Below are 269,363 nucleotides of genomic sequence, written 5' to 3'. Positions count from 1 at the left end.
CAGAATAGCATAATCTGAGTTGTCCTTTTGTTAGGTCCTGATCTGGCTGGGCTACACTAGTTCATTTAGCAGACAAGATTTTCTTATAATTCCATGGCATTATTTTATATTATTTTATAGTATGAAGAATACAATTGAACAAAGCTGAATAAAATAGAAAGGATATTTTCTCCAAATAATTTGAGGGAGTGCGCACATGCGACTATTCTTTGAAGAGCGGTTAACAAAGAAATAAACTCAGCAAAAAAAGAAACGTCCCTTTTTCAGGACCCTGTCTTTCAAAGATAATTCATAAAAACCATAAACAATGAATGAACATACACCTGTGGAACGGTCGTTAAGACACTAACAGCTTACAGAAGGTAGGCAATTAAGGTCACAGTTATGAAAACTTAGGACACTAAAGAGGCCTTTCTACTGACTTTGAAAAACACCAAAAGAAAGATGCCCAGGGTCCCTGCTCATCTGCTTGAACGTGCCTTAGGCATGTTGCAAGGAGGCATGAGGACTGCAGATGTGGCCAGGGCAATAAATTGCAATGTCCGTACTGTGAGACGCCTAAGACAGTGCTACAGTGAGACAGGATGGACAGCTGATCGTCCTCGCAGAGGCAGACCACGTTTAACAACACCTGCGCAGGATTGATACATCCGAACATCACACCTGCTGGACCAGACAGGACCGGCAAAAAGTGCTCTTCACTGACGAGTCGCGGTTTTGTCTCACCAGGGGTGATAGTCGGATTCGCGTTTATCGTCAAAGGAATGAGCGTTACACCGAGGCCTGTACTCTGGAGCGGGATCAATTTGGAGGTGGAAGGTTCGTCATGGTCTGGGGCGGTGTGTCATAGCATCATCGGACTGAGCTTGTTGGCATTGCAGGCAATCTCAACGCTGTGCGTTACAGGGAAGACATCCTCCTCCCTCATGTGGTACCCTTCCTGGAGGCTCATCCTGACATGACCCTCCAGCATGACAATGCCACCAGCCATACTGCTCGTTCTGTGCGTGATTTCCTGCAAGACAGGAATGTCAGTGTTGTGCCATGGCCAGCGAAGAGCCCGGATCTCAATCCCATTGAGCACGTCTGGGACCTGTTGGATCAGAGGGTGAAGGCTAGGGCCATTCCCCCCAGAAATGTCCGGGAACTTGCAGGTGCCTTGGTGGAAGAGTGGGGTAACATCTCATAGCAAGAACTGGCAAATCTGGTGCAGTCCATGAGGAGGAGATGCACTGCAGTACTTAATGCAGCTGGTGGCCACAACAGATACTGACTGTTACTTTTGATTTTGACCCCCCCCCCCCCTTTGTTCAGGGACACATTATTCAATTTCTGTTCATCACGTCTGTGGAACTTGTTTAGTTTATGTCTCAGTTGTTGAATCTTATGTTCATACAAATATTTACACATGTTAAGTTCGCTGAAAATAAACGCAGTTGACAGTGAGAGGACATTTCTTTTTTTGCTGAGATTAGGTACTCCTATATGCTTAATTTAGAGTTATTAATTTAACTTTAGTTGTTATACAAATGTTGGGCTATATGTTTTGTTTTTAATACATTGTAAGGCGGCATAATGAGACTCTAATGATGATTTGACAAAAGTCACTTGAAAGGCATGAGCTCTGCTTTGTTTTTTGAGCGATCTGTACATACTTCATCAGTCTCTCATTCACAATTTGACAAGCACTTGATTATGCATCGGATTTCACAGCGGCATCCACTTCGTGTGGCTGTAATGCACCCTAAAAACTCCAAGCATTTTGTGACCAGTAGCTGCTCCAGAGTGCTGCATTGTGCACTTCTCCCTGAGTGCTGCGTGCTCTGAAGCACCTCTCACTCACACGCCTCTCCATCACATGATCGGGTCTTTCTCACAGGCTACAAATTAAGACCGACACATCGGTGAAACAACTGAGCTCCTCCTTATCCAATTCGAAGGTGCATATTGAAGATATTGGAAGAACTGTCCACGTTTACTTTTTGTCACCTGACGGAGAGCAAAAGCACTAGCCTATGTCAATCTACTATCCCCCATAGTACAAAAGTCAACCTATTCTGTGCGAGAAATAAATATTCGAAACATAGTCTGGGACAGTTGTGGGATGCGATAGATCCTAAATGAATACAACCACTAGCATCAAAAAGCTTTTTTATACAATGTGGCTGACGCAACAGATCCGAACATTTAGCTTACATTTTACATAAACTATTAGGATATTTCTTCACATTATATGTGCAGCAATGCACACACAGAAGTAGGCTATAAGCACAAATGTTCCATTAGCGGGAAAACATCAATATCAAAAGTGATGCAATTGTGCCTGTAATGCTTTTATTATAAAAGTGCATTTTTATGGTGAAAATTATCTTCCCCAAACTTGAAACTCAAGCGCTGCTTACGTATGCCAGTTAGGCTCTACACCCCTTATAAACCGGATTAATATGCTACATTTTAAGAAGCTATTTGGCCACTTTATTTGTGATACAAACCTTATCAAAACATATAGGCCTATGGGCTAGGCTACATGAGGTGTTCGACTATGATTACGGAAAAGTCGCAAAAAGCCATTGTCTCTTGCCTTATGCTGGGCATCATTCACAAGTGATAACATATAATTCACAAGTTATATGCTAATATTGTCACCCATCAGGCTATTGTTGATTTAATCTTCTCTTTATATATACTACATAATATATGTGTGAAATGTGGTTTGATTTATAATGGACCATTATCATTCATCTTGAAACAGGGGCAGGGGGACATTATACATGTCATCTATGTACTTCAATAGCGAAGGGAGGACTGCTTTTCCACATTGTTAATTTTTATGCCAGCCGGGTAGGTTATACTCCTGTTGTAAAGAGATGCAATGTGCTTAATATTAGGAAAGTTGAGAAATAAATATAGTTGGCCTAGCCTATAGAAAGCTTCTTCATAAAGGCCATCACTCTGTTTTCTTGCGGAATTGTATAGCCTATAGAAATATTGCGCAACGTGAGCTCATGGGCTCTCATGAAGTGTTTGATTCGATTTTTGATTACATTTGCATTAATGTCAGAGTGATTAGAGAGACAATAGAGTGCTGAGAACAAGCAGTTAACAAGTTTGGTAGGCTACTAATGACCATCAGCAGCATCAGAGCTGGGAGAAGCCTAATTACCATGACTAAATGGTCAAGTGGATTTTGACTGCCTTCATGACTTGTGACCTCCAGTGTGACGGTAATGCAGTCACCGCAACAGCCCTAGTCACCGTCCCTAATCCTGAGTCTGGAGAGCTTTAACAAAAAAATAAAAAAAAACATTGGTCACCAACCCTGGTTCTGGAGAACTGCAACAGTGGTCACCAACCCTGGTTCTGGAGAACTGCAACAGTGGTCACCAACCCTGGTCCTGGAGAAGTACAACAGTGGTCACCAACCCTGGTCCTGGAGAAGTACAACAGTGGTCACCAACCCTGGTTCTGGAGAACTACAACAGTGGTCACCAACCCTGGTCCTGGAGAACTGCAACAGTGGTCACCAACCCTGGTTCTGGAGAACTGCAACAGTGGTCACCAACCCTGGTTCTGGAGAACTGCAACAGTGGTCACCAACCCTGGTCCTGGAGAACTGCAACAGTGGTTACCAACCCTGGTCCTGGAGAAGTACAACAGTGGTCACCAACCCTGGTTCTGGAGAACTACAACAGTGGTCACCAACCCTGGTCCTGTTCAACTACAACAGTGGTCACCAACCCTGGTCCTGGAGAACTGCAACAGTGGTCACCAACCCTGGTCCTGGAGAAGTACAACAGTGGTCACCAACCCTGGTTCTGGAGAACTACAACAGTGGTCACCAACCCTGGTACTGGAGAACTGCAACAGTGGTCACCAACCCTGGTCCTGGAGAACTGCAACAGTGGTCTCCAACCCTGGTCCTGGAGAACTGCAACAGTGGTCACCAACCCTGGTCCTGGAGAACTGCAACAGTGGTCACCAACCCTGGTCCTGGAGAAGTACAACAGTGGTCACCAACCCTGGTTCTGGAGAACTACAACAGTGGTCACCAACCCTGGTCCTGTTCAACTACAACAGTGGTCACCAACCCTGGTCCTGGAGAACTGCAACAGTGGTCACCAACCCTGGTCCTGGAGAAGTACAACAGTGGTCACCAACCCTGGTTCTGGAGAACTGCAACAGTGGTCACCAACCCTGGTCCTGGAGAACTGCAACAGTGGTCTCCAACCCTGGTCCTGGAGAAGTACAACAGTGGTCACCAACCCTGGTCCTGGAGAAGTACAACAGTGGTCACCAACCCTAGTCCTGGAGAAGTACAACAGTGGTCACCAACACTGGTCCTGGAGAACTACATGGTATGCTGGATTTATGTTATTTAGGATTTTTTTTTACAGCTCAGCACAAAGACATCTGATTCAGCATATCAGGGAAATTAAGTATTTCAAACTATTTGAAACTCGTGCTCCCTGTTTGTGCTTGGCTGCAAATTAATGTTTGCACACCATATTGCTCTCCGAACCAGCAGTGGGACAAGGGTAAGATGGTCGGATGAATGTGGGATTCACAACGTTCATCTGACCCTACTCGTGATGGTGTCCCATCCTGGGCTTGAAGAGACCTTTCCCCCCTGTCCCTCCCCTGGTTCTCTGCTTGGTTGTTAGGGGCACGTCGTCACACTTCACATCCCACACCTGCTACACCCAAGGCGGGTAGGAACCACTACCCTACCCCCCTACCCCCAACCCTAGGATAGCCAGTAAATCAGTCAAAGTAGAAATTTAAGAGCCCCCAGTGCCACGTTAAAAGTGCCACTCTCAACACCAGCAAGGCCCAACATTTGTTTGATTGTTTTTGTAAAAACAACCCTGTTGCTTGTTCACTGGGTGCTAGCATGACTTCAACATTCCCCTCTCCCAGAACACACACACACACACACACACACACACACACACACACACACACACACACACACACACACACACACACACACACACACACACACACACACACACACACACACACACACACACACACACACACACACACACACACACACACACACACACACACACACACACACACACACACACACACGAGTTGGTGTCAATTTTATTTAAATTTCAGTCAATTCAGAAAGTGTGGTGGGGTAGTAGAGTTCTAAATCCCATATCCTCAGCATATCTTAGAAATGTGAGTGTGTGAAGTACAGTAATTTCACAGTCACTTAGTTCACATAGCTATGCTACTACCCTCCTAAAGCTAACTGCATAATGGGTCCATTACTACAGACTCTGATGATTCAGGTTCTCCTAAAGACACCCTCCTCACCCCAGTCAGCTAATATTCCCGTGCCCAGACTATGGACGAAAGGGAACTAGCTTGGTGTCACTATTCCATAACCTTAGCTTACTGTATCTCCAAATCGTGGAAATGAGTACCACAAACTAGACCATAAGTGAAGCGTGTACTATGTATTTCCCATATTGTTTGTTTCAATATCTATGTTTTTGATTGACTAATACATCTTACGCTACTCAAATACAAATAACATACAGTGACTTCGTATTCAAAGCCCTTGACTTTTTCCACATTTTGTACCATTACAGCCTTATTCTAAAATGTATTAAATAAGAACATTTCTGAGCAATCTACACACAATACCCAATAATGACAAAGCGAAAACAGGTTGAGATTATTTTACAAATGTATTAAAAATAAAAAACAGAAATACCTTATTTACATAAGTATTCAGACCCTTTGCTATGAGACTCAAAATTGATCTCCGGTGCATCCTGTTTCCATTGATTATCCTTGAGATGCTTTTACAACTTGATTAGAGTCCACCTGTGTTTCACGACTTCCACCGAAGTCGGTGCTTCTCCTTGTTCGGGCGGTGTTCGGCGGTCGACGTCACCGACCTTCTAGCCATCATTGATCCATTTTTAATTTTCCATTGGTTTTGTCTTGTCTTCCTTCACACCCGGTCCCAATCCCATCAATTACATGTTGTGTATTTAACCCTCTGTTTCCCCTCATGTCCTTGTCGGAGATTGTTTTGTTTGTACGTGATGTGCATTTTTGTGTTGGTGTGCGATGGGTTTCTGTACCCACTTGTTATTTTGTACATTTTGGTTGTTTTGGAGTTTTGTCAGCATTTATTAAACAACTCCGTTTATACCAAGTTCGTTCTCCTGCGCCTGACTTCCCTGCCACCTGGTAGATTCAATTGATTGGACATGATTTGGAAAGGGACACACCTGTCTATATAAGGTCAAACAGTTGACAGTGCATGTCAGAGCAAAAAACCAAGCCATGAGGTCGAAGAAATTGTCCGCAGAGCTTCGAGACAGGATTGTTTCAAGGCACAGATCTGGGGAAGGGTACCAAAATCTTTCTGCAGCATTGAAGATCCCCAAGAACGCAGTGACCTCCATCATTCTTAAATTGAAGAAGTTTGGAACCACTAAGACACTTCCTAGAGCTGGCCACCCAGCCAAACTGAGCAGTTGGGGGAGAAGGGCCTTGGTCAGGGAGGTGACCAAGAACCTGATGGTGACTCTGACCGAGCTCTAGAGTTCCTCTGTGGAGATGGGAGAACCTTCCAGAAGGACAACCATCTCTGCAGCACTCCACCAATCAGGCCTTTATGGTTGAGTGGCCAGACGGAAGCCACTCCTCAGTAAAAGGAACATGACAGCCCACTTGACTCTAAGACCATGAGAAACAAGATCATCTTGTCTGATGAAGCCAAGATTGAAGTCTTTGGAGTGAATGCCAAGTGTCACGTCTGGAGGAAACCTGGCACCATCCTTATGGTGAAGCATGGTGGTGGCAGCATCATGCTGTGGGGATGTTTTTCAGCAGCACGGACTGAGAGTCTAGTCAGGATCGAGGCAAAAATAAACTGAGCAAAGTACGGTGAGATCCTTGATGAAATCCTTCTCCAGAGTGCTCAGGACCTCAGACTGGGGTGAAGGTTCACCTTCCAACAGGACAACGAACCCAAGCACACAGCCAAGATGCAGGAATGGCTTCGGGACATGCCTCTGAATGTCCTTGAGTGGCCCGGCCAGAGCCCAGACTTGAACCCGATCAAACATCTCTGGAGAGACCTGAAAATAGCTGTGCAGCGATGCTCACCATCCAACCTGACAGAGCTTGAGAGGATCTGCAGAGAAGAATGGGAGAAACTCCCCAAATACAGGTGTGCCAAGCTTGTAGCGTCATACCCAAGAAGACTCAAGGCTGTGATCGCTGCCAAAGATGCTTCAACAAAGTACTAAGTAAAGGGTCTGAATACTTATGCAAATGTGATATTTCTGTTATTTATTTTTAATAGATTTGCAAAATGTCTAAAAACCTGTTTTGCTTTGTATAGGGTATTGTGTTTAGATTGAGGGAAAGTAACTATTTAATACATTTTGGAATAAGGCTGTAATGTGAAAAAAGTCAAGGGGTCTGAATACTTTCTGAAGGCGCTGTATATTCCAATCTGTTATTTGGACTTATTTATTATTATTTTTTAACCTTTATTTAACAAGGCAAGCCAGTTAAGAACAAATTCTTATTTACAATGACGGCCTACCCCAGCCAAACCTTAAACCGGACGACGCTGGGCCAATTGTGCGCCGCTCTATGGGACTCCCAGTCACGGCCGGTTGTGATACAGCCTGGAATCGAATCAAGGTGTGTAGTGACGTCTCTAGCACTGAGACGCAGTGCCTTAGACCTCTGTCACTAGCAAACCCAGTCATGGTCGGTACTGGTATCTAACAAATCCACTCAAAAGGTCTTGGAGGGCCAAAACATCTCTGGTTTTGGATTTTGGAACGTTTCTTCAAAAGAACCATCCCATTTATGGCTATCCAGAGACCTCAAAATAGTTCCCCTATGGCATCACTCTCAATAACCTTATTTGATTCCAACTTTGGGAGTTTACTGTGAATGTATAGGCTGTCCACACACCCCCCCCATACACAGCTGGCCCGTACACAAAGACCAGGCTTCACACTGCAGTGTCGCAGTAAAGTCCCCCTTCACACAAACATAAGCACACACGCAAACACATAGGCACACACACACTTTTCATGCCACTTGACAGGACCCGTCCCATAATCCCTTGCCTCAATCAACAGACTGTAACATTCCTGCCTCTCGCCCAGGGCTGCCAACAGATGACATCACCATCACTGAGGGGTTTACAAGGTTTAGGGTTGGGGGGTACAGGGGGCTTGGTAGGGCGACCCCAGTTCAAAAGAGTGCTTCTCCGATGGGTGGACATCAAAACAGCATTGTATCCAACTGATAGGTTTTATAGGCCATTGAACATAAACAGAATGATTCAACTTTGTGAATGACTTGGGCGTCATGCTTGTAAATTAATGTGTGTGTGTGTGTGTGTGTGTGTGTGTGTGTGTGTGTGTGTGTGTGTGTGTGTGTGTGTGTGTGTGTGTGTGTGTGTGTGTGTGTGTGTGTGTGTGTGTGTGTATCAAATAAAATTGAATTTGACACATGTGCCGAATACAACAGATTTTCTACCTTACCGTGAAATGCAAGCCCTTAACCAACAAGCCCTTAACCAACAATGCAGAGTTTTTAAAAAGAAAGTAAGAAAAATTTGCTTTCCTTGGTAATACGTTTGGGACAATCAGATGTGTTGTGACAAGGTAGAGTTTGGTAAAATACCAAGTCCATATTATGGCAAGAACAGCTCAAATAACCAAAGAGAAATGACAGTCCATCATTACCTTATTAAGATATTAAGGTCAGTCAATTCGGAAAATTCCAAGGACTTTAAAAGTTTCTTCTAGTGAAGTCGCAAACACCATCAAGCACTATGATGAAGCTGGCTCTCATGAGGACCGCCACAGGAACGGAAGACCCAGAGTTACCTCTGCTGCAGAGGATAAATACATTAGAGTTACCAGCCCAAGTAAATGCTTTACAGAGTTCAAGTAACAGACACATCTCAACATCAGAGGAGACTGCGTGAATTAGGCCTTCATGGTCGAATTGCTGCAAAGAAACCACTACTAAAGAACACCAATAATAAGAAGAGACTTGATTGGACCAAGAAACACGAGCAATGGATATTAGACTGGTGGAAATCTGTCCTTTGGTCTGATGAGTCCACATTTGAGATTTTTGGTTCCAACCGCCTTTGTGAGACGCAGAGTAGGTTAACGGATGATTGCTGCATGTGTGGTTCCCACCGTGAAGCATGGAGGAGGAGAAGGAGGATGGATGGTGTGGGGATGCTTTGCTGGTGACACTGTCAGTGAATTATTTAGAATTCAAGGCTCACTTAACCAGGATGGCTACCTCAGCATTCTGCAGCGATACGCCGTCCCATCTGGTTTGCGCTAAGTGGGACTATCATTTGTTTTTCAACAGGACAATGACCCAACAAACCTCCAGGCTGTGTAAGGGCTATTTGACCAAGAAGGAGAGTGATGCATCAGATGACCTGGCCTCCACAATCCCCCAAACTCAACCCAATTGAGATGGTTTGGGATGAGTTGGACTGCAGAGTGAAGGAAAAGCAGCCAACAAGTGCTCAGCATATGTGGGAACTCCTTCAAGACTGTTGGAAAAGCATTCCAGGTTAAACTGGTTGAGAAAATGCCAAAAGTGTGAAAAAAAAGGGTGGCTACTTTGAAGAATCTAAGCTATAAAATATATTTTGATTTGTTTTACACTTTTTTTGGTTACAACATGACTCCATATGTGTTTTTTCATAGTTTTAATGTCTTCACTGTTATTCTACAATGTAGAAAATAGTAAAAATAAAGTAAAACCCTTGAATGAGTAGGTGTGTCCAAACTTTTGACTGGTACTGTTCATGTAGGTAGGGCTAAAGTGACTATGCATAGATAATAATCAGAGAGTAGTAGCAGCGTATGTGAAGAGTGTGAAGGAATGTGAATGTATGTGTGTGTTTGTGTGTGGCGTCAATATGCATGTGTGTGTGTGTGATTTGTGTGTGAGTGTTGGAGTGCCAGTGTAGTAGTATGTGTGATTGTGTGGTTAGAGTCCAGTGAGTGTACATTGAGCCTATGCAAGAGAGATTATTATTAATAATAAATAATAATAAAATATGGGGGTCAATAAAAATATTCCAGGTAGTTTTTTGATTAACTCTTCAGCAGTCTTATGGCTTGGGGATAGAAGAAGTTATGGAGCCTTTTGGTCCCAGACATGGCGCTCCGGTACCAGTTTCCATGCTGTAGTAGAGAGAACAGTCTATGACTAGGTTGGCTGGAGTCTTTGAACATTTTTAGGGCCTTCCTCTGACACCACCTGGTATAGAGGTCGATTATGGTAGGAAACTCGGCCCAGTGATGTACTAGGCCGTTCGCACTACCCTCTGTAGCATCTTGCCGTCAGATACCGAGCAGTTGCCATACGAAGCGGTGATGCAACCAGTCAGGATGCTCTTGATGGTGCAGCTGTAGAACTTCTTGAGGATATGACGTCCCATGCCAAATATTTTCAGCCTCCTTAGGGGAATAGGCATTGTCATGCCCTCTTCACTACTGTCTTGGTGTGTTTGGACCATGATAGCACCTTTGTGATGTGGACACCAAGGAACTTGAAGCTCTCGACCCGCTCCACTACAGCCCCATCAACGTTAATGGTGACATGCTCGGCCCTCCTTTTACTGTAGTCCACGTTCAGTGCATTTGTCTTGCTCACGTTAAGGGAGTGGTTGTTGTCCTGGTACCACACTGCCAGGTCTCTGACCTCCTTCCTATAGGCTGTCTCATTGTCGTCTGTGATCAGGCCTACCACTGTTGTGTTGTCGGCAAACTTAATGATAGTGTTGGAGTCGTGCATGGCCACACAGTTGTGAGTGAACAGGGAGTACAGAATGCGACTGAGCATGCACTCCTGAGATGCCCCCGTGTTGAGGGTCAGTGTGGCGGATGTGTTGTTGCCTACCCTCACAACCTAGGGGTGGCCCGTCAGGAAGTACAGAATCCAGTTGCAGTGGGAAGTGTTCAGTCCCAGGGTCCTTAGCTTACTGATGAGGTCAGAGAGCACTATGGTGTTGAACGCTGAGCTGTAGTCGATGGACAGCATTCTCACATAGGTTTTCCTTTTGTCCAGGTGGGAAAGGACAGTGTGGAGTGCAATAGATATTGCGTAATCTGTGGATATGTTGGGGCGGTATGTGAATTGGAGTGGGTCTAGGGTTTCTGGAATGATGGTGTTGATGTGAGTCATGACCAGCCTTTCAAAGAATTTCATGACTACAGATGTAAGCGCAACAGGAAGTCGTCTGGAACAGCTGGTGCTCTCATGCATGGTTCAGTGTTGATTGCCTCGAAGCGAGCATAGAATATATTTATCTCGTCTGTTATGCTCGCGTCACTGGGCAGATCTCGGCTGGGTTTCCCTTTGTAATCGATTTTAATTTGCCAACTCTGCCACAACCAACAAGCATCAGAGCCGGTGTAGTAGGATTCTATCTTAGTCCTGTATTGAAGCTTTGTCTGTTTGATGGTTGATCGGAGGGCATAGCAGAATTTCTTATTAGTGTCCCACTCCTTGAAAGTGTCAGCTCTAGCCTGTAGTTCAGTGCAGATGTTGCCTGGAATCCATGGCTTCTGGTTGGGGCACTAATCAGAAGCCAGTGTATGGTCACTTTGGGGACAACGTTGTTAATACACTTATGAATGAAGCTGGTGACTGATGTGGTATAATCCTCAATGCCATGGGATGAATCCCAAAACATATTCCAATGTGTGCTAAGGAAACAGTCCTGTAGCTTAGCATCTGCTTCATTGGACCACTTCCGTATTGAGAGCGTCACTGATACTTCCTGTTAGATTTTTTGCTTGTAAGCAGGAATCAGGAGGATACAGTTATCGACAGATTTGCCAAATGGAGGGAGAGGAAGAGCTTTGTACACGTGTGTGGAGTAAAGGTGATGTAGACTTTTTTGTAATATGTTTGTAGAAATTAGGTAAAACGGATTTCAGTTTTCCTGCATTAACGTCCCCAGCCATTAGGAGCGCCGCCTCTGGATGAGAATTTTCTTGTTTGCTTATGGCCTTATACAGCTCATTGTGTGTGTGTGTATTTGTGTGTGTGAGCGTGCGTGCGTTCACATTTGAGACCCCTATGGCCATTTCCAGTTGAGACAAGCTTACCACAGAAGGTAAACTAATTGTATATGACCCCAAAACACACCCCATTGCATCATTATGTGGTACCATCTTCACTCTGACAATGTACACTGAGTGTACAAAACATTAGGAACACTCTTTCCATGACATAGACTCTTTCCATTACCTAGGCTGACCTGCAATGTTCCCTCTAAGCTGCGCGCGTGGGACTGCCGCACAGAAGAAATATCCGCCTATGCAGAGAAGGACGAGATTGAACTTCACTCAACTTTCTAGAGTTTTCCACCTTAGTTAACACTATCAACGTTTCCCTTTACTGTGGGAACTGTGATCGAATCAACACAATATTAGTCACTTTGAATGCAACACACCGAAACAAAATGAACTATGCAAGACTTAGTATGCAAAACTAACTATGCAAGAGATTTTGTTGTAGGCAGAACGAATTGGAGTAGGATTCTATTGCATTGACAAGCAGGACTCAGCCTGTACTCTACACAGACCGGCGCGGCATAACCAATCAGCGGTGCAGTAGGCCTATATGCAAATAGATCATTGCCATATATGGATCTGTGCCATTCACTTCGAACTGGACTGTGTTTACAGCATGAGCGGTTGTGAGTAGATATGCTTGTTTTGAGATCAAAGAGAGTGCTGCATGTGTGCACATTTGTTCATATCCTTTGCTAGTTATTGAGTTATTAGCCCAGTTATAGATCATTTGTAATCAGCAATGATGGAGTGATTGCTTCCTACAAGAGCACAAAACATAACATTTCAAAATTTAAAAAAAGTGAGTCTGGTAAAGAGCTTTTATTTTTTCTCTCAGAGTGTTGTATTTTCAGACAGGCTTGAATAAGCTAAGTTGCCAATAGGCAGAGGGTAGCATAATGTGTCTGATTCTCTGTAATAATGGTTTGGGAATAATAATGCATTTTATTTTGTAAAGTGGTTTCTTGCATCAAACAACACAACAACATTTTCAGTCACCTCCTTGTCTGAAGGACAATGGATAAAAAGGTTAATGTCAAGCCCTGCATGTTTTTTCAAAAGTCTCATGGAATGTAGGCCTACATTGAACACCACACATTGGCTGCTACTGTAGACTGAATGATAGAACAGCTATTTCCATGTTAAAATGTTGTGGGATGCATTTTCTCCATTGTTTTTGATGGTAGGCCAATCTGGTAGACCTACATTATGACCAAATAGCCACAGTAGCCTTCTAGACCACTGTCTAAAACTGTAACTTAAAGCGGGTACAGCCTTAGTGTTCACAGTAAACACGCTGGAAGTTGCACAGAATTTTCACAACGTTCAAGTTTGTGTCCAGCACACCTGAAATTTGCTCAGTGCCCAAAAAATGTTTAGGGAACATTGCTGACCAGGTGAATCCAGGTGAAATCAATGATCCCTTATTGATGTCACTTGTTAAATCCACGACAAATCAATGTAGAAGGGGAGCAGATAGGATAAAGAAGGATTTTTAAGCCATGAGACAATTGACACATGGATTGTGTGTGTGCCATTCAGAGGGTGTATGGGTAAGACTTACGTGCCTTTGAACGGGGTATGGTAGTAAGTGCCAGGTACACCAGTTTGAGTGTGTCAAGAACTGCAACCCTGCTGGGTTTTTCACGCTCAACAGTTTCCCGTGTGTATCAAGAATGGTCCACCACCCAAAAGACATCTAGTCAACTTGACACAACTGTGGGAAGCATCGGAGTCAACATCGGCCAGCATCCCTGTGGAATGATTGACACCTTGTAGAGTCCATGCCCCGACAAATTGAGGTTGTTCTGAAGGCAAAAAGGGGTGCAACTCCATATTAAGACGGTGTTCCTAATGTTTTCTACATTCAGTGTATGTATGTCTGTGAGTGACCCAAAAGTACCCTCTCCCCCATTTCGCCATTTTGTGATGAAAACCTTTCCCCAGCTCACCAGCCTTCTGACATCCAGAGCATCATATACATGATGTGAGGTAAAAAGTAAAGATAGAGAGAGGAGCCGGGATGTTTGGGACTGGGATAGATATGGCTGCGAAGCAGGCTTGCTCTCAGAGTGTAAACACTAGGACCCTCACTGGCTGCATTAAACACCAGGCTGCCCAGGGCCAACAGCCCAGCCCTGTTCAACACCTAGTGTTACTGGGCCTCTGTCCAACAAGGGGACCAATCAGAAGCCAGGGAACAGGAGTAGAATTGGGATTGGGACAAGAGTAGTACAGGGTAAAGAGAGAGAGAGGTGATGCGTTAGTGGTTGAGACCAGGGTTAAGGTTGCATCAGAATGTGGACATGCTAGGGTTAGTGTTCTGGTTAGGAGGGAGAAAGTTATCAGGTAGGACGGAGACATCTATTAGTTAGCAGGGAGACATCTATCAGGTAGAACGGAGACATCTATCAGGTAGGACGGAGACATCTATCAGGTAGGACAGAGACATCTATCAGGTAGGACAGAGACATCAATCAGGTAGGACAGAGACATCTATCAGGTAGGACGGAGACATCTATCAGGTAGGACAGAGACATCTATCAGGTAGGACAGAGACATCAATCAGGTAGGACAGAGACATCTATCAGGTAGGACAGAGACATCTATCAGGTAGGAGGGAGACATCTGTCAGGTAGGACGGAAACATCTATCAGGTAGGAGGGAGACATCTATCAGTTAGGAGGGAGACGTCTATCAGGTAGGACAGAGACATCTATCAGTTAGGAGGGAAACATCTATCAGGTAGGTGATCTTCCTGTCTGGGTTGGCGACCCCCCTTGGGTTGTGCCGTGGTGGAGATCTTTGTGGGCTATACTCGGCCTTGTCTCAGGATGGTAAGTTGGTGGTTGAAGATATCCCTCTAGTGGTGTGGGGGCTGTGCCTTGGCAAAGTGGGTGGGGTTAAATCCTTCCTGTTTTGCCCTGTCCGGGGGTATCATCGGATGGGGCCACGGTGTCTCCTGACCCCTCCTGTCTCAGCCTCCAGTATTTATGCTGCATTAGTTTAGTTTATGTGTCGGGGGGCTAGGGTCAGTTTGTTATATCTGGAGTACTTCTCCTGTCTTATCCGGTGTCCTGTGTGAATTTAAGTATGCTCTCTCTAATTCTCTCTTTCTCTCTTTCTTTCTCTCTCTCGGAGGACCTGAGCCCTAGGACCATGCCTCAGGACAACCTGACATGATGACTCCTTGCTGTCCCCAGTCCACCTGGCCGTGCTGCTGCTCCAGTTTCAACTGTTCTGACTGCGGCTATGGAACCCTGACCTGTTCACCGGACGTGCTACCTGTCCCAGACCTGCTGTTTTCAACTCTCTAGAGACAGCAGGAGCGGTAGAGATACTCTTAATGATCGGCTATGAAAAGCCAACTGACATTTACTCCTGAGGTGCTGCACCCTTGACAACTACTGTGATTATTATTATTTGACCATGCTGGTCATTTATGAACATTTGAATATCTTGGCCATGTTCTGTTATAATCTCCACCTGGCACAGCCAGAAGAGGTGTGGCCACCCCTCATAGCCTGGTTCCTCTCTAGGTTTCTTCCTAGGTTTGGCCTTTCTAGGGAGTTTTTCCTAGCCACCGTGCTTCTACACCTGCATTGCTTGCTGTTTGGGGTTTTAGGCTGGGTTTCTGTACAGCACTTTGAGATATCAGCTGATGTACGAAGGGCTATATAAATACATTTGATTTGATTTGAGACATCTGTCAGGTAGGACGGAAACATCTATCAGGGAAGAGGGAGACATCTGTCAGTTAGGAGGTAGACGTCTGTCAGTTAGGAGGTAGAGAGCAATCAGTTATTAGGGAAACAACTGTCTGTTAGGAGGGAGACATCTGTCTGGTCGGAGGGAGACATCTGTCTGGTCGGAGGGAGACATCTATCAGTTAGGAGGTATTGTCTCACTTTTTATTGATCTCTCTAAGGCTTTTGATACAGTTGATCATGCTATACTAAGGCAGAGATTGTTGAGTGTAGGTCTTTTGGAGCATGCAGCTGCATGGTTTGCTAACTATCTGTCTGATAGAACTCAGTGCACTCAATTTGATGGGCTTATGTCTGTTAAATTGTCTGTCCTTACTGGTGTGCCCCAAGGCTCTGTACTTGGTCCTCTCTTATTCACTATTTATATAAATGATGTAGACAAAAATGTCCAAAATGCACAACTTCATTTTTATGCTGATGATACTGTTATTTACTGTTGTGCCTCGTCTCTTACAAAAGCTTTCCAGAACTTGCAAACTGCTTTTTATACTGTTCAACATACCTTGTGTCAATTGAAGCTTATCCTCAATACTGACAAAACTAAACTAATGGTGTTTTCTATTGCAAGAAATAGACCTCTGAACCTTTCACCTATTACTACTTGTCAGGGCAAGGAGATTGAGTTTGTAATCTCATATAAATATCTTGGAATTCTAATTGATGACGGCCTCTCTTTTAAATTGCATATTCAACAACTTACAAAAAAATTGAAGCTGAAATTTGAATTTTATTTTAGGAATAAGGCCTGTTTTTCTTTTGAAGCCAGAAGGAGGCTAGTATCAGCTACATGTATGCCTTTACTAGACTATGGGGATATTTTATATATGAATGCTTCCGCTCAGTGTTTGAGATCAATTGACACTCTTTACCATGGCACTTTGAGATTTATTTTAAACTGCAAAACCCTTACGCACCACTGCACTTTGTATACCAGGGTTGGCTGGCCTTCTCTAGCCACTCGTAGGCTCAGTCACTGGTATACTTTTATTTACAAAGCCATTATGGGTTTACTACCTTTCTATCAGTTAGGAGGGAGAAATCTGTCTGTTAGGAGGGAGACATCTATCAGGTAGGAGGGAGACATCTGTCTGTTAGGAGGGAGACATCTATCAGTTAGGAGGGAGACAACTATCAGTTAGGAGGGAGACATCTATCAGTTAGGAGGGAGACATCTATCAGTTAGGAGGGAGACAACTATCAGTTAGGAGGGAGACAACTATCAGTTAGGAGGGAGACATCTATCAGTTAGGAGTGAGTCATCTATCAGGTAGGAGGGAGACATCTATCAGTTAGGAGGGAGACATCTATCAGTTAGGAGGGAGACATCTATCAGTTAGGAGGGAGACATCTATCAGTCAGGAGGGAGACATCTATCAGGTAGGAGGGAGACATCTATCAGTTAGGAGGGAGACATCTATCAGTTAGGAGGGAGACATCTATCAGTTAGGAGGGAGACTTCTATCAGGTAGGAGGGAGACATCTATCAGTTAGGAGGGAGACATCTATCAGTTAGGAGGGAGACATCTATCAGTTAGGAGGGAGACAACTATCAGTTAGGAGGGAGACAACTATCAGTTAGGAGGGAGACATCTATCAGTTAGGAGTGAGTCATCTATCAGGTAGGAGGGAGACATATATCAGTTAGGAGGGAGACATCTATCAGTTAGGAGGGGGACATCTATCAGTTAGGAGGAGACATCTATCAGTTAGGAGGGAGACATCTATCAGTTAGGAGGGAGACATCTATCAGTTAGGAGGGAGACATCTATCAGTTAGGAGGGAGACATCTATCAGTTAGGAGGGAGACATCTATCAGTTAGGAGGGAGACATCTATCAGTTAGGAGGGAGACATCTGTCAGTTAGGAGGGAGACATCTATCAGTTAGGAGGGAGACATCTGTCAGTTAGGAGGGAGACATCTATCAGTTAAGAGGTAGAGAACTATCAGTTAAGAGGTAGAGAGCTATCAGTTAGGAGGAAGACATTTATCAGTTAGGAAGGAGAAAGCTATCAGTTAGGAGGCAGAGAGCTATCATTTAGGAGGAAGACATTTATCAGTTAGGAGGTAGAGAGCTATCAGGTAGGACGGAGACATCTATCAGGTAGGAGGTAGAGAGCTATCAGTTAGGAGGGAGAGAGCTATCCGTTAGGAGGGAGATAGCTATCAGTTAGGAGGGAGAAAGCTATCAGTTAGGAGGTAGAAGGAAATCAGTCATTTTCACATGACTGGGAATACAAATGTGCAACTTGGTCACAGATAAACTGTACAATGCATTTGGAAAGTATTCAGAACTTTTCCCACATTTTGTTACGTTACAGCCTTATTCTAAAATGCATTAAATCCAGTTTCTTCCTCATCAATCTACACACAATACCCCATAATGACAAAACAAAACAGGTTTTCAGAAATATTAGCACATTTATTACAAAATAAAAACAGAAGTACCTTGTTTACATAAGTATTCAGACCCTTGCTAAGAGACTTGAAATTGAGCTCAGGTGCATCCTGTTTACATTGATCATACTTGAGAGGTTTCTACAACTTGATTGGAGTCCACTTGTGGTAAGTTAAATTGATTGGACGTGATTTGGGGAGGCACACACCTGTCTCTGTAAGGTCCCACAGTTGACAGTGCATGTCAGAGCAAAATCCAAGCCATGAGGTCGAAGGAATTGTCCGTAGAGCTCCGAGAACGAATTGTAACGAGGTATGTCAGAGCAAAAAACTAAGCCATGAGGTTGAAGTAATTTCCTGTAGAGCTTCGAGACCGGATTGTGTCGAGCACAGATATTGCAAAGGGTACCAAAACATTTCTGCAACATTAAAGGTCCCCAAGAACACAGTGGCCTCCATTCTTAAATGAAATAAGTTTGTAAATAACCAAGACTCTTCCTAGAGCTGGCTGCCCAGCCAAACTGAGCAATCGGGGGGGAAGGGCCTTGGTCAGGGAGGTGACCAAGAACCCGTTGGTCACTCTGACAGAGCTCTAGAGTTCCTCTGTGGAGATGGGAGAACCTTCCATAAAGACAACCATCTCTGCAGCACTCCACCAATCAGGCCTTTATGGTTAGTGGCAAGACAGAAGCCATCCCTCAGTGAAAGGCACATGACAGCCCGCTTGGAGTTTGCCAAAATGAACCTAAAGCACTGTCAGACCATGAGAAACAAGGCTGTCTGGTCTGATGAAAACAAGATTGAACTCTTTGGCCTGAATGCCAAGCATCATGTCAGGAGGAAACCTTGCACCATCCCTACTGTGAAGCGTGGTGGCAGCATCATGTCAGGAGGAAACCTGGCACCATCCCTACGGTGAAGCATGGTGGCAGCGTCATGCTGTTTTTCAGCTGCAGGGACTGGGAGACTAGTCAGGATTGAGGGAAAGATGAATGGATCAAATTACAGATCCTTGATGAAAACCTGCTCCAGAGCGCTCAGGGCCTCAGATTGGGGTGAAGGTTTACCTTCCAACAGGACAACGACCGTAAGCACACAGCCAAGACAACGCAGGAGTGGCTTTGAGACAAGTCTCCAAATGTCCTTGAGTTTCCCAGCCAGATCCCAGATTTGAACTCGATCGAACATCTCTGGAAAGACCTGAAAAAAAACTGTGCAGCAACGCTCCCCATCCAACCTGACATAGCTTGAGAGGATCTGCAGAGAAGAATGAGAGAAACTCCCCAAATACAGGGGTGCCAATCTTGTAGCGTCACACCCAAGAAGACTCAAGGCTGTAATCGCTGCCAAAGTACTGAGTAAAGGGTCTGAATACTTATGTAAATGTGATATGTCTGTCTTTTAATGGGGTATTATATGTAGATTGATGAGGGAAAAAAACAAAATAATCCATTTTAGAATAAGGCTTTGACGTAACAAAATGTGGAAAATGTCAAGGGGTCTGCTTTCCGAATGCACAGTATATTCAAAAGTATGTGGACACACCTTCAAATTAGTGGATTCAGCTTCATTAAATGGGTTTCCATGGTATAAGATACTTTTACAAAAGTACAAGATCACCATGCGCAATGCCAAGCGTCGGCTGGAGTGGTGTAAAGCTCGCCGACATTGGAGTGGAAACGTGTTGGCAGTCCGACGGACGAATCTGGGTTCGGCGGATGCCAGGAGAACGCTACCTGCCCCAATGCATAGTGTTAACTGTAAAGTTTGGGGGAGTAGAAATATTGGTCTTGGGCTGTTTTTCATGGTTCGGGCTATGCCAATTAGTCCAGTGAAGTGAAATCTTACCACAACAGCATACAATGACATTCTAGACGATTCTGTGCTTCCAACTTAGTGGCAACAGTTTAGGGAAGGCCCTTTCCTGTTTCAGCATGACAATGCCCCGTGCACAAAACCAGAAATAGTTTGTCGAGATCGATGTGGAAGAACTTGACTGGCCGGCACAGAGCCCTGACCTCAACCCCATCGAACACCTTTGGGATGAATTGGAACAAGGACTGCGATCCAGGCCAAATCGCCCAACATCAGTGCCCGACCTCACTAATGCTCTTGTAGCTGAATGGAAGCAAGTCCCTGCAGCAATGTTCATTCCACATCAAGTGGAAAGCCTTACCAGAAGAGTGGAGGCTGTTATAGCAGCAAAGCGGGGACCAACTCCATATTAATGCCATGATTATCAAATAAAATGCTATTTCTCACATGCGCCGAATACAACAGGTGTAGACCTTACAGTGAAATGCTTACTTACAAGCCCTTAAACAACAGTGTAGTTTTAATTTTAAAAAGTATAAAATAGAAATATAACAAATAAAGGAGTAACAATAAATGAACAGTAGCGAGGCGATATACAGGGAGGGGGTTCCAGTACGAGTCAATGTGTGGTGGCACCGGTTAGTCAAGGTAATATGTACATATAAGTAGAGGAAAAGTGACTATGCATGGATAACAAACAGAGAGTAGCAGCAACGTAAAAATGGGGGGTGGGGTGGGGACAATGCAAATAGCCCAGGTAGCCATTTGATTAACTGTTCAAGAGTCTTATGTCTTGGGGTAGAAGCTGTTAAGAAGCCTTTTTGACCTAGACTTGGCGCTCCGGTACCACTTGCCGTGTGGTAGCAGAGACAACAGCCTATGACTAGGGTGGCTGGAGTCCTTGGCAATTTTTTGACACCGCTTAGTATAGAGGTCCTGGATGGCAGGAAGCTTGGCCCCAAAGATGTACTGGGCTGTACGCACTACTCTCTGTAGTGCCTTGCGGTCAGAGGCCGAGCAGTTGCCATACCAGGCGGTGATGCAACCAGTCATGATGCTCTCACTGGTGCAGCTGTATAACTTTTTGAGGATCTGAGGACTCATGCCAAATCTTTTCAGTCTCCTGAGGGGGGAAAGGCGTTGTTATGCCCTCTTCACGACTTTTGGAATGAGATTTTGGAGTGAGATGTTCGACAAGCAGGTGTCCACATACTTTTTGTCATGTAGTGTACCTTTAAAAAAAAAAGTAGGGCCGTTGATCAGAAAACCAGTCAGTATCTTGTGTTACCACTATTTACCTCATGCAGCATGACACATCTCCTTCGCATAGAGTTGATCAGGCTGTTGATTGTGGCCTGTGGAATGTTGTCCCACTCCTCTTCAATGGCTGTGTGAAGTTGCTGGATATTCGCAGGAACTGGAACACGCTGTCATACACGTCAATCCAGAGCATCCCAAACATGCTCAATGGGTGACTTGTCTGGTTAGTATGCAGGCCAAGGAAGAACTGGGACATTTTCAGCATCCAGGAATTGTGAACAGATCCTTGCGACATGGGGCGTGCATTATCATGCTGAAACATAAGTTGATGGGGGAGGATAAATGGCATGACAATGGGCCTCAGGATCTCATCACGGTATCTCTGCGCATTCAAATGTCCATTTATAAAATGCAATTGTGTTTGTTGTCAATAGCTTATGTCTGCCCATACAATAACCTCACCGCCACCATTGGGCACTCTGTTCACAACATTGACGTCAGCAAACCGTTTGCCGACACGAAGCCACACACGCTCTCTGCCATCTGCCCGGTACAGTTGAAACTGGGATTCAACCGTGAAGAGCACACTTTTCCTGCGTGCCAGTGGCCATTAAAGGTGAGCATTTGCCCACTGAATTTGGTTAAGACGCTGAACTGGAGTCAGGTCAGGACCCTGGTGAGGACGACGAGCACGCAGATGAGACAGCTTCTGTGCAAACCCACATTTTCATCAGCTGTCAGATGATCCCACAGGTGAAGAAGCCGGATGTGGAGGTCCTGGGCTGGCGTGTTTACACGTGGTCTGCGGTTGTGAGGCCGGTTGGACGTACTGCCAAATTCTCTAAAATGACATTGAGAGCGGCTTATGGTAGAGAAATTACCATTACATTCTCTAGCAACAGCTCTGGTGGACATTCCTGCCAATGCCAATTGCATGCTCCCTCAAAATGTGAGACATCTGTGGCATTGTGTTGTGTGAAAAAACTGCACATTTTAGAGTGGCCTTTTATTGTCCCCAGCACAAGGTGCAACTGTGTAATTATCATGCTGTTTAATCAGCTTCTTGATATACCACACCTATCAGATTGATGGATTGTCTGGGCAAAGGAGAAATGCTCACTAACAGGGATGTAAACAAATTGGTGCACACAATTTGAGAATTTTTTTTTTGTGTATGTTTGTTTTATTTCAGCTCATGAAACATGGGACCAACCTTTACATGTTGCATTTATATTTTTGTTTAGTATATAAATTCCTAGTCAGTATTGGCCCAGTAAAGAGATCCCAGCAGTGGGAGCTGTGGGGCATACATGAAGATCAAAAAAATATATAGTATTATGCACACAGAAACATTATGTACCGAAATATTAGCAAATGTATTGAAAATGAAATACATAAATATCTAATTTACATAAGTATTCACACCCCTTTGCTATGACACTCCTAATTGAGCTAGGATACATCCAATTTCCTTTGATCATCCTTGAGATGTCACTACAACTTGATTGGAGTCCACCTGGGGCCAATCCAATTGTTTGGACATGAAACACATCTGTCTGTATAAAGTCCCAGAATTGACAGTGAATGTCAGAGCAGAAACTATACCAAGAAGTCCAAGGAAGTGTCTGTAGATCTCCGAGATAGAATTGTGACGAGTCATATATCTGGGAAAAGGTATAAAACAACTTCTAGAGTGTTGAAAATTTCCAAGAGCACAGTGGTCTCCATCATTGGGAAATGATGGAACTACCCAGACTCTGCCTAGAGCTGGCCGTCCGACCAAACTGAGCAACCAGGCAAGGCGGTGACCCAAGAACCCAATGATCACAGATCATTCTGACAGAACTACAGAGTTCCTTGGCTGAGATGGGAGAATCTGCCAGAAGGACAACAGTCTTTACAACACTTCACCAATCTGGCCTTGATGGGAGAAAAATATAACATGACAGCAAGCCTGGAGTTTGCAAAAAGGCACTTGAAAGAATCTGTGGTCTGATGAGACAAAAATAGAACTCTTTGGCCTGAATGTCTGGAGAAAAACAGGCCCAGCTCATCACCCGTCTAACACCATCTCTACTGTGAAGCATGGTGGTGGCAGCATCGTGCTATGGGGATGCTTTTCAGCGGCAGGGACTGGTAGACTGGTAAGGATAGAGAGAACAATGAATGCATGGATCTAAATACAGGCAAATCTTTGATGAAAACCTGCTTCAGAGTGCAAACAACTTTAGACTTGGGGGCGAAGATTTACGCTCCAACAGGGCAATGACCCCAAAGCACACAGCCAAAGCAATGCTGGAATGGTTTCAGAACAAGACTGTGAAAGTCCTTGAGTGGCCCAGCCAAAGCCCAGAACTGAATCCCATTGAAAATCTTTGGAAAGACTTGCTGTTCACCGCTGCTCCCCATCTAACTTAACAACGCTTTAAAAAGTCTGCAAGGAAGAATGGAAGTCCCCAAATCCAGATGTGCAAAGTTGATACAGATATACCCAATATGGCTCAAAGCTGTAATCGTCGCCAACAGCACTTTTACTAAGTATTGACTCATGGGTGTGAATACTTAAGTCAATGGGATATTTCTGTATTTAATATCAATACATTTGCAAACATTTCTAAAATAATGGAGTATTGTGTGTAATCCATTTTGAATTCAGGCTGTAACAACAAAATGTGGAATATGTCAAAAGGTATGAATACTTTCTGAATGGCCTGTAGCTGAGACAGCCAGACAGACAGATACACACACAATCTACTACCTATAATAGTAGAGTAACGGTTGTATTTTTATTAAACTGAGTCTTTTAGATGAGGGTTGTGGTGATGAGTCTGAGAGAGAACACTGTGAACAAGTAACACAGGATATGACCAGACCATGACCATAGGATTTGACCTAACATGCATCACTGCAGCTAGTACCTGGGTGGTCAGGGGCTAACTGAGATGCCAGGCTGGGCTCCAGATGGAGTCCCATCTCAATGTATAGGGAGTGTTTGGTTTACATTTAATCATAGTAACTCGTTGGGTGTCATGCTAAGCACACACACACATGTTTGTTTTTACTATCGTTTTTGGAACCAAAGAATTGATTCCCATTCAAAATCATATTTTCCCTAACTCCTAACGCTAATTCTAACCTTAACCCTAATTGTAACGCTAAACCTAACCCCTAAGCCTTTTCCTTGTCTGAATGTTCCTTGTTTTACTATGCTTGTGAGGACTTCTGGTCCCCACAAGGATAGTAAAATCAAACACACATGCACACAAACAGACACACAAACAGAGAAACACAAACTCAGAGTAACTAGGCGAAAGGGGAAGGTAGTGGGCCATAAACATGGCTTCTATTAGCTGAAGGGGATTGTGGGTAGTGGACTCTGCAGTGAGGTGCAGCAATGTAAGGAATGTGCACAGTGCTCAGTGTTGACCTGAGACGCACAGAGAGCATGCTGGGATTCCTCCCGCTATGGAAGATGGGGATTTTTAATGATTGTTCTTTTTCTCCTTTCATTGGAAAGGCAGCGGCTCAATCCTATTTTCAGGAAGATGAGTGGCAACATTTACGGGGACGTTTTAAAGAAGATCAAGTGCAGATATGTTACTGAAAACTAGCATTTTGCCAGGGATATAATACATGTTTTACGTCTATCTGCCATCTCGACCCCTCTCAACCCACAAAAAACAAATGTGTGTGGTAGCCAACAACAAGTAATGGATGATGGAAACACAATATTTACACAAGCCTAACTGGATTATCAGACGACTTTGGACACATGACTATGAACACTAACCAAGTCCCATCAACAAAACGTAAAAAATATATAATAATTAAGTAGCCTGTCCTGTTCATATTATTGCTGGCTTTTAGATTTTGCATCCACTCCAATAAAACATTGAAGGGGCAGGATAGGATCTAAGAGGTGTGCCACATGGTGGTCAATGAACATAACGATACATTAATTAGCTTCATTCACATCACTATTAATTTACAACCAGAAGTCATGCGTTTCATTTCCCTGCCCGCCAACCCCTCAGTAAATGTTATATATCAACCACACACAGGTACTACATAATAGGGTTGGGTTAAATGCTGAAGACACATTTTGGTTGAATTCATGGACGTTTGCTACACCACCCAAATAACTTTTATGTACAGTAGAACTATATGTTCTATGATAGTTCTAGGCAACTGCATCTCTCTCTCTCTCTCTCTCCACTCCTAAATAAAATAATGTACTTTTTACTCCATACATTTTCCCTGACACCAAAAGTACTCATACATTTTGAATGCTTAAACAGGACAGGAAAATGGTCAAATTCAAACACTTTGTGCAAGCATTTCGCGTATGTGACCAATACAAGTTTTTTTTTTTTTTGTCAAGAGAACATCCCTGGTCATATTGTCTCTGATCTGGCAGACTCACTAAATACAGATGCTTCGTTTGTAAATGATGTCTGAGAGTTGGAGTGTGCCAAAAAACCACAAAAAGTGTGCCGTCTGGTTTGCTTAATATAAGAAATTGAAAATTATTCATACTTTTATTTCTGATACTTAAGTATATTCAAAGCCAAATACTTTTAGACTTATACTCAAGAAGTATTTTACTGGGTGACTTTCACTTGAGTCATTTTCTATTAAGTTATCTTTACTTTCACTCAAGTATGACAATTGGGTATTTTTTCCACCACTGCACGTGACCATAAGCAACCATGACTAACTCATGCCCGCTACATTTTAACCGGTGGTAAATTCACCTGTGTTTACCGCGGGAGAAACCAACATCTTGACCGCTAGACCAAGAGGAAAAACACTGATTTTGAAGTTGCAGGCGGGGCTACCTCATCACGTGACCATGAGCAACCATGACCGACTCATGTCCACGACATAAGGGAAGACGATTGTATGTGTGTGTAGCATGTGTGTTTGCAAATTTCCCTGCGTCTCTCTGTGTACATTTTTCTGTGTCTGTATATACAGGTATGTGCATAAGTGTCTGACTCTGTTTGTCCCTCCCTCCCTCCCTCCCTCCCTCCCTCCCTCCCTCCCTCCCTCTGTCTTTGATCCAAAGCCATGTTCCTTCCTCCAGTAGCCTGCACTGTAGCAGTGGTTCTGGGCTGCAGCCTTGAGTATGACTGTCGTTTGTTTTGGATGGGGGAGCTCAGGTTCGGTAGCAGCAAATCAACCAATTTAGGAAAACACCCGACGGGGCCAGCCTCACATGAGTGGAGTCATCATAGGCAAACAGTCTGGTCTGCATCTGAGTGAAACTGGGACACTTTGTGTATCCGCTGCCATGCCTGTCTGTGACATATAGGACGGCTACCCCGGTTGTGCTCCAACCATAACACCAAGCACACCGAGTGTTCTTTCTACTCCACACAGTAGCACTGTAAGAGGAACCATAGTCATTGCTTCAAGAATGGCCCAGCTAGTCATGGTAAACGTCTGTAGAACCGTAGTTGCTATGGAGCATGTCTGTAAACCTCAGGTCTCAGAGAGGTGTCTGTGGCTTGTCACATCCATGACTCCTCTAGAACTGGGTGGGACTCATAGTCATGATCAAGGGTCCGTTTGCTTTCCGGTTAAAAGTGCTGCACCTGCACTTGTTTGTATGTATGAGGGGTGGGGGTAGCTGAAGGAACTGTTTTGTTTCTTGTTTTGCTTCTTGGATGAATTAGTTGGTTATACCTCTGGGGAAGTGGAAAGTTCACTGCACCTTTGAGAACAGGCCTATGCATGGCAGACTAGCGGAAGGAGTAGGTTCCCTATACTGAGGCAGACAAAGGACTTCAATCCATACTCAATCCAAACTGGTCACTTTATGAGAGGGATAAGTATTGTGGATGTTGTTTTCTGGTTAAACTGATTAAAAAATATATATATCGAAAGGTAGCTGCTTTTATTGGTGATACATTAGCTATTCTTATCTACTGTTTTTCCCTCAAAAATCCTGATAACACATTAAACCGCCCATCTATATACATTCTGCACCGAGCACATTGATTTTACAGTCTACATTTTCATACTCCTGTCTCCATGTAGCTTTGTTAGAAAGGAAACAAAACATTTTCTCCCGCTGAATTCCCTGAAATGTAACTCTGGCCAACAGGTGTGGCAACTTTAATACATAAGTGTTAAGACTGGGGGGAAGAGTTTGCTTGTAGCAACTATTTCACAGATTTCTGGCTCTAAATATTGGCTGCATGACTTTCTGAGCTCTGTATCCACATGAGTTGGTCTACAGCGTTTTAAAATATAATTAGTAGAAGTGGTCGGAAGTAGGGGAGAAAAGGTTGTTTGATAGATTTGCTGAGGTAAATTCCTACTGTTGTAACTTTGGACCAGGAAGGACAATTTTGAAGATAAATGCTTGTGTGTGTGTGTGTGTGTGTGTGTGTGTGTGTGTGTGTGTGTGTGTGTGTGTGTGTGTGCTGACAGTGCTAAATATAGTCTTTGTGATACAGAACGGTGAAATTCCTCCAATGTTCACTGCTTACATCTCTTAACAGTGTGAGAACACTGTGATCTTTGTGTGAAGGTGTACCGTGTGTGCTTTACAGTATGTGTCTAATGTGTATGTGAGCACACAGCATGCGTTAGACAGTTTTACACCCTTCTTGTACTTCGTGGGAGACCTAGTAATAAAACCACACAAGCACGCACACACACACACACACACACACACACACACACACACACACACACACACACACACACACACACACACACACACACACACACACACACACACACACACACACACACACACACACACACACACACACACACACACACACACACACACACACACACACACACACTCCCTGGGCCCCCATGAAGGCAAAATCCTGACATTGCATTAATTTAGCATGATTTAAAATATCTAATGTCTGTCTATGGGTTTAATCCATGTCTATCACTATAGCTATAATGACACTTAGTTCGACAGCATATTTGTGGGTTTGCTAGTTTATTCAGAGAGTGAATGCTTGATTGAGTTGTACTGGTGGGCAGGTTTGATACCTGGTCAGTTACATTGGTGCCGTGACTCCGATCACAAAGTTGGTGTGTATTAGCTGCTTGCGTTGCTGCAGAGATGAGGAAAAACAGGTCAAAGGTCACTTGCCTGATAAGTAGACTTTCCTGAAACTTTAAAACCTGGATTTTTAGATGCCTAGACATTAGCTCAGTTGATTAACAAAGTAGAATTCTGTTAAATCCATCGTATTCTGCACATTTTCTGTCTGTGGTAGGCATTCACCTTAAGCCTCGTTTATACCTAGTGCTAACATGTGCCCTTTGTCCTGATCTTGTCCGTTTACACTTATAAGAACTAATCAAAGTCAGTTCACAATCAGTTTATAATCGTCTACACCTGTCTCAAAATGTAGGCACAATCAGAATGTGGATGTAATCCGGACACAGGTTGCATGCTAGTATCAGGAATAAAAAGGGCTTTAAACAACCCATAAAAAAAAAGACAGAATATGTTAAATGTTCCCACGTTCTATTCCCTGGCCTTCTATTGCAAGATCCAAAATCTCAATTTCACTTTAAATGCTGCTGTTTACGGTAGATACAGTAGATATGAAACATTTGATGAAGTATTTAGGTAATGTATGCATTTGGTCTTTGGGGTTTACATGGGGACTCACGCAGGGTGGAAATGAAAATACACAGCACCTGGAGCAGGAACGTGAGAGGGGATCCCAGAGAGGATCCTGGACAGACATTTACACCCCCACCCCTAGGAATTCAGAGGGTACACAGTTACACCACCACCCCCAGGGGTTCAGAGGGTACATAGTTATACACTCACCCCCAGGGGTTCAGAGGGTACACAATTAGATACCCAGACTAAGGTCCACAGGGTACACAGTTACACAACTACAAAGCTACATACAAGATGGCACCGAAGAACATGTCTGACGTTTTACATTCTCCCAACCAATTGTCCTATTTTGTTAGTTTTTTTTTGCATAACCTGTCTAGGAGCGGAACCCCTCGCCAACAGCCAATGAAATTGCAGGGCGCCAAATTCAATCAACAGAAATCTCATAATTCAATTTTCTCAAACATACAAGTATTAGGCACCATTTTAAAGATACAATTCTCCTTAATCCAACCACAGTGTCCGATTTCAAAAAAGCTTTTTGGCGAAAGCAGAACATATCATTATGTTAGGTCAGCAACTAGTCACAGAAAGCATACAGCGATTTTCCAAGCAAAGAGAGGAGTCACAAAAAGCTGAAATATTGATAAAATGAATCACTAACCTTTGATATTCTTCATCAGATGACACTCCCAGGACAACATGTTACACAATACATGTTTGTTTTGTTCGATCAAGTTCATATTTATATCCAAAAACCTCAGTTTACATTTGGCTTTGCCTCCAAAACATCTCGTGAATTTGCACAGAGCCACATCAAATCACAGAAATACTCATAATAAACATTAATAAAAGATACAAGTGTTATTCACAGATTTAAAGATATACTTCTCCTTAATGCAACCGCTGTGTCAGATTTCAAAAAAACTTTACGGAAAAAGCAAACCATGCAATAATCTGAGTACGGCGCTCAGACGACATACACAACCCAAGAAGATATCCGCCATGTTGGAGTCAACAGAAGTCAGAAATAGCATTATAAATATTATAAATATATAAGGATGGTGTTCTTGGGGTTGTACTAATCCTTCTTCTTCCTCCAAACACGGCGAGTGGAGTTTAGACCAAAAAGCTCTATTTTTGTCTCATCAGACCACATGACCTTCTCCAATTCCTCCTCTGGATCATCCAGATGGTCATTGGCAAACTTCAGACGGGCCTGGACATGCGCTGGCTTGAGCAGGGGGACCTTGCGTGCGCTGCAGGATTTTAATCCATGACGGCGTAGTGTGTTACTAATGGTTTTCTTTGAGACTGTGGTCCCAGCTCTCTTCAGGTCATTAACCAGGTCCTGCCGTGTAGTTCTGGGCTGATCCCTCACCTTCCTCATGATCATTGATGCCCCACGAGGTGAGATCTTGCATGGAGCCCCAGACCGAGGGTGATTGACCGTCATCTTGAACTTCTTCCATTTTCTAATAATTGCGCCAACAGTTGTTGCCTTCTCACCAAGCTGCTTACCTATTGTCCTGTAGCCCATCCCAGCCTTGTGCAGGTCTACAATTTTATCCCTGATGTCCTTACACAGCTCTCTGGTCTTGGCCATTGTGGAGAGGTGGTAGTCTGTTTGATTGAGTGGGTGGACAGGTGTCTTTTATACAGGTAACGAGTTCAAACAGGTGCAGTTAATACAGGTAATGAGTGGAGAACAGGAGGGCTTCTTAAAGAAAAACTAACAGGTCTGTGAGAGCCGGAATTCTTACTGGTTGGTAGGTGATCAAATACTTATGTCATGCAATAAAATGCGAATTAATTACTTAAAAATCATACAATGTGATTTTCTGGATTTTTGTTTTAAATTCCGTCTCTCACAGTTGAAGTGTACCTATGATAAAAATGACAGACCTCTACATGCTTTGTAAGTAGGAAAACCTGCAAAATCGGCAGTGTATCAAATACTTGTTCTCCCCACTGTATATAGATACTTTTGTATCTGTTTCCTCCAACATCTTCACAAGGTCCTTTGCTGTTGTTCTGGGATTTATTTGCACTTTTCGCACCAAAGTACGTTCATCTCTACGAGACAGAACGTGTTTCCTTCCTGAGCAGTATGACGGCTGCGTGGTCCCATGGTGTTTATACATGCGTACTATTGTTTGTACAGATGAACGTGGTACCGTCAGGTGTTTGGAAATTGCTCCCAAGGATGAACCAGACCTGTGGAGGTCTACAGTTATTTTTCTGAGGTCTTGGCTGATTTCTTTTGAGTTTCCCATGATGTCAAGCAAAGAGGCACTGAGTTTGAAGGTAGGCCTTGAAATACATCCACAGGTACACCTCCAATTGACTCAAATTATGTCAATTAGCCTATCAGAAGCTTCTAAAGCCATGACATCACTTTCCGGAATTTTCCAAGCTGTTTAAAGGCACAGTCAACTTAGTATATGTAAACTTCTGACCCACTGGAATTGTGATACAGTGAATTATAAGTGAAATAATCTGTCTGTAAACAATTGTTGGAAAAATTCCTTGTGTCATGCACAAAGTAGATGTCTTAACCGACTGGCCAAAACTATAGTTTGTTAACAAGAAATTTGTGGAGTGGTTGAAAAACGAGTTTTAATGACTCCAACCTAAGTGTATGTAAACTTCTGACTTCAACTGTACCAAGAGAGTTCTCATCTATATTATTCGTAGCCGTCTATTTACCACCACAGAACGAAACAGGCACTAATACCGCTCTCAACAAACTCTATAAGGCCATAAGCAAAGAAGAAAATGCTCACCCAGAAGCGACGCTCCTAGTGGCTGGGGTCTTAATGCAGGCAAACTTAAGTTTTACCAGCATGTCACATGTGCAACCAGAAAAGAAAAAATCAGAGACCACCTTTACTCCACACACAGAGATGCATACAAAGCTCTCCCTCACCCTCCATTAGGCAAATCAGACCATTATTCTATCCTCCTGATTCCTGCTTACAAGCAAAAACTAAAGCAGGAAGTACCAGTGACTCGCTCAATACGTAGGTGGTCAGATGACGCGGATGCTACACTACAGGACTGTTTTGCTAGCACAGACTGGAATATGTTCCGGGATTCATCCAATGTCATTTTTTATTTTATTTTTTTATTCCACCTTTATTTAACCAGGTAGGCCAGTTGAGAACAAGTTCTAATTTACAACTGCGACCTGGCCAAGATAAAGCAAAGCAGTGCGACACAAACAGCAACACAGAGTTAAACTTTGAATAAACAAATGTACAGTCAATAACACAATAGAAAAAGTCTATATACAGTGTGTGCAAATGAGGTAAGATAAGGGAGGTAAGGCAATACATAGGCCAATAGTGGCAAAGTAATTACAATTTAGCAATTAAACACTGGAGTGATAGATGCGCAGAAGATGAATGTGCAAGTAGAGATAATGGGGTGCAAAGGAGCAAAAAAATAAATAACAGTATGGGGATGAGGTAGTTGGGTAGGCTATTTGCAGATGAGCAATGTACAGGTGCAATGATATGTAAGCTGCTCTGACAACTGTTGCTTAAAGTTAGTGAAGGAGATATGAGTCTCCAGCTTCAGTGATTTTTGCAATTCGTTCCAGTCTTTGGCAGCAGAGAACTGGAAGGCAGCCAAACGAGGAATTGGCATTGGAGATGACCAGTGAAATATACCTGCTGGAGCGCGTGCTACGGGTGGGTGCTGCTATGGTGACCAGTGAGCTGAGATAAGGCGGGGCTTTAGCTAGCAAAGACTTATAGATGACCTGGAGCCAGTGGGTTTGGCGACAAATATGAAGCGAGGGCCAGCCAACGAGAGCATACAGGTCGCAGTGGTGGGTAGTATATGGGGCTTTGGTGACAAAACGGATGGCACTGTGATAGACTGCATCCAATTTGTGGAGTAGAGTGTTGGAGGCTATTTTGTAAATGACATCGCTGAGGTCAAGGATCGGTAGGATAATCAGTTTAACGAGGGTATGTTTGGCAGCATGAGTGAAGGATGCTTTGTTGCGAAATAGGAAGCCGATTCTAGATTTAATTTTGGATTGGAGATGCTTTATGTGAGTCTGGAAGGAGAGTTTACAGTCTAACCAGACACCTAGGTATTTGTAGTTGTCCACATATTCTAAGTCAGAACCGTCCAGAGTAGTGATGCTAGATGGGCGGGCAGGTGCGGGCAGCGATCGGTTAAAAAGCATGCTTTTAGTTTTACTTGCATTTAAGAGCAGTTGGAGGCCACGGAAGGAGAGTTGTATGGCATTGAAGCTCGTCTGGAGGTTAGTTATACATACATATAGATAACACAGTGTCCAAAAAAGGGCCAGAAGTATACAGAATGGTGTCGTCTGCGTAGAGGCGGATCAGAGAATAACCAGCAGCAATAGCGACATCATTGATGTACTGTATACAGAGAAAATAGTCGGCCCGAGAATTGAACCCTGTGGCACCCCCATAGAAATTGCCAGAGGTCCGGACAACAGGCCCTCCAATTTGACACACTGAACTCTGTCTGAGAAGTAGTTGGTGAACCAGGCGAGGCAGTCATTTGAGAAACCAAGGCTATTGAGTCTGCCGATAAGAATACGATGATTGACAGAGTTGAAAGCCTTGGCCAGGTCAATGAATATGGCTGCACAGTATTGTCTTTTATAGATGGTGGTTATGATATTGTTTAGGACCTTGAGCGTGGCTGAGGTGCACCCATGACCAGCTCGGAAACCAGATTGCATAGCGGAGAAGGTACAGTGGGATTCGAAATGGTCGGTGATTTGTTTGTTAACTTGGCTTTCGAAGACCTTAGAAAGGCAGGGTAGGATGGATATAAGTCTGTAACAGTTTGGGTCTAGAGTGTCTCCCCCTTTGAAGAGGGGGATGACCGCGGCAGCTTTCCAATCTTTGGGGATCTCAGACGTTACGAAAGAGAGGTTGAACAAGCTAGTAACAGGGGTTGCAACAATTGCAGCAGATAATTTTAGAAAGAGAAGGTCCAGATTGTCTAGCCCAGCTGATTTGTAGGGGTCCAGGAGTACACCACCTCAGTCATCGGCTTCATCAGTAAGTGCATCGACGACATCATCCCCACAGTGACTGTACGTACATATCCCAACCAGAAGCCATGGATTACAGGCAACATCCTCATCGAGCTAAAGGCTACAGCTACCGCTTTCAAGGAGCAGAAGACTAATCCGGAACCCTTTAAGAAATCCTGCTATGCCCTCAGACGAACCATCGAACAAGCAAAGTGTCAATAAAGGATTAAGATTGAATCCTACTACACCGGCTCTGACGCTCGTTGGATGTGGCAAGGCTTGAAAACTATTACAGACTACAAAGGGAAACCCAGACGTGAGCTGCAAGCCTACCAGAAGAGCTAAATGCCTTTTATGCTCGCTTCGAGGCAAACAACACTGAAGTATGGACGAGAGCACCAGCTGTTCTGAATGACTGTGTGATAACGCTCTCGGCTCTTTAAACAGGCCAACATTCACAAAGCCGCTGGGCCAGACGAATTACCAGGACGTGTACTCAAGGCATGTGCGGACCAACTATCAAGTATTTTCACTGACATTTTCAACCTCTCCCTGACAGAGTCTGTAATACCTAAATGTTTCAAGCAGACCACCATAGTCCCTGTGCCCAAGGAATCAAAGGTAACCTGCCTAAATGATTACAGACCCGTGGCACTCACATCTGTAGCCCATGAAGTGCTTTGAAAGGCTGGTCATGGCTCACATCAACAGCATCCTCCTGGACACCCTAGACCCACTCCAATTCGCATACCGCTCCAACAGATCACGCAATCTCAATCGCACTCCACACTGCCCTTTCTCACCTGGACAAAAGGAACACCTATGTGATAATTCTGTTCATTGACTACAGCTCAGCATTCAACACCATAGTGCCCACAAAGCTCATCACTAAGCTAACGACTCTGGGACTAAACACCTCCCTCTGCAACTGGATCCTGGACTTCCTGACAGGCTGCCCCAGGTGGTAAGAGTAAGCAACAACACGTCTGCCATGCTGATCCTCAACACTGGGGCCCCTCAGGGGTGTGTACTTAGTCCCCTCCTGTATTCCCTGGTCACCCACGACTGCGTGGCCAAACACGACTCCAACACCATCATTAAGTTTGCTGATGACACAACAGTGGTAGGCCTGGTCAACTACAACAATGAGACGGCCTATAGGGAGAAGGTCAGAGAACTGGCAGTGTGGTGCCAGGACAACAACCTCTCCCTCAATGTGAGCAAGACAAAGTAGCTGATCGTGGACTACAGGAAAAGGAGGATCAAACGCCCCCATTAACATCGACGGGACTGTAGTGGATCAGGTCGAGAGTTTCAAGTTCCTTTGTGTCCACATCACCAACGAACTATCATGGTCCAAACATACCAAGCAAGTCGTGAGGAGGGCACGAAAAAGCCTTTCCCCCTCAGGAATCTGAAAAGATTTGTCATGGGTCCCCAGATCCTCGAAAGTTTATACAGCTGCACCATTGAGAGTATCCTGACCAGTTGCATCACCGCCTGTTATGGCAACTGCTTGGCATCTGACCGTAAGGCGCTACAGAGGGTAGTGTGAACGGCCCAGTACATCACTGGGGCCAAGCTTCCTGCCATCCAGGACCTATATAATAGGCTGTGTCAATGGAAAGCCCATAAAATTGTCAGAGACTCCAGTCACCAAAGTTATAGCTTGTTTTCTCTGCTACCGCACGGCAAGCGGTACCGGAGTCTAGGACCAAAATGCTCCTCAACAGCTTCTACCCCCAAGCCATAAGACTGCTGAACAATTAATAAAATCGCCACTGGACAATTTACATTGACCCCCCTCCCTTTTGTACACTGCTGCTACTCGCTGTCTATGCATAGTCACTTCACCCCCACCTACATGTACAAATGACCTCAACTAACCTGTACCCTCGCACACTGACTCTGTACCGGTGCCCCCTGTATATAGCCTCGTTATTGTTATTCTTATTGTTTTACTTTTTATTATTACTTTATATTTTAGTCTACCTGGTAAATATTTTTTTAACTCTTCTTGAACTGCACTATTGGTTAAGGGCTTGTAAGTAAGCATTTCACGATAAAGTCCACACTTGTTGTATTTGGCACGTGACAAATACATTTTGATTTGATTTGAGTTGACATCATAACCACACAAATACATCACAACTACAAAACGTCATCACAACTGATACAGATAGAGACACAGCTCTAGGGTTTAGAGGGTAATCCTAACAAAATAAAAGAATAAAAACCTTAGTGCAACAACAGTTTTAGTAAGTAATACTGAAGTCGTGCACAATTATCAGTTTCTATTTAGGTTTATGTCGCCCATTCATAGTCAGTTAGAGACACAGTAGGACCCAAAAACATAGTCAGTGCTCTAACTCCCGCTTGTGCTGGTCTGGAGCAATGAAGTGGTGACGCAGGGTACCGTACTAAACCACAAACTCCTGCGGCGCCAGCTCGCAACTTTTAAAGGAGGAACCACTGTACACACATGACTGACCAGCTGGCACATAAACACTTCACAAGGTGACTGACAGAGTGACATATATGACATCAACAAAAAAAATGGCAGGTGGGCACACATACAGTGGATATGTGAAAGGGACATGTGGCAGCGCTGACACTGAGCAAACAGAACAGAGTAACATTCCTCCCCCAGCTGGCCCGGGGCAAATATGCCACCCAGGGGAGGGGTCAGAGGTCACACAGGAAGTATACCGGACCAGAGCCCCCCTGTCGACTGACGTTTATAAGACAAACGCTTCATACTGTAAAGAGAGAGCGAGAGAGAGAGAGAGAGAGAGAGAGTTGAGGGGATCCATCTTTGATAGATATATCACTGCGCTTCCTACTGTTACAAACCAGTGGCATGTCAAAGTGTGTCTCATGGGCTCAGTATTTACTACACACCTACTACTGCTTTACTTCACACAACATGTCTGGAGTACACACACACACTTTTAGATCACAGACAAAATGTCTGGGTCATGTTGTATCTCCACTGTTAAATCACACAATGGCTGGAGCTTACCATTACTGACAGGGAGTCACAATGTGTGTGTATAAGTCACAATGTGTGTGTATAAGTCACAATGTGTGTGTATAAGTCACAATGTGTGTGTAAAAACCTGTGTGATCAAACACACTGTCTGGAGAAAGAGAAAATACCATCTACACACCCGAGAATAAATATAACCAAAGATGAGAAAGAGTCAGAAAACACTAACTTCAGGCAGTAGCATCTGTCCATCCATACTGTCACCTATGATGTAATTCTGTCTGATATTGTACAAGTTATCAACAACAAACTTCACCATAATAGGAGCTTCCATCAAATAAAGAACGTGCATGATACCAAAGGAACGAACCATGACGTGTGTGTGTGTGTGTGTGTGTGTGTGTGTGTGTGTGTGTGTGTGTGTGTGTGTGTGTGTGTGTGTGTGTGTGTGTGTGTGTGTGTGTGTGTGTGTGTGTGTGTGTGTGTGTGTGTGTGTGTGTGTGTGTGTGTGTGTGTGTGTGTGTGTGTGTGTGTGTTTGAGAACATGGTCCAATCGTTTGTCACCTTTTCTTGCCACCTCTCCACTATTTAGTTGGTGTCTCACTAAACTATTTAGAAAACCTTGTAGATAACAAGAACACTCCTCTCTCCAAAATAAACCTGTCTGCTAGGTGACAAGGATACACACCTCTCTCCAAAATAAACCTGTCTGCTAGGTAACAAGGATACACACCTCTCTCCAAAATAAACCTGTCTGCTAGGTAACAAGGATACACACCTCTCTCCAAAATAAACCTGTCTGCTAGGTAACAAGGATACACACCTCTCTCCAAAATAAACCTGTCTGCTAGGTAACAAGGATACACACCTCTCTCCAAAATAAACCTGTCTGCTCGGTAACAAGGATACACACCTCTCTCCAAAATAAACCTGTCTGCTAGGTAACAAGGATTACACACCTCTCTCCAAAATAAACCACTGTATAATATTCATATATATTAGCTAACTATTAGCTAACTTACACAAACATATGGATTTCTTATACATGTGTCACAATGTCACAATGGAGCCTGTTTGTGTATGTGTGTTAGCACCCATATGTGTGTGTACGTGTGTGTGTGCATTTCATAAGGTGCAAATGTTACAGTGTGCTATATGAGTACACATGGAGCTCAGGGGCTGTGTTTTATACAGAACTGGTGAGAAAATAAAGCTTCAGCCTGAGCAGGTCTGTCCTCAACCATTAGAGTACTAGTGAAGAAACATAGTGAGCATATTTCATCAGCTTTTCTGACAATGTGACCAGACTATGAGTCATAACTAGGACAGAACGTGACTATGAGTCATAACTAGGACAGAACGTGACTATGAGTCATAACTAGGACAGAACGTGACTATGAGTCATAACTAGGACAGAACGTGACTATGAGTCATAACTATGTCAGAATGTGACCATTAGTTATAACTTAGGCAGAATGTGACTATGAGTCATAACTAGGACAGAACGTGACTATGAGTTATAACTAGAACAGAATGTGACTATGAGTCATAACTAGGACAGAACGTGACTATGAGTTATAACTAGAACAGAATGTGACTATGAGTTATAACTAGGACAGAATGTGACTATGAGTCATAACTAGGACAGAACGTGACTATGAGTTATAACTAGAACAGAATGTGACTATGAGTTATAACTAGGACAGAATGTGACTATGAGTCATAACTAGGACAGAATGTGACTATGAGTTATAACCAGGGCAGAATGAGACTGAGTTATAACTATGTCAGAACGTGACTATGAGTTATAACTAGAACAGAATGTGACTATGAGTTATAACTAGGACAGAATGTGACTATGAGTCATAACTAGGACAGAACGTGACTATGAGTTATAACTAGAACAGAATGTGACTATGAGTTATAACTAGGACAGAATGTGACTATGAGTTATAACTAGAACAGAATGTGACTATGAGTTATAACCAGGGCAGAATGAGACTGAGTTATAACTATGTCAGAACGTGACTATGAGTTATAACTAGAACAGAATGTGACTATGAGTTATAACTAGGACAGAATGTGACTATGAGTCATAACTAGGACAGAACGTGACTATGAGTTATAACTAGAACAGAATGTGACTATGAGTTATAACTAGAACAGAATGTGACTATGAGTTATAACTAGGACAGAATGTGACTATGAGTCATAACTAGGACAGAACGTGACTATGAGTTATAACTAGAACAGAATGTGACTATGAGTTATAACTAGGACAGAACGTGACTATGAGTTATAACTAGAACAGAATGTGACTATGAGTTATAACTAGGACAGAATGTGACTATGAGTCATAACTAGGACAGAACGTGACTATGAGTTATAACTAGAACAGAATGTGACTATGAGTTATAACTAGGACAGAATGTGACTATGAGTCATAACTAGGACAGAATGTGACTATGAGTCATAACTAGGACAGAATGTGACTATGAGTTATAACCAGGGCAGAATGAGACTGAGTTATAACTATGTCAGAACGTGACTATTAGTTATAACTAGGTCAGAATGTGACCATTAGTTATAACTTAGGCAGAATGTGACTATGAGTCATAACTAGGACAGAATGTGACTATGAGTTATAACTAGAACAGAATGTGACTATGAGTTATAACTAGGACAGAATGTGACTGAGTCATAACTAGGACAGAATGTGACTATGAGTCATAACTAGGACAGAACGTGACCATGAGTTATAACCAGGGCAGAATGAGACTGAGTTATAACTATGTCAGAACGTGACTATTAGTTATAACTAGTACAGAACGTGACTATGAGTTATAACTATGTCAGAATGTGACCATTAGTTATAACTATGTCAGAATGTTATAATGAGTTATAACTATGTCAGAATGTGACTATGAGTTATAACTATGTCAGAATGTGACTATGAGTTATAACTATGTCAGAATGTGACTATGAGTTATAACTATGTCCGAATGTCACTATGAGTTATAACTATGTCAGAATGTGACTATGAGTTATAACTAGTGCAGAACGTGACTATGAGTTATAACTATGTCAGAATGTGACTATGAGTTATAACTATGTCCGAATGTCACTATGAGTTATAACTAGGACAGAACGTGACTATGAGTTATAACTAGGACAGAACGTGACTATGAGTCATAACTAGGACTGAACGTGACTATGAGTCATAACTAGGACAGAACGTGACTATGAGTCATAACTAGGACAGAACTTGACTATGAGTCATAACTAGGACAGAACGTGACTATGAGTCATAACTATGTCAGAATGTGACCATTAGTTATAACTTAGGCAGAATGTGACTATGAGTCATAACTAGGACAGAACGTGACTATGAGTTATAACTAGAACAGAACGTGACTATGAGTCATAACTATGTCAGAATGTGAACATTAGTTATAACTTAGGCAGAACGTGACTATGAGTCATAACTAGGACAGAATGTGACTATGAGTCATAACTAGAACAGAACGTGACTATGAGTCATAACTAGAACAGAACGTGACTATGAGTCATAACTAGGACAGAACATGACTATGAGTCATAACTAGGACAGAACGTGACCATTAGTTATAACTAGGGCAGAATGTGACTATGAGTCATAACTAGGACAGAACGTGACTATGAGTTATAACTAGAACAGAACGTGACTATGAGTTAAAACTAGGGCAGAATGTTTTTTTCTGGTCAGGGCCCTATGTTCAGGAAAATTCTAACATTTGGGAAAAATGTATTCAACCCCTTGTGTCAAGACATGTTAGAATCACCTTTGGCAGCGATAACAGCTGTGATTCTTTCTGGGTAAATCTTTAAGAGCTTTACACACCTGGATTGTGCAACATTTTCTCTATATTGTTTTCAAAATTTTCAAGCTCTTTCAAATTGGTTGCTGGTCATTGCTATTTTATTTACCATTTTCAGGTCTTGCCATAGTTTTTCAAGTAGATTTAAATCAAAACTGTAACTTGGCCACTCAGGAACATTCACTGTCTTCTTTCTAAGCAACTCAAGTGTAGATTTGGCCTTGTGTTTTAGGTTATTGTCCTGCTGAAAGGTGAATTAATCTCCCAGTGTCTGGTGGAAAGCAGACTGAACCAGGTTTTCCTCTAGGATTTTGCCTGTGCAGGGGTCCATTCCGATTCTTTATTATCCTGAAAAACTCCCCAGTCCTTAACGATTACAAGCATACGGAAAACATGATGCAGCCACGACTATGCTTGAAAATATGTAGAGTGGTACTCAGTAATGTGTTTTATTAGATTTGTCCCAAACATAACAGTTTGTATTCAGAACAAAAAGTTAGTTGCTTTGCCACATTTTTTGCAGTATTACTTTAGTGCCTTGTTGCAAATGATACATGTTTTAGAATATTTGTATTCTGTACAGGCTTCCTTCTTTTGACTCTGTCAATTAGGTTACTATTGTGGAGTAACTACAATGTTTTTGCTGTATCCTCATTTTTCTATCACAGCCAATAAACTCTGTAACAGTTTTAAAGCCCCCATTCTCATCGACGGGGCTGTAGTGGAGCAGGTTGAGAGCTTCAAGCTCCTTGGTGTCCACATCACCAACAAACTAGAATGGTCCAAACACACCAAGACAGTTGTGGAGAGGGCACGACAAAACCTATTCCCTCTCAAGAGACTGAAAAGATTTGTCTTGGGTCCTCAGATCCTCAAAAGGTTTTACAGCTGCACCATCAAGAGCATCCTGACTGGTTGCATCACTGTCTGGTACGGCAACTGCTCGGCCTCCGACCGCAAGGCACTACAGAGGGTAGTGCGTACGGCCCATTACATCACTGGGGCTAAGCTGCCTGCCATCCAGGACCTCTACACCAGGCGGTGTCAGAGGAAGACCCTAAAAATGGACAAAGACCCCAGCCACCCTAGTCATAGACTGTTCTCTCTGCTACCGCATGGCAAGCGGTACCGGAGCGCCAAGTATAGGACCAAAAGGCTTCTCAAGACTCCTGAACAGCTAATCAAATGGCTACCCGGACAATTTGCATTGTGTCCCCCCCCTGCCAACCCCTCTTTTACGCTGCTGCTACTCTGTTTATCATCTATGCATAGTCACTTTAACTATACATGCATGTACATATTACCTCAATTAGCCCAACTAACCGGTGCCCTGGCACATTGGTTACCCGGACTATTTGCATTGTGTCCCGCCACCCCCCACCCGCCAACCCCCTCTTTTACGCTGCTGCTACTCTGTGTTAATCATCTATGCATAGTCACTTTAACTATACCTACATGTACATATTACCTCAATTATCCCGACTAACCGGTGCAAACACACACAGTTCTGGGTTGCTCATCTACAGCAGGAAGCTGTCTCCTGCCTGACTGAGAAAGCAGTCGATATTCTGATCCAGTTTGACACCACATACCTATGTCAGTCAGGGTTCAACTCTGGATTACTTAAAAAACAAGTAGAGAAACAGTCTCAATGCTGAGCTTGACCTTAGTGTTGCGCTGTCAGAAACTGATCCCAGAATAGACCTGCTTGTTGAAAACTTCCACCAGCCACACACCTCTTAGGACTGTGTGTGTGTTTTCTGGTCTACATCCGTGTGATTGTTTTTTAAAATATTTGTTTTATTTAAATTGAACCTTTATTTAACTAGGCAAGTCAGTTAAGAACAAATCATTATTTACAATGACGCCCTTCCCCGGCCAAACATTGTTTGATAATTGATAATTGTGCGCCGCCCAATGGGACTCCCAATCACGGCCGGATGTGATACAGCCTGGATCAATCAGTTAATTCCAGTTCAGAATAAAAAATTATGACTTGTATTTTAACAGCAACAGTTCCAACCTAGACTTTCTTTCGCCAGTAATTTCTACAGTAAGATGTACAGTAGGCCTGATCATTTTTCACCTTCATCTGCACTGTTACTTAGGGATGCACTATCAAAAAGCCTGCGTGTCTGTTGTGTTATGCAACTGTGTGATGTGATCAATCAATTTGTTCCAGTTCAGAATGAAAATTATTTATTGTATTTTAGCAGCAACAGTTCCAACCTAGACAGATATGTCAGAGTTTTTAATGGGGGAAATAAACATGCCTAGCGATTTATGGCTATTTCATTTCATTGTTATTTGTTTTTGTCTATATTGCATTTGTTTTAGGCATAAGGGCAATGAAATGTACCGATATCTACGTATAGTTGCATATGTTCCTATGCTTGGGTCCCAGGAAAACACAGAATTTCTCATTTGGATCGCAGGCTGAAAAAGTTGAATAAGAACCCCTGAGCTAGACCATGCTGGTCAGACCAGCTTAACCAGCATAGACCAGCTTGAAATGTATACTGGTCTATGCTGGTTTTTCCAGCAGGGTAGTACCAAGGGGGAGAAAAATGTGTTCCCTGGTATATTTCTGCTTAATGTAGGCTTCTATACTATTATTGAAAGTGTGTATATTTATGGTAATTGAGATTGTATTACCTAAATATGTTGATGTGCATTCAATTCCTTTCTTTATGACCAGTAATTGCACTGGGAGCATATTTTCTGCCTTTTCAGTACAACACCGCAACAATCTCGTTAACAATTGGAAATCTCAATTAAGGGAGAATATGGGTGGGATTGAGTTCAACTAGAGATGGACTATCTTCTAATGATGTTTCATATCCGCACTCACATACAAGAGGTAAATCACACCGCTGTCCAACGCTTCACCTCATCTTGGACCGTCACCCCCATCCCCCTCAATCTACCACCCTCACTTTCATACCAGCCCCTCAGTGTGTCTGTTTAGGCTACAAAAAGCACGGTAGTTTAACGGAACACATATTAAGACAGACACACATGGTTAAGCGGACAGACGGTACTGTAGACCGCAGGACATGGGTCCCGCAGGTCTGAATATGGTTCTCACACAGATTAAACAAATACTCCTCCAGTTCCTTCCATGACCATGAACATACTGTGCCGAATAACCACGTCTGTCTAATGTTAGTATTTCTGTCTCAAAATGTACAGTACATCTCCACAATGTGTGAATGTATGACTTGTGTCTGTCTATGCGCTGGTGTGTTTTGTGCAGTCTTTCCTGCACTGTGTGTTTTGCGCTTGTGTCTGTGCGACTGTATGTATAGATGTGAAGGTGTGTGTATAAATGTGTGTGTGTGTGTGTGTGTGTGTGTGTGTGTGTGTGTGTGTGTGTGTGTGTGTGTGTGTGTGTGTGTGTGTGTGAATGGGCCCTTTGTCCTGTTTAGCTGTGTGTGTTCCCCTGTGCAGATGGGAGGCCAGCGGAGACATAATCACCTCTGATTTTGAGGATCTTCTGCTTGTTATTCAGGCTGGTTCCGGGCCACACGGAGTTTCCGGGCCACACGGAGGCTCCAAGGAAACAGACAAACATCTGTGCAGTGTGTGTGTGTGTGTGTGTGTGTGTGTGTGTGCGCCCTCCATGTGCAGCGTTTTTTGTGTTTTGTGTGTCTTTCATATGCATATATGTTTGAGGGTCTGCGAGCCCCAATCTTTCCAGCGGACGAGCGGAAGAGGTGGTTAATGGACGGAGAGCATTAGACCACCGGCCATGGCAAACCATTAGAAGCTGTATGGCTTCACTAAGTCAGGCTCAGCAAGGAGCAGATGTTTATTTATGGAACGAAAATGGAACATACATGTATCTAGCTAGACCACCACCCTAAAACCCTCTCACCGCACCTCTAACCCCATAATGATTCATTGTGACGGTGGTCTGGAGAGCTTACAACCACACACATGTATGCACTCACACACAACCACACACACACATACACACATACACACACACCTACACACACATACGTCACAGCTTAACAGGTGTGACTCATTGCTCCTGTTAATTCATCAAGCATTTTCATTGGAAAATGTACAAATGAATAGAACACTTGGCATGTATTTAACCTCTGTTCTAGGCAGCTGCCTAGGGGTGGTGATGCAGTCCAGAGGTATGGTGGTTGCATGGTTCATGAATGTGTTCCCAGGCCAGAGAGTTAGGCCACGCTGAAAAGGTGAACTTGTGAAACCATTAATCAATTTATTAAATGTTTGAAAACAGTTTGTTGTCTGCCTCTACTTCACTCTAAATAACCTGTCACTTTTTCACCCTGTTACACACACACACACACACACACACACACACACACAGACTTCTATGCACCTACTGTATGATAAATGTGACACTATTCACTTGTAAACCTACCAAAGCCCCTCTTGTTCCTTCCTTCAAGGAATTCTTAAGCACTTTTTTTTTCTTCCACTAAAAACCTTTAGACTTGGATCATTAGACTTACCTCACCTGGGGGTTAGTCGCACCTCTATCCTAATGGGGTGTAGTGATACATACAGTACTAATGTCAGGCCAGAGACCTACGTGCTGAAGCTCATGGCTCAGCGAGAGAGAGAGAGAGAGAGAGAGAGAGAGAGAGAGAGAGAGAGAGAGAGAGAGAGAGAGAGAGAGAAGAAAGGTTAGAGGAATTGCTGAATGTGTAGAGGTAAAAAAGGTTTGTTATTCAAGAGTCAATCTTCTGGACCAGACATCTGTAGCTTTATAAATCTTCCCTAACAGTATGTACCATATGTCCATCTGCACTGTGCTGCTACCTGAGTCTGCCGGCCATGACAACACACACTTAGCAGCACACACGCACAGGCCAAGAAGCTTCGAATATTTAATTCGAGAACATATGGACCTATTGGCTATTCCAGCTTCTTTGTCATAATTTTACATGTTAGAGGGTTTCTTACCCTCTTGTTTTCTCTTTAAAATCACCTGTGTCTTCCCAACCCTCTCTCCATTTCCTAGCTACATCTCCAGCCCAAGCAGGCGTCAGCAGTGCACAATTTCCTATGCCAGTCTCATAACCATGCCCCATGCCCTTCCACAACCCCTACCCATGACATCATCTTCTATGAGTAAATAGCAAGCATTTTTTAAACGATCTGTTTGAGATACAAGTTTAAGGTGGGGGTTTTGAAGTCTTTTTTCTCAAATTTATGCTTTGGCCACAAATACGAGTATGGATCAGTCAACAACATTATTTGGATGAGTTAACAGAATATTAACTTTTAAAAGTGAGATTTTCACTGGACATTTACTTTAAATAGCAGAAATATATATGTCCCTCTGGTCTCTAGCCTTGTCTTTCTCTCTTTCTCTCTCTCAACACTGATGTAGTGATTGACCCTGTAAAGAGCTCTATACTGACACCAGGTGGATGTATCCAGTACAATATGCTGAACTCCCTTTAATTCCCAGCCTGGACTCAGGGGTTGTCACGATCGTCGTAATTACACTCGCACCAAAGTGAGTGTAATCGCACAAAAAACAATAAAGAATAAACGACACGTGAAGCTATGGAGTGCTCAAAGGCAACTACACATAAACAAGATCCCACAAAAACCAGTGGGGAAATGGCTTCCTAAATATGATCCCCAATCAGAGACAACGCTAAACAGCTGCCTCTGATTGGGACCCATACCAGGCCAACATAGAAATAAAACAACCTAGAATACCCACCCTAGTCACACCCCGACCTAACCAACATAGAGAATAAAACGTCTCTCTATGGTCAGAGCGTGACAGGGGTAGACAATACATAGTAAATGTAAATCCGGGACACTCCAATTAGGAAAGGAAAGGAAAAGGGGGATATCTAGTCAGTTTACAGCTGTATGCCTTCAACTGAAATGAGTATGATATGTTACGTTTCATATGGTATGTATTACTTTGTGGATGTTCATCAATCATTTTGTATGAAATGTTACAAATGACAATTGGTATATGTTACAAATTGCAAATCGTCCAATATGTTACGAATTGTAATTCGTACAATATCTTACCAATGCAAAACATATATGTTGCAAATTCCAATTTGTTGTGGCTAATGTTAGCTAGGTGGCTAGGTGGCTAACGTTAGCTAAGCTAGGGGTTAAGGTTAGGGTTAAGGCTAGGAGTTAGGTTAAAAGGTTAGAGGAAGGGTTAGCTAACATGCTAAGTAGTTGCAAAGTTGCTAAAAAATAGTAAGTAGTTGCAAAGTTGCTAATTAGCTAAAAGCTAAAGTTATCCTTGATGAGATTCGAATGCACAGCCTTTGGGTTGCTAGATGTAAGCATTATACACCCACCCATCCACCCCGACCAACCACCCTACTTTTGTTGTTGTACTAAGTATCCTTCCGCCTTATGTAACCATACTAAATGTGACATACTTACTTACTTACTTACTTACTTTATTGTCCCCATGGGGAAATTTTGTTGCAGTGTCATGTACACATTTAAAGTGGCGTTAAATACAAAACAAGATTGACAATACAACTTTCAATAACAGTCACGCACCAATAAATAAAATAACATTTAAAATTTAAAAAAGAAGAAAAGACTAGCCTGCTGGCCTTACGGGGTCAATGGGAACATTTGCCCGAGCTATTTAAGAGGGATATCACACCTGGCACAAATGATTGTCTCGTTTTATTTTTCCTGCTGAGGGGTGCCCTATACCTGCGCCCAGAGGGGAGTAATTCAAAGTCCAGGTACAGGGGGTGACTTGGGTCCAAAATGATTTTGTGAGCCTTACGGAGGGCCCTGACCTTAAAAATATCATCCAGGCCTGTCTGTTTGACTCCAAGTACCTTGCTTGCTGTGGTAATAATCCTTCTCAGCATGTTTCTCTGACTGACAGTGGCATTGCCAAACCAACAAACAATACAAAAAGTTAAAATACTCTCAATAAAGGATTTGTAAAACAGAGTCAATATAGTACAGTCTATATTAAAAGAACCCAACTTTTTTAGAAAGTACAGTCTCTGTTGGCTCTTTTTGTAGATCTGGTCTGTACATTTACTCCACTGAAGCTTACTGTCCAAAAAGACACCCAGATATTTATATTCCTCTACAATTTCTATGTTCTGACCTCTGATAGATGTTGCAGAGGTAGGGGTTGTACGCTTCCTGAAGTCTATGCACATCTCTTTGGTCTTGTTGGTATTGAGGACCAAGTGTGATTCCTCACACCACTCTACAAAGTCATCTAGGACCGGGCCATGATGTTCCTCGTCATCATGCAACAGGCTGATCAAGGCAGTGTCATGATGACGAGGAACATCATGGCCCGGTCCTAGATGACTTTGTAGAGTGGTGCCTTGGGTCTTTTGAGCATAAATGGTGGATTGAAGTTGAATTTTCCAAGTCGTCAGAGCCTGTAGCTCAGTAGCTGTGACCCTCCAACTCCCTGATCCTTGACCTGGTCAGTGCCAGGACCATCCAGAATGTCCACTCTCTCTCATACAGGTCAGTGTGGAAGAATGTTCTTTGGAAGACACCAGCATTCCACCATGTCTAGCCTACTGACGATTGTGGAACATTCTGCTCAGAACATTCTAATGTCAGAGAATACTAAAGTTTCTGAGGCATTCATCTGATTGGTAAGAGATGTTTAGGTACTTTATTCCCTGATTCTCATATCTGCTCATATCTGCTGTGGTTTAATGAAACTATTCCATTTACAAAAGTAGCCCATGGCCTACAATAGGAGCTCTAATACTTGTATTTATTCTTGCACTCATCTGCTAGTCTACAGTCCTTGAAGGCCACAGTCTTGCTGGGTTTCCTCTCTCCCTGACACTGATTAACTAAATATCATTGATATGGCTCTAAACAAATTGACCAGTGTCTAATGTATGTGTGCAGTTGGATAGGTATTTTTTGTATTAGCTAACCACATCATATGTTATAGAAATGTGTCAGTCGACGACACAGTCGTACACAGTCGACGACACAGTGGATGATGTGGCTAACAACCATGTTTGTTGCGTCGGCCTCGCCTTAGCTGTGGACCGCGGCCAAACACTCATCCATCTTCACAGTGATGTCATCAAACGGGGACACTGCCAATCAAGCCTGACACTGAAGCTCTTAACTTAAAGAAAAGCTCAAAGCATGTGCTGACATCAGATTCCATTCCATCTCATGCCTTACCCTTAGAATCGTGACCAAGGGGGAGTAGCGGACTGAGGTGTAAACTCTGGGTTTTTTATGGTTGCCTTTTGAAGTGTGAGGCAGAGGGACGGTTCAGTGATCTCCCTGTTGGATCCTGTCTAGACAGACAGACAGACAGAGAGAGAGAATGAATGACTCAAGTATTTGTTTGCACACATGGCTCTCCCAGTTTCCAGTTTATTCATCTGAGAAGCATAATAACACACACCGATGTCTGTCAACCTCAGACAAACTCTCAGATCCCTGTAACCACGGAGCCACACTCAGCCTGCCGGCTGTATCGATCACAAGTGACTTACATGCTTTGGTAACCAAGATGAGTATACTGCCATGGAGATTTGTAGGCCAGTGGTGAGGTGTGACCAGGGTAAGACAAATGGACCACTACAACAACAACACCACACATCTCACCAAAACTACACTCTCTCTCACACACACACATACAGATGAATGTATACACATGCACGCACACACACTCGCGCTTACGTGTCTTTTTGGCGAGCTAAACTTTGTGGAAGGTACTTAGCAGCACACAGACCCCCTCACGCAATCAACTTCGTTGAGAGACATTGAGTTTCCTTGTAGGCCTATTTGGCAGGGAAAATGTGAAGCCAGCTGTATGACCTATTGCCTGTTTGTGTTTAGGAGTCTTTTATTAAAGAACGTGAAATAGTCTTGTGTCTGTTTTCTGCTTTTCATTAAATCATGCATAGGTGTTCTTTATATGACCTAATGGATCTGGTAAAAATGACATTTCAGTTAACACAGACTCTTTGTCATATCACTATAGAAATGGAAACATTGTGATTTTAAAGACACAAAGTAACAATAGCCTATGATTAAAGGGTTAGGCTACACTGGGCTCTCACCTTCATCATATTTATCATGATTCACATCATTCCAATCCAATCAAGTCCTAACTATCAGCTTTGGTATTCACCTTAGTGAGCAGGCTTTCCGAGTGAGAGGAGTCACATGGGTAGGCCTCTCAACGGAAAACTACATTTTCAGATGTTTTCATGAAATTTCGGAACAAAAGAAATCCAATGTTTATATAAAATGACTGCCTTTTCCGCTACATTTTAACAGTCTAATAAGTAAATTAATATAGGACAACGTCACAAAATCCATTTGGTCTATGTCGTTTTATTTAATCTCATTATGATACAGAAAATGTAGGCTATTTCAAAAGAACAGAATACCATATTTTTAGTTGACTGTATAGGCTATTATACTCAGTGGAGATCATTCAGGGCAGAGCCACCCCTGTTTTGAGCCCCACCTGTTTGGCAAAAAATATATGTAAATATATATTTTTTTTTACTGTTTTGCATGTAATTTTGGCATTAATACATGTGACATATCAGTTTGCAAATAATGTAAAACAAGTCATAATAATAATTGAGTTAATAAAGCCGCAAACAAACATGGTCTCTTTTTTGCTTTCTTGAGTAAGGCAGCTCCATAATGCAGGTGTTTCAGCCTCGCTCAGTGCTTTCTGTGGTGGTGGGGCAGTCAGTGGAAAATACGGCGCATAGGGGTTGGTAATGTTCTCTACTTCTCTAGTGATTGTTTCAGTGTTCTGTCACTCATGGATACACTAAGTCACCGCAAAATCTATGGGTAGAGCTCGAAAATTCAAGCCCCTTGAGGCTGCCATAGACTTACATTGGAAGTGCCCATCCAAGAAGGCTCAAGATCATTGGCCATAGATAAAAAAGGCTCAATGCTCAATCTAGCCCGGCCAGTGCGGGGAGGTGGAATAACCCGCACCGGGCTAAGCACACGTACAGGAGACACCGTGCGCTTTACTGCATAACACGGTGTCTGCCCGTACTTTTGCTCTCCGCGGTAAGCTCGGGGAGTTGGCGCAGGTCTCCTACCTGACTTCGCCACACTCCCTTGTAGCCTCCCCCCAATACATTTTTTGGGCTGACTCACAGGCTTCCAGCCTCGCTTCCGTGCTGCCTCCTCATACCACCGCCTCTCGGCTTTAGCTGCCTCCAGCTCTTCACGAGGGCGGCGATATTCTCCAGGTTGTGTCCAGGGTCCCTTACCTTCCAGAATTTCCTCCCATGTCCAGAAGTCCTGTGTATGCTGTCGCTGCTGCCCGTTACCACGCTGCTTGGTCCTTTGTGGGTGATTCTGTAACGTCCGTTCTCCTCCTCGTCTGAGGAGGAGCATGGATCGGACCAAAACGCAGCTTGGGTAGAATACATGATGATTTATTTGAAGAAAGACGAAGACGGAAAAACTCTTAACAAACTACAAAACAATAAACGACGTAAACAGACCTGAACATGAGAACTTACAGACAACGAAGAACGCAAGAACAGGAACAAACTAACAAACGAAACAGTCCCGTGTGGCACAAACACTGACACAGGAACAATCACCCACAAACAAACGGTGTGAACAGCCTACCTTAATATGGTTCTCAATCAGAGGAAACGTAAAACACCTGCCCCTGATTGAGAACCATATCAGGCTAATTAACAATGAACCTAAACATAGAAACACATAACATAGAATGCCCACCCAGCTCACGTCCTGACCATACTAAACAAAGACAAAATAAAGGAAATAAGGTCAGGAACGTGACACCTTTTCGTAACGTATGACACATAAATAAATAAAAAACTCTTCAACTCACGTGCTATCAGCGGTTCACTTTACTGTCAAAAGGGAAATTATTTTCTGAATCAGCTGATTGTTGAAACAGAGTTCAAAATGGGTTGGGGAGAAGGTCGGAGGTCTGCGTCACAAATAAAGGTTTTGGATGCTGATTCGCTGCTTCTCTCCCACAACTCTGCCACATAGTTACTGTTGTTATGACAAACAAGCTTGTGCAAGTTATTTATATATATATATTTTTTATAAACAACAAATCAATACAGAAAGTACATAAGGGAACACAAGTATATATAGAGTATATATAATGGACAATCGAGCTAGGGGGTACAATATCACATTACAATTATATAAGGACCTTAAGGGACATACATACACTTACAATTCTAACAGCTTTTTTGTTAGTAGAGTATTTAATAGTCTTAAAATACAGTTCAATTTCTTTTTGTAGGGTAAGAAAATGTGTTTTTTTTTGTTAGTAAATTTACATTTGTGTATAGGAAATTTGGCCAAAAGAATAATGAAATTAATTACATAAAAATGTTTCAGCTTATTTTTATCGTATGTAAAGAATCCAAGCAGTACATCTCTCCACAATAGTGTAAAATCTTCATAAATGTGTTCAATTATAAATCTACTGATGTCTTGCCACAGTTTTCTTACATGTATACAATGACAAAAAAGATGCAGCACTGTTTCTGGGTGGTGATTACAAAAGGAGCAATTTGAGTTGATGTTTTCCTTAAACTTCTTCATATAGTGGTTGGCAGGATAATATTTATGAATCATTTTAAAGGAAACCTCCTTAATTTTGTTAACAAGTAGGTATGTGTGTGGCAACATCCAAACTTTTTTCCAACAGATATTATCAATAAATCCATTCCAATAAGGCATGACATAAGGTATAGATACAACATCCTGCTGAAACAAGGTTCGTATCGCTCTGTTGTTGAATGGGCCAAAAGAGAAACAAATCTTTCCTACTGTTGAGTCAACAGGGTCAATAGAAGGTAGGCTCTGAAGGTCAGGTCTTGACACGTTCCTGAATAATAGAGCAACACCTGAGGGAATGGCGTCTAAAACAACTGCAAAATCTTTAGGTGTTACAGGGACCTTGTAAAGAGATAAGAATTCTTTATAACTGAGTAAAAGACCCTCTGCATTTACCAGTTGGCTCACCAATAGGATATTATTTCGGAACCAATATTCTAAAAACAAAGAAGTATTTTTATACAATATATCCCGATTATTCCATATATAATATCTGTGTGTGTAACGCTCATCTTCCTCCTCTTCTGAGGAGGAGTAGTAGGAAGGATCGGAGGACCTATGCGCAGCGTGGTACGTTTCCATATTTTAATAAAGCAAACTGAACACTGAACAAAACAACAAAGAGAAACGAACGAAACCGAAACAGTCCTGTATGGTTAGACACAGGAACAACGGAACAGGAACAATCACCCACAACCCACAATGACAAAACAGGCTAGCTAAATATGGCTCCCAATCAGAGACAACGACTGACACCTGCCTCTGATTGAGAACCATAATCAGGCCAAACACATAGAAATAGACAAACTAGACATACAACATAGAATGCCCACTCACATCACACCCTGACCAAACAAAACATAGAAACATACAAAGCAAACTATGGTCAGGGCGTGACAGTGTGGAGAAAAATTGTGTTTATAAATTAAGGACCATGACAAGAAAACCTGCCGATGAAAAGCAGAAAGTTTCACTGGAATTTTGTCAATATTATAATTGCACAACAACATGAAGTTAAGGCCACCAAAAGTAGAGAAGACATGATGAGGAATAAAATTCCAGATAGAAGTGGGTCTTCTTAGGAATTGTTTTATCCAATTGATCTTAAAAGTATTATTTAAAGTAGTAAAGTCCAGAAGATTCAGTCCACCATTCTCATAAGTGTTCATTACAACAGTTTTCCTCATGTAATGGGTACGGTTTCTCCTAAGAAAGTTGAAAAGCATCTGGTCTATCTCCTTGCTTATTTTACTGTCAAGATATAAAGATAGAGCGCCATATGTTAGTCTAGAGATACCCTCAGCCTTGGTTATTAGGACTCTACCTTTTAAAGATAAGTCCCTCTGTAGCCATTGATTTAGCTTCTTCTGGGTATTTTTAATAAGAGGGTTAAAATTTAGTAAGCCTCTAGACTTCTGATCCTTTGTAATGGTTATGCCTAAATATGTAAGTTCTTCTTTTACTGGAATACCATAATATGAAGGTGTCACACAATCTTTGATAGCTATGAGTTCACATTTATTAATGTTAAGGTATAGACCAGATGCTTTGGAAAAGGATTGTATCACATTGATCGATATGGGAATTTGGTTAGCGTCTTTCAGAAAAAGTGTAGTGTCATCAGCCAGCTGGCTTATAATAATTTATTTACCAGCTATGGAAATACCTTGTACGGGACTATTTTTTTAAGAATTTGCAAGAAGTTGGGTGATTAATAAAAACAGATACGGGGAGATAGGACAACCTTGCCTAATTCCTCTCTTTAACTCAAATCTAGGTGAGGTGCCATATTTCAATTTGATAGAGCTGTTACCATTTGCATAGAGAGTCTTAATAGCCTTACAGAAAAAATCCCCAAAGCCAAGTCTCTCAAGGGAGTGGAAGAGAAACTGATGCTCTACTGTGTCAAATGCTTTATAAAAATCTAAAAATAATATGAAGCTATCCTCAGTTATTAGGTCTGAGTAGTCAAGTATGTCTAATACTAGTCTGACATTGTTAGAAATATGTCTGTTCCTCATGAAGCCAGACTGTGTTTCATCAATGATTGCATCCAGGACTTCTTTAATTCTTTTTGCAAGTAGTAAGGCTAATATCTTATAGTCATTATTAAGAAGACAAATTGGACGCCAGTTATCGATGAGCAGCACTTCTTTTTTAGGCTTAGGTATCAGTGTTATTAACCCCTGACTCATTGTAGGAGGGAGAACATTGTTTTTAATACTCTCTAAAAAGACTTCAAATAGGAAGGGAGCTATTTGTTCTAAAAAATAATTTGTAAAATTCTGATGTAATTCCATCAACACCTGGTGATTTATTGTTCTTTAGATGTTTGATAGACTCTATAATCTCTTCAACTTTGATGGGTTCATCACACTGTTTAGATTATATATCACTGATAGAGTGAACATTAGTTAAAAAACATATCTATGGATTCCTGACAGTACGTAGAGCTATACAATTTTCTGTAAAAATTGCTACAGTATTTAGCGATTCGTTTTTGGTCATCTGTAATAACACCATCAATGTTTAATTTATGGATAGTGTTATTTTTAGAGTGAAATTTCTCAAGTCTAAAGAAATAGGATGAATTCTGTTCTCCCTCCTCAATCCATTTTTTCCTAGATCTAATAAAGGCTCCTTCTGCTTTTAATCTATATATACACTGCTCAAAAAAATAAAAGGAACACTAAAATAACACATCCTAGATCTGAATGAATGAACTATTCTTATTAAATACTTTTTTCTTTACATAGTTGAATGTGCTGACAACAAAATCACACAAAAATTATCAATGGAAATCAAATTTATCAACCCATGGAGGTCTGGATTTGGAGTCACACTCAAAATTAAAGTGGAAAACCACACTACAGGCTGATCCAACTTTGATGTAATGTCCTTAAAACAAGTCAAAATGAGGCTCAGTAGTGTGTGTGGCCTCCACGTGCCTGTATGACCTCCCTACAATGCCTGGGCATGCTCCTGATGAGGTGGCGGATGGTCTCCTGAGGGATCTCCTCCGAGACCTGGACTAAAGCATCCGCCAACTCCTGGACAGTCTGTGGTGCAATGTGGCGTTGGTGGATGGAGCGAGACATGATGTCCCAGATGTGCTCAATTGGATTCAGGTCTGGGGAACGGGCGGGCCAGTCCATAGCATCAATGCCTTCCTCTTGCAGGAACTGCTGACACACTCCAGCCACATGAGGTCTAGCATTGTCTTGCATTAGGAGGAACCCAGGGCCAACCACACCAGCATATGGTCTCACAAGGGGTCTGAGGATCTCATCTCGGTACCTAATGGCAGTCAGGCTACCTCTGGCGAGCCCATGGAGGGCTGTGCGGCCCCCCAAAGAAATGCCACCCCAGACCATGACTGACCCACCGCCAAACCGGTCATGCTGGAGGATGTTGCAGGCATCAGAACGTTCTCCACGGCGTCTCCAGACTGTCACATGTGCTCAGTGTGAACCTGCTTTCATCTGTGAAGAGCACAGGGCGCCAGTGGCGAATTTGCCAATATTGGTGTTCTCTGGCAAATGCCAAACGTTCTGCACGGTGTTGGGCTGTAAGCACAACCCCCATCTGTGGACGTCGGGCCCTCATACCACCCTCATGGAGTCTGTTTCTGACAGTTTGAGCAGACACATGCACATTTGTGGCCTGCTGGAGGTCATTTTGCAGGGCTCTGGCAGTGCTCCTCCTGCTCCTTCTTGCACAAAGGCGGAGGTAGCGGTCCTGCTGCTGGGTTGTTGCCCTCCTACGGCCTCCTCCACATCTCCTGATGTACTGGCCTGTCTCCTGGTAGCACCTCCATGCTCTGGACACTACGCTGACAGACACAGCAAACCTTCTTGCCACAGCTCGCATTGACGTGCCATCCTGGATGAGCTGCACTACCTGAGCCACTTGTGTGGGTTGTAGACTCCGTCTCATGCTACCACTAGAGTGAAAGCACCGCCAGCATTCAAAAGTGACCAAAACATCAGCCAGGAAGCATAGGAACTGAGAAGTGGTCTGTGGTCACCACCTGCAGAACCACTCCTTTATTGGGGGTGTCTTGCTAATTGCCTATAATTTCCACCTGTTGTCTATTCCATTTGCACAACAGCATGTGAAATGTATTGTCAATCAGTGTTGCTTCCTAAGTGGACAGTTTGATTTCACAGAAGTGTGATTGACTTGGAGTTACATTGTGTTGTTTAAGTGTTCCCTTTATTTTTTTGAGCAGTGTATTATCCAGTTTATTTTGTAACTCAATTAGTTCCATCTTCTCCTCCCCCGAGAGGCCGGCTGGGGACCTCTGAGAAAGGGAAGTTATCTTAATGATCACCTTTTCCTCCTCAGCTCTTCTGGTCTTAGCAAGATTACTACCATATTTTCTAAGGTATTTGGACACCTCAAATTTAAAGAGCTCCCAGTTCTTGCAATAAGATTTTTCTTCACAAGCCCTTTCCCAAAAGTGTGAGAGCAGATCTTTAACCTCAAATTTAACTATATCATTATTTAATAATGAGCTATTTAGCTTCCAGTAAGATGCTCTGCCAAGGTTAGTATCAGGGGTAAATATTTTGATATCAATGTAAATGCCCCTATGGTCTGTGAGGGGAGTAGTACAGATATTTGTAGTAACACTTGTGCAAAGGCTTGTGCAAGTAATAGCCCTTATGCACATTCCATGATCGAACGTTCTAAACACACTTCTTACCGGTGTGGCAATCCCGGAGGCGCATACTATAGAACGGAAGTCAGTCTAGTTGTTATCGGCGATATAATGTTACTACCACTATGGCACAGTTTGTACTAGGTGTCTTCAACACTTGCCTCAAATTAATATTAATGATGTACATCGAATTGTTAAATCAGCCTCCGAGACTCCAGCTAGCAAGAATGAGAAGGGGTTCAAGATGTATATAGGAAGCTACATAGACAACTATGAAGGTGAGTATCAAGTCAGTGACCGATATAACGTTAGCTAGCTACAATCAAATTAGCTAGCTAATTTAACTGGTAACTGTAGCTACCTAGTTACTTCGTAAAATGATGTAACGTTGACAGAATCTTAGCTTGGTTAAGTTATGCTTGCTAGCTATATTTGCTAGCTAAAAATAATTGTTATTCATGTCTTCTACACAGTATCTAACAAAGATACATTGACAGGGGAGATCGCCGTGAGGGCTGCCTGTCACAGGTCCATGAGGAAGAGTGAAAAGCCACACAGCATGAGAGTAGGGAAGGTTATAGATAGCTACTAGGGACCTTGTTAAACATCTCCTGTGGGACACTGTCATCATGGTCAAAATGTGTTGGAGACAGAGTCCATGTTTAATCTTATCAATAGATAGATAGATAGATAATGATGGGTCCCAATCACAATTTAGAATTGTCCGCTTATTTTAACAGGATATTTGGTAAAGATATGTTGATGCAGTGTTTGGTACCCCAACCCCGGCCAACAGCTCTGCACCCCTCGCAGCAACTGCTCTACCACCTGACATGGACCTTCTCCGCATCTCAGAAATGCATGCCAACTTTTCTCCACTTTGTGACAACAATGGTAATGTCAGCTGACGTGCCCCTGGTTGAGTCTGCCTTTGGGCCAGTGCAAGCTGGCAGTGTGCTCTCCTATCAACTTCCACAGCCAAAGACCCGTGAAATTGTGAAGATTGCCGATGCCCCTTCTCCACCATTAGATGGCTACAGGCTTCAGTCTTCCCAGTGTGCTTACGTCCTTAGCCATCAGCAGCAGTTCCACATCAAGGCATTAGAGACAACCTACGAGATGTCACACAAAGTTCAGGTTGGTACAAGGGAGCAGAGCAGCAGCCCGGAATGGCATCAGCTCAGGAAAATGAGAATAACATCCTCTCGTTTCCGAGAGGTTTGCCATGTCCGGGGAGAGACCTCAGCTGACCGTCTAGCTGAGCGGATGTTCAAGGGATCTGGTATGCAGACCATGGTGATGAAGAGGGAGCTAGCCATGGAGCCAGTGGCTGTACAGGTGTACTGCACACTGAAGAATGTGAACTTCTTTCCGTGTGTCTTCGTAGTGCACCCAGATGCCCCATGGTTAGGATCCTTTCCAGATGGCATCACATTTGATCCCAGTGTGAGACCACACTTTGGACTCTTAGAGGTCAAGTGCCCAAATGTACCAAGTTATGTTGACTGCCCTTACCTGAAGATACAGAATGGAGAGCCGAAGTTGAAGAGATCTCATGCTTACTTCTGATAGGTGCAAGGTCAAATCTCACAGGTTGTAGCTGGTGTGACTTTGTCATCTGTGCACAGAAGGACATCCTAGTTGAAAGGATATATAAAGATCTACAGGTTTCAAAAACTATGAGACAAGGTTGACCACTTTTATTTTTACCACTACTTGCAGAAGTGTCTATCTCACACCTGAATGGATCCCCTGCATGGGTGCCAAGTTTAGTGGTTTCATGAAAAATAAGTATTGATGTTCTTGTGAAGAAAACTACAGTAGAAAAAATGTATTTCGGTAAATGTTCAACAGTTCAGTTAATCAATTACACATCCTACATTGTATTCAATCTTGCATTCTGGCTATTCTGTGTTTACTTAATTTCTTGCCCCCACCCCTAAACTCATTGCCTAATTAAAGCCAATACAAGCTCCACACAAACTGATATTCACTACAACACAAACTACAACACAAATTATTATTTTGCTGATAGCAAATAAACACATGTTCATTTACACTGGCTTGGCCCATACTCTGACCAAAGGTCCGTTTTGATAGTTGACCAACAGGCACGCCACTGCAAATAATTGGTTGATGCTGCCTGAGATGGTCAGGGGGATGACTGCGTCAAACAGCTTGTGCTCCTTTACTCTGCGGATCATTGTTTCAACATACACTCTCAGCCTGGCAATGGATTGGGTCTCCCTAACCTCATGCGCTGGCATCTGTGTGCATCTTGACAGAAAGGCTGGCCGGTAGACCTTGCACGGAACAATGTCATCTACGAGAAAGCCCTTATCCACTATAATGGCCATGTCAGGGGTGAGTAAGGAAATAATTCCAGACTGCTTGAAGATCTCCTTGTCACTCACAGATCCAGCATACAACGATGACACAAACGTGACAGCTCCATGTGGTGACATTCCCAACATGCCCTTAAAGGTACAGTGTGACTTGTAGGAAGAAAACACCTCACTCTGCAGTAGTAGTGAAGATGGTGTCTGGCAGCGGAGTTCAGTGCAGTCGATCACTACCTGGGTGTCTGGATAGTACTTAAACTCAGGTGGCAGGTGGGCTTTGATGGTTTCCTTGGGGTCCATATCTGTGCTGATCCAAGCAGACAGTAGAGGAAGTTGGCCCAAGAGATGATAATCCGGCTCACTGTTGATTGGTGTATGCTGAACCAATGGGCCAAATCCTTCTGCTTTAGACCCAGCAACAAATGAGTCATAAACAAGAAGAACTCGTCGATTGATGGCAGTGTCTGAACGCAAAGAAAACAGTTTTAGTACAATATAGTCCTTACATTTGGTCCATAACAAAAAGTAAATAATGTTTAACAATTACAGTTAGATCAAATAATATTCTCTTAAGTATTTTATGAAGTTAGTCCTTTACCGGTTTTCTTTGAGTAACACTTGTTTCAAATGGATTGGTGCTTGTGACTCTGCTGCCTGCTCAATCAAGTGCCAGAAGGCCAGGTGGGTGTAGCATATCAGGTGGGTGTAGCTTGCAAATCTAAAGACGGACCCAGAGTATTTGAATACCAAAAAAGCTAATTACTATTATTGCCTCTTCTCTAAGCATCAAGTAGCACTAGACATGACCTAGCTGCTATTGTAGCCTGTTTTTCTTGTTACTGCAATTCGTACTGTAATTCACAGCACCTATCATCACAGTAGTGAATTTGTTTTAAATGTTCCGTTATTTAACCTGGGAAGTGGACTAAGAACCAAATCTTATTTGCAGCAACGAGCTGGGAGCATTTTTGTAGGTTAACTGAAAACTAATGTAAAGACAATATACATTCAATGTGCCTACTTATGCTAAGATATGCTAGCCTAGTTTTAAATAACAATGAACACGTTCTTAATAAAGGTAAGATAGACTTTGGGATAATAATAATTAATAGTAAATAATAAACAATAGTAATGCTGAATAATAATAAATCATTACTGTACCTTGTGTAAAAACGTATATCCTCGTCAAAACCAGCAAATCGCTGTGGACCAAAGCCGTGTTGGGTGGTCAGTTTCTTCAGCTTGGCTCGAAGCTCCTCAATTTCTCTTACGTGCTCATGGTTTGCCATTAGGGCCATGTCCAGGGCTGCGGGTTCAGGGACTGCACAGTAATCATGTGTCTGGACCGGATCAGAGACTGCACAGTCCTTAGGCAGCGCACCTTGTTCTTCATCCTCCTCCAGTCGGAGCAGGAGGTTTCGGTCTTCTTTCCCAAACACCAGGTCTCTTTTGAATGTGCCAGTTCCACGCGAAGACAGTAGGAACAACACCTCTTTTTAGGTATTGTCGCCCCCCCCAATTTTTCCCTCAACAAAGTCACTCTCGACGAAATGTGTACTACACACCTTTGTGTGTTTGGTGACAGTAAAGTTGTCACGACGTACTGCCACCAACCACCTTTTTCTGAGCACTACATCAACCAGGAAACTATGGAAGCTCACAATACCATTACATTTGGAAGGAACTGAACACAGAGGCACTGAACAATGTTCATTAGCACCTCCTTCGCGGGGCTGTAAATTAAACTTAGTCATTGCAAACTATTTCAGTCAGAAATGCATCGACAACAGTTAGTTAGTAAGCTAATGATAAAAACAATAGTGGAAATCGCACCGGAAGTCATCAACCCGGTAGGAAGTAAATTAGAATGTTGGAGGCGGTATAATGCATAGAGCCTGTTCTCGGGAAAAGGAGAGACAGATCGGGCAAGCAGGGTGATAAAACAAAAGCTAACAATATGATGGCTAATATCTAGCTAGCTATCTAGATAGCTATTGCTATGGTGAGAGGCAACAGTTTGTTCTGCTAACTGGCTAGCAACCCATTTTACTGTATCATTTAGCATGATCAACAAGTGATGTGTCTTGGTCAAATTTTAAGAGGAGTTGAGTATATAGCTAGTTCACTAAAGTCTGCTTGCTTACAACTGGTCATCATCTCTTCCAGACAGTTTGCGCCAATCAGAGTATCTCCACCCAGTGATCTCCACAGATGGATGAAACCCACCTGCTTGCTGTGCCCCTCCAGTGCTGTTACACTGTGTACGCCATATTTGCTTGACTCAATACTTTTAAAGATGCACCTTACTTCACAAGGTTGAAAATCCTACATTTAATGAGTATTGAGGTTTTCCTTCCCACCATCAACAGGAAAAAGTTGTGTAAGGTATAAAGTAAATAACATTGATATCATTAGTTCATTGGCTTGTCATGCTCATGCCATACCAATTACTCTGAACATGTAACCATCACAGGTGATATTGTAACCCAGGGACCTGTGATAGAGACATTGTCTAAAGCTTACACAATCATTCTTGTCCTAAAAACAATCACTGGTGTTCAAGAAACGGGTTATAATTTACATAAGGAACGTGCAACTAGGTTTCTTTCAGTATGGTTTCCAGCATAAGATTGCTAGAACTTTACTGAAGAGCAAGTGTATTACTGTATTGTAATTATTTTTTACAAAATACATTATTCACCTATGACTAGTGGATGCAAACAAATTAGCACTGGTAATCATGACTGGAGAGTTTTAGCAGTATAGCAACAACTTCCGTAGAGTTATATTTAATTGGTTCAGGGTAACACTGCCACCATGGCGCATCGGTGAGAATGTAATGGAATCAAAAGGAAAGGGTTGCAGTATTGGATATTTATTACACAGATAAAACAGGAGCACACTGGCACGAGGTGTTTGAATGGAGGGGTTGGACTGAAGGCTTAGCAGTTGGAATTTTAAGTGTAGGATGGTTGTGGTAGGTAGGAAGGTGTGTGGTTTCTGGAAGGGAGATAAAAGCATATATTTGGATACACATAATATAAAAAGTAAATGAATGATAAAGTAGTGGCAAATATAGTGACTGAGCATAACTGTAAAATAGTGGATCTAAAGTGGCCAAGGTGGGAATGAAAACTATTCTAACTTGTAGGGGGGGAAAGCCCTCTCTGGACTACCAACTGAGGACAATGTTCAATGGAAAGAGCATTGCATTGTATTTGCAGAGAGTCTGAACTATTTATAGTCTAGGTTTGATAGTCTGGACTTTAGTACAGAGTATCTCATCCTTAGATGCTGTCTGAACTCATCAATAGGAAAAATTATTTGGTAATGGAGGAAGTATTGTTGCATTAAAAGGGGCAATAAGTAGTTGCTACATCCATTTTTTGACTTATACATTTAAAAAAATGTACCTACTGTATATTTGAACAGGGAAGACACACTGAGACATAGGTGTGTTTTACAAATGTGCCCTGTATATACAGTACATTCGGAAAGTATTCAGACCCCTTGACTTTTACATATTTTGTTACATTACAGCCTTATTCTAAAATGGATTAAATAATTGTTTTCCTCCTCAATCTTCACACAATACCCCATAATGACAAAACTGAATTTTATGTATTCAGACCCTTTGTTATGAGACTCGAAATTTAGCTCAGGTGCATCCTGTTTCCATTGATCATCCTTGAGATGTTTCCTACTAGGTCTAGTGTTCCCTTTTAATGTGCATAGGGAAGGAAAGGGGGGTAGCAACTAGCTAGCAATGTTAGCAGACTGGTTCTTGGCCAGACAAGTCGATGGAACTCGGTGGACTCCAATTCCCTCCAGTCAGCAGGCTGCTTGTCTCAGTGCTCCTATTGAATATTAATGTAATTTTCTGTTCCTACAGTGGTGGCAGAGAGTGAGTGCCTGGCAGGCTAGTGGGTAAGTGAGTACTATTAAGATCACGAGTGCTTGTGTGGTATAGACTCTGTGTGCTGAATCAGACATGGATCCTCACATGGCCTTTTTCCCCAGCAGCCATCATCATGAGACGTCGTGCCCTTCCCACATAAAATAATATTTGTAACAATTTTTTGGGGAATTTTTTAAACAAATTTCAACATAACTGTTTTTGCTTTGTCATTATGGGGTATTGTGGGTAGATTGATGAGGGGGAAAAAACAATTTAATACATTTTAGAATAAGGCTGTAACGTAACAAAATTTCCACTGCTCCTTTTTTTCTTGTCCATCATCTTCTCTTTCACCAGATCTTTCAGAAGGCCCGTGTAGTTCCCCACTCCATGTTTATGCATTATATGCTCCACTTTCTTCCTTATTTCCTTTTCCACCATCTTCTCCAATCGCTCCCGTTCTCCAAACATTTCTCCCTGTGCAACCCTTCCAACGCCATCTTGACAACAGCTCAAGGTTTCACATGACCCTTTGTCTTGTAATAAAATTGTAAAGGAGAGTTCCCACCAAATATTTTTTGGGGTAATAAAACAACTTAGCTATTTACAAAATGATGTGTACTTACCTCCATACACACTTTATCTTCTCTTTCAGCCTTTTGATCCAATATGGTCCTTAGCTATGTAACGTTCCCGGAACTTTTTTCCTTTCAATAACCAAACGGCAACCACAGGGGAACATTTCAGAAAAGGTTGAATTCACCAAGAAATAACGTTATTTTATGAGGTTATTTGAACATTCTCAGAAAAATGTGTTTCTACCTTGACAAAAGAGCAACGCTCCTTAGAGGTTCCCCTTTGATTCTTCAACAAATTACTTCCACACAACGTTGCCAAAACGTTCTGTGAAAGTTATTTTCTAAGAACCTTTAAGGAACTTTACAGGAACATTCTGTGCTAGCTAGGCTACTTGTATCAGCTGGTATAGATGAACTTCATGCCGATGAGCTTCTAGGTGTGCTCAGTAACGTTGCTTGCCCTCCAGTGGCCACCACCAATCTCCAGCCTGGTACTGGAAATCCTAGGTGGACGGGCAGACAGAAAGACACACTGGCAGACTTGGAAACAGAATCAAATGAAAATGTTGTAGCTAATTATATTGACAGGCTTTTCAGATAGTGGCTACCCAGAAGCCACTAAGTCTTTGTTCTAAATGTATAAGTAAAATAAATAGAACCTAATTAAACTCATTTTTACAGTAAAATGGTTTGCCTCTCACCATAGCCAGCTATCTAAGATAGCTAGTCATCTAGCTAGCTACATATTATCATATTATCATATTGCTAGCTTTCGTTTCAGCACCTTGCTTGCCCGATCTGTCTCCCCTTTTCCCGGGACTGCTCACACGCCCCTGTTAATCATAGCAACAGTAACTGTCGGGAAAGTTGTTGGAGAGAAGCAGCTGATCACAACAACACCCAGGTTGTCCACCAGAGAGCATCAGTTTCACAGCACAGAGCACATGCTGCTAGTAGAAGCTGCCCTTACGCCTTAGCCACAGATCTAGGATCAGATTACTGTAATCCTAACTTTACATTTAGGTGTTGGAATAATATATGACTCTGTATTAGTGTTTAAAGGCTACTTACTCCAGATGAACTGAGGCCAGACTGTTCTTCAGAAACAATATTACTGCTATTTAAATCATTAAAACATGTATTACTTTTAGACAATGCATTTGGTCAATGTGAGAAGTTAGCTGGTTGGAGAGGAGGATATCAGCTAAATACAATACCTAGAAAGGCCTGCACAGGAGGGCTTCTACTGATAACAACACTAGTAACACACGTTACTGGAAATCCACAAATGTATGCACTAAGGAGATAGAGAGGTGACATGATATTCAATAACGAGACAATTTTGGACTGCTCCTCTACACAGCAAAAATGTATGTCCCCGTAGAAAACATCTGTATGCATTCAGATTTCTCAACTGTAGGCCTAGACGCACATACAAAGACACACACAGACCCTCCGTGCGTCCACACAGTTCTGAATCCCTGAGCACATTAATCACTGGTGAAAACACTGTTTGTTACTAGGAGTTACTAATGAATACTCAGCTAGTTGCATCACACGCCAAAGCAAGTCAAGTTCTTACCTCTTTGCCAAGTCTGTGTGTGTGTGTGTGTCTGTGTGTCTGAGCCATTATAAACACATGATGTGTATGTGGAGTGTGTTTGTCAAGGTTATTATAGTTGTGTATTTTTAAATTAGTTTTTATTTATATTGCAAACCAATATGGTGGAAGGAAACTCTCTATCTGTAACGATTGTCCTGGAAAGAAGGTGACCAAAACGCAGCGTGGTAAGTGTTCATTATAATTTAATAAATAACCTGAACACTGAAACAACAAAAACAACAAAGAGAGAGAAAGAAACGAAACAGTTATGTCTGGTGCAACAACACAAAACAGAAAACAACTACCCACAACAAACAGGTGGAAAAAGGCTACCTAAGTATGGTTCTCAATCAGAGACAACGATAGACAGCTGCCTCTGATTGAGAACCACACCCGGCCAAACACACAGAAAAAGAAAACATAGAACACCAGACATAGAATGCCCACCCCAACTCACGCCTTGACCAAACCAAAATAGAGACATAAAAAGGATCTCTAAGGTCGTCCATGTTCACATTAATTCAAGGCTTTTTACAACTTTTCTCAATTGCTTAGACACAATTCCTGGAACAACTCACCGTATCTCATCAACGTCACACATTATGTTTGCTCTTGCCAGACAGTGTGGGAAAAATGCTTTAGAAAACCCTGGATAGACTCCACAGACACATCACCACAGGCGTCCACCATTGCCTCCAGGAGGTTTTGCTGTGCGTAGGGGTTGCTGTCACACACTCTCCACCGCCATGCTGAGAAAAAATCCTCAATCGGATTCAGAAATGGGGAATATGCTGGCAAAAAAAGAATGGTGAACCTGGGGTGGTCATTGAACTAGGTGCGAACCAGAGGAGACGATGGGAACTCACGTTATCCCAAATGACAGCATATTGGGCTTTCTCTGGTTGCCCTGGCTCCCCATCCTGTTGAAGAATGTTATTGCGAAGCTGATCTAGAAATTGAAGGAGTTGTGCCGTGTTGTATGGACTCACTTTGACATGGCGGTGGGGGACGCCACGATTGCTGATGGCTGCACATAGGGTGACTTTGCCTCCCCTCTGGCCAGGAACTTGTATGATGGCACGGTGACCAATGATGTTGCGCCCCCTTTTGTTAGGTTGAACCCTGCCTCGTCGATGAAGATGTACTCCTGTGGGTCAGCCATGGCATCCAGTTCAAAGATTCTCTACAGAAGTGAAAACTTTTTTTATTTTTTTTACTGTACTACAAATACAGTACTGTAGTGTACTACTGTACTGGAATGAAAGATTGTGTATTGCAGTTACTGTAGTTACTGTAACACATTACTATACAGTACTGTATTGATATGCTGGAGAGATGGACCATACTCTACATACTGTAAATTCTGTACAGTATAGCAATTACCTGCACATACTGGAATCGTTGCTCCTTAATAACTCTGTTTGAATTCCTTTCAAAAGGCACACAGTACAGCTGCTTTGTCCTTATGTGGTTCTTTTTAACGATCCGGTCAATGGTGGACATGCTGATGCTGTCAATTCCTTGGAAGACTACCTGGTCTTCAACTATTTGGGTTTGAATTTCCCTCAAACGGATGGCATTATTGGCAATCACCATATTCTCCAGGGCAGTCTCCTGCTCAGCTGTGATAAGTCTCCACCTACCTCCAATACCTCTCAGTTCTGCAAAAATTTAATTTGACCATTACTGACCTATGGTTAGCCATTACTGTGGTTAAAAACTACACTGAGATTCAGTCTATATGCACTACAACATTACATGGATCACAATAACAACAAGACAAATAGCCTGTTTTCCCTTCTGAAAGTATGGACAATGGATGCAACTGTGTAACGGTTCAGGTTGGGTTGCGCTAGCAGTCCAGGTTCTCTCATAGTCCTCCCATGTATGAGCACATGATGAACTAGGGTGGCACGGATTTCATCTGAGATTACTTGTCTTTGTTGTTGTTGTTGTTGTCCTCTTTCTCTCTGTTGTCTTGCAACTTCGGCATTGTTAGGATCCATTGTTACGAAGCACATGGGCATGACTCTAGGCTCCATTTATTGATCCTGCAATTCTGATTGGGGTGTTAACCATTTTGAGGCTTAGTGTTTGCACCTGGAGAAAGGTGTGCTCTTTGAGTTTAGGTTGTAATGACTTGAGTTAATTATATTGAGAGTATGTGTTTGGTGAAGGAATATATAGTGGAATGAATGATTTATTTGGCCACTTTTGTGTAAGGTTTTGCAGAAAGAGTTTTGAATATTGAAACGTGTGGAAACAGGTGAATAGTGTTTACGGTGAAAGGGAAACGTGTGTGTGTTTTTGGGAATGACTTAAAGGAATGGGTTTTTGTGCGACAGGAACAAGTTTTGTGTTTATGCAATTGATAAAAACTGTAACTTTAGTAGTGCATGTAAGAAGAATCAAGTTAGCTACCTAGACAATTGTTTGCATGTTATAGCTAGTGTTAGTGATGTACAAGCTAGGCCTATTTGAATCACAGCTATTTATTTACTGGTCACATTTATTCCCACCAAATTAATTTGCTTGAAAACTTCCCAAAAGCTTAGTTTTGGAGTCAAAGATAATAGTTCCACAATAGTTTTCGTTTTTTCAAATGGGTTTATTTGTTAATCATTTTATTTCAGTTTACTAATTCGTTTTTTCATGATTAGTTCTCATTTTAGTTTCAGTTTAAGTTTACTATATTAAACTAATGCATCACTGGGACTCAGGAACATCTGGGGACCAAAATGTAGGCGTTCATTAATAATAGATTATTACTGGCACACAATCTACTATCCACAACAGACAGTCAATAACCAAGCCACTTTGTGTTATATCTCTTCAATAAAAGATTAAGCTGTCTATCTTTACATAAAAGCTAAGCACTGACTAATGACTGAATGTGGCTGGGTCATGGGCCTGGGTATTGGGCAGGTATGGCAGTATGGGCTATTTAGGTTGTAGGCCTGTGGCAACTTGTCCTCCAATAAATGTTGATTACCTGGTTCATCCCTATCACCAGGGCCAGCTTCAGGCATAAGCAACATAAGTCGGGGTCTCAACTTACTATTGAGAGTTAGAATACTAGAATACTGAAGATGCAAGTTCGAATTTGGTTCTTTATCAGCAATTTTTCTCTTATGTCATCACTGACAGTCACTCAATTAGCCATGTCAGCTAACAATTTTAAGGTTGCTAGATAGATTGGTAAATTAATCTAAACTTAGTAGTAATCTTGGCATACTACCGACAGGGTACACAGGGCATGTGCCCAGAGGCCCTGACCTCCATGGAGTCCCCATTGATTTTGTTAGTCACACTCACTCAGATATCATTAACATTGCATAAGTTATGGCAAATGTCTAGAATAGAAGGAAATGTACTTTAAAACTGAAAATAATTATCTCCACCACATGGCAAAAGGGGTAGAGTTGAACTAAATGTGCTGTAAAACTGGATACATTTTTCTCTTTGCCCCATGGCAAAAGAAGTAGAATTGCATGAAATTTGTTATAAAATTGCAACATTTTCTCTCTGCCCCATGGCAAAATGTGTAGAACTGCAGAAAACATGCTTTAAAACTGCAAAGTTTTCTCTGCACAGTACATTTGTCAGTGTTTTACCACTACCTTAGATAACATATGGTCCCATTCTATAGTGTATAAAGTACTGTGATTGTAGTGTTATACATTTAGAGTGTTAATGTAACACTTCACAGTGTAAAACACTGCATTAGCCATCAAATTTAACACTGTGGGGTAACTAACACTCACAGCGTTATTTCAATTCAAAACTAGTGTTAATCTAGAGTTAACTCCTATTAATGTTATGCAAAAAAACTGTTACAGTAAGTGATTTTGGGTGTCGTTTTAACATTATATGGTGTAAAGCCTCATTTGCTTATTTCACATGGTACCTTTTCTTTTCGAGTGAATTGTAGAGTTACCACCCATGACTGTATTTGTTAGTGACAGAGACATGGTTGTTGAATGCTTTCCTTTTAAAGACCTGTGGCTTTCATCAAATGAGTACCTAGGTGAATGTTATCATTAAAAATGTTACTTTATGACAATACATTACATATATCATAAGACCTTACTTTCATGGCCTAGTTTTACCCTACCAGAATGGTGTTAGGAAAATCCTGGTTTACAAATGACAGGCCAGATCAGGTCTGCAAGTCACATTATGCTAGCTGGCAAAGTTGATGTGTAATTCCTTTTCAGACAGAGTTGGGATATCCAACAGTTGGAATTTGTGTTCATCTGCAACCTGCATTTGCAGGTTGCAGAATGACTACCAGGGTTAGGAAATCTGGAAAAGGAGAATACCTATACCATTTAAACCGGAACAACAATTTATGTGATGGGTGCAATAAATCTAACTAGCTGATTGGATAAGTTTAGAGACATTTATGATATTTATCTTTGTGTAGCTTAATATTAATCAATCAATTCATATGCAAAAACACAGATACAGTTGAAGTCAGAAGTTGACATACACCTTATCTAAATACATTTAAACTCAGATTTTCACAATTTCTGACATTCAAACCAAGTAAAAAATCCCTGTTTTTTTTGGTCAGTTAGGATCACCACTTTATTTTAAGAATGTGAAATGTCAGAATAATAGTAGAGAATGATTTATTTCATCACATTCCCAGTGGGTCAGAAGTTTACATACACTCAATTACTATTTGGTAGCATTGCCTTTAAGTTTTTTAACTTGGGTCAAAAGTATTGGGTAGCCTTCCACAAGCTTCCCATAATAAGTTGGGTGAAGTTTGGCCCATTCCTCCTGACAGAGCTGGTGTACCTGAGCCAGGTTTGTAGGCCTCCTTGCTCGCAAATGCTTTTTCAGTTCTGCCCACAAATGTTCTATGGGATTGAGGTCAGGGCTTTGTTGGCTACTCCAATACCTTGACTGTTGTCCTTAAGCCATTTTACCACAACTTTGGAAGTATGCTTGGGGTCATTGTCCATTTGGAAGACCCATTTGCAACCAAGCTTTAACTTCCTGACTGATGTCTTGAGATGTTGCTTCAATATATTCACATAATTTTCCTGCCTCATGATGCCATCTATTTTGTGAATTGCACCCGTCCCTCCTGCAGCAAAGCACCCCCACAACATGATGCTGCCACCCCCGTGCTTCACGGTTGGGATGGTGTTCTTCGGCTTGCAAGCCTCCCCCTTTTTCCTCCAAACATAATGATGGTCATTATGGCCAAACAGTTCTATTTTTGTTTCATCAGACCAGAGGACATTTCTCCAAAAAGTACGATCTTTGTCCCCATGTGCAGTTGCAAACCGTAGTCTGGCTTTTTTATGGCGGTTTTGGAGCAGTGGATTTTTCCTTGTTTACGGCTTTTCAGGTTATGTCGATATAGGACTCGTTTTACTGTGGATATAGATACTTTTGTACCTGTTTCCTCCAGCATCTTCACAAGGTCCTTTGCTGTTGTTCAGGGTTGGATTTGCACTTCTCGCACCAAAATACGTTCATCTCTAGGAGACAGAACACATCTCCTTCCTGAGCGGTATGACGACTGCATGGTCCCATGGTGTTTATACTTGCGTACTATTGTTTGTACAGATGAACGTGGTACCTTCAGGCGTTTGCCAAAACTATAGTTAGTTAACAAGAAATTTGTGGAGTGGTTGAAAAATGTGTTTTAATGACTACAACCTAAGTGTATGTAAACTTCCAACTTCAACTGTATGAAAAACAATACTAAAAAACTCCCTGCATAGCATGGGCTCTATAGTGGCGCAGCGGTCTGCATCGCAGTGCTAGAGGCATCACTACAGACCCTGGTTCGATTCCAGGCTGTATCACAACCGGCCGTGATTGGGAATCCCATAGGGCGGCGCACGTGTAAGGGTTTGGCCGGGGTAGGCCGTCATTGTAAATAAGAATTTGTCCTTACAGTTTTTCTCGATTGCTTACACACGAAAACTGGTTATTTTAGCACAAAAACCCATACCCTTACGTCATTACCAAAAACACACACAGATTTCCCATAACGGTCCACACGTTTCAATATTCAAAACTCTTTCTGCAAAACCTTACACAAAAGTGGCCAAATAAATCATTAATTCCACTATATATTCCTTCACCAAACACATGCTCTCAATATAATTAACTCATAATTAACTCAAGTCATTACAACCTAAACTCAAAGAGCACACCTTTCTCCAGGTGGAAACACTAAGCCTCAAAATGGTTAACACCCCAATCAGAATTGCAGGATCAATAAATGGAGCCTAGAGTCATGTCCGTGTGCTTCGTAACAATGGATCCTAACAATGCCGAAGTTGCAAGACAACAGAGAGAAAGAGGACAACAACAACAAAGACAAGTAATCTCAGATGAAATCCGTGCCACCCTAGTTCATCATGTGCTCATATATGGGAGGACTATGAGAGAACCTGGACTGCTAGCGCAACCCAACCTAAGCCGTTACACAGTTGCATCCATTGTCCATACTTTCAGAAGGGTAAACAGGTTATTTGTCTTGTTGTTACTGTGATCCATGTAATGTTGTAGTGCATATAGACTGAATCTCAGTGTAGTTTTTAACCACAGTAATGGCTGACCATAGGTCAGTAATGGTCAAATTACATTTATGCAGAACTGAGAGGTATTGGAGGTAGGTGGAGACTTATCACAGCTGAGCAGGAGACTGCCCTGGAAAATATGGTGATTGCCAATAATGCCATCCGTTTGAGGGAAATTCAAACCCAAATAGTTGAAGACCAGGTAGTCTTCCAAGGAATTGACAGCATCAGCATGTCCACCATTGACCGGATCGTTAAAAAGAACCACATAAGGACAAAGCAGCTGTACTGTGTGCCTTTTGAAAGGAATTCAGAGTTAAGGAGCAACGATTCCAATATGTGCAGGTAATTGCTATAGAATTTTTACAATCTGTAGAGTATGACCCATCTCTCCAGCATATCAATACGGTACTTTATAGTAATGTGTTACAGTAACTGCAGTACACAATCTTTCATTCCAGTACAGTAGTACACCACAGTACTGTATTTGTAGTACAGTAAAAAAAAATTTTTTTTTTTACTTCTGTAGAGAATCTTTGAACTGGATGCCATGGCTGACCCACAGGAGTACATCTTCATCGACGAGGCAGGGTTCAACCTAACAAAAGGGGGCGCAACATCATTGGTCACCGTGCCATCATACAAGTTCCTGGCCAGAGGGGAGGCAAAGTCACCCTATGTGCAGCCATCAGCAATCGTGGCGTCCTCCACCGCCATGTCAAAGTGAGTCCATACAATACGGCACAACTCCTTCAACTTCTAGATCAGCTTCGCAATAACATTCTTCAACAGGATAGGGAGCCAGGGCAACCAGAGCAAGCCCAATATGCTGTCATCTGGGATAATGTGAGTTCCCATCGTCTCCTCTGGTTCGCACCTAGTTCAATGACCACCCCAGGTTCACCATTCTTTTTTTGCCAGCATATTCCCCATTTCTGAATCCGATTGAGGAATTTTTCTCAGCATGGTGGTGGAGAGTGTATGACAGCAACCCCTACGCACAGCAAAACCTCCTGGAGGCAATGGTGGACGCCTGTGGTGATGTGTCTGTGGAGTCTATCCAGGGTTTTCTAAGGCATTTTCCCCACGCTGTCTGGCAAGTAGAAACATAATGTGTGACGTTGATGAGATATTATGGCCTGACCCAGACCTGAGACGAGATGACGAGAACACTGATGCTGAGTAACCTGTACATTTTCTGTATTTGGAAATAAAGCTTTTGGAAAATGGGTATTCTATTGTGCATGGACTCTTCCTTACATGTTTTGTCAGTGTGACATTTCAAAGGTCAGGTTTTTGACCAAAACAGCATATACAGTAGTATTCCCTTATCCACTAATGTAAGGCATTTATTACAGTACTGTTTTGAATTTCTCTCGCCAGGGTGTTCCTGAAAGGGTTATCTGGATTGTCAGTGCTGTGATTTTACCAAGTTCCAAGTTATTTATCTGAAATCTTATTCTAAAGATGTTGGTAGCAGTGTTTTGAATTAATCCCTTCAGTGTGTAGCAACCAGTCATGTAGTCTGTGTTTTTGACAGCTTGTGTGTGTTTGAGGGCAAAGTTTGAATTGGGACACAGAAGTTAGCTGTTTGTACCATTGGGTGTGAGTTTTTAAAATTGTGTGTGAAGATTTGAGAAAATGGTGAGTTGTTCCAGGAATTGTCTAAGCAATTGAGAACTGTAACTGACTTAGTTAAATAAATAGCATGCTGGAAAATATGATAACGATGGGTGTGGTTTTGATGTGACTCTCCACAGTGTAAATCATTTCTGGTTATTAACAACACTGGGGTTATTTTACATCACTAAGTGTTAATTTCACTCTAACAGAGTGAATCCTGAATCAACACAAAACATGTTACACTGAAAAATGAACACTGGCCATTTTGCTGTGTACATACATGGAAAAATGTGTAGAATTGCAGGAAATTAACTTAAAATGTTATCTCAGCTCTCAAGAGGGGGGCCACAAAATGTTATTTTCCTCGGGGTGGAGGGAAAACAAATCTTGCTTAGTGCCCCCAAAATGCTAGATCCGGCCCTGCCTATCATGTCCAACGGGGGAAACTCGTTACAGGCTGCTCACAGGAGCGCAGGGGAAAGTCACGGTTTAATGTTTTATTCCATCACACCACTTGGTGGACTAGGGGATTCCTACTGAATCCTATTGCAATGTGGGAGGAGGGGCGGAAGTGGAGGAAGTCGTTCCACAGCCGATTGGATAATGTTTCTTCAGATTCAGTTGTGGAAACGAAGCTGAACGCGACCGCGCAGTGATTTCAGAGAGTGGAGAGTGTCGGAGGTTTCAGAGCGCGGAAGGAAGCAAGGGTTAATTTGACGGAAGACGGAGGTTTTGGGAAGCGGCGTTTTAAACTGCTTGTATGGACTAAACTTGGAGTTCACCGGTGTGAAAGCGTGCATTATGCATTCAGACTGCAGGCTGCTATGGGCAGAGCGGTAATGGTGGGCAGGGGACCGACAGGGACCAGGCTTTTCTTCTTGTCGACTGTCATCATCCTCACCGCCAGAAGCAGTCGAGCGCAGCAAGGTTGGTGTCGGTCGGTGCCACTCAATGCAACCAAGTGTAATAAAAGTGTTACAAACTCGATACATATAGTCTGTTACTAGCTATACGTCGTTATGACGCAGTGGTCAAATGACGTTTGGCTACTCGGTTGCACTCGATAGTCAAACGGCAGAGGATTATTTTGTTGTCCTCAGCAAGGGGAGCAAAACAGAGACTATATCGCCAGATGGCCTACCTTACATGGCTCGTTCTCTCCCCTATCCCAAATATGTAGCCAGAATCACAGACTGGATAAGTTCCTCTTTTCTCCAAGTAGTTTGTTAGTCATTGAAAGGGGTTATTGAAGTGTAGCCCACAGCCTATATATAAAGGGTAGACAGTGCAAAATAAACACTAGTCATTTGTGGGCAGGATTTCAGGTAATGAAAGAGACAGCGATATCACAATTTGTTAGAATTTTGCCAAGGGGTTGAAGTGGTAGAGGGGGGTAAACAATCTCATATCAATTTATCGTGGCACTACAGGTAGTAACTAGTTAACAAATCTTAATCCCGCGAACTAGGTTAATGTGCACGTGGTTTAGAAACGTATTACACTTCTCCAATTGACACTTGCACGGTTGGAAACGGGTTTTGAGCGTTTGGAAACGTTGGTGATTGAGTACAGTGTTTGGTTAGTGTTGGTGTAAACGGACCCGAAAGCTGCTTCTCTCGAAGTCCAGCGGGATGGGGAGGTCACTGTGTTTTTGTCCAGTTCATCTGGCTAATGTCCAGCCAGTGTCAGTGATGTTACATAACACCAGCCAGGCCGCCATAATGTATGACTGTCCACTGTTAACATGGTCCCCAAAAAATCCATAGCCCATTCCCCTATAGCTCATTTACCCTAGCCTGTTCCCCTATAGCTCCTAGCATGTTCCCCTATAGCTCATTTACCCTAGCATGTTCCCCTATAGCTCCTAGCCTGTTTCCCTATAGCTTATTAATCCTAGCCTGTCCCCCTATAGCTCCTAACCCCTAACCTGTTCCCATATAGCTCCTAACCTGTTCCCATATAGCTCCTAACCTGTTCCCCTATAGCTCCTAACCCCTAACCTGTTCCCATATAGCTCCTAACCTGTTCCCCTATAGCTCCTAACCCCTAACCTGTTCCCCTATAGCTCCTAACCCCTAACCTGTTCCCCCATAGCTCCTAACCCCTGACCTGTTCCCCTATAGATCATTAACCCTAGCCTGTTCCCATTTAATGAGCTATAGGGGAACAGGCTAGGGTTAACGAGCTATAGGGGAACAGGCTAGGGTTAATGAGCTATAGGGAAACAGGCTAGGGTTAATGAGCTATAGGGAAACAGGGTTAATGAGCTATAGGGGAATGGGTTAGGGGTTATGAGCTATAGGGGTACAGGCTAGGATTAATGAGCTATAGGGGGAACAGGCTATGGGTGAGGAGATATAGGGGAACAGGCTAGGGGTTAATGAGCTATAGGGAAACAGGCTAGGGGTTAATGAGCTACAGGGGAACAGGCTAGGGTTAATGAGTTATAGGGGAACAGGCTAGGGTTAATGAGTTATAGGGGAACAGGCTAGGGTTAATGAGTTAACCATTTCCCCTATAGCTCATTAAACCATCGCCTGTTCCCCCTATTGCTCATTAACCCATCGCCTGTTCCCCTATAGCTCCTAACCCCTAACCTGTACCTCTTTAGCTCCTAACCCCTAGCCTGTTCCCTTATAGCTCATTAACCCATAGCCTGTACCCCTACTTCTCCTATCCCCTAACCTGTACCTCTTTAGCTCCTAACCCCTAGCCTGTTCCCTTATAGCTCATTAACCCTTACCTGTTCCCCTATATCTCCTCACCCATAGCCTGTTCCCGTATAGCTCATTAACCCTAGCCTGACCCCTATAGCTCCTAACCCATAACCTGTTCCCCTATAGCTCCTAACCTCTAACCTGTTCCCCTATAGCTCATTAACCCTAGCCTGACCCCTATAGCTCCTAGCCCATAACCTGTTCCCCTATAGCTCCTAACCTGTTCCCCTATAGCTCCTAACCCATAACCTGTTCCCCTATAGCTCCTAACCTCTAACCTGTTCCCCTATAGCTCATTAACCCTAGCCTGACCCCATATAGCTCCTAACCCATAACCTGTTCCCCTATAGCTCATAACCTGTTCCCCTATAGCTCCTAACCTGTTCCCCTATAGCTCCTAACCCCTATCCTATTCCCATATAGCTCCTAACCTGTTCCCCTATAGCTCCTAACCCCTATCCTGTTCCCATATAGCTCCTAACCTGTTCCCCTATAGCTCCTAACCCCTATCCTGTTCCCATATAGCTCCTAACCTGTTCCCATATAGCTCCTAACCCCTAACCTGTTCCCCTATAGCTCATTAACCCCTAACCTGTTCCCCCATAGCTCCTAACCCCTAGCCTGTTCCCCTATAGCTCATTAACCCCTAGCCTGTTCCCCTATAGCTCATTAACCCCTAGCCTGTTCCCCTATAGCTCATTAACCCTAGACTGTTCCCCTATAGCTCATTAACCCTAGACTGTTCCCCTATAGCTCATTAACCCTAGACTGTTCCCCTATAGCTCATTAACCCTAGACTGTTCCCCTATAGCTCATTAACCCTAGACTGTTCCCCTATAGCTCATTAATCCTAGCCCATTACAATATAGCTCATAACCCCTCAATGGTTGCAGACCTGTAAAGTGTAGCAAAATGTGACAGACTCCAGCTTGACTTTAAATGGATTAAAGGAAGTGTATGCCATATGGCAACACCTACCTGGTCAAGGGATTGGGATTTCGGATAAGTCCTCTGACTGGTACAATATAGGACCGGGTTAAAGGTAAAGCCAAAGGACAGGGTTCCGGTTGGCCAAAGTCAGCTGCAGTAGATTTGTCCGCAGAACTCTGTTGGTATCCCGATAACTAAACAGTGATGGTGAAATCCTTACCCCTCATCCTCTCCTGTCCACTGTTCAAAGTCTGAACATGTCTACGTCTAACCCACTGATATCTCCAGTTCGACAGTTACCCATAATGTGTGTGTACAGTATTTGTGTAACACAACCCTTATGTGCATATTGGCTACATTCACCCATTATGTGTGGATAGATACATGTACAGTTGAAGTCAGAAGTTTACATACACCTTAGCCAAATACATTTAAACTCAGTTTTTCACAATTCCTGACATTTAATCCTAGTAACAATTCCCAGTCTTATGTCCGTTAGGATCACCACTTTATTTTAAGAATGTGAAATGTCAGAATAATAGTAGAGAGAATTATTTATTTCAGCTTTTATTTCTTTCATCACATTCCCAGTGGGTCAGAAGTTTACATACACTCAATTAGTATTTTGGTAGCATTGCCTTTTAAATTGTTTAACTTGGGTCAAATGTTTCAGGTAGCCTTCCAAAAGCTTCCCACAATAAGTTGGGTGAATTTTGGCCCATTCCTTCTGACAGAGCTGGTGTAACTGAGTCAGGTTTGTAGGCCTCCTTGCTCGCACACGCTTTTTCAGTTCTGCCCACAATTTTTCTATGGGATTGAGGTCAGGGCTTTGTGTTGGCCACTCCAATACCTTGACTTTGTTGTCCTTATGCCATTTTGCCACAACTTTGGAAGTATGCTTGGGGTCATTGTCCATTTGGAAGACCCATTTGCGACCAAGCTTTAACTTCCTGACTGATGTCTTGAGATGTTGCTTCAATATACCCACGTAATTTTCCTGCCTCATGATGCCATATATTTTGTGAAGTGCACCAGTCCCTCCTGCGTCAAAGCACCCCCACAACATGATGCTGCCACCCCCGTGCTTCACAGTTGGGTTGGTGTTCTTTGGCTTGTATGCGTCCCCCTTTTTCCTCCAAACATAACGATGGTCATTATGGCCAAACAGTTCTATTTTTGTTTCATCAGACCAGAGGATATTTCTCCAAAAAGTGTGATCTTTGTCCCCATGTGCAGTTGCAAACCGTAGTCTGGCTTTTTTATGGCGGTTTTGGAGCAGTGGCTTCTTCCTTGCTGAGCGGCCTTTCGGGTTATGTCGATACAGGACTCGTTTTACTGTGTGGATATAGATACTTTTGTACCTGTTTCCTCCAGCATCTTCACAAGGTCCTTTGCTGTTGTTCTGGAATTGATTTGCACTTTTCACACCAAAATACATTCATCTCTACGAGACAGAACGCGTCTCCTTCCTGAGCGGTATGACGGCTGCGTGGTCCCATGGTGTTTATACTTGCGTACTATTGTTTGTACAGATGAACGTGGTTACCTTCAGGCTTTTGGGAATTGCTCCCAAGTACGAACCAGACTTGTGGAGGTCTACACATTTTTGTTCTGAGGTCTTGGCTGATTTCTTTTGATTTTCACATGATGTCAAGCAAAGAGGCTCTGAGTTTGAAGGTAGGCATTGAATTACATCCACAGGTACACCTCTAATTGACACAAATTATGTCAATTAGCCTATCAGAAGCTTCTAAAGCCATGACATCATTTTCTGGAATTTTCCAAGCTGTTTAAAGGCACAGTCAACTTAGTGTATGTAAACTTCTGACCAACTGGAATTGTGATACAGTGAATTATAAGTGAAATAATCTGTCTGTAAACAATTGTTGGAAAAATTGCTTGTGTCATGCACAAAGTAGATGTCCTAACCGACTTGCCAAAACTATAGTTTGTTAACAAGAAATGTGTGGATTTTTTGAAAAACGAGTTTTAATGACTCCAACCTAAGTGTATGTAAACTTCCGACTTCAATTATATGTCACAGGCGGCTGGTATAACCTTAATGTGGGAGGATGGCTCATACTAATGGCTGGAACAGAGTTAATGGAATGGTATCAAACACATACAACACTTAGTTGCTTGATACCGTTCCATTCATTCCATTTCAGCCATCGTTATGAGCCGTCTTCCCCTCACCAGCCTCCTGTGATGTATGTATACGTGTCCAGCCATCACTCATTGTGTGTATGTGTGTCCCTGCAGGCGATGGCTGTGGCCTCAGTGTTTTGGGCCCTTGCAGTGGGAGCCTGTCGTCTCTGGGTTACCCCGGTACGTACCCTAACCACACTGTGTGTGAGTGGGAGATCAGTGTGCCGCAGGGCCGGAGGCTCCACTTCCGCTTCGCTGACCTGGACATAGAGGAAAACAACTGTCAGGTCAACTACCTCAGGATCTACGATGGTATAGGACCTCATAGGACCCAGATAGGTGAGAGAGGGAAATGGGGAAGGAGGGAGGGAGATCATCAGGAAGGGGGAGGGGTATGAAATATACTGACACTGTCATATAGTGATTGCCATTGATTATGCACAGTATATGACAGACATATCAATAGAATAACACTGTCTGTACCACTGTATGAATATAGATAATAACCTCTAGTTCAGAGTACAAGATGAAGTTGTACTGCCAAGGTAGGATCATGGAACTAGTGAGTTCTATGCTATTGAACTGACCCTCTCCTCCTCTAGTGAAGTTCTGTGGTCTGGGCCTGAATGTTCCTGATCTCATCCTGTCCAGTGGGAACCAGGTCACCGTCCAGTTCATGAGTGGGACCCACCAAAGTGGGCGGGGCTTCTCCCTGGCCTACTCCACCACAGAACACACAGGTACCAGGGGTTAAAAGTTAGGGGGCAGGTTCTGAGCTGCTGCTGGTGTCTAAACTTTCAGATATGACAATGTCACTAAGGGCCCAATCATAAGCTGTGTTGACTCTTAGTTGAGATCACAATAGATTGTTTTACAGTAACATTGTGCCCCCATGACTAAGAGAGTTGCCTAGGTAACAGTGTGTGTGTATGTGTTTGCATGATTAGGGGTCTCATGTGAGTCATATTAAAGATGCTTCTCTTCTCCGTCTCTTTTCCCTTTACTCCTCTACTCTCTTCCTTTTCATCCTTCTACCTCTTCCTTACTGGAGAAATAACTATTTTACGTCTATTACAGTGACTGGCATCTGTAAGTGGTGTCTCCTGCTGCTCTCCTTCTGTCAGTGAGTGGGAGATATATGGAGTGAATTCAGTTACAGGGAGACGTGAGGGAAGTGATCTGCTGTAACATGGATTGTAATACAGCTGGCTGGCATTTACCTCTACATATAGCTGTGCGTGTGTTACTGCATTTTTGGTTTTACTATCCTTGTGAGGACCAGAAGTCCTTATAAGGATAGTAAAATAAGGAACATTCAGACATGTGGTGACATTTCGCCAGTCCCTACAAGGTACAGGGCTATTTTAGGCATAGGCGTTAGTGTTACAATTAGGGTTAGGAGTTGAGCTTAGGTTAAGGGTTAGGTTTAGGGAAAATAGGATGTTGAATGGAAATCAATTGTTTGGTCCTCACAAGGATAATAAATCAACATGTGTGTGTTTAAATTCTGTGTGAGCATCGTGTGTGTGTGTGAGCATTGTGTGTGTGTGTGAGCATCGTGTGTGTGTGTGAGCATTGCGTGTGTCTATGTGAGTGTGTGTGTGTGACTAACAGAGAGAAGGTAAAGATGTGGCATAGTGAGAGATGAGGAGGTGAATAGAGAAGGAAGTTCCTGGATAGTTTCGGTAGAGGGCAGATGGAAGGACAGGGAGGCTACAGTGCCTTTGGAAAGTATTCAGACCCCTTGACCTTTGCCACATTTTGTTACGTTACAGCCTCGCTCTAAAATTGATTAAATAAAAAAATGTCCTCAACAATCTACACACACTACCCTATAATGACAAAGTGAAAATAGGTTGTTAGAAATGTTGGCAAATTTATACAAAATCAAAAACAGAAATACCTGTTGTGGAAATTCTTACAGCATGACACTCAAAGTCAATCTTAAATGAATCATTGTTTATTGTCAGTGTACTGGAGAGGTTCCAACCAACTTAGTGAACGTCTGTCTGTCAGGAGCTCTAACGAGACAGTCCTGTTTAGTTCTTCTATATACTGCAGACAAGTCATATTTGCATGATTTAGCTTATTCATAATTAATTAATCATTAACGTTTGCGTCATTCAAGTGACCGACCAATACTGGGTCATGCATGTGACAGACCAATACCTCACAGGGCTTCTCTCTAAACTGACACCTTGAAACTGAGATATCCCTTTCCCTAAACAAGGTTCTGGGCGTACTGCCAAATTGTAGACACTGATAGTGAGGATTCGTTCAATCAGTCATTTGCATGAACACACATTGGTTTATAGAAAAGCACAAACGGAGAACACAGAAATGTATGGATGAAAAAGCACCAACATTTTTCATCACATACCTTATTTACATAAGTATTCAGACCCTTTGCTATGAGACTCAAAATTGAGCTCAGATGCATCCTGTTTCCATTGGTTATCCTTGAGATGATTCTACAACTTGATTGGAGTCCACCTGTGGTCAATTTAATTGATTGGACATCATTTGGAAAGGCACACACCTGTCTACATAAGGTCCCACAGTTGACAGTGCATGTCAGAGCAAAAACCAAGCCGTGAGGTCGAAGGAATTGTCTGTAGAGCTCAGACAGGATTGTGTCGAGGCACAGATCTGGGGAAGGGTACCAGTGGCCTCTATCATTCTTAAATGGAAGAAGTTTGGAACCACCAAGACTCTTCCTAGAGCTGGCTGCCCAGCCAAACTTAGCAATCGGGGCAGAAGGGCCTTGATCAGGGAGGTGACCACTCTAACAGAGCTCTAGAGTTCCTCTGTGGAGATTGGATAACCTTCCAGAAGGACAACCATCTCGGCAGCACTCCACAAATTGGGCCTTTATGGTAGAGTGGCCAAACGGAAGCTACTCCTCAGTAAAAGGCACATGACAGCCCTCTTTGAGTTTGCCAAAAGGCACCTAAAGACTCTCAGACCATGAGAAACAAGATTCTCTGGTCTGATGAAACCAATATGGAACTCTTTGGCCTGAATGCCAAGCGTCACGTCTGGAGGAAACCTTGCACCATCCCTACGGTGAAGAATGCAGCATCATGGGGATGTTTTACAGTGTCAGGGACTTGGAGACTAGTCAGGATTGAGGCAAAGTACAGAGAGATCGTTGATGAAAACCCACTCCAGAGCGCTCAGGACCTCAGACTGGGGGCGAAGGGTTACCTTCCAACAGGACAACAACCCTAAGCACACAGCCAAGACAATGCAGGAGTGGCTTCGGGACAAGTCTCTGAATGTCCTTGAGTGGCCCAGCCAGAGCCCGGACTTGAACCCGATTTGAACATCTCTGGAGAGACCTGAAAATAGCTGTGCAGCGAACCTCCCCATCTAACCTGACAGAGCTTGAGAGGATCTGCAGAGAAGAATGGGAGAAACACCCCAAATACAGGTGTGCCAATCTTGTAGCATCATACCCAAGAAGACTCGAGGCTGTAATTGCTGTCAAAGGTGCTTCAACAAAGTACTGAGTAAAGGGTCTGAATACTGTAAATGTGTTTTTATTTGATTTTTTATTATTTATCTGCTTTGTCCTTATGGGGTATTGTGTGTAGATTGATGAGAAGAAGAAAAAACGATTTAATCAGTTTTAGAATAAGGCTGTAATGTAACAAACTGTGGAAAAAGTAAAGTGGTCTGAATACTTTCCGAATGCACTGTACGCTTGACATTTAAAGGGAATTTCCAATTGTGCTGACATTGGCATTGTTACCTTGAATGCAATCTCCTGCGAACGCGGTAACATTGCCTTTAAAAGTCGCCTTATCTACAAGCTCAATCGGATGGTATCACAGCCTTAATGATGGGTTGTGTTGTTAACTCACCTCTGAACAGACACGCACACATGCACATATACACACTAGACATAACTTGTGCACTGCTGTTGTAGTTCTAGAGCTTTGTACCATTCTGTGCAGAGCACTTTCTTATCTCTCTGTTTGTGTTGCACAGTTCTAACAGTGTGTGTGCATTACAGTGAGAGTGTCAGGAACAGTGTGTGATGTGTGTGTGTGTGTGTCCACATCACCAACAAACTATCATGGTCCAAACACACCAACAAAGTCGTGAAGAGGGCACGACAACGCCTTTTCCCCTTTAGGAGACTGAAAATATTTTTCATTGGTCCCCAGATCCTCAAAAAGTTATACAGCTGCACCATCGAGAGCGTCCTGACCGCTTACATCACCGCCTGGTATGGCAACTGCTCTGCATTCGACTGTAAGGCGCTACAGGGGGTAGTGCGTTAGACCTACATACTGGGACCTATATACTAGGTGGTGTCAGAGGAAGGCCCACAAAATTGGCAAAGACTCCTGTTTTCTCTGCTACCGCACAGCAAGTGGTGCCGAAGCACCAAATCTACGTCCAAAAGGCTCCTTAACAGCTTATACCGCCAAGCCATAAGACTACTGAACAATTAATCACATGGCCACCTGGACTATTTGCATTGACCCCGCTCAACTAACATGGATCCCCGCATATTGCCTGGTTACCGGTACCCCCCGGGGCTCATTATTGTTTTTTTATTTTGTTACTTTTTATAATTTTTTTATCTTTAGTTTATTTAGTAAATATTGTCTTAACCAACAATGCAGTTTAAATAAAAAAAAGTTAAAAGGGATTTTTAGTAAGCATTTCACCTGTTGTATTCAGCGCATGTGACAAATAACATTTGATTTTGATTTGATCCAGAACCCTTAGATTAATCCTACCTTGTCTCTGTGTGTCTGGGCTTTGTCACACATCACTCCAAAGAGCTGTACTTCTCTGCAGACTAGAAGAGCCTGTGTGTGTGTGTGTGTGTGTGTGTGTGTGTGTGTGTGTGTGTGTGTGTGTGTGTGTGTGTGTGTGTGTGTGTGTGTGTGTGTGTGTACTGAGAGCCATTAGGGCAGTGCAGGTCCAGCGTGTGTGATCACACTTCTGTTGTGTCAGGAGTCTGTCTACATCACCAGTCTCCCTGGAGTACTGTGGGGAGGGAAGAGACAGATGAGATCGAGAGAGAGTGGATTGACAGGAAAGGAAGATGGAGGAGACTAAAGAGGGAAGCAGGGTGATGGAGATCAGGGCGAGAGAGAGAGAAAGGTGGGAGAAGGGAGGAGTCCATTTTAATTGAAGAGACAAAGAAGAGAGGGAGGGGGAGGGGGGTTGGAGATTGATCCTGCCCAAGTTTTTAATTTTTATTCGCATACTCTGAAAGGATATCAAATTACTGAAGAGAGAGAAAGAGATGGGGTGAAAGACAGATTTGTTTGTTATTGCTCATTCACACGTTAGTGTTATATTGAGATAACATCACTGTGAGCTCCAGTATACAGGCAGTACTGAGCTAATGTAGACCTGGCCTACTCATCATCCTCTTGGTTTAGCAGAGCCACCTAGCAGGGCAGGCCAAGCCTATCTACATAGAATAGCCATCTAAGCGACCAACCGACTGACGGAAGTCATTTTCAACCGCTTTTACATGTAGAATCGGTTTGCAGTTTTCACTCGGTTTGCAAATTACGGGCGGCACTTTGTTCAGAGGTGCGTGGGCGAAATAAGGGAGTCTGACAACGTTACTGCCCGTGTAAATGTCCAATGTTTACTTCGCCATTATCATTTCATACATGGTACATCTTGTGTCACACTTAATGATGTCCCCATACACCCCAGTTGTAGTGTACTAGTTCCGGTGTAACACCCACCCATCTACATTTTAGTCCGGCAGATGCTTGACAAACCTACGGGTCTGTTCGTGCCTTGACAACTCCTGGGCCTGCGTGCTGGATCACCAGTATAGTATAGGAAAGGCAAGCAAAGCAAAAATATATATCATTGACTCTGTACCGGTACCCCCCTGTATATAGCCTCCACATTGACTCTGTACTGGTACCCCCCTGTATATAGCCTCCACATTGACTCTGTACCGGTACCCCCCTGTATATAGCCTCCACATTGACTCTGTACCGGTACCCCCCTGTATATAGCCTCCACATTGACTCTGTACCGGTACCCTCCTGTATATAGCCCCACTATTGATATTTTACTGCTGCTCTTTAATTATTTGTTATTTTTATCTCTTACTTTTTGAAATGTATTTTCTTAAAACTACATTGTTGGTTAAGGGCTTGTAAATAAGCATTTCACTGTAAGGTCTACTACACCTGTTGTATTCGACACATGACAAATAACATTTGATTTGATTTGAATCAAGAAAGGGACTCATCTGTTTTTAGAGGGGGAGGGGTGTGTGTTTGTGATGGGATGGTGGTTAGCAGTTTGAACAGCCACTCTGCTCTAAATCAAAGTATATTTGTCAAGTGCCTTGTAACAGTGAAATGCTTACTGAAGGGCCCTTCCCAACAATGCAGAGAGAAATTTTGAAAAATAATAGAAAAAGAATAACACAAGGAATAAATGCACAAAGAGTAAGGATAACGTGGCTACAGTATATACACGGGGTAGCAGTACTGAGTTGATGTGCAGGTGTATGAGGCAATGGAGATAGTGGCTTGCCAAAGTATTCACCCTCCTTGGAATTTTTCCTATTTTGTTGCCTTACAACCTAGAATTAAAATAGTTTTTTGGGGGGTTTGTATCATTTGATTTACACAACATGCCTACCACTTTGAAGATGCTAAGTATTTTTTCTTGTGAAACAAACAAGAAATAAGACAAAAAACAGAACTTGAGCGTGCATAACTATGCACCCCCCCAAAGTCAATACTTTGTAGAGCCACCTTTTGCAGCAATTAAAGCTGCAAGTCTCTTGGGGTATGTCTCTATAAGCTTGGCACATCTAACCACTGGGATTTTTGCCCATTCTTAAAGGCAAAACTGCTCCATCTCCTTCAAGTTGGATGGTTTCCGCTGGTGTACAGCAATCTTTAATTCATACCACAGATTCTCAATTGGATTGAGGTTTGGGCTTTGACTAGGCCATTCCAAGACATTTAAATGTTTCCCCTTAAACCACTCAAGTGTTGCTTTAGCAGTATGCTTAGGGGCATTGTCCTGATGGAAGGTGAACCTCTGTCCCAGTCTCAAATCTCTGGAAGACTGAAACAGGTTTCCCTCAAGAATTTCCCTGTATTTAGCGCCATCCATTATTCCTTCAATTCTGACCAGTTTCTCAGTCCCTGCCGATGGAAAAACATCCCCACAGCATGATGCTGCCACCACCGTGCTTCACTGTGGGGATGGTGATGGGAGATGTTGGGTTTTCGCCAGACATAGCGTTTTCCTTGATGGCCAAAATGCTCAATTTTAGTCTCATCTGACCAGAGTACCTTCTTCCATATGTTTGGGGAGTCTCCCACATTATTTTTGGCGAACACCAAACGTGTTTGCTTATTTTTTTCTTTAAGCAATGGCTTTTTTTCTGGCCACTCTTCCGTAAAGCCCAGCTCTGTGGAGTGTACGGCTTAAGGTGGTCCTATGACAGATACTCCAATCTCCGCTGTGGAGCTTTGCAGCTCCTTCAGGGTTATCTTTGGACTCTTTGTTGCCTCTGATTAATGCCCTCCTTGCCTGGTCCGTGAGTTTTGGTGGGCGGCCCTCTTTGCAGGTTTGTTGTGGTGCCATATTCTTACATTTTTTAAATATGGATTTAATGGTGCTCTGTGGGATGTTCAAAGTTTCTGATATTTTTTATAACCCAACCCTGATCTGTACTTCTCCACGACTTAGTCCCTTACCTATTTGGAGAGCTCTTTGGTCTTCATGGTGCCCCTTGCTTTGTGGTGTTGCAGACTCGGGGGCCTTCCAGAACAGGTGTATATATACTGAGATCATGTGACAGATCATGTGACACTTAGATTGCACACAGGTGGACTTTATTTAACTAATTATGTTACTTCTGAATGTAATTGGTTGCACCAGATCTTATTTAGGGGCTTCATAGCAAAGGGGGTGAATACATATGCATGCACCACTTCTGATTTACATTTTGTTTTTAAATTTCACTTCACCAATTTGGACTATTTTGTGTATGTCCATTACATGAAATCCAAATAAAATCATTTTAAATTACAGGTTGTAATGCAACAAAATAGGAAAAACGCCAAGGGGGATGAATACTTTTGCAAGGCACTGTAGATAATTACATATAGGTAGGGGTAAAGTGACTAGGCAACAGGATAGATAATAAGCAGTAGCAGCAGTGTATGTGATGAGTTAAAAGAGTTAGTGCAGATAGTCTGGGTATCTATTTGGTTAACTATTTAACTAACTATTTAGCAGTCTTATGGCTTGGAGGTAGAAGCTGTTCCGGGTCCTGTTGGTTCCAGACTTCTGCATCGGTACAGCTTGCTGTGCAGTAGCAGAGAGAACGTCTATAAAGGTCCTGAATGACAGGGAGCTCTGCCCCAGTGATCTACTGGGCCGTGTGCAATACCCTCTGTAGCAACTTGCGGTCGGATGCCAAGCAGTTGCCATACCAAGCAATAATGCAGCCAGTCAAGATGCTCTCAATGGTGCAGCTGTATAACTTTTTCAGGATTCAAAATAATTTTCAGCCAACTGAGGCGGAAGAGGCATTGTCGTGCCTTCTATGTTAGTTCCTTAGTGATGTGGACACTGAGGAACTTGAACCTCTCGACCCGCTCCACTACAGCCCCGTCGATGTGGATGAGGGCGTGCTCGGCCCGCCGTTTCCTGTAATCCACGATCAGCTCCTTTGTCTTGCTGACGTTGAGGGACCGGTTGGGACCTGGAACCACACTGCCAGGTCACTGACCTCCTCCTTAAAGGCTGTCTCATCGTTGTTGGTGATCAGGCCTACCGCAGTCGTGTCGTCAGCAAACTTACGATGGTGTTGGAGGAGTGCACGGCCACGCAGTCGTGGGTGAGAAGGGAGTACAGGAAGGGACTAAGCACGCACCCCGTAGGGTCCCCCGTGTTGAGGGTCAGTCTGGTGAATGTGTTGTTGCCTACCCTCACCCCCTGGGGACGGACCGTCAGGAAGTCCAGGATCCAGTTGCAAAGGGATGTGTTCAGTCCCAGGGTCCTGAGCTTAGTCATGACATTTGAGGGCACTATGGTGTTGAACACTGAGCTGTAGTCAATGAACAGCATTGTCACATAGGTGTTCCTCTTGTCCAGGTGGGATAGGGCAGTGTGGGGTGTAATAGAGATTGCGTCATCTGTGGATCTGTTGGGGCGGTAAACAAATTGGAGTGTGTCCAGTGTGTCTGGGATGATGGTGGTGATGTGTGCCATGACCAGCCTTTTAAAGCATTTCATGGCTGCAGATGTGAGTGCTACGAGGCAATAGTCATTTAGACAAGTTACCTTGGTGTTCTTGTGCACTGCTTGAAACATGTAGATATTACAGACTGGGTCAGGGAGAGGTTGAAAATGTAATTGAAAACAATTTCCACCTGGTCAGCGTATGCTCTGAGTACCTGTCCTCGTAATCTGTTTGGCCCCCTGGCCTTGTGAATGTTAACCTGTTTAAAGGTCCTACTCACATTGGCTACGGAGAGCAAGATCACACAGTCGTCCGGAACAGCTGGTGCTCTCATGCATGGTTCAGTGTTGCTTGCCTCGAAGCGAGCGTAGAAGGCATTGGGCATAGAAGGCATTTAGCTCGTCTGGTAGGCTCACATCACTGGGCAACTCGCGGCTAGGTTTCCCTTTGAATTCTTGATAGTTTGCAATGGCTGCCACATCCGCTGATCGTCAGAACCAATGCTGTCTTTGGTGACTGGTAGTTGCTTTGGTTACACATCAGGTTGAATCACTACTTGATCATGTGGTCATGACCTGACCAGACATGACCAATATCCCCCACGGTCCAGTGTGGTCAAACCAGACCTTAGCATGGTCAGGCGGGGGAGTTTTCCATTTGTCACCCTCAGTGAATGGATGGGTTTTCTAACCTTGTGGTCAACCCCTCAGTGTTTGTCTAGAATGTTTTCCCCTTAGTGTGTGTGTGTGTGTGTGTGTGTGTGTGTGTCCGTGCATACTTGTCTGTCCATATGTGTCTGTCCGTGTGTATCTGTTGCACTTGTGTGTTTGTGTACCTAGACAGGGTGTAGTACAGAGCGAGAGCTGAGTTAATGTGATCTGTGTGTATGTCTTTGTAGATCTGATCACCTGTCTAGACAAAGGAATCCACTTTACTGAGGCAGAGTTCACTAGATACTGTCCAGCAGGATGCCTGACATCTGTTGGGGAGATCTCTGGGACCATACCCCACGGCTACAGAGATGTGAGTATATGCACATTACACAGATAAGGGTGTGTGTGTTTGCACGCGTACATCCAGGTGAGTGTGTGTCTGTGGGCCTGCATGTGTGTGCAGGCGACAGTGTATGTCTGTGTGTGTGTGTGGTAGTCTGCGTGTCCCAGTCATTGTGGTGTGCACACGGTTCCCAGATGATTCACACTGCCACCCTTCCACCCCCACACACACACCAAGTCTGTATATCCTGCTGAACCCTCAGTACCCAACAGTACCGCCACCGCTACCCCACAGGAGCTGATGATTCACACTGCCCCCCCCTCACCAAGTCTGTCTCTCTGTCCTGCTGAACCCTCAGTACCCAACAGTACCTCCACCGCTACCCCACAGGAGCTGATGATTCACACTGCCCCCCCTCACCAAGTCTGTCTCTCTGTCCTGCTGAACCCTCAGTACCCAACAGTACCTCCACCGCTACCCCACAGGAGCTGATGATTCACACTGCCCCCCCTCACCAAGTCTGTCTCTCTGTCCTGCTGATCCCTCTGTACCCACCAGCACCTCTACCCCACAGGACCTAACTGGCCACAGAGCCATGACTCACTTCATAGTCATGTTCCCTTCTCTTTCTTGTTCTATATCTCTTTTACTATCTCTTTCTATCTGTTTTCTCTCTTTCTCTTTCTATCTCTCTTATTAAGGACTATGTAAACAGGGCCTCTCTCTCAGCGGTATGTAGGCACGTCCCAGGCTGATGACCTCACAATGCCCCGAAAGTGTCTGAGGTCATGGGGGCTGAGGTAGTCTCTGGCTGATGACCTCATACCTGGGTGGGTCAGAGGGCCCATGGGGTTGGGAAGGAAGGGAGGGAGGGCTAGATGGAGTGTGACGGTGTTATTGATGAGGGGAGGCCCAGGGGTGGCTCAGAGGCACGGTAGAGGGGAAGGGGGTGTGTGTGTCTCAAAAGCACAGGGGAGGTAAAGGGGTTGTAGGGAGGTGAGCTAATTGTTTGGCCGAAGGAACGGTCTGCTAATTCAGCCCAGCTGGAGAAGGGTGCTGAGAGGACTGGTGTGTGTGTTTGTTTGTGAATGGTGATGTGTGTGTTTGTGACTGGTGGTGCTTGTTAGCTTGTGTAGGCGGTGTTGTAGATTACATGGCAGAAAAGGATCCCTGGTTTTACATGTTCAGCCAAACAGAGATGTAAGGGGTTACAACCATTACACCTAGAGTCAGTTTGACATTAGTTGCCATGGAGTGTTGCTCATTGGACCAGACTAGAGGTCTTTACAGGTCCAACAGGCCCAAAACTCTGAGATCCGACCTGGGACCCGAGCGGGTCCGGGTCCTAAATTCGGACTTTTCTCTCAGATCTTGGTCAGGTCTGATATACAGTGCATTTGGAAAGTATTCAGACCTCTTGACTCTGTTAGGTTACAGCCTTATTCTAAAATGTTGTTTTATTCCTCATCAATCTACACACAATACCCCATAATGACGACGCAAAAACAGTTCTTTAGAAATTTTAGCAAATGTATAAAATTTCAGACCCTTTACTCAGTACTTTGTTGAAGCACCTTTGGCAGAGATGACAGAAATCCATGTCGATGTCGGGAACATGGCGCCGGCATATCTCTGTCTTTCTCTCGGTCTCTCTAGGGCTAGGCCTAAGCTTGTCTCCTTTAATATATATATTTTTATATGAATATTGTACAGTGGACACCTAGGCCTGTGCCTATATGCATTTAGCCCTCAAATCTGACAGCAGCGCCGTGAGGTAGACAATTACTGTTTTAGGAAAGTAAAAAAACGAATAAAACAATAGACAGACTATAAAGTGTTGAATATCCTACACATCGAAACACAACGAATAGTGATTTTGTAATGTGTTATTGGTCGTAACTGTGGATAATATTGCATGTTTATTGATGGCGCTGGCAGCACCCAGTTGGAGGTTTCTTTCTCTTTCTACTCCCGCGGATCTGAATGGGTCTCTCGGATCCAAACCTGCACGGGTCTGTGGACTGTGGAAAACAGATCCAAACAGACCCGTGCAGGTTTGGATCTGTTTTCCACAGTCTTTTTCGGAAAGGGTCTGACTGTCCTCGGGTCCATTCGGAACGGGTCTCCGTTTTTTAGAATATGTATTTATCCATATCAAACCAAATTGTATTTGTCACATGCGCCGATTACAACAGGCGTAGACCTTACAGTGAAATGCTTATTTACAAGCCCTTAACCAACAATGCAGGTGTAAGAAAATGCCAAAAAAAATAAAGAAATAAAAGTAACAAATAATTAAAGAGCAGCAGTAAAATAACAATAGCGAGGCTATATACAGGGGGAACCGGTACAGAGTCAATGTGCGGGGACACCGGTTAGTCGAGGTAATTGAGGTTATATGTACATGTAGGTAGAGTTACTAAAGTGACTATGCATAGATAATAACAGAGAGTAGTAGCAGCAGCATAGAAGGGGGGGGGGGTGGGGCAATGCAAATAGTCCGGGTAGCCATTTGATTAAATGTTCAGGAGTCTTATGGCTTGGGGGTAGAAGCTGTTTCGAAGCCTGTTGGACCTATACTTGGCGCTCCGGTACCACTTGCCGTGCGGGAACAAAGACCTGGGTGGCTGGAGCCTTTGACGATTTTTAGGGCCTTCCTCTGACACCGCCTGGTATAGAGGTCCTAGATGGCAGGAAGCTTGGCCCGGTGATGTATTGGGCGGTACGCACTACCCACTATAGTGCCTTGCGGTCAGAGGCTGAGCAGTTGCCATTCCAGGCAGTGATGCAACCCGTCAGGATGCTCTCGATGGTACAGCTGTAAAACCTTTTGAGGATCTGAGGACCCATACCAAATCTTTTCAGTCTCCTGAGGAGGAATAGGCTTTGTCGTGCACTCTTCACAACTGTCTTGGTGTGCTTGGACGCCAAGGAACTTGAAGCTCTCAACCTGCTCCACTACAGCCCTGTCGATGAGAATGGGGGCGTGCTCGGTCCTCCTTTTCCTGTAGCCCGCAATCAGCTCCTTTGTCTTGATCACATTGAGGGAGAGGTTGTTGTCTTTGCACCACACGGTAAGGTCTCTGACCTCCTCCCTATAGGCTGTCTCGTTGTTGTCGGTGATCAGGCCTACCACTGTTGTCATCGGCAAACTTAATGATGGTGTTGGATTCGTGCCTGGCTGTGCAGTCATGAGTGAACAGGGAGTACAGGAGGGGACTGAGCACACACCCCCGAGGGGGCACCCGTGTTGAGGATCAGCGTGGCAGATGTGTTGTTACCTACCCTTACCACCTGGGGGTGACCCGTCAGGAAGTCCAGGATCCAGTTGCAGAGGGAGGTGTTTAGTCCCAGGGTCCTTAGCTTAGTGATGAGCTTTGAGGGCACTATGGTATTGAACGCTGAGCTGTAGTCAATGAATAGCATTCTCACATAGGTGTTCCTTTTGTCCAGGTGTGAAAGGGCAGTGTGGAGTGCAATAGAGATTGCTTCATCTGTGGATCTTTTGGGGCGGTATGCAAATCGGAGTGGGTCTAGAGGTTCTGGGATAATGGTGTTGTGAGCCATGACCAGCCTTTCAAAGCACTTCATGGCTACAGACGTGATTGCTACTGGTCTGTAGTCATTTAAATCAAATCAATCAAATCAAATCAAATTTTATTAGTCACATACACATGGTTAGCAGATGTTAATGCGAGTGTAGCGAAATGCTTGTGCTTCTAGTTCCGACAATGCAGTAATAACCAACGAGTAATCTAACCTAACAATTCCACAACTACTACCTTATACACACACACAAGTGTAAAGGGATAAAGAATATGTACATAAAGATATATGAATGAGTGGTGGTACAGAACGGCATGGCAAGATGCAGTGGATGGTATAGAGTACGGTATATACATATGAGATGAGTACTGTAGGGTATGTAAACATAAAGTGGCATAGTTTAAAGTGGCTAGTGGTACATGTATTACATAAAGATGGCAAGATGCAGTAGATGATATAGAGTACAGTATATACATATGAGATGGGTAATGTAGGGTATGTAAACATTATATTAAGTGGCATTGTTTAAAGTGGCTAGTGGTACATTTTTACATAATTTCCATCAATTCCCATTTTTAAAGTGGCTGGAGTTGAGTCAGTATGTTGGCAGCGGCCGCTAAATGTTAGTGGTGGCTGTTTAACAGTCTGATGGCCTTGAGATAGAAGCTGTTTTTCAGTCTCTCGGTCCCTGCTTTGATGCACCTGTACTGACCTCGCCTTCTGGATGATAGCGGGGTGAACAGGCAGTGGCTTGGGTGGTTGTTGTCCTTGATGATCTTTATGGCCTTCCTGTGACATCGGGTGGTGTAGGTGTCCTGGAGGGCAGGTAGTTTGCCCCCGGTGGTGCGTTCTGCAGACCTCACTACCCTCTGGAGAGCCTTACGGTTGTGGGCGGAGCAGTTGCCGTACCAGGCGGTGATACAGCCCGACAGGATGCTCTCGATTGTGCATCTGTAGAAGTTTGTGAGTGCTTTTGGTGACAAGCCGAATTTCTTCAGCCTCCTGAGGTTGAAGAGGCGCTGCTGCGCCTTCTTCACAACGCTGTCTGTGTGGGTGGACCAATTCAGTTTGTCCGTGATGTGTACACCGAGGAACTTAAAACTTTCCACCTTCTCCACTACTGACCCGTCGATGTGGATAGGGGGGTGCTCCCTCTGCTGTTTCCTGAAGTCCACAATCATCTCCTTTGTTTTGTTGACGTTGAGTGTGAGGTTATTTTCCTGACACCACACTCCGAGGGCCCTCACCTCCTCCCTGTAGGCCGTCTCGTCGTTGTTGGTAATCAAGCCTACCACTGTAGTGTCATCCGCAAACTTGATGATTGAGTTGGAGGCGTGCATGGCCACGCAGTCGTGGGTGAACAGGGAGTACAGGAGAGGGCTCAGAACGCACCCTTGTGGGGCCCCAGTGTTGAGGATCAGCGGGGTGGAGATGTTGTTACCTACCCTCACCACCTGGGGGCGGCCCGTCAGGAAGTCCAGGACCCAGTTGCACAGGGCGGGGTCGAGACCCAGGGTCTCGAGCTTGATGACGAGTTTGGAGGGTACTATGGTGTTAAATGCTGAGCTGTAATCGATGAACAGCATTCTCACATGGGTATTCCTCTTGTCCAGATGGGTTAGGGCAGTGTGCAGTGTGGTTGCGATTGCGTCGTCTGTGGACCTATTGGGTCGGTAAGCAAATTGGAGTGGGTCTAGGGTGTCCGGTAGGGTGGAGGTGATATGGTCCTTGACTAGTCTCTCAAAGCACTTCATGATGACGGAAGTGAGTGCTACGGGGCGGTAGTCGTTTAGCTCAGTTACCTTAGCTTTCTTGGGAACAGGAACAATGGTGGCCCTCTTGAAGCATGTGGGAACAGCAGACTGGGATAAGGATTGATTGAATATGTCCGTAAACACACCAGCCAGCTGGTCTGCGCATGCTCTGAGGACGCGGCTGGGAATGCCGTCTGGGCCTGCAGCCTTGCGAGGGTTAACACGTTTAAATGTTTTACTCACCTCGGCTGCAGTGAAGGAGAGCCCGCAGGTTTTGGTAGGGGGCCGTGTCAGTGGCACTGTATTGTCCTCAAAGCGGGCAAAAAAGTTGTTTAGCCTGTCTGGGAGCAAGACATCCTGGTCCGCGACGGGGCTGGTTTTCTTTTTGTAATCCGTGATTGACTGTAGACCCTGCCACATACCTCTTGTGTCTGAGCTGTTGAATTGCGACTCGATTTTGTCTCTGTACTGGGACTTAGCCTGTTTGATTGCCTTGCGGAGAGAATAGCTACACTGTTTGTATTCGGTCATGCTTCCGGTCACCTTGCCCTGGTTAAAAGCAGTGGTTCGCGCTTTCAGTTTCACGCGAATGCTGCCGTCAATCCACGGTTTCTGGTTTGGGAATGTTTTAATCGTTGCTGTGGGTACGACATCGTCAATGCACTTCCTAATGAACTCGCTCACCGAATCAGCATATTCGTCAATATTGTTGTTGGACGCAATGCGGAACATATTCCAATCCGCGTGATCGAAGCAGTCTTGAAGCGTGGATTCAGATTGGTCGGACCAGCGTTGAACAGACCTGAGCGCGGGAGCTTGTTGTTTTAGTTTCTGTTTGTAGGCTGGAATCAACAAAATGGAGTCGTGGTCAGCTTTTCCGAAAGGGGGGCGGGGGAGGGCCTTATATGCGTCGCGGAAATTAGTATAACAATGATCTAGGGTTTTTCCAGCCCTGGTAGCACAATCGATATGCTGATAGAATTTAGGGAGTTTTGTTTTTAGATTAGCCTTGTTAAAATCCCCAGCTACGATGAATGCAGCCTCAGGGTGTGTGGTTTCCAGTTTACAAAGAGTCAGATAAAGTTAGTTCAGGGCCATCGATGTGTCTGCTTGGGGGGGAATATATACGGCTGTGATTATGATTGAAGAGAATTCCCTTGGTAGATAATGCGGTCGACATTTGATTGTGAGGAGTTCTAGATCAGGTGAACAGAATGACTTGAGTTCCTGTGTGTTGTTATGATGATCACACCACGTCTCGTTAATCATAAGGCATACCCCCCCGCCCCTCTTCTTACCAGAAAGATGTTTGTTTCTGTCGGCGCGATGCATGAAGAAACCAGCTGGCTGCACCGACTCCGTTAGCGTCTCTTGAGTTAGCCATGTTTCCGTGAAGCAGAGCACGTTGCAATCCCTGATGTCTCTCTGGAATGCTACCCGTGCTCGGATTTCATCAACCTTATTGTCAAGAGACTGGACATTGGCGAGTAGTATGCTAGGGAGTGGAGCGCGATGTGCCCGTCTCCGAAGCCTGACCACGAGACCGCCTCGTTTGCCCCTTTTACGGCGTCGCACAGGGTCGCCGGCTGAGATCAGATCCATTGTATTGGGTGGAAGGCAAAACACTGGATCCGTTTCGGGAAAGTCATATTCCTGGTAGGAACGATGATGAGTTGACGTTAATCGTATATTCAGTAGTTCCTCCCGACTGTATGTAATGAAACCTAAGATTACCTGGGGTACCGATGTAAGAAATAACACATAAAAAAACAAAATACTGCATATTTTCCAAGGAACGCGAAGCGAGGCGGCCATCTCTTTTCGGCGCCGGAAGTAAGTTTTTAGGCAGGTTACCTTGGTGTTCTTGGGCACAGGGACTATGGTGGTCTGCTTAAAACATGTAGGTATTACAGACTCGGTCAGGGAGAGGTTGAAAATGTCTTTGAAGACACTTGCCAGTTGGTCAGTGCATGCTCTAAGTACACGTCCTGGTAATCCGTCTGGCCCAGCGGCTTTGTGAATGTTGACCTGTTTAAAGGTCTTACGCACATCAGCTGCGGAGAGAGTGATCACACAGTCGTCCGGAACAGCTGATGCTCTTGTGCATGTTTCAGTGTTACTTGCATCGAAGCAAGTATAGCATATCAGTTATTTAGCTTGTCTGGTAGGCTTGTGTCACTGGGCAGCTCTCGGCTGTGCTTCCTTTGTAGTCTGTAATACCGGGTCGGGTGGGAAAGCCACGGATTCATTTTAGAACGAGTCCAACTTTTTGGACCCATGGAGACCTCTAGATCACACCTCAAGTCACAGGGGGGGGTCAGTGCACCTCACCCAGTCCCTCTATCTTTGCACCTCTCCTTTACTTGGTCACACTCTCTGTCAACTTTCTCAGTCGGAATTTGTCCCTCTCTAGTTCTACCCCTTTGGGTTGGTTTGTGATGTGTTGTAATTAGGGAAAGTGTGTGTGTGTGTGTGTGTCTGTGTGTATGCATTGTGTGAGTGTGTGTGTAAGTGGTCTGTGCTCCGAGTGGCTGGGTGGGGTGGTTTAGTGCAGTTTGTTTGTGTTAGTGGTTTGGTGGGGTGCTGCTTCGGATGTGGTCTATGTTACTGGGATGTTTTAAAGCTGAGAGGGCAAGTGTTCAGTACTTGTGGGTGCCTCAACTACGTGGTTAAAGTCAGTTGTGTGTGTGTGTGTGTCTTTATCATCTGACAGTGTGTGTATAAAACCATCCCACTTCCCACTTCACTCACCCAGCTAGCTGCCCACTGCTGGGAACTGGTCTCACTAAGTGTGTGTTCACTAGTGTGTGTGCGTGCATGTGTGTGTGTTTTGCTAATATATGCATGAATGGATCCATTTTATGATGTCAGTAAATTACTGAGTCAGTTACTGGAATGCGAAGGGTTTACTAAAGGGAAATAAGGAAAGAGTTTCAACAATCCAACTTTTTTCAGTGATTTTAATATAAGATTAATTGACGGAAGGAGGGAAGGAAGGAAGCATTTCTAAAGAGTTGAAACAGACCTTGGATCAGCGTTCTTTTCTTCATGCCACTCAGTGTTCCCCCTGCCTGGAAGTGACGTCGTCATGATGACTTATCTCCTGTTATCTGTGAGGCTGAGAGCTGTCCTCTGTGATCTATCTCACTGAAACTTTATACAACCCATTACTGTCCCTCACTGGGATATATGGCCTCTCAGCTGACAGTGGAATAATCACAACCACCGACACACTGCTCCCTTCCTCTCTGTCTATCCTTCTCTCTCCTTTCTCTCTACCTCTGCCACTCTCATGATCTTCTCTCTCTCTCTCTCTCTCTCTCTCTTCCTGTTCTAACCCCTTCTCTGCAACAGCAGGGATTCAATTGACGTAGCAGTCATTTTATGAAGATGGTCATACATCTAAATGTACATTTTCCAAACAGTCATGAATGGATCTCCTTCCCCCCTCAGTCGTCTCCAGTGTGTCTAGCAGCCATCCATGCAGGTGTGGTGTCTAACTCTGTGGGCGGTCAGATCAGTGTGGTCAACAGTAAGGGCATCCCTCACTACGATGGTTCGCTGGCAAACAACGTCTCCTCCACTGTGTAAGTACTCCTGTCTGTCTGGGAGAATACATCTGCATTCTCTTCCCTTTCCATCTCTCTCCATCATTATGTCTATCTCTCTCCAGTGGTACCTTGTCCAACAGCCTCTTCACTTTCAAGACGAGTGGTGAGTTCAATCAGCTACAATATACAAAAACAGACCATGATACCACAACCACCATAGCCACACATGCTTATGTATCCTTTTCAACTACACCTGCCACCACAATCACTTCTACAATATCCAAAACAGCCATGTGTCCTCCCAATTTAATACAGACTCACAGTTTCTCTCTCTCTCAGGTTGCTATGGGACACTAGGTCTAGAGTCGGGCGTTGTTAGGGACTCCCAGCTCTTTGCTTCCTCGGTGTGGGAATGGAGTGACGTGATTGGCGAACCCAGCGAGTGGGGCCCAACTGGGGCCCGCCTTAATGGGGCGGGGCTTCCCTGGGCGTCGGCTCACAGCGACCAGCAGCAGTGGTTACAGGTGGATCTGAAGAAGGAGAAGAGGATCACAGGCATCACCACTACAGGCTCCTCCCTCCTGGAGTACCAGTTCTACGTGTCAGCCTATCGGGTCCTCTACAGCAATGACGGACAGCACTGGAACATCTATCGGGAGGCAGATGCTACCCAGGACAAGGTGATGAAAATATCCCTCTCATCAATAACCTTAAAGGTCCTGAATAGTCATTTTGAAAAGTACTTTTTCCCTCATGGCTAACTACCAGGAAGTTTGAAAAGACAGGCTAAGTGGGCGGGGAGCTTATATTCATGAGCTGGCCTTGACTGACAGCTCTTTGCAACGCTATAGCAACTTGGATGCAGTGTTGCAGTAAAATCATCTCAAGCTAGTTTAGTGATACACAAAGCAACTCAAACAACATTGAAATTGCATCAATGATGTAATTTTTGTTCTCTTGTGATGAGGTTCAGCACTGACGGATGTGTTGACAACTGGGTGGGAGTTTTGAAGGACCCTTCCCCCCCTTTTGTTCCATGCTGACTGAAGACCTAGCTAGCCAGTAACTAGCTAGCACCAGACACAGATGAAGACCTAGCTAGCCAGTAACTAGCTAGCACCAGACACAGATGAAGAACTAGCTAGCCAGTAACTAGCTAGCACCAGACACAGATGAAGAACTAGCTAGCCAGTAACTAGCTAGCACCAGACACAGATGAAGAACTAGCTAGCCAGTAACTAGCTAGCACCAGACACAGATGAAGAACTAGCTAGCCAGTAACTAGCTAGCACCAGACACAGATGAAGAACTAGCTAGCCAGTAACTAGCTAGCACCAGACACAGATGAAGAACTAGCTAGCCAGTAACTAGCTAGCACCAGACACAGATGAAGAACTAGCTAGCCAGTAACTAGCTAGCACCAGACACAGATGAAGAACTAGCTAGCCAGTAACTAGCTAGCACCAGACACAGATGAAGACCTAGCTAGCCAGTAACTAGCTAGCACCAGACACAGATGAAGACCTAGCTAGCCAGTAACTAGCTAGCACCAGACACAGATGAAGAACTAGCTAGCCAGTAACTAGCTAGCACCAGACACAGATGAAGACCTAGCTAGCCAGTAACTAGCTAGCACCAGACACAGATGAAGAACTAGCTAGCCAGTAACTAGCTAGCACCAGACACAGATGAAGACCTGTAAGTCGCTCTGGATAAGAGCGTCTGCTAAATGACTTAAATGTAAATGTAAATGTAAATGTAAGACCTAGCTAGCCAGTAACTAGCTAGCACCAGACACAGATGAAGAACTAGCTAGCCAGTAACTAGCTAGCACCAGACACAGATGAAAGGGGAAACATTTAAGTATCTTAGCACCAGTAGAGTAGCTATCTAACTATATAAACCACGCCCTTCTGCAAACGCCTTCTTCAATGTTGGTTACAAGGCTGTACTTATTTAAATGAGGTTAGAGAATATCATGTTACCTTTGGTGTATTAAAATGAGAGTTTAAGGTGTCCCCTTAATCATTAATCCAAGTGTTTGACATGGGGGAGAGGACCAGTAACTTTGTGATCAAACTTTATCATTGTAGAAGCAAGTCATTTTTCATACTTTGGTCATCATACTTTGATCCTGTGTCCTTCAAATATCATCAAATTTCATGGAAAACATGATTTTGACTGTTCATGACCTTTAAGGAGAGAGAAAGCCTATTTAGACAAAATATGGGAGTGCAAGATGGAGTCGTTTGTTTCTATGGCATCAGTAATTGATTGTGGTTGTTTATGGCAGGAAACATGAGCTGACTGTGGTTGGTAAGTGCTGTGGTCAGTCAGACTCAGTCAGGACAGCAGCTCATTAAAGATGGATGGAGATTGATTGAGTGCTTGTGCTAGTCAGGCTCTGTAATCAGGGCTTTTTTCCCTTACTTATACTAGTGAAAATCTATTTTACAAGAGACTTGTCCCAAGAAGGCAGCAATCAAACATTTGTTATACACCATACATAAAATGTACAATACAGTAGACCTGTTGGCAGTAAGCACAGGCAAGATAACATGAGATATAATTAGTTAACATAGCTTCAGTGTAGTATTAGTAGTATATTATTAGGAACCCCATTAGCTATTGCTACAGATGTCTGTTTCTGTTTCCTGATAGATTTTTAAAGGGAACACCAATTATCTCCAGGAGGTGCGCAATAACTTCATCCCACCAATCGAGGCGCGTTATGTGAGGATAAGCCCCACCCAGTGGCACCAGCGAATTGCCCTCAAGTTTGAGCTGCTCGGATGCCAGTTCCATCAAGGTAACCAAACCAGCCAATCACATGCAGATGTTTTGACTTTGTAGCCAATCAGTGAATTTCAATTATTTTATCATTGTGTGAGGGTAGGCTACCCTCATAGCCTACCCTCATAGCCTACCCTCACTGTATCTGCCAGCTGTTGGCTAGAGCGCAGGTGCCAGTACCAGAGCAGGTACATTTAGTTATTCAACACAACAGTCTAACTCTCGGTAGAGTTGAAAATGCGATGAAAACACATTGAACTTTACATTTTTAATCGGTACATGTAAACTGAAGTGTGTGCACTACATCATCACTCACTGATTTTTATCTGCAACAAGTCAGTTTGGTGCGAAAATGCGCATATTTTCTTTGCGAATATTCGCATATAAATCTGTTGCCGATAGCGGAGAGGTGCATAAAGATGGCAGCCCCCATATACTTACCCCAAATACCTTGTTTGCTAAGTTCGCCGTATTGTACATTGCTCTTCGCTAATGTTTTTTTTAAATCGTCATAAGCACAGTATACATGATCTCAATTTTAGCTCTAAGACGCCAGCAATTTGAAAAAACCCAACATTTGATTGTGCTGATTAACAGTGCATTGAACCATGTCGCGCACTGTAGTTAAAAAACTGGATAGTGCTAAAACAATGACGTCATATCTGAATTCCGACATCTTTATGCACCTTCGTCATTGGATGGCAACCTAGCTATTGGAGTTGAGGGATCCTATTGAGGCCAATGTGGATGTTATCTGTACAAAGGGAAATAAGAGCCTGTTCTTCCTGAGGAAACTGTTTCAGGGTGGATAGGACGCTGATGACCATATTTTACAGATAATATATAAAATCCATTTGAACATTCCATATGATCTGCTGTTTTGGCAATATAAACTTAAAGTGTAAGAACAGGCTGGGTAACATTGTTGAACTAAGTAGCAGGATCATTGGTAGGAACTTATATTTGTTATGTATTCATTGTGTTTTACTACATGCTGAAAAATGAATAACAAAGATTAGTGTACTTTATTGGAGTCATGTGATCCTAACCGTTCTGTCTCTTCTTCCATTGGACAGCGAGGCCCCGGATATACCACCCCGCTCGGCCTCCCCCTCCCTCAGTGGCCACGGACACCCCCCCAATGTACAGCCGGACCACCCACACCCCTGCCATCAGAAACACCACCATGCCTCCATGCACCATCAACGGTGAGCGAGAGGAGAAAGGGAAAAGAGTCCATGTGTTGTTGATTGTTGTTGGTTCACACTGGTTGTGTTGTGGTCGTAGACGTGGCGTTGGCAACGGTGTTGGTGCCAGTGTTGGTCATGATTCTGACCACCCTCATCTTGACCATGGTCTGTGCCTGGCACTGGAAGAACAGGTGAGGATGAACTATAACTAGTAACAACTAAACAGATATCCACTCAGTAGCTCCCAACAACCTAGAACACTTACATGCTGACTAGGCCGGGCACGCGCCATTTCCCGCATGTTGATTTTGTCCATCCACTCTAGACCCGATCAGGACACGCAGGTTGATGTGTGAAAACAAACTTTGAACCAACTATATTAATTTGAGGTCAGGTCAAAACACATGCTGTTGCTAGCTAATTTGTCCTGTGATATAAACATTTGGGTTGTTATTTTTTCTGAAATGCAGTCTTTTTTTCTGGATCTTTGTAGAATTTTGACCCATTTTGATTCACACAATTGTGTGTTCTCTACTCCAACAATTAATCCACAGATAAAAGGGGAAGCCTAGTTAGTTTCTAGTAATCCCTCCTCCTTCAGTCTTCTTCTGTGGACTTTATATGGTTGTTGGCAACCAACTTTAAGGTGCGTTACCACCACCAACTGCCCTGGAGTGTGGACCTCAGTTCATCTTTCAATCACCCACGTGGGTATATGCTCCTAAAAACCAATGAAGAGATAGGAGATTTTCAGCGCGTTAACAGTGTACATTTATTTTGCAATGCTTGCTGTGTGGTCAGCATGTTACATTTCTTTCTGTTTTGTCTTTCTCCTCAGGAAGAATAGTTCAGAGGGAGCTTATGACCGGTCTCTCTGGGACCGTACAGGTAAACACAACACTCTCAGTATGTGTGTGTGTGTGTGTGTGTTTAGATGTTTATTGCGTGTGTGTCTCTGTCCAGACTGGTGGAAGAGTATGAAGCAGTTCCTGCCATCCAAGATGGCGGAGGGGGAGGAGTCAGTCCGCTACAGCAGCAGTGAGGTGGGCCGGCTCAGAGTGAGAGGGAATACCCCCAGACTACGGGCCGAACCCGCAGGTACACACACAGGCCGTGTCCCAAATCTGTCTTGCCTAATACTTACTAAAAAGACATAAGCTGTGTTCGAATACTCATACTAACCGCACTAACCATACTATTTGTAACTTAAATTGAGTTTATAGTATGCTTATTAGTCATAGTATGGATATAGTTAGTATGCCAACAGTTCCCGGATGTCATACTACCTACGAGGTATACAAGCAGTGGACACTATTGCCATGCTTTTAGGGCCCATAATGCAATTTTTCAGAAAATGGCCCTGGCTTCACAACGTTTTCAGATTTTAATAAAATATGCAGTCAAGAGCGGATACAAATTCATTGCTTTTACTAATTATGACAAATGTTAAGCAATCTAATAAAATTATGACTTTTCAAATAAGTTACAGGTTATGTTGGCTGACAATTTATTGGCTACGCTATCCTTACGAACCGCATATCACGACAGCAGTAGATACCTATGTTAGCTAGGTACCTAATGTTAGTTGGGTACTAATACATCAAACTTGCCAGTATATTAACTATATGCTATCCAACTAACTACCCAATGTTTATTGACTTTATTATTCACGTCATTCTTAGCAAAGTGGTATAGTCATTGTGCGTTCTCAATGGACATACATTCTCTCTGGCTATCTACTCCCATTTCAGAGACTCTTGTCTGATTGCAGAATAACTAATGAATTTACAAACGCTCAACACCAGTTGAATATGACCGGTGTCAGTAAACGTTGGCAAAAAAGCATTATTAAAATTGTTGCCAGCAGCACAGTTAGTCACCAACGCTCTGGATAACATGAAAACAGCCTAAGCAGCTCTGCCAGGGCAGGTAAAATGGTCAGAGTGAGGTATTCTCTCATTTGCCTGGAAGTAGCTAGCCAGTTAGCGTGTGTGCTTGACTGCCGTGTGATGATGCTCAGAACGCTCGGATCAACCCTACTCCTCGGTCAGAACGTCCACTGTACTCTCGGAACACTCCAAGAGAGAAACTTTGAATTTACGAACTGACAATCTGACAACGCTGTGAATTTACAAACGCTCAGAGTGCACTCTGGGACTCCAGATTGAATTTACGAACACACCCGAAGTCGTAAAATGTCGAGATGGTAATTTGTTATGCTAGCAATAGCATCAACTTCGGGTAGACAAGCGTACCTCTAGTATGCTCAACTGAAATGATACCGTTCGTTTACAGTATACTAAAGTTAACTAATGGTATGTAGTATATACTCATTAAGTATGTTGTAGACAGTATGTTAGTATGGGTATTCAAACACCGCTATACTGTGTAATAATTGTACTAAAAACTTAGAACGTTCTGTTTATTAAAAAACGAACGCAGTAAACAACATATCAACATACTAGGCTCCTGAGAATGTGTAATCTAACGCACAATTGTGTTGATTTGGGTACAGAACGTCCCCTTATCTTCTTATCAGCTGTTGTCAGACACACATGAGTCTGGAAAGACTATTCTCTTCCTCAAAAGTCCACACTGAATTCTCCTAGAAGAAAATCCAAAATTAGTATAACATCCTGGCATTTAAAGCATCCTTGAAATTTCACATACTATAAACCTTTCTATTTTTGAATACTTAAAATGCATACTATTTAGATCGCAGGTATGGTTATTCGGACACGGCCACACAGTTGTTTGTATGTTGAACACACCCTCTCCATCTCTTCCATTAGAGTACGCCCAGCCCCTGGTCAGCGGTGTCGTGACATCACTAGGTCAGAGGTCAACTTTCAAGCCAGAGGAAGGTTCTGACCCCGGCTACATGGACACTAACCTCTATGACGCTCCCATGGCAACAGACATCTACCATGCCTACGCTGAACCCCTGCCCGCCTCCGGTGCAGAGTATGCCACGCCCATTATGATTGACATTGCAAGCCACTTATCAGGGAGCTCCACACTGAACCAGCCAACCACAGTCTCCAGCTTCATGGGTCGTGGCCCTGCCTCCCTTCTCACGCGAACAGACAGCGGGCAATCGGGGAGGTCGATGTATGACACGCCCAAGAGTACAGGACAGGCCACACCCACTAAGGATTTAGCCTATCAGGTGCCTCAGAGCAGCAATCAGAAGCCAGTGGGGTAGGGCTGAAGTGAGTACTTTGATTGACAAGGCCATAAACCACACCCCCCCATTGACAGAGGGGGATGGAGAGAGAGAGGGTGAATTAAACTGTAAAGAACATTACATTCAAGTTAGATGTCTGTATGTGAGTGTGTCTATATGTGAGTGTCTACAGAGGAGTCTATATGTGAGTGTCTACCTGTACGTGCATGGCCGGAGAGTGCTAGCATAGTACCATACCAGTCCTATCACTGAAACCACAAAGATGAATGTCTACATGAGAGCGAGAGAACGGAAAGAGAAGAAACAAGGAGAGATGGAGAGCTCACTACTGTTTCAGCCAGGCTGTCAAGTCCCCAGCCAAGTCCCCTCTGTGTGTCTCTTAATTTGATGTTTTGTCAAACTGAGTATCTATTAGTTCCTTTCGTGTCAATCTAAAAGTGAAACAATAGGTTCTCTGAAGTGGTTGCCTTCTATAGAAAGTCAATGTTTCTACCACTGAAGTGTTCTCTGCATAAAGGCCAAAGGTCACCTGTCTAAAGAGGAGCTTCCTCAGTTTACTATGGTACGCTTTGATTGGAGGCTTGTACTATTTCAGCTTTCAGTTAGTTCACAAAATCAGACCTGTCAAAATGTTTGAGTTTAACCAATCACATTATACATAAAGCTAGAGTGAAATCCACACCAAAAACCTGTTTGAAGTTTCTGAAATTTATTTTTTATTTATTTTTCTTTTATAATTCCTGCTGAAAATGACTCACAAAAAAAATACACTATGGAAAGCGGTGATGAATCAGCTTCAAATAATTATGGTTACACTGTTGTCATGGACACCTTGCCTCACGTGACAGTCAAAAAGGACCTCTGCATAACGTTTAGGTGCCATTTGTATTTGCCCGATTGGATTCACACTGCCAGACTAGGACCAGTTACTTGAAGAGGAAGAATCTGCCCTCATGGTGATACTAGAGAGGAGCTGTCCAACAGAAGGGCTGTCTCTAAAATATGTCAGTGAGACTAAACATTGCCTTATGTTTTGTTATTATGCATAATTTATTTACGTCTGTAAATTCCCAGAGAATCCAGAGGTTGGAGGACTTCTGTGTGCTAGAGGAAGATGATCCACTCCAGCCAAACTCACACTGGAGTAGTCTAGGTTACCGCGTCAGGTGTGTGTATGGTACGGATCCTGACAGACGGTACGGCGAGAGAACATTATCACTAGTGGCCAATCAACATGCAGAAGTTAATATTTACAGAAACGCCTCATTCTAGTATGTGTGTCTGAATTGCTGTCTATGGTATCAATGTAATGGCTTTCATTAGTGTCTTTGTATGGTTGTCCTAAAGAGAGTATCTGTGTGCGGCTAGCTATGTCTGTACGACTGTCCCTATGAGTGTACTGCATCTGTGTTTGATTAGTCATGTTTGTAGTCAGTGGAGCACATTAGTCCGGTCAATCCGTGTCCTGAACACCAAATCTGAACCTGGACCAGTTGAACTTTAGGTTAAAGGTTAGGGATTCAGTAGGTAGGCTGGCCGTAGGTCAGTGTTTTCCCTGGTCACTGTGTTTCTGTCTTCACAGATTGTACAAGGTGAAATAAAGCCTTTTAAAGCTTTAAAAAAAACTTTTACAGTGAATAAAATAAAACGTCAATGATTTCTTCATATTTCACATCTTAAAGTGGTAGTTCTGATAGTACTCACGAGCGTGAGACTGAAGCTCATTGGTTGAACTCAAATTGCTAGAGAGCTGGAACATGTAGGGAAAATGGTGTAGCAGTTTCTAGAAAAACTGGCTAATTGAGGTAAAACAGTAATTCTGCTCATAGATTACACATTGACACACCCAGTGGGAGGCTTAAAAAAGACTTAGTCATCACAAGTTCTAGAGCATGTCTTTAATGCATATTCAAGCACTGAAAACAATTTCCTATGGTTTCCCACCTCGTTTCATTCTAACAGCACTACTGCCACCACATGGTCATGTAGGGAAATTAAACCAAGTACAAGCATTCATGATGAAAACACAAACCCCATCTCTCATCTAGAACTACATAAATTTAGACCATTGACCATTTTAATAATCACATTCACTGTATCTACAGTATTATGAATTCCATATGTCTCCTCTTCTTCGTCACCTTTTCCATCACTCCTCCATATTCCGTCCGTTCTTACCAAACTTCCACCAGACGGCGGTGAGGATGACAGCAAGGAGCAGGATGAGACAGCCTGTGACCAGGTAGGCTATGGGCAGGAAGTTGTTCTGACCCCCAAACCAGCTGACTGTGGACAGGACCACTTCCTTTCTGCCCTGGAAGTACTCCACTGGGAAGTCTGGAGAGGGGGCAGAGGTCAAGGATAAACATAGCCACATAAGGTGAACACAAACCTTTAATCTAAACAGAGGATTTAAATAGGCTTACTATTAATGGGCTAACAATTGTTTTCACACAAATAAAGGAAATAGCTGTTGGTGTTTTTGTGCTATGACTTTCCATTGTTCTTGTAACTGACCAAATAAACATCCAATATTCCAAGCCACAACCTACGGTTTTCACTACCATCCAAAGAGAGACTAGCTACATTAACCCCAATCTACCTACCTAAGGGTTGGAAATAGGAACATGCTGTTGGAATATACAGTAAAAAAAATAAGAGTTTTGATTTGATTGACTGATCTCCCTGGTAACAGTAATATGCATAACAAAGGATACTGTAGGAGATAAGGACGCTGTAGTTTCCAGCCGGCAGCCCCTCGGTGAAGGGTTCTATGGCTCGGTTCAGGACCCCGTAGAGCTTCTTGAAGTTGGGGAAGGCAGCCTCCCTCATCCACACGATCAGGTCTTCGTTGATGAAGCCGTTGTTGTTGCGGTCCCAGGGGTCCAGGTCATACACTGGCTTCTGCCAGTACAGAGGCTGGCCCGTGCCTGACAACACACAGACAACGGTTACATCTAGAGTCCAGACAATGTTTTAACAACAGCAATACAACGGTTATACGACATTGAGATTTGGAAAAGGTTTTGACAACAGTCATACAACATTTGGAAAGGCAAGAGAGCAGCGACAGAAATGTCTATTAAATTAAAATGTGGTATTAATAATAATCATGACCATGAACACAATGTGTGGGTGTGTTGTGACGCTGAACATGCTGTGAACACACTGTGTGGGTGTGTTGTGACGCTGAACATGCTGTGAACACACTGTGGGTGTGTTGTGACGCTGAACATGCTGTGAACACACTGTGTGGGTGTGTTGTGTTGCTGAACATGCTGTGAACACACTGTGTGGGTGTGTTGTGACGCTGAACATGCTGTGAACACACTGTGGGTGTGTTGTGTTGCTGAACATGCTGTGAACACACTGTGTGGGTGTGTTGTGTTGCTGAACATGCTGTGAACACACTGTGTGGGTGTGTTGTGACGCTGAACATGCTGTGAACACACTGTGGGTGTGTTGTGTTGCTGAACATGCTGTGAACACACTGTGTGGGTGTGTTGTGACGCTGAACATGCTGTGAACACACTGTGGGTGCGTTGTGTCGCTGAACATGCTGTGAACACACTGTGTGGGTGTGTTGTGAGACACACCTTCAAACACCTGTGCTAACGTTAGGGTCTTGTTCTCCACCTGTGGGTTGCGGAACTTGACGTTCTTGTCGGTGTACCAGGTGATGCCCTTCCTGAACAGAGGAACCACCCGACTGCTCGCTGCTGAGTGGTACACCAGAGTGAAGGAGTCTGGGATAAACACAAACAAAACTCATCAAGAAATCAAATCAGTCAATTAATCAAAACCAGGTATTTCATGTCAGGGAGAGATTTGATCATATCACTGGATATTAATGCAGTGACATTATTAGCAGAGACTGATGGCAAACTGATTTGCTGAGTAATGGTGTAATACCGTTGAACATGCTGTTGGCCACAGCCCCACAAGGGGCAATAGGGAGTCCGTTCTTATCCTTCATGAAGGGCTCGCAATAGGAGCTCGGGTTCTGTAGAGACAGACAGGAAGGATTTGATGTTGTAAAAGCTCAGAATTAACCAGGAAATTAAGAGGATGAAGACAGAGAATAATAGATTGATAGATTAACAGTAGCTACCTTGAGGTTTTTATTTCTCCCAATCATCTGTCCATCATCCCTGGAGTCCATGTATTGCCGGAGGTTCTGGTGGAAGTTGATCAGGCCGTAATAGAAGAACACATCTCCCTGGGACAGGAAACACATAATCACTGTCCGTCTTACTTGGATTCCAACATTTTTAACACTGACACATACAGTACATTAGCTTGTGGTCTTGTCGAAGTGTAGAGACCAAGACAAACACACATACTCACACACCTTGAACGTGTTCTCAATGGTAAACACCACAGTGCAGTTGCAGCTCTGGCTCGCATTGGAACGGTTTTTACGCATCTCAAAACACTTATCACATGACCCTGCGTGTGTGTAGTCAACCTGTAGAGGGAGGGAAGGAGATATAGCAGGAGGGAGAGAAATATATACAGTGCATTTGGAAAGTATTCAGACCCCTTGACTCTTTCCAAATTTTGTTACGTTACAGCCTTATTCTAAAATGGATTAAATAAAATATTTTCCTCATCAAATCTAAACACAATACCCCATAATGACAAAGCGATTATTTTGCAAATTTATTTAAATAAAAAACAGGTACTTTTTTTACATAAGTATTCAGACCTTTTGCTATGAGACTCGAAATTGAGCTCAGGTGCATCCTGTTTCCATTGATCATCCTTGAGATGTTTCTACAACTTGATTGGAGTTCACCTGTGGCCAATTCAACTGATTGGACATGATTTGGAAAGGCACACACCTGTCTATATAAGGTCCCACAGTTGACAGTGCATGTCAGAGCAAAAACCAAGCCATGAGGTCGAAGGAATTGTTCGCAGAGCTCCGAGACACTATTGTGTTGAGGCAAAGATCAAGGGAAGGGTACCAAAACATGTCTGCAGTATTGAAGGTCCCCAAGAACACAGCGGCTCTCCATTATTCTTAAATGGAAGAAGTTTAGAACCACTAAGACTCTTCCTAGAGCTGGCCTCCCAGCTAAACTGAGCAATCGGGGCAGAAGGGCCTTGGTCAGGGAGGTGACCAATAACCTGATTGTCACTGACCGAGCTCCAGAGTTCCTCTGTGGAGATGGGAGAACCTTCCAGAAGGACAACCATCTCTGCAGCACTCTCCCAATCAGGCCTTTATGGTAGAGTGGCCAGACGGAAGCCACTCATTAAAAGTTCGCCAAATGGCACGTAAAAGACTAATACCATGAGAAAAAATATTCTCTGGTCTGATGAAACCAAAATGTAACTCTTTTGCCTGAATGCCAAGTGTCACAACGGAAGGAAACAAGGCACCATCCCTACGGTGAAGCATGGTGCGACCCTGCCTCACGCAGGAAGCGGCGCAGGTCCTAATCCAGGCACTTGTCATCTCCCGTCTGGATTACTGCAACTCGCTGTTGGCTGGGCTCCCTGCCTGTGCCATTAAACCCCTACAACTCATCTAGAACGCCGCAGCCCGTCTGGTGTTCAACTTTCCCAAGTTCTCTCACGTCACCCCGCTCCTCCGCTCTCTCCACTGGCTTCCAGTTGAAGCTCGCATCCGCTACAAGACCATGGTGCTTGCCTACGGAGCTGTGAGGGGAACGGCACCACCGTACCTTCAGGCTCTGATCAGGCCCTACACCCAAACAAGGGCACTGCGTTCATCCACCTCTGGCCTGCTCGCCTCCCTACCTCTGAGGAAGTACAGTTCCCGCTCAGCCCAGTCAAAACTGTTCGCTGCTCTGGCACCCCAATGGTGGAACAAACTCCCTCACGACGCCAGGTCAGCGGAGTCAATCACCACCTTCCGGAGACACCTGAAACCCCACCTCTTTAAGGAATACCTAGGATAGGATAAAGTAATCCTTCTAACCCCCCCCCCCTTAAAAGAGTTAGATGCACTATTGTAAAGTGGTTGTTCCACTGGATATCATAAGGTGAATGCACCAATTTGTAAGTCGCTCTGGATAAGAGCGTCTGCTAAATGACTTAAATGTAAATGTAATGGTGGTGGCAGCATCATGCTGTGGGGATTTTATTCAGCGGCAGGGACTGGAAAAGTAGTCAGGCTCGAGGGTAAGATTAACGGAGCAGAGTACAGAGAGATCCTGATGAAAACCTGCTCCAGAGCGCTCAGGACCTCAGACTGGGGCGAAGGTTCACCTTCCAACAGGACAACGACCCTAAGCATACAGCCAAGACAACGCAGGAGTGGCTTCGGGACAAGTCTCTGAATGTCCTTGAATGGTCTAGCCAGAGACATGACTTGTACACAATCGAACGTCCCTGAAGAGACCTGAAAATAGCTGTGCAGCGATGCTCCCCATCCAACCTGACAGATTTTGAGAGGATCTGCAGAGAAGAATGGAATAAACTGTGCAAATACAGGTGTGCCAAGCGTCATACCAAAAAGGCTGTAATCGCTGCCAAAGGTGCTTCAACAAAGGGTCTGAATAGTTATGTAAATGTGTTTGTTTTTTTTATGGGGTAGTATGTAGATTTAGAGAGAAAAAAACAATTTAATCCTATTTTCGAATAAGGCTGAAACGTAACAAAATGTGTAAAAAGTCAAGGGGTCTGAATATTTTCTGAATGCTCTGTATAGCCAACACATTCAAATCTATATGAATCTTATGTTTGTTTCCCACAGCCATTTATTATACTCTAGCTTCACTTCTTCACAGAATACCCTGGAAGTCCTCTCTCTTATCATCTCTTTCTACCTCTCCCTCTATCTTGTGTTCATGGTTACATAAGCTATGCGCTCTGGAGGGTGTTACCTGCTCCATTTCAAGTTATTGTGTGTAACGGTAGAATAAAATAAAAAATTATCTGAAAGGATCGCTTACTCACCTTCAGTTCATGTGTATTCTGCACGGTGACAAGAAGCCACACTCCCAGCAGCACACACACAGTGGCCATACCGTAGAAGAAAGGCAGGACGGTTTGAGCTGTGAGCATGGGGGACCAGGCAGGCAGTCTCTGCTGTTTGAAAGCAGAGTTATCAGGCCTCCGGGCCAGGGGCCCAGCGTTGGCCTTCGCCTTGCCCATGAGAGCTCCGGCTGGGGAAGGGTGATGAGACCGGGAAAGTCAGACAACCAGAAAACAAGCAAGGAACAGGAGTCTTCCCTCTCTTCTCTTCCGGTCTTCTTTAATGAGGTCTTATCAACATTTCTCTCCCTCGCTCCCCTGCCTGCCAAGAGACTTTTCCCAGCAGGCTTAGGGCTAGGGTGGGGAAGACCTTTGAGACAGGCTGCTGGCTGTTACTCATTAACTAGAATCCTCTGCTCTACTTCCTCTTTTGTTCTTTTTCTACTGTTCTTCGCTCACTCCTTCCCTAGCGATTCAGTCCTACATACATACATACATACACACACACTGATGTATTACAGCCTATCATCCAAGTACTAAAATATCTCTGATTTATTTTCCGACAGTACCTTACAATCCGTTATTTCTTCCCCACTGAACTAGTTGCCGTTGTTCCAGCCTCCTTGTTGTAGAACACACTTACACACAGGATGTTATGACAAACCAGACTACCTACTGGGCGAAACAACTCATGACATCACAGACTCAGTGGGAGGGGCTTCCCGCTGGTGTGAACAAACAAGAGAGTCTGGTTCCATTCAAATGTCTTTATTCAAACCATCACACAGAGGGCTGTGTAACACAGAGGGCTGTGCTATTGTTGAACTACAACACCTTATAAACCATATCAGACATTTTACATGGTCACTTAAAATAGAACAAGAACACAGTGTCACAGAGAGAGAGGGTAAAAACAGGATAGGGTAGATGGTTGAAATGTCCAGCAGTCTTTGTCTGTTATGGAGACAGGATTGGTTTGAGGGGCCCTAATTAACTTTGTTGCGTGTGAGTGTTTGTGCTCGCGTGTGAACAAGAGCATGATGAGAAGAGGTCCAGTCTGACTTGGTTGGGTGTGTGTTTGTATGTCAGTATATAGCAGAGTATGGCACTAGGTGTGTGTTTGTATCTCAGTATATGGCATCAGATATCTGAGCAGCTCACCGATCGCTGCAGCTGTACACAGCCCATCTGTAAATCGCCCATCCAACTACCTACCACATCCCCATATTGTTTTTATTAACTTTTTTGCTCTTTTGCACACCTCTCACTCCAGTGTTAATTTGCTAAATTTTAATTACTCTGCTACTATGGCCTACTTATTGCCTTACCTCCTTACTCCATTTGCACACACTATATATAGATTCTTCTATTGTTATTGACTGTACGTTTGTTTATTCCATGTGTAACTCTGTGTTGTTGTTTTGTCGCACTGCTTTGGTTTATCTTGGCCAGGTCGCAGTTGTAAATGAGAACTTGTTCTCAACTGGCCTACCTGGTTAAATAAAGGTGAAATAAAAAAAATGGAAGATTATGGCACTAGGTGTGTGTTTGTATCAGAACAGTCCCACTTTGACTTTTCCTTCCCTACAACCTTTCAAGATCCCCATATCCAGCAGCTTCAGCAAGTCACCTTTGACCTGGAAGTGAAAAAGAGGGCTGTGTTATTAAGAAACTCCATATAGTCTGTCTGGCAGAAAGCCCATGTACTACTAGAGTAAATTTTCCATGCTGTGTAAAGCGTGACTGTTACTGGTCCAGCAGGGGGCGTTGTAGTCTCACCTCAGGAACATCCACCATCCTGCGAAGCTTCTGGTCTCTCCAGTTCCAGTCCAGAACCAGGAAACGCAGGGGAGGCAGGGTCAGACCCTCTGGAAAAGGTCAGAGGTCAGATAGGGGTCAAATGGGGGTTAAATCCCTGAAGGGGAGTGAATTAGTGCACACCTCAGGTTGAAGGTTAGAGGATCAGAATAAAGTCACAGTAAGTTAATCCACACTAAGGACAAGCTGTACCTTTCTCAATGAGGGCGCTCAGTCTCCCTGGCGTCCCCACCCCGATGTGTGTCACCCCCGTCTGTAGGAGCTTCACCTGCTCCTCTACCTGGGGACAGAAAGACAGAGAGGACGGTCACGCTTGGCTTCACTCACAGAATGGCTCATCTGTACACATTAATATTCATAGGAATCTATTGTACTGTAAGGTCTGTTACCTTGATGTGCTTTGCAAACAGCTTCAGCACTTTGGCCTCTCCCTTGAAGGTGGTTAACTGTCTGGTGAAGATGTAAAAACAAGGGAGCATTATATTGAGCTGAGAAGTGCCATAAAGTATACACAATAAAAGATGATAAATGGTAACAGAGGGAGATGTGCGTTGTCACTCACTTGATGAGCTCGATGACTCTTAGCGCGGCGCTACAGACGATGAGCAGAACCACAGAACTCTTCTCTGTGTGCTGCTTCTGGACCTTAGCCCATTTGGGACAAACTGAGCGAAAAGAGAAAGGGAAAAACATATAATTGTGATACAAGGGACGGATGTCAATAGTCTAAAGTGGCTTCCTCTCCTCATTTTCTCTACAACAGCAGTGCAGATGAAGGAGAGGCGATTAGGAGGGGAAGCCAACATCAGACTATTGAGTTAATACCCAAGGACACATCTAGGAACATGACAGAAGACTTAGAGCACATATGGGACACAGTCCTATTAGTGTAACATGGAGGTTAAAAAGGAGTAATGTATTGGTGAGAGGTATGTAATGTAAATGTTATGTATTTAGGTATGTATGGTGTGATGGTTTGAACTCACTTTCTTTCAGGTAGGAGGAGAGGCTGTGTGTGAGGTCATTACTCCTCACGAAGCAGGAATCTGGGAGTGACCAATCAGAGAAGTCACATTAGGAAATTCAGAGAAAGTGAGTAAGAGTGAGAGAGAAAGAATGCGAGAGACAGAGAGACTTGTCAGCATGCTTCAGTTCGGCTGGCACCTATCCGAACACAGCTAGGCAAACCGAACGAGTGTACTCCCATAAAAGGACAGCTTCAAAAACAAGAAAAAAACCCCGGCAAGAGTACAGTTTGTCCATTTTGAGACATCGTAGCCAGTATACACTTCCTCAATAGTCAGAATGAATCTACGATAATTCAAGAAATCTGTCACTCATTTTGACGTTTTGCCTAGGATATCTTAATCACACAATTTTACATCGAACTAAGCTGTTTAGTGCAGTATTTCTTAAAACATCTACAAGATCGCCACCCCCCACCCCGCAGGACGGTTGAGCAAACGTGTGCTAATGTGATTAGCATGACGTTGTAAGTAACAAGAACATTTCCCAGGACATAGAGATGTCTTATATCTATTACAGTGAAAAAATACCATGCTATTGTTTGAGGAGAGTGCACAACAACAAAAAACTTATCACGGCAACTGGTTTGATACATTCACCTCTGAAGGTAAATAATGTACTTACATTCAGTAATCTTGCTCTGATTTGTCATCCTGAGTGTCCCAGAGATAAAATGTAGCTTGTTTTAAAAAATATAAATAAAAAAATGATATTCAAATGTAGGAACTGGGTTCTACAGTTTGAACCCCTGCTGTGTGTCCCCCATCTACATGTGTGAAGGTTAGTGTCTTTTCTGCAGGGAAGCTAATTATCCATAGTTTGACATTCCTGGGAGTGTGTAAACTTCAATTTTTTATTACCATATTATTGTTGTATGTTCTCTATAGATATGTACTTGAAAATGTATCAATTGACCAATTCGGCACATTTGGGCAGACTTGATACAACATTTTGAACAGTAACGCAATGGTTCATTGGATCAGTCTAAAAATGTGCACATACACTGCTGCCATCTAGTGGCCAAAATCTAAATTGTGCCTAGACCCCTAAGATTACATATCGGCCTTTCTCTTACATTTCAAAGATGAAAAAAAAACTAGTTTTCCTTTATATTATCTTTTACCAGATATGTGTTATGTTCTCCTACATTAATTTCACATTTCCACAAACTTCAAAGTGTTTCCTTTCAAATGGGATCAATAATATGCATATCCTTGCTTCAGGTCCTGAGCTTCAAGCAGTTAGATTTGAGTATGTCATTTTAGGCGAAAATTGAAAAGAAAAGGATCCGATCCAGGTTAATGAAAAAATGTGCATGAAAATGAGTCGTCTCTCAGTGAATGACAACAAATCTCTACTGTTGACCAATCACCGAAGAAAGGGCGTAGACTTCGGCTTGCCTGAGAAAACATTGTGTGCCCGAACAGACGAAAAAAACAAAAAGTCCAAAATGAACAAAAACGTCACAAAATGTAATTATAATATACTGTATGAAAGACCTCTTCTGAAACGTTTCGGCTGGGAAGCATGTGGACGCCTTTAGACAGACTGATGGTCCTTAAAGCTCAGACACACCAGTAGGATTGTCCAATGCTTGCCTGCCTACCGTACTTAGCACCTCAGGTGTCGGCAGTCAATCTCTTTTGTGTTCACACAGCAAAGTCCTTTGAATTCGTCATCCACTCAGTCTTGTTAAAATACTCCAAACCAGAAAGTGGCAGTAGTGTTATTTTTCATATATATATATATATATATTTTTTTACAATTTTTTAGTCATTTAGCAAACTCTTTTCCAGAGCGACTAACAGGAGCAATTATGGTTGTGTCTCGTTCAAGTGCACAGACAGATTTTTAGGCTCAGGGATTTTAACCAACGACCTTTCTGTTACTGGCCCAACGATCTTAACCGCTAGTTTGGCAATGCATATCCATTGCTTATGGTCTAGATTCCAAGCTATCTGTGCTAATGTTGCCATTTTGTAGAAAGCCCTTGTTGATACTAGCCCTTGTTGATACTAACTTGATAATTACCTAGCAAGATGACGAAGAAACAATTGAATTCACTCTCCATAATCCCATACTGCCAGTGCCAGCTCATAGCCAAATGTTTAGCTAGCTAGCTAATGTTAGCTAAGAACACTGCACAAACTCGGCAGCTAACACAGGCAGCTGTTTCATGGAAACTATTGTGATTTAATTACAATGTCAATATTTGCTTGCTACAGTGGTTAGCTAGCTTGGAGGAAGTATTTAGTGTTGTGTGCATTGCGTCTGTGCACTTAGCTCGCTACCATTACATATTACTACGGTACATTGCATATGAAGTGTGACTGGCTCATCTGTGGATGTACAGAGAAAATGCCCTCTTTTTTTCCTTTTTTGTTGTTGGCTCCCCCACGTGAGGGTTTGTGCTCTCTGATTGGCTCAAAGTAAAGTTGTTGGCCACTGGCAAACATTGCTACAAGTAGAATTGGCAGGTCCGTCACTACCGGGTCAGGACAGAGCAGGTACCGCTTTTGTTCTAGCAAGAGAAGGAATGGCCCCCCACTGTGATAAGTACCTATCGGCAGTGAGTACCAGTGTGTTTCATTTATTTTTTAATTTCACCTTTATTTAACCAGGTAGGCCAGTTGAGAACAAGTTCTCATTTACAACTGTGACCTGGCCAAGATAAAGCAAAGCAGTGTGACACAAACAACAACACAGGTGTAACAGTTGGAAGGTCAAAGGTGACTCACCCTGTAGTTTGAGATCCTCCAGCTCGATGACGGAGCGTTTGTCTTTGAAGTGTTCTAGAACCAGGCTCTGCAGGTCACCTGAAGAGCCCGGTTTGGGTTCCGAGGTGGCGAGGACGTCTGTGATGGTCTTCTTCTTCTTCTGAATACACACAAAGCCACAATTCCCACTTTTAACTCCAATGCAATTGAATGTAGGCACATTTTAACGGCAGTTCCTCTTTGGTACAGCAGGTGTCTCTTCAATGCCCTCCATCCTCAATCTTACCTTTCTCTTTTTCTTGGGCTTTTTTTCTCCTTCATCCTCTTTCTTCTCCTGAGCCATAAAACACTCCGTCTGTGATTTCTGTGTAGACAAATAGAATTGAGAGAAGCAGTACATAATCCAAACAAAAACACATAGAAGTCAGAAGTGTGAAGTTTACAACAAACTATTACATACCAGTGCAGTCTTCTTCTTGACCGGGACTGGGGTTTCTGTTACACTCTTCCTCTTCTTTCCTTTCTTCTCCCGTGGGGATGCTTGCTCTGTGGGCTGTTTCTCCGGTTCTTCACTCTCCTCCTCTCCCACGGGGGAATCTGAAAGAGCACAAAGTGCAACTTCTAGTGTGACTAATCAACCTCACTGGACAGGCATAGTTACAAGGTGCATTGTCACCAAGAGGAGTATACTTTGTCACCTTGCAAGCCAATGTTGTAACATACAGCCATACCAAATGCCTAGCTAGCTCTCATCCTCGCCTCTAATGCTGTGAAGTCATGCCCAGGCCCCATGGGAAAAGAGGACAGAAGAGAATGCCCGCTCGTAAATACCTCTATACCTCCTCTAAATCTGGACATTTCACAACACTGACTGGCCCCACCGTATTCACTATTCAGAGCCCCCCTCTTCTTTCACATTTCGTTACAGGCTTATTCTAAAATCGATTATTTTAGATTTTTTCATCAATCTACACACAATGACAAAGCGAAGAGTTTTTTTGATGTTGAAATTTTTGCAAAGGGCCTTGGTCAGGGAGGTGACCAAGAACCCCATGGTCACTCTGACAGAGCTCCAGAGTTCCTCTGTAGAGAACCTTCCAGAAGGACAACCAATCAGGCCTTTATGGTAGAGTGGCCAGACGGTAGACTCTCCTCAGTAAAAGGCACATGACAGCCCACTTGGAATTTGCCAAAAGGCACCTAATGGACCATGAGAAACAAGATGCTCTTGGAACCAAGATTAAACTCTTTGGCCTGAATGCCAAGCGTCATGTGTGGAGGAAACCTGGCACCATCCCTACGGTGAAGTATGGTGGTGGCAGCATCATGCTGTGGGGATGTTTTTCAGCAGCAGGGACTGGAGACTAGTCAGGATCAAGGGAAAGATGAATGGACCAAAGTAGAGAGAGATTCTTAATGAAAACCTTCTCCAGAGCGCTCAGGAACCCAGACTGGGGTGAAGGTTCACCTTCCAACAGGACAACGACCCTAAGCACACAGCCAAGACAACACAGGAGTGGCTTCGGGACAAGTCTCTGAATGTCCTTGAGTGGCCCAGCCAGGGCCGGGACTTGAACCCGATCGAACATCTCTGGAGAGACCTGAAAATAGCTGTGCAGGGACACGCTCCCCATCCAACCTGACAGAGCTTGAGAGGATCTGCAGAGAAGAATGGGAGAAACTCCCCAAATACAGGTGTGCCAAGCTTGTAGCATCATACCCAAGAAGACTTAAGGTTGTAATCGCTGCAAAAGGTGCTTCAACAAAGTACTGAGTAAAGGATCTGAATACTTATGTAAATGTGATATTTCAGTTTTTATAAATTTGCTAACATTTTAAAAACCTGTTTTTGCTTTGTCATTATAGGGTATTGATCAACACGAGTAGAGGTGTTTTCTAGACAGAATGTGTAGGCTGAATAGTTTATCAGTTGATAATATGTTTATAAGACTCCAACGCCTGATTCCCTCTTCATGTGTATACCACCAATAGTTCATTCTAATTCCCATGGATTCATAAGCCTATAAGGTCCTCTCACTACAATACAGACTGTGTGTCTGCATCTGGGCCCTCTACAATACAGATGACTGTGTGTCTGCATCTGGGCCCTCTACAATACAGATGACTGTGTGTCTGAATCTGGGCCCTCTACAATACAGATGACTGTGTGTCTGAATCTGGGCCCTCTACAATACAGATGACTGTGTGTCTGAATCTGGGCCCTCTACAATACAGATGACTGTGTGTCTGAATCTGGGCCCTCTACAATACAGATGACTGTGTGTCTGCATCTGGGCCCTCTACAATACAGATGACTGTGTGTCTGCATCTGGGCCCTCTACAATACAGATGACTGTGTGTCTGCATCTGGGCCCTCTACAATACAGATGACTGTGTGTCTGCATCTGGGCCCTCTACAATACAGATGACTGTGTGTCTGCATCTGGGCCCTCTACAATACAGATGACTGTGTCTGCATCTGGGCCCTCTACAATACAGATGACTGTGTGTCTGCATCTGGGCCCTCTACAATACAAGTGAGTGTGTGTCTGCATCTGGGCCCTCTACAATACAAGTGACTGTGTGTCTGCATCTGGGCCCTCTACAATACAAGTGACTGTGTGTCTGCATCTGGGCCCTCTACAATACAAGTGACTGTGTGTCTGCATCTGGGCCCTCTACAATACAGATGACTGTGTGTCTGCATCTGGGCCCTCTACAATACAGATGACTGTGTGTCTGCATCTGGGCCCTCTACAATACAGATGACTGTGTGTCTGCATCTGGAACCTTATAGACAGAGGCCATGCCCGAATATCCATACTATACATACATAAACTGCATACTATTTACTCATTGTCACATACCATTTAGCACATAGCGTTTAGTAAAAAGTATGCAGTACGCCACGGCAGCAACGCAACAGGGGCTCCTGATTGGCTGAGGAAGTGGGGTGGGGCCGAGTGAGGGTGGATTTTTCCAAATTCAACCGACATGCATTAAATCAGCCTGATAATAGCTAATTTCCCATTAGATTAATTTCTCTACACTGAATAGATTAGGAATTGAGTTATAGACCTACTCAGGCTGGTTATAGGCAAACTATCACATTAGACCTATACCTTAGTAGCCCATATAGCCCCTCTATCCTATTTAAAAAGGACTGAAGACAGAAACAGAATTTGGTTCCATTTCAACATATTTATTAGTGAAACCAAAGTGCTGTAACATACAAATGTAATCAAATAGCCTAGTACACACATCAACACTTCAAATGTTCAAATCAAAACACTGTTGTACAGAAGCACGTGGACAGCCGGGTGCATCACAAATTCAGAACTGCTGGAAAGCAACATAGTAAACTAAAGCACTGATCATTGGGAACGAGATCAGAATGACTGCTAAGGCTTAATCCATTAATTAAATAGGTAGCCACGCCTACAAAACTAAAACAATCAAACGGCCTGATTAACATGACATCAACAACACAGCCACATCCTGAGTCCCCGGTGCCCACACATTCTGAAATCAAAAGATCGTTTAGTATTTAGTTTAAAAGCTGACGAAGACCACGAGAACAATAAACACTTTCCAGTGAGAAAACAGACACGCTTTGGGTAAACATTTTGTTGAAAGACTTTTGTTTTCAAAGACGTAGCATACGATGCAATACTCGTTATCATTTTAAGGAGAACACAATCTACTTTGCCTACATTTGAACAGCACTGCAGAAGCTTTGGGTACCTTCCCAATGAAGAAGACAAATTGTTTTGTTTGGCGGCTTGAATGGATTATGGAAAAGTGTGCATCGAAATCTACCAAATGAAGAGCTGAAATAACATCCTGGCTTTTAAACCATAATCGATTCTCAAAATGTCGCATACTATTAAACATTCTATTTTCGCCCACCGTGGCGAACTCTTCAACCTCAGGATGTGGCCTGTCCCAAAGGTCCCTCACAGTGTTCTACAGGAGCCCCATTGAGAGCATATTGTCTGGCTGCATCACAGCCTGGTACACGTACTCCACCAACGTGGATCGCAAGGCACTACAGAGGGTGGTATGCTTAGCCGAACCAATCATTGGGTGCAGACTGCCTGCCCTCCAGGACACCGACAACACCAGGTGTCGCAGGAAGGCCAAGATCATCAGAGACCTCAGCAACCCGAGCCACGGCCTGTTCTCCCCCGCTTCCATCAATAAGACGCGGGCAGTACAGGAGCATCATGACAACAACTGGAAGACTGGCCAAGAGCTTCTAACCCCAGAACATCAGGCTGCAGAATATCCACTAGTCAGCTACCTGCTCCCCTGTTCCCTTCTTTAGTGTAATTCACATTTAACTGCATATTTGAGTGCCAGCAGCATACCACCCTGCATACCACTGCTGGCTTGCTTCTGAAGCTAAGCAGGGTTGGTCCTGGTCAGGCCCTGGATGGGAGACCAGATGCTGCTGGAAGTGGTGTTGGAGGGCCAGTAGGAGGCACTCTTTCCTCTGGTCTAAACAAAGATCCCAATGCCCCAGGGCAGTGATTGGGGACACTGCTCTGTGTAGGGTGCCGTCTTTCGGATGGGACGTTAAACGGGTGTCCTGACTCTCTGAGGTCATTAAAGATCCCATGGCACTTATCGTAAGACCCCGGACACCGGGGTGTTAACCCCGGTGTCCTGGCTAAATTCCCAATCTGGCCCTCAACCATCACGGTCACCTAATAATCCCCAGTTTACAATTGGCTCATTCATCCCCCTCCTCTCCCCTGTAACTATTCCCCAGGTCGTTGCTGCAAATGAGAACGTGTTCTCAGTCAACTTACCTGGTAAAATAACAAATAAATATCTGGTCCTTTAATGGTGCATCTAGTGATGGTTCTGTACTGCTGCTGCTCATGACAAATAATAGATACAAATGATATACTTCTGCCAGGTAAGCCTACTTTGCAGTTAACATTTAATTAAATAAGGCTTGGGTGAAAAAAAACATTTCAACCCACAAGACAGTTATCACATCAACTGGCTACACACGTAGTGACAGACAGGTGCAATATTACTGGAAATGTATTAACAGACAGTGTGTTAGGATTGGCTTTTTAAGTCAATAGTGGCTAACCAGAGGTAGGATAATGTAAACGTCACGTTGATTACATAGTAGCTGGGAGCTTGCGGTATCTGATACTTGTGAAATTTGTTTATGACACTGTGCGATGGAACACATTAAAAATTGCATGTGCTTTCAGAATTATTTGGCGAGCTCCTCTTTGGTGAACTATGGTAGCTCACCATCGACCTGTTGGAGACCTCTGATTTAGAGTAATGCAGTGGTATATGTTTGGAGTAACACATGGGTGTCCACTGATCTTTTTAGTCCACTCACTTTGCAGGACGGTTGGTTCATGCTCTGAGTGTCCAGCATAGCTGACAGTGACGTGCATTAGCCAGACATGCAGCTCAAAATACTACAATGACAAACTGCACCGTCGACCAACTGCGGACCGACTGGAGAGTGTGTGTGTGAAGGTTAACCACTTTCTCCATATTGGTCACCCTGTTTTGTCCTCTCTGCCCCCATCTCGATCTGTCCCTCGTTCTCCCACCATCACTTTTCAGTCAGTCCATCTGTCCAGGGGAGAGAGGGTAGGGGGTTTGTGGGTTTAGGCACTGGGGGGGTCGTAGTTAGGGCTGTTGTAGTTAGGGCTGTTGTAGTTAGGGCTGTTGTAGTTAGGGCTGTTGTAGTTAGGGCTGTTGCGGTGACCGTATTACCGCCACAACGGTCAAGAGGTACAAAAGCAGTCAAATTCCACGTGACCGTGTAGTCATGGTAATTAGGCTTCTCCCAGCTCTGATGCTGCTGATGGTCATTAGTAGCCTACCAAACTTGTTAACTGCTTGTTCTCAGCACTCTATTGTCTCTCTAATCACTGACATCAATGCAAATGTAATCAAAAATCTAATCAAAACACTTCATGAGAGCCCATGAGCTCATGTTGCGCAACATTTCTATAGGCTATTCAATTGCGCGAGAAAAGAGCCATGACCTCCACTAAAAGGATCAGCTTTCTATAGGCTAGGCCTACTATATTTATTTCTCAACTTTCCTAATACTAAGCACATTAATTATATTTACAACAGGAATATAGTCTACCTGGCTGGCATGAAAATAAACCACGGGGAAAAGCGTCCTCCATACGCTAGTTAAGTTCATAGATTACATATTTTTCCCAGCTGCCCCAGTTTTGATACAGGTGCATGATAATGGTCCATTCTAAATCAAAACAAATTTCACACATATTATTTAGTATACAGTACCAGTCAAAAGTTTGGTCAAACCTACTCATTCAAGGGTTTTTCATTTTTTTTTTTTTTTTTTTTTACTATTATCTACATTGTAGAATAATAGTGAAGACATTAACACTATGAAATAACACATATGGAATCACGTAGTAACCAAAAAAGTTAAAACAATAAAATATATCATATATTTGAGATTCTTCAAAGTAGCCACCCTTTGCCTTGATGACAGCTTTGTACATTCTTGGCATTCTCTCAACCAGCTTCATGAGGAATGATTTACCAACAGTCTTGAAGGAGTTACACATATGCTGAGCACTTGTTGGCTGCTTTTCCTCCACTCTGTGGTCCAACTCATCCCAAACCATCTCAATTGGGTTGAGGTTGGGTGATTGTGGAGGCCAGCTCATCTGATGCAGCACTCCATCACTCTCCTTCTTGGTCAAATAGTCCTTATATAGCCTGGAGGTGTGTTGGGTCATTGTTCTGTTGAAAAACAAATGATAGCGGGACTAAGCGCAAACCAGATGGGATGGCGTATCGCTGCAGAATGCTGTGGTAGCCATGCTGGTTAAGTGTGCCTTGAATTCTTAACAAATTACAGTGTCACCGGCAAAGCACCCCCACACCTCCTCCATGTGGAAATCATCCGTTCACCTACTCTGCGTCTCACAAAGACACGGCGGTTGGAACCAAGAATCTCACATTTGGACTCATCAGACCAAAAGACAGATTTCCACCTCTCTAATGTCAATTGCTTGTGTTTCTTGGCCCAAGCAAGCCTCTTCTTATTATTGGTGTCCTTTAGTAGTGGTTTCTTTGCGACCATGAAGGCCTGATTCACGTAGTCTCCTCTGAACAGTTGATGTTGAGATGTGTCTGTTACTTGAAGTCTGTGAAGCATTTATTTGGGCTGCAATCTGAGGTGCAGTTAACTCTAATGAACTCATCTTCTGCAGCAGAGGTAACTCTGGGTCTTCCATTCCTGTGGGGGTCATGAGAGCCAGTTTCATCATAGCGCTTGATGGTTTTTGCAACTGCACTTGAAGAAACTTTCAAAGTACTTGACATTTTCCGGATTAACTGACCTTCATGTCTTAAAGTAATGATCACTGTGCTTTTAATGTGTAAAAATAGACAACATTTTAAGCTAAATATTCTGATCTGTTGCGTCAGATTTTTTTAATGCTAGTGGTTGTATTGATTTGTATTAAATTGACAGGCTAGTGGTTTTGCTGTTTGTTAGGCCTACTCATCTTGTTGGCTGATAAAGTAAATGTGGACAGTTTTTCCAATATCTTCAATATGCATCTCGGAATTGGATAAGGAAGCGCGCAGTTGCGTCCACAATGTGTTGGTCTTCACTTGTAGCCTGTGAGAAAGACCCGATCACGTGATGGAGCACAGAGTACTCAGGGAGAAAGACACCGCCCACTGGCCGCAAAAGGCATCGATTTTTTTAGGGTGCATTACGGCCACACAAAGGGGATGCCGCCGTGAAATTCTAGACATTATCAAGTGCTTGTCAAATTGTGAATGAGAGACTATTGGAGTGTGTACAGCCTGCGCAAAAAAAAACTAAGCAGAGATCATGCTTTTCAAGCAACTTTTTTCAAATCAGAGTTGCATCACGCAGCCTTACAATGTACTAAAAATCAAAACATATAGCCCAACGTTTGTAGAACAACTAAAGTTACATTAATAACTCTAAATTAAGCATATAGGAATAGCTATCTTTGTTAACTGCTCAACACAGAATAGTCGTATGTGCACACTCCCTCAAATCGTTTGGAGAAAATATCCTTTCTATTTTATTCAGCTTTGTTCAATGGTATTCTTCTTACCATAAAATAATGCCACGGAATTCTAAGCAAATCTTGTCTGCTAAATGAACTAGTGTAGCCCAGCCATTTGGCATAACCAGACCAGAACCTAACATAAGGACAACTCAGAGTATTCTGTTCTGTTCTTCTGAAATAGACTACATTTTCTTCATATCACGCTTCTTTAGACCTGTCAAAAAATAAATAATGGACTTACTGTGGAGGTGTAGGCTATATTACATGGATTTATTCGACTTTTTAAAATGTAGATGTTCCAAAGGTCTGCATCAGTGTGTGGAAGCCAGGAGATGCTAAACGTGTTTATGTTAATTAACGACCAATTACCGTGAGACCGACAGTTATTTACTTGACAATCACCGGCTGACTAAATTTCCTGACCGCCACAGCCCTAGTCATAGCAGGAAAGAGGGTGTGTGTGTGTGTGTGTGTGTGTGTGCGCGCATGTTACATTTAATTAGGGCCAACTCATTTCTGCATGGTAGGTCTGATCCTATCCACTCCTCCCTGGCCCCACCCCTTCCCTCTATCCTTCTTTACAGTCATCTGTCAGGGCAATCGCTCCCTCTCTCCATCCGTCCACCCTCCCCATCCCATCTTTAAGGACCAAACCACACACTCTCCATCTCACACAGACACACACATCCCCCTCTCTTTCCTTCCTATCTGGACATCTGAGGAAATGTGAGGACACAAGAGAGAAAAGAGAATAAAGGAGAAGACAAAACACGGACAAGAAGAGCGCATAAGGGGGATCATTTTATTGGATGACAGTGAAGGAGAAGGAGTACCAGACGGAGTAGCACAGCCAAGGCCTCACAGAATCACCTGTCTGGTCCATCAGCCCTGCAGGTACGTTGGCCTGTCTATTAACTGGTCTGGTGTTAACCCAGGTTGACAGATAGAAAGTCAGACCAGTTAAATGGTCTGTCTGAACACTGGCTTTGTAGACAGAGTTGCTCTCATAGAAATAGAACCTCCTCTGGGCCGGTCTGCGGTTGCCCTGGGCCGGTCTGCGGTTGACCTGGGCCGGTCTGCGGTTGCCCTGGGCCGGTCTGCGGTTGACCTGGGCCGGTCTGCGGTTGACCTGGGCCGGTCTGCGGTTGCCCTGGGCCGGTCTGCGGTTGCCCTGGGCCGGTTTGGATAGAGCTCGTTTTAGCTGCTGTTTATTTCTCAGTTCTAAAAATTGTGATTGTCTGCTTCTCAAGTTTGACTGCCTTCAAACTCCTAACACAGTCGATGTGTGAGGATCTGAGTGTGTGACTGACTGTGTGAAACTGAAATGATGCCCTTTCTTCTGTCTGGTGCTGGGAAACAAGGACTGACTCACCAAACACAAGTCCCTGGTTGACTTTGAACAACCCAGACTATTTGTGCGCCAAGGGAATGTAGGATAAACGATGAACCAAGAACTGTATGTCTAATGAGTGCAGAGAGACAAATCCAACTCTAATCTCTATAAGCCACAAAGACCCCCCTGACAACCGGTCAAGCAGTATCGGTGTGTGTGTGTGTGTGTGTGTGTGTGTGTGTGTGTGTGTGTGTGCTGAGCCAATTCAGCGAGTGTCTGACTGATTTTAGGATTATGCTGGAGGTCAGGTTTACCTTGACAAACCAAACACTATAACGTTGGGGGTCTAAAAACAGGAAAGGCATATGTGTGTGTGTGTGTGTGTGCGTGTGCGTGTGTGTGTGTTAGGGATGGGCATTTGAAATAATTTCACTAGTCAAATAACATATATATATATATATTCAGATATCTGGATAGTCGAGTTTGACACGGGAGGGAGAGAGTAGCCATACAGACTCACGTTAGTTAGACAAACCTGTAGATGCCATAAGTTATCTATCATTCCAGCTGGTAGTGCCTGTCTTGACAGCGTCAAATCAATGTTAAAAAAGCTAGTTAAGATAGCCAGCTAGCTAGTTTGCTATCTAGGCAAAAATGGTTACTGATTGTTCAATGCACTTCCCATCCTAGTCTACAACAAGTCCATTTAGATGAAACAGCCTACCTGATGGTTTCTCATTGTAGCCCACTCCTCATTTAACTTAATTCTGTCATTTTAATTCCATCTTGCATTGATTAAAGATCTCCTGTGTTGCTGGCTACACATGGGGCCACTGACTGTAGACAGCGCATGTCAAAACTACATTCAAAAATGTTGTTTTATTGAATTAAGAATTTCCAAATGTCATGTGTGTATCAATGTCACATAGATTTAATTTATTTAGACAATGCGTTTTCATTGTTAAAATAGGCCTATGATTTTTTTTGATTTTTTTATGAATACTCTTGCAAGTATTCAAATACTAATGTACGGTCTAATATTTTGACTTTGAATAACCGTGACCATCTCTAGGTGTGTGTGCATGTTTTAAATGTGTACCTGTGTGAATGTTTGTGTGTAGTATGGTCAGTAGGGGAACCGAGAGCCTTGGTACAAGGGATACATTTCTCCCCCATGGAACACCGGAGAGATCAAATTTCCCTCCAGAATACCTGGAGGTGACTCTAGGAAAAGAGCTCTATTAATACAACATTCTAACGCTAGAGCACACTATGCTAATGCTAGCACAAAAACCCCTCAGAGCAGCTGGACTGCTAAAGCTAAATCAGATTTAAAGCCACTAGCGAGGATGCTATCAATGATCAAATACATGCAGTACATACTATGGCTACACAACTACGGTAGCCTAGTATGTAAATATGCTAATAAAAATACATAACTCACAAAAAGACCAACATTGCCATAAAAAGCAAACATGTTTCTTCAGATTATTGCTTCAGAGGCCTTTTATCCCCCGCCAAGGGAGAAACAAGCTAGGGGAAACACTGCTAGGCTGTGTGTATGTATGCCTGTCTGTGTTCTCGTCAAAAAGTACCGACGGGCATTGGGCACATTCAATCCCTCATTTACACAGAGTGACGTGTGAACAGTAAAAATACCCCCAATGATGCATCCCACAGAGGTCGCTCCTAAAAGTCACTGGCATTTTGGGACCAACGACTGTCACACATCTGGGACCAACGACTGTCACACATCTGGGCCCATCGCGCCACACACACACACACACTTCTAGGCCAGTCCTACCAAACACACACAGGTCGTCCAGGCTGGAAAGGTGAAAGGTCAGAGGGGGGTGATAATTGGCATCCCTCTCTATCATGTCATGTTGCTTATTGGGACATCCCAAAATGACACAGGGGGCGTAGCGCCCTAAACACCCTCATTAGAGACACAGGATTAGAGAGCCTATTTTACACCCAGGACCACATTCTGACCCCAACAACACCAGAGACAGAGACAGAGACAGAGACAGAGACAGAGACAGAGACAGAGACAGAGACAGAGACAGAGACAGAGACAGAGACAGAGACAGAGACAGAGACAGAGAGAGAGAGAGAGAGAGAGAGACAGAGAGAGAGAGAGAGAGAGAGAGAGAGAGACACAGACAGAGAGAGGTGAATAGAGGAGAGAGAGGGAGGGAGGTGGTATGAGAAAGAGAATGGAGAGCAGAGAGAGTTGGTGGACGGGGAAAAATGAGACACACACTGCCCAAGTTCATTCCAGACAATATCCTACAGAGTTAAGGGGTAGGGAAAATTACCCACAGCATTTACATTTTAGTCATTTAGCAGACAGACTCATCCAGAGTAGAGGTCGACCGATTAATCGGAATGGCCGATTAATTAGGGCTGATTTCAAGTTTTCATAACAATCGGAAATCTGTATTTTTGGACACAATTTTACACCTTTATTTAATCTTTATTTAACTAGGCAAGTCAGTTAAGAACACATTCTTATTTTCAATGGCGGCCTAGGAGCGGTGGGTTAACTGCCTCGTTCAGGGGCAGAATGACAGATTTTTACCTTGTCAGCTCGGGGGATTCAATCTTGCAACCTTACAGTTAACTAGTCCAACGCTCTAACCACCTGATTACATTGCACTCCACGAGGAGCCTGCCTGTTACGCGAATGCAGAAGAAGCCAAGGTAAGTTGCTAGCTAGCATTAAAGTTATCTTATAAAAAAAACAATCAATCAATCATAATCACTAGTTAACTACACATGGTTGATGATATTACTAGTTCATCTAGCGCGTCCTGCGTTGCATATAATCGATGCGGTGCGTATCGTTGCTCCATTGTGTCCCTAACCATAAACATCAATGCCTTTCTAAAAATCAATACACAGAAGTATATATTTTAAACCTGCATATTTAGCTAAAAGAAATCCAGGTTAGCAGGCAATATTAACCAGGTGAAATTGTGTCACTTCTCTTGCGTTCATTGCACGCAGAGTCAGTGTATATGCAACAGTTTGGGCCGCCTAATTTGCCAGAACTTTACGTAATTATGACATAACATTGAAGGTTGTGCAATGTAACAGGAATATTTAGACTTATGGATGCCACCCGTTAGATAAAATACGGAACGGTTCCGTATTTCACTGAAAGAATAAACGTCTTGTTTTCGAGATTATAGTTTCCGGATTCGACCATATTAATGACCTAAGGCTCGTATTTCTGTGTGTTATTATGTTATAACTAAGTCTATGATTTGATAGAGCAGTCTGACTGAGCGGTTGTAGGCAGCAGCAGGCTCGTAAGCATTCAAACAGCACTTTCCTGCGTTTTGCCAAAAGCTCTTCGCTGTGCTTCAAGCCTATCAACTCCCGAGATTAGGCTGGTGTAACCGATGTGAAATGGCTAGCTAGTTAGCGGGGTGCGCGCTAATAGCGTTTCAAACGTCACTCGCTCTGAGACTTGGAGTAGTTATTCCCCTTGCTCTGCATGGGTAACACTGCTTCGAGGGTGGCTGTTGTCGATGTGTTCCTGGTTCGAGCCCAGGTAGGAGCGAGGAGAAGGACGGAAGCTATACTGTTACACTGGCAATACTAAAGTGCCTATAAGAACATCCAATAGTGAAAGGTTAATGAAATACAAATGGTATAGAGAGAAATAGTCCTTTAATTCCTATAATAACTACAACCTAAAACTTCTTACCTGGGAATATTGAAGACTCATGTTAAAAGAAACCACCAGCTTTCATATGTTCTCATGTTCTGAGCAAGGAACTTAAACGTTAGCTTTCTTAAATGGCACATATTCAAATCAAGTTCAAATCAAGTTTATTTTATATAGCCCTTCGTACATCAGATAATATCTCGAAGTGCTGTACAGAAACCCAGCCTAAAACCCCAAACAGCAAGCACATTGCAAACATATTGCACTTTTACTTTCTTCTCCAACACTTTGTTTTTGCATTATTTAAACCAAATTGAACATGTTTCATTATTTATTTGAGGCTAAATATATTTTATTGATGTATTATATTAAGTTAAAATAAGTGTTCATTCAGTATTGTTGTAATTGTCATTATTACAAATAAATAAATAAAAATGGGCCGATTAATCGGAATCGGCTTTTGTTTGTCCTCCAATAATCAGTATCGGCGTTGAAAAATCATAATCGGTCGACCTCTAATCCAGAGAGACGTACAGTAGTGAGTGCATCCATTTTATTTTTTCATACTGGTTCCCAGTGGGACCCCTGGCGTTGCAAGAGCCATGCAGCCACACGGGACCACATGAATGCCCTCATTTCCTAACCCCTGATCCTCCCTGGTCAGACCAGATGGTTATAGGCTGTTCTGGTCACAGATAAGGCTAACAGGTGAATGAGTTCACAGGAGGGAGAGACGGGGAGAAATGGAGATGCCTGGTTTAAATGGGAATCATTAATGTTAATTGGTTTTTGAGATGATCAATAGATTGAGGCAGAAATCAGCTGAAACCAGACAGGCACCATGTTGTTCACTGGGCACTGTTGTAAAGTCATGATCAAATCACAGACTGGTTTTGAGTACTGTATAAGAACCAGGTGGACTCTTGAAAATACACACACACACCAAAAACACGTGCAGACACACACCAAAAACACGTGCAGACACACACCAAAAACACGTGCAGACACACACCAAAAACACGTGCAGACACACACCAAAAACACGTGCAGACACACTCCGGGTGATTATCCCTGCGGGGCAGAAAGGCCTAAGTGCCCTGAGTAAAGCTCTTAATCACTAACAGAGCTAACTATTAGTCTGATTAAAGATACCACTCAGCCCTGCAGGATATCAACCGCTGTGTGCGTGTGCAATTTCAACACGATTAATCTCACTTGAGATGTTATATGCGTAACATTAACATCCATTGGTAGTGGACGAGGTGAGTAACCTCCTAATACAATATAAATCACCCTAAGCACCTGCAAAAGAGGTGTATAAAGCCTAACTCATCAACACAATTCCTTTTAAAGCATCTTTCTGTCTTCCACTCTCCTGGCTAGACAACAAGTACACAGCTGCCAGGTAAACTGGGTTTGGTTCTGAATTCTACAGTACCACTGAGCACTATGATATCCCAGGCCCATTTCTCATCATGTTCACTTTGACCTTTCAGGTCAGCAAAATAACATGTTTCCGTGTTTCATAAATTCTAGATAACTTTTTTTAATCAATGAAGTGGTTAAAAATCTATACTTCATCCCAGGTCAAGTAGAAATGGCCCATTTTGCAGTCCAGAGAATATATTGATGACGTTGAGGCCTGTTCTTTCTTCCTCCTTTAGACACTATTGAACATCCGTTATTGTTAAATCAATAGCGAATTTAGCAAACTACAGGCACAAATTAAACAACCCTTTTAACTGTCAGTGAAAGATGTCCGAGATTGAGGAAACGTGTTTGGGGAGATTCTCTGCTCATGAGGTCAAGAGACATTTTCCTCCCCTACTGAAAAAGGGTAAACCATTTGTTGACTCTTTTTAGGTAGTTTAAGAGTATAAATCTAATGTTAAATGGAGTGTTAGGAAGTGACAAGTTCAGGAAAGGGGAGAGGCACAGGTTGTAGACTGTGAAATGGATCAACCACTAGCCTACAGTCTATTTAGTACAATGGATGATAAGAGTTCCCTAGTCACAAGTGGCATCACAACAGAATAGGCTAAATGCTGCCCCCTATTGGATTGACCAACACATTAGCTCTCACATGAGACAGATGGTAATGAACTGGAGCAAGCTTTTTAATTCAGGCAAGTGTCAAAACACCCCAATGATTTAAACTGAATAAGAAATATACACGGGGTACAAGTACTGCATATCGACTGATGGTACTTAGTGTATATAGTCATTGTTACTCAGAGGCTGCTGCCTACATACAGGCTTGAAATCACTTGCCACTTCAATAATGCAACTTTAATGATGTTTACATAGCTTGCATTACTCATCTCATATGTATATACTGTATTTTATATACCATCTATTGCGTCTTGCCAATGCCGCTCTGTCATTGCTCATCCATATATTTATATATTCTTATTCCATTCCTTTACTTAGATTTGTGTGTATTAGGTAGTTGTGGAATTGTTAGATTACTTGTTAGATATTACTGCACTCTCGGAACTAGAAGCACAAGCATTTTGCTACACTCGCATTAACATCTGCTAACCATGTGTATGTGACCAATAAAATGTGATTTGATTTATTCATAACGTTATTATTTTTCTATCGTTTCTCATTTTTCTCTCTCTGCATTGTTGGGAAGGGCCCGTCAGTCAGCATTTTACTGTTAGTCTACTACACCTGTTGATTACAAATCATTTGGCAAACACATTTGATTTGCTTCTATTTTCTTAGTAAGACAGTAATACAACACATCCTTAAGTGCACAAACTGTGTAGCGTCATTTCCCAGCTGGTTCTCTTGCCCCCTCTCGTGATGTAACATCCAGGATAGTTAGCCTTGGGTTTATTCACAACGCAGGGGTACAGAATCATATAATCATTGACCTGTGATGTCAGAGCGGTTGCATGTGATATCCATGTGTCTATGAGGGCCAAAGCACATCTCTGAGCTCTCTCTTTCCCCCTGACAGATAGTGTGTGATGTTTAATGTTTAAGATCACTCCAGCCTCTCTCTATCATCTCTGTAGCACTCTGATGCAATGCCAGAAGAATCTACAACCTGATGGCTGTGGATGGACGGCAAGTGTGTGTGAATGTGCAAACCTGACTACCTTGCAAGCATACTGTATCCATCACAGACACACACACACACACACAAACACACACGTGGACTTTCACATGATTCCCCTATCCAGAGATTGTACTAAGCTCTCTTGACAGAAGGTCAGTCTTTATTTTGCAGCAGAGGACTCACACCCCATTTTATATCCTCAGTCCAAAATGTAAACGACATGTCATTACATCACAATGACCTTCAAATGGACTGTGCTTTTCCATGTTACAGTGTTATGGTTGACAGGCTTATATCCTGTATTTCTACAGTCTGAAAGAGTGGTTTTAGGTCTGTTTAAAGCCAAGAGACTACACCCAGCCAAGAAAATAACCACTCAAATTGTAAAAATATATTACCCACTGGGAGGGCAGTTCTGCCAAAATAAGAACAATAAATAAGGCCCATTAAGCTGATGGGAAGTTTCGTATGCATCAGTCATGAGTATGTGAGAGCGTAGCACTAGCCATGCATGTGTGAAAGAGGCCAGCAGTTGGAATGCTCCAAGACAAGAAACAGAGAGACAAACCCCACAAAGAAAGAACTGTTTCATAAACGGTAAAAAGCCTATAGAACGTCTAACCATTCCAGCAGTATGAGACTAGTAAAAGCTACAAGGCAAATCTGTTGTGCAAGGCGACTTCATCGCAATGGTTGCAATTTAGTTAATTCCCATGAATTGTGATTTTTCTCTCATACTGTTTCTAAAAGGTAGAAGGTGGTTCACAACATTCACCGTAGACAATTCCTGGACTGTAACCAATAGATCCCTTTTCCTTCATGCACAGTGATTTGAAAGAATTGGAGTGCTGCGGGGGATATGGTGGAGTAGACCTATCAGTGGCCATGAAGGGAGGGGGACGAGGATGGCCAACCGAAATATTGAACACTTTCTGACAGCAGTTCAAAAACAAACGCCTCAGAAGATGGAAAGGAAGGGGATGTTTAAAAAAGGTTTTCAATTCTCTGGTGGGCGTGTCATTAGATGCAAACATCTATCACAGGTGCAAACCCAATGTTTAATGTTAAATATTTGGAAAAACTTTATTGCTCATGACTTATTCCTCTGGTCCAATTCCATGAAGAGGATATTGTAAAACGTCATATCTTTGAAAACTGCCTCACCCCCGAGATTCCATAAAACCTTACTTCTCCGAGGGCCGCTGAATACTAACTTGTCAGCTAACATGAGTGAACATAGCTTTAGTAATTCATGCATTGAAGTCAAGGCAAAGACGCAACCCGAGACTCCCCTGCATCCTATTGATTAACCACATCAATAGGCATTAACAGCTCCTCAACACATGACTTCATAAAAGGTCAATAGGGTTCAGCTAATTCATGTGCTGTGTTTTTCCATCACAGCTGAGCTTTAAGGCTGATCTCAGTGGTAATGGTTGGCTGTCTGAAACGTAACTTGGACTCATGTCACTAATATAAGTGTTTTACGATCAGTAGAAAACCTGAAGTTATGATGTAATCTATATTGTGCTAGGTCTATGGCACAGAAACTTTGCCTAAATAATTGTACACCGACTTATTTGAAGTTGATTCAAACAATGTCATGTAAACAGGTCATGCAGGATGAAAGTTTCCTAATCTGCATGACTACAGCAAATGTTTACTAAAGCAAGAATGATGGAATTGTTGGGAGAGCCATTATTTTCCCTTTGTTGTGTTGGTTGTGGGTAAGCGAGCTCCTGGAACAAAGACTGTTGTTGGGTTCTAGAACTCCTGCAACAAAGACTGTTGTTGGGTTCTAGAACTCCTGCTCTTGGAACCAATAATGTTGTTGGGTTCTGCAACTGCAGTTGGAACCAAGACTGTTGGGTTCTAGAAATTCTGCTCCTGGACCAAAGGAGTTGTTGGCTTCCAGAAATCCTTCTCTTGGAACCAAATGTGTTGTTGGGTTCTAGAACTTCTGCTCCAAACAGGTGATCTACTGCACTACTGTTCCAATATGTCTGACACGTTTACTAGCTCTCTATAAAAGCAGAAAACTGAGACAGAGAGAAATAAAAAGAGAAGTGAAGGACTCTCCTGCTGAGAAAGAGGTAACTGAGCCATTTTCTAACAGATGAGAGGTTAGGGGAAGGTGATGACAGCCTTGTTCCATTGTTAGAGGAGCTGAACAGAAAGAAAAATGACAGGAGGGAACCAACTCATCCATCCTCCCTAGACAATGACCACAGTAGGGCATAATCTTGACCATGGCACCTACAAGTAGCCACCTACACCCCAAAACTCCTATCCCCCAACGTGTACGCCAGGGCATAATCCTGACCATCTACTCGGGGATCATTTAACTCTAAGGTATCATTTATCCGTCACAATAAGTCTTACAACCAGGCACGCTGTCACCTACACGTCAGCTTTTGTAAAACACCGATTTAAGGAACGTTGATGTGTGCCATCTTAACCCTGGCACGAGAGGAGCGGGAGGGAACCTCAACCTGAACCCAAGCCTCCCATAACAGGTGGGTATTACATCGGTGTATTGGGAGTGAATTGGTAGCGACAGGCTGGACAAGCCAGGCCTTCTCTCAGCCTTTTATTAATGGTTTATTAAACATGTACTAGACCTTTCCATGGTTAATTAGTTTAAATGGTTACATAACAGGGTTCAGAACATCAGTGAATAAATGTGCATTCATAGACTGAAGTCATGTTTATATTAATCAAGCTTTAAGATGGTATTTAAGAGGGCAGGAGAGTGGTGAAAGTGTGTGTGTTTCACCATGTACAATATTAGAGTTATTTAAGGGTTGGGTGCTGAACGGGTGTGTACACGTGACCATGTTTTTATTTCGAGGTGTTAGTGATTTTGGATCCCGGGGCAGCCTGTAGAAGGGGAAGACCGGGTCGACGCGGGCAGCTCTCCATGGTTAAGAAAATAAACCAAGGAGCCAATGGGCATGTGGCGCTGCCATTCTGTCTGCCAGGGGAAAGCCCTCAACTGGGTCCGTGACGAACACAGACACTGCACATGTACTGGGCTGAACTTACACTTAGGCGTTTGTTGTGTATGAGCAAATGAGTCTGCATTTGTCAAGAGATTAAGCGTATAGGCTAGGCTATAAGCCGGAGTGCATATCTGTGAGTGTGTCCAGATGAGTCCTGTGTGTGCGTGCAGAACTCAGCTGTGTCTCTCATCATTAGGCACAGGGAACACAGAAGTGCAGATGTAATGGAAAGCAGGATGGACAAGAGAACATGAACTGGTCCACGTGAAACACAGACCAGGCCAGCAGATAGAATATAATTTCTATTAACTTCTTATGGCTGCAGGGGCAGTATTGAGTAGCTTGGATGAAAGGTGCACGGAGGTGCCCAGACTAAACGGCCAACTCCTCAGTCATAGTTGCTAATATATGCATATTATTATTAGTATTGGATAGAAAACACTCTGAAGTTTCTAAAACTGTTTGAATTATGTATGTGAGTATAACAGAACTCATATGGCAGGCAAAAACATGAGAACAAATCCAAACAGGAAGTGGAAATTCTGAGGCTGGTGGATTTTCAACTAAGATCCCATTGAAATCACAGCGAGAAATGAATGGGTTTGCACTTCCTGCGGCTTCCACTAGATGTCAACAGTCTGTAGAACTTCTCCGGTTGGAACGTTATTCAAGATTTATGTTAACAAACTATAGTTTTGGCAAGTCGGTTAGGACATCTACTTTGCGCACCACACAAGTAATTTTTCAAACAATTGTTAACAGAAAGATTATTTCACATAATTCACTGTATCACAATTCTAGTGGGTCAGAAGTTTACATACACTAAGTTGACTGTCCCTTTAAACAGCTTGGAAAATTCCAGAAAATTATGTCATGGCTTTAGAAGCTTCTGATAGGCTAATTGACATCATTTGATTCAATTGGAGGGGCATCTGTTGATGAATTTCAAGGCCTACCTTCAAACTCAGTGCCTCTTTGCTTGACATCATGGGAAAATCAAAAGAAATCAGCCAAGACTTCAAAAAACAATTGTAGACATCCACAAGTCTGGTTCATCCTTGGGAGCAATTTCCAAACGCCTGAAGGTACCACGTTCATCTGTACAAACAATAGTACGCAAGTATAAACACCACGGGACCACGCAGCCATCTTTCCGCTCAGGAAGGAGATGCGTTCTGTCTCCTAGAGATGAACGTACTTTGGTGCAAAAAGTGCAAATCAATCCCAGAACAACAGCAAATGACCTTGTGAAGATGCTGGAGGAAACAGGTACAAAAGTATCTATATCCACAGTAAAACGAGTCCTATATCAACATAACCTAAACGGCCGCTCAGCAAGGAAGAAGCCACTGCTCAAAAACTGACATAAAATAGCCAGACTACGGTTTGCAACTGCACATGGGGACAAAGATTGTACTTTTTGGAGAAATGTCCTCTGGTCTGATGAAACAAAAATAGAACTGTTTGGCCATAATGACCATCGTTATGTTTGAAGGAAAAAGGGAGAAGCTTGCAAGCCGAAGAACACCATTCCAACCGTGAAGCACGGGGGTGGCAGCATCATGTTGCGGGGGTGCTTTGCTGCAGGAGGGACTGGTGCACTTCACAAAATAGAAGGCATCATGAGGCAGGAAAACTATGTGGATATATTCAAGCAACATCTCAAGACATCACTTAGGAAGTTAAAGCTTTGTCGCAAATGGGTCTTCCAAATGGACAATGACCCCAAGAATACTTCCAAAGTTGTGGCAAAATGGCTTATGAACAACAAAGTCAAGGTATTGGAGTGGCCATCCAAAAGCCCTGACCTCAACCCTATAGAAAATCTGTGGGCAGAACTGAAAAAGCGTGTGTGAGCAAGGAAGCCTACAAACCTGATTCAGTTACACCAGCTCTGTCAGGAGGAATGGGCCAACATTCACCCAACTTATTGTGGGAAGCTTGTGGAAGGCTACCCAAAACGTTTGACCCGAGTTAAAGAATTTAAAGGCAATGCTACCAAATACTAATTGAGTGTATGTAAACTTCTGACCCACTGGGAATGTGATAAAATAAATAAAAGCTGAAATAAATCTCTCCACTATTATTCCACATTCTTAAAATAAAGTGGTGATCCTAACTGACCTAAAACAGGGAATTTTTACTAGGATTAAATGTTAGGAATTGTGAAAAACTGAGTTAAAATGTATTTGGCTAAGGTGTATGTAAACTTCTGACTTCAACTGTAGCTAGGTGTAAAATAACCCTAATTTATAAGACAGTTCTTATTTTATCTTTCAATGACATTCGCAACTCAACAATCATCTATTTGGTAGCTATGAGACCTGTTGGCAAAGATGACGATAACTAACCCTTTTATCTGTGGTGTTCGCAAGCTGTGTTGGTCCCATGTTTCATAAGCTGAAATAAAAGATCCCAGAAATGTTCCACACAGAAATGTTCTACACAAAAGGCTCCCTTCTCTAACATTTTGTGCACAAATTTGTTAACAACCATGTTAGTGTGTCTTTGTCCTTTGCCAAGATAATCCATCACACTGACAGGTGTGGCATATCAAGAAGCTGATTAAACAGCATGATCATTACAGAGGTGCACCCTGTGCTGGGGACAACAAAAGGCCACTCTAAAATGTGCAGTTTTGTCACACAACACAATCCCACATATGTCTCAAGTTTTACGGGAGTGTGTAATTGGCATGCTGACTGCAGGAATGTCCGCCAGAGCTTTTGCCAGATAATTGAATGTGAATTTCTCTACCATAAGCCGCCTCCAATGTCATTTAAGAGAATTTGGCAGTACGTCCAACCGGCCTCACAACCACAGTATGGCGTTGTGGGGGCGAGAGGTGTGCTCGCCCCATGGTGGCGGTGGGGTTATGGTATGGGCAGTCATAAGCTACGGACAACAAACACAATTGCATTTTATCAACGGTAATTTGAATGAACAAAGATACCGTGACAAGATCCTGAGGCCCATTGTCGTGCAACTCATCCGGTGCCATCATCTCATGTTTTAGCATGATAATGCACGGCTCCATGTCGCAAGGATTTGTACACAATTCCTGGAAGCTGAAAATGTCCCAGTTCTTCCATGGCCTCCATACTCACAAGAGCATGTTTGGGATGCTCTGGATCGACGTGCACGACAGAGTGTTCCAATATCCAGCGACTTCACACAGCAATTGAAGAGGAGTGGGACAACATTCCACAGCTCACAATCAACAGCCTGATCAACTCTATGCGAAGGACATGTGTCACATTGCATGAGGAAAATGGTGGTGACACCAGATACTGACTGGTTCTCTGGTCTACGCCCTACCTTTTTTTAAAGGTATCTGTGACCAACAAATGCATATCTGTGTTCTCAGTCATGTGAAATCCATAGTTTGATTGATTTCCATACACACACACGTTCAAAAGTTTGGGGTCACTTAGAAATGTCCTTGTTTTTGAATGAAAAGCAATTTTTTTGTCAATTAAAATATCAAATTGATCAGAAATACGGTGTAGACATTAGTAATTTACAACATTAACATTCTAGCTGGAAACGGCAGATTTTTTATGGAATATCGACATAGGCGTACAGAGGGCCATCATCAGCAACCATCACTACCGTGTTCCAACGGCACATTGTGTTAGCTAATCCAAGTTTATCATTTTAAAATGGCTAATTGATCATTAGAAAACCCTTTCGCAATTATGTTAGCACAACTGAAAACTGTTCGTTCTGATTAAAGAAGCAATAAAACTGGCCTTCTTTAGACTAGTTGAGTATCTGGAGCATCAGCATTTGTGCGTTCGATTAAAGGCTCAAAATGGCCAGAAACAAAGAACTTTCTTCTAAAACTCGTCAGACTATTCTTGTTCTGAGAAATGAAGGCTATTCATTGCGAGAAACGGCCAAGAAACTGAAAATCTCGTACAACGCTGTGTACTACTCCCTTCACAGAACAGCGCAAACTGGCCCTAACCAGATGATGTCCTTCCATACAGACATGACATGCTGGAGTGACGCTCCTACTCAAATGTTGTTGATCAGTAGGGTAATGTAAGTCCCAAATGGAAAGCAAACAGACGGTCATCTGTAGCACCATAGTCTCCACTGATCAGCTAAAACAAGCTTAATAAAGCGATGCATGCATACACTACTATTGAAAATACATTCACCTGTATTGTGAGTAGGCCTATGCCATCTTGATTGACCCAGTGTATCAAGAGATTTCCCATTCAAATAAAACGATTACATTATGTTGTTAGATTGATTTTACCAAAGTAAAATGTTTGATTTTAAATTTGATGCATTAGTACATATATGGCTGTCTCTGGGAAATGTCATCAACATTTTCTCATTTAATGACATTGAATATCGGCCATTGGCATCCTTGACCCCCCCCCCCCAAAAATAAAAAAAATGTGGTATTGGCATCGGACCCAACAAAATCCTTATCGGTAGTTCTCTAATAGGTCCTATAGTTACCCCCGGGGCCCCACGTTTCACCCCACCCCCTCCAATGAACTGAATTTACCTTAAAAGTAAATTTTTTCAGCTTATTTGCTGATCAAAAGATGTATACAGTTTAATAGACAGACTAAGTTAGCAAAACAATACCATATAATCAATAGTTAACACTCCCGATATGGGTAAAGTATATCTACATAAAAATAACATTGTTTTATCAATGTATTACATGTTTTTTTTATCAATGGTTTTGACAGTTTTTTTTCTCTCTCATGCCAGTCTCCATCCAAAACCGTCAATGCCATGGTTTTCCAATTACCGTCACAGCCCTGTGTGTGTGTGTGTGTGTGTGTGTGTGTGTGTGTGTGCTGTGGACTGGCATTTGAGGCTGTGAGTCCTAGGTTGGAAGTACTTGCTGTTAGAATGGGACCTCATTAAAGGCTTACTTTATCATTCCTTCCATCCCAGTAAACGAGTGGAGCGAGGGAGGCCAGAGAAAATGAAGGCCAGATATCTCCATCTGTCTTAGTAGTCGATAAGGAGAGGATAACAACTTAGACAGACAGCTTTGACACACACACACACACACACACACTTGGATTTGTCACGACTTGTTTTTGCTGTACTTTTTTACATTGTAATTATTTGTGTACTTGTTTGACATTTTACTGCATTGTTATGAGCTAGTAACATTGGCATTATGCTGCACCTGCTATAACATCTGCTAAACTGTGTACGCACCAATAAACTTTGATTTGACAAATCACACACGCACAAAACCACCTTTAATAATCTGTCTACTTCGGCTTCCTCTTTCAAACGACCTTATTGGACTGTTTTGATGACAGCATCCAGCTGTAGCCTACATTCCTACTCCCCCATTCTTGTGTTGTTGGGACATCGGACTAATCTTTCACTGCTGTGTAACTCTGGAAACTCTTGTCGTGTTTATAGTGTATTTGTGTACGTGCGTTAGCGTGTGTTACCAGGCCTATCTTGTGTGCATGCGTGTGTGTTCTGTGTATGAGCTCACCTACTGGCTCAAGCTGTGTGTGACCCTTAAATTCTGAAAATAGAATGCTTTGGCTGGGTATTAGGATGATTCTCTCAGATGCTTTAATGTTTCTCCTTCTAAATGAGTTTGTGCAGAGATACTATTGGGCCTACTTTATTAAAAGGATATTCTGCGGTTGGACCAGCATTGTTTGCCGTTGCTGTAACCTGTTGGAGTCAGCGTTGAGAACACACACCCACGCAGAGACAGACCGTCAGTTCATATGGTCTGTAATTAAGCCCTTGGTCAAGCAGACAGCCAGCCCCCCCCAGTCAATTCTGTGCTAACAGAGAAACTATAGATGGCCTGAGAAACATAAGCAAGCATGCTGAAGCTATCTTTTAAGCCCTGGGCGGCCGGTTATGACTACGTACCTCAGTGTTTACATCAGCTGTAATAAAGTCATTAAAGCTGTAACTGATACACACAGGCACTAGTTCATTCAAACAAGAAATAGGCATACTTGAGTGCTCAGATTGAAATTATACCACTGTCCCCGTCACTGCAATAACCTCCCTTTACTCTCTCCCTCTTTTTCTCCCCCTCTCACACTTCCATGTCCCTAAATCTCTCACTACCTCTCTCACTTACTCTCTCTCCCTCCCAGGTGCGTTCCCATAGCAACATCTCTAACATGGCTGCCCGGAACGGCTATGGTTCACAGAACTCCGTGGCCCACCTAGACCCCCTCAAGGGCACTGTCCTGAGGGACAGCATGGGAGGAGAGAGGGGGACAGACCTGTCCAGGGATGACCTCGTGTTCCTCCTCAGTATAATGGAGGGAGAGCTGCAGGTGAGGACAGGACAGACCAGTCCTAGTGTATCTGGACCTAGGTTTATAGAAGTGGAGTTAGCCCATTAGCCTGATCCACAGTGATGACCGCTGCGCTCTGTAAGCTCAACAGATCAGGATGGTCGTACGAGGCTATAGCTCAGACTTGGCCATGTTCAAAACCACAATATGGTCAAATCCGTATAAGTGAAAATACGAGTCGTACATGGTTTCCACTAGATACAACAGCCACAAAGTCAAAATTGGCAATGGCGTACAAATATTTGCTTTTTGGTCTTAATTGAAGGTTAGGGTTAGGAATAAGGTTAGCAGTGTGGTTAAAGTTAGGTTTAAAATCACATTTTAATAAGAGAAATTGTAGAAATAGGCAAGGTTTATGATTTTGTGGCTGTCGTAACCGTCATACATCACGCATTGACGTCATCACTGGGACATTTGTTCTAAACTGAGTTGAGCCCAGCTGTATGTGAGCTGTAGAGACAGAATGATTCCCTCTCTAACAGAGGAGCCTATTGTGACTGTGACTAAAACCATGGGTAAAACACTCCTAGACATGCCTCACAGAGCATGACACACACACAGCCTACACCACAGCTGTATAGGACAGATTTATTTTCTCCTTCTGTTGGGAGTCCAATCTCTTCATCCCTTTCATTCTTCATCCCTCCATTTTTATTATATCTATCCATCTCACCAGGCAAGAGATGAGGTGATCACGGTCCTGAAAGCAGAGAAAATGGATCTGGCTCTGCTGGAGGCCCAGTATGGCTTTGTCTCCACAGGAGAGGTGCTTCGAGCCCTGCAGAGAGACTCACTCCAGGACCAGGCTTCTGAGGCCCAACAGCAGGATGTCTATGAGAAACCCATGGCTGAGGTAACAGGCTATAAACCCTATTTCTATTAAAGCCATCAGTCAAACTTAGGAGTGTGTATGCTTTGAGGCATGGGTTTGCAGTATAGATAGCAAATGATAAACCAACCAACATATTAACCCATTGCCAGTTTCAAACGACACAATGAGAACCACGGTGTTTTAAGTTTGGCCCAGTCTTCATGTCCGTCTCTCGCTCTGAGTTAGCTGGACCGGTTGGTGGAGACGGGGAACCAGAGCTACAGGTGGATGCTCGAGCAGCTGCTGCAGGTGGAGCGTTCCCACAGTTGCGCCCTCTGCAGGCTGGAGGAGCAGGACCAGCAGCACCGCGCCTTCATGCAGCGCAGCGACGACCTCACCTGTCTACTGGAGCAGGACCGTGAGAGGTCAGTGACACTGACCGACCGCTAGCTCGCTAGCACATTTTTAGCAATATTAAGTCAAAACACCTCAAAACAAGACATGGTATCAAGAGCAAGATCAAACGAGCCACTTAGGATTCCCCACATGGCATCTTCTTGTCATTTGTTGCTCGCTATCTGGCCATCCAGAATCACTACACACCTTCTGACCCTTTGAAGCACACGCATTGTTTTCCTGACGTTGTCGTCTGCTAACCAGTCTATCATTTCTCTACTTGATGTCTTCGAAGAGCTCATTCTAGGCATAGGACAGGCAAGAGGACAGGGGTCGTGTTAATGCAGAATTAGGCCTTTTTTACACACAAAAAAATATCTTGTTGCGTTTTGTAAACACAACTCTAAAACGCTTCTTATTGTAATTTCTGCTCGGCATCTGACTAAGTTTGTGCTTCAGTCGGACTTCTCTACTCACAACTTCATGAACGGGCATTCTACCAGCAGACAGCGCTCTGACAGCTGTACACTTTCTGGTAAAATGCAAGATTAACTTCAAGCTAAACATTAGGAAGAATGTAACCTGCTACATTTCCTATGATAAACATTATAAATATGATGACCATGCATAGTTTCTGGGAAAAATAGGTTGTTTTTTCGTTCAGCTTGTTCACTTGTGTGGCTGCTAGCCAAATAGTGTTGCACTTCTATTATCATCTGATGAAAATGAAGCTTTGTCTTCCTGATGTGTTGCACTAATATATTTTCTGTGAAGGAAAACTATAGTTGCATGCCCCTGATCACTCTATTGAATAAAAAAAACTTTCAATATAAAATATAGGTGAAACTGTCTAAATGCAGATTTGCGCTTTGAAAATGCAGATTTCTGAACTATAACTTGTCCCCTGAAGTATAAAGGGCATGGTTATCTCTCTGAGAACATTCTAAAAGAGTGAGATCACACACGCACTTCTAAGCCTCACAAACGTTAATTTAATCTGCTATGTTTATCTTTGATATTAGACACTCCTTCAATCAGACTGTCTTTTTACTGCATTACTTATCCTCTCGGCTTCTCTCCCTTTCTAAAAATAAACACAGGCTACTCCCTGGAGCTTGACAGAGAGAAGGATGGACATCGGGTCTGTGACTCTCAAAACATTACAGCAAGAGAAAATGTCTACACCTTGACAAGAGACTACACATGGTTGTTAGTGCTGGAGGGAAAAGTAAATACTGGAAGTAGGAGATGACACTGAGCAGGGAACGTATCAAATTTAATCTGCCCTTTATCTCGCTCGCTCTCTTTAAATCATCACTCAATCCCATCTCCTGCGTAATTCAGACACACACTATTAAGTCTCTCTCTCCCTCTCATAATATTCAGTGCCTCAGAGAGGAATGTCTCCCACTCATCTCCTCTTAAATCTCTCTTCCTCATTCTCTCAATTCATCCACTCGGGGGTTCAAAGACATCCACATAATATCGGTCCCCCCCTCTTTCCCCATCCTCTGGTAAATGAAAGAGATGAAGGATGATGTAATCTTAGCACGTTATAGCATGATCTAGTGTTGGGCGGGATCCAGATGTTCATACCGTTTCTGTACCATACCTAGGTATCCTGACCCCCCGGTAGTTTCTGTACCATACCTAGGTATCCTGATCCCCCGGTAGTTTCTGTACCATACCTAGGTATCCTGACCCCCCGGTAGTTTCTGTACCATACCTAGGTATCCTGACCCCCCGGTAGTTTCTGTACCATACCTAGGTATCCTGACCCCCCCCCCCGGTAGTTTCTGTACCATACCTAGGTATCCTGACCCCCCCCCCGGTAGTTTCTGTACCATACCTAGGTATCCTGACCCCCCCCCGGTAGTTTCTGTACCATACCTAGGTATCCTGACCCCCCCCCCGGTAGTTTCTGTACCATACCTAGGTATCCTGACCCCCCCCCCCGGTAGTTTCTGTACCATACCTAGGTATCCTGACCCCCCCCCCCGGTAGTTTCTGTACCATACCTAGGTATCCTGACCCCCCCCCGGTAGTTTCTGTACCATACCTAGGTATCCTGACCCCCCCCGGTAGTTTCTGTACCATACCTAGGTATCCTGACCCCCCCGGTAGTTTCTGTACCACACCGGGGTATCCTGACCCCCCCCGGTAGTTTCTGTACCATACCTAGGTATCCTGACCCCCCCGGTAGTTTCTGTACCATACCTAGGTATCCTGACCCCCCGGTAGTTTCTGTACCACACCGGGGTATCCTGACCCCCCCCCGGTAGTTTCTGTACCATACCTAGGTATCCTGACCCCCCCCCCCCCCCGGTAGTTTCTGTACCATACCTGGGTATCCTGACCCCCCCCCGGTAGTTCCTGTACCATACCTAGGTATCCTGACCCCCCCCCGGTAGTTTCTGTACCATACCTAGGTATCCTGACCCCCCCGGTAGTTTCTGTACCACACCGGGGTATCCTGACCCCCCCCGGTAGTTTCTGTACCATACCTAGGTATCCTGACCCCCCCGGTAGTTTCTGTACCATACCTAGGTATCCTGACCCCCCCGGTAGTTTCTGTACCACACCGGGGTATCCTGACCCCCCCCCGGTAGTTTCTGTACCATACCTAGGTATCCTGACCCCCCCCCCCCCCCCGGTAGTTTCTGTACCATACCTGGGTATCCTGACCCCCCCCCGGTAGTTTCTGTACCATACCGGGTATCCTGACCCCCCCCACCGGTAGTTTCTGTACCATACCTGGGTATCCTGACCCCCCTCCACCGGTAGTTTCTGTACCATACCTGGGTATCCTGACCCCCCTCCACCGGTAGTTTCTGTACCATACCTGGGTATCCTGACCCCCCCCCCGGTAGTTTCTGTACCATACCGGGTATCCTGATCCCTCCCTCCACCAGTAGTTTCTGTACCATACCTGGGTATCCTGACCACCCTCCACCAGTAGTTTCTGTACCATACCTGGGTATCCTGACCCCCCTCCCCACGCACCGGTAGGTTTCTGTACCATACCTGGGTATCCTGACCCCCCTCCACCGGTAGTTTCTGTACCATACCTGGGTATCCTGACCCCCCTCCACCGGTAGTTTCTGTACCATACCTGGGTATCCTGACCCCCCTCCCCCAGTAGTCTCTGTACCATACCGGGGTATCCTGACCCCCCCCTCCCCTCCCCCAGTAGTCTCTGTACCATACCGGGGTATCCTGACCCCCCCACCGGTAGTTTCTGTACCATACCTGGGTATCATGACCGCCACCCCCCTCCACCGGTAGTTACTGTACCATACCAGGGTATCCTGACCCCCCCACCAGTAGTTTCTGTACCATACCGGGGTATCCTGACCCCCCCTCCCACGCCCACCGGTCGATAGGCTGTTGGTTGACAGATTTCTTTAGTCGAGCAGTCGCGAATAGATTAAAAAATAATTGTGGCGCACAAGACACCCGTGGAGTGAGGAGAAAACAGCCTGTGACTTTTTTGTATAAGAAAAGTGAGGAGAGGGGAAACCAACTTAATTAGGTCTGTAATCAATAGCCTAGCTGTTAAATGTGCCTGGCTTTAGAAATCATCCATATATACACTAACAGTCAAAGGTTTGGACACACCTACTCATTCAAGGGTTTTTCTTTATTTTTACAATTTCTACATTGTAGAATAATAGTGAAGACATCAAAACTATGAAATAACACAGATGGAATCCTCTAGTAACCAAAAAAGTGTTAAACAAATCAAAACATTTTATATTTGAGATTCTTCAAAGTAGCCACCCTTTGCCTTGATGACAGCTTTGCATTCTTTCAACCAGCATCATGAGGTAGTCACCTGGAATACATTTATATTATCAGGTGTGCCTTGTTAAAAGTTGATTTGTGGAATTTCTTTCCTTCTTCATCGTCATAAGTAGGATTAGTATAGTAGACTTGTATGACCACAATCGAGCTGTAGGCCTAAGAGTGCATCCTGTTTAGCCGTCTTAATACCGTAACTTAGTTAGGCCTGTATTTCAAAATACAGGCTACTGTATCCATCATTAATTTGTTCATGTCATCACAGCATGAGTCACTCATGCTTTGAAATGCAATAAAGCATTTTAGTTTAAAAATGAAATGATCCTTGAACAATTAGCCTAAACAATAAATAAACTGCAACATGTCAGCAATTGCATTCACGAATAAAACTTTGTGGTTTGTTAGAACACCCACTTTAGTGTTGTTTACATTGTTCCAAACAGTCATAATTGCGTTTTATATTATGTAGTACTTCCTCCTAAAACCATCCTCCTTTTTCTGGATCAAAGGTCTTCCAACACAGACTTCCCCTTTCCCTCCTGAGCAACCAGTTTTTTTTCACGTCCTCCGTATCTATTATGCGGTCACATATTATGGTGTTGGAGTTTGTTTATAACCATTTTATTGATGTGATTATGATATGCTATCGGTCAGGCCCTATTGGTCACGGGCATGTGATGCATACATGTGTCACGTAAAGAGAGCAAGCGCTGAGGGAATGTTTTTCCTAAACAAATAAGGGATTTCGGTAAGTTAACTTTTCAGTCAGAGAAAAAAACACAAGAAAGTAGAAATGGCTGTAATCATGTTGCAGCTTCAGCACCACAGACTGTGTCACAAACACTGCTGCTGTGCTGTGGTCCCTGGTCGCTGCAGCAGGGAGGAGAGACAACATGTGCCAGTCACACAGGCACCCGCTGTCATTTTTTAATACAAATGTTTCCGCCGGGGTACCTTGAGTAAATTGTGTCTTCATTATTTCAAACAGTGTGCTTAAAGTATCAGACAAGCTCAGTGCATATAGTTGATTTTATTGAAACACTTAGGGTGTGTTTAAATATTGAAAAATACACATTTAAAAATGTCAACCAATCGATTGGTCGAAAGGACAGGGGTGGGGGGCATAGCACAGTAATATCTGAAGCCCACACAAGCGCCGATATTTCACCTTATTTTATAAATAAAAACTATTTAGGCAACAGGGATATTGATCCAGGAGGGGATTGAATGTCTCTATTCTGGGTACCAGTCTTTTTGGCTAACATTACATTCCTTGCCACTCCATTTCATTGCCAAAGCGACTGGTCTTTTGGCAATCTCAGGATTTATGGAGGAATTGCTCATTGGTTGTTGGAAAAAACATCAACATAAAGTCAAAAATAAACCTTTAGCTAGGATAGTATTTTGATGCTTAAAATCAAAGCAGAGGTTTTGTGGTTGGAATTGCAGTACGTATTTAGTTTGAGAATTAAGACGTGAGCTAGCTGGTTTCATCTGGACAAACAAAACAATTGCTTAGCAACCGGATACCAGCATGTTCTGTGGAGAGAAAAAAAAAGTGATATAGTTCCAATATTTGGAAAATCGTTGTGATTGGAGGATAGCTGTGAGGGTTATCGAATCAGGATCAACTGTTAGTTAAAGAGACTGGTACTCAGGCTGGAGTGTCTCTGTTGTAACCAAGCAGCTTGATCTTAACCTTGACATCTAGCCACTTAGCTAACAAGTTTGCTAACCAAATGCTGGAGCTTTAAACTGGATAGAATTTATTTGGCACATCTTAAATGTCTTATAGTTATACTTCAAATTGACAACATTTTAGGGACATGAAATCTTATCCAAATCTGTTCATATACACCCCCAGAAAGAATAGGACTACTTTTTTACATTTGAGAAGCAAGCACTTAGATATGGTCATTTTCACACTTTCGTGACTGTTTGGGAATGATGTAGAGTATGGCAAGTGAAAATTCTATATCAATATAGAGTGGGAAAGCGGCCGTGGGTTTGGACAGTTGGTATGCCCTGCAGTAAATGAAATGTCAGTCTTGTTCAGAACCAGACTCTACACAGACAGGTACGCCATAGCCAATCATAGCTTCAGTAGGACTATATGCAAATAAGCCATTTGGCACACGGGCCTGCCATCATTCACTCTGAACTGGACTGTGTGTTACAGGCAGTAGGACCGGTCATCATTCACTCTGAACTGGACTGTGTGTTACAGGCAGTAGGGCCTGCCATCATTCACTCTGAACTGGACTGTGTGTTTACCAGCAGTAGGGCCTGCCATCATTCACTCTGAACTGGACTGTGTGTTTACAGACAGTAGCAAAAGCGTGACTTTAGATCATTAGAACACATTTGCCAAAAGCCACAAAATACACTTGAATGGATTTCATTGGGTTGACAGGTCTTCAGTGTTAACCGTTTACACGTTGTTGACGACACACACAGATGTTCAGCGCACACACACGTACATTCTACAGGACTCACTCACACCCCAAACATCCCCAACTCTTTCATGATCTCAAACGCCCGTCCCCGAATTGATTATATTTAGTTTTCAGATGATCTTCTCATCAAACGCCTCTGAAGGTAAGGGAGTCTTATGGCATCATCACCTAACAACCGATGGGCACTCCACGTCCCCAAGGCAGAGGGAAAGATGAGTGAGTGAGAAAGGATTTCCCCCTCTTAAATCCGTGCTGTGTTAGACACCAAAGAAAATGTTTTGCTTGCTCGTCCCGAGAGACTGGACACTGTAAACTTGGCCGAGTATCATGGAAACAGCCAGCTGTTCATTCTGTCCAACATGGTTATGCATCCATCAGCCCAGCCAGTAATGTGTAAGGGATGTGGGGATCTCTCACTGCAAACTCACTCTGTCAGTACGGTCTAAACTGCTTGGTTCATTCAGATTTCTACTAGTATGGTCTAAGATATTGGTTAATGACTTGATACAGGCAAAAACATGTGCATCCATAGCCTGAACTGCTGGGCTCATTCAGTTGCCTTGCGTAGAGGACTCTGAGGACAGGCTCTGGACTGTACCAAGCTCAAAATACACAGCCCCAAACCACGCAATAGTTGTGTCACAAACACAGAGCAGTTCTAAATCCCAACTGAACACCCTGTGGAGAAGTCTGGCATCAAATGACTCGATGGAGAGTTGGATCTAATTAGAAAGAGAGCAGATTAAAGGCATTTAGGACTACAGGGAGCCCTTGACAGGCGCAACACTGATGGAGTAAAACCCCAGATACACACCCACACACACTGCTGACTAAGGACTACTACCACTGACAGGGACATAAGACACGTACATATAGATAATTGCAAACAGCCTCTGCATTGTCACAAACATCTATCGGTTTCATAAAAGTCACGTGTTGTTTAAAAACCATTCTGTCCAATCGCCTGAGTTCTAGTATTATGTTGAGTAGAGAGCAGAACATGCAGATACGGCAGTGTAGCAGTGTACGATAACTAGTGAACAGCAGTTCACTGTGCATATTTGTTCAGCCTTCTAAATGACCCTGGAAAGGGATCGAGTGCTGGCCAACTGGTGGACTCTTGAAAAGAATTCTCTAAATGTCTAGAAATTATACCTCTCAAACAGTGGAAAGAAGGCGAGAGATCTACAAAGAATTCGAAAACAAATCCAATTTTGATAAACTCCCATATCTACTGGGTGAAATACCACAGTGTGCCATCGCAGCAGCAAGATTTGTGACCTGTAGCCACAAGAAAAGGGCAACCAGTGAAGAACACACACCATTGTAAATACAACCTATATTTATGTTTATTTATTTTCCCTTTTGTACTTTATTTGCACATCATTACAACACTGTATATAGACATAATGACATTTCAAATGTCTTCATTCTTTTGGAACTTCTGTGAGTAATGTTGACTGTTAAACAATAGAAATTATTTCACTTTTGTTTATTATTTACTTCACTAGCTTTGGCAATGTTAACATATGCTTCCCATGCCAATAAAGCCCTTGAATTGAGAGAATGTGAGAGACCGAGAGAGACCGAGAGAGAGAGAGAGAGAGACCGAGAGAGACAGAAGGAGAGAGATAGGAAGAGACAGAGAAGAGGGAGAGAGAGAGGGAGAGAGAGAAAGAGACAAGAGACCGAGAGACAAAAGAGACCGAGAGAAAAGAGAGACCGAGAGAGAGACAAAGGAGAGACGGAGAAGAGGGAGAGAGACCGACAGAAAGAGACAGAGAGTGACCGACAGACAAGAGACAGAGAGAGAGACAAAGAAGAGGGAGAGACAGAGAAGAGGGAGAGAGAGACATAGAAAGAGAGCGAGACAGAAAGAGAGACCGACAGAAAGAGACAAGAGAGACTGACAGACAAGAGACAGAGAGAGACAAAGAGGGAGAGACAGAGAAGAGGGAGAGAGAGACATAGAAAGAGAGCGAGACAGAAAGAGAGACCGACAGAAAGAGACAAGAGAGACTGACAGACAAGAGACAGAGAGAGACAAAGAGGGAGAGACAGAGAAGAGGGAGAGAGAGAAAGAGAGCGAGACAGAAAGAGACAGACCGAGAAACAAAAGAGAGAGACAAAAGCGAGACCGAGAGACTGACAGAGAGAGAGACAGCGAGAACGCGCAAGAGAGACAGCGCTCTTCTCATAACAGGCCTATTACGAGGAAGCCATGTTTGAGGGCTTTCCTGGAAATGCCTTTGAGGGCTCCAATCATCCGTGTAATTGTGGACAGGCAATGACGCAGCCAGACCCTCCTTGAAGGGAAACAGGACCCCATTAAACCCTGTGCTTAGAGTTAGTGGTCCTCTGAATACTTTCAAAAAAACTTCCTTCCTTCCTTCTTCCTCCCTTCCTAGGATTTATGTGTCACGATCGGCAAGGCTTCAATTACATAGCTTTCACCTATCCAGTGATGTCAGGGCGTATAGGCTACTTATCGGATACTTCAAGGAAGGAACAACGTCTTCCTGAAGTATTTACAGGACTGTGGATTGAATGAGGAGCACTGTCTGATCCGCACCAAATTCCTTCCGTTTCCAAATAATTGATTATGCAGTACTCTTTAGGTAGGAACAAGAGTGTTTCCCTGACCATGGGGCCTGACCAGGTAAAATGCCTAGGCTAATGGTCCAGACAAAGTTTTACAGCAATGGGTTATAGAAATAAATGTAAAAAGCTCTGGCTCTAGCTAACACACTTAGGAAGCAACAGTAGTAACACAACATCCAGTAGTTCCTGCCGTCAGACTAAACTACGACCTGAAAGAATCATGGCTATTACAGCATTGTAGCATACTGGAATTGGAGCCACATGCTGCTAATCAGATTGGTCCAAGTTTAAGGGATGTCACATGAGCGACTTCCTCGTGTGTGTGTGTGTGTGTGTGTGTGTGGGGGGGGGGGGGGGTAATTGGCCAGAGTTTTAGTCCTATGTTGACTAATTCACAAACATACCAACAGTCCCTTCTATAAATAGTGACATTTCCAGAGAACTGGGGGCCTTCAGGCGGTTTTGGAAATGCTTGTGTGATGACGGCATGTCACAGGGGACATATTTCACCCTTAATTGGGACTGGAGGCCCCCCCCTGCAAAAACAAAAGGGAAAAACCTCCATTTCCTCTTCAGAGTAGATTGAGCAGTGTCTAGCCACAAGGCTGTGTTCCTCTAGAGCAGCAGTTCCCATGAGAAACAGAGGCCGCTCCAAATGCATCTTTCTGTGGGTGAATAAGGGGCATATTGTGTGCGCGTCAGTATATGTAAGTGTATGTGTTTGAGTACGTGTCTCAGTATACAACAGTGTACAAAATACCTGCTCTATCCATGACATGGACCGACCAGGTGAATCCAGGTGAAAGCTATGATCCTTTATTGTTAAATCCACTTCGAATCAGTGTACATGAAGAGAAGACAAAGACAAAAAAAAAAAGACTTAAGTGCGTTTGAAAGGGGTATGGTAATAGGTGCCAGGCGCACCAGTTGGATTGGGTCAAGAACTGCAACGCTGCTGGGTATTACATGCTCAACAGTTTCCCATGTGTATCAAGAATGGTCCACCACCCAAAGGACATCCTGCCAACTGTGAAAATGATTGGAGTCAACACGGGCCAGTATCCTTGTGGAATGCTTTTGACATAGAGTCCATGCCCTGACAAATTGAGACTGTTCTGAGGGCAAAAGGGGGGTGGGGTGCAACTCAATATTAGGAAGGTGTTCCTAATGTTTTGTACACTCAGTGTATGTAACCAGTATGTTTTTGAGAACATGTAACCAGTATGTGTTTTTGAGAAAACATACAGTACCAGTCAAAAGTTTGGACCTACTCATTCCAGGGTTCTTTATTTTTACTATTTTATACATTGTAGAATAATAGTGAAGACATAAAAACTATGAAATAACACATATGGAATCATGTAGTAACCAAAAAAAATAGTTAAATCAAAATATATTTTATGAAATTCTTCAAAGTAGGCACCCTTTGCCTTCATGACAGCTTTGCAGACTTGGCATTCTCTCAACCAGCTTCATAAGGTAGTCACCTGGAATGCATTTCAATTAACAGGTGTGCCTTCTGAAAAGTTAATTTGCATTTGTTAAAAGATAATTTTGCATTTGAGCCAATCAGTTGTGTTGTGACAAGGTAGGGATGGTATACAGAAGATAGCCCTATTCGGTAAAGTCCATATTATGGCAAGAACAGCTCAATTAAGCAAAGAGAAACGACAGTCCATCATTACTTTAAGACATGAAGGTCAGTCAATCCGGAACATTAAGAACTTTGAAAGTTTCTTCAAGTGCAGTTGCAAAAACCATCAAGTGCTATGATGAAACTGGCTCTCATGAGGACCGACACAGGAAAGGAAGACCCAGAGTTACCTCTGCTGCAGAGGATAAGTTCATTAGAGTTACCAGTCTCACAAATTGCAGCCCAAATAAATGCTTCAGAGTTCAAGTAACAACATCAACTGTTTAGAGGAGACTGCGTGAAAATCAGGCCTTCATGGTCAAATTACTGGAAAGAAACCACTACTAAAGGACACCAATAAGAAGAGACTTGCTTGGGCCAAAAAACACGAGCAACGGACATTAGAGAGGTGGAAATCTGTCCTTTGGTCTGGCTAGTCCAAATGTGAGATTTATGGTTCCAAACGCTGTGTCTTTGTGAGACACAGAGTAGGTGAACGGATGATCTCTGCATGTGTGGTTCCCACTGTGAAGCATGGAGGAGGAGGTGTGATGGTGCTTTGCCCGTGACACTGTCTATGATTTATTTAGAATTCAAGGCACACTTAACCAGCATGGCTACCACAGCATTCTGCAGCGATACGCCATCCCACCTGTTTTGTGCTTAGTGGGACTATAATTTGTTTTCAACAGGACAAAGACCCAACACCCCTCCAGGCTGCGTAAGGGCTATTTGACCAAGAAGGAGAGTGATGCAGTGCTGCATCAGATGACCTGGCCTCCAGAATCATCCGACCTCAACCCAGTTGAGATGGTTTGGGATGAGTTGGACTGCAGAGTGAAGGAAAAGCAGCCAACAAGTGCTCAGCATATGTGGGAACTTCTTCAAGACTGTTGGAAAAGCATTCCAGGTGAAGCTGGTTGAGAGAATTCCAAGAGTGTGCAAAGCTGTCATCAAGGCAAAGGGTGGCTACTTTGAAGAATCTCAAATATATTTTGATTTGTTTAACACTTTTTTGGTTACTACATGATTCTATGTGTTATTTCTTTGTTTTGATGTCTTCACTATTATTTCACAATGTCAAAAATTGTAAAAATAAAGAAAAACCCTTGAATGAGTAGGTGTCCAAACTTTTGACTGGTTCTGTGTGTGTATTTTTTGCACACGTGTGTGTTGTTCCTCAGCCAGGGTTCCTGAGGAGAAAGCATTTCTGTACACCTATAGAACACCTTATATGGATTAGAGCTGCCATAGGCCTCACAATGCATCTGTCCCATATATTAGAAAGAGAGGGTGATGGAGAGGAAAGAGACCATACCTCTATACACACACACATGTGGATGTGATTGCAGACCTACGATGATGTCATCCCTCAGTCAGGTTATCAGGCTCGGCGGCTAGCAAACGTGTAGCTCCAAAACACACACACACAGCACTGTCCTTACTGTACTCTACACTAATGTGAGCGTTGCCAAGTAACTTGTTAGAACTGAGATGGAGTGTGAGGTCCCTGTTCTATCATTCATTCTCTCTCGGAGTACACTCTCTTCCTCTGTCCTTCCCTTCAGCCTCTGGCATGGCTGCAACATGACCTCATCTGGAATGGGCTGATATCCAACACACACAAATATATATGTTTGAACACAGAGATAAAAAAGTAACAAACATGACAAACACACATCTTTCAAAATGCGTTCACACACTAGAGGCTGTCAGAGCCCCTTATAAGGTCTTGTTGATGATGTAATGTGCTGTAGGGCTGTGCTGTCTGGCTGGGAGTGTGTTGAGAACACGTCTCATAATGTTAGTTTTCTGCCTGGAATGCCCACATTGCGAGGAACGCCGGGAAGGAGAGGTGGGTGAGCGGAGGGAATAGGAATTGATCCGAGACTTTACAGATAAGGTAGGCACAAACCCAGATGAACTAAGGAAAATGCTCCCTTTAGTGTGTATGAGTGGGTGAAATGGTTTAGCCTACTTTTAGGTTCCGCAAATAACTCCTAAAATTGCAAGTAATTATTTAGCTATCCAGTGATGGATTTAAATCTGCTCTTATTAGCCTACACATAGCCTGGATGTACGACACAAAATAATGATCAAATGCTAAATTAGGCTTAAAGTATTTGTCAAACACTCAAATTAAATTGCACCCATACGTTTGGCTTATCAGACAAAACAAATACATCCATTCTATAGAAAAGGTAGCCTATAACAGTAATACAGCTGCTAAATCATGATCAAATATTCCTCTTCATTGAAATTACTAGAAATGATAGGCTACATTAGCCTACATATTCACACACAGACACACACAATGTTGAGTATGGTTACTATCACTAATCACATTTACCGGTAGAGCGATGAGCTAATCCCAAACTCTGTTCACATTTCCCACAACGTTCCCGGCATGGATTTTACAGCATTCCAGTGATAAATCAGTTGGGAATTTTCAGTGAGAAGATGTGCCAAGTTGAAACGTATTAAGTTAAATAGCACTAATAGAACACAGCATTCAGTTTTTCCATGAAGGAATCCTGTAAAAGTTCAAAATGAAGGGTAAACTTTGTGACCAGTTTGTCTAGCTACTGTAGAATAGGCTGGGTTTTGGGCCTGTCTGTGTGTGTGTGTGTGTGTGTGTGTGTGTGTGTGTGTGTGTGTGTGTGTGTGAAAATCCCCATTGAGTACCGACAGTTATCAAGCTCATTAGCATTTCTGTACTGTTGTAAAACTTATGACATGCCAAGAAATTGCTCATAAAAACAACCAAATATTTAGAGAAAATAAACTACTAAATTGCATTGCAAATGTATCAAACATAATACATCAATGCAAGACCTTACAGAAAACGTCAGAACCCCTCAATGATGTAACTCTGCACGCTAGCCCTATAGGCATCCGTATCCAGGCTATAAATGGGAACATTTTTACAACACAAAAAATGTATATGAAATTAATGTTTAAAAACAAATTCAACTTACATCAGCTTTGTGCATGCTAATGTTAGTGTGTGTGTTTGTGCATGTATGTGTAAAGTGCGTGTATTTGTGTGTAACATTTTTATGCCGGTGTGTATGCTGAAATCTGGAGGACTTTGTAAATGTAGCCAGTCTGTAATTGCCTGTGGAACAAGGGGGAATTCCTATCAGAGTAGGTACACGGGCAGGACAAGATGCAGTAGAGAGGGTACTAAGGGGTAGAGGAACCCCTTAATTAACCAACTGCTCTCTGACAAAGCACCATCTGTGATGCCAGTCAAAACATCCTCGCAAACACCAGCAGGACAGGGCCGTGGAGACCGGAGGAAAATGAGATGGATAACACGCAGTTGTCCATCTAGGAACAGAGTTTGTTCCTAGAGAGCACGGAGGGCCAGGGAACAGGGAGGAAATGATGTCTCCGTCAAGGACATGGTACATTTCCTGTCTGAATGTTAGCTCACCAGCTCAGCAGTGTACTGTAGTAGACAGAGGGGAAAGAGTGTGGGAGACCTTCCACATTGGAAAACATTGCATTCAGATGAGAGACAAATGCAGGCAGCCATCGCATGTCTTAATTGAATGTAAAGGCTCGTAAACCTTGAACAGAAGTCTAGTTGTAGACTTTTAAATATGTTAGCCTACATCACTAAGTTAAACCACACCGTTCAATATAAACTACATTTTGTTTGTCTCCCTTTTCTACAGGCTGAAGCTGCTGCTCATCCAGGAGAAAGACTACAGGGAAAGAAAGGAGGAAAAGAGCGAGAAAGAGGTCTCTGCTTTAAAGGAAGAGCTGACTAAACTCAAGTCTTTTGCATTGTTGGTCATTGACGAGCAGCAACGCCTTTCAGGTCAGCTTTCACAGCAGAGAAAACGTGTCCAGGAACTGACGGACATTGACGACCACACCCAACAGGAGCTAAACTCCACCCATTCCAGGGCAAAGGAGCAGGAGCTTAAAGTAATTCGCTTGGAAGCAGAGTTACGCGAACAAGCTTCCCACTTCCACCTCAACCAGGAAGCCATGATGGCCAAACTGGCCAATGAGGATGCACAGAACCGACAGCTGCGTCAGCGGTTGGCCGCCCTCAGCCGACAGCTGGATGAGCTGGAGGGGACCAGGAGCGCCCTCAAGAGGGCAGAGGAGGAGCTGCAGGAGCTGAGGGACAGGCTAAGCCATAGGGGAGAAGGGTGCCCAACAACCCCTGGCTTGCTCTCAGAAGTGGAACAGCTAAGGAGGAGAGTGGTGGAGATGGAAGGAAACGACGAGGAGCTGATCCGCATGGGAGACCAATGCCGGGACCTAGACCGCAAACTGGGGAGGGAGTCCAGTCAGAGCCGAAGCCTGAAGGCCGAGGTGGACAAGCTGAATGATCGGATCAGTGACCTGGACAGACTGGAGGAGGCTCTGGGAAAAAGCAGGCAGGAGTGCAGTGCTCTGAAGGGAAGCCTGGAGAAGGAGAGGGCCAGCACCAAGCAGCTGTCTGGAGAGCTGTATACCCTCAAGGTGCGGGTGAGGGAACTGGAAGTCATCGAGGGCCAGCTGGAAAGATCAGAGGGGGCGTTAAGACTGGACTTTGCCAAGTTGAGAACACTCACAGTGGTGCTGGTTGAAGAGAGGAAGAAGATGGCCGAGAGAGTCAGGCAAACAGAAGAGAAACTCCAGGAGAAGAAGGATGGGAAACTGCAGGCTGAGCGTGACAGCGTGTCGACAGCCACAGAGAAACTCATTGAGGAGAGCCGCAAGGCACTGAGGTCTAAAGCAAAGCTAGAGGAGAGGATTCAGAGAGTGGCGAAAGACCGGGACGAGCTGCGGGTGAGGCTGAGGGCAGAGGAGGATAGGAGCGGGGATCTGCAGAGCAAAGTTAGCACCATGAAAAAGAGGATTCAGGTCCTGGAGGTCAAAGGGGGGGAGTTCTGTCGAGAAGTCAAGATCCCCCTGCTGGACAACACTAACCACTGCTACCAACAAGAAGAGAATAAAGTCAAAGAACTCACCCAGGAGGTAGACAGACTGAGCAGGAGACTCATGCAGAATGGAGTGGTGGAGGGTGAGCTGATGAAGGCCGAGGAGGACTTTGATTCCCTGGAGATGAGGTGGTTCAAGGAGCAGGAGAGAGCCAGGGCCCTGGCAGTGGAGCTGGAGGAGTCCAGGAAGGAGGTCTCTAAGTACCAGCTGGCAGAGAAGAAGGAGAAAAACCAGGAGCACCTCCTCCTCAGGCGACTTCAGGAGGAGCAGGTCAAGTCTGTCCTCCTCAAAAGGGAGGTGGAGGCTCTCAAGGAGAAGGTCCAGTGGCTAATGGGGACGGAAGAGTCCATCTGTCAAGTGCAAATGGACAGCTCTACCCTGCAGAAGAGGCTGACCCAGCAAGAGGTCAGGAACAGGGAGCTGGCCAAAGAGATGGAGGGACTGACCCATGAGCTGGACAGGTACCGGCGAGTCAGCAAGAGCCTCCGGCCTGGCATCGCTGGTCGACGCTTCTCAGACCTCCACCTGTGCACCAAGGAGGTGCAGACGGAGCCCGCAGACACCCTGCCACCTGACTACAGGAGCCTGACTCCGCTGGAGCTCAGCGGTAAACTGTATGAGGAGAGCGATGGAGAAGACCCAAATCAAAACGAGGATCTTGACCTTAAGTGCAACTCGCCTCAGCTAACAAGCATTGAAAGCTTGAACCACCAAAACAGTAATGTGAGGCCATTCAGCAAACTTTCACCCAACGGCAAGGACAATCCCCATACCATTAACAGCAAATTGTTAAAGGGTAACTTTGTCCAGAAAGGAGATGTGACGCTTGCACACACCCCAGGGCAGCCCTTACACATCAAGGTAACGCCGGACCATGGACACAACACGGCCACACTGGAGATCAGCAGCCCCACCGCCGACAATGCCACATCCTATACCAGCACCGCAGTTATCCCCACCAGCGGAGTCCCACCAAAACAGAGAATCACCATCATCCCAAACGCTGCCATCTCCCCAGTGGCCAGAACAAAGAGCTCCCTGCCTCCAGAGGGGTTTGGCAGCCCTGAAAGAGCCCTCTCCCCTCTAACTATGACCCCCATCACTGTAAACTCCCCAGACTCCTCCAGGTCAGTGTCACCTGACTACACCGTCTCTCCCATCCAGATGGTAACAGTCAGTACTGGATCGCTTGAATCCAGTGAGGTCATAGGTCAAGCAATGTTTCGTGTGAGCCCGGAGAGGCGGAACGGTTGGCAGATCCAGAGGTCTAACAGCACTGGTCCCAGTGTCATCACCACAGAGGACAACAAGATCCACATCCATCTTGGGAGCCCCTACATCCAGTCTATTAATGGTATAACTCAGAGCCAGTCTGGGGGACCGTACCACACCCCCGGACAGGAACCAAGGACGCCAGTACTGACCAATGGCTGCCACATCAAAGGCGGCAGCAAGATCACCAGTAGCATCACCATAACCCCTGCCAACACCCCTGTCGCACGACCCTCATACATTACAGTAAGTTGCCCTTATGATTGAAACGCCCACCTCCATCCAGCCTCTAGTGACCTAGCTTCTCTTACCCAACCCCCGAGTCCCTTTCACCAGAAAAGCAACAGAGAATCAGCCCTAACCAGCCTGTCGGAACAGCCACATCATCATCATAATAAGTGTACTATTACATAACTGTGTGCATGTGAAAGCACTTATCTAATCCTGTTTGGACTCACACCTGCACTGAATGTAAATGGTCACCTTAATCTATTCAAGACTACTACTTACAAATATATCCTCCCACATTTCTGATATGTGCATTTAATAATTTAATAAACTATACCGTGTTACATTTAACCATTAAAAACAGTTTGGTTTCTTTTGTTGTTTCCCCTGTTGTCCATTTACTAAAGGCCATTTCCTAATTAATATTTTGACTATAAGTCTAAAATAGCATGTATTTTATATTTATATTACTTAGGCTAACCACATTTGTTAATTAGGCTATATAATTTTCTGACGAGTCTCATTCACTGTGAAATACTTAAACAATGACCATGTGCACCAATATCCCACTATTATTCGGGATACTTGACTTGACGCATATAAAACATCATATCCCGGGGCCTCCCGAGTGGCGCAGCAGTTACAGCACTGCATCGAAGTGCTAGAGGCATCACTACAGACCCGGATTCAATCCCGGGCTGTATCACAACCGGCCGTGATCGGGAGTCCCATAGAGTTCACCTCCCGAGCCCTTTGGGGAGTTGCATCGATGAGACAAGATTGAAATTGGGGAGAAAAAGGGTTATGAGAAACCCACGGGATAAATTTGAGGGTTTCACGCACCAGCTAAGCTTCTGGGAGAGTGCAATGGTTCCCTTTTGATTAGTTATTAAACCTGGATAAGATGCCTGGGATATGCGGATCTTAGACGGGATACTGTGGCATGTAAACATCTTATCCCATTTACTGCAGTCTGCGCAGGCTCAGTTTTGCATATCATGGATGATTGACAATCAGATCACTTCAAAAACTAGGCTACCTGCACAGTTCCATCCACCATTATAATTCCATAATCATTTATTTTGCTGATCCTCCATACTAGACTGTATAGCCTACTGGCTACTTTCACCCCTAATTTAGACAACTTTCTGCTAATAATTTCAGATATTTGGTAGGGTAATTTATAATTTCTGACATTTGGTAGGCTATTGTTTGTCAACTATAGTTAGATACATGCAGCTTCTCTTCTGTCATAACTTGTTGCCCTTTGAGACTAAATAAAGTGGTGCTCAGCAGAATAATGTCTTACATTGATAGAATGAATGCATTTGTAATGTAGTTAACACCGGTAAAGTTGTCTGTTTTGAATCTCATCACGGACAACTTTAGCATTTTAGTTAATTAGCAACTTTAACTACTTACTACTTTATAGCTACTTTGCAAATACTTAGCATGTTAGCTAACCCTTCCCCTTCAACGCCTAAACTTAACCCTAACCCCTAACCCAGCTAACATTAGCCAGCTAGCTAGAATTCGTATCATATCGTACATTGTGCACATTCGTAAAATATAATAAATTGTAATTTGTAACATATCATACGAAATGGAGTGTCCCCGGTTTACTTACAGAATAATACAAAATGCTCTGAGACCAGGTTGTTAATGCTGTTGAAATACTGTCTGCTTGCATTACCGTCAAAGACAACACATTACAGACACATTCACAATTTCTCAAGAGAAGCTGAAATAAATCATATTTCTCCACTCCTGTTCCCAAAACCAAATTAACATTTGTTCTATAATTTTACTGCAAGAAATGCAATATTCTGCAGGAGTTAATATTATGCTACATGTAAGAGGTTATAGGCCTCCATATTTCAGTTACTATTCCATTTAACTCATACGAACTTAAATGAGGAATATTCTGTTTATTCATGGCTACAGGGATACTCGTAGGTGGGATATCAAAAGGTGCATGTAAACAGCTTATCCTGAATGAGACCTGAAGCGTGATATGAGTTACTAATAAGAATACTGAGCGCATGTAAACGTGGTCATTGTAACTCCGAACTGGTTCAAAATAGCAGTTGGAAGTTGGATAATTTTTTTTAAATGCTCTCATTTTTAATACTCACTGAGACCTAAAAGGGCAACTCCACCACTTTTCAACCTCATTTTGCATTATCTCCAGCACAATACCAGTGTCAATAAACGTGATTACAGTACATTTAAGTTTTGTAGGAGGTGGTAGAAGCAAGAAAATCCCCTCCCTTGGGCTAGAAACAACTTTCAGGTTTTGAAAATCACCGTCTTTTACTTTTAATCCTACCCTGTGATGTCACAGAAGCATTTTTTGAGGACCACCTTATATTTTTTAACACAGATCATAGAAATGTGCTGTTTTCACATATGTAGACAATGGTTTGGTGCTGGAGATGATAAATGAGGTTGAAAAGTGTCAGAATTGATTTTTAACACAGAGGATGGTAAAAAATGTGTTAAAAATCAATTCTGACACTTTTCAACCTCATTCATCAAGAGGCTCACAAACCAATAGGGATTAATGGGACAGAAAAAACAGCAGTAAATTCCAACATATGTGTGCTTGGATCAGTGAGATTCACAGGCTGATGTCATCACCAATTCATCTCTACCACACCACAACCCCAGCATGAGCATATGCCTGTATTCTCTGTAGGCCTGTGTGTGTGTGTGTGTGTGAGTGTGTGTGTGTGTGTGTGTGTGTGTATAGTCTTATCCAATGATACACAGGAAAATTCAGCTCAGATAAAAAGAACTGTGTAGTAGACTAGACCAAAGGGGAGCAGCACTGTGTAGTAGACTAGAGCAAAGGGAGCAGCACTGTGTAGTAGACTAGAGCAAAGGGGAGCAGCACTGTGTAGTAGACTAGAGCAAAGGGAGCAGCACTGTGTAGTAGACTAGAGCAAAGGGGAGCAGCACTGTGTAGTAGACTAGAGCAAAGGGGAGCAGCACTGTGTAGTAGACTAGAGCAAAGGGGAGCAGCACTGTGTAGTAGACTAGAGCAAAGGGAGCAGCACTGTGTAGTAGACTAGAGCAAAGGGAGCAGCACTGTGTAGTAGACTAGAGCAAAGGGAGCAGCACTGTGTAGTAGACTAGAGCAAAGGGAGCAGCACTGTGTAGTAGACTAGAGCAAAGGGGAGCAGCACTGTGTAGTAGACTAGAGCAAAGGGGAGCAGCACTGTGTAGTAGACTAGAGCAAAGGGGAGCAGCACTGTGTAGTAGACTAGAGCAAAGGGGGGCAGCACTGTGTAGTAGACTAAAGCAAAGGGGGCAGCACTGTGAACTAGACTAGAGCAAAGGGAGGCAACACTGAAGTAGACTAGAGCGAAGGGAAGGGGTGCAGCACTGTGAAGTAGCCTAGAATGAAGGGAAGGGGGGAAGCACTGTGAAGTAGACTAGAGCAAAGGGAAGGGGGGCAGCACTGAAGTAGACTAGAGCGAAGGGAAGGGGGGCAGCACTGTGAAGTAGACTAGAGCGAAGGGAAGGGGGGCAGCACTGTGAAGTAGACTAGAGCGAAGGGAAGGGGGGCAGCACTGTGAAGTAGACTAGAGCGAAGGGAAGGGGGGCAGCACTGTGAAGTAGACTAGAGCGAAGGGAAGGGGGGCAGCACTGAAGTAGACTAGAGCGAAGGGAAGGGGGGAAGCACTGTGAAGTAGACTAGAGCGAAGGGAAGGGGGGCAGCACTGTGAAGTAGACTAGAGCAAAGGGAAGGGGGGCAGCACTGTGAAGTAGACTAGAGCAAAGGGAAGGGGGGCAGCACTGAAGTAGACTAGAGCGAAGGGGGGCAGCACTGTGAAGTAGACTAGAATGAAGGGAAGGGGGGCAGCACTGTGAAGTAGACTAGAATGAAGGGAAGGGGGGCAGCACTGTGAAGTAGACTAGAATGAAGGGAAGGGGGCAGCACTGTGAAGTAGACTAGAATGAAGGGAAGGGGGGCAGCACCGTGAAGTAGACTAGAGCGAAGGGAAGGGGGGCAGCACTGTGAAGTAGACTAGAGCGAAGGGAAGGGGGGCAGCACTGTGAAGTAGACTAGAGCGAAGGGAAGGGGGGCAGCACTGTGAAGTAGACTAGAGCGAAGGGAAGGGGGGCAGCACTGTGAAGTAGACTAGAGCGAAGGGAAGGGGGGCAGCACTGTGAAGTAGACTAGAGCGAAGGGAAGGGGGGCAGCACTGTGAAGTAGACTAGAGCGAAGGGAAGGGAGGCAGCACTGTGAAGTAGACTAGAATGAAGGGAAGGGGGGCAGCACTGTGAAGTAGACTAGAATGAAGGGAAGGGGGACAGCACTGTGAAGTAGACTAGAATGCAGGGAAGGGGGGCAGCACTGTGAAGTAGACTAGAGCGAAGGGAAGGGGGGCAGCACTGTGAAGTAGACTAGAGCGAAGGGAACTTTAACCTGGGGAACTTTAACTGAGTACTCAGTGAGGTTAGGCCTACTTTATATGGTAACATTTTTTCCCAAACGTGATCTATTTCGAGGATCAGTGTTCCAATGTGAAAATAAATAAACTGAGTCCGTAGCCTTATTTGGGCAAGCAATTCAACCAAACAAACAAACATATTGCCTAAGCCGAGATAGTCAAGGATAAGAAGCACACACAAAGTTGTGACGGAGACAGACACAGAGCATACGTACTCTACAGAGGGAAGTAAGGAATAGTACTTATAAGCTTCAAAGAAAAAGGGCTCCCGAGTTGCGCAGTGGTCTGAGGCACTGCATCTCAGTGCTAGAGGCGTCACTACAGACCCTGGTTCAAATCCAGGCTGCATCACAACCAGCCGTGATTGGAAGTCCCATTAGGGCGGCGCACAATTGGCCCAGCGTCGTCTGGGTTAGGATTTGGCCGGCCTAGGCCGTCATTGTAAATAAGAATTTGTTCTTAACTGACTTGCCTAGTTAAATAAAGGTAAAAAATCTAAACGAAAATAAAGAAAGAGACTCAGCTGAAGAACAGAGAACCAGACTTCTAATGCAGCATCCTGTATCTATGGTGACAAGCTGAATCCTACCATTATAACATCAGAGGAGAGAAGACTAGCTGGGAGCCATCAGGAGCAGACAGACAGAACCTGACATAGATGGAGCGTTTCCAGGACTGATGATATCACTTGGCGAGGCCGTGACCAGGTGATTGCCTGAGGCCATACATCAGAGGCCTCACGGCCACAAACTCAGTCAGTCAGAATATTGAAGACTCATGTTAAAAGGAACCACCAGCTTTCATATGTTCTCATGTTCTGAGCATGGAACTTAAACATTAGCTTTTTTACATGGCACATATTGCACTTTTACTTTCTTCTCCAACACTTTGTTTTTGCATTATTTAAACCAAATTCAACATGTTTCATTATTTATGAGGCTAAATAGATTTCATTGATGTATTTTATTGAGTTAATATTGTGTTCATTCAGTGTTCATTCAGTATTGTTGTAAGTGTCATTATTACAAAAAAATATATATTAATAAATCGACATCGGCTTTTTTTGGTCCTCCAGTAATCGCTATCGGCGGTGAAAAATCATAATAATTCTAACCAGAACCCACTGGATTCTCCAATTAATGAACTACAGGACAAAATACAAACCGTCCAACCCAAAAAGGCCTGTTGTGTTGATGGTATCCTCAATGAATTGACAAAAATACAGACCACAAATTCCAATTGGCTATACTTAAACTCTAACATCATCCTCAGCTCTGGCATCTTCCCCAATATTTGATCACCCCAATACACAAAAGTGGAGACAAATTTGACCCCAATAACTACAGTGGGATATGCATCAACGGCAACCTTGGGAAAATCCTCTGCATTATCATTAATAGCAGACTCGTACATTTCCTCAGCGAAAACAATGTAAAAATGCCAACCTCGACCCGATGTCTAGTTTAACCTTTACTTCATACCCATCCCATCCTCATCAAAAAAGCTGACTAGCATAGCCTAGCCTAACGGGACAGGGATATCATATAATATCATTTCATGAAATCACAAGTCCAATACAGCAAATGAAAGATAAACATCTTGTGAATCCAGCCATCATTTCCGATTTTTTAAATGTTTTACAGCGAAAACACAATATGTATTTATATTAGCTAACCACAATAGCCAAACACACAACGGCATATTTTCACCATGTTTCCACCGCATAGGTAGCCTTCACAAAACCCACAAATAGAGATACAATTAATCACTAACCTAGAACAACTTCATCAGATGACAGTCTTATAACATCATGTTATCCAATACATTTAAGTTTTGTTCGAAAATGTGCATATTTATAGCTACAAATCCTGTTTACATTGTAGCCACCATCACAAATAGCACCAAAGCAGCCAGAATAATTACAGAGAGCAACGTGAAATACATAAATACTCATCATAAAACATTTATGAAAAATACATGGTGTACAGCAAATGAAAGATAAACATCTTGTGAATCCAGACAATATTTCCGATTTTTTAAGTGTTTTACAGCGAAAACACAATATAGAATTATATTAGCTCATCACAATAGCCAAACACACAAAGCTATTTATCCACCGCCAGCATAGATTTCACAAAAACAGCAATATAGATAAAATGAATCACTAACCTTTGGACAACTTCATCAGATGACAGTCTTATAACATCATGTTATACAATACACTTATGTTTTGTTCGAAAATGTGCATATTTAGAGCTGCAAATCATGGTTATACATTGTGAATATGTAGCAACAATTCACCAAAATCTCCGGAGATATTTTGGACAGTCACCTAATCTAATCAAAGAACTCATCATAAACTTTACTAAAACATACATGTTGTACAGCAAATGAAAGATACACTGGTTCTTAATGCAACCGCTGTGTTAGATTTTTAAAAATAACTTTACTACAACATACAAAAAGCATTATTGTGAAACAGCGCTCACATATTCTACCCCCTGTTGGAGTGAACATATTCCACAGAAATACGAAATAACATCATAAATGTTTTCTTACTTTTGCTGAGCTTCAATCAGAATGTTGTGCAAGGAGTCCTTGGTCCAGAATAAATCGTTGTTTGGTTTTAGAATGTCCATTTCTTCTGTCGAATTAGCAACCTTGGCTAGCCATGTGGCGCGAACATGCCCATCTTCTCTTGGCGCAAAGAAGGGAAAATTCCAAAAGTCCCAATAAACGTTGAATAAACTGATAAAACTCGGTTGAAAAATCCTACTTTATGTTTTTCTCATATGTATCAAATAAAATCAGAGCCGGAGCAATTCGCCGTGTATACCGAACGCTCTTCAGAAGACAATGTCGAGGTCCCCCGCGCGCCGTCGACAACAAACAAAATACCGGACCTGCCACTCCAAAAGCTCTTATTCGGCCTCAGATCAAGCTAGACACCCCATTCAACCTTCCACTGCCTGTTGACATCTAGTGGAAGGTGTATGAAGTGCATACATATCGATAAATAAAAGCCAGTTGAATAGGCAGGCCCTGAAACAGAGCCTCGTTTTCAGATTTTTCACTTCCTATATGGAAGTTTGCTGCCAAATGAGTTCTGTTTTACTCACAGATATAATTCAAACAGTTTTAGAAACTTCTGAGTGTTTCCTATCCAATAGTAATAATAATATGCATATTGTATGATCTAGAACAGAGTACGAGGCCGTTTAATTTGGGCACGGTTTTTTCCAAAGTGAAAACAGCGCCCCCCTATTGACAAGAAGTTTTTAACGCCGATGTGCAAAACCGATGTCAAAGCTGATGTGCATACGTATATAACGTAACGACACCACGGAAAATACAGCGCTACACAGAACAAAAGCAGAAAAATACTAAGCGCACACTTCCAACAACTAAACAAGTTGAGCAGTCATTTGAAAGAGTAAGAAATGATCCGCGAGACAACTCAAAGGTGAAATCCATTAGCGCCAAAATAATATAATTCATTATGCTACTTGCTATGGGCGTCACGACAGATATTTGGACAAGCGATGTCAGCCCCATGAGCATGCGGAGTCTGGCAGCACAGTTGGTCGATGAGGATTTCATACTGAGGAAAACCGTATTGCATGCTCAAGAATGTGCTAGTTCTTATACCGCTGCCGCCATTTCAATGGCATTTGAGAACATGTTTGAAACATGAACACACTCCTAGCGCCATTCGAACAACTGACTCGAGAAATAAGCTCATCAACTACGTCTGCAGCAGACTTGATACCCTCTGTCATGGCATTGAAACACCTGCTCAACAAAACTGCTGACAAACCGTGGGGTTAAAACTTACAAAAGTACTCGAGGCTGTGAACAAGCAATTGTGGTATTCTCTCTGAGCCTCTTTACTGTGTCGCCACCATGCTTGATGCTATTTACAAAGACAGCAACTTCGATGCAGACAAGAAACAGGGTTTACGTGAAATGTTACATACACAGCTAGACAAAATGGAAATGGACACAGTGACAGTGCACACCGAGGCCACGGACAGACAGAGCTGAAACTTCACTGCTTGACATGTCTGATGAAAACCTGGTTGAGAATGAAAAGACTGAACAACGAAACAGCACAGCAAGTAAGTGAAAGAAATAGGTTTTGATTATGTTTTACTGGTAATGGGGACATACGTAAACGCCAACAAAATAACTTTTTGGTCAGTGTGGTATGGTGTGTAACTTTTATTGAACTAGGCAAGTCAGTAAAAAACAATTTCTTAGTTACAATGACGGCCTACCCCGGGCGAAGCTGGGCCAATTGTGTGCCGCCCTATGGGACTTCCAATCATGGCCGGATGTGATACAGCCTGGATTCAAACCAGGGACAGTAGTGACACCTTTTGCACTGAGATGCAGTGCCTTAGAACGCTGCGTTCATGTGTGTGTGTGTTAACTATTTAACTGTACTAGAATGCTTAAAAGGCCACTAAAATTTTTAATATTGGTTATCGGTATTGTTGTTGTTTTTAGGCAAGGAAAATATCCGATATCGGTATCGACTAAAAATGTCATATCGGTGCATCACTATCTTCGACTATGTACAAACTCAGTGAGCATAGCCTTGCTATTTAGAAAGGATGCTGTAGGCAGACCTGACTCTCAAGAGAAGACAGGCTATGTGCACACTGCCCACAAAATGAGGTGGAAACTGAGCTGCACTCCCTAACCTCCTACCAAATGTATGACCATATTAGAGACACATATTTCCCTCAGATTACACAGATCCACAAAGAATTCAAAAACAAACCAAATTTGAATGACTCCCATATCTGCTGGGTGAAATACCACAGTGTGACATCACAACAGCAAGATTTGTGACCTGTTTCCACAAGAAAAGGGCAACCAGTGAAGAACAAACACCATTGTAAATACAACCTATATTTATGTTTATTTATTTTCCCTTTTGTACTTTATTTGCGCATCGTTACAACACTGTATATAGACATAATGACATTTCAAATGTCTTCATTCTTTTGGAACTTCTGTGGGTGAAATGTTCACTTCACTCACAGAAGTTCCAAAAGAATGAAGACATGAGATGGATATAGACACGGGGAGATGGGGGGGTAAATGAGATGGATATAGACACGGGGAGATGGGGGGGGGGTAAATGAGATGGATGTGTAGAGGTAAAGGGATATAGACAGGGAGATGGGGGGGGGGGGGGTTAAATGAGATGGATATAGACACAGAGAGATGGAGGGGGGAGGTAAAGGAGATGGATATAGACACAGGGAGATGGAGGGGGGAGGTAAAGGAGATGGATATAGACACAGGGAGATGGAGGGGGGGGGTAAAGTAGATGGATACAGACACAGGGAGATGGAGGGGGGAGGTAAAAGAGATGGATATAGACACAGAGAGATGGAGGGGGGAGGTAAAAGAGATGGATATAGACACAGGGAGATGGGGAGGTAAAGGAGATGGATATAGACACAGGGAGGTAAAGGAGATGGATATAGACACAGGGAGATAAAGGAGATGGATATAGACACAGGGAGATAAAGGAGATGGATATAGACACAGGGAGATGGGGAGGTAAAGGAGATGGATATAGACACAGGGAGATGGGGAGGTAAAGGAGATGGATATAGACACAGGGAGATGGGGAGGTAAAGGAGATGAATATAGACACAGGGAGATGGGGAGGTAAAGGAGATGGATATAGACACAGGGAGATGGGGGGGTAAAGGAGATGGATATAGACACAGGGAGATGGAGGGGAGAGGTAAAGGAGATGGATACAGACACAGGGAGATGGAGGGGGGGGGTAAATGAGATGGATACAGACACAGGGAGATGGAGGGGGGGGTAAAGGAGATGGATATAGACACAGGGAGATGGAGGGGGGAGGTAAAGGAGATGGATATAGACACAGAGAGATGGAGGGGGGAGGTAAAGGAGATGGATATAGACACAGGGAGATGGAGGGGGGGGGGTAAAGGAGATGGATACAGACACAGGGAGATGGAGGGGGGAGGTAAAGGAGATGGATATAGACAGGGAGATGGAGGGGGGAGGTAAAGGAGATGGATATAGACACAGGGAGATGGAGGGGGGAGGTAAAGGAGATGGATATAGACACAGAGAGATGGAGGGGGGAGGTAAAGGAGATGGATATAGACACAGGGAGATGGAGGGGGGGTAAAGTAGATGGATATAGACACAGGGAGATGGAGGGGGGAGGTAAAGGAGATGGATATAGACACAGGGAGATGGAGGGGGGAGGTAAAGGAGATGGATATAGACAGGGAGATGGAGGGGGGGTAAAGGAGATGGATATAGACAGAGAGAGATGGAGGGGGGAGGTAAAGGAGATGGATAGACACAGGGAGATGGGGAGGTAAAGAAGCAGATATAAGAGCACCTTCCTCAGGTACTCAGTCATTTTGATGTGACTGAAGTGACAGTTATTGGGTGTCTTTGAAGCATCAGATCAAATACTGATTGAACTCTGCTTTGGCTGGTTTGGCAGTGTGTGATGATGCAAAGCCCTACAATGGCAGCACTAGTGGGTGATGTCAGAGCTATGGCAGCCAGAATGGTTCAGCTGCACCCCTACTGACAGACTGTCAAAATCAAGCAATGGAAAAAATGATTCGTTTTTTTCCCTATTTTCATTCAGTGCAGAAACCATCATGTATGTGTGTCAGGGTTTGGAGCACAAAAAAAAAGCAGATAATTAAAATTGACTCCGGCCAAGAAAAGAAATCCCATTGCAAAATAATGCTTTTTAGCCTATTCGTGGATGGAAATAGCAGTTGATGAAAATAAATTTGACTGGTCATGCTTATCGGTCTACATGTTAATTTGCATAATTTAGTGGAATAAAATTGATGCTTGTACAGTATATCCGTTATGTATCACACACATACAGCAGTGTCTGAAATCTGTCAGACAGAGCAAGAGCTGATGCTGCAGCATCTTGTGGTGCTTTCAAGACAACTGGGAACTGTGAAAAATACGAGGTCAAAACATAACGTCAGTGATCTTCAGGTCGGAAAGTCGGAGCTCTAGAAAGAGGCCCGAGTGGGAATTCCGAGTTGGATGACCGTTCAAAACTATTTTTTCCCTCAGTTTCCCCCCAGTAGCATTTTTTTTCTCCCAGTTGTCTTGAACGCACTGAAGTTGGAAGTCGAAGATTTCAGACTTCACAGTTGTTTTGAACGCAGCATCAAACAGCAACGGAAGCCAGGCTTCATCAGCGCGTCACACACCACTTTGCTATGAGCTGGAGGAAGTATGCATTTTGAAAACATACTTATTGTTCGAAGCCTGAACGTTTTAATATATGTTATGATGCATGTCTTGCCTTGCTTCAAAATAGCCTATGAATTTGGTATCTATCATCCCACAACTGTCCCAGAGTCTGTTTGGAACAGGCCATTTCTTCCTCCACAAGCTGACCAATAGAATAGGTACCCTAAACGTTTCTAATACAGAGGATTGACATAGTGATTTTGCTGTTAGTTACTGGTCTTGTTGACTGAGGAAATGTAAATGTGGACAGTTATTATATGTTTAAAGAGCACATCAGAATTGGGTAAGAAGGACCGCACATCGTTGCATCCTTGACTTGCATGTTCTGTTCATATGAATTACCATATTCTAAAATGTGATTTCTGTCATGCTGAGCACCGTGGTTGGACGCCGTAATCAGGTTACGCAACCAAAGCACATGGGTCCAGTAAATGTCTCAAATGCCTAGTAAATGAAAAATGTTGCCGGTCCTAACGGAAACCCTGTTGTGTGTGTGAGTACCTGATCAGGAAAGACTCCTGGCCCTAATAACAACTTATTGTGACCGCTGTTGACACATTTCCATTTCCACTCGCCAGGTTCCTGCAATTCTGAAGCCCGGCCGCACCAGGATCCCCAAACCAAAGGCTACAGTATGCCGAGAGGGACAAACAGCACTACTAACACTGGACAGAGCAAAGGACAGCCGCATGCCGCCGCCATGCAATCTGGGAAAACACTGAACGGTCAGACTGTGTCCAACATGAGAAACTAGCCAACCACATCCTGAGAACCACAATAGACACGGCTGGGGTGAATTCAGGGGAAATGTTCAGAACATTGCAGATGGAAAATATATAACTACATCTGAGACAATTCCCTATTTTACTAACTAGGGAAATAACACATTGCAGGTGCTATAATATTTGAAACCAACTGCTTGCATTAGTGCTGTGTAAATCAATAAAGAATGTATTATGCCATTGTGCGCAATCTGTTAATTTCCTGATGGTCTATTTAAAATTTCAAAATCTCCTTTATTAGGTGCTACTTTGTAATTTCAGAAAACGTCCATAATATATAACGTCCATATTCTACACTGTTTGCTCAATTTCAGTTTATATGAGAAAACAATCACTGAATAGTGTACAGAATCATTGTACCATCTAAATCGCTGTGACATCTTTTCAATAACAAAAAATATAGTTTTTACAGCTGTTTCAAGTTGTTGAACCAAAAGTAACTTTAGTTTTGGTCCACCAGCTTCAACCATCTGTAAAAAGCATATTTTTGGTTATCGAAAAGATTTGTCACAGCGATTTGATGGTACAATGATTCCCTACACTACGCAAAAAATACTCCTATGTGTAGTAGGGTGGGGAGATATTTGGGTACACCTCTTCTATGATATGCTACTCCAAATATCACCATATCCAATATAATAGTTTTGCGCCGTTAATGACAGTCATTCCAGACTGTCATTTTTGTGCTTATTTACAATATTATAGTTGCATTCTCATTAAAATAATATTTGTATGAAGAAATAAGGCTTAGTTAATTAATGTACAACATATTGAAACAGCGCAACTGATAAAACTGGAAGATTTTGATTGGTAAAGTTCAAATAGAGTATATTCTTGCACATCACAATATATCGTCAATGTCAAATATCACTATATTAAATGTAATTATACTGTATAACGACACAACCCTAAACATGTAGCATCTTTAAAGTTGTCTAGGTAGGAGCATGTTCATACTCGACAAGTACAGTTGATTTCGGAAGTTTACACACTTCGGTTGGAGTCATTAAAACTCGTTTTTCAACCACTCCACAAATTTCTTGTTAACAAACTATAGTTTTGGCAAGTCGGTTAGGACATCTACTTTGTGCATGACGCAAATAATTTTTCCAACAATTGTTTACAGACAGATTATTTCACTTATAACCAGAGGTGTGGACTCGAGTCACAAATATGATGACCTGCAACTCGACTTTGACTTTAACCCCAATGACTCGTGACTTGACTTGGACCTTATGACTCGACCAGCCACACTCCCCAAGCCCAAAAATTAAAAGTTATGCTATTAAAAGTGTGCAGCGCATCAACTCTTCATTTAACGGATTACAGTTTGAATCGGACAGCAGCCAATCAAATTGTGCCAGCTGAAAAAAAGTTGTGCGTGGCAGTGCAGAGGAACGTCGGCGGGTGAATTCAGATGGAGCCCTTGGAAAGATGATACCCAAAATTATTATTTTCGGATATAAAGACGACACTGTATCAACAAAAAATGGATTGCAACTTGCAAAACATGAGGGAAGAAAATTACTGATGGAGGCGCAACAATTTCCAACTTTGTTTGACAATTGAAGCTGCACAAAGAACGGTAAGTCGTGGCTGTGTACGCTCAAACCGGTGTGATTAGAACATCCAGTTTTGATTGACAACAGTCTGCATTTAAGCTAGCCACACTGTTTTTTCATAGAAATATTTTGCACAAACACAGTCCTTACGAAGTTATGTCCTGAATGTGACCAGTTTATTTTTTAGATGCGATGTTCAGACATTCACAGAAGTATCTACAGCATAACACAATCATCCAAACCGGAAAATGTAGGCTACATTAGTCCTAGCTCTAACTGAAGAAAGATTGACGTAACACAAGCAGTCATATTTGGATAACTCTCGGCTGTCAGAAAACGCAATATGAATTAGCAAATAGCAATTACTATTTAGAATTCATCATGGGTGAGCGCACAATTGATCAAAATAATTTAGTAAAACACTTTCTAGAAATTGAAAGTAATCCGATGGGTAGTTTGTGCGCTCCGCCATGTTTTTTTTTCTTCTTCGCATCAACCAAAGATAAGAGGTGACAAGATGAGTTTGGTCTGTTTGCAGTATGCATGTTGAAGGGGGTGTGTCGTCTATGATCATTCACTTCCCTTCCGGAGGTTTACCCTTCACCTCATTATAACATCTTTGGTCTGACAGACGTTCAAATGACAGCCAGAATGAATTGCATAATGTCAAACATGGAGCCACACATGGTAAATAGCATTATCTCAATATAAATCAGTACAACCTTTTTCACACATCATAGGTGTCCATTACAATCTATGCAATAATCGGAATGCATTATTTGTCACCAGTACTTGAAAACACATGTCTAAAACTGTAAATACAACATGCTCCATCCATACATACTGTATGCTACAGTAGGAACACCACAACATACAGAAAATAAGGCACTTTGACAGGACACATCACTGCACTCTATTCTCCTCTGTAAATTGGTCATCTCTGTATACCCGTCGCAAGACCCACTGGTTGATGCTTATTTATAAAAACCCTCTTAGGCCTCACTCCCCCCTATCTGATATACCTACTGCAGCCCTCATCCTCCACATACAACACCCGTTCTGCCAGTCACATTCTGCTAAAGGTCCCCAAAGCACACACATCCCTGGGTCGCTCCTCTTTCAGTTCGCTGCAGCTAGCGACTGGAACGAGCTGCAACAAACACTCAAACTGGACCGTTTTATCTCCATCTCTTCATTCAAAGACTCAATCATGGACACTCTTACTGACAGTTGTGGCTGCTTTGTGTGATGTATTGTTGTCTCTACCTTATTGCTGTTGTCTGTGCCCAATAATGTTTGTACCATGTTTTGCTTCTGCAATGTTGTGTTTCTACCATGTTGTGTTGATACCATGCTGTGTTGTCATACGTTGCTGCTATGTGGTTGTCTGTGGTCTCTCTTTATGTAGTGTTGTGGTGTCTCTCTTGTCGTGATGTTTGTTTTGTCTTGTCCTATATTCTTAATCCCAGCCCCCATCCCCGCAGGAGGCCTTTTGCCTTTTGGTAGGCTGTCATTGTAAATAAGAATGTGTTCTTAACTGACATGCCTAGTTAAATAAAAGGTTAAATAAAATAAATAAAAAATAGGAATGCACACATGTCCAAAGTTATTATTTGTAAGGAAAACAACAAGGAAGGCAATGTGAGCAACAGCCAGAAAATGTGCCAATTCCTGCAAGACTGCGCAAATGTCTGCGGAAACATTGGTGAAGTGCTTGGGCTCTGTGGAAGAGAGAAGTTTGTCCGGCTCAGTAAAGCTTCAAACATAAATCGTCCGAAACACTGAAATAGGCTACTTCTATGTGAATTAATAAGGAAGCGGAACACACCTCAATTCAAACTGTTGTTAAAAAATAAAACTTGTTAGAAAATAAGTTGAAATTGAAAAATGTAAACATAGCCTATAGATAATTAGCAGGCAGTGCGTGTTAACCTGTCCTGTTGGGTAACAATCACATTTTGGAACAGTGACTACATTCTGACATCCTGCGCATAAAACAACTCACGCTGGGGCGACCGTTAGAGATATTTTGAACTCACTTGTGAAAAGGTTAAGTTGCCAAGACCAACAACAAACAAAGACTATACAGCTACAATTAACTTCTTATGGGCAGGTGGGACGGTAGCGTCAACATCCGGTGAAATTGCAGAGCGCGAAATTCAAACTACAGTATTATAAATATTTAACTTTCATAAAATCACAAGTGTAACACATCAAAATAAAGCTTAATTTCTTGTTAATCCATCCGCGGTGTCAGATTTCAAAAAGGCTTTAAGGCGAAAGCAAAACATGCAATTATCTGAGGACATCGCCCCGCATACAAACACATGAAAAACATATTTCAACCAGGCAGGTGCGACACGAAAGTCAGAAATAGCGATATAAAAAATGCCTTACCTTTGATGATCGTCTTCTGTTGGCACTCCAAAAGGTCCCAGTTACATCACAAATGGTACTTTTGTTCGATAATGTCCTTCTTTATATCCATAAAAACTCAGTTTAGCTGGCGCGCTTCAGTCAACAATCCACCCAGTTTCCCTCCATCAAAATGCATACAAAATGAATCCCAAACGTTACTAATAAACTTCTCCAAGCAAGTGAAACAACGTTTATAATCAAACCGTAGGTACCCTAATACGCAAATAAACGATACAATTTAAGACGGAGAATCTTTATTTTCTTTACCGGAGAAAAATACCAAAGAACGCGCTCTCTTCCACGCGCTTGGAACACTACAGCCAAAATGGGAGCCACCTAGAAAAACTACAATTTCTGGCTCATTTTTCCAAAAACCAGCCTGAAACTCTAAAGACTGTTGACATCTAGTGGAAGCCCTAGGAACTGCAATCTGGGAGGATTTGGCCTTATAATTAAAGTGATAGCCATTGAAAATAGAGGTAGGCTGAATTTTTGGGGGGGTTTGGGGTTTGTCCTCGTGGGTTTCGCCTGCCATATCAGTTCTGTTATACTCACAGACATAATTTTAACAGTTTTAGAAACTTTAGAGTGTGTCCTATTCAAATCTACCAATTATATGCATATCCTAGCCTCTGGGCCTGAGTAACAGGCAGTTTACTTTGGGCACGCTTTTCATCTGGTCATAAAAATACTGCCCCCTACCCAAGAGAGGTTAATGAGTGGAGTTACAAACAGACTGTACCAAAGAAGTTATAATGTATTACCTGTAATTAAATGTTTTCCACACCCATGTCTACGTGTAGCCTACTTCGACACCGTGTCCCCACATTTCCCACTCTCCCATGCCGAATAGCCTGAAGCCACAGGGCTCTTATCACAGGCTCTATTTCACTACATGGGATTATTGCAAACCATAGGTTGGGATTTGACCTGGCTACATGTACATTGAACACCACAGCAGCTTTTCGGGATGTTTTGTTATTTCTGTATAACAAAAAATCTATGACAAAGTTGCCTCTTTTACAACGGGAGGTCAACGGGAAAGAATGTTGGTTTTCCCCAATTTGTGGGCGTAGTCAAGAGGAATTCCTTATTATTAGCAACTAAGACTCTAGTTCGAGTACCAGTCTCTTTAGCTAACATTCCATTCTTTACCTCTCTGTCATTGCCAAAGAGACTGGCCTTTCGTCAATCTCAACATTCAATATGTGCTGGATGCTCATTGGTTTTGGAAATAACGTGTGGAGCCTCAAAAGTAGAACTAGAATTTCTAACAAAGTCAAAAACAATAATTTTGCTGTTAGTGAGCTAGTTGATGTATTTTGACATTTTGTGGTTGGAACTGCAGTATGTATTTAGTTTGAGAATGTAGATGTGAGCTAGCAACTTTTGACAGACTGGTTTCATCTGGACAAACAATATGGTTGCTTAGCAACCAGATACCAACATGTTCTGTGGAGAAAAAAGTTCAAATATTTGAATAATTATTGTGATTGGAGGACAGCTGTGAGGGTGATATAATCAGGACCAAATCCTCTGTTCTCTTCAAGCTCATTAACATTCATGATAGAATATTCATATTTGAAGATGGCAGAAAGGCCAGTCTCTTTGGCACATGATATCAAATACAGAGAGTGGATTAGAGTTATCTCTGGTTCAGGCAAAGATTTTTATAACTAACCCAAGATAGACCACAGCCTGTCGTTTCCGATGAGAGAAAATTAATCATAGTCCGTAGAGCAAGCAAGGAGGTGGGCAGAGCCAAGCATGACATTGTTCTACAGTTCATATCTGTGCCAATGAAACAGATATTTCACCGGATTTTTAAATGTGAAGCATCCGCTTGGTGTTTCCACAAACCCACTGGCGTGCAGTGGGAGAAGATTGAACTAGATGGATTTTGGCAGACATTTCGCAAATGTTCTCATCGATGAAACATTTGATCTCAATACAGTTCTGTTTCCAAAACTAGAATCTGTTGTAAACAGAGTGTACTAAGGTTTGTAAACTTTAACCGTGGCGATTTAAAAAAATACACTTTTGCATTGTTTAGGAGTGCAAAGGCGAATTGAATTACACACACACACACACACACACACACACACACACACACACACACACACACACACACACACACACACACACACACACACACACACACACACACACACACACACACACACACACACACACACAAAAGAGTAGGCGTCCCATAAAGAAAATATGCAGATGATGCTAGAACGTGCCAATGGGATCTCGCTAACTCGTGCTTGGCTCTGCCCACTATGTCTCATTTGTTCCCATTGGAAACGACAGGCAGTGGTCTACCTTGGTTTAGTTATAAAAATCTTTGATATTGGCAAGTTCTACCATTATTTGCATATTTCTGTTAGGGAACGCCTTCTTTGAACTGCGCGTGTGTAATAACAATTCGCCCTTATACTCAAAGGCATTTATTTTTACGTTTGCAAAGGGTAGAGTCTACAAAACTTAGTCCACTCTGTTCGTAACAGATTTTAGTTTTGGAAAAATGAAAACTGTATCGAGATCTGTGGTACAGGTCTAAAAACGCGTCGAACATCAACTACCACAATACACCTCGGTGTGAGCTCCATCAGCTACACACGTGTAAAACAGAACATACACGCATGTTGCTTTGGCTAACTAATTCAACTCTATGGACGAACACAGCGCAGGCATAATATTAAAATACATTAAACCTGCTCGGAAGAGGACAGTTGAGCAATTGCTTTGAAGGCCTTCAGCTAAACATGGACAGAATAGCCAAGCATGGGAGTCTCGTTAGCTAGCTACTAGTTATCCATGTTAGCTGTCCTATGGATATTTAAAATACACCCAGTGCAATGACAAATATGAGACGGTATCTTGCTCAGCCAAAGGCACACATACTTCCAGCTGTTAGAAATATTATAACTTACCCGAATTGCCCTTTTGTTCCCACCAGTCATCACCTAAATCGTCCCCCATCTTCAAATCCAAAACTACCGCTGCGCTGTGGCTTCTGGTTGTTCACAATCGCATGACATTTGTTAACAGTTTAAACGGAAGTGTTACCGGGTCATGGACAAGCCATCAAGTCTACACTTACTACGTTAGGTTAAGTCTACACTGACAAAGCCCCTGCAAAAGAAACAGTCACCAAAGTGGCATCTGTTATTGTGTAAATGTTTCAAGAAGGGCTACAATAAAGAATTGCTAAACCGCTGAGAAACGTTATGTGACATTGCGGTATATAACGTAACTCAAATATTTGTATTTTAACATTAAAATCTACAGATTCAAGATAAATGTGCATAATTAACGCAGGGCATATGTCATGACAAGTTTATGTATAAATTAAAATGTTTTAAAATGTAACGTAAGCTATGTTATTGAGAGAGAATGTATTTCTGATTGATGTCTTTTATGGGGAATCTGCAACTTGAGTCCTATTCTATTCAGACTTTATTGGCAGCGTTTCAAATTCGAAGTAGACAACCCTATGCTCTTGGGGGAGTCCCCGATGCCATATTTGTCGTCGGTCCTAACGATTAGCCAAGCAAGGGAAGTTTGCAACGTAAGCCCCTCAGCCCTCGCTTTTAATGGAGTTTGCGAGTGTACAATTTTGTTCGCTTCGTGCCTGAAACGCCCCATATTTCAATTCGCGATGATTGTACATCCGCTAAGAAAAGTCCTCCGTCAATATGGAGTCAACATACAAGTGTAAGTAAAAACGAATGTAAATAAGTTAAATTGTGCTACTAATGCACAAACTAGTCTCATAAAAGTAATGATGTTTTTGTTTGGTTCGTTTTTGGAAATTGTAGAAAAAAGAAAAAAATCCTTGGCAGGCTAATGTCTGTTAGCTAATTAATTTGCTAGCTATCATAGAGTAGACGTATATTAATAATTATATAGTTAGTTATAGTAGACATGAAATCACAATTGACTGTAGCTCATATAAAGCACCCACAAGCTACCCGTGGCTGAAAACACAATCATCGCGGGATGAACGAGGGACGAATTTCCTGGCAAGGGCGGTCCATTTAAAAATCATTCCTTCCTCCCTCACCCCTTGCCCTGTAAGTGTATACTCATCAGACGTCATGATACGTCATCAGAAGTGTCCACTTAATTTGAGGGCTGAGGAGATAGGGTGTGTCTTTTTAAGAGTTTGAAACGCACTCTATCTAGGCTTGCCTAAACATCAGACTGTTACGATTTTCAGTCTAACCAAAGTTGACCTAAAAAGATGCAATAGTCTTTACAAGACAGAATTTGAATAACATGATATTTACACTACTTTACTGGTTGTTGGCTACATGCTATTGGTCCTTTTGGCGGTAGGAAGTGGAGAAGGGGTATCCACAGGAAAGTGTTGTTTACTCGACTTTTTGCTGCACTGTTACCTGATGCACAATATGTAAACAATAACCTAATGTAAACCGAACTAAGTCGACCGTAGCACATTTCCTTGCAATCACCTGAAAGTGTTTGTCATTTGGTTTGTGATTCGGTTAGGCTCGGCCATATCTTGCAAGTGTTTGTCACATGCGAATTGTATCAATATTGACAATAAAACGCAAATACAAACTGATATACAGGCCAGCATACTGAAGGTCAGGTTGATAACACTTCCCTATGTATAGTCTGTACCAGATTACCTCCGACAGGGACAAAATCGATGGACAACAGGTAAAGTAAATTGAAATTAAGTTTGTTCATCATTCTGACTTGTAATGGGACTATTTTGGAAAGCTGAGCCTACATGTTGGAGACAAGTGTATAACTATTTCACACTCTGATTCTAAAATAGGCCATATTACTAAGCCTATTCTATTCTGTATTTAATCCAGAATGTTTTGTACAATCAATGTATAATCTATGTCTGGTTGAATTTTTTTACTTTCTAAGTGGAGGTTTTGAGCAAAATGCCCAGTTGAAAATGTGGTTGTCCTAATCAGAACACATTGTCCCAGGGTGGCCTCCTATAGGCCTACTTCATAAGCTGAGTAGAGATAGTGGCTTTTGTTTCACATGCAGTGGAACTATATCTCAAACTCCAATTTAATTACGCGTCAAGAGGCAAAGGGGAGGCTTTGCATAATACAGCTCCACTTTCTGACCTTTGGGAGATGACAGAGGCAATTACAGAAGAGTACAATACCACTACACATGCATTAGTCATCATCATCAGAGGTAATGCCTCCTCAGGGCGTTGGGCTGCAGCGGCCTGTTCCCTGGGGTGTCTTTCTCTGCAGTTTACATTACACACTCTCTGTTCTGTCATCATCACAGAGACGGGCCTTCTCATTAGTTTTACACACAGAGAGAAAGAAAGAAAGGGGGGAAAGACAAGAAGAAAAAGGAGGATGTGATTGGAATGGTGCCCTCCTTTCTGCAGCTGTGGAGGGAGGGAGGGACAAGTCTTCCGGGAGTAATTGTGTGTTTCTGTCGGAATAACACATTTTCTGGCTGCGAGACGTTTGATTAAAGCTTCGCCACCACGTAGAGAGAACAGGCTGATTACTGAGGAAATTATACAGAGTCAGGATGGCTGTGCTGTGGTACCCCCAGAAAGCAGAGATAAAGAAAATAGGTAAGGGAAAGAAAGGAAGGACAAAGTGAACACATTGAGCTGAGTGCAGCCAACATTCAGATGAGACAATGGGCCGTAAATGGCAGCTCCACATGTAATTAACTGGTCTATCATCCCTAGAAAGAGACAGACGTCTGCCTCAGCTCTCCTCCTCTCTGGGAGTGTTGGCTGTGTGCTAGTGAGGTACAATGAATCTACAGCTTCTAGTTACTGTGTGTGTGTGTGAAAAGGAACAATCCCGCTCTCTGCCACTGGGAACAATAGGGAAATCTACTTTTCTTTCAAAGTTCATCAGCCATTCATATTGTTTGGCACAAAAGCTGATATGATTAGTTTTGAAGAAAACATCTGTTAACTCATATGAGAAGAGAGAGAAACAGACTCTTACCAAAACATGAGCAGATGACTCTCCTGATACAGAGAAAATCAATAAAAAACTGTGGGAATCAAAAAGATCACCAGACTTTCTCCTGAAAGCCTGTTTTTGTGAGGGAGATAGAGGATGAAAGTCTTTAAGACTAGGCGCTTTAGCAGCTGTGTCTGTGGACCTGTGTGTGATTGCAGACTGCGGTGCGTCTGTGTTAACGTGTTGATTTTGTTGGATGCAGCTGTTCCTCACTTTCTCTTTTTAATGATCACAAGGAGGTGTTGTTTTTGGAATATCGTCCTCTCTGATGCTGGCCATTTCTTCACTGAGCACTAAGAGAACAACAGAGGAGGAGGAGCGAGAGAGAGAGAGAGAAGTCTAATTAGCACTGAAATCGTTCAGTGCTAATTACTGTGTGCCCGCAAATGTCTCTCTCTCTCTCTTGTTTTTCTCTCCCAGAACTTATAACACTCCCTATTCTGATTTTCTCTCTGACCTTCCAACTCCATTTTTGTCCCTCACCCTCCCTCCCTTACTATTTTCTTCCTTTTACTGAGCCTCTACACACAAAGTGATAATCCCCTCCTCACAACTGGAATGAGAATCACAACAAAATCTATTTCATGTGTGTAGCACCATACACTAGGTTTTTAATGAGGTAGATTTGTGTTTACTGTTGTCTCTTGTTTGTTTGTTTGTTTCTCTGCTTGTTCTCCTGACTGTAGCATTGAGACACTCGTACTCAGTCAAGTGACACTCGTTCACACTCACTCTTTCTCTCACTCAATTCGAAGGCCTTTATTGGCATGGGAAATATATGTTTACATTACCAAAGCAAGTGAAATAGATATTAAACACTTTGTGAAATAAACAATACAAATTCTACAGTAAACATTACACTTACAAAGTTCCAAATGTCATATTATGTGTATATACTGTATATACGGTGTTGTAATGTTGTGCAAATAGTTAAAGTACAAAAGTGAAAATAAATAAACATAAATATGGGTTGTATTTACAATGGTGTTTGTTCTTCACTGGTTGTCCTTTTCTTGTGGCTACAGGTCACAAATCTTGCTGCTGTGATTGCATACTGGTATTTCACCCAATAGATATAGGAGTTGATCAAAATTGGATTTGTTTTCAAATTCTTTGTGGGTCTGTGTAATCTGAGGGAAATATGTGTCTCTAATATGGTCATACATTTGGCAGGAGGCTAGGAAGTGCTCTCAGTTTCCACCTCCTTTTGTGGGCAATGTGTGCATAGCCTGTCTTCTCTCGAGAGCCAGGTCTGCCTTTGGCGGCCTTTCTCAATAGCATAACTGTACTCACTGAGTCTGTACGTAGTCAAAGATTTACTAAATTTTGGTTCAGTCACAGTGGTCAGGTATTCTGCCACTGTGTACTGTATGTTTAGTGCCAAATGGCATTCTAGTTTGTTCTGTGACAAGTAATTATATTTTTGTTTTCTCATGATTTGGTTGGGTCTAATTGTGTTGCTGTCCTGGGGCTCTGTGGGGTCTGTTTGTGTTTGTGAACAGAGCCCCAGGACCAGCTTGCTTAGGGAACTCTTCTCCAGTGTTTTTTCTCTGTAGGTGATGGCTTTGTTATGGAAGGTTTGGGAATTGCTTCCTTTTAGGTGGTAATGGCTCTTTTCTGGATTTTGATAATTAGTGGGTATCGGCCTAATTCTGCACTGCATGCATTATTTGGTGTTTTCCGTTGTACACAGAGGATATTTTTGCAGAATTCTGCATGCAGAGTCTCAATTTGGCGTTTGTCACATTTTGTGAATTCCTGGTTGGTGAGCGGACCCCTGGCCTCACAACTAGGATTGCAAAGGGTTGGTAACTTTTCAGTAAATTCTTTGAATTTAAACCGGAAATTTCCCATGGGAAGTTAAGCCTGGGAATTTAGCTTAAATTCATCAAAAAAGTTAGTTTATAACGATGAACCCTTTTTTCTGGGATACACATAAGGCAATTCTAGGTCTTGTGGCATATTTTGGTTAAACTATCCCCAATTCAATGGAATTGCAACCCTCTGCATGCACAGTGCATTCTTCCATCACATGTGCAGTGCACTCTTCCATCACATGTACAGCTGACTCTCAAGATCTTGCACACTAATGAGATGCTATTGAGCCCACACTACTACACTGTCTGAGCAAAGGACTACATGCATTCTGGTACGTTTTGATTACAATACTGGGTGGGGTAATTATTTTATATGACATGCATGATTTTTTGTTAACTAGTAAATGGTAGCCTACAGCAAAGTATGTTTAAATCATTTCTAACCTCTACATTTCTGCTAGCTAGTTTTTGCTACCATGTGGGTTTTAGCTTACTTGAGCCTGCTAACTGAGGAGTGTTAATTCACCTGTTTCTATACATGTTTCATTTTAAAACATGTATCTTACAAAGGAGTTGTTTAATCGAACTGATTAACTATTTATTTATACATGGAATTGTATTTTATCTATTTTTTTCCTCATTTTTTCTAATCTTTACAGGTAAATGCCACAGGCACTATCTGCAACTTACTGAAGCTAATGCAGAAGGAAAAGCTGTGTACATTTGCAAATACTGTGCCAAATCATATGTGAATAATGCAACAAAGATGCAGAATCCTCTGGCCAAGTGCATAAAGTTCCCTCAGCGCTCTGACAAAAGTCCCTCTACTTCTATTCGAGGTGAAAATGATGAATCAGATACCTTATTGATAGCAACAGCTCATGGTCCTCCTGGAATCAGAAGTTTTTTTGACTCAATGGAGGAACGTAGTCAATGAAATGGTTATGAACGTCTTGCTCGAGCTGTGTATGCAACTGGTTCACCTCTGATGCTCACAGGCAATGTGTATTGGAAGAAATTTCTGAATGTTCTTCACACACACCCCTCCAACCAGACATGCTTTATCTACTCATTTGCTGGATGCAGAGTTCAACACAGTTCAAGTGAAGGTCAAGCCAATCATAGAGAAAGCAGACTGTATTGCATTAATCTCTGATGGGTGGTCGAATGTTCGTGGGCAAGGAATAATTAACTACATCATCTCCACCCCTCAACCAGTATTCTACAAGAGCACACACACAAGGGACAACAGACACACCGGTCTCTACATTGCAGATGAGCAGACGCCAGTCATCAATGACCTTGGACTACAGAAGGTATTTGCACTGGTGACAGACAATGCTGCGAACATGAAGGCTGCTTGGTCTAAAGTGGAGGAGTCCTACCCTCACATCACACCCTTTGGCTGTGCTGCTCATGTATTGAATCTGCTCCTCAAGGACATCATGGCACTGAAAACAATGGATACACTACAAGAAAACAAAAGAAATGGTTAAGTATGTGAAGGGTCATCAAGTTATAGCAGCAATCTACCTCACCAAGCAAAGTGAAAAGAATAAGAGCACCACATTGAAGCTGCCCAGCAACACCCGTTGGGGTGGTGTTGTCATAATGTTTGACAGTCTCCTAGAGGGGAAGGAGTCTCTCCAAGAAACAGCCATATCACAGTCTGCTGATATGGACAGCCCCATCAAGAGGATCCTCCTGGATTATGTATTTTGAGAGAGAGTGGTAAGCAGCCTGAAACTCCTGAAACCTATAGCAGTAGCCATTGCACAGATTGAGGGAGACAATGCCATCCTGTCTGATGTTCAGACTCTGCTTGCTCCAAGCAGAGGAAACTGCAGTTCTGAAATACATCAAAAAGCGTGAAGACATCTGCTTGAAGCCCATACATGCAGCATCGTACATGTTGGACCCCAAGTATGCTGGCAAGAGCAGAGATCAACAAGGCCTATGGTGTCATCACCACCGTGTCTCGCCACCTTGGCCTGGACGAGGGCGAAGTCTGGCGAAGTACACTTCCAAGCAAGGGCTTTGGGATGGAGATGCAATATGGCAGTCGTACCAACATATCAAATCAAATGTATTTATAAAGCCCTTCTTACATCAGCTGATATCTCAAAGTGCTGTACAGAAACCCAGCCGAAAACCCCAAACAGCAAGCAATGTAGGTGTAGAAGCACGGTGGCTAGGAAAAACTCCCTAGAAAGGCCAGAACCTAGGAAGAAACCTAGAGAGGAACCAGGCTATGAGGGGTGGCCAGTCCTCTTCTGACTGTGCCGGGTGGAGATTATAACAGAACATGGCCAAGGTGTTCAAATGTTCATAGATGACCAGCATGGTCAAATAATAATAATAATCACGGTGGGAATATCTCATCAGCCACCTGTTGGAAGGGACTTCGTTGATCTGAGGCTCTTTCCCCTGTTGCCTCCATCATCCTCCAAATCCCACCAACATCAGCCACCTCAGAGCACAACTGATCCTTGTTTCGGAACACACACATCGAAGCACACAACAGGCTGACCAATACAATGGTTATAATTTGGTGGCCATCCGGGCAAATTTGAGGCTTTTTGAGCCTTACAACGAGCCATCCTCATCCTCAATCCTCAAGATGAGGCCTCAGAGTCTGATGTTCAGAAGGTGGACTTTGAGGAGGTCCAGGGAGAAGACATGGAAGCCTGAGAGGAAGACGACCACATCTTTGACTATCATTTTACAGATGTATGTTGAAAACGTTTTTGGGAGATGCGATGGATCGTTAGGGATCATTCAATATTCCCTTTTGTTGTTCAGTGAAACCATCCCATGTGAAGAGTCAACTCATTTAATTAAAGCTCATTTCGTACATTTTTTTATTTCTTTTGGAAGTATTTAATCATTTGCAATTATGTCTACTTATGATAAGGTAAAATGTTTATGTTTCTGTCTCCATATGATATGGTAAATATATCCAATGCAAAATACATCTACATTTAAATGGTATTTATAATCATTTGCATATATTTCCGTTAATTCCCACGGAAAGTTTCCACCTCTGAATATTCCCCAAAATGTGCAAACCACTCACAACCATGAAGGGCAATGGGTTCTATAACTGATTCAAGTATTTTTAGCCAGATCCTAATTGTTATGTCGAATTTTATGTTCCTTTTGATGGCATAGAAGGCCCTTCTTACCTTGTCTCTCATATCGCTCACAGCTTTGTGGAAGTTACCTGTGGCACTGATGTTTAGGCAGAGGTATGTATAGTTTTTTGTGTGCTCTAGGGCAACGGTGTCTAGATAGAATTTGCATTCGTGGTTTTTCCGTGGTGTATTTCTGTATTGTTTTAGTGATTCACCATAGTGAAGGCGTAGGCTCAGGTTTTCTGGGTCTATGTTTTTGGTTGGACAGGTTTCTCAATTTCTTTCTTAGGTTTTTGCATTCTTCATCGAACCATTTGTCATGGTTCTACATTTTCTTTGGTTTTCTGTTTGAATTTTTTAGATTTGATAGGGAAGCTGAGAGGTCAAATATACTGTTTAGGTTTTCTACTGGCAAGTATACAAATGTATTTGTTTTTTGGTAGATTTCCACACTATTTTCCTTTCATCTTTAGCATTTCTTGTTATTCAGCTCCTTTGTCTTTGATGCCTCATGATTGGGCATAGCTCTGTTCAAGTTGAGTGTGATTTTGCTGTGGTCTGATAGGGGTGTCGGTGGACTGACTGTGAACACTCTGAGAGATTCTGGGGTGAGGTCAGTGATAAAGTAGTCTACAGTACTTCTGCCAAGAGATGAGCTATAGGTGTACCTACCATAGGAGTCCCCTCGAAGCCTACCATTGACTATATACATACCCAGCATCCGACAGAGTTGCAGGAGTTGTGACCCGTTTATGTTGTCGTAGTTGTGTTTAGGGGGGCATATGGGGGAGGGAATGCTATCACTTCCAGGTAGGTGCTTGTCCCCCTTTTTGCTGAGGGTGTCAGGTTCTTGTCCAGTTCTGGCATTTAGGTCGCCATAGACTAGTACGTGTCCCTGGGCCTGGAAATGGTTGATCTCCCCCTCTAGGATGGAGAAGCTGTCATCGTTAAAGTATGGGGATTCTGTTGGGGGGATATAGGTAGCACACATGAGGACATTTTTCTCCGTTGAGATAATTTCCTTATTAATTTCTAGCCAGATGTAGAATGTTCCTGTTTTGACTAATTTAATAGAGTGGGTTAGGTCTGCTCTATACCAAATTAACAGACCCCCTGAGTCTCTTCCCTGTTTCACACCTGGTAGTTTGGTGGATGGGACTACCAGCTCTCTGGAACCTAGAGGGCAAACAGTGGGTCCGTCTCCTTTATACCATGTTTCTTGTAGGATGACAATGTCTGTATTTTCAATTTCTTTGAAGTCTGGGTTCCTTCTCTTTAGGCCAAAGGCAGATGACCTCAGACCTTGTATATTCCAGGATGAGATAGTAAAAGCTTTGTGTTCCATAGTGTTTAGTGTTGTTTTTGTGTGGTTTAGGGCCAGACCATTACAGTAGGTGTGAGCAAAGCATGTTGAGCATCTGATACATACCTCTTAGCTCTCTCGTTTGAAATTTCATATGAAATAGTCCCATAAGAATGCTAATTTTAAATTCTAAGGTTCAAAACTGTTCACTGTTATGTGGTCAGCCCATTACTCTGGCTTACCACATTACGCCCTGGTCACTTCGGGCCTACTAGCCGTGGAGAGGTCAGGGGTCAGCAATGACATCTCTGATTGGACAGCTGTGTCTGAGGAAGAACAAACAAACTGGAAGTGACCTTGAGCTCCACTAAACTTTGTCACAAACAACTTCCTGTGTCTCCAAATTCCCTCTGCATTCATGAGCATCTGGTTGGGCTTAACCCGCAAGTAGCCGAGCTGCATTCCTGAGCATCTGGTTGGGCTTAACCCGCAAGTAGCCGAGCTGCATTCCTGAGCATCTGGTTGGGCTTAACCCGCAAGTAGCCGAGCTGCATTCCTGAGCATCTGGTTGGGCTTAACCCGCAAGGAGCCGAGCTGCATTCATGAGCATTTGGTTGGGCTTAACCCGCAAGTAGCCGAGCTGCATTCCTGAGCATCTGGTTGGGCTTAACCCGCAAGTAGCCGAGCTGCATTCCTGAGCATCTGGTTGGGCTTAACCCGCAAGGAGCCGAGCTGCATTCATGAGCATCTGGTTGGGCTTAACCCGCAAGTAGCCGAGCTGCATTCCTGAGCATCTGGTTGGGTTTAACCCGCAAGGAGCCGAGCTGCATTCCTGAGCATCTGGTTGGGCTTAACCCGCAAGTAGCCGAGCTGCATTCATGAGCATCTGGTTGAGTTTAACCCGCAAGGAGCCGAGCTGCATTCCTGAGCATCTGGTTGGGCTTAACCCGCAAGGAGCCGAGCTGCATTCCTGAGCATCTGGTTGGGTTTAACCCGCAAGGAGCCGAGCTGCATTTTAAAGACTTGGCAGGGATCTTTATTGTTGTTTCATTCATCGTGTGTTGTAGTTTATGTTTTTTTGTCTTGGGGCACTCTGCTGTTCGATCATTCTGCTATTCCAATGGATTGCACTACCTGACCCGTGTGTGTGTGTATTTGCATGCTTACATGTGTGCATGTGCGTTTTGCCTGTATGCATTTGTGTGCAGTTCCTGTCAGCCGCATCAAATGTTTAAGCACATGGGTCAGGTCAGCGCAGCAATCAGGGCTGGAACTCATTGGTCAACACTTCAGGTCTTACAGCCTTTTGACTGCAATATATTCACTGCAAACTGGGTTGATTTACTTTGAGGCTACATTCACTATGTGGTAAGGTATTAGATATTATAAAAGGAAATTAGTATAGAATAAATGTATTATAATAAAGGTTCCATCTTCCATGGGTATTCCAGCCATTCACATTATCATATAGTGTGAGTGTGTTTGCGTGAGTGTGTGTGCGTGTGTGTATGTTTTAGAGGTCGACCGATTATGATTTTTCAACGCCGATGCCGATTATTGGAGGACCAAAAAAAGCCAATCCTGATTAATCGTCCGATTTTATATATATATATATTTGTAATAATGACAATTACAACAATACTGAATGAACACTTTTATTTTAACTTGTAAAACATCAATAAAATCTATTTAGTCTCAAATAAATAATGGAACATGTTCAATTTGGTTTAAATAATGCAAAAACAAAGTGTTGGAGAAGAAAGTAAAAGTGCAATATGTGCCATGTAAGAAAGCTAACGTTTAGGTTCCTTGCTCAGAACATGAGAACATATGAAAGCTGGTGGTTCCTTTTAACATGAGACTTCAATATTCCCAGGTAAGAAGTTTTAGGTTGTAGTTATTATAGGAATTATAGGACTATTTCTCTCTATACCATTTGTATTTCATATACCTTTGACTATTGGATGTTCTTCCAGGCACTATAGTATTGCCAGCCTAATCTCGGGAGTTGATAGGCTTGAAGTCATAAACAGCGCAGTGCTTGAAGCACAGCGAAGAGCTGCTGGCAAATGCAGGAAAGTACTGTCTGAAAGAATGCTTACAAGCCTGCTGCTGCCTACCACCGCTCAGTCAGACTAATCTATCAAATATCAAATCATAGACTTAATTAGAATATAATAACACACAGAAATACAAGCCTTAGGTCATTAATATGGTCAAATCCGGAAACTATAATTTCGAAAACAAAACGTTTATTCTTTCAGTGAAATACGGAACCGTTACGTATTTTATCTAACGGATGGCATCCCTAAGTCTAAATATTGCTGTTACATTGCACAACCTTCAATGTTATGTCATAATTATGTACAATTCTGGCAAATTAATTACGGTCTTTGTTAGGAAGAAATGGTCTTCACACAGTTCGCAACGAGCCAGGCGGCCCAAACTGCTGCATATACCCTGACTCTCCTTGCACAGAACGCAAGAGAAGTGACACAATTTCCCTAGTTAAGAGAAATTCATGTTAGCAGGTAACGTTAGCTAAATATGCAGTTTTAAAAATACATACTTGTGTATTGATTTTAAGAAAGGCATTGTTGTTTATGGTTAGGTACACATTGGTGCAACGACAGTGCTTTTTTCGTGAATGAGCTTGTTAAATCATCACCCGTTTGGCAAAGTAGGCTGTGATTCAATGATAAATGAACAGGCACCGCATCGATTATATGCAACACAGGACAAGCTAGATAAACTAATAATATCATCAACCATGTGTAGTTAACTAGTGATTATGTTAAGATTGATTGTTTTTTATAAGATAAGTTTAATGCTAGCTATTAACTTACCTTGGCTCCTTGCTTCACTCGCGTAACAGGCAGTCAGCCTGACACGCAGTCTCCTCATGGAGTGCAATGTAATCGCCCATAATCGGTGTCCAAAAATGCAGATTACCGATTGTTATGTAAACTTGGAATGCACATTTGTGGCCTGCTGGAGGTCATTTTGCAGGGCAGTGCACCTCCTTGCACAAAGGCGGAGGTAGTGGTCCTGCTGCTGGGTTGTTGCCCTCCTACGGCCTCCTCCACGTCTCCTGATGTACTGGCCTGTCTCCTGGTAGCGCCTCCATGCTCTGGACACTACGCTGACAGACACAGCAAACCTTTTTGCCACAGCTCGCATTGATGTGCCATCCTGGATGAACTGCACTACCTGAGCCACTTGTGTGGGTTGTAGACTCCGTCTCATGCTACCACTAGAGTGAGAGCACCGCCAGCATTCAAAAGTGACCAAAACATCAGCCAGGAAGCATAGGAACTGAGAAGTTGTCTGTGGTCACCACCTGCAGAATCACTCCTTTTTTGGGGGTGTCTTGCTAATTGCCTATAATTTCCACCGTTTGTCTATTCCATTTGCACAACAGCATGTGAAATTTATTGTCAATCAGTGTTGCTTCCTAAGTGGACAGTTTGATTTCATAGAAGTGTGATTGACTTGGAGTTACATTGTGTTGTTTAAGTGTTCCCTTTATTTTTTTGAGCAGTGTATATTCCATAGTGTCCGTATGGTTTCTCAATTTTTTATCTATTTTTTTCCTCATCCTCTCTATATCCAATATTGCCATATCCTCAAAGCATGGTGTTTCTATTTCTTACCAAACCAAATATGAAAGGACACACAATAGCCGTGCTATTGGCATTTCAGCTTCTCACAGCTCGTGCAATAACATCCTTAGTGACATATGCAAATGAGGATGATAATACCATGGCAACACAGGACCCCCTGCCCCCAGTACAACACCAAGACAGAGAATAGCTTCATAATCTTCCTTATTAATCATAATTTCTGCAGCAATCCATCAAATATATTTTGGAAAACAATCCCCTGGCATCTATTCAGACTGGAGGTTATTGGGATTGGCACTGTGAGTGTTTGCTTGACGGAGGTCAATAAAGCTGCAAGTTCATAGTGTTATTACTATACGTTTCAGCCGCGCTGTGTGGCTGGCTTCTCTTTCCATGCAAATATTTGACATCCAAACTTTTTGGTGATGGAGGCACATGTTTCCTCATCAACAATTCCCAGTGTACCAAAGCTGAAAACATCTCGAGCTCCTGTAAACCAAACTGGAGTATCTGATGCTAAAATCCGACCCCACTATATGCCGAGGGAATTCATGTGTTATTATCACAACTGTGTACATACCACCACAAGCAAACACCAGGGCGGCACTCAGCGAAATGTTCAAGATCATTAGCCAGCATGAATTCGCTAACCCAAAAGCAATCTCTATTGTCGTGGGTGATTTCAACCAATCACGTTTAAAACACATTTTTTTCAGAATTTCACCAACATGTATCCTGCCCCACAAGAGGAAGCAATGTGCTAGTCCATGTATATACAAACATTCATGATACATCCCCCGCCCCCACTTCGGCCAATCAGATCATGTCTCTCTGTTCCTACTCCCCGCCTACAAGCAGCAACTTAAGAGGGAGCCATCAACACAGAGAATAGTGAGGCGCTGGACAGAGAACGCAGACTCAATGCTGCATGACTGTTTTGAGAATACTGATTGGAATATGTTCAAAGATTCATCCACCCAGGACTCATCCATCAACATTGTGGAATATACATCGTCAGTCATATGCTTCATTAGGAAATGTGTTGATGATGTTGTACCCACAATAACAAACTGAAAACCCTGGATGAACGGACATATCCGTACCTTGCTGACAGCCTATAGTGCAGCATTCAATGTCAGCAGAACGAAACCCGATGGCTTGGTGGTGTGTCATGCGTACAAGGCTAGCAAGTATGAGCTCTGCAAATTCATTAGGGACGAAAAAAGACATTACAGACTCAAACTTGAATTGATGTTCGGCAACTCAGACTCTTGATGCATGTGGCAAGGACAGACTATCATGGACTACAAAGGCAAATCCAGCTGTGTGGTGCCCTCCGAAGCCTCCCTGCCAGACGAGCTAAGCACATTCAATGCTCACTTTGAGGCACACAATACCGAGTCATCCTGGAAGACTCTCACTGCTCCGGACAACCAGCTGTTTTTGCTCTCCGAGACTGACGTGAGGAACTCTTAAAAGACTGAATAATCACAAAGTCGCAGGCCTAAATGGCACTCTGGCCGTGTCCACGGAATCTGTGCTGACCAGCTGGCGGGCGTATTCTCGGACCTTCAACCTGTCCCAAGTTGTAGTCCCCACCTGCTTCAAGGAGACCACCATTGTCCCAGTGCCCAAGAAAAACAAGGTGACATGCCCAAATGACTAACGAACAACATCCGCAATGTGGAGAACATGGATGGAATCACAGAATCCAGACATTAAAACAGAATTCAACAATATTAAAACATTTATTGAACTTAGTAGGGAATCAACTAAATGCGTTGAAAATGTATTCATTTGCCAAAGTTTATCATAAGACAAGAATAGAATGCATCAGTGATTCGTATTTCCTGTAACTTTCTGAAGAGGCAACGAGAATCCACTTGTCTCTGTATGTGCGGTGTGCACGTCTACCACTTTGTGTGGCCTTTGGCGATAATGCTAATGAAAAGTCTTCTGGTAGATGGAAAAGCTTTCCCAAAAACCTTCTCAATTAAATGTTAAATACAAAGTAGCCTATGCTTACCTGGCAGAATGGGTATTGTGGGTGTAGTTACCCATATCCAGTGGGTATTTGTTTTGCAAAGTCTACCATCACGTGAGCTACAAAAACACGCTAAACAACAGCTTCTTGCTAGGTGCACACTGGAATTAAAGGGTAACTACACCCAAAAATGTACATTTGTTCAAATTTTCCCAGACCTCAAAAGTGGTCTCCTGATGTGGTTTATGCATTGTTGTGGACTTTGAACATCCATTGTAGTTGTTTTTCTATTTTAAAAAACAGTTTTTTTGTGCCAAAGCATAAATAACCAGGGGGAAACCAAAAGCAGGAAAAATAAAAATGGAGAAATAGGAATTTGGGATAAAACTAGACGGAATCAGGTAAAAAATACAACAGATTTTATAGGGCCCTACTATCACCCGCTTCACTCACTCCGGTCATCATGAAGTGCTTGGAGAGGCTGGTCATGGCCCACATCAAGGCCAGCATGCCAGGCACACTGGACCCGCTCCAACAGAACTACGGAAGATGCCATTTCCATCGCTATTCACACAGCAGCAAAACACCTGGACAAGAGGAACACCTACAGTTGAAGTCGGAAGTTTACATACACTTAGGTTAAAGTCATTAAAACTCGTTTTTCAACCACTCCACACATTTCTTGTTAACAAACTATAGTCGGTTAGAACATCTACTTTGTGCATGACACAAGGAATTTTTCCAACAATTTTTTACAGACAGATTATTTCACTTATTATTCACTGTATCACAATTCCAGTGGGTCAGAATTTGACTTACACTAAGTTGACTGTGCCTTTAAACAGCTTGGAAAATTCCAGAAAATTATGTTTTGGCTTTACAAGCTTCTGCTAAGCTAATTGACATAATTTGAGTCAATTGGAGGCGTACCTGTGGATGTATTTCAAGGCCTTCCTTCAAACTCAGTGCCTCTTTGCTTGACATCATGGGAAAATCAAAAGAAATCAGCCAAGACCTCAGAAAAAAATGGTAGACCTCCACAAGTCTGGTTCATCCTTGGGAGCAATTTCCAAACGCCTGAAGGTACCACGTTCATCTGTACAAACAATAGTACGCAAGTATAAACACCATGGGACCACGCAGCCGTCATACCGCTCAGGAAGGAGACGGGTTCTGTCTCCTAAAGATTAACGTACTTTGGTGCAAAAAGTGCAAATCAATCCCAGAACAACAGCAAATGACCTTGTGAAGATGCTGGAGGAAACAGGTACAAAAGTATCTATACCCACAGTAAAATTAGTCCTATATCAACATAACCTGAAATGCCGCTCAGCAAGGAAGAAGCCACTGCTCCAAAACCGCCACAAAATAGCCAGACTACAGTTTGCAACTGCACATGGGGACAAAGATTGTACTTTTTGGAGAAATGTCCTCTGGTCTGATGAAACAAAAAATAGAGCTGTTTGGCCATAATGACTATCGTTATGTTTGGAGGAAAAAGGGGGAGGCTTGCAGGTCGAAGAACACCATCCCAACTGTGAAGAACGGGGGTGGCAGCATCATGTTGTGGGAGTGCTTTGCTGCAGGAGGGACTGGTGCACTTCACAAAATAGATGGCATCATGAGGCAGGAAATTTATGTGGATATATTGAAGCAACTTTTCAAGACGTAAGTCAGGAAATTAAAAGTTCGCCGCAAATGGGTCTTTCAAATGGACAATGACCCCAAGCATACTTCCAAAGTTGTGGAAAAATGGCTTCAGGACAACAAAGTCAAGATATTGGAGAGGCCATCACAAAGCCCTGACCTCAATCCTATAGAAAAATTGTGGGCAGAACTGAAAAAGTGTGCGAGCAAGGACACCTACAAACCTGACTCAGTTACACCAGCTCTGTCAGGAGGAATGGGCTAAAATTCATCCAACTTATTGTGGGAAGCTTGTGGAAGGCTACCCGAAACGTTTGAACCAAGTTAAAGAATTTAAAGGCAATGCTACCAAATACTAATTGAGTGTATGTAAACTTCTGACCCACTGGGAATGTGATGCTAGAAATAAAAGCTGAAATACATCATTCTCTCAATTATTATTCTGGCATTTCACATTATTAAAATAAAGTGGTGATCCTAAAAATCCTAATTTTTACAAGGATTAAATATCAGGGATTGTGAAAAACTGAGTTTTTAAATATATTTGGCTAAGGTGTATGTAAACTTCTGACTTCAACTGAATGTGAGAATGCTGTTCATTGACTACAGTTCAGCATTCAACACTATAGTACCCTCCAAGCTCGACACCAAGCTCAGAGCCCTGGGTCTGGACACCAAGCTCAGAGCCCTGGGTCTGGACACCAAGCTCAGAGCCCTGGGTCTGGACACCAAGCTCAGAGCCCTGGGTCTGGACACCAAGCTCAGAGCCCTGGGTCTGGACACCAAGCTCAGAGCCCTGGGTCTGGACACCAAGCTCAGAGCCCTGGGTCTGGACACCAAGCTCAGAGCCCTGGGTCTGGACACCACCCTCTGCTACTGGATCCTGGACTTCCTGACGGGCAGACCACAGGCTGTGATGCTTGGCAACAACATCTCCTCCACACTGACTCTTAACACATGGGAACCCAGGTGTTTGTCTTCAGCCCTCTGCTGTACTCCCTGTTCACCCACGACTGCGTGGCTTTGCACAACACCAACGCCATCATTAAGTTTGCTGATGACACCACAGTTGTAGGCCTGATAACCAACAACAACGAGTCAGCCTATAGGGAAAGAGAAAAGTGAACTGACATTTTGATGCCAGTACAACAACCTCTCCCTCAATGTCAGCAAAAGAAAGGAGATGATTGTTGACTTCAGGAAGCCAAGGAGGGAACATGACCCAATACACATCAACTGGACTGCGGTAGGGAGAGTCAGCAGTTTTAAGTTCCTCAGCGTCCACATCATAAGGACTTGACATGAACAAACAACAACACCATTACTCTTGTCAATAGGGCGCAACAGCATCTCTACTTCCTATGGCATCTTTTGAAATTCGGCATGCCACCCCAGGTCCTCTCCAAATACTACCACTGCACCAAAGAGAGAGTCCTGACCGGTTGCATCACGACTTAGTACAGGAATTGCACCTCCAACCCATCCAGGACATATACTCGAAACGATGTCTGAGGAAGGCCCAAAGCATCATCAAGAACCCCACACACCCCAGCCATGAGCTGTTCACAGGCTCAGAGACAATTTATATCTACAAGCCATCAGACTGCTGAGCACTTGAACTGGTCTGACCACCTGTTCTTCTCTGCACCTTCACACACACACCACACACACACTACATACACATCACAACTGCTGCTACCATACTCGTATAATGATTGCTAAGTAATGCACAATTCAAACACTTGGCCCCAATCCCCCCTTCCCCAAAGCACGTGTAAATATTGGATTATAAATTGTGTATTACATTTATGCTAAAATGTTATTATATTCTACTAAGACATTTACTTAATGTTCCTATTTTTATATTTTATTATTTCTTATTGTTGCATTTCGAGAAGGAACCTTCAAGTTAGCATTTTCGTTGGACGGTGTATACCATGTGTATCCCGTACATACAGTACAACTAGTAAAACTTGAAACACACTCCCCACACCTTTCACCACCTACCAGTGAAAGATAACATTTCTAAGTATGAATGAATCCCCAAAGACCTACACTAGCTACCTGTCAAAATAACAGAAACATTACCCCTTTTATTATACTGAACAAAGATACCAATGCAACATGCAAACATTTCAAATATTTTACTGAGTTAGAGTTCATAAAAGGAAATGTTAGCAATTTTCTGAGAGAGAGAGAGACCCCTTCACAACTGCCATTTCATTCTCACCACACTCTCATTGTCTCCTTTACTACAGAGAGAAGTTTGTGTTCTCTCTCTCTCTCTTCACGTATTCATTTACCCTTATCTCACCAGGCCAGACTGATCATTCCTAACAAATGTCATGAATAGATCTGACGTGATTCCAACACCTACATGTCAGAAAGGTTAGTGCAACCTGGGATCCTTGGGACGTCCCTACCCTAAACCCTAACCTTAACATGAAACCTAACCTTAACCCCTTCCCTAACCCTAACATTGACCTTAACCTTAACCGTTTTAAGGACGTTGGGACGTTGCAAGGACCCCTTTCCCATGTCAGAGAGGCATGTTTGTGGTCAGGGAAAAGTAGGGGAAAATGTTTATCAATTGTCAATGGATGGAGTTCTAGAAACCAGTGGAAAAACACAGCTGATCTGTCATTAGTATGGGTTCCTCGTCATGGCTGGCTCACAGCTCTATAGCTAGAGCACAAGGGGGGAGCAGCCCGGTGCAAATTAGGTTGGATTTCATCTTTAAAGAAGCTCTAAGCCCTTTACCCCCACCACAGGGCCGGTGTGTGTGTGTGGGTGGGTACATGCTTGTGTGAGACAGAGAGCGAGAGGAGATTCCTCTCTCTCTCTACTTTGTTCTATGCCTGTACATCATGTTCTCATTCTAGGAACAGGAGTAAATATTTTTCACCTATTTCACAATATGTCAATTACTGTAACTAGTAGTTACTGGTTATTAGTAAGAACAGTACCCACTGGGCAAACACTGGTTGAATCAAAGTAGTTTCCTGTCACACCCTGATCTGTTTCACCTGTCTTTGTGCTTGTCCCCACCCCTTCTCCATGTGTTGCCCATCTTCCCCATTGTCCCCAGTGTATTTATACCTGTGTTTTCTGTTTGTCTGTTGCCAGTTTGTCTTGTCTTGTCAAGCCTACCAGCGTGTTTTTCTAGCCCTCCCGGTTCCGACCTGTTCTGCCTGCCCTGACACTGAGCCCGCCTGCCTGACCGTTCAGCCTGCCCTGACACTGAGACCGCCTGCCTGACCGTTCAGCCTGCCCTGACTTCGAGCCTACCTGCCCCCCTGTACCTTTCAGACTCTGACCTGGTTAATGAACTTCTGCCTGTCCTCAACCTGCCTATTGCCTGCCCCTTGTATTCTAATAAATATCAGAGACTTGAACCATCTGCCTCCTGTGTCAGCATCTGGGTCTCGTCCTGTGTCATTATAGTTTCCATGTCATTTCAACAACAAAAAATCTATATAATGACGTTGAATCAACATGGGAAAAAAAGGGAATTTTGTATTTTTTTTTCACCTAACTTTAGGGCGACAGGTAGCCTAGGGGTTAGAGCGTTGGGCCAGTAACCGAAAGGTTGCTGGATCGATTCCCTGAGCTGACAAGGTAAAAATCTGTCGTTCTGCCCCTGAACATGGCCGTTAACCCACTGTTCCCCGGGAGACCGTCATTGTAAATAAGAATTTGTTCTTAACTGACTTGCCTAGTTAAATAAAATTTAAAAAAATTAAATCCATATTTTTTGTCGTTTTCACGATGAATTCAGGTTAGTTGACAACTCAACCAACTTTAAATGAAAACTAGATGTTGATCTGACGTCCATGCCCAGTGGGTAGTTTGTAGTTTTAAGTTGAGGAGGTGGGGAAAGCAAATCCTCAGTTAAAGTAAGGGATCCCATTCTGGTCTGTATTATAAGAAAAAGCTGTGAGAGGCGAGCCAGTCTAGTGGTTCTCTTTAGTCCATCTTGCTGTGCTGCTTCACCAGTTTCACTGCTTGTTATCATTTGAAGAGGCTAACCAATGTCACATCCCAACAGCTGTGTGTATTGATAGTGAACAGTAGAAATACTGCCTATACGTGGCAGTGGGAAGTCTTTTTCTGATGCCTCTCTGGTATTGTGTGCCTAAAGATAGAAGGCCTCACACACAGTGACACATGCAAACACACACAGCATGCTGCCTTTATGTCCTCTACAGATAATCCGAGAGAGAGACCAGGTCCAACTCTACACGGCAGCAATCCCAACTTTTGCCAGGACCCTGAAGGACGTCACCCTCAACCGTAGCCCCAGCACTTCACACAGGAGCAACAGAGCAACGGGCACCCGCCCAGACCAGCGAGACACCCTCCCAGACCTGTAAGACCTACTCCTGAAGGACCTGCACCGAGAAAACCCACGCCAAGAGGACCTACACCAGAACACAGCGTCACCAGCCACACCCCAACTAGCTAAGACCACCCCAAGCAAACCCTGGCCACACCCTATATATATATATTTTTATTTATTTATTTCACCTTTATTTAACCAGGTAGGCTAGTTGAGAACAAGTTCTCATTTGCAACTGCGACCTGGCCAAGATAAAGCATAGCAGTGTGAACAGACAACACAGAGTTACACATGGAGTAAACAATAAACAAGTCAATAACATGGTAGAAAAAAAGAGAATCTATATACAATGTGTGCAAAAGGCATGAGGTAGGCAATAAATCGAATAATTACAATTTAGCAGATTAACACTGGAGTGATAAATCATCAGATGAACATGTGCAAGAAGAGATACTGGTGTGCAAAAGAGCAGAAAAGTAAATAAATAAAAGCAGTATGGGGGGTGAGGTAGGTAAATTGGGTGGGTAGTTTACAGATGGACTATGTACAGCTGCAGCGATCGGTTAGCTGCTCGGATAGCAGATTTTTAAAGTTGTTGAGGGAGATAAAAGTCTCCAACTTCAGAGATTTTTGCAATTCGTTCCAGTCGCAGGCAGCAGAGAACTGGAAGGAAAGGCGTCCAAATGAGGTTTTAGCTTTAGGGATGATCAGTGAGATACACCTGCTGGAGCGCGTGCTGCGGGTGGGTGTAGCCATCGTGACCAGTGAACTGAGATAAGGCGGCACTTTACCTAGCATAGCCTTGTAGATGACCTGGAGCCAGTGGGTCTGACGACGAACATGTAGCGAGGGCCAGCCGACTAGGGCATACAGGTCGCAGTGGTGGGTCGTATAAGGTGCTTTAGTAACAAAACGAATGGCACTGTGATAAACTGCATCCAGTTTGCTGAGTAGAGTGTTGGAAGCTATTTTGTAGATGACATCGCCGAAGTCGAGGATCGGTAGGATAGTCAGTTTTACTAGGGTAAGTTTGGCGGCGTGAGTGAAGGAGGCTTTGTTGCGGAATAGAAAGCCGATTCTTGATTTGATTTTGGATTGGAGATGTTTGATATGAGTCTGGAAGGAGAGTTTGCAGTCTAGCCAGACACCTAGGTACTTATAGATGTCCACATATTCTAGGTCGGAACCGTCCAGGGTGGTGATGCTAGTCGGGCGTGCGGGTGCAGGCAGCGAACGGTTGAAAAGCATGCATTTGGTTTTACTAGCGTTTAAGAGCAGTTGGAGGCCACGGAAGGAGTGTTGTATGGCATTGAAGCTCGTTTGGAGGTTAGATAGCACAGTGTCCAAGGAAGGGCCGGAAGTATATAGAATGGTGTCGTCTGCGTAGAGGTGGATCAGGGAATCGCCCGCAGCAAGAGCAACATCATTGATGTATACAGAGAAAAGAGTCGGCCCGAGAATTGAACCCTGTGGTACCCCCATAGAGACTGCCAGAGGACCGGACAACATGCCCTCCGATTTGACACACTGAACTCTGTCTGCAAAGTAGTTGGTGAACCAGGCAAGGCAGTCATTAGAAAAACCGAGGCTACTGAGTCTGCCGATAAGAATATGGTGATTGACAGAGTCGAAAGCCTTGGCCAGGTCGATGAAGACGGCTGCACAGTAATGTCTTTTATCGATGGCGGTTATGATATCGTTTAGTACCTTGAGCGTGGCTGAGGTGCACCCGTGACCGGCTCGGAAACCGGATTGCACAGCGGAGAAGGTACGGTGGGATTCGAGATGGTCAGTGATCTGTTTGTTGACTTGGCTTTCGAAGACCTTAGATAGGCAGGGCAGGATGGATATAGGTCTGTAACAGTTTGGGTCCAGGGTGTCTCCCCCTTTGAAGAGGGGGATGACCGCGGCAGCTTTCCAATCCTTGGGGATCTCAGATGATACGAAGGAGAGGTTGAACAGGCTGGTAATAGGGGGTGCGACAATGGCGGCGGACAGTTTCAGAAATAGGGGGTCCAGATTGTCAAGCCCAGCTGATTTGTATGGGTCCAGGTTTTCCAGCTCTTTCAGAACATCTGCTATCTGGATTTGGGTAAAGGAGAAGCTGGGGAGGCTTGGGCGAGTAGCAGCGGTGGGGCGGGGCTGTTGGCCAAGGTTGGAGTCGCCAGGAGGAAGGCATGGCCAGCCATTGAGAAATGCTTGTTGAAGTCTTCGATTATCACGGATTTATCGGTGGTGACCGTGTTACCTAGCCTCAGTGCAGTGGGCAGCTGGGAGGAGGTGCTCTTGTTCTCCATGGACTTTACAGTATCCCAGAACTTTTTGGAGTTAGAGCTACAGGATGCGAATTTCTGCTTGAAAAAGCTGGCCTTTGCTTTCCTGACTGACTGCGTGTATTGGTTCCTGACTTCCCTGAACAGTTGCATATCGCGGGGGCTCTTCGATGCTATATATATAGGGCCCCCCCATATCAGAACTATGCCCCTTCTGCCCACCCAATGCCCCTGCGGCAAGGACCTCAACATGACAGCAAGGACATATGCCCAGGCCGTGAGCAGAGCAACAAGCCCAACCCTACTGTTACACCCACACAAGCCCCATCCTGAGACCTAAGAGGTATGTATCATGCTCTGCTCACACCTAGTGTGATGGTCCGGGCCTAAACCACACAAAAACAACACTAGACACTATGGAACACAAAGCTTTTACTATCTCATCCTAGATTATACAAGGTCTGAGTTCATCTGCCTTTGGCCTAAAGAGCAGGCACCAAGACTTCATCAAATAATTTGAAAATACAGACATTGTCATCCTACAAGAAACATGGTATAAAGGAGATGGACCCACTGTTTGCCCTCTAGGTTCCAGAGAGCTGGTAGTCCCATCCACCAAACTACCAGGTGTGAAACAGGGAACCAGTGGGGTTATGCTAATTTGGAGACCTAACCCACTCTATTAAATTAGTCAAAACAGGAACATTTTACATCTGGCTAGAAATTCAAAAGGAAATTATCTCAACAGAGAAAAATGTCCTCATGTGTGCTACCTATATCCCCCCACTAGAATCCCAATACTTTAATGAAGACAGCTTCTCCATCCTGGAGGGGGAAATCAATAATTTCCGGGCCCAGGGACACGTACTAGTCTGTGGCAACCTAAATACCAGAACTGTACAAGAACCTGACACCCTCAGCACACAGGGGGGACAAACACCTGCCTGTAGGTGACAACATTCCCTCCCCCATATGCCCCCCTAGACACAACTATGACAAAATATCCAACAAAAACAGGTCACAACTCCTGCAGCTCTGTCGCATGCTGGGTATGTACATAGTCAATGGTAGGCTTCGAGGGGACTCCTATGGTAGGTTCACCTATAGCTCATCTCTTGGCAGTAGTACTGTAGACTACTTTATCACTGACCTCAACCCAGAATCTCTCAGAGTGTTCACAGTCAGCCCAGTGACACCCCTATCAGACCACAGCAAAATCACACTCAACTTGAACAGAGCAATACTCAATCATGAGGCATCAAAGCCAACGGAACTGAGTAATATTAACAAATGCTATAGATGGAAGGAAAGTAGTGTGGAAACATACCAAGAAACAATTAGGCAACAACAAATTCAATCCCTTTTAGATAGCTTCCTGGACAAAACATTCTACTGTAATAGTGAAGGTGTAAACTTGGCAGTAGAAAACCTAAACAGCAAGGAGTCATCATGCCAGGTAGTCCTGAACCATGGTCCTAGGGCTCAGGTCCTCCGAGAGAGAGAAAGAAAGAAAGAGAGAATTAGAGAGAGCATACTTAAATTCACACAGGACACCGGATAAGACAGGAGAAGTACTCCAGATATAACAGACTGACCCTAACCCCCCGACACATAAACTACTGCAGCATAAATCCTGGAGGCTGAGACAGGAGGGGTCATCTACGTAACATTGCAAAAATCAGAAACCTTCTGTCCAAAAATGATGCAGAAAAATATAATCATGCTTTTGTTACTTCTAGGTTAGACTTGACAGTAAATCTCAGTAAGACACAAATAATGGTCTTCCAAAAAAGGTCCAGTTGCCAGGACCACAAATACAATTTCCATCTTGACACCGTTGCCCTAGAGCACACAAAAAACTATACATACCTCGGCCTAAACAGCAGCGCCACAGGTAAATTCCACAAAGCCATGAACGAGCTGAGAGACAAGGCAAGAAGTGCCTTCTATGCCATCAAAAGGAATTGGATGGGGCCACAGTGTCTCCTGACCCCTCCTGTCTCAGCCTCCAGTATTTATGCTGCAGTAGTTTATGTGTCGGGGGGCTAGGGTCAGTTGGTTATATCTGGAGTACTTCTCCTGTCTTATCCGGTGTCCTGTGTGAATTTAAGTATGCTCTCTCTAATTCTCTCCTTCTCTCTTTCTTTCTCTCTCTCTGAGGACCTGAGCCCTAGGACCATGCGTCAGGACTACCGGGCATGATGACTCCTTGCTGTCCTCAGTCCACCTGGCCTTGCTGCTGTTCCAGTTTCAACTGTTCTGCCTGCGGCTATGGAACCCTGACCTGTCCACCGGACGTGCTACCTGTCCCAGACCTGTTGTTTCAACTCTCTAGAGACCGCAGGAGCGGTAGAGATACTCTTAATGATCGGCTATGAAAAGCCAACTGACATTTACTCCTGATTATTATTTGACCATGCTGGTCATTTATGAACATTTGAACATCTTGGCCATGTTCTGTTATAATCTCCACCCGGCACAGCCAGAAGAGTACTGGCCACCCCTCATAGCCTGGTTCCTCTCTAGGTTTCTTCCTAGGTTTTGGCCTTTCTAGGGAGTTTTTCCTAGCCGCCGTGCTTCTACACCTGCATTGCTTGCTGTTTGTGGTTTTAGGCTGGGTTTCTGTACAGCACTTCGAGATATTAGCTGATGTACGAAGGGCTATATAAAATAAACTTGATGATTTGATTTGATATGCCATCAAAAGGAACATAAAATTTGACATACCAAATGGCAAAAAATACTTGAATCAGTTATAGAACCCATTGCCCTTTATGGTTGTGAGGTCTGGGGTCCGCTCACCAACCAAGAATTCACAAAATGGGCCAAACACCAAATTGAGACTCTGCATGCAAAATTCTGCAAAATGAAATTGAGACTCTGCATGCAAAATTCTGCAAAATATCCTCTGTGTACAACGTAAAACCCCAAATAATGCATGCAGAGCCGAATTAGGCCGATACCTGCTAATGATTAAAATCCAGAAAAGAGCTGTTAAATTCTACAACCACCTAAAAGGAAACGATTCCCATACCTTCTATAACAAAGCCATCACCTACAGAGAGATGAACCTGGAGAAGAATCCCCTAAGCAAGCTGGTCCTGGGGCTCTGTTCACAACAACAAACAGACCCCACAGAGCCCCAGGATAGCAACACAATTAGACCCAACCAAATCATGAGAAAGCTAAAATATAATTACTTGACACATTGGAAGGAATTAACAAAAAAAACTGAGGAAACTAGAATGCTATTTGGCCCTAAACAGAGAGTACACAGTGGCAGAATACCTGACCACTGTGACTGCCCCAAACTTAAGGAAAGCTTTGACTATGTACAGACTCAGTGAGCATAGCCTTGCTATTGAGAAAGGCCGCCAAAGGCAGACCTGGCTCTCTCGAGAAGACAGGCTATGTGCACACTGCCCACAAAATGAGGTGGAAACTGAGATGCACTTCCTAGCCTCCTGCCCAATGTATGACCGTATTAGACACATATTTCCCTCTGATTACACACATCCACAAAGAATTCGAAAATAAATCAAATGTTGATTAACTCCCATATCTACTGGGTGAAATACCACAATGTGCCATCACAGCAGCACGATTTGTGACCTGTTGCCAAAAGAAAAGGGCAACCAGTGAAGAACAAACACCATTGTAAATACAACCTATATTTATGTTTATTTATTTCCCCTTTTGTACCCTAACTATTTGCACATAATATGACATTTGACTTGTCTTTATTCTTTTGGAACTTTTGGGAGTGTAATGTTTACTGTTCATTTTTGTTTATTTCACTTTTGTTTATTATCTACTTCACTTCCTTTGGCAATGTTAACATATATTTCCCATGCCTATAAAGCCCTGATAGAGAAAGACAGAGAGAGAGAGAGAGAGAGAGAGAGAAAGACAGAGAGAGAGAGAGAGAGAGAGAGAGAAAGACAGAGAGAGAAAGAGAGAGAAAGAGAGAGAGAGAGAGACAGAGAGAGAGAGAGACAGAGAGAGAGAGAAAGACAAGGAGAGAGAGAAAGACACAGAGAGAGAGAGAAAGACAGAGAGAGCGAGGTAGAGAGAAGGACAGAGAGAGAGAGAAAACAGAGAGAGAAAGAGAGAGAAAGACAGAGAGAGAGATTTGAATGCCAGTCTGCTGAGAGAAGGTTCCATCCCTTAACAGTATAATGCTGTGAGAACTCCATTCAGTCAATGTCATCTAAAACACCCACCTGAATGTGTGGACAAATATGTAGGGCTATATACTGTATGTATTCCTTCTAGCTGATGTATTGTGTGTTTTCAAACTGAACAATAGATAGCACACTGTGGTTGAATGTGCAGTTAGATTAGCAACACAATATTTGATTTAATACCCATGTCTTCAGCAGTGATAAGCCTTTGGCAAAAACATAAAGTGCTGGAAAATGGTACAGTACAATAGCCCACCATATGATACTTCCAGATGGTTGCACAGTAGAACAGCGGTCCTAGTACCACCGGTTGGGAATCACTGCAGTAGAACACTCAGATTGAACTCAACATTGGTGTACCAGCGGTCCGGCGGCCGTATATTAGGTACTATTTCAACTAGCTCACAGTCTCACGCTAGAATTAGACATTCATCCATGTTTCGCAAACGTCAAATTTCGAAGTTGTTCCAAAAATCAAATATGAAGCTTTTAAGTTTAGATTTAGGCATTAACTCTGTATTTTTTAGGTTAGGGTTAAGTTCAGGAATGATCTCTGAAATCTGAAGGTTAGGTATTAACTCTGAATGGTTAGGGTAAGGGTTAAGGTTAGGTATTAACTCTGAATGGTTAGGGTAAGGGTTAAGGTTAGGTATTAACTCTGAATGGTTAGGGTAAGGGTTAAGGTTAGGTATTAACTCTGAATGGTTAGGGTTAAGGTTAAGGTTAGGTATTAACTCTGAATGGTTAGGGTAAGGGTTAAGGTTAGGTATTAACTCTGAATGGTTAGGGTAAGGATTAAGGTTAGGTATTAACTCTGAATGGTTAGGGTAAGGGTTAAGGTTAGGTATTAACTCTGAATGGTTAGGGTAAGGGTTAAAGTTAGGTATTAACTCTGAATGGTTAGGGTAAGGGTTAAAGTTAGGTATTAACTCTGAATGGTTAGGGTAATGGTTAAGGTTAGGTATTAACTCTGAATGGTTAGGGTAAGGGTTAAGGTTAGGTATTAACTCTGAATGGTTAGGGTAAGGGTTAAGGTTAGGTATTAACTCTGAATGGTTAGGGTAAGGGTTAAGGTTAGGTATTAACTCTGAATGGTTAGGGTAAGGGTTAAGGTTAGGTATTAACTCTGAATGGTTAGGGTAAGGGTTAAAGTTAGGTATTAACTCTGAATGGTTAGGGTAAGGGTTAAAGTTAGGTATTAACTCTGAATGGTTAGGGTAAGGGTTAAAGTTAGGTATTAACTCCGAATGGTTAGGGTAATGGTTAAGGTTAGGTATTAACTCTGAATGGTTAGGGTAAGGGTTAAGGTTAGGTATTAACTCTGAATGGTTAGGGTAAGGGTTAAGGTTAGGTATTAACTCTGAATGGTTAGGGTAAGGGTTAGGGTAAGGGTTAAGGTTTGGGATAGGCTTAAAACAAAAATCTCAAAACAACTTTCTATCTCTGGATTCTGACATGCAACCTTTGGCACCAGAGGCAGATGCTTACCCCCATCCGCCATCCCGGTCCACAAGACCAAAACTTATTTGAAGGTAACAGCACTCACTGTTGTCCCAAGTAGCCGGTTTCCACATCATCTCTCGACGTCCTCAGACATGGATGGATGTCTAATACTGACTTGTATCACGGGTGACCTAGCTGACCATTTTGGGATTGTTCAATTAAAAGATGGAACATTTATAGAATTGGATTAAAGGAAGGATGGACAGAAGGAGAAGGCTGAGCCCTACTCATCTTTATAATTTTTATTTTTATTTTTTTTTACTTCAGTTTATTTTAGTAAATACGTTAACACTTATTTTTCTTAACTGCATTGTTGTTTAAGGGCTTGTAAGTAAGCATTTCACTGTAGGGTCTACACCTGTTGTACACGGCGCTTGTGACACATAACATTAGATTTGATTTTGATTTGATTTGTCTGTGCCTTAAGTCCTGCAGGTTACACAACAACCAGTAGATGGTGCTGTCCACTGTCTGCAGATATACTGTATCTGTCTCTAAAGTGTTTGTGTGTGAGGATTCATGCATTTGCTCACTCATATCTGTGTGGTTGTGTGTGTGTTTGGGATTCAACTATTTGAGGGCACATTTTGAAGTTTTCTTCTTTGCGATGTGAGATAGGCAGAGCTTTTTCCAGTGTTGGAGGTCAGAGGAGGAGCACTGCACAGAGACTGGCTTTAAGAGAGAGCTGCTCTCAAGTGCCTGTGGTGAGCCAGCACTTCAGAGGAGGACTTGGAGCTAAACTCTTCTCTGTTGGGGAGACTGGTTTTAGGAAGGAAGGTTGAACAGTTCCCTGCTTATCTCTCTCTCTCTGCTCATCCTAGTTAAATAAAGGTTAAATAAAAAAATTAAAAATCCTCTGCATTTAACTCCATCTGTCTCATTCTAAAACTCTCTTTCGCTCTCTTTCTCTCTCATTCAACCCCTCTCTCCCCTGCTGTCTCTACCTCTCTCATCCTCTCATCCTACCCTCTGTCAGCAGCCCCATACCCATGATCCCTCTGGCCCTGAGGAGCATCTGCCCCCCCACACCATATGCCCTGTGCCTCTGAGCCAGGCCCCCTAACTCTGCAGCCAATCACTTATTCAACAGCAACATGAATTAACAATAGTTCATTTTCCATTCCACCAACAATCTGACGTCTAATCTAATCTTAGTCCTGAACTGCTTCTGCCTAGATGAGCCCGGTTACATCACACAAACACACTGCCACTAAGACAAGATACTAGAGGCTGACGATGGGCTTATACGAACATCGCTGAGCTCCAGACATCAGATCCAAGCGGCTGCCAGAGCCGTGAATTTGGGCCCTGCTTTAAAGGGAATGGACAGGGAAAACTGCATTTATATTGAATTTAATTTACATTTGAACTAAAGCAGATCTCATTACTATCACCAAAGTCTGAAAAATCTATATTATTGCTCTGTCTGTTAAGCTGTATCTGAAAATCCAATCACGTGGCATGAGTCTCGGAGGTACCCAAAGTTGATCACAAGAGTGCCACTTGCAGGGCACATTTTGAGCGCGTCGAGAATCTGCTGCACAAAAAAATGGGGTATGCCAAGTTTCTTATACTGAAGCACAATGCAGTTCCACTGACAGTCCCAGCAGCAAGCGTGGATCACCATGAACCGTTAAGTAACTAGCTAACATAGAATAGTAGAGATGATCTAGGTAGCTAACTTTAACTCATTTATTTGTCAACTCATTTATTTGTCAATGTTAGCTAGCTAGCTAGCTGTTAGGCAAGCTAGCTGTTAGCCAAATATCTGACTAAAGAGAATGTTTTACAATCATATTTTTGCGCATCTGTTTTGCTGCATAACAGATTGAGGTCGGATTGTAAATACTTTTCTCTTTGAATTATAGGGCTAGCTAATGCCATTAGCTGTATGATGATAGACATATATGTGGTATTTGTATGATTTGGAAGGGAAATAGTGTGTAAATGTTAGGCTATACAGTGCATTCGGAAAGTATTCAGACCCCTTCAATTTATCCACATTGTGTTACGTTACAGCCTTATTCTGAAATTAATTACATTATTATTTTCCCTCATCAATCTACACACAATACCCCATAATGACAAAGCGAAAACAGGTTTTTAGAAATGTTTGCAAATGTATACAAAATAAAAACAGAAACACCTTATTTACATAACTATTCAGACCATTTTCTTTCAGACTCGAAATTGAGCTCAGGTGGATCTTGTTTCCATTGATCATCCTTGAGATGTTTCTACAACTTGATTGGAGTCCACCTGTGGTAAATTCAATTGATTGGACAAGATTTAGAAATGCACACACCTGTCTATATAAGGTCCCACAGTTGACAGTGCATGTCAGAGCAAAAACCAAGCCTTGTAGTCGAAGGAATTGTCCATACAGCTCACATCAACACCATTATTTAAGAAACCCTAGACCAATTCCAATTTGCATACCGCCCCAACAGATCCACAGATGATGCGATCTCTATTGCACTCCACACTGCCCTTTCCCACCTGGACAAAAGGAACATCTATGTGAGAATGCTATTCATTGACTACAGCTCGTTGTTCAACACCATGGTGCCCTCAAAGCTCATCACTATGCTAAGGACCCTGGGACTAAACACCTCCCTCTGCAACTGGATCCTGGACTTCCTGATAGGCCGCCCCCAGGTGGTAAGGGTAGGTAACAACACATCTGCCACGCGATCCTCAACAATGGGACCCCTCAGGGGTGCGTGCTCAGTACCCTTCTGTACTTCCTGTTCACCCATAACTGCATGGCCAAACACGACGCCAACACCATCATTAAGTTTGCCACAACAGTGACAACGATGAGACAGCCTATAGGGAGGAGGTCAGAGACCTGGCAGTGTGGTGCCAGGATTACAACCTCTCCCACAACGTGATCAAGACAAAGGAGATGATTGTGGACTACAGTAAAAGAGGACCGAGCATGCCCTCATTCTCATCGACGGGGCTGTAGTGGAGCAGGTTGAGAGCTTCAAGTTCCTTGGTGTCCACATCACCAAGAAACTTTCATGATCCAAACACCAAGACAGTTGTGAAGAGGGCACGACAAAGTCTATTCCCCCTCAGGAAACTAAAAAGATTTGGCATGGGTCCTCAGATCCTCGAAAAGTTTTACAGCTGCACCATCGAGAGCATCCTGACTGGTTGCATCACCTCCTGGTATGGCAATTGCTCGGCAGCTGACCGCAAGGCACTACAGAGGGTAGTGCGTACGGCCCAGTACATCACTTAGGCCAAGCTTCCTGCAATCCAGGACCTCTATACCAGGCGGTGTCAGAGGAAAGCCCCAAAAATGGCCAAAAACTCCAGCCACCCTAGTCATAGACTGTTCTCTCTGCTACCACATGGCAAGCGGTACTGGAGCACCATGTCCAGGTCCATAAGGCTTCTTAACAGCTTCTACCCCCAAGCCATAAGACTCCTGAACAGCTAATCAAATGGCTACCCTATTTGCATTATCCCCACCCCCCATTTTTACACTGCTGCTACTCTCTGTTTATTATCCATTCATAGTCACTTTACCTCTACCTACATGTACATATTACCTCAATTACCTTGACTAACTGGCGCCCCCGCACATTGACTCTGTACTGGTACCCCCTGTATATAGCCTCGCTACTGTTATTTTATTGTTGCTCTTTAATTATGTTATTTTTCTATTTTTCCTTTTTCTTTTCTTTCTTTCTTTTTTATTCAGTTTATTTTAGTAAATACTTCCTTACACTTTTTTTTCTTAAAACGGCATTGTTGGTTAAGGGCTTGTAAGTAAGCATTTCACTGTAAGGTCTACAGCTGTTGTATTCGGCGCTTGTGAAAAATAACAATTTGATTTGATTTGTGTCGAGGCGCAGGTCTGGGGAATGGTACCAAAACATTTCTGCAGCATTGAAGGTAAACCAAAAACACAGAGACCTCCATCATTTTTAAATGGAAAAAGTTTGGAACTACCAAGACTCACTCTTCCTAGAGCTGGCCGCCCAGCCAAACTGAGCAATCGGGGGAGAAGGGACTTGGACAGGGAGGTGACCAAGAACCCGAAGGTCATTCTGGCAGAGCTCCAGAGTTCCTCTGTGGAGATGGGAGAAACTTCCAGAAAGACAACCATCTCTGCAGCACTCCACCAATCAGGCCTTTATGGTAGAATGGCCAGACGGAAGTCAGTCCTCAGTAAAAGGCACATGACAGCCCGCTTGGATTTTGCAAAAAGGTACCTTAACGGCTCTCAGACCATGAGAAACAAGATGTATTTTTTATTTAACCTTTATTTAACTGGGCAAGTCAGTTAAGAACAAATTCTTATTTACAATGACGGCCTATCAAAACGCTTCCTGCGGGGACGGGGGCCTGGGATTAAAATAAATAAATAAATACAATATAAATATAGGACACAACACACATCACAACAAGAGAGACAACACAACACTACATAAAGAGAGACCTAAGACAACAACATAGCAAGGCAGCAACACGTGACAACACAGCATGGTAACAACACAGCATAACAACAACATGGTAGCAACACAACATGGTAGCAGCATAAAACATGGATTCTCTGATCTGATGAAACTCTTTGGCCTGAATGCGAAGTGTCACGTCTGGAGACAACTAAGCATTGATTATCACCTGGCCAATACCATTTTAGAAAAAGGCTGTAACGTAACAAAATGTGGAAGTGAAGGTGTCTATATACTTTCCGAATGCACTGTAAGTATGGTGGATGCTGCATGGTGTAGCTAATTGTTAAAACTTCTTCGGGATCAGTGTCCCTTCCACTGGACGGTTGAGTTAACGTAGGCTAATGAGATTAGCATGAGGTTGTAAGTAACAAGAACATTTCCCAGGACATAGACATATCTGATATTGGCAGAAAGCTTAAATTCTTGTTAATCTAACTGCACTGTCCAATTTACAATAGCTATTACAGTGAAGAATACCATGCTATTGTTTGAGGAGTGTGCACAATTTTGAACATGAAATGTTATTAAAAAAAACTAATTAGGCACATTTGGGCAGTCTTGATACAACATTTTTAACAGAAATACAATGTATCCTTGGATCAGTCTAAAACTTTACACATACACTGCTGCCATCTAGTGACCAAGCTCTAAATTGCAGCTGGGCTGGAATAATACATTATGGCGTTTCTCTTGCATTTCAAAGATGATGGTGCAAAAAAAATACAAAGGAACGGTTGTTTTTTCCTTCGTATTATTTTTTACCAGATCTATTGTGTTATATTATCCTACATTCAATTCACATTTCCACAAACTTCAAAGTGTTTCCTTTCAAATGGTACAAAGAATATGCATATCCTTGCTTCAGGGCCTGAGCGGCAGGCAGTTAGATTTGGGTATGTCATTTTAGGCGAAAATTGAAAAAAAGGGGCGGATCCTTATTAATGTTCTAGTTTATAGTGCTTGATTAGGTAAGAGATCAGAGTCATGGATAAGATTTTATCTAGCCAAAATAGATTACAATAAGACATGTTTTGGAAGGAAACATATTGGAGGGAAACAGGTAACATTATAACGTTGGAGGGATAAATTAAAGGAAAACGACGAGTAATGTTGGAGGGAAACTGACAGATATAATTTTGGAGGGAAACGGTAAAACGTTGAATTGGCTATCTTCCAGAGATTAGGCCTATTTATCCAGCATTTAGCCTGTGATGAATACATTATACAAATGTATTAATAAAAAATGTAAGGTTAAACCAAAGTCTCCCGCACTGCCCACTACAAGAGACATGGGTTATCAAGGGGTCCTCGCTGGTTACCACAGTCACAAAATCAGAAGGCCCACCTACTCGACCAATCAGATGAGGGAATGTGATAATGCATACGCCGGCTTGGAAGGCCTGCCTACCCGCCTATTCCGGTTCGTGAGATACCCCTCATTTTCGAAATGGCATATCTCAAGTTTGAGGACAAAATAACTAAATAGATTTAGGAACAAGAATTGGTAATGTCACTAAAATTCCTAACATTGAGAAAGGACAAAAATGTTGTGCAAAAGGTTAAATTGTCTTTTCTTTTTTAGATAACTAGTAGCTAACTTGTGCTTCTGTCATGTAAAATGAGTAAAAGGGATTCCATTCCCAAAGCACAGGGGCGTTATTCTATTTGACAGAGCAACATTGTTAATTTCCCTACAATCCTTTCATTCTAATAGTAATATATCATATTGTTGACCTTCAACAGATGCGCAGCCTTTGGCAGGAAAATAACTCAGTTGGGAGAATAAAAGGCTCAATGGTCAATGGTGTTCAGTTTCAAGTTGTGGGCACAAATATGTATGAATGCCACCAGGGGAATGACAAACAAAAGCCAAAGAGAAATATGCTGCTGAAATGAACAAGAAGGCAGTAAGTTCGAAGACAGATCACAGTAATTTATAAAATACACTTTTACAACTTTTTTTATAAGTTGAAGTACTAACAATAAAATGTTCCTTAATAAAATTGAAGAAGACAGGACTTTAAACAGGAATCCCAAAGATCCCATGAGGGGGGAGTGTTTATATTTGTCCTGTTTTCTCTGCATGTGTATATATATAGTATCAAACTGTATTGCTAATAATACTGTTTATAAAAGCACCATGTACAGTTAAAGTCTTTACGTACAACTTAACCAAATAAATTTTAACTCAGTTTTTCACAATTTAATCCTAGTAGATATTCCCTGTCTTAGGTCAGTTAGGATCACTACTTTATTTTAAGAATGTGAAATGTCAGAATAATAGTAGAGAGAATGACTTATTTCAGCTTTTATTTCTAGCATCACATTTCCAGAAGTTTACATACACTCAAATAGTATCTGGTAGCATTGCCTTTAAATTGTTTAATTTGGGTCAAACGTTTCGGGTTGCCTTCCACAAGCTTCCCACAATAAGTTGGGTGAATGTTGGCCCATTCCTCCTGATAGAGCTGGTGTAACTGAGTCAGGTTTGTAGGCCTCCTTGCTCACACATGCTTTTTCAGTTCTGCCCACAAATTTTCTATGGGATTGAGGTCAGGGCTTTGTGTTGGCCACTCCAATACCTTGACTTTGTTGTCCTTATGCCATTTTGCCACAACTTTGGAAGTATGCTTGGGGTCATTGTCCATTTGGAAGACCCATTTGCGACCAAGCTTTAACTTTCTGACTGATGTCTTGAGATGTTGCTTCAATATACCCACGTAATTTTCCTGCCTCATGATGCCATCTAATTTGTGAAGTCCCTCCTGCAGCAAAGCACCCCCACAACATGATGCTGCCATCTCCGTGCTTCACGGTTGGGATGGTGTTCTTCGGCTTGCAACGTCATTGTGGCCAAACAGTTCTATTTCTGTTTCATCAGACCAGAGGACATTTCTCTGAAAAGTACAATCTTTCTCCCCATGTGCAATTGCAAACCGTAGTCTGACTTTTTTAGTGGCGGTTTTGGAGCAGTGGATTCTTCCTTGTTGAGCGGCCTTTCAGGTTATGTCGATATAGGACTCGTTTTACTGTGGATATAGATACGTTTGTACCTGTTTCCTCCAGCATCTTCACAAAGTCCTTTGCTGTTGTTCTGGGATTGAATCACACTTTTTGCACCAAAGTACATTTATCTCTAGGAGACAGAACGCGTCTCCTTCCTGAGCGGTATGACGGCTGCGTTGTCCCATGGCGTTTATACTTGCGTACTATTGTTTGTACAGATGAACGTGGTACCTTCAGGCATTTAGAAATTGCTCCCAAGGATGAACCAGACTTGTGGAGGTCTGGTCATGGCTTCTAAAGCCATGACATCATTTTCTGGAATTTTCCAAGCTGTTTAAAGGCACAGTCAACTTAGTGTATGTATATTTCTGACCCATTGGAATTGTGATGCAGTGAAAGTGATAAGTGAAATAATCTGTCTGGAAAAATCTGTCTGGAAAATTTACTTGTGTCATGCACAAAGTAGATGTCCTAACCGACTTGCCAAAACTATAGTTTGTTAACAAGACATTTGTGGAGTGGTTGAAAAAAAGTTTAAATGACTCCAACCTAAGTGTCTGTAAATTGTATTAATATTGAATATGTAGTAAAATATCTGTAAAAAAACTAAAATGTAAAGTTACTTTTGTCCCTGAAGATGGGGTTGAATGGCCCAATACAATAAATACAAATAAAGGGTATGTAGGTGGGGTAAAGGTGGTGAGTTTATCCTGTATAGAGTGGGGTAAAGGTGGTGAGTTTCCCCTGTATTGAGTGTGGTAAGGGTGGTGAGTTTCCCCTTTATAGAGTGTGGTAAAGGTGGTGAGTTTCCCCTGTATTGAGTGTGGTAAGGGTGGTGAGTTTCCCCTTTATAGAGTGAGATAAAGGTGGTGAGTTTTCTCCTGTATAGAGTGAGGTAAAGGTGGTGAGTTTCCCCTGTATAGAGTGGGGTAAGGGTAGTGAGTCCCCCTGTATAGAGTGGGGTAAGGGATGTGAGTTTCCCCTGTATTGAGTGTGTTTAGGGTGGTGAGTTCCCCTTTATAGAGTGTGTTTAGGGTGGTGAGTTTCCCCTTTATAGAGTGGGGTAAAGGTGGTGAGTTTCCTCTTGATAGAGTGTGTTTAGGGTGGTGAGTTTCCCCTTTATAGAGTGTGTTTAGGGTGGTGAGTTTCCCCTTTATAGAGTGGGGTAAAGGTGGTGAGTTTCCCCTTGATAGAGTGTGTTTAGGGTGGTGAGTTTCCCCTTTATAGAGTGTGTTTAGGGTGGTGAGTTTCCCCTGTATAGAGTGTGTTTAGGGTGGTGAGTTTCCCCTGTATAGAGTCGGGTTAGGGTGGTGAGTTTCCCCTGTATAGCGTGGGGTAGGGTGGTGAGTTTCCCCTGTATAGAGTGGGGATAAGGATGGTTAGTTTCTCCTGTAAAGAGTGGGCTAAAGGTGGTGAGTTTTCCTTGTATAGAGTGGGGTGAAGGTGGTGAGTTTCCCCTGTATAGAGTGAGGTAAGGGTGGTGAGTTTCTCCTGTAAAGAGTGGGCTAAAGGTGGTGAGTTTTTCTTGTATAGAGTGGGGTGAAGGTGGTGAGTTTCCCCTGTATAGAGTGAGGTAAGGGTGGTGAGTTTCTCCTGTAAAGAGTGGGCTAAAGGTGGTGAGTTTCCCTGTATAGAGTGGGGTAAGGGTGGTGAGTTTCCCCTTTATAGAGTGTGTTTAGGGTGATGAGTTTCTCCTGTATAGAGTGAGGTAAGGGTGGTGAGTTTCTCCTGTATAGAGTGAGGTAAGGGTGGTGAGTTTCCCCTGTATAGCGTGATGTAAGGGTGGTGAGTTTCTCCTGTATAGATTGGGGTAAAGGTGGTGAGTTTATCCTGTATAGATTGGGGTAAAGGTGGTGAGTTTCCCCTGTATAGAGTGAGGTAAGGGTGGTGAGTTTCTCCTGTATAGAGTGATGTAAGGGTGGTGAGTTTCTCCTGTATAGATTGGGGTAAAGGTGGTGAGTTTCTCTTGTATAGAGTGGGGTAAGGGTGGTGAGTTTCTCCTATATAGAGTGAGGTAAGGGTGGTGAGTTTCTCCTGTATAGAGTGAGGTAAGGGTGGTGAGTTTCTCCTGTATAGAGTGAGGTAAGGGTGGTGAGTTTCTCTTGTATAGAGTAAGGTAAGGGTGGTGAGTTTCTCCTGTATAGAGTGAGGTAAGGGTGGTGAGTTTCTCCTGTATAGAGTGAGGTAAGGGTGGTGAGTTTCTCTTGTATAGAGTGAGGTAAGGGTGGTGAGTTTCTCCTGTATAGAGTGGGGTAAAGGTGGTGAGTTTCCCCTGTATAGAGTGAGGTAAGGGTGGTGAGTTTCTCCTGTATAGAGTGAGGTAAGGGTGGTGAGTTTCTCTTGTATAGAGTGAGGTAAGGATGGTGAATTTCTCCTGTATAGATTGGGGTAAAGGTGGTGAGTTTCTCCTGTATAGAGTGAGGTAAGGGTGGTGAGTTTCTCCTGTATAGAGTGATGTAAGGGTGGTGAGTTTCTCTTGTATAGAGTGAGGTAAGGGTGGTGAGTTTCTCTTGTATAGAGTGAGGTAAGGATGGTGAATTTCTCCTGTATAGATTGGGGTAAAGGTGGTGAGTTTCTCCTGTATAGAGTGAGGTAAGGGTGGTGAGTTTCTCCTGTATAGAGTGATGTAAGGGTGGTGAGTTTCTCTTGTATAGAGTGAGGTAAGGGTGGTGAGTTTATCCTGTATTTTTACCAGCATGTCACATGTGCAACCAGCGTCTACACCACCTTTACTCCACACACAAGATGCCTGCAAAGCTCTCAATACACCATGACAGCGCAATACACAAGGGGTGGAACAGTGACAAAGGTACCCACAGGACAAACAGAATAATATTAGTCTGAGGAGAGATTAAATAGCATTAATACAACAAAAATAATTCTAAACACACCTTTAGTTTACAAAGTTAAACAGATGTATTTTTTCTTCATAATAAGCAGGAGTAATATTCTTAGATCAGAATGACAGCGGACTGTACTTCTATCCATGTCACTAAAGACTAACAGAAACAAAAGACACATTTTGGAAATGATTCATGTAACTCACTTGACATTTTTCATAATTTTGTTCACTGTTCATGTAAGTCTTGAGACTGAGATGGTTGTTCACTTGTCATCTCCTGAAGTTGTTTCTATTGAATTAAACAGAAGGGTGTCCTCTATGCAACAATATCTCACTGCTACTCTCACACCATGCCTTTTCATTCAGGGACCCTAGAGGCTTCAGGGAATGAACAATGATGATTTAACTAGGATTAGAGGAGGACCGAGAGGTTGTAGATTACTCCAAAAAGGCTTGTGCTTTTCATCTCCGAGGCCTGGCATGCCTGCATCTTTTTGTACAGTGCAGTAAATGTGCTTTCTAAGAACTTACTGCCCGCATCCATAAGCTATGCAATTTTTTTTTTCTTTTTTTATAAATCACACAGGTACAGGATGACAACAACAACTGCCAGAGTTACACCAGGAACGCACAATCCCTCAATCAGTGCTCAGACTGTCCGCAATAGGCTGAGAGAGGCTGGACTGAGGGCTTGTAGGCCTGTTTTAAGGCAGGTCTTCACCAGACATCACCGGCAACAACGTCGCCTATGGGCACAAACTCACCGCCGCTGGACCTGACAGGACTGGCAAAAAGTGCTCTTCCCTGACAAGTTGCGGTTTTGTCTCACCAGGGGTGATGGTCAGATTCACGTTTATCGTAGAAGGAATGAGTGTTACACCGAGGCCTGTACTCTGGAGCGGGATCGATTTGGAGGTGGAGGGTCCATCATATTCTGGGGCGGTGTGTCACAGCATCATCGGACTGAGCTTGTTGTCATTGCAGTCAATCTCAACGCTGTGCGTTACAGGGAAGACATCCTCCTCCCTCATGTAGTACCCTTCCTGCAGGCTCATCCTGACATGACCCTGCAGCATGACAATGCCACCAGCCATACTGTTCGTTCTGTGCGTTTTTTCCTGCAAGACAGATATTTCAGTGTTCTGCCATGGCCAGCGAAGAGCCCGGATCTAAATCCCATCTGGGACCTGTTGGATCGGAGGGTGAGGGCTAGTGCCAATCCCCCAAGAAATGTCCGGGAACTTGCAGGTGCCTTGGTTGAAGAGTGGGGTAACATCTCCCAGCAAGAGCTGACAAATCTGGTGCAGTCCATGAGGAGGAGATGCACTGCAGTACTTAATACAGCTGGTGGCTTCACCAGATACTGACTGTTACTTTTGATTTTGACCCCCCCCCTTTGTTCAGGGACACATTATTCCATTTCTGTTAGTCACATGTCTGTGGAACTTGTTCAGTTTATGTCTCAGTTGTTGAGTTTTGTTATGTTCATACAAATATTTACACATGTTAAGTTTGCTGAAAATAAACGCAGTTGACAGTGAGAGGACGTTCCTTTTTTTTGGGTACCAGTACTGAGTCGATGTGCAGGGGTATGAGGTAATAACTTGGCTATAAACATGAGTGCCAGTACCGAGTCGATGTGCACGGGTACGAGAAAAATTGTTGTAGATATGTACATATCGGTAGGGGTAAAGTGACTAGGTAACAGGATAGATAATAGACAGTAGCAGTAGCGTATGTGTGTGGAAGTGTGTGTGTGGCGACAGTGTGCCTGTGTGTACGTGTTGTGTGTTTGTGTGTGTTGGAATGTTGGTGTAAGTACAGTGCATTCAGAAAGTATTCAGACCCCTTTACTTTTCCACATTTTGTTATGTTACAGCCTTATTCTAAAATGATTTAAATATTTTTTTCCCTCATCAATCTACATAAAGAATACCCAATAATGACAAAGAAAAACTGGTTTTTAGAAATGTTTCCAAATGTATTAAAAATTTAAACGGAAATATCACAATATCACACAGTATTCAGACCCTTTACTCAGTACTTTGTTGAAGCACCTTTGGCAGCGATTACAGCCTTGCGTCTTCTTGGGTATGTCGCTACAAGCTTGGCACACCTGTATTTGGGGAGTTTCTTCCATTCTTCTTGGCAGATCCTCTCAAGCTCTGTCAGGTTGGATGGGGAGCGTTGCTGCACAGCTATTTTAAGGTCTCTCCAGAGATGTTCGAACAGGTTCAAGTCGAGGCCTCTCAAGGACATTCAGAGACTTGTCCTGAAGCCACTCCTGTGTTGTCTGAGGTCCTGAGCACTCGGGAGCAGGTTTTCTTTAAGGATCTCTCTGTACATTGCTCCTTTAATCTTTTCCTTGATCCTGAGTAGTCTTCCAGTGCAAGCCGCTGAAAAACATCCCCACAGCTTGATGTTGCCACCACCATGCTTCACCGTAGGGATGGTGCCAGGTTTCCTCCAGACATGACGCTTGGCATTCAGGCCAAAGAGTTCAATCTTAGTTTCATCAGACCAGAGAATTTTGTTTCTCATGGTCTGAGAGTCTTTAGGTGCCTTTAGCAAACTCCAAGTGGGCTGTCATGTGCCTTTTACCAGACCAAAGGATCGACCCCAAGAACCAGAGAGGAAGAAGAACAGTTGGCTCTTGGCTTTCCATGGTAACTCTACAGCTGAAGACAAGGATTTGTGGTGGGTAGCTGCTAAAAAAAATATCACCCTGTGAAAGTAGTATAAATATGTTAAAAAATCTCCTCTGTGCAGCTTCCCAGGCATCCAAGTCCACCAAAAAATGGCACCACCATGTCAGTAGATAACTTCCTCCAGCCTGGTCTCATAGACTAGACGTAACATAGTAAACGATAATCTGGGACACTCAAATTAGTATGATATGTTACATTTGGTATGGCTACGTAAGACAGATAGTTACTTATGGCAAAAATTAAAGTAGGGTGCTTGGTCGGGGTGGATGGGTCGACGTATAATGCAAACGTCTTACAACCCAAAGGTTGCGAGTTCAAATCCCATTAAGGACAATTTTAGGTAATTAGCAACTTTTCAACGACATACTTCTTTTTAGTAACTTTGCATGTTAGCTAATCCTTCCCCTAACCCTAACCTTAACACTTTTAGCTATCCCTTCCCCTAACCTTTAATAACCTAACTCCTAAAGTTGACCCCTAACCCCTATCCTAGCTAACATTAGGGAAAGGGAAAGGGGGATGTATACATAGTCAGTTGTACAACTGAATGCATTCAACTGAAATGTGTCTTCCGCATTTAACCCAACCCCTCTGAATCAGAGAGGTGCGGGGGGCTGCCTTAAATCGACATCCACGTCTTCGGCGCTTGGGGAACAGTGGGTTAACTGCCTTGCTCTAGCTACCTAGCTAGAACTCGTAACATATCATATGTTTAGCAAAGTCTTAACATATACTACATTTGCAATTTTCAAATCAAATCAAATGTTGTAACATATATTACGAATTGTAATTCATAACATATCATACAAAATGGGTGATGACATCACAAATTAATACACTACCGTTCAAAAGGTTGGGGTCACTTTGAAATGTCCTTGTTTTTGAAAGAAAAGCAAATTTTTTGTCCATTAAAATAACATCAAATTGATCAGAAATACATTGTAGACATTGTTAATGTTGTAACTGGCTATTGTAGCTGGAAACGGCAGATTTTTTATGGAATATCTACATAGGCGTGCAGAGGCCCATAATCAGCAACCATCACTCCTGTGTTCCAATGGCACATTGTGTTAGCTAATCCAAGTTGATCATTTTTAGAAGGCTAATTGACCATTAGAAAACCCTTTTGAAATGATGTTAGCACAGCTGAAAACTGTTGTTCTGATTAAAGAAGCAATAAAACTGGCCTTCTTTAGACTAGTTGAGTATCTGGAGCATCAGCATTTGTGGGTTCGATTGCAGGCTCAAAATGGCCAGAAACAAAGAACTTTCTTCCGAAATTCGTCAGTCTATTCTTGTTCTGAGAAATGAAGGCTATTCCATGCAAGAAATTGCCAAGAAACTGAAGATCTGGTACAACACTGTGTACTACTCCATTCACAGCTTCACAGAACAAAGCAAACTGTCTCTAACCAGAATAGAAAGAGGAGTGGGAGGCCCCGGTGCACAACTGAGCAAGAGGACAAGTACATTAGAGTGTCTTGATTGAGAAACAGACGCCTCAAAAGTCCTCAACTGGAAACCTCATTAAATTGTCTCCGTAAAACACCAGTCTCAACGTCAACAGTGAAGAGGCGACTCTGGGATGCTGGCCTGCTAGGCAGTGTTGCAAAGAAAAAGCCATGTCTCAGACTGGCCAATAAAAATAAAAGATTAAGATGGGCAAAATAACAGACACTGGACAGAGGAAGATCGGAAAAAGTGTTATGGACAGACAAATCTAAGTTTGAGGTGTTCGGATCATGAAGAAGAACATTCGTGAGACGCAGGAAAAATGAAAAGATGCTGGAGGAGTGCTTGACGCCATCTGTTAAGCATGGTAGAGGCAATGTGACGGTCAGGGGGTGCTTTGGTGGTGGTAAAATGGGAGATTTGTACAGGGTAAAAGGGATCTTGAAGAAGGAAGGCTACCACTCCATTTTGCAACGCCATGCCATACCCTGTGGATGGTGCTTAATTGGAGCCAATTTCCTCCAAACTATGCAATAACTATTTAGGGAAGAAGCAGTCTGCTGGTATTCTGTCTATAATGGAGTGGCCAGCACAGTCAGCGGATCTCAACCCTATTGAGCTGCTGTGGGAGTAGCTTGACCGTATGGTACATAAGAAGTGCCCATCAAGCCAATCCAACTTGTGGGAGGTGCTTCAGGAAGCATGGGGTGAAATCTCTTCAGATTACCTCAACAAATTGACAACTAGAATGCCAAAGGTCTGCAAGGCTGTAATTGCTGCAAATGGAGGATTCTTTGACGAAAGCAAGGTTTGAAGGACACAATAATTATTTCAATTAAAAATCATTATTGATAATCTTGTCAACGTCTTGACTATATTTCCTATTCATTTTGCAACTCATTTCATGTATGTTTTCATGGAAAACATGGACATTTCTAAGTGACCCCAAACTTTTGAACGGTAGTGTACATCTATACGAAGCGTAACATATCATACTAAATGGAGTACAGAATAATACGGCATGCTCTGAGACCAGGTTGAATCCTCACGCCCTCTCTCCCCGTCTCCTTCTCAAAACCCATTGGGTGAGTAAGCTAGATGTCCCGCCCCTCTGACCTTCTCCTCCAATGGGTTTTGACAAAGAGGCAAGGAGAGAGGACGTGAGGATTATGCAATTGAGAAAAAGCCATACTGCCAGGAGGAGTCAGGAACAGGAAATAGAAAACAGGAAGTACAGAGAGAGGAAGGACAATATCTGCCTCAAAAATACTTTTTAAGCTCCAGCAGATGTCCATCCCTGAGAACCTGAATGCACGGTTTGAAACGCCACCAAAAGCCGAAGCGGTTGAGAGAAAATCCAGATTCAATCAAGGGGGGGTCTGAATCCTGTGTAGACTCCTTCAGCGTCGGGTAGCTGCTGGTGGATCCGGAGGATGACACATGTAGGTATCACCACCCTGTTCCTCCTGCACAGCCACCCCAGCACTAGCACACAAAGCTCTGATAGGCCATTTACCTGACGCGACTGCAAAATATATTTTTATTATCCGTCATCAAAGCAAGATGAAAATGTAGATCTCCATGTCATATGTGATATGTAATACTGTTCTGAAAATAACACGTAAGATGAGGTAGTGATGTAATTTGATGTTTCATCTAAATGTTCTCAGCTGCCACCAGAACCACCAGTACGCCATCAGCACTGCCAGTACGTCACCTGCCTACCACCAGTACGCCATCAGCACTGCCAGTACGCCACCTGCCTACCACCAGTACGCCATCAACACTGCCAGTACCCCATCAGCACTGCCAGTACGCCACCTGCCTACCACCAGTACGCTACCTGCCTACCTCCAGTACGCCATCACCACCGCCAGTACCCCATCAGCACTGCCAGTACGCCACCTGCCTACCACCAGTACGCCATCAGCAGTACGCCATCAGCACTGCCAGTACGTCACCTGCCTACCACCAGTACGCCATCAACACTGCCAGTACCCCACCAGCACTGCCAGTACGCCACCTGCCTACCACCAGTACGCTACCTGCCTACCACCAGTACGCCATCAACACTGCCAGTACCCCACCAGCACTGCCAGTACGCTACCTGCCTACCACCAGTACGCCATCAGCACTGCCAGTACGTCACCTGCCTACCACCAGTACGCCATCAGCACTGCCAGTACGCTACCTGCCTACCACCAGTACGCCATCAACACTGCCAGTACCCCATCAGCACTGCCAGTACCCCATCAGCACTGCCAGTACGCCACCTGCCTACCACCAGTACGCCACCTCCCTACCACCAGTACGCCACCTGCCTACCACCAGTACACCACCTGCCTACCACCAGTACGCTACCTGCCTACCACCAGTACGCTACCTGCCTGCCACCAGTACGCCATCACCACCGCCAGTACCCCATCAGCACTGCCAGTACGCCACCTGCCTACCACCAGTACGCCATCAGCACTGCCAGTACGTCACCTGCCTACCACCAGTACGCCACCTGCCTACCACCAGTACGCTACCTGTCTACCACCAGTACGCCATCACCACCACCAGTACGCTACCTGCCTACCACCAGTACGCCATCACCACCACCAGTACGCCATCACCACCACCAGTACGCTACCTGCCTACCACCAGTACACCATCACCACCACCAGTACGCCATCACCACCACCAGTACGCTACCTGCCTACCACCAGTACGCCATCACCACCACCAGTACTCCATCACCACCACCAGTACGCTACCTGCCTACCACCAGTACGCCATCACCACCACCAGTACGCTACCTGCCTACCACCAGTATGCCATCAGCACTGCCAGTACGCCATCACCACCACCAGTACGCTACCTGCCTACCACCAGTACGCCATCACCACCACCAGTACGCCATCACCACCACCAGTACGCTACCTGCCTACCACCAGTACGCCATCACCACCACCAGTACGCTACCTGCCTACCACCAGTACGCCATCACCACCGCCAGTACGCCACTTGCCTGCCACCAGAATTCCAGCGTTCCACCCACGCACCAACAGCCACTTCTTGCAATGTGATCCTTACAAGTGAGTTGTTCAGTAATATTCTTCATTTAGGATAATTTAGGATAATCTCTACAACCCTGTTGTACATGTCTAGCTCCTTGATAGCTCTTTGATAGCCTGTGGGAAAACTTTGGTTCCACCTGCCCTCAATCCTGTCTGATGCCAGAGGCTATCCTGGACCCCACAGTAACTTCCTCATTTAAGTAGGACAGCCTGATTCCTCTTCAACTCTCCTGGCATGACCCATGAAGTGAGTACTCATTCACACAACATTCAACCGCTCAAGAAACAGTTTTTCTATTATATATTTTGTGTAATGTTATGACCAAAGCCATGTTTTGACTACAGTATGGCTCAGTTCTCTGGCTCAACAGTCTAAAGTGCCATCCTCTTCTTGTCTCCTTCCCCAATCAGTTGTGATACAGGATATGAAGGTATCAGTAGTGATATAGGATATGAAGGTATCAGTAGTGATACAGGATATGAAGGTATCAGTAGTGATACAGAATATGAAGGTATCTGATACAGGATATGAAGGTATCAGTAGTGATATAGGATATGAAGGTATCAGTGGTGATACAGGATATGAAGGTATCAGTAGTGATACAGGATATGAAGGTATCAGTAGTGATATAGGATATGAAGGTATCAGTAGTGATATAGGATATGAAGGTATCAGTAGTGATACAGGATATGAAGGTATCAGTAGTGATACAGGATATGAAGGTATCAGTAGTGATACAGGATATGGAGGTATCAGTAGTGATACAGGATATGAAGGTATCAGTAGTGATACAGGATATGAAGGTATCAGTAGTGATACAGGATATGGAGGTATCAGTAGTGATACAGGATATGAAGGTATCTTCTACTCAAGTAGAAGTGAAAGTCACCCAGTAAAATTCTACTTGAGTAAAAGTCTAAAAGTATTTGGTTTAAAATATACTTAAGTATGAAAAGTAAATGTAATTTCTAAAATATAATTAAGAATCAAAAGTAAAAGTATAAATCATTTCAAGTTCCTTAAGTTCCTTCAAGCAAACCAGACAGCACAATTTTCTTGTTATTTTAATTTACGGATAGCCAGTGGCACACTCCAACACTCAGACATAATTTCCAAACGAAGCATATGTGTTTAGTGAGTCCTCCAGATCAGAGGCAGTAGGATGACCAGAGATGTTCTGTTGATAAGTGAATGAATTGGACCATTTTGATGTCCTGCTAAGCTTTTGGGTGTCAGGGAAAATGTATGGACAAATGTAGTGAAGTAAAATTAAAAGTTGTCTACAATATACAGTGGGGAGAACAAGTATTTGATACACTGCCGATTTTGCAGGTTTTCCTACTTACAAAGCATGTAGAGGTCTGTAATTTTTATCATAGGTACACTTCAACTATGAGAGACGGAATCTAAAACAAAAATCCAGAAAATCACATTGTATGATTTTTAAGTAATTAATTTGCATTTTATTGCATGACATAAGTATTTGATACATCAGAAAAGCAGAACTTAATATTTGGTACAGAAACCTTTGTTTGCAATTACGGAGATCATACGTTTCCTGTAGTTCTTGACTAGGTTTGCACACACTGCAGCAGGGATTTTGGCCCACTCCTCCCTACAGATCTTCTCCAGATCCTTCAGGTTTCGGGGCTGTCGCTGGGCAATACGGACTTTCAGCTCCCTCCAAAGATTTTCTATTGGGTTCAGGTCTGGAGACTGGCTAGGCCACTCCAGGACCTTGAGATGCTTCTTACGGAGCCACTCCTTAGTTGCCATGGCTGTGTGCTTCGTGTCGTTGTCATGCTGGAAGACCCAGCCACGACCCATCTTCAATGCTCTTACTGAGGGAAGGAGGTTGTTGGCCAAGATCTTGCGATACATGGCCCCATCCATCCTCCCCTCAATACGGTGCAGTCGTCCTGTCCCCTTTGCAGAAAAGCATCCCCAAAGAATGATGTTTCCACCTCCATGCTTCACGGTTGGGATGGTGTTCTTGGGGTTGTACTCATACTTCTTCTTCCTCCAAACACGGCGAGTGGAGATAGACCAAAAAGCTCTATTTTTGTCTCATCAGACCACATGACCTTCTCCCATTCCTCCTCTGGATCATCCAGATGGTCATTGGCAAACTTCAGACAGGCCTGGACATGCACTGGCTTAAGCAGGGGGACCTTGCGTGCGCTGCAGGATTTTAATCCATGACGGCGTAGTGTGTTACTAATGGTTTTCTTTGAGACTGTGGTCCCAGCTCTCTTCAGGTCATTGACCAGGTCCTGCCGTGTAGTTCTGGGCTGATCCCTCACCTTCCTCATGATCATTGATGCCCCACGAGGTGAAATCTTGCATGGAGCCCCAGACCGAGGGTGATTGACCGTCATCTTGAACTTCTTCCATTTTCTAATAATTGCGCCAACAGTTGTTTCCTTCTCACCAAGCTGCTTGCCTATTGTCCTGTAGCCCATCCCAGCCTTGTGCAGGTCTACAATTTTATCCCTGATGTCCTTACACAGCTCTCTGGTCTTGGCCATTGTGGAGAGGTTGGAATCTGTTTGATTGTGTGTGGACAGGTGTCTTTTATACAGGTAACGAGTTCAAACAGGTGCAGTTAATACAGGTAATGAGTGGAGAACAGGAGGGCTTCTTAAAGAAAAACTAACAGGTCTGTGAGAGCCGGAATTCTTACTGGTTGGTAGGTGATCAAATACTTATGTCATGCAATAAAATGCAAATGAATTATTTAAAAATCATACAATGTGATTTTCTGGATTTTTGTTTTAGATTCCGTCTCTCACAGTTGAAGTGTACCTATGATAAAAATTACAGACCTCTACATGCTTTGTAAGTAGGAAAACCTGCAAAATCGGCAGTGTATCAAATACTTGTTCTCCCCACTGTATATAGTAAAGTACAAAGTAGTACTTTAAAGTATTTTTACCTAAGTACTTTACACCACTGCAAACAACAAATGATTACTTTTACCATAAGATCAATATTTTATTCTAGATTTATTACATTGACTATTCTTGCTTACTCGGTCCTTTAAGATACAGTTATGTAAAAAATCTGTTAATTTAGTTACATCGAAGATCATGGATGCAACATAAACACAAAAATATAACTTTTACCATATCAATCTTTTATTCCATTCAATACATTCATTATACTAATGTATTCAGTCCTCCCAGATGCAGTTCTCAATCATCTGCCCTGTATATGTTTATGGCATGTTGGTATGCATACTCAATGACACAGACTGTCACAAGACCAGGGCGATCTGCCATGCAATGGCTTGGTTCTTCTGGAAGCACCTGCCAACATCTTCTGATAACCTATTGTAATAAATCAAGCTGTAATATTGCATGGTAACACTGGTAAAGTATCTCTTACAATGAACTACAAAGTATCCTACAAAAACCTGTGGAATCTCCTGGCAGCAGACGTTCCCCACCTCAGTGGGCATTGTCTAACACCTTAGCCAAATACATTTAAACTCAGTTTTTCACAATTCCTGACATTTAATCCAAGTAAAAATACCCTGTCTTAGGTCAGTTAGGATCACCACTTTTTGTAAGAATGTGAAATGTCAGAATAATAGTTGAGAGAATGGCTTATTTCAGCTTTTATTTCTTTCATCACATTCCCAGTGGGTCAGAAGTTTACATACACTCAATTAGTATTTGGTAGCATTGCCTTTAAATTCTTTAACTTGGGTCAAACACTTAGGGTAGCCTTCCACAAGCTTCCCAAAAAAAGTTGGGTGAATTTTGGCCCATTCCTCCTGACAAAGCTGGTGTAACTGAGTCAGGTTTCTAAATCAAATCCAATTTATTTATATAGCCCTTTTTACATCAGCTGATAAATCAAAGTGCTGTACAGTAACCCAGCCTAAAACCCCAAACAGCAAGCAATGCAGGTGTAGAAGCACGGTGGTTGAAGATGGAGATCTTTGTGGGCTATACTCGGCCTTGTCTCAGGATGGTAAGTTGGTGGTTGAAGATATCCCTCTAGTGGTGTGGGGGCTGTGCTTTGGCAAAGTGGGTGGGGTTATATCCTGCCTGTTTGGCCCTGTCCGGGGGTATCATCGGATGGGACCACAGTGTCTCCTGACCCCTCCTGTCTCAGCCTCCAGTATTTATGCTGCAGTAGTTTGTGTCGGGGGGCTAGGGTCAGTTGGTTATATCTGGAGTACTTCTCCTGTCTTATCCGGTGTCCTGTGTGAATTTAAGTATGCTCTCTCTAATTCTCTCCTTCTCTCTCTCGGAGGACCTGAGCCCTAGGACCATGCGTCAGGACTATCGGGCATGATGACTCCTTGCTGTCCCCAGTCCACCTGGCCTTGCTGCTGTTCCAGTTTCAACTGTTCTGCCTGCGGCTATGGAACCCTGACCTGTCCACCGGACATGCTACCTGTCCCAGACCTGCTGTTTTCAACTCTCTAGAGACCGCAGGAGCGGTAGAGATACTCTTAATGATCGGCTATGAAAAGCCAACTGACATTTACTCCTGATTATTATTTGACCATGCTGGTCATTTATGAACTTTTGAACATCTTGGCCATGTTCTGTTATAATCTCCACCCGGCACAGCCAGAAGAGGACTGGCCACCCCTCATAGCCTGATTCCTCTCTAGGTTTCTTCCTAGGTTTTGGCCTTTCTAGGGAGTTTTTCCTAGCCGCCGTGCTTCTACGCCTGCATTGCTTGCTGTTTGGGGTTTTAGGCTGGGTTTCTGTACAGCACTTCGAGATATTAGCTGATTTACGAAGGGCTATATAAAATAAACTTGATTTGATGTGCAGTTTCAAACTGTAGTCTGGCTTTTATATGGCGGTTTTGGAGCAGTGGCTTCTTCCTTGCTGAGCGGCCTTTCAGGTTATGTCGATATAGGACTCGTTTTACTGTGGATATAGATACTTTTGTACCTGTTTCCTCCAGCATCTTCACAAGGTCATTTGCTGTTGTTCTGGGATTGATTTGCACTTTTCGCACCAAAGTACGTTCCTCTCTAGGAGACAGAACGTGTCTCCTTCCTGAGCGGTATGACGGCTGCATGGTCCCATGGTGTTTGTACTTGCGTACTATTGTTTGTACAGATGAACATGGTACCTTCAGGCGTTTGGAAATTGCTCCCAAGGATGAACCAGACTTGTGGAGGTCTACACATTCTTTTTGAAGTCTTGGCTGATTTCTTCTGATTTTCCCATGATGTCAAGCAAAGAGGCACTGGGTTTGAAGGTAGGCCTTGAAATACATCCATTGGTACACCTCCAATTGACTCTAATTATGTCAATTAGCCTATCAGAAGCTTCTAAAGCCATGACATCATTTTCTGAAATTTTCCAAGCTGTTTAAAGGCACAGTCAACTTAGCGTATGTAAACTTCTGATCCACTGGAATTGTGATACAATGAATTATAAGTGAAATATTGTGTCTGTAAACAATTGTTGGAAAAATTACTTGTGTCATGCACAAAGTAGCTGTCCTAATCGACTTGCCAAAACTATAGTTTGTTAACAAGACTTTTGTGGAGTGGTTGAAAAGCGAGTTTTAATGAGTCAAACCTAAGTGTATGTAAACTTCCGACTTCAACTGTACATAATGAAAACTACTACTCATCTGGAGAGGCGACGTCCACTTTAACCCCCTCAGTGCTGTGATCATGCCGTGGTGATATGAGAGAAGCCAAAGGAAAGTTTCAGAGAGAGAGAGAAAGTGTGTGTTTGCTCTGCATGTTTAAAGTACCGTGTGTGTGTGTTGTGTGCGTGTGTTTGCACAAGTTTATCTGTGTTTGTGTGTGTGTGTGTGTGTGTGTGCGTGCGTGCGTGCGTGCGTGCGTGCGCGCGCGTGCGTGCGTGCGTTCATACGTGAGATTGTCTGTTTGCTGTCTCACTGTGTGACACTTCCAGGCCCAGCTCAAGGACATCATTCAAAGCCCTGCCAGGTATCAGTCAGCCAGCCAGTCAGTCAGTCAGGCAGGCCTTTGAAGTTTCTTCTCTTCACCCTTCAGACTCTCAGAGGAGGAGGAGGTGGAGAGGAGGAGGAGGAGGTGGAGAGGAGGAGGTGGAGAGGAGGCGCAAGGGAATCAGTGTTTTAACATGCTGCCATGCATCAAGAGTTGTCTTTAAATTGCCCTGCTTTTAGCCATGAGAGATGGCTGCCTTGAAGTATGCTGCCTTCAAAGAGCTGTCTCACACACACACACACACACACACACACACACACACACACACACACACACACACACACACACACACACACACACACACACACACACACACACACACACACACACACACACACACACACACACAGCAGTGTAAAGGCAGGGCAGAGGCGCCCAGAGCCATATTAGCATGGCAAACTCACCGTGACAGCAGTTTTGCTACAGTGCTGTTAGTGATGGAGACAATATGCTCTCTGCTTGGGATGCTCCAGGGCAAGAGCTGCCTTCCAAAGTTTGTTATCATGTAGCCCTGGGTGGAAGCTAGAGGGAGAAGTATAGGTTATGAATGGAAAGGGAGGAGAGAGAAGGGTGGGGTGAAAAGATGGGAGGAGAGAGGAGGGGTGAAAAGATGAGAGGAGAGAAAAGAGAGCAGTGAAAAGATAGAAGGAGAATGATGGAAGGTGGTGGGAGATGGGTAGGGGAGATGGAGGGGAGGGAGGTGGGTAGTGTAGAAGGGATGGCCTAAAATGATGGTAGTTGGTGAGGGAGGTTTGGGAGGTGTGGATGAGAGGTAGGGAGGGAAGTATTGGTGATCTGAAGATAGAGTTTAGAGTTGTAAAACATGACAGCCAGCTCAGTGAGAGCCTAGGAACTATAGTGAGTTTGGAGAAGTGGACTTGGTGTTAGAACGAATGGGTTCTGACCACTGACTGGTTGACAGTCAGTCCACAAACACACACACACACGCACACATGCGCAGACACACACGCCCACACACGCGCACACACATACACACACAGGTTTGAGGGAGAGAGGAGGTGACAGAGTTGGACTGATTGGAAAAGACAGAGCTGGGCTGATTGAAAAAGACAGAGCTGGGCTGATTGAAAAAGACAGAGACAGCAGCAATCAGCTCCTCCTCTCCCGTGAGAGAGTACAAAATCACATCTTATAAACACACACGGAGAACAAGCCTCTGCAGAAAACATCCCCATGGCTGCCTGGAACACACAACATACACTGCTCAAAAAAATAAAGGGAACACTTAAACAACACAATGTAACTCCAAGTCAATCACACTTCTGTGAAATCAAACTGTCCACTTAGGAAGCAACACTGATTGACAATAAATTTCACATGCTGTTGTGCAAATGGAATAGACAACAGATGGAAATCATAGGCAATTAGCAAGACACCCCCAATAAAGGAGTGGTTCTGCAGGTGGTGACCACAGACCACTTCTCAGTTCCTATGCTTCCTGGCTGATGTTTTGGTCACTTTTGAATGCTGGCGGTACTTTCACTCTAGTGGTAGCATGAGATGGAGTCTACAACCCACACAAGTGGCTCAGGTAGTGCAGCTCATCCAGGATGGCACGTCAATGCGAGCTGTGGCAAGAAGGTTTGCTGTGTCTGTCAGCGTAGTGTCCAGAGCATGGAGGCGCTACCAGGAGACAGGCCAGTACATCAGGAGACGTGGATGAGGCCGTAGGAGGGCAACAACCCAGCAGCAGGACCGCTACCTCCGCCTTTGTGCAAGGAGGAGCACTGCCAGAGCCCGGCAAAATGACCTCCAGCAGGCCACAAATGTGCATGTGTCTGCTCAAACGGTCAGAAACAGACTCCATGAGGGTGGTATGAGGGCCCGACGTCCACAGGTGGGGGTTGTGCTTACAGCCCAACACCGTGCAGGAAGTTTGGCATTTGCCAGAGAACACCAAGATTGGCAAATTTGCCACTGACACCCTGTGCTCTTCACAGATGAAAGCAGGTTCACACTGAGCACATGTGACAGACGTGACAGTCTGGAGACGCCGTGGAGAACGTTCTGCTGCCTGCAACATCCTCCAGCATGACCGGTTTGGCAGTGGGTCAGTCATGGTGTGGGGTGGCATTTCTTTGTGGGGCCGCACAGCCCTACATGGGCTCACCAGAGGTAGCCTGACTGCCATTAGGTACGGAGATGAGATCCTCAGACCCCTTGTGAGACCATATGCTGGTGCGGTTTGCCCTGGGTTCCTCCTAATGCAAGACAACGCTAGACCTCATGTGGCTGGAATGTGTCAGCAGTTCCTGCAAGAGGAAGGCATTGATGCTATGGACTGTTCCCTTTATTTTTTTGAGCAGTGTATATTAAAACATATATTTACTGTGTTTACTCATGTATTCGCTTATAAATTCACTCACATATTGAATTATGTTATCACTCCCCTATTCACTCATACAGTATGTATGTTCACTTATTTTCCCTTTTTACTAATATTTTCCTCTCTAACCTCAGAACACTCCCCTATCATTGATCATCATTCTGTATGTTCCATTGTCATAGTAACTGACACTCTGCTTGTCATCCTCTCACATATTCCTGGCATTCTATCATCTTCTCTTCTTCTCATCACTCCATCCTGTAATTATTCTCCTATAGAAAACAGATGGGAGGAGAGAGAGCCACAACCTGTTAAACTGTCTAATCAATGTCAGCCGTCAGTAGAACGTCATTATTTATATACAGTCTAAAAACAGCAATGGAGCAACGTAGGGAGAACTTGTTCCCTCATCTTGTTGGCAGAGAAGAGGGAAGAATAAGTCTTGCGATGAAATGTATCCTAATGAATATTACCAACATCACCAGTACAATTCTGTAACAACTACATCCTCTCGACATCACTGGAAACAGCTACTACAACGTTTATTGTTCACAATAATATCAGGTGATTGGCTGTAGCAAAGATCGGCAGATGATTCAAAAACCTGTACTTGTCAGTCAAAGCTAGGTTGCGACACACACACACACACACACGCACGCACGCACGCACGCACGCACGCACGCACGCACACACACACACACACACACACACACACACACACACACACACACACACACACACACACACACACACACACACACACACACACACACACACACACACACACACACACACACACACACACACACACACAAATATAGTACATCCACCCATCCATCCATCCATCCATCCATCCAGTACATACATACATACACTACATATACAAAAGTATGTGGACAACCCTTCAAATTAGTGGATTTGTCTCTTTCAGCCACACTCGTTGCTGACAGGTGTATAAAATCAAGCACACAGACATGCAATTTCCATAGACGAACATTGGCAAAAGAATGGCCTTACTGAAGAGCTCAGTGACTTTCAACGTGGCGCTGTCATAGGATGTCACCTTTCCAACAAGTCAGTTGTCAAATTTCTGCCCTGCTACAGCTGCCCCAGTCAACTATAAGTGCTGTTATTGTGAAGTGGAAACGTCTAGGAGCAACAACGGCTCAGCCCAGCTCACAGAACGGGACCGCCGAGTGCTGAATCGCCTAGCGCGTAAAAATCGACTGACCTCGGTTGCTACACACACTACCGAGTTCCAAACTGCTTCTGGAAGCAACGTCAGCACATAAACTGTTTGTCAGGAGCTTCATGAAATGGGTTTCCATGACAACTGGTCCGTCCGGCGCCGCCGCAACTTTGGCAGCTGAAACTGGGCCGTCCGACGTCGCCACAATGGTCCGTCCGACGGTCCGTCCACAATGGTCCGTCCGACGAAGCTACTTCAGCAGCCACAACTGGCCCGTCCGATGCCACTGCTACTGGTCCGTCCTACCGCCGCAACTTCGGTAGGGGCAACTGGCCTGTCCGACTACGACGCAACTCCGGCAGCTGCATCGGGTCCTGATCGACCCGCACTGCGTTCCTGTGATCGTCCTCAATGCCGGTGTCAATAAATAAATAGGCAATAAATAGGCCATGGAGGCAAAATAATTACATTTTAGCATTAACGCTGGAATGACAGATGTGCAGATGATGATGTGCAAGTAGAGAATAGAGATATTGGGGTGCAAAAGAGCAAGAGGCAAGTAACAATATGGGGATGAGGTAGTTGGGTGGATCTGTTGGTGCGTTATGCAAATTGGAGTGGGTCTAGGGTCTCTGGAATAATGGTGTTGATGTGAGCCATTACCAGCCTTTTAAAGCATTTCATGGCTACAGACGTGAGTGCTGCGGGTCGGTAGTCATTTAGGCAGGTTACCTTAGTGATCTTGGGCACAGGGACTATGGTGGTCTGCTTGAAACATGTTGCTATTACAGACTCAGACAGGGAGAGGTTGAAAATGTCAGTGAAGACACCTGCAAGTTGGTCAGCGCATGCTTTGAGTACATGTCTTGGTAATCCGTCTGGCCCTGCGGCCTTGTGAATGTTGACCTGTTAAAAGGTCTTACTCACATCGGCTGCGGAGAGCGTGATCACACAGTTGTCCGGAACAGCTGATGCTCTCATGCATGCTTCAGTGTTGCTTGCCTCGAAGCGAGTATAGAAGTTATTTAGGTCGTCTGGTAGGCTCGTGTCACTCGGCAGCTCTCGGCTGTGCTTCCCTTCATAGTCTGTAATAGTTTGCAAGCCCTCCCACATCCGACGAGCTTCGGAGCCGGTGTAGTACGATTCGACCTTAGTCTTGTATTGACGCTTTCCCTGTTTTATGGTTCATCGGAGGGCGTAGCGGGATTTCTTATAAGCTTCTGGGTTAGAGTCCCGCTCCTTGGAAGTGGCAGCTCTACCCTTTAGCTCAGTGTGAATGTTGCCTGTAATCCATGGCTTCTGGTTGGGGTATGTGCGTACTGTCACTGTGGGAACGACCTCATCGATGCACTTACTGATGAAGCCAGTGACTGATGTGGTGTACTCCTCAATGCCATCGGAAGAATCCCGGAACATTTTCCAGTCTGTGATAGCAAAACAGTCCTGTAGTTTAGCATCTGCCTCATCTGACAACTTTTTTGTATACTGAGTCACTGGTGCTTCCTGCTTGAATTTTTGATTGTATGCAGGATTTAGGAGGATAGAATTATGGTCAGATTTGCCAAATGAAGGGCGAGGGAGAGCTTTGTACGCGTCTCTGTGTGTGGAGTAAAGGTGGTCAAGAATTTTTTCCCTCTGGTTGCACATTTAACATGCTGATAGAAATTAGATAAAACTGATTTAAGTTTCCCTGCATTAAAGTCCCCGGCCACTAGGAGCGTCGCCTCTGGATGAGCGTTTTCCTGTTTGCTTGTGACATTATACAGCTCATTGAGTGCAGTTTTAGTGCCAGCATCTGTGTCTGTGTTGGTATGTAGACAGCTACGAAAAATACAGATGAAAACGCTAGTGTGGTCTACAGCTTATCATGAGAAATTCTACCTCATGCGACAAAACCTTGAGACTTCCTTAGATATCATGCACCAGCTGTTGTTTACAAATATACATAGGCCCCGCCCCGTGTCTTCCCAGAGGCTGCTGTTCTATCCTGCCGATACAGTGTAAAACCCACCAGCTGTATGTTATTAATGTCGTCGTTTAGCCACAACTCGGTGAAACATAAGATATTACAGTTTTTTATGTCCCGTTGGTAGGATCTACATGCTTTCAGTTCATCCCATTTATTTTCCAGCAATTGAACATTAGCTAACAGTACGGATGGCAATGGCAGATTAGCCACTCGTCACCTGATCGAGTGGCTAATCTGCTCCAGCTATTTTTTTTGTTTTTTAACCTTTATTTAACTATGGAAGTCAGTTAAGAACAAATTCTTATTTTCAATGACAGCCTACGAACAGTTGGTTAACTGCTTTGTTCAGGGGCAGAACGCCAGATTTTTACCTTGTCAGCGCAGGGATTCGATCTTGCAATCTTTCAGTTTCAAGTCCAACTCGCTAACCACTAGGCTACCTGCCGCCCCGAATAACAGGGATGAGGGCCTTTTCTGGTGTTTGGAGTATATCCTTCCCATCTGACTCATTAAAGTAAAATTCTTCATCCAATTCGAGGTGAGTAATCGTTCTTCTGATGTTTAGAAGCTCTTTTCGGTCATAAGAGACAGTCGCAGCAACATTATGTACAAAATAAGTTATAAACAATGCAAAAAAACTAACGAAATAACACGGTTGGTTAAGAGCCAGTAAAACGGCAGCCATCATCTCCAGCGCCGTCTTTCAGCCAGTGTATATGTATATGAGATGACGTTTCACCCCCACCGACCCATCGCCACGAAGATGGATGCCCTACCGTTTCCACGGCAGCACTCAATAAGCTTACTGCCAAGCATCCACGGTCTGTTAGTGGTCCATTATTTACCCAGTGACGTCATCATTAAATAACAACAAAGAGTGACAGGTACCTAGGTTGAAGATACCCAGGTTAGGGCATGTATACACGCATTACTGTACATTGCTTTGGATAAAAGCATCTGCTATATGGCACATATTATATTTTATTATTACTCTGCATAAATGCGGAAGACTTCTACACAAAGGGACCAGCGATGCTAGTTATAAATGTTACTGGTCCCATGAATCTTGCGCACGTGAATACAACTAACGTTTAATATCTTTAACTTAAACAGGTACTTGCCTGTCAGGGCCTGTGGTGAAGGAGTACCCCTCTAAATTCACAGATTTAAGATCAAACCATCTGTCACGCCCTGACCTGAGATATCTCTGTTTTCTTTATATTTTGGTTAGGTCAGGGTGTGACTAGGGTGGGTACGTTAGTTTTTGTATTGTCTAGGGTTTTTTGTATTGTCTAGGGTTTTTTGTATGTCTAGGGTTTTTGTAGGTCTAGGTGATTTGTATGTCTATGGTGGCCTGATATGGTTCCCAATCAGAGGCAGCTGTTATTCGTTGTCTCTGATTGGGGATCATATTTAGGTAGCCATTTTCCCTTTGGTGTTCGTGGGTTCTTGTCTATGTGTAGTTGCTTGTCAGCACTCGTTTGTATAGCTTCACGTTTCGTTTTGTTATTTTGTTAGTTTGTTCAGTGTTCATTCTTTTAATAAATAAGAATGTACGCATACCACGCTGCGCCTCGGTCCGATTCATACGACGAACGTGACACCATCCTTCCCCAATGTTAATCTTTAGCTATTAGAACATGAAATACAAAACTGGCCTTAGATCACTGTTAAAGGGTAACGTTATCCTGGCCAAATATATTGGACAGCCTGGTTAGAAGCCACAAAGAATTATTAGTGCCTGAGTCAATCTGTCACAAATGTTCAGTTTGTGCATCAAAAGACTCCCTCTTGTACTCAACACCAGGGTCAAGCTGATTCATTATTCAAAATAATCTGATTTCAAAAGGAGTACAGTTTGAGCTCATTGAATACATGTACTTACTGCCACTATACCCAAGGTGAAGTAACAGGGTACGCACTGATTTGAGGGGTTGAACAGACCAAATTCACCCCTCTTGGGTTACAGTCTCTCTGCACACAGAAGCAAGCATGCACACACTTTCTCAGTCAAACACACACACACACACACACACACACACACACACACACACACACACACACACACACACACACACACACACACACACACACACACACACACACACACACACACACACACACACACACACACACACACACACACACACACACAAAAAGATGTGCGTGTACACACAAACCCAGGGCAGTTATGAAGTAGTTATAAAGTGGTCCTGAGGGGGTCGGTCAGTCCGTTCGTCCTTCCCAATATCCTGTTTGTTTACAGCCATTGACATAAAAAACTAAATCAACTCATAAAAGTACCAGACAGACAGATGGACAGACAAATATAAAATAAAGTTTTGGATGGCCTGACGACTGAAATCTAGGACTTCAAAGGGCTTTAGTCTTTTTTAATGAAGTCGTTCTCTGAAGGGAGCAGAGGAGCCACATCTTTATTAGAGCACAGCCACTAAGGGCCCCCTGTGGACCCACATAACAAAGTGTGTCATTAAAAATTAACTCTGGGTGGAAGAGACTCATCCACAGAGAGGAGGAGAAAGGAAGCTGCGGCTGAGAATTGCCATGGTTGGGGCTCCAAGGGCTGGGGAGCCAGCGGAGCGTGGCGGGGTCTGAGCTGGGAGCTCCACGCTCTTATCACGACTGTGCCAGATCCAGGCCCACAGACTCACCAGCCCCTAGCTGACCCTATTGATCTTTGAAGCAGACAATCAAAGAGGCTTGGACCATCCAGACCATAGGAATGAATGTAGAGTAACCTCTCTACTGCTTCTAATCCTGTAATCTACCTGCAGATCCAAGTGCTATACAGAGATACAAGACACTGTTCATTGAGCATCCTATCTATTCCTCCAAGACTGTGTCATGAGTATGGCCAGACCCCCGTGTTTGGCCAGACCCCCGTGTTTAGGTCAAGTGGTCAGGAAAAGCTTCAGTGTTTTATGGTGGCAGCGTTGCACTTCCCTAAAGCAGCCACAGACTCATTAGTGCACTCTGGCTGCTCTACAGGCAGCAGTCTGGCTTCCATCTGTCTCCTCTCCCACTCATCAGAATCAGTCACAGCCTCTCAGTCCGTTGCTCCTGGCAGACCGTGGATGTCTGAGGAAGACGGGGGAAAAATAAGAAAAAGTGGTGTTCCATCTCGTCTGGAAGCCGTGGAGAAGACGTAATAAAGAGGCTCCCTCTGAAATGGGCCTGGCTGGCACGGCAGGACTGTGAGGCAATGCTGTACAGAACACCCAGACTGTGGGGAATGGAGAAGTATTAGGTTCTGATTCATAGCACCTTATGGAGAAGTACTGGGTTCTGATTCATGGGACCTTATGGAGGATTACTGGGTTCTGATTCATAGAACCTTATGGAGAAGTACTGGGTTCTGATTCATAGAACCTTATGGAGAAGTACTGGGTTCTGATTCATAGGACCTTATGGAGCAGTACTGTGTTCTGATTCATAGAACCTTATGGAGCAGTACTGTGTTCTGATTCATAGAACCTTATGGAGCAGTACTGGGTTCTGATTCATAGAACCTTATGGAGCAGTACTGGGTTCTGATTCATAGCACCTTATGGAGAAGTACTGGGTTCTGATTCATAGAACCTTATGGAGAAGTACTGGGTTCTGATTCATAGGACCTTATGGGGCAGTACTGTGTTCTGATTCATAGAACCTTATGGAGCAGTACTGGGTTCTGATTCATGGGACCTTATGGAGGATTACTGGGTTCTGATTCATAGAACCTTATGGAGAAGTACTGGGTTCTGATTCATAGAACCTTATGGAGAAGTACTGGGTTCTGATTCATAGGACCTTATGGAGCAGTACTGTGTTCTGATTCATAGAACCTTATGGAGCAGTACTGTGTTCTGATTCATATAACCTTATGGAGCAGTACTGGGTTCTGATTCATCGAACCTTATGGAGCAGTACTGGGTTCTGATTCATCGAACCTTATGGAGAAGTACTGGGTTCTGATTTATAGGACCTTATGGAGCAGTACTGGGTTCTGATTTATAGGACCTTATGGAGCAGTACTGGGTTCTGATTCATAGAACCTTATGGAGCAGTACTGGGTTCTGATTCATAGGACCTTATGGAGCAGTACTGGGTTCTGATTCATAGAACCTTATGGAGCAGTACTGGGTTCTGGTTCATAGAACCTTATGGAGAAGTACTGGGTTCTGATTCATAGGACCTTATGGAGCAGTACTGGGTTCTGGTTCATAGAACCTTATGGAGCAGTACTGGGTTCTGATTCATAGAACCTTATGGAGCAGTACTGGGTTCTGGTTCATAGAACCTTATGGAGCAGTACTGGGTTCTGATTCATAGGACCTTATGGAGCAGTACTGGGTTCTGAGGGCTATACAGTACTGTGGCTATACAGCCAATTATTTATTGATTTATTGATTAGTTGGTTGATTGATAAGATCCCATAGAGAAGTAGTGGACAGGGCTCTCCAGAGGGTGGTGCGGTCTGCCCAATACATCACCTGGGGCAAACTACCTGCCCTCCAGGAAACCTACAGCACCCGATGCCACAGGTTGGCCAAAAAGATCATCAAGGACATCAACCAACTGAGCCACAGCCTGTTCACCCCGTTATCATCCAGAAGGCGAGATCAGGACAGGTGCATCAAAGCTGGGACCGAGAGACTGAAAAACAGCTCCTATCTCAAGGCCATCAGACTGTTAAATAGCCATCACTAGCCGGCTACCACACAATTACGTAACCCTGCACCTTAGAGGCTGCTGCCCTACATACATAGACATGGAATGGCCACTTCACTAATGGGATGCTAGACACTGTTAGTCAATGTTTACATACTGCTTTACTCATTTCATATGTATTATATGTATATGTATTATATTCTACTGTATTTTGGTCAATGCCAATTGCTTAAGCTAATATTTATATATTTCTTATGTCCATTCTTTTACTTTAGATTTGTGTGTATTGTTGTGAATTTTTAGATATTACTGCACTGTTGGATCTAGGAACACAGGCATTTCGCTACACCCACAATAACATCTGCTAAATATTTGTATGTGACCAATAAAATTTGATTTGATTGGATTTTGATTTTGGATGCTGATTCATAAGGCCTTATGAAAAACACAGTCTCATCACATGGTAATGCATCTAATACTTGTATGCACACCGCCATAAAACCCCTACGAAGAAGAACAGCCTCATCACATTGTAATGCATCTAATACTTGTATGCACACCGCCATAAAACCCCTACGAAGAAGAACAGCCTCATCACATTGTAATGCATCTAATACTTGTATGCACACCGCCATAAAACCTCTACGAAGAAGAACAGCCTCATCACATTGTAATGCATCTAATACTTGTATGCACACCGCCATAAAACCCCTACGAAGAAGAACAGCCTCATCACCTAGGGGAATTCTTCGGCCCCCAACCCAGCATCAATCACAGAGTATTTCAGCCCAAAACACTCTCTCCATGACTGCTCACAGTCACACCGCCAAGGGCAGTTTTATGGACGATTACATGCATATTCATTAGAGCATATTAGATTTGGTATGGATTTTTTTCTCCCTTTCTTAAATGCCATCTGAGTAATTTGGCTGAGATTTAGATTTAGTATTCCAAAAAGGGGATGGATGCACTCTAAGTTGATTTGATTTCTGAACATCCTCATTGGGCAAAGCAGACCTCAATGAGTCAAGTATAGTTCAAAAGGTCATCTCTTTTGGACTCTGCGATGACCTCTCACCTCTAATATGAAGCGAATGAGTTTCATAGATGGTTCTCTAGAAAGAGATTATGGGGAATGAAAAGACTGTGTTGACCCTTGTCACGTGATTGACCATATTTATATTTATATTCACTATCAGTGTAACGGCCATCGTTGCATGAAGAAGTGGACCAAAGCGCAGCGTGGTAAGTGTTCATGATTTATTCATAAAACTGAACACTGGATAACAAAAACAACAAAGAGAACGAACGAAACCGAAACAGTTCTGTCTGGTGCAGACACAAAACAAAAAACAACTACCCACAAAACACAGGTGGGAAAAGGCTACCTAAGTATGGTTCTCAATCAGAGACAACGATAGACAGCTGCCTCTGATTGAGAACCACACCCGGCCAAACACACAGAAATAGAAAACATAGAACACAAAACATAGAATGCCCACCCCAACTCACGCCCTGACCAAACCAAAATAGAGACATAAAAAGGATCCCTAAGGTCAGGGCGTGACAATCAGTGTGCCCTCTGAAAATGTTTTGCCTGCTTATCTCAGATCTTAAATTCGATAAGGATAAATAACTTTGAATGAATCCTATTGATTTAAACTTGAACAGAACCAGTGTCACAGATACCTCTCATAACTGGACACAGATATTATCTACTGAAATCTAAGCTCTGTCCCCGCCTCCTCCTCTGATGAAAGAGTGTGTGTGTGCATGCGCGTGTGTGTGTGTGTGTGCGTACGTGTGTGTGGGATAACATGTGGCAGGTCCTTTCCACAGAGAGACAGCGTCTGGTGTGGACCGGAGAGAAAGAGGTAATTTGGATCCTCATTACATTTTCAAAAGTTCTAATGGTCTACTGAAAATTGAACCAACTGTTCCAAAGCAACCTTAATTTTATGCTACAGTAAGTGCAAATTAGTTTCACAAAAAGTATTTTTAATCACACTCTACCGAGTTAATTTGCACTGTGGTAATTTTCTACTTGCTCCCCTTAACCCTTGTTCTCGCACAACGACTTTTACTGCGATCTGTGTTAGCCCTACGTCTGCTACTAATCCAAACTTCTCCCTTGTTACCAATGCTTTCTCCTGTCCATCTCTCGTTTCCCCCTATATACGGTGCCTTCGGAAAGTATTCAGACCCCTTGACTTTTTCCACATTGTGTTACGTTGCATTTAATTGTGGGCAGCTGGGAGATATTGGAAACGCTAATTGGCTTTTAGTTCTGAGCTGAACAGGCGAGCGCTTTTGTACCTTGCTCACTGGGGCTAAACATTTTTCCCTCGCTCGCAGATGGAATAGAGTCGATTTTTGGGCTCATTGATTTGAAGCTTTTTTGTGAGCAATAATAATAATAATAATGATAATAACAATAATGCACCATAGGGTGTACGTTATAAGAGGAGAGCTGTGTGAGAAGACATGAGCCACCAGAAGGGTGTGTTTATTCGTTTATAACGTACATGTACACCTACGACTACAATACAAGTTTGATTGATTTTGTTTGTTTGAGTCCTGGGTCTTTATTGCATGGTCACTGAAGATAGTCTTTCTGTCCCATCGGCGAAGAGTCCACAGAAGGCAGCTCAAGATAATAGAAATTATTTGGGAAAACTGCCAAAATTCTCCCTTCTCCGAGATGCCACACTTCCTTCAAGAAGCAGCGCATTTGTTCCCCCAGGGCAGGATGCTCGAGTCTGATTTGGAGAGAGTACAGAGAGGACGCAAAGAAGAGGAGGAGGAGGAGGAGGAGAAAGAGGAGGAGGAGAAAGAGGAGAAGGATGAGAAGGAGGAGGAGGAAGTGGAGGAGGAGAAACAGGAGGAGGAGGAGGAGGAGGAAGTGGAGGAGGAGAAACAGGAGGAGGAGGAGGAGCGGCTCCATCTGCCCATGGATCTGACCATTACAAGTCCCCCAGGAGGAAGAGGGAGTTTGGGCCGGACTCGTCCAACACAGCCCTCTCTCTGCCATCTCACTGGCTCTGTTTGCCAACAAAGGGATGGACAACAAAACCACATATGGCTCCCAAAAACACACACATATGGCTCAGAAGTTTTTAAAGCCAAGGAAAAATGTAAAATTGTCAGGAAAAACTCCTAGACAAAATTCCATGTAGATCACTTGGATCTGATTGCTAGATGCTAAATAGTCTGTTTATGTGTCTCATTTTCTTTTCTGGCATTTCAAAATGAAAATAGCACAAATGAAACAAAATAATATTTTTTAACATATCAAAGTATGTACTGTCCATCTGGGGTTCTGTAGGGGCAGTGTGTGTGCGTGTAAGCTTGTGTTCATTTGCATGTATTTAGATATGAGTGTGTGCTTGTGTGTGTTTGTATATGTGTATATTGTGTGTGTGTAGAGAGGGGTCAGCTTTGCTCCTCTCCCTGGCAGACAGTGACCATCTGGACGAGGGGGTTTGGGTCAGACACTCTCTGTTGAAAGCTGTGACCCTTATCCTCACGCCACCCCAGATGCCCCCTTCCCCCTGGCAGGGGGCCCCCTCTCTAGGGTCCAGCTTAACACAGGAAGACCAACAGCCCCTAAACCCAACAGAAAACCAGTGAAAGGGTCAAAAGACAAAAGAAGGGACGTCTGGAAGGGTCGATATTGAACAGAAAACAAAAACAAGGACAAAGAAAAGCGAAAACTGAATTCCGGTATATCAGTTGATCAACAACCACCGACACTAATTATCTTATTATCGACTAGTGTCCAAATCAATATCTTATTATCGACTCGTGTCCAAATCAATATCTTATTATCGACTAGTGTCCAAATCAATATCTTATTATCGACTAGTGTCCAAATCAATATCTTATTATCGACGAGGGCACAAATCTTATTATCGACGAGGGAAAGGGGGAGTTTTATGTATTTTGTTGTGCAAGTTTCCTCACACATCATTGGCTTTTAGTGTGAGGGACTGTGGTGACATTAGTAGTGAGGGGATGAGGTACTGGGTCATGGTTGCGTAGTTTGGTGAGGAGAAGAGGTACTGGGTGATTGTTGGGTACTGTTGAGGAGATGAGGTACTGGGTCATGGTTGGGTTCTGTTGAGGGGATGAGGTACTGGGTCATGGTTGGGTTCTGTTGAGGGGATGAGGTACTGGGTCATGGTTGGGTTCTGATGAGGGGATGAGGTACTGGGTCATGGTTGGGTTCTGTTGAGGAGATGAGGTACTGGGTCATGGTTGGGTTCTGTTGAGGGGATGAGGTACTGGGTCATGGTTGGGTTCTGATGAGGGGATGAGGTACTGGGTCATGGTTGGGTTCTGATGAGGGGATGAGGTACTGGGTCATGGTTGGGTTCTGTTGAGGAGATGAGGTACTGGGTCATGGTTGGGTTCTGTTGAGGGGATGAGGTACTGGGTCATGGTTGGGTTCTGATGAGGGGATGAGGTACTGGGTCATGGTTGGGTTCTGTTGAGGAGATGAGGTACTGGGTCATGGTTGGGTTCTGTTGAGGAGATGAGGTACTGGGTCATGGTTGGGTTCTGTTGAGGGGATGAGGTACTGGGTCATGGTTGGGTTCTGTTGAGGGGATGAGGTACTGGGTCATGGTTGGGTTCTGTTGAGGGGATGAGGTACTGGGTCATGATTGGGTTCTGTTGAGGGGATGAGGTACTGGGTCATGGTTGGGTGCTGCAGAGTGGTGGTACTGGGTCATGGTTGGGTGCTGCAGAGTGGTGGTACAGGGTCATGGTTGGGTGTGGCAGAGTGGTGGTGCTGGGTCATGATTGGGTGTGGCAGAGTGGCGGTGCTGGGTCATGATTGGGTGCTGCAGAGGAGATGAGATACTGGGTCATGGTTGGGTGCTGCAGAGTGGTGGTACTGGGTCATGGTTGGGTGCTGCAGAGTGGTGGTACAGGGTCATGGTTGGGTGTGGCAGAGTGGTGGTGCTGGGCCATGATTGGGTGTGGCAGAGTGGCGGTGCTGGGTCATGATTGGGTGCTGCAGAGGAGATGAGATACTGGGTCATGGTTGGGTGCTGCAGAGTGGTGGTACTGGGTCATGGTTGGGTGCTGCAGAGTGGTGGTACTGGGTCATGGTTGGGTGCTGCAAAGTGGTGGTACTGGGTCATGGTTGGGTGCTGCAGAGTGGTGGTACTGGGTCATGGTTGGGTGCTGCAGAGTGGAGGTAATGGGTCATGGTTGGGTGCTGCATAGTGGTGGCACTGGGTCATTGGGTGCTGCAGAGTGGTGGTAGAGCCTCTCCCTACTTTGTTATGGTTCTCCCTCAGTTGTTTTGGGTGACAGATGAGGGTGGGGGTTGACTGTAAATCATGTTTTGGGTGATGGATGAGGGTGGGGGTTGACTGTAAATCATGTTTTGGGTAACAGATGAGGGTGGGGGTTGACTGTAAATCATGTTTTGGGTGACAGATGAGGGTGGGGGTTGACTGTAAATCATGTTTTGGGGGACAGATGAGGGTGGGGGTTGACTGTAAATCATGTTTTGGGTGACAGATGAGGGTGGAGGTTGACTGTAAATCATGTTTTGGGGGACAGATGAGGGTGGAGGTTGACTGTAAATCATGTTTTGGGTGACAGATAAGGGTGGAGGTTGACTGTAAATCATGTTTTGGGTGACAGATGAGGGTGGGGGTTGACTGTAAATCCTGTTTTGGGTGACAGATGAGGGTGGAGGTTGACTGTAAATCATGTTTTGGGTGACAGATGAGGGTGGGGGTTGACTGTAAATCAGACGAGATGCGGTGATTTCCCCTTTAAGCCATTAACAGGACTGCCCTGCATGACGAGTGCATATATTGCTCACACACACAAACTCATGAATACATACACAGACAGAGTGAAAATTAGGAAAAGTTAAAAAGAAAGTGAAAGAAGGAGAGATGAGAGGAGACGGAGGTGCCAAGGGGACGAGGTATATGCATAGCAGGGAAGGACTGGGAGGGGGAGCGACGAGAGACAAGGAGTGAGGCTCAGATAGAACAAGGCTATAAAAGCTATAAAACCTCTGTTTCATCATTGAAATGATGTTTAGCTGACAGAGATGATGTTGTATATTTACTGTAGTCATCCAGAGGGCTATCAGTATCTCTCAGCAACAAATGGTGCTTTTGTGAAGGATACGGCCTCCCTAAAACTAAAAGGGAGCATCAATACAATTGACTCAACACAGTTTGTCAAGGCTGAGTAGCCATTAATTGAGAAAGACTAATTAACTTAAACGATCAAGATACGATATCTGGTTCTGGTTTTTCGTGGTCCAATTACGGAATTCTATAACAGGACGTGATGCCAGTTGGTAGCACCTGTAAGTTCAGAAGCAAAATAACTTCTTCACTTTCAACTCTCTCTTTCAGCTTTTTTCCTTTCTTGCTTTTGTAATTGTGCCATGTACAGTGTGTAGCAGACACAATGTACCAGACATTAGTTCATGGTCATGGCCACACATTAAGGCAATATATACACTGTGGCGGTGGAATTAATGGTAATGTGCTGGGTTAGTTTGGGCCGATGTGATTGGTTGGCACAGCCAACATGATTACAGGTCTGACCATGAGTGTTCTAATGGACCCAACAACCTTTCCAGTGATTATGGGTTATTTTCGCTTTGCTGTAAAATGTTATTTGTGTGTGTGTGTGCGTGTGTGCGTGTGTTTGTGTGTGTGAGTGCATGTGTGCGTGTGTGCGTGTGTATCAATAACTCTGGACTAGGTCCTCATCAGTATCATTTCTTAGCAATTTAACACAATTAGAAGCGGAATGTTTTAAACGAGATGAACATAGCAGGCACAAACATCAGAGCTCTCCACTTAACAAACATCAACTCCGAAATAGACTCCTGTACAGTAGTTCTCCATTACGGTCTTTATCTCATTATAATGACTCTGGTTACCACGGTGACAATTCCTCGGTTTCCAGGAACAAGACAGGCCTAATCGAGGTGTGATTTACAGAGGTTATGTTCTTACATGTTCTCTTTCTGTCAGGATTAAAGTACCCCATTCTGACAGGAATGAACGGTATCAGTCATCATTCTCAGGGTCCTGGTCCTACACACTATTCCCAATTTTGAGTGAGCTATGGACAGTGTATGTCTAGGGAGGTTCAGGGACAAACAGTGGACCATGTGTTTGTGTATGTGTGTGTGTGTGTGGACATGTTTAACTATTCTTGTGTGGACCGGAATAGTAAACAAACAAAGATTTGACCAACTGGGGACATTTTGTTCGTCCCCACAAGGTCAAATGCTGTTTCTATTTTTAAGGTTAGGGTTAAGGTTAGGTTTAGGTTTAGGTTTAGGATTAGGTTTAGGGTTAGGGTTAGGGTAATGAGTACGGGTTAGGCGTTAGGTGTCACGACCTCCGCTGAAGTCGGTTTCTCTCCTTGTTTGTGCGGCGCTCGGCGCTCGGCGCTCGGCGTCGCCGGTCTTCTAGCCATCATCGATCCACTTTTCATTTTCCTTTTGTTTTGTCTTGTCTTCCCACACACCTGGTCTCAATTCCCTCATTACATGTTGTGTATTTAACCCTCTGTTCCCCCATGTCTTTGTGCGGAATTGTTTATTGTAAGTGCATGTGCACGTTTTCTCTGGTGCGCGACAGGTTTTGTACCCATTTGTTTATTGTTCTGGTTTCCGGTGGTTTTATGAATAAAACTGCTCCGTTGATTACCCAGTTTAGCTCTCCTGCGCCTGTCTTCCCTGCAACCAGTTACGCACTCCCTTACATTAGGGAAAATATGATTTTGAATGGGACTGAATTGTTAGCTGTCTAAGTCTGTGTGTGTGTGTCCGTGTGTGTGTGTGTGTGTGTGTGTGTGTGTGTGTGTGTGTGTGTGTGTGTGTGTGTGTGTGTGTGTGTGTGTGTGTGTGTGTGCGTGTGTGCGTGTGCATGTGTGTGTGTGTTTGTACCCAGGGAGGGTCAGAGACGAAAATAAAGACTGAAGATGTAGGGCAGCTCTTCTTGCTCAGGTCAACATTACACAAGTTCCCCTCCCTCCCTCCCTCCCTTCATTCCTTCCCTCTGGGCGTAAGCACCTGCCTCTGATGGATTAAAGCCTATCCCAAACCTTAACGCTTACCTTAACCATTCATAGTTATTGCTTAAACGTAACCCTAACCTAAAAAATTCTGAGTCAACGCCTAAACTTAACCTTAAACACTTCGAAATTTGACGTTTGGAAGAACTTCGAAATTTGACATTTAAGAAACATGTCTCAGGTCTAATTCTGACGTGAGACTGTGAGCTAGTTGGGATAGATATTACTTGGAGGAAGAGAAGGAATGAAGGACAGAAGGACGACATCAAATATCCCCCTTGATATTAACGTGACATAACACTTTAACATCAGCCTATATGAAAGCCTACCTCTCATCATCAAAAATATACCGTTGGTGTAACATTTGACCTTTCCATCCAGAAGAGTTCATGAACCCTGGACTGCTCCTCACATCTTATTTGATGAATTGGAATGTGAAAACATGTAGTAGTGTCAGAGAGAGCATCAGCGCATTGAGAGAGTGCCTTTGCATTATAAAGCATATGCACTATTCTTATTTAACCATTATTTTACCAGGTAAGTTGACTGAGAACACATTCTCATTTACTGCAACAACCTGGGGAATAGTTACAGGGGATGAATGAGCCAATTGTAAGATGGGGATGATTAGGTGGCCATGACAGTCAGATTAGGAATTTATCCAGGACACCAGGGTTAACCCCAGTACTCTTAAGATAAGTGCCATGGGATCTTTAGTGACCACAGAGAGTCAGGACATCCATTTAACTTCCCATCTGAATGACAACACCCTACACAGGGCAAGATCCTCAATCACGGCCTTGGGGAATTAGACTGGAGGAAAGGGTGCCTCATACTGGCCGTCCAACACCACTTCCAGCAGCACCTGGTCTCCCAGCCAGGGATTGACCAGGACCAACCCTGCTTAGCTTCAGAAGCAAGCCAGCAGTGGGATGCAGGGTGGTAACACAAGTGTTGTGTTATTGAGCTGTGAGGCCAACATTCACTGACTGTCAAGCCCTTTGAACAGAAGAGAGGAGGAGGGGGTTAATGCTCCTGAATGGCACTGGGCTGTACTTTTGATGCATGACCCTGGCCTGTTCAGGTATACTATATTGAGCTAATGAGGTGTGATATTGGCAAATTGAGGGCCTATTATCAAAGAAATGTTCATGATCCACGACATGCACGCACACACACACACACACACACACACACACACACACACACACACACACACACACACACACACACACACACACACACACACACACACACACACACACACACACACACACACACACACACACACACACACACACACACACACACACACACACACACACACAGTGGGGGATTGGTGTAAGTGCCGTGAAGAGGGTTTCATCCAGCCCATATTAGTGGATGCAGAGCACAGGCCTTTCTCTCTCTTTATCTTTGTACATCAGGTCACTCAGGGTGGCAGAAGGGCAAACATTCATTCTACTGCTGGGAGACAAATGTGTCAGTCCAAACCTCATAATAATCTTCATGAGAAGTAATCAATTTAAATAAAAAATAACTCCTTTGGCCATATTGTACTGTACTTTACAGCATATAGTGTCTAGCATATAGTGTCTACATACGGTGATATTCTGTGTCTATAAAGGAGGTACCCCAAAGGAGTACTAAGATATGAGTCAACATGGATTGTGTAAGCAGCCATCCGTCGCCCCTGTATGATATCAGAGTAGGAGCTGCAATGCAGTGTGGATGCCCTGCCTCCTTATTCTCTAGCAATTCATTATCAGTGAATGGTAGTCCTTAGGGCAAACAACAATATCAATACTGCGTCTACACGTCGCAATCAATAAACAAGTTATTCAGGGAATTAGTACCCTCTCCCTCCTTTCCTCTCTCTCTCTCATTCTGGTCACTCTTTCTTTCTCTCTCCCTAGCTGTCTTTGTCTTTATCTCCCTTTCATTCTCACCCTCTTTCTCTCTCCCTACCTCTCTCCTGCATTGGAGTGAACAGTTCATTAGCAGATGCCAATAAGCCCTACACTGTAAATCCCAAGGCATTTCTAACAAATAGTTAAAGTCAAAGTCAATGAAAAGTCATCATTACTTAAAATGTTTGCAGTACTCACTCAAAACTAAAGGAGTAGGTAGTCACAATAACAAAAAAATTATGTTATGATAACAAATTCACTTTTTTTCCCGGCATGTTCTACTGCAGGTAGATTTTTTGGAATTGTTTTTAATATCTGTGTTTTTGCATGTACATTGAGTGATTGGTTGATCTTATGCTACACAAATTTAACATACATTTCTAAACTAACCTAATCATTTAGTTCGATTTTTTGCATCCGTTACTGAAATGGTTGTTCCAGTTTAAATGGCTTAGGTAGTCTCCTCACTCTGTTCCTAATCCTGGCAGTCATTATCAACTCAGGTTGCAGTTGAATACAATTCCAACTGTTGGAATCCTAACTCTGTCTGGATTCCAATAAGAAGTACACATAACTTTATAAAGCAGCATAATGTCATTTGCAGGTATGTGTTACGCTCGTCGAAATGATCAGACCAAGGTGCAGCGTGGTTGGCTTACATTTTATCTTTATTAAAAATGAACACCCAAAAACAACAAAAGGAAAACGAACGTAACGTTTGGTAGGCTACACAGAGCTGTACAAAAACAACATCCCACAAACTAAGGTGGCAAAACAGGCTGCCTAAGTATGACTCCCAATTAGAGACAACGATAGACAGCTGCCTCTGATTGGGAACCACACTCGGCCAAAAACAAAGAAATATAGAACATAGAATGCCCACCCAAATCACACCCGGACCTAACCAAATAGAGAAATAAAAAGGCTATCTTAAGGTCAGGGCGTGACAGTACCCCCCCCCCCCCCCCCAAAGGACTCCGGCCGCAAAACCTGACTCTATAGGGGAGGGTCTGGGTGGGCATCTATCCTCGGTGGCGGCTCCTGTTCGGGACGTAGCCCCCGCTCCGCACGCTGATTCCTCCGCTTCCGTGGAACCGGACCGTGGATCATCGCCGGAGACTCCGGACCGTGAAACATCGCCGGAGGCTCTGAGCTGGGAACCACCGCTGGAGGCTCCGGACTGCAGCTCGTCGCTGAAGACTCTGGACTGCAGATCGTCGCTGGAGGCTCTGGACTGCGGACCGTCGCTGAAGACTCCGGACTGCGGACCGTCGCTGGGGACTCCGGACTGCGGACCGTCGCTGGAGGCTCTGGACTGGGGACCGTCGCTGGAGGCTCCGGACTGGGGACCGTCGCTGGAGGCTCCGGACTGGGGACCGTCGCTGATGGCTCCGGACTGGGCACCGTCGCTGGAGGCTCCGGACTGGGGACCGTCGCTGGAGGCTCCGGACTGGGCACCGTCGCTGGAGGTTCCGGACTGGGGACCGTCGCTGGAGGCTCCGGACTGCGGATCGATGCTGGAGGCTTTGTGCCATGGATCCTCACTGCTGGCTCCGGGCCATGGATCATCACTGGAGGCTTCGTGCCATGAATCATCACTGGAGGCTTCGTGCCATGGATCATCACTGGAGGCTTCGGGCCAATGATCATCACTGGAGGCTTCCTACGTGGAGCCGGAACAGGTCTCACCGGACTGAGGAGACGTACTGGAAGCCTGATGCGTGGAGCTGCCACAGGGCTTACCAGGCTGGGGAGACACACTGGAGGCCTGGCATGTGGAGCCGGAACAGGTCTCACCGGACTGAGGAGACGTACTGGAAGCCTGGTGCATGGAGCTGCCACAGGGCTTACCAGGCTGGGGAGACATACTGGAGGCCTGGCATGTGGAGCTGGAACAGGTCTCACCGGACTGAGGAGACGTACTGGAAGCCTGGTGCGTGGAGCTGCCACAGGGCTTACCAGGCTGGGGAGACATACTGGAGGCCTGGTACGTGGAACCGGATACACTGGGCCGTGGAGGCGCACTGGAAGTCTCGAACGTAGAGCTGGCACAACCCGTCCTGGCTGGATGGTTACTTTCGCCCGGCAAATGCGGGGCACTAGCACAGGACGCACTGGGCTGTGCAGGCGCACCGGAGACACAGTGCGCAGAGCCGGCGCAGGATATCCTGGGCCAAAGAGACGCACTGGAGCCGGCACCATCCGTCCTGGCACCATCCGTCCTGGCTGAGCCGGCACCATCCGTCCTGGCACCATCCGTCCTGGCTGAGCCGGCACCAATTAGAGAAATAAAATGGCTCTCTAAAGGTCAGGGCGTGACAGTATGGTTGCAAAATTCAGGTACATTTCACAGGTTTTTCAGAATTCCCAGTTGGAAAATTCTGGAAAATTCTTCAACCAGGATACTTAGAAAATCTGATTTGCCTAGGAACACACTTGGTTGAGGCTACAGGACTGAAAATGAATGAATTCAACAACCATGTCTCTGTCACTAACAAACACAGTCATGGTTGGTAACTACATTTCACTCAAAAAGGCAAGGCACACTGGGAAATTATATTGGAGGCGTGGGGGCATTACACTTTTCAAGACAATTCCCCATGTGGGTCAGTTAGTAGAGCATGACGCTTGCAATGCCAAGGTTGTGGGTTTGAGTCCAATGGGGAGCCAGTAGGAAGAAGTATAAAAATGTATACACACTACTTACTGTAAGTCGCTCTGGATAAGAGTGTCTGCTAAATGACAAGAAATGTTAAAATGATACGACTCAAATCTGGACCCTCTACCTACAGACTCAGTTTAAGTAACTACTCAGATACAGTGCCTTCAGAAAGTATTCAAACCCCTTTTCCACAGTGGGATAAAAGTGGATTGAATTGTCATTTCTTTTGTCAACGATCTACACAAACTACTCTGTAATGACAAAGTGGAAGAAATATTCTAACATGAAATAATATATATATACGGAAAATAAAACACTATTATATCTTGATTAGACAAAATATTCAATCCCCTTAGTCAATACATGTTAGAATTCCCTTTGGAAGCGATTTCAGCTCTGAGTCTTTCTGGGTAAGTTTAAGAGCTTTGCACACCTGGATTGTACAATATTTGCCCACTATTCTTGTAGAAATTCTTCCAGCTCTGTCAAATTGGTTATTGATCATTGCTAGACAGCCATTTTCAAGTCTTCCCATAGATTTTCAAGCTGATTTAACCAGGCCACTCAAGAACATTCAATGTGGTCTTGGAAAGCAACTCCAGTGTACAGTATATTTGGCCTCGTGTTTTTAGTAATTATCTTGCTGAAATGTGAATTTGTCTCCAGTTGTAACGAAGACGCTATGAGTCGAGAAGCAGGTGAAATGTTTAAGAAAACAACAAACATGGAACGAGACAACATAACCGCAGCGTCTTTGCATAAGCACAGGAACAATACTGACTGGGGAAAGAACCTAAGGGAGTGCCAGATATAGGGGAGGTAATAAGTGATGTAATGGAGTCCAGATGTGCCTCATGATGACGTACGGGTGCGCGTAATGATGGATGCCAGGACCGATGGTTAGCATACCGGCCACGTCGCATGCCAGAGGGGAGGAGCGGGAGTAGACGTCACACCAGTGTTTGTTGGAAAGCAGACTAAACCAGGTTTTCCTCTAGGATTTTGCCTGTCCTTAGCTCTATTCCGTTTCTTTAAAAAACTCCCTAGTCCTTGCAGATGACAAACATACCCATAACATGATGCAGCCATCACCATGCGTGAAAATATGAAGATTGGTTTTGCAGTATTATTTTAGTGCCTTATTATTGTGGAGTAACTCAAATGTTGTTGATCCATCCTTAGCTATGTCCTATCACAGCCAATAAACTCTGTAACTGTTTTAAAATCCCTATTGGCCTCATGTTGAAATCAATTCCTCTCCTGCAACTGAGTTAGGAAGGACGCCTGTATCTTTGTAGTGACTGGGTGTATTGATACACCATCCAAAGTGTAATTAATAACGTCGCCATGATCAAAGAGATATTCAGTGTCAGCTTTTTTTACCCATCTAAATGCCCTTCTTTGCGAACCATTGGAAAACCTCCCTGGTCTTTGTGGTTGAATAAGTGCTTGAAAATCACTGGACCTTACAGATAATTGTACATGTGGGGTAGAGATGGGGTAGTCATTTAAAAATCATTTTGAACACTGTTACTGCACACAGAGTGAGTCCATGCAACTTATTATGTGACTTCTTAAGCACATTTTTACTCTTGAACATATTTATGCTTGCCTTAACAAAATAGTTAAATACTTGGGGTTTACAGTGTACGTACAGACGTAGGATCATACTTTGATCAGGAAATGTTAAACTGTAGTGTATTTGAGGTTTGAAAAGGCTTCTATAGTTTACAATTTTCACTTTGAAATTTCCGACTTGATTTTCCCTTATGAAAATGAATCAACCCCTACAAAAATGTCCATTAATTATAATCAACTTAATATCTAACATTTTCTGTTACTGCAGAATTGTGTTCCCACTGTAGCAAACTGGCTCAAATGAAAATGCTACATCTGTAGTGTGACAACATGTTGTCAAACAGGTTAGAGCCCTAAAGACAACTGGAATATTGTTATTTTGTGTTCGTTCATTTTCATTTGGATATGATTAGTGTGGTAATCAAATGAAATCATATCCCGGCTTTGGCCTTTGTGAATACCACACACACACACACACACACACACACACACACACACACACACACACACACACACACACACACACACACACACACACACACACACACACACACACACACACACACACACACACACACACACACACACACACACACACACACACACACACACACACACACACACACACACACACACACACAGCCTATCCCGCTCCCCCAAGCTATTGCAGCGAAATAAGATTTCAAATGCCTTTAGATTAATTGAGGTGATTAGCTCCTAAATTTATCACCAGCTCTCTGAAAAGTCATTAACAGTCACAACAACATCAGAGAATCATCAAACAGTCAACACAATGTCATCCACTGGCAGAATTGGTTTGTTTTTATCCATTACACATACAGTAATATGTTCTCAAAGTCCTACCCGGCTAAGTAAAGGATGAGTAAATCAGTATATAAATACATAAATAGCAAGACATTAAAATCAGAAAAAAATAGAAATTGTCCTTGTTTGATTGTGCAGCCAGGTGCTCGTGCAGTGAGCAGGACATGTGTGTCAGTCGGTCAGATCTGTCACTGCTACAACCTTGTGATCTAACATCTGTATTCACTAGAAGATTCAGAGCCTGGCTCCATGCCTCTTAATCACTGTGATTGCCTCTGATCTCCTCTCAAAACACCACTACTGTATTTATCCCCAGCAATTACCGGAGCATCTGTGGCCTGCTCCATGGCCTGCTGATGTCCACTGACAGGGACAAGTAACCTTGATAAAGGCTGTCTTTATGGAACATATTGCATTTCTATCATAAAGAAACTCTCTCTCTCTCTCTAACCACAAATTACACTGATCTACCTCCTTTCACAATTGCTGACGCTACAGAGGAACACCAGGAAGGTGAGGGAATGATCCTATCGTTCAAGACTCCAGAGTTATGGACCTTGTGGTGTGGCTCAGAAAGACCAGCTGCATGGGCTGAGGCATAGATGCAGGAAGTAGGGGTAATGAGGGTGCTGCAGCACCCCCTGATCAATCACAAGTAAAAAATAATGAATATTGAAAAATATGAAAAATTCGTCCCACCAAATTTGTGCACCAGGCCTTTAATGTATGAGTGGAGAGGAGCAACGAACTTGTCAGCAGATCGGGGATAAATCATTTAACCACCTAATCTAACTTAAACTTTACTAATACCCTAGATGGAGTCTCACCACAAAAAAAATGTATAAATTGGAACCAGTGAATAGCTCTCTGGTCTACTAAAAACCACACAAGCCCTAAAGCAAGCTTCCAGAAAATAGGAACGGAAATGGAGCTCCACCGAATTGGAAGTCTTCCGACTAGCTTGGAAAGACAGTACCGTGCAATATCGAAAGCCCAAAAAGCTGCTCGATCAGCCTACTTTTCCAACCTGATTGAGGAGAATAAAAACAATCCAAAGTGCATTTTTGATTCTGTCGCAAAGTGTTACAAAAGCAGTATTCCCCAAGTGAGGATGTCCTTCACTTCAGCAGTGACGAATTCATGAACTTCTTTGACTAAAAGATCATGATCATTCGAAAATAAATGAAGGACTACTCTTTGAATATGCGTATTTCTGCATTAACTCAGTTGTCCTGAGTCTGCACAGAACTGCCAGGGCCTCGGAGCAATGGAGATATTCAAGTTTTTTAATCCAGTATCTCTCGACACATTCACAAAAATAGTCAAGGCCTCTAAACATTCCAGCTGTCTACTGCACCCTATTCCAACTAGTCTACTGAAAGAGCTACTTCCTGTGCTTGGCCCTCCTATGTTGAACATAATTCTCCCTATCCTCTCGACGTGTACCAAACTCACTAAAAGTGGCAGTAATAAAGCCTCTCTTAAAAAAGCCAAACCTTGACCAAGAAATTTTATAAAACTATCAGCCTATATCAAATCTCCCATTCCTCTCAACATGTTTTTAAAAAGCTGTTGCTCAGCAACTCACTGCCTTCCTGGAGACAGATAATGTAAACAAAATGCTCCAGTCTGGTTTTAGACCCCATCTTAGTAATGAGACCACACTTGAGAAGGTTGTAAATGACCTTTTAATGGGGTCAGACTGAAGCCCTGCGTCTGCCCTCGTGCTCCTAGACCTTATTGCTGCTTTCGACACCATCGATCACCACATTCTTTTGGAGAGATTGGAAACCATTATTGGTCTACGCAGACAAGTTTTTGCCTGGTTTGGATCTTTTCTGTCAGAAAGATATCAGTTCATCTCTGTGGATGGTTTGTCGTCTGACAAATGGCCACTATTGATTTCATTATATATGCTACCTCTTGGGGATGTCATTCGGAAACACAATGTCAACTTTCACTGCTATGCAGACGACACACAGCAATACATTTCAATGAAACATGGGGAAGCCCCAAAATGGTCTACCCTGGAAGCCTGTGTTTGAGACATAAGAAAGTTGATGGCGGCAATATTTTTACATAAACTCAGAATAAAACAGAGATGCTAGTTCTAGGTCCCAAGAATCAAAGAGATCTGCTGTTGGATCTGTCAATGAATCTCAATGGTTCTACATTCGGCTCAAATAAAACTGTGAAGGACCTCGGCGTTACTCTGGACCCTGATCTCTCTTTTCACAAACATATTAAAACATTTCAAGAGCAGCCTTTTACCATCTTTGTGACATCTTTGTACAAACTTTTTGTACAAAAATTATGCAGAGAAGCTAATCCATGCTTTTGTCACTTCAAGATTAGATTACTGCAATGCTCTACTCTCCAACTACCCGTATAAGGCACTAAATAAACTTCAGCTAGTGCTAAATTAGTTTTTCCTAGCCACTGTGGTTCTACATCTGCATTGCTTGCTCTCTGGAGTTTTAAGGTTGGTTTCTGTATGAGCACTTTGTGACTACTGCTGATGTAAAAAGGGCTTTATAAATACATTAGATTGATTGATCTACAGTGGAGGATTATTCACCAGTGGTGTGTATTCATGGATCCCAAGGGAAGCTAGGCTTCCACAAATATTTGACAAATAAAAAAATAAAAAGATAAAATAATACATTTTTGTCTCTCTGTCTTTTCACAATTTTCCGTCAATTCGCAAGCGGCTCAATCTCACAGGTGAAATCATCTGTGCGAGGGAAATAGCTCTACTCTTTCTCAGTATGTGTAGCCCATGTATCTGATGCTGTCTGGACCAAATGAGTATAACATGTTGTTGCCGAAGCATTTGATGGATTGATGCCAGCAAGCATTTGGCCTTCCTTGACAATTTTTTTAATAATTAGCCAATCAGCGCTGAGCTGAGCTCTCCTGTGGGTTGTCCTGGAGAAGCAAACGCCCCCCAAGGGAGGCCAGTTTGGATTTGGCTTTAGACCAATCAAATCACTTCCTAAGCAAAACTTAATTTTCAGAAAAAGGTGACTGTTTCTGGTCTGCTTGTGTTGATGTCCAGAAGTAGCTAGCTTGCTAAATTAACCCTTTCCTAAGCCAATGATGGAGATGGGGATTTGGACTTGTGGTTTTGACTTAATTCTCTGTACAGACCAATGATCATGATGGCGATTCTGATCTAACCATAAATGAATATATTGTTGCACTGGCCATGGAACGATTGAAGTGCAATATGTAGCCCAGATGTATCCTAGTAGGCTCAGGTTAGCTAGCTAGCTAACTTAGCTGGTCATTGTTGCCCATGTGAGGAACGTAGGCTAGCAAGCATTTTAGCTAGGTAGCCTATGTCAACAACAACTAAAAGTGTACTGTATGACAAAGACATAGACCGTTTTGCCAACATGAAAGAGAGGGGGATGGCGTTCAACATGCTTTGTTTTATTTGCGCGCACACACACACACACACACACACACACACACACACACACACACACACACACACACACACACACACACACACACACACACACACACACACACACACACACACACACACACACACACACACACACACACACACATCAGTACCATGGACAGCCACATGATATTTAGCAACACTGATTGGACTAAATTGTTTTTGGTATCTTTAAATTGGTTTTCAGTGTATTAAACTAAGCATATGTAGCCTTCTTGAAATGATGATGTTTAAATGTTTAAGTTGAAATGGTGCTGGAATAGCGTGTTTTTGTAGTTTCTGTTAGGAATAGTTTCTATTTGCAAAATACAGCCTAAAACCAGTGATGGAAAAATTACCCAATTGTCATACTTGAGTAAAAGTAAGGATACCTTAATAGAAAACTACTCAAGTAAAAGTGAAATTCACCCAGTAAAATACTACTTAAGTATCAAAACTAAATGTAATTGCTAAAATATACTTAAGTATCAAAAGTATAAAAGTATACATTATTTCAAATTTCTTATATTAAGCAAACTAGACAGCACCTTAAAACAAACAATAATAATTTTGGATAGCCAGGGACACACTCCAACACACAGACCATTTAAAAACAAAGCAGTGTGTTTAATAGGCTCTCTAAAAGACTAATAGGCTTGCTTACCAAAATCCTCTCAGACCTCCAGTAGGTCAGGGTGTAGGGTTTAGGGGTTGATTTGGGATTGGACCACTAAAACTTCCTTAGGATTCCTCCTCCTGCCAGGACCCCAGCTGCCATGGTTACACCACAGAGACAACCCCACCTGTATAGATGTATCATTGATGAACTAGTGGGGAACACCAATGCTCCACCAATACAAATCAACAACAATGCTCTCTTTAGTCACAAATCCTTGCAAACAAAAAGAAAACAAAAAGAAAACAGAACAACACTTTAACCATACATTCTCCAGGCCTATTTCTACCTCTGTAATTGTCACAACAATCCAGACAACGTAGAGTTGGAGGGAGACTATATGGTTCAATAGGACAGCCAGGCAATCATCTTCTCTCCCCTGTACTCTCCTCTTCTCAGAGTCTGTGAGGCTCCATCACTCAGGCTCATGTCCACACAGGAAGAGGGCTTATTAATCATCATAATGTCCTTCCCAACTGCTATAATGAAAATAAAACGCACTCAACAAAGCCCTAGCTATCAACAACACCAGTGCATTTATTGAAGTGATACTCGGCAGTGGAGGCCCCTCTATCACAGACAAGTGCATTCTCAATGTATAGCAAATTGGCTCCCTCAAATTACTCTTAAAGGCTGTCTTTATGGAACATATTGCATCTGTCTCACTCACTCACTCACTCACTCACTCACTCACTCACTCACTCACTCACTCACTCACTCACTCACTCACTCACTCACTCACTCACTCACTCACTCACTTACTCACTCACTCACTCACTCATTCACTCACTCCCTCACTCACTCACACACATTTTCCAGATCTCAGGTCTGACTCTTAGCTCACTAAAAGCCATAGTAGTCTAAACATAATTCCCTATATTCACATACAACACAGAGTATTTCTGTTCGGTGTCGTTAGAACCTACATAGTAACTCAGGGGACCTCCATGTATAGATTTCTTCTATACATGTAGATTTATAGATTTGCTTCTAATCAGGCAAAACTGTGCCAGTCAGGGTCACAATCAGTTAGCATTCTTTTCTATTTCAGTAATATGGGACCAGGGATGTGTGTGTGTAATGTGTTTGATGTGGAGTTTCACCTCCCCAAGGTGTGAAAGTTACATAAGAGGTGACGACGTTGCCAGATTAGGTAGACTATGGCCCTCTGTACCCTCTTATAGCCCCCTGTACCTTCCTAAAGCCTCCTGTACCCTCATTTAGCCTCTTGTACCCTCCTGTACACCCAGTACAACCTGTACCCTATTGTACACACTGTACCCTCCCATAGCTTCCTGTACACCCAGAACCCTCCTATTGCCTCCTGTACCCTCCTGGACTTTACCTGTAACCTCTCTACCCTCCTATAGCCTTCTGTATCCACCTACAGCCCCTGTATCCTCCTGTACCCTCCCGTACCCTCCTATAGCCTCCTGTATCCTCCTATAACATCCTGGACCCTCCTGAAGCCTCCTGTATCCTCCTGTACCGTCCTATAGCCTCCAGTACCCTCCGAAAGCCTCCTGGACTCTACCCTCCTATAGCCTTCTGTACCCACCTAGAGCCCCTGTATCCTGCTGTGCCCTCCTGTACCCTCCCATAGCCTTCTGTACCCACATATATCCTCCGGTACCCTCATATAGCCTCATGTACCCTTCTGTAATCCCTCTACCCTCCTATAGCCTTCTGTATTCTCCTGTACCTTCCTATTGCCTCCTGTATCCTCTTATATCCTCCTGGACCCTCCTGTATCCTCCTGTATCCTCCTATAGCCTCCTGTACCCTCCTGTAACCCCTCTGCCCTCCTATAGCCGTCTGTACCCTCCTGTATCCGCCTGTACCCCCTATATCTTCCTGTACCCTTCTGTGCCCTCCTACAGCCTCCTGTATCCTCCTGTACCCTCCCATATCCTCCTGTACCCTCATATAGCCCCCTGTACCCTCCTTAAGCCTCCTGCATACTCCTGTAGCTCCTCTACCCTCCTGTAGCGCCTGTACCCTCCTACATCCTCCTGTATCCTCCTGTACCTTCCTGTAACCCCTCTACCTTCCTATAGCCTCCTCTACCCTCTGTATATCCTCCTGTAGCCTTCCATACCCTACCGTACCCTCTGTATATAGCTTCCTGTACCCTCCTATAGCCTCCTGTACCCCCCCGCCCCCCCTCTTGTACCCCACGTGTATACACTACATGACCAAAAGTATGTGGACACTTGCTCGTCGAACATCTCATTACAAAATCATGGGCATTAATATGGAGTTGGTCCCCCCTTTGCTGCTATAACAGCCTCCACTCTTCTGGGAAGACTTTCCACTAGATTGAACATTGTTGCGAGGACTTGCTTCCATTCAGCCACAAGAGCATTAGTGAGGTCGGGCACTGATGTTGGGTGATCAGGCCTGGCTCACAGTCGGAGTTCCAATTCATCCTTAAGGTGTTCGATGGGGTTGAGGTCAGGGCTCTGTGCAGGCCAGTCAAGTTCTTCCACACCGTTCTTGACAAACCATTTCTATATGGACCTCGCTTTATGCACAGGGGCATTGTCATGCTGAAACAGAAAAGGACCTTCCCCAAACTGTTGCCAAAAAGTTGGAAGCACAGAATCGTCTAGAATGTCATTGTATGCTGTAGCGTTAAGATTTCCCTTCACTGGAACTAAGGGGCCTAGCCCACACCATGAAAAACAATCCAAGATCATTATTCCTCCTCCACTAAACTTTACAGTTGGCACTATTTATTGGGGCAGGTAGCATTCTCCTGGCATTCGCCAAACCCCCGATTCGTTCGTCGGACTGCCAGATGGTGAAGCGTGATTCATCACTCCAGAGAACATGTTTCCACTGCTACAGAGTCCAATGGCATCCAGCCGATGCTTGGCCTTGTGCATGGGGATCTTAGGCTTGTGGGAGACTGCTCGACCATGAAGCTCCCGACGAACAGTTCTTGTGCTGACGTTGCTTCTAGAGGCAGTTTGGAACTAGGTAGTGAGTGTTGCAACCGAGGACAGACACTACACGCTTCAGGACTCGGCGGTCCCATTCTGTGAGCTTGTGTGGCCTACCACTTTGTGGCTGAGCCGTTGTTGCTCCTAGACATTTCCACTTCACAATAACAGCACTTACTGTACACTTGACTGGGGCAGCTCTAGCAGGGCAGAAATTTGACTAACTAACTTGTTGGAAAGGTGGATCCTATGAGGGTGCCATGTTGAAAGTCACTGAGCTCTTCAGTAAGGCCATTCTACTGCCAATGTTTGTCCATTGAGATTGCATGCCTTTGTGCTCGATTTTATACACCTGTCAGAAAAGGGTGTGGCTGAAATAGACAAATCCACTCATTTGAAGGGGTGTCCACATTTTCTATATATAGTGCAGCCTCCTGTACCCTCCTGTAACCTCATGTACCCTTCTATAGTCTCCTGTACCCCTCTGTGTAGTTCCTGTACCCTTCTGTCTCCTCCTCAACCCTCCTGTATATTCTCCTGTACCCTCCTGCATAGCCTCTTGTACCCCCATGTGTACCCTCCTGTACCATCTTGTACCCTCCTGTATCCCTGTGTAAAGGCTCCTGCACCCCCCTGTAGCCATCTGTATCAATCTATCAGTAGATGTCACAGTGCTATACAGAAACCCATCCATCTCCGGGTGGAGATCAGAAACCTAGAAAGGAACCAGGCTCTGAGAGGTGGACAGTCCTCTTCTGGCTGTGCCGGGTGGAGATTATAGGAGGACTGTGGGGGACTGTGAAGGGACACACTCACAGGCACAGACACACATACACATGATAAGACATGCACTCTACACGCATGTACACATGGATTTTGTATTGCAGATATGTGATAGTAGAGTAGTGGTCTGCAGGAACACACTTAATGTGTTGTGAAAAGTGTTATGAAAGGTAATGCCATGTAAAATTTTAAATTGTATGTAACTGCCTTAATGTTGCTGGACCCCAGAAAGAGTAGCTACAGCCTCGGTCGACCTAATGGGGATCCTTAATATATGTAAAAATACAAACAAACAAGAGTACATGGTCATTAAGGCTAGATCATTCTTCAAGATGTTCAAACGTTCATAGATGACCGACAGGTCAGCACCTCAGGAGTAAATGTCAGTTGGCTTTTCATAGCCAGGCATTCAGAGGTTGAGACAGAAGGAGTGGTAAAGAGAGAGAGAGAGAGATAGGGAGAGAGAGAGGATTGAAACAGCAGGTCCGGGATAGGGTAGCACGTCCGGTGAATAGGTCCGGGTTCCATATCCACAGGCAGAACAGCAGAAACTGGATCAGCATCACAACCAGGTGGACTGGGACGGGACAGCCGGGAGTCGTCAGACCAGGTAGTCCTAAGGCATGTCCTAGGGCTCATGTCTTCCGGGAGGGGAGAGAGAGCAAGAGATGTGGGAATTAGAGGGAGTGTACTTAAGATCACAGATAAGACAGGATAAGACAGGATAAAAACACCAGATAGGACAGACTGGCACTAGCCCCCCGGCACATAAACTATTGCAGCATAGATACTGGGGACTGGGACAGGGGGGATCGGGGGACACTGTGGCCCCGTCTGACAATACCCCTTGATAGGCCCAACCAGGCAGAATATAACCCCACCCACTTTTCCAAAGCACAGCCCCCATACCACCCGAGTGATATCAACAGACCACCAACTTACTACCCTGAGACAAGGCTGAGTATAGCCCACAAAGATCTCCCCCACCACACGAGCCTGAGGGGGCGCAAGACCAGACAGGAAGATCACGTCAGTGACTCAACTCACTCAAGTCGAGTATTGCAACAAAAGCATGAGAAGATGTGATGCACCCCCCATTAGGGACAGCATGGGGGAGCACTAGCAATAGGTTCAGAGGCAGAGAATCCGAGTGGAGAGAGGGGAGCCGGTCAGGCAGAGACAGCAAGGGTGGTTCGTCACTCCAGTGCCAGACTAAACTCAATCATTGCACCTACTGAAGAGATGAGTCTTCAGTAAAGACTTAAAGGTTGAGACCGAGTCTGTTTCTCACATGGATCGGCATTCCCTTCCATAAAAATGTTGCTCTATAGGAGAAAGAGATTCTAGGAAGAATAAGGAGGCCTGCATCTTGTGTTCACTGTACCTTCTTGCAACCTTCTGTGGCCCCCTGTACAGCCTCCTGCACTTTCCCTACACTCCTGTACCCCCGAAGTGTCCTGTACCGTCCTGTACCCCCCTGTACCCCCTGTACCCCCGTACCCTCCTGTAGCCTCCTGTACCCCCCGTACCCTCCTGTACCCCCTGTACCCCCGTACCCTCCTGTAGCCTCCTGTACCCCCCTGTACCCCCCGTACCCTCCTGTACCCCCCTGTACCCCCGTACCCTCCTGTACCCCCCTTCACCCTCCTGTACCCCCTTCAACCTCCTGTACCCCCTTCACCCTCCTATAGCCTCCTGTACCCCCCTGTACCCCCGTACCCCCTGTACCAAACCTGTACCCCCGTACCCTCCTGTACCCCCCTTCACCCTCCTGTACCCCCTTCACCCTCCTGTACCCCCTTCACCCTCCTATAGCCTCCTGTACCCCCCTGTACCCCCGTACCCCCTGTACCAAACCTGTACCCCCGTACCCTCCTGTACCCCCCTTCACCCTCCTTTACCCCCTTCACCCTCCTGTACCCCCCGTACCCTCCTGTAGCCCCTGTATCCCCTGTGCCCTCTTATACCCTACTGTGCTCTTCCGTGCCATCCTGTACTCTTCTGTGCCCTTCTGTAACCTCCTGTAGCCTCCTGTAACCTCCTATAGCCTCCTGTAACCTCCTGTAGCCTACTGCCTCTCTATCCCCCCTGGTTCCATTATTAATGAGAGAGGAAATAGGGCATGAAAGAATAAACTGGGGTTTCAGTGTTCACTGAGTAATATAGCTCGGTGTGCTTTGTTTTGACAGAACACTTTTTTATTTTGTTGGAGCCTTGAACGCTCCAAATTACAACATTTTGTTAGGGGGTAGCCTTGAACGCTCCAAATTACAACATTTTGTTAGGAGGTAGCCTTGAACACTCCAAATTACAACATTTTGTTAGGAGGTAGCCTTGAACGCTCCAAATTACAACATTTTGTTTGGAGGTAGCCTTGAACGCTCCAAATTACAACATTTTGTTAGGAGGTAGCCTTGAACACTCCAAATTACAACATTTTGTTAGTAGGCTAGCCTTGAACGCTCCAAATTACAACATTTTGTTAGGAGGTAGCCTTGAACGCTCCAAATTACAACATTTTGTTAGGAGGTAGCTTTGAACGCTCCAAATTACAACATTTTGTTAGGAGG

The 269,363-nt window shown here is 43.6% G+C and overlaps 5 protein-coding genes and 2 long non-coding RNA genes across 9 annotated transcripts; 4 read left to right on the top strand and 3 right to left on the bottom strand.

Moving 5' to 3' along the window:
* Positions 1-58,788: 58,788 nt before the first annotated feature.
* Positions 58,789-61,279, bottom strand: LOC139546385 (uncharacterized). The gene is made up of 3 exons (XR_011669215.1): positions 60,614-61,279; positions 60,051-60,170; positions 58,789-59,916 (listed from the first exon to the last, which is right to left on the bottom strand). It is a non-coding gene; the product is annotated as an uncharacterized lncRNA (long non-coding RNA).
* Positions 61,280-74,344: 13,065 nt separating this feature from the next.
* On the top strand, positions 74,345-106,416 carry LOC139546383 (discoidin, CUB and LCCL domain-containing protein 2-like). Its single transcript, XM_071354711.1, has 13 exons — positions 74,345-74,632; positions 79,615-79,839; positions 80,103-80,240; positions 89,610-89,734; positions 98,461-98,594; positions 98,681-98,721; positions 98,898-99,238; positions 101,220-101,367; positions 102,428-102,559; positions 102,639-102,732; positions 103,380-103,429; positions 103,505-103,639; positions 105,334-106,416. Exons 1-13 carry the CDS (start codon positions 74,530-74,532, stop codon positions 105,744-105,746), a joined length of 2,079 nt encoding a protein of 692 aa, XP_071210812.1. The 5' UTR covers positions 74,345-74,529; the 3' UTR covers positions 105,747-106,416.
* Positions 106,417-107,608: 1,192 nt separating this feature from the next.
* tmem30c (transmembrane protein 30C) lies at positions 107,609-113,362 on the bottom strand. Of its 2 annotated transcripts, none has more exons than XM_071354712.1 (8): positions 113,246-113,362; positions 112,659-112,867; positions 110,080-110,196; positions 109,840-109,947; positions 109,641-109,731; positions 109,325-109,474; positions 108,446-108,658; positions 107,609-108,065 (listed from the first exon to the last, which is right to left on the bottom strand). In XM_071354712.1, exons 2-8 carry the CDS (start codon positions 112,854-112,856, stop codon positions 107,878-107,880), a joined length of 1,065 nt encoding a protein of 354 aa, XP_071210813.1. In that variant the 5' UTR covers positions 112,857-112,867; positions 113,246-113,362; the 3' UTR covers positions 107,609-107,877. The 2 variants fall into 2 exon arrangements, with proteins under 2 accessions (XP_071210813.1, XP_071210814.1); XM_071354713.1 differs by having other exon boundaries at positions 113,251-113,343.
* A 66-nt stretch (positions 113,363-113,428) lies between these two features.
* Positions 113,429-181,891, bottom strand: cmss1 (cms1 ribosomal small subunit homolog). The gene is made up of 10 exons (XM_071354710.1): positions 181,337-181,891; positions 118,698-118,834; positions 118,524-118,601; positions 118,259-118,397; positions 115,481-115,540; positions 115,057-115,159; positions 114,884-114,944; positions 114,687-114,774; positions 114,456-114,544; positions 113,429-114,313 (listed from the first exon to the last, which is right to left on the bottom strand). The coding sequence occupies exons 1-10, from the start codon at positions 181,383-181,385 to the stop codon at positions 114,230-114,232; spliced, it is 888 nt and encodes a 295-aa protein (XP_071210811.1). The 5' UTR covers positions 181,386-181,891; the 3' UTR covers positions 113,429-114,229.
* On the top strand, positions 143,384-162,252 carry LOC139546380 (filamin A-interacting protein 1-like). Of its 2 annotated transcripts, XM_071354708.1 has the most exons (4): positions 143,384-143,710; positions 144,408-144,584; positions 144,789-144,967; positions 159,113-162,252. In XM_071354708.1, exons 1-4 carry the CDS (start codon positions 143,474-143,476, stop codon positions 161,913-161,915), a joined length of 3,396 nt encoding a protein of 1,131 aa, XP_071210809.1. In that variant the 5' UTR covers positions 143,384-143,473; the 3' UTR covers positions 161,916-162,252. The 2 variants fall into 2 exon arrangements, with proteins under 2 accessions (XP_071210809.1, XP_071210808.1); XM_071354707.1 differs by lacking the exons at positions 143,384-143,710; positions 144,408-144,584; positions 144,789-144,967 and adding an exon at positions 157,112-157,332.
* A 16-nt stretch (positions 181,892-181,907) lies between the features above and the next one.
* LOC139546382 (uncharacterized) lies at positions 181,908-201,305 on the top strand. The gene is made up of 2 exons (XR_011669214.1): positions 181,908-182,120; positions 201,037-201,305. It is a non-coding gene; the product is annotated as an uncharacterized lncRNA (long non-coding RNA).
* A 24,674-nt stretch (positions 201,306-225,979) lies between these two features.
* On the top strand, positions 225,980-268,820 carry LOC139547079 (uncharacterized). The gene is made up of 5 exons (XM_071356136.1): positions 225,980-226,008; positions 226,363-227,772; positions 254,847-255,143; positions 268,304-268,394; positions 268,485-268,820. The coding sequence occupies exons 1-5, from the start codon at positions 225,980-225,982 to the stop codon at positions 268,818-268,820; spliced, it is 2,163 nt and encodes a 720-aa protein (XP_071212237.1).
* Positions 268,821-269,363: the final 543 nt, after the last annotated feature.

The sequence above is a fragment of the Salvelinus alpinus genome, chromosome 20, assembly GCF_045679555.1.
Source record: "Salvelinus alpinus chromosome 20, SLU_Salpinus.1, whole genome shotgun sequence".
NCBI lineage: Eukaryota > Metazoa > Chordata > Actinopteri > Salmoniformes > Salmonidae > Salvelinus > Salvelinus alpinus.
Note: the sequence above shows the minus strand (reverse complement) of the source record. Positions and strands in the feature narration are given on the sequence as shown.

Coding starts and splice junctions, on each gene's coding strand:
- LOC139546383 (XM_071354711.1), top strand. CDS start 74,530: ATGGGCAGAGCGGTAATGGTGGGCAGGGGACCGACAGGGACCAGGCTT. Junction 80,241..89,609: donor CTCCACCACAGAACACACAG/GTACCAGGGGTT, acceptor ATGTCTTTGTAG/ATCTGATCACCTGTCTAGAC. Junction 102,560..102,638: donor GCCTCCATGCACCATCAACG/GTGAGCGAGAGG, acceptor TTGTGGTCGTAG/ACGTGGCGTTGGCAACGGTG.
- tmem30c (XM_071354712.1), bottom strand. CDS start 112,856: ATGGGCAAGGCGAAGGCCAACGCTGGGCCCCTGGCCCGGAGGCCTGAT. Junction 110,197..112,658: donor AGAATACACATGAACTGAAG/GTGAGTAAGCGA, acceptor CTCCCTCTACAG/GTTGACTACACACACGCAGG. Junction 109,475..109,640: donor GGCCAACAGCATGTTCAACG/GTATTACACCAT, acceptor TGTTTATCCCAG/ACTCCTTCACTCTGGTGTAC.
- LOC139546380 (XM_071354708.1), top strand. CDS start 143,474: ATGTCCCTAAATCTCTCACTACCTCTCTCACTTACTCTCTCTCCCTCC. Junction 144,585..144,788: donor ATGAGAAACCCATGGCTGAG/GTAACAGGCTAT, acceptor GCTCTGAGTTAG/CTGGACCGGTTGGTGGAGAC. Junction 144,968..159,112: donor CTGGAGCAGGACCGTGAGAG/GTCAGTGACACT, acceptor CCTTTTCTACAG/GCTGAAGCTGCTGCTCATCC.
- cmss1 (XM_071354710.1), bottom strand. CDS start 181,385: ATGGGGGACGATTTAGGTGATGACTGGTGGGAACAAAAGGGCAATTCG. Junction 118,602..118,697: donor TCAAGAAGAAGACTGCACTG/GTATGTAATAGT, acceptor TTGTCTACACAG/AAATCACAGACGGAGTGTTT. Junction 118,398..118,523: donor AGCCCAAGAAAAAGAGAAAG/GTAAGATTGAGG, acceptor GTGTGTATTCAG/AAGAAGAAGAAGACCATCAC.
- LOC139547079 (XM_071356136.1), top strand. CDS start 225,980: ATGTCCATCCCTGAGAACCTGAATGCACG. Junction 227,773..254,846: donor TTGCAATGTGATCCTTACAA/GTGAGTTGTTCA, acceptor CCCCCCCCAAAG/GACTCCGGCCGCAAAACCTG. Junction 268,395..268,484: donor TGTACCCCCCGTACCCTCCT/GTACCCCCCTGT, acceptor ACCCTCCTATAG/CCTCCTGTACCCCCCTGTAC.